At 34.3% G+C, this 271,882-nt stretch overlaps 7 protein-coding genes and 1 long non-coding RNA gene across 15 annotated transcripts; 4 read left to right on the forward strand and 4 right to left on the reverse strand.

The window, feature by feature from the left end:
- The first annotated feature begins 423 nt into the window (after positions 1–423).
- Positions 424–45,489, forward strand: LOC138336690 (leucine-rich repeats and immunoglobulin-like domains protein 2). Its single transcript, XM_069286234.1, has 19 exons — positions 424–861; positions 2,637–2,708; positions 13,152–13,223; positions 14,038–14,109; positions 14,578–14,715; positions 18,132–18,275; positions 20,774–20,917; positions 21,351–21,422; positions 24,728–24,799; positions 34,131–34,274; positions 34,680–34,904; positions 36,095–36,258; positions 36,850–36,989; positions 37,332–37,506; positions 38,218–38,496; positions 38,817–39,548; positions 39,819–40,151; positions 40,546–40,653; positions 41,130–45,489. Exons 1-19 carry the CDS (start codon positions 662–664, stop codon positions 41,498–41,500), a joined length of 3,657 nt encoding a protein of 1,218 aa, XP_069142335.1. The 5' UTR covers positions 424–661; the 3' UTR covers positions 41,501–45,489.
- Positions 45,490–61,943: 16,454 nt separating this feature from the next.
- LOC138304592 (uncharacterized) lies at positions 61,944–64,704 on the reverse strand. The gene is made up of 2 exons (XM_069244756.1): positions 62,851–64,704; positions 61,944–62,055 (listed from the first exon to the last, which is right to left on the reverse strand). Exons 1-2 carry the CDS (start codon positions 64,702–64,704, stop codon positions 62,047–62,049), a joined length of 1,863 nt encoding a protein of 620 aa, XP_069100857.1. The 3' UTR covers positions 61,944–62,046.
- A 4,314-nt stretch (positions 64,705–69,018) lies between these two features.
- LOC138304620 (uncharacterized) lies at positions 69,019–73,873 on the reverse strand. Its single transcript, XM_069244790.1, has 2 exons — positions 73,483–73,873; positions 69,019–71,145 (listed from the first exon to the last, which is right to left on the reverse strand). The coding sequence occupies exon 2, from the start codon at positions 71,116–71,118 to the stop codon at positions 69,928–69,930; it is 1,191 nt and encodes a 396-aa protein (XP_069100891.1). The 5' UTR covers positions 71,119–71,145; positions 73,483–73,873; the 3' UTR covers positions 69,019–69,927.
- A 4,777-nt stretch (positions 73,874–78,650) lies between these two features.
- LOC138336972 (heat shock 70 kDa protein 14-like) lies at positions 78,651–92,223 on the reverse strand. Its single transcript, XM_069286621.1, has 14 exons — positions 92,111–92,223; positions 90,667–90,747; positions 89,656–89,787; positions 89,144–89,249; positions 88,499–88,589; positions 87,411–87,515; positions 86,730–86,891; positions 85,803–85,958; positions 83,265–83,367; positions 82,748–82,876; positions 82,022–82,114; positions 80,850–81,020; positions 80,475–80,533; positions 78,651–79,869 (listed from the first exon to the last, which is right to left on the reverse strand). Exons 1-14 carry the CDS (start codon positions 92,165–92,167, stop codon positions 79,791–79,793), a joined length of 1,524 nt encoding a protein of 507 aa, XP_069142722.1. The 5' UTR covers positions 92,168–92,223; the 3' UTR covers positions 78,651–79,790.
- Positions 92,224–92,260: 37 nt separating this feature from the next.
- LOC138336973 (mesencephalic astrocyte-derived neurotrophic factor homolog) lies at positions 92,261–96,575 on the forward strand. The gene is made up of 4 exons (XM_069286622.1): positions 92,261–92,559; positions 92,985–93,112; positions 93,411–93,552; positions 94,276–96,575. The coding sequence occupies exons 1-4, from the start codon at positions 92,469–92,471 to the stop codon at positions 94,473–94,475; spliced, it is 561 nt and encodes a 186-aa protein (XP_069142723.1). The 5' UTR covers positions 92,261–92,468; the 3' UTR covers positions 94,476–96,575.
- A 3,150-nt stretch (positions 96,576–99,725) lies between these two features.
- LOC138336989 (N-fatty-acyl-amino acid synthase/hydrolase PM20D1.2-like) lies at positions 99,726–201,135 on the forward strand. Of its 8 annotated transcripts, XM_069286644.1 has the most exons (12): positions 99,727–100,161; positions 106,599–106,831; positions 107,501–107,587; positions 109,593–109,729; positions 110,102–110,221; positions 110,543–110,618; positions 110,938–110,999; positions 111,688–111,766; positions 112,143–112,214; positions 114,726–114,891; positions 116,831–117,061; positions 118,008–118,144. In XM_069286644.1, the coding sequence occupies exons 1-11, from the start codon at positions 99,897–99,899 to the stop codon at positions 117,058–117,060; spliced, it is 1,527 nt and encodes a 508-aa protein (XP_069142745.1). In that variant the 5' UTR covers positions 99,727–99,896; the 3' UTR covers position 117,061; positions 118,008–118,144. The 8 variants fall into 8 exon arrangements, with proteins under 8 accessions (XP_069142747.1, XP_069142745.1, XP_069142746.1 ...); XM_069286646.1 differs by lacking the exons at positions 116,831–117,061; positions 118,008–118,144 and adding an exon at positions 198,064–198,203 and having other exon boundaries at positions 99,726–100,161; XM_069286645.1 differs by lacking the exon at positions 116,831–117,061 and having other exon boundaries at positions 118,008–118,807.
- A 33,817-nt stretch (positions 201,136–234,952) lies between these two features.
- LOC138336803 (uncharacterized) lies at positions 234,953–238,041 on the reverse strand. Its single transcript, XR_011210472.1, has 2 exons — positions 237,822–238,041; positions 234,953–235,844 (listed from the first exon to the last, which is right to left on the reverse strand). It is a non-coding gene; the product is annotated as an uncharacterized lncRNA (long non-coding RNA).
- Positions 238,042–257,360: 19,319 nt separating this feature from the next.
- Positions 257,361–262,531, forward strand: LOC138304812 (putative ankyrin repeat protein RBE_0220). The gene is made up of 3 exons (XM_069245113.1): positions 257,361–257,683; positions 260,143–260,366; positions 260,670–262,531. The coding sequence occupies exons 1-3, from the start codon at positions 257,361–257,363 to the stop codon at positions 260,975–260,977; spliced, it is 855 nt and encodes a 284-aa protein (XP_069101214.1). The 3' UTR covers positions 260,978–262,531.
- Positions 262,532–271,882: the final 9,351 nt, after the last annotated feature.

The following is a 271,882-nucleotide window of genomic DNA, read 5'->3' on the forward strand; positions in this document are numbered from 1 at the left end:
AAATCCTTGTAAATCCAACTGGCATTTGATTGGGTCAGAAAGTCCCAATATCCAAATTTTAAAGACAATAATGATTAGCTATGGATATTTAACCACTTTTTGTGAACCAACCAATATCACTGTACATGTATGTATCTGTTTATTTGTTCCAAAGAGTTAAAGATTTAAGTTAAACTTTTATTCGAACGAAATTCTTCAATATGAAATCGTTGATCGAATACATGTAACTGTTACATATTCATTAAAATACAAATCCAGATCAAATTAAAACACCTCTATAGTTATCGGACCCCGTTCATTCGCTAGCGTAGAGTTAAATTTTGATACATCCTAGGCCTGAATTTTATGCCTTAGCATTGGTGTCAAAATGTATTAGGCACATGACACCAATTGACCAATCAGCGGCGGGCTTTTCTTTCGGGAATGTATTAGGCCTAGCTCTCGAAACGTGGGAGGCGAACTAACGTTACCAGTGTACTAAGAAAGCGGGTGTACGGCCCGTAAGAAATGTTCGATTTTATGCGGTGAAATCACAAAATATTCAACTATGTAGCCAGGATTATATTAACGAAGATGTCGATTTTTCATCCATGTGAGCCTTTGGACCGGTGATCTCCTTAAATCGGCTGCAAAGGGCAGATTTTTTGTGTGTGTTGGGCTTATGCCCAAAACCAATATGGCGGCGGTGTTGTTGTATTTTGCCTTTACAGCGTTTGTTTTGGAAGGTCTGCTCCTTCACAATGTGTCGGGGGAAAATCACATGTGTGCTTCAGCATGTTCTTGTCTTCTTAATCTTGTTGATTGTTCTAAGTTGGGGCTAATCGAAGTTCCCAGGGATCTACCCGTCTTCGTCACTCGACTGTAAGTAGCCAGAGCAACTTCTTCAATAACTTTTCATTCACATAACTAACAACACCTATGAAAACGTCTTGTACGAATATTTCCATACATTCTAACTGCAACCATCATGTCTGGAAGTTATAGAAATGATTATTATAAAGTGTGGCATGTATGAATAAGATCTTAGTTAGCATAAAACGTCAAAAACAGGTATTTCACTTATTTAGGTTGTGTATTGGAGTTACGGGCCCTGCCGAGTTCGAAGTTTCTTCCATGACCGTATGTTATGTACACAAGCGGGCTACTGTTGTTTACATATGCCAACACAAAGTAACCGACACAGAAGAAGCCTTTTATGTATTTTAGTAGAAATTTCACCCCAAATTAATGTTTGTAAGGTATTGAATTACGGTTAACCATTTAGTTCAATGACTTGGTGGCAGTTGGACTGAAGTTTAAGCCATAATTTGGGACCCCAGCATTGCTTGTTAAAATGAGAAATTTCAATATTAAGAAATGAAAAAACATTTGTTTGACTATGATATTTTAATAATTATTTTAAGTATTTCATATGACGTGGCTATAGCACAGGCATTATAATGACCAGTAATATGGTTTGATTAGTTTGATCCAACACCGATCAATATATACTGGTTTTCAGCAGAACCGATTCTTGATTTAAAAACATGTTGTGTATCACTGTTTTGTTCTAACAACTCAACCTTATGTTTTCATCATGACATTAAAAATAATAATTTTCAGTCTAGTATCAATTGAAAGGAAGTGTCAACTATCTTCTCTGTCTGGAAATGCGTTTTCATTACATACTATAAATACAAATTTTACGGAGCATAACAGATTTGACAGCTAGCTAACCTACCAGACATTGATGTTGACAGGAAAAATCAAATTGAAGGTTTGACAACATTTTGACCAGGTTAAAATATTTTTCATCCGAGTTAAAGTCTTAAATTTTCACAAATTGAAAACAATTGTTATTGAATTTTGAAAAAAAAGAGTTCCCAATTTACTCTACTATTCTATAGTGTCAGTTTGTATCATGTGTTCTTAATCTTTAAGTAAAAAATCAAACTTAAGTTATTCATATAAGTTGTGAAACGTTATAATTAAAGTTATACAACTGTTTATACTAATCACTTTTGAATGATGGTCTCACTCTGGATGTAAGTGGGCTTGGTGTCTGAAAGTAGAAGGAAACCAGAGTTCCAGAGAAATGATCAGTCATTATCACGCAGCTGGTGACCCCTGACTTTTTCAAGTCCGTGCCAGGGATTGAACCCAGTCTGGTTAGGTGAAAGGCGTCTTGTTTAGAGGCTTAACCCCTACACCACCTGATCATGATGACCCATGCCAGTATATTGACATTTTACCTCTTCCTTTTCTTCCCAGCTCTAATGTGGATATGTGAAATACAATTCAATTTTTAGGTCGCCCGATATGAAGTTTCAAGACACCTTATTATAATATTCTAATATCAATTTCTGTCAATGTCGTTAAAATGTCTATTGACAATTTGCACCTTCAACTTCTCCAAAATTATGTAATTATACTGTAAAGCAAATTGGAGGCATTAGCAATTGCATGGACTAGGTGTCCCCCAAAAGAGGCCAAAAGGGTTTCCAAATCCTGGATCAATATGGTGGTTTCGAGATAATTATATAATGATACGGATGAACAGAGACCCATATGATCTATTAGAAATATATACATGCACCATGTATATTTATTCCTCAATCTTTGAAGTGAATGACATTTATTTTGATGTATTATTTCAGAGAACTCCAATTCAACGGAATTTCATCCATAACAGCCGATGACTTCAGAGGACTGAGCAATCTGACACAGCTGTAAGTTATAATTACTTATTTAATTTAGTTATAACATTGAAAACAATTATTTCCTTCCATGTTAACTCTTGTCGGTAAATTACATCATTCAATGTCTGTGGAACTCCCAATGTAAGATTTGTGAGTTCCATAGTAAAATATAGGAGTCTTTAAAATAACTTCATCAATGTTATTAAAGAAATACTTCTTTTCCCTCTAGAAAGTTTTTTTACAATAACATAAACACATGTATGCATATTTCCATAATAAAAACATATGCTCATTTGCAATCTGAATAGATGACAATGCATGTATTGAACTATTATTCAATATTTTGTAATTGTATTTTGAAATTATTTTGGATACAGTGTTAAGTGTATGTACCGTATTTGACCCAATTATGTGCCCTGTGGACTTTAATTAAAACATTCAAAAATAAAAAAACAGTAATATTTAAATTAATAGGACCAAATGTAAAGTAGCCATAAATCAATGTGAAAAAGAAATCAAATAGAGAAACCTTCACAGATTTCATTATTTCAATCTGCATTTAATTGGAGGTAAGTAAAATTGAGCCCTCAAAGAGGGGAAGCTTGAGGGGCACTTATTGGGTTGAACACGGTATTATGTAATACATATATGCAATGTATTATGTAAAATTAAGATCTAGACTAGATATTATACATTTGTACAAACACTTTGTGGATGGAGACTTTTGTGCATGTTCTTACCCGGACTGGTATCAATGGAGAGAAGAAAAGTTGGAATACAACGAAGAAGGGTGTTTACATGTGTCAGTTCCTGCACCCCCTGCAGGGAGTCAGAACTATTTCACATATGATTCGGATTAATGGTGCAGTAGATCAGAAATCATGATTGATTGTGGTGATAAGTTAGTGTTTTATTTAATGACAAAGGATGATAAGTGTGGTAAATGCTGTTGGAATGTAGGTATAATACATGATGCAGCTAGTCGGTTGTTAGGGAGAGATGAACCCCGTGATAAACCCAGCCATGCAAGGGGATGTTTACATGTAGTCTGGAGAGATCCTAATCAAAGTGAATCATAACAGTTATTGTGATGACACTATGATTGTGTTATTATCTTTGTAATTTACAGATGTAAATCATGTGTTGTTACAAACTACAGTGACTTTTTATTCTAACATACATTTAAGTTCCTTACCTCTGTAAAGCTCATGTATGTTGAAATGCTCTTTTTTTGTTGCCCAACTGAAACACCCATAAACATTTACAGTAATAAGGGAAAATGATAATCGCCTGGCCAATCTAATTAAAATTAGACTTGTAATTCCGCTCCACTACGATACTCTACGTTACGCTCCAATACAAGATCTAACGATGCCCCGTTCGGGGTCACCTCAGCATGACCCCTATGGTTAGCCAATCAGCGTGTCGCCTACGGAATCTTCGGTGTGGTTGATTCATTCGGAAGTGTAAACGGATAATAGTACATCCCGAGATGTTCCAATTCTAGGCCAGAGGTCATGCTGAGGTGACCTCGAACGGGGCATCGTTAGATCTTGTATTGAAGCGTAACGTAGAGTATCGTAGTGGAGCGGAATTACAAGTCTAATTTTAATTAGATTGATCGCCTGGCATAAAAGATTCGGCTATTTAAACTGTCACCCAGTGCTTTTGTAGAATGAAGCGGACTTTATGTGAATATATATGGCTGTGGAGGCAGCTATAAGGTTATGGTCGTAAATAAAACATGCATGACTTACAACTTTACCAAAACATTACTTAGTAGCCATTTACAATAATGTGTAAAACAGAACTAACTGGAGCAAGTGAACCCGATGAATCTATTAGAGGCATATGGCCACAATTTTCTTTACAACATGTAGAACTGCATGATTACTGTAAATATAAAATGTTATAAGATAGCACAGTACAAATTTGAAATGTTTAAATGATGCAAACAATGTTGGTATTCGTTCTGTATCAAAATTCTACTGACCAATACAGTGATTAATATATTTTTCTCCTTATATAACTCGGGTCGGTAAATGACCCCATTCCCAATGCCGAACCCCCCTGTATTTTCCCCAATTACAATGAAAAATTCCCAAATCGAATTGCTGAGGAAAAAGATTTCCTGATAAAAGAATGTTTGGTTGATGCAATACAGGTCCGTAGCTTGTTAAAAACTGCATGTAACATCAAATAAAACTGTTATGCAATATTAATTACCTATAACAGCCATGTTCAGTAATGGGTAACTTTTCCCTTAAACCGCTCTTTTCGCGATTAAAAATTCCCAATTCGTGTCAAAAACTTTTTTCCCAAAATACCCTGAAAAATCACTGCATTATTAGCATTAAGGTCCTATGGACCTCTTGTTTTTATCAAGTCTTGATCATAATCATGCAGACTGCCAGAATTTTAATCTGCGATGATAATGGATCATATATTATTAAGAATTGAATATATCAATATACTAGATTTTTTTTTGTTTTTTTGGAGAAGTGTTTAAGACTTTTAGGAGAGATATTTGGAAGTATAGATTTGTGTAGATAGTGTAAAGACTGGTATGTTATATAGGTCAACTCTATCACCAGGTGTGTGTTATCAGCCTCTAAACGCAAGCCACATCAGGTTTCATCTCTTTCCTTTTCCCAACAGGAAACTTGTAGAAACGGCTGTAAACTGGAATCTTGTTCAACTTTCAAATTTTGAGATACTGCTGTTCTCTATAGCCCAAACATCTGTTACAATTGGCATGAAATAATGAGGTGTTTTTACAGATCTCTATGTTAATATCTAACTATCAAATTGATATGTTGATGGAATGTTCTATGCTTAATCATATTTATTAAAAAATTTCATGGAATTATTTTGTTATTATCTAAAATGTTTAAAATGTTGTACACTACACTCTCTTTTGTGCATTGTTAATTGTTACCTGAACTATTAACATGTTATGTAAGGCTTAGTTACTAATAAATAGTGCACATGTGAGATGGAGATGTATCTTTTTGTGTAAGTTTGGGGACTATATTAACAGGCTGTTTAATATGAACTGATCTTCGAATTCCTTCCAGACACTGATTGTTACAATAATGTTCGTATGTGTATATATATACTTGGCAATAAAAAAGGAGGGAGAAAAAGTGGTAGTTCTTATTGGTGTAATTATGTGTTTAACACACATGTTGCATAACAGAAATGGCACAGCATACCAAACCTATGATGTTATAGAGTCCACATGGACTACACATGGATGTGGTATAGCTATCCCCACAATGTCCAACTATACTGATCATGTGGTAGCTATCCCCACAAAATCCTCTACCAAAGCTCTATTTGATGTGCCTATGGCTATGCTAAATACATATTAATTGTATGAAACAGAATTCTTAAAGATGCTCCACCGCTGACAAATCTTATTTTTTCACTATCAAAAAGAGGAGCAGATGATTTTGGTATTTTAACTATTTTTCTTCAGTTACAAAAGTTACTTACTTTACACCATTACTACCATTGAAATGTTTTCAAGAACATCTAATTTTATTTTAAGCTAAAAATATAAAAAATAATTAATTGCATCCCGAAAAACTATATTTTATATGGAATGAAGTACTAATTGTCCATGCAACAAAGGCAAAATAAATTATTTCATATTATTTGTTGTGTAGACATATAGATATACACATGATTAAACAACAATTATTGTTCAAATGATGAATATCATTTATGCTCGGTCGGTGGTGGAGCATCATAAACATTCTAAAATTTTAATTTACTTGGTATATCATTTAATAATAATATTTGCAAACATATATATATAATATGCATGTTATGAATTTTTGGATCAATTTGTTTACAAGAAAGATAGATACATTTAAGCATAGGAAATCTAAAGAAGCCCACTTTTTTACGGAAACTCTATTACAATTACATAATAAATTAGGGGATGGCCCGACCCCATTTTATCTGAGGAGGACCCATTTTATATATAGAACACCCAGCGCAAACCCTGCTTTAACATAGGGACACGCTCTCAGATGCTGCTCAGTAGCGCGCTGTTTATTTTGTTTTCAAGTTTTAAGAAGTTTTACCACATCCAATACTGCTACTGGTATTGAAAACCTGAGTAACTTGAAAGCCAGGGCATTTTGAATACAATGTGAAGAGAAAATCAATACCGAGATGGAGAGGTTCACTGAAATAACTATGCATGTTAAGCTATCACATGGAAAACTCTAGTGTAGGCACACACTGCCAGGCTATCCCCAAATATCTAGGCTATGAAATAAATCATCATTGGAGCTATTTACCAGCAAATGATTGTTACACAAAGTGTTGCTTAAAATTGTCTTGAGACAAACTTAAGTTTTGAATTATGCTGTAAATATATAGAGATATGTTTTAAATCTTGTGTGTTGCATATTGTCATTCCCTGCATGCATACGGTTCGAGACAGCTATAGCTATATATACTGATACCAGCTGCACATTTACATGCGTATATATATATGTTAATTTTAATATTTATGGTACAAAAAATGTCGTTTAAATTGCCTCATTTGTTTGTAAGTGAAGGTCTTTCAATTGCGATGAAGTATCATAGATACAATTTCAAACACCACCTGTGAAATTTGAATATAAAGAATTTGGTGATTGGCATTACACTTGATAGACTGCCGAGTCCCCTTTGACAGAGAGAACTATAGGTAAGAGAAACAGATCACTGTATTGGTCTCGCTGGGCCAGGTGTTCTGGACAATCCCTTAACATATCAAGATTACTATACTACTTGTTCCTCTTTCTTTCCATGATAAACCCACAGCCTTGTTTAGCCTTGGTACTGATATTTTCTTATGGTTTTAATTGTAAAAATTGTGTATTGGCCAGTTTAATCCACTTCACACCTCGGCTATTGTGATGGGATATTGGCTATATATGGTCACATAATAAACCCCACAGATCCAAACAAAAGCAGTTTTCTTTCTTCACCTTAGCTAGGTAAACACAGCTTTGTTTGCCTCTCGTTCTGTTAACTATAGCAAGAGCAAAACTCCTCTGGAAATGGAAGATTTTCACAGCTGTGTCGGTTCATGATTCTTTGGATAGAGTTTTTCTTTTTCGTTGTTATAGTAAAACTGCTTCAAGATATATATATATAATACAGAGAGTTTTCCTTGGTAGTTGCTAGATTAAAGAAAAAATACTGTTAAATACTATTCAGACTTTTTCAATCCTTTTCTTTGACAGAATGAATTCTAGAAGTGAATGGTAGTAAAATAAATACTGGGTACATGTGTGTGTTTGTAAGGGTTAACATTGGTTGGCGGGGGTTTGCTGTTCAGGAAATGTCAACTTGTGGTGTTGGCAGTTTGATTTAGTAAGGCGACTTATTTGGACACTTGAATGTCACATAGAGTACTTTAATACAAGGTCAACACCATATTTGCCCCAGAATTAAAGTGAGTTATACATAATCAATCTGGTCAGTCAAAGATACAGTATTAAGCGATATTTTTAGGGATTTACCATATATTTTACAACTAGGAGATTGTTTACTTATTTTTCTGAGATTTCAGATCCCCTCCTCAAAAAAAAAGAAGAAAAATGATAATGACTAATATTCTGTTTTACAAACAGACAAACTTTAGTGAGGTATTTGACCCTTCCTCGGGCTCATAAACCTTAAAGAACGTCCATAGTTCAGCTGAAATTTGACTTGACCAAAACTCTTTGCAAGTCGTCTTCAAATTAATCGTTAATAGGTAACAATGCGATGACACAATAGAGTGATTTAAGAAAATAATGTCAAAATTAATGATTAAAGTTATTATATATTCTGTATCCTTATCCGATTTTTAATAAAAAATCAATGGTTTGTTGCTATCCGATAACTGATTAACCTTGCTATTAACAACTTCTATCTGATCCCATCATTAAATTTTGAGTACTCTCTCACCTAAATCATTATATAGTATTATACACACATTTATAATAAATTGTTCCAGTGCAAATATCAAAAAAAGAAATACTAAGGATTATTTTGATTTGACTTTATATATGCACATCTTGTATTAAACTGAAAACCGAAATTGAATACCTTGATGTATACTGCAGTATTCAAAGGATTTTAAAATATGTTTGTTCTGTTACATACAGAAGAAATGTAAATTGGCTCAGTAATACATAAATTGGACAAAAATTATTGACACTTTGTGCCCCCCATTATATATAGGGAATTGTTGCTCTTTGATGCGTGTGTCTGTGAGGTGTTGTTGTTAAAGTATTAATAACATTGATTACAAAGCTTTGATCCCGCGACGTCCTTCGTAAACAGCCCTGACACCTGGGTCATTCAGGTAAACGTTAACATACCTAGGGATTTTCAAAAATAAATTTTGAACTTTTTAATGAAAAAAATGTTCGTGTAGCTTAGTAAAGCATGAACCGCTTGACTGGATTCGAATGTTTTATTCATATTTCATTTTTACAATTGAAGCTTTTCTCTAACTTGGCCTTTTTATACTGGTAGTAGTTGACGAGTTGTATATATAACCAGCTCTGTGTTGAACAATGGAGATGAAGTGAAGGATACCTTTTATTTGATGTACATAGTTAGATATATAAAAGGCTCAAAGGCTGCCATTGCCATGATGGAGGCACAATCCCAGTGTAATGAAAAACCAATCGACTGCATATGACTAAGGGCCTTATTGAGGCAGAGATTGAGATTTAATGAAATTCCAAAGATTCGTCGGCATGCCGTTGCTATATTGTCATGGTTACTGGAATATTTCATACAAATCGTGTTTTTAAGTCACACTGGCTATGAGCCAGTGGTGACTTTTTAATTTATTGTTTGTATAAACATTGTTTGACCCATTTCCTGTAGATGCGCACACTTACACCTGCAACTTCCGGTACTGTGGTCATCAATATTTAACACGAACAAAAAAAATGAAAAATTACTGTAACTCAAACAAAAAAAATGAAAAATTACTGTAACTCAACGACTACCAGATCTCAAGTGAACCTTGTTAATATTATTTTTATTACCCGGTAATATAAAAACATTGTCTCCTGCACAATTGCTTCAGTGGTTCAACAGTCACTCACTGAGTCTGTAATATTAATCAGCTTGATATATTGACTGGTATATATTTCGCTCGAATTCTACTTTCACGATATACCATATTAGCGATGTGTAAAACACCATTAAACTATTCAAATTTTTTGAAAAAGCTGCTTGATGTCAGAAAGAAAAAAGGACATCGTACATTAGTGTACACACTAATTGGAAAAATTATGTTTACTTAATTACAATTATAATCTATATATATAATGTTACGGAATATGGGTGTTACACATGCATTACCATCATTGAAATAGATGGTATTCCGCATGTGTTTCTCAATATTTAGCTTAAAACAATATCTTTATTATATAATGATGACATATATTTGATAAATTTCAGCAATTATAAATTTCGGTAATATAATGTTGTGAGCATCAATTAGCGGTAAACATTGTTTTGAATTGCAACATATGTTAGCTAGCTAGTTTGAGGGTCACTAAAAATGCTTGCTGAACCATTATGAGTTGTTCCTAAATTTCTAGAGTTTTTTCTGTAAAATTGTTTGACTAAAGGCTTGAGTTTTAAAAAGCTTAAATAGAAGTTCTTGTTTGCTAAATCAGTGAATAGAAACATAGCAATACATATTGAATAGCTAGCATCCAAATGATGGTGGCAGAGGAGATATAACATCTGGTTTGGTGTAAGTAGAGCAATGTAAAGAACAAAGGTACATACTGCAGACTAAATGTCAGTGATCCCTCTATTACAACAGTGACACTAGTACTCGCTTTTGTTTGTTCTTTTTGTTTTGTTGGAAGCCAAGAAAATGTTGATCTGATCCAGACACTACTATATATCTATGTGTGTTGATTATCACATACTTATTGTCATACCAGCTTAATACATAGCACCAATAACTGGTACCTATATACACATGTTATATATTATAACTTGTGTATTAATCATTATGTCTTACACTGAAATGTGTTGGTAAAATTTAAAAAAAATGTTATGAAATGGATGGATTTATATATGAGTAAAGCTATTATACATGAACATCATAATTCATTTCAAATTAAGTTTCTCAAATTGGTTTCAGCTTGAAATTTTCAAAAATTTGACATCTCGATCCGATTGCGGTCTATACATTAGATGACAAAGTACTTTAAGTTGTCTAATTAAATTAGGTGGTTTAAGCAGATTACAAATGGTCTTCCGAGCTATCCAATAGAATCATTATTATATAAACTCCTTTTTCAGTTTATAACAATGAAAAACGTAACCAGTGTTTTGGTGTAAAGTGCTTATTTTGTGTCATGTGACCAAATTTGTTTGTTTTCAGTGAGATCAGGGCAAGAAACTTATTTTGAAAACCACTAGCCCGAATTTAAGATTTCAGTCTAATTTGACCCAAAACAGGCCTAGGGTAATTAACATTCAAACTGGGCAAGTTTAAACCAATTTTCACTTGTCCAGGACCATATTTTACTGGTCTCTGCCTATCGGACCTGTGATATTTCTTGCCCTGTGAGATGCTTTGCACTGCCATGCTCACTAATTAATGCAAACAACATGGTGGCAAATCATATTTTCATGGACATTTTTCAAACCTACAAGACAAGTGACGCAATTTAAATCAGGTTCAAATTAGGTCAAATTAATTTGAAGTTCCGTATATGTTTATATGGTGATCAGTGCCTTTGTCATAAGTACTAGTATGTATAGTCAGGCCAGTGGTGGTTTAAAATCCGTCAGTTGCAAGCAAATGTTGTGTTTTTTTCTTAATTCTAGATTGATGTTGATCAAATTACAATTTCTCTGTACCCGAGTGGCTACAAAAACCTGTATTACAAGGCAGGGCTTTGTAACAGTTACCAGTAGAATAGTTCGTGGGTAACCCTACCCATGTAAAACCTAGGCAAGGCATCTGTAGTACAATCCGTCACACCTGTAAATGTCTTGTTAGCTTTAGGTCAGGGATTCACGTTTTCTGTACATGTCATTAATTACAATTAAAATTTCTTATTTCTTCCATTCTTTGTGGTTGTAATAGTTGCACATCATTTATATACATATTTTTCAAATTAAAGCGCTGTGTTATAAATTTCTAGTCTGCGTATAGTGTGTTTGTAGGTTTGGATTTGTACCTGTATAAAGCTACAAAGGCCGTACCTGGCCAGGTAACGAGGTTTTACCTGGGACACAGGTGATTGTTACCTCTTCAATTTATGGCCCTCACAGCTTAATGTTAGCTTTTATGTACTTTAATCCAACATGGCGTCAAAGCCCAATACTTACCTGATCCTCACGATTCATTTCAAATTGTAGGTTCTCCTATAGGGCAGTGTCCATGATGAAAGGGTCTGTGAATTTATTGACAAATCCGATATCTCTGGGAAAGGAAATTAATCTTTTAACATTAAAAAAGGAAGAACAAAGTAGAAATACAATGAGAGGATTTTTATTTCAATTTATTCATAAAGACATTATTATTATATAATCATAAATGAAGCATTGGATTTACAAATTAAAGGGTTAAATATGTAAAATTCTGCATAATATTTGATGATAAAAAAATATATTTATTAAATACGATGTGTGAGTTTTTTTCTAAAATTTCGTATTATTTTATCATAATAATGATGTCTTTAAAAAGTTTAACAGTTTTCATTGAATTCTCAATTATTTATATAAATGAGATTTTCATCAATATGTAATACTATACATGCTGCAAGGAGGATGTAAATTGTAAAATTTTTCGTCAATGTAACTATATATATTTTTATTGGGAGTTCAACATTTATGAATTTATGTGTTTCAGCATCCTGTATTAATTTTATATTGCAATTGCATTGGTAGTCATTTGTTCAGATTGCATATGATTATAATAAGTTTACAATTTCTATACAATCTAATTTATAATCAAATTCTTAATTAACTTGTGTCTGCATGGACATGTGATTGTTTTATAATTTTAAAGAGTTATCTCTATATAAATAACTAGGCAATAGAGTACTTTGCAATATATTATGTACTTTGTATAGTGGCTTATTTATGTTGGAAATTTTTTCCTCAATTTCAACTAATTTTTTAGTGATTTTATTAAATTTTTGTGATTTAACATTCAATATATATTTAGTTAAACTATATATCTATTTCTCAATAATTTACAGATCAAATTTTCATGATCATATGGCATATGTCCTGTAAAATTGTGAAAATATCATCCCCAAAGAAGTAACTAGCTATACAAGGATCTATAATGAACATAAATAATCTAGAAAATATGGTCTGTTAAATCATTGAAATGATAATTAATGTACAAAACCTTGTATGTATATCCACCCATGCATTTTGTTGTGAAAGTAATAATGGTTTTGTTTTAATTATTTTTTTCAGAGACCTAAGCAACAACGAAATACGCTTTTTGAATGTATCTGTTTTTCTACACCTTCCGGCTTTGAAACAACTGTAAGTTATAAAATAAATTATATAACATAAATTGCATCAATATGTTACAATATTAACTTTTACAGATCATGTCCAAATGCTGTACATAGCACACATATGCATGTATACATATACATTTATACATTTTTTGTGAAAATGTTGAAATTTTAAAGATATGATATATATCTATATGAATGTTTTATGTAATGTTAATCTTAATTATATAATTACACAACCATTAGTTTGATGAAGGTGACATGGTATACAATTATCATATTTTTATAGTCATCGAAAAAATGCACATGAAATTTTCAGGGGTTTTGAAACGGTATATCATTAAATAAACCATACTTTCCATTCTGAGGAAAATGTTTGGGGAAAAAGAAGGTTTGTATTTCTAAGATGTGAAGGAAAGTATACAACATTTACCTGCAATATTGTTCCGATAACAACTACACCTGTAATTAGTAAAAATGGTATGTACCACGTTTTCTACAGTGGTATATAGTCTCGCGAGGTGTCAGAATGGCCCACCTGGCGTGTCTGTAAACAATGCTACTTGGGACATTTTTGTCGCACTAAGATGATAAATTTTCATGCGTCTTGAAGTTAAAAATAAACTTAATTGATACATCATGCAGTAAAACTTAGCAGACCATAAATCTAAAACTTTTTCTTGTATTTTCATAAAAAAATAGATCAGATACATATCACTTTTTGTGATGGTGTCAGTCCATTGAGATTCTTGATAATTTCAAATTCATGCACCTGCAATCTCTTGTACAACTTACATATTATGACTTGTATTTTCAAACTTTTTTTTTTCACTTTGTAGAAAAATTAACCACAACAAGCTTACAGAGATCAGTATGTTAAAGGGCCTACCATTTCTAACGAGCCTGGAACTGTAAGTATCAACTTCACATTCAGATATCATACTAGTGGTAATTATTAGGACATTTCAGAAACACCATTCAAAACATAGAGTAAATCTAGATCTTATTTCAAACGTCGACTTGTAAACCTGTACATTTTGACGTTGATAATCTTACTTTAGTACCTTTTGCACCAGAAATTATGTGCTAATTTTGATTGCACCAATTCCACTTTCTATATATTGTAGGAATAGCCCTCATGTAGAATGTGCAAATTCATCATCACGCTAACCTGTTCAAGATTGTTTAATATTTGAATGTGTCAAATGAGTTCACATATATTATTTGATCATTTTCGCTCTTAAGAAAAATGTGAACAGCAGTCACTTTATTTGTAAGCATGTACCGGTATGAAAATTGGTGTTAAGAAACTAAAACCATTTTTTTGTTTTGTTTATAGAAATTCACAACAGTATCAAATTGTTTTTGTTTGTTAATAGAAACCATAACCGTATCCATACTCTGGCCATGGAGTTGACAACACACATGTCCCAGCTCAAAGTTCTGGAACTAAGTCATAACCAGATCACAGATATTGTACCTGGGGTGTTCCCTGTCAACAACACACTACAGAAACTGTAAGTATCTATTGCTGAATGTACCATACTCGACTCAATAAAGGCCCATTGCACTTAAGTATGTAAGTTAATTAACCAGGACACAATAACTAAAAGAATGAGGGGGCGCTTATTAGTACCAAATTTTAATTACCCTTTCAGAAAATTATTGCACAATGTAGCAAGTTATCCATAAATTTGCGAAAGAAATCAAATAAAGAAATATTGATTTTCATATTTTTGATCTGAATTCAATTAGAGGTTTTTGGCTTCAAAAAAGGGAGAGGGCGCTTACTGGGTCAAATACAGTAATAACAAAAAGTAAATTAACAAAATTGTTACCACCACCTATAGTGGCTAGAACTTCGATGAGATAACATGATATGTACATACTGGCCTCGTTTACTTTTTGCAATTCATGTCGTTTATATATGTACCTGATGACCAAAATCCTTTGTTTACTGTACTGTAATGATAAAAGTTGTCATCACTGTCATTTGTAACTTAATTATAGTGTAATTAGGTACGTATCAGATGTGTTGATATTACCCCAGCAAGGCGATCCATCATAGTAAGGAGAGAGTCGGATTGGAGCCAGCTCAGAAACACCTCAAATTAAGGGCTGGCCCTTACATCAACTTTTTTGTCAAGCTATGTTAGATCTGCATAATAAGTATTCATTACAATTCATTAGATTGCATATTTAAGTTCTACAGTTGCTGAGTGGTAATTAAGATGTCCCAAAATATTACCACAAACCCTCCACTTCTGGGTCAAATCCCATGTGGGGCTTGCAGTTGCCAGGTACTGACCGTTGATCAGTGATTTTCCTCCAAGTACTCCGGCTTTCCTCTTACATTTACACCCCTGGCATGTCCTCAAATGATCCCAGCTGATAATTAATAGAACATAAAACTAATTAAATCAAACGTGCATATTTAAATTATAGATATTAAAATTTTGTTTTTTTTAAATGTTATGTTTTTTAAAGGAAAATCTTGCACATTTCATGAATATACAAGTTTTCTAAGAGGATGCAATAACACATATGTACAGAACACACCTCATTAGTCTTTACTGACAAAGCCAACCATCTGCCAGGCACGGCCAAAACTGTACATTTTTGGAACAATTACAAAGACCTGAGTACCAGGTGCTTGTTTGTTTGGTTTCTCTAATGCTACACTGCCTAGCCTGCTGGGACTAACATATTGTCTTCTGGTATAGAACATGTGTACAGAAGGTGTTTAACAGACTAGTGGTAGTTTAAGTTTGAAGGAAGTTTAAAATATACAAGAACATGATTCTCCCTGATTTCAGAGGATTTTCTCTGATTGAACTATATTTATGAGAAACCAATCCCAAGTCAGAAGTGATCTGAAACATCATAAAATGACCCTTTTAAACGAGGGCAAGATATTCCTCTCATTTAAGTTCCTCTGTTTGCTGATAGGATCAATATTATTCACATGTACATTCTTGATCTCATCTTTGTAATTTTGATCTGTAGCTACTTATTTACAAATTCTCACTTGTAATTGATTTTGTGAGAAGTATTCCATTCCTTTATTCCACCGGAGTTGACATGTATTTTGTGTGTTTTTAGTGACCACAAACTTATTTTGTTCCCGGGGCTCCAACCTAACAGATGTTCATCATTAGCCTACACCCATATTTTATCAATTACCAGTACGACCCCTCCCCACCCCCTCCCTAGTACTCTTACCATATACCATATATATGGTAGTATTTAATTACCATTTCTCTCATGAAAAAAATTCTAACAGAAATGATCGTTTTCAGTTAACAATGCCATATATATTTCATTTCCTCTTTAAAATGTGTTTAACTTCTGTATAAGTTAATGTTTCCCACTTGGTACAAGGGATTTGTAGACCTTGATGTGTCAGCTCCTGAAACACATAAACACAAAAAAATACACAACAAAATGCTATCTGTCATTACGAAAGTAATATAATGTGGATATGAGCACAGATTTTAAATGCCTACAGTCATGGATGGGTGAGTTTGATATGAAAAGTTAAACGATTGTTCAAAATCTTTTTTAAAAAGAAATATGAACTTGAGATTGATCAGTAAAATTTGTGGGGTCGCAGCGTTTCTTGTGTTGTGTTCATGTCAGAACAATAATGAAGCATGTATCCAGAAAATTGTAGTTATTTGTGTATGGTAGGGTAGCTTACAGGCCAGCCTAAGGCACACACCAGGTAGACACTCCAGTGCCTGTCTTGCATAGGTAACTGGATAAGTCAGGACACAACTGTTTTGCCAGGCCACGGAGTCAAACGCTAGCTCAAATTAGGAAACCTGATATACACTATCTGCTAAAAGAAACATTTTCGTTCGCCACCGGTCCTGCCTGACTGCACACAGCCTACAGATACATAACAGTATCTTGTTCATGAGAGTCAAAAGTTGCAAACCTCGTCTGAAAACAATTATTAAATGTGTTGCCAATATGTTGTATGTGGTATATCGTATACATCGCTCGTTGCTGGATCACTTTTAGCTTGAGTGGAAAATGCAGAAATTTCCTTAGCACTTCCTGAGAAAAAATATGGCTTGGATTGCCATTAAGTCCGTTTTTATTTGGGTACATATGGGATGTCAGTTGAGAATATATATACTGCCCTTCTGTGTAGATAAATCTATATCAGAATATTTATACAGTATTTAGTTATGCGACTGAACTTTTAATGTAACTAGGTAATCATAACTACTATATTGGGGGTCACGATGGCCGAGTGGTCAAAGTCCCGACACATTACCACAAAACATCACCTGTGGGACGTACATCAAATCCTATATGCATATGCATGGTGCAGTTGCCAGGTACTGACCACTGGTCAGTAGTTTTTCGCCGGCTACTTTAGCTTTCTTCCACCATCTAAACCTGGCACATCCTTATTAAATAAATGTTTAAAATATGTTACTGGAACATTAAAGACAAGTTGCCAGGCGGCTTTAGGTTGTGAAGTTTAAACATATGATATGAAGTTGTACGAATGGTTGAGATACATGCATGTTAAAAGTTTTCCTAAAGCGTTTCTTCAGGAGGACTTAATTTATGTGGCATTGTTCTAGCACAGTAATGTTCATCTGCTTCAGAGCTGAGGATTTAAAATTAGAATTGGATGATTCGATAACAGTCATTGATTTTATCATGCAGGTCCATTGTTATATTTGAATCTAAAATTTAAGTTTGCATCTGACTATACTATGGTGAGATATATAACATTGTTTTCCTTTTCTTGCCATAAGCCATTATACTCTCTTATAAGTTTGCTGTGTCTGAGGCTGCCCCCTCCCCTCCAACTTATGCAATAAATTAGCCCGGCTCTATAGAATGATTGTGGATGATTATGTTTGTTTGATGTAGGTGTATATGTAACACGTTTCTGTTTTGTGTTCTACAGAACTCTCAATGGGAATGGTCTGGAAACATTTGAACCAGGATGTTTTGACAACTTAACAGCATTAGAAGTGTTGAAGATGAATAAAAACAGAATCCGCATCCTGCCTAAGAATTTATTCAGCAAAATGATAAAACTGAAGACATTGTAAGTATTGCCATCAGAGCAGAAGAAGGTTGTTTCCACATACACACATTTTGTTTGAATCAATAGAAAGCAGATTAGCTATACTAGTACAAATAGAAGATAAAGATTTTTTAAGGCAACATGAACTCGATATTGACCAACATTTGAAATAGTACATTTGACATATATATACTATTATAGAATGTCCTCTTAAATCAGAGCTTACATACATATATATAACAGTTACGGTTACTTTTATAACAATTGCCTTATTTTCATGAACATATTAGTTAATTATTGGTGTCAATATTTCAGAGTAAAAGAATTATATATTTTGTTAAAATGATAGAATCTACAAAAAACCTGTTCAGCTTCAAATCTTAATGTTTGTTCATACAATGAAACATGATAGGGAAAAAATCATGTCACAGGCAATTTTACAGATGGCAGTTATACATTAAAATGTTATTTATGGCTTTTATGCTCCTAACATTTACACATTATATGAGCTAGTACCAGAGATATACCAGGTGACTTGGTGTGTGAGTGGTGGGGGAAGCCATTAATTCATAGCCGTTTAAAATGAGATTTTTCATTGGCTGTTTATAATGCATAGAAAGTTCCATTATGATACTTTGCTATCTTTCTAACATTTGTTTTGTAAAACTTGTGTGAAAATTCATCATTTGTCGTGTATGTGTGTCAAATGTTTGCATAGATAATGTGTTTAAGTATCGATGAAAACTAAATGAGCTTTTGATAATAATACAAATGGCATATCATGAAAATGACATGGTTTTAACGTATGAGACTAGCAAAACTTAAGCAAATGACATGGTTTTAACGTATGAGACTAGCAAAACTTAAGCAAATGACATGGTTTTAACGTATGAGACTAGCAAAACTTAAGCAAATGACATGGTTTTAACGTATGAGTATGAGACTAGCAAAACTTAAGCAAATGACATCTCATTTAACCTATAAGAATACATTCGGTACATTGATCTTGGGAGATTAATCAAAATCATCTTTGTGACTTTAATCATAATTGAAATGATACAGATGCCTTAATAAGAAGCTGTAGCCCCTCAGACATAAAGCACATGTTGCCTAAGCGTGAAGTATAACGACTTTCCTGAGGAATATTTGTGTTAGGCCTAGCTACATGGAAGGCCTACACAATGGTACTACTACACTGATCAGTCACAAGTCTGGTAACCTTCATATCTCAGGGACATGCAAACTTTTTCTAGAAACTTAAAGCTTCAATCTTTCAATATTCTTATCTCGCCCATTTAATGTATATCCACCTTAAGCCAGTTTTGGTTGAGACTGGTCAAGATGAGAAACGGTCCATGTATGCTATGATTATGTGGTTATTTGGCTTACGATAGACAGACTAACAAGACTGTCAGTTGGTGTACGGCTGTGCTGCCGTGTACAGCAGCATTGTCATTACAGCATTGTTACAAGACTGGGGAGGCTACCAGCTTTTTCTCCGCAGCATTTTATTTAAACGTGCACCATGGAAAACACATTTAACTTAGATGACAGATAGCAATCAGTTCAGGATTTATGGCCCTGAGTTGTGTTTTTACATGCGATTAGGTTTTCAGATACACAGGATTTTCGATGATTTGAGGGAAATGACACATTTTGTTTGGATAATTATGAGCTTCGTCTATCGATTGCTTGCTCTGTGCCAACTGTAAATCGTTTTTTGAATGTGCACCAAATATCTTCATGGGAATATTATTTTCCTATAATGGAGTTAATAAAATAGAAAGATTTGTCACTATGACTTATCTCTATTTCATCTTTATTGGGAAATAACATACCAGTCTTGGTGATTAATATCATCTTATTACTCTAAAACTATTAATGCAACATTGGACTATTGACGTGGCAGTGAATAAGAATCTCATTGGGAAATAGGGACTGTTTCCATTAAATAATGGCTTGCTACTTGGTTAGAGGGCAAAATATTAATGTATTAGATTTTGTTAGAGGGCAAAACATGACTGTATTCAATTTTGTTAGAGGGCAAAACATGAATATATTAAATTTTGTTAGAGGGCAAAACATGAATATATTCAATTTTGTTAAAAGGGTTATTATTTTGAAATTAAAGGACAAATATGAAGGCTTGCTATTTTGTTAAAGGACAAATATGAAGGCTTGCTATTTTGTTAGAGGACAAATATGAAGGCTTGCTATTTTGTTAAGAGGGCAAAACAGGAGTTTTTGCTACTTTCTTAGAGGGCAAACATGAGGGCTTGCTATTTTGTTGAGAGGGCATCACAGAGGACAAACATGAGGGTTTTATTGGCACATATCAAACAGAAAAAATAATCATATGATCAAAAATGGGAATTTAACATTGTATAGATAGATAACCTTTACATTTAAAGTTTGACTTTGAAAAATTGCCTTCTATTTATATATTGCATATATATATATATAATGTAGTGAAAATATTAAATGTATGTGAATAATAAAGAATTCATTTTGTTTCACAGGGAAATTACCAAGAACCAACTGCGGCAAATTGAAGGTCTTTTATTCCGACAATTATCCAATTTACAAATCTTGAAGTTAAGGAAAAATCAAATATCTGTATTAATGGATGGAGCCTTTTATGGTCTTACGAAAATACAGACCTTGTAAGTATTTATTATATGGTCTTACAACAAAGAAAATAAAAAGGAAAAAAATAACACATTATTATCGTACTTCATTATCATTTATATGTCAGGTGACCATTAAGGCCTGTGAATCCCTAATAGTGGAAAATAATGATATTATCGTATTCGACCTAATAAGAGCCCATGTCCCAAAAAGCGCCCCTTCTCTTTTGCGGCCGCAATTTCAATTGTCCAGGCATTAATTAAGGACCAAAACTGTATATAGGTTTGGAATAACTTTGTCTTATATAAGCTTTTTAAAAGCCTGGGCACTTATAGGGTCGAAGACGGTGCGGTATTTATATGAGATAATGTTTTAACTTTGCTGAATATAAAGTATAAATGTGATAGACGATTTAAATAAGCAGTCTTTATTTGAATTGTTGTATAAAAATGTCCATGTCTTTTACAGGCAACTTGACCACAACAACATTTCCAATATTACACAAAGTTGGTTGTACAGAATGGAATCTCTCAAACAACTGTAAGTATCCTTTAGATTGTCACTTTATTATTACGTCTTTGCGTATTACGCTGTTAGCTCTTTCGCAGGTAGGAATCAGTTGTTAAGTCATTATTTTGTGAGTCATTATTCACATTGTTTTCTCCAAAGAGTATGACGTTATGCTTGCAAACACATAACGTCACAATCTATACCTAGCCGTAAGGGCAGATAACTCTGTGATATGCATATATAAAATAATGGCACACTGTTTATTTCAAACGGAAAACTAGTTCTTCTTTCGATATACAAAGATGAAAACAAAATGGAGATGTGGGTATTTTCTATAGGATATTAAACATTAGCTGGAACATCTCCTTTATCCGCAAAAATCTCATGGGTCCGCTTATTAAAGGAGCGCTCTCAATAGGGAAAATACAGTAGTATGATATAGCATACGTCTTCTCATCTTTTATTGCCTCTTGTTGTCATAGGGAAACTGTTATATATCGTCTCATGATCAGGGACACTTTCTTAAACTGCAATTTCTTCTTTTTTGCCAAACAAGTCATTTTGAATACAGAGCAGTTGTATAAATCACTTTTTAGTAGTACTACATTAAAACAGGTCTGCTTCTGTTCTATTTCTGCTGTTCTATTTCATCTGCAATTTCAAATTTTGCTTTTAATATAAAGCCGTTGAATTTCTCTCTCCATATATTGATTTGAAACAGCATTGAGATCTATGTGTACAACAGAATTGATATTCCAACTACCAACATTTATATTCCACCTCACAGCACAGACTCACTGCATTAATTGTCTCCCCTGTATTGTGGGCTCATTTGATAGACTTTATTACACTGTAGCGCTCTAGAAGGTAGGCTTACAAGGAGAGAGTTATGTACTTGTATGTTAAACATGGATCATATTCAATTTGTACTATAGGTAGTATGTGCCATTATTAGAGCTTAGCAGGCACAAGTTTTATGCCTATATACATCTATTCAGAATATCCAACAGAAAAATAAACTCTCATAAAAATAAAATGAAGGAAAAAAATTGGAACTGTTTATTGATATTTTTTTTAATTTTCCTTTTAAAACAATCTAGAATGAAAAAAATGAACCTGTCAGACTTAGAACTTTTATGTCAGATTAATTTATCAAAAATTTTCACTTTATGTTGGAGACTGGAAGTTCAAACTTGGACATCAATTCATCAGTTCAACTGATTCTTCATCCATCCACGACCTAATACTTCAATCTGTAGTGTAGTTTAATATATAACAACATTATCACATATATATATATATCTCATCTCCACTTTCCAAAACTTTTAAGAATAAAGTATGGAAATTGGAAAAAACAGTATGGGCGAGGCTGATAATCATATGTAAGATTCCTTTTCAGTGTATAAATAAATTATATATTATCCTGAATAATTCAAAAACAAAAGGCATGAAATACTTGTGTAGCTCAAAACAAGAAAAATGTGCCTATGAAATATGATCAAGCCTTTAAATAGGTACATTTAAAATGTTAAGAGAATGGAATTACATGTAAATGTTAGGATAAATAAAGTTACATGTAAATGGTAGGGACGATGATGATAAGCCGTAAAGGTCTCTAGGACAGGAATGGTAGAAAGGCCGACAAATTTACATGTCAAAGAGTCAACCCATCTCCCATGTCGGGGAACATTGTGAAATTAGAAAGAGTTATTGTAGAAAATGTGAACCCACAAACCCTATCATTTCTCCTTACCTTAAAGATGCTCCACCGCTGACAAACAGTATTTTTTCTCTATCAAATACAGGAGCGGGTGATTAAGTATTTTTCTTCGGTTACAAAAGTTACTTACTTTACATCATTACCACCATTGAAAAGTTTAAGCTTCTCATTTCACTTCAAGATAAAAATATCAAAAATAATTTTTTTGCATCCAGAAAAAATTCTGTGGCACTATATCCTATATATGGAATGAAATACTGATTGCGCATGCACCAGAAGCAAAATAAATCATTTCATATTATTTTTTGTGTTAATAAGACTACATATACACGATTAAACACCAATTATAGTTTAAATGATTAGTATCGTTTATGGTCCATCGCGGTGGAGCATCTTTAAACTTTAGATTGAAATATGTTTAATAGTAATTAAAATAAGGGATTGTTAAAATAAAGAGAAAGTTCTGTATATTGGTCCAGGTAGGCAGTTATTGCTTAATATATGTATTTTTTGAAACATTTCAATGATACAGCTTCATCATTGAAATGAAAATGTCATGGGTTGATGGAAATCAACGTTAACATTATATTGTAATCACATTGGTCAAGTTTGAAAGTTGAAAAGTTGTTGTTAGCAACAAAAGTAGTTTAATTCTTTCAAATAAATATTTTATATAAATGTTAAATATTGTTTTCTCACTTTACTCCTGGATTATCAAACCAGAAATTTGTTGTAGGTAACAGCAGTATTATTTCACTGACTACTCGTTACATCAACTAGAAAATTGTTTTTAACTTCGGTAATGGGTTTCCTCTCTACCTATTGTAATCATAAACAATGTGCGTGAATTCACTCCAGTTACTTTTGGCATTTTGCTGGTTTTCCTCTAAAATACTGGCTGTAAAACATCTGTTGATGAAAGTGAAACAAGCATCCTTAATTGTTGAACTTTCAGTGACAGCTGTATCAAACCTTTCGCACTACAAATGGCTGTAATTGGCCATAGTGTGAGTCAGAATTCTTATATAGCTACTACGTTTTGGAGTTGGAGGGGGAAGGGGCGTCTCTTAATGGTTTTGTTATTTTCGTGAGAATGATATTTTCACGATTTTGTGGGACATTGCCATGATCATGAAAATTTGATCCAGAATGTGAAATACTGAAATTGGTTTGAATATTGGATTTGTCCAGTTACCAGCAGCTCGCCAGTGAAAACGGACTGCAGCCCAACCTGTCACTCAAATCCATCGAAATATTGAAATTGGTTGAATCATACATACCCTAATGCCAGATAGCAAAAATTTTATTGTGATAAAAATTAATTTTCTTGTTTTGTTTTTACCATCGCCAAAATTTTGTCCTGCGAAAATACATGTTTTTGCATTTTATGAAATAAAAAAAAGAGGTGAAGTTAATTAGTAATTAAGGTAGGTAGGCTCCTAATTACATAGCATGGTCAATTATGTAATTTGTGTGACTGTTATTATAGCATTGTCAATTATGTAATTTGTACATCTATTATAATAATCAGCCTTACAGCTGCATCATTAAGTGTAACATTGCAATTTTCAGTAAGTTTCCTCAGTAATATAAATTGTTTATTTGTTTGTTTTAGGTCACTCACCTACAACAGAATTCACACAATAGACCCAGAAAGTTTGGAGGTCTGCAAAAGTCTACAGCTTCTGTAAGTTACCATTACATACAATTAACTTACATACAAATTTATGTACTAAGGCAGTGTACTTAAAAGTTTGTGTGCTATGATATTGACAATTATCGAGAGAGAAAACCTGTTGCAATTCATGTTATAAACTATTGAAATATATAGATCTTTTGGTATCAAGCGTAGAGCCCAGAGAAAATATAAAGGGGATTTAGTCACACCAGTAATGGTCGATCGGTGTGGCCTTGTGTTGATAAGTTGTCGTTGGGCTTAGTCAGCTGAGAAAGAAATGTCAGTAATTACATTTCAAGCCAAATTTCACAATGTCATATTTTGAAAAGAAGAGTTTCAATATTAAAAAAAGATGTGTAAGACTGTGAATGTGGGTAGGGGATGACAATAGCCTGTACTTGTCATGTTAATTTGGACACTGAATGGCTGATGTGTTGGTAAGTGTGAATGGTGAGCAATCAGACTGGCACCAGCTTGGCAAGGAGCTAGGAGGAAAGCCACTTCATACGACCTGCTGCCCTACCTCACCTCGCCATAACAAGCTCATCTTTTCACCGTGCAGAGCCCTATTCAGTGGCCCTGATATCTTCCAACCGACATAGCCTAACGCTATTCAAAGGAAAATATTGGCAAGTGATCACCCGTCTACAAAGCAGAGATTTGAATTGTAAAACATTTCACTAGTCCTCTTCACCTGTGGAATTAATCGGGTATTCATTTCGTACCTGATCTCTATGCACGCTGTACATTTCACATCTCCAACAATAACATTATTTAAGCATTTTATAATGTATGTTTCTTATCAACTCAATTCGAGGTAGAATTTTACTTTAAAGCAAAACTTTTGAATGATTCTGGATTTAAAAGTACTGATCTTTTGAAATTTGAATTTGAAAATAATTATAATGTCAAGGTTCAATTTATTTCATCTGATTAGGTTAAGAGATATACACTAAATTCATTAGTTTATAATATGAATTAAATACTGTGAAATAATCACCCTTAAAATCCGTAGGTTTATAAATATCTTGGACCAATTTGTTTGCACTAGTTTATTTCAAAGAATTTATTTCATTAAAATTGACAGAGCTACAAATTGCTTTAATGGTTTAATGCCAGTGTTTTTATCTGGTGAAGAAAAAGATAGCTTGAAGTATAGAATTTTTGTAAAATAATGTGGAGTGTGTGCAATTTGATTCTGGAGTGATTGGTACAGTATGTTCTGATGGAGGACAGGTGTAAGTGAGGGGCTCACCAAAGGGGGATTATTTAGGGAGTGATTGGTACCATGTAAGGGGTTCATGATTGGTACCATGTAAGGGGGTTCATCAAAGGGGTATTATTTAGGGAGTGATTGGTACCATGGTTCTGATAGAGGACAGGTGTAAGTGAGGGGCTCACCAAAGGGGGATTATTTAGGGAGTGATTGGTACCATGTTCTGATAGAAGACAGGTGGTGAGGGCTCATCAAAGGGGGATTATTTAGGGAGTGATTGGAACCATGTTCTGATAGAAGACAGGTGTAAGTGAGGGGCTCACCAAAGGGGGATTATTTAGGGAGTGATTGGTACTATGTTCTGATAGAGGACAGGTGTAAGTGAGGGGCTCACCAAAGGGGGATAATTTAGGGAGTGATTAGTACTATGTTCTGATGGAAGACAGGTGTAAGTGAGAGGCTCACCAAAGGGGGATTATTTAGGGAGTGATTGGTACCATGTTCTGATAGAAGACAGGTGTAAGTGAGGGGCTCACCAAAGGGGGATTATTTAGGGAGTGATTAGTACTATGTTCTGATAGAGGACAGGTGTAAGTGAGGGGCTCACCAAAGGGGGATTATTTAGGGAGTGATTGGTACCATGTTCTGATAGAGGACAGGTGTAAGTGAGGGGCTCACCAAAGGGATATTATTGAGGGAGTCATTGGTACCATGTTCTGATGGAGGACAGGTGTAAGTTAAGGGGCTCACCAAAGGGGTATTATTTAGGGAGTGGTACCATGTGATTAGGGGGATTATTTAGGGAGTCATTGGTACCATTTTCTGATAGAGGACAGGGTGTAAGTGAGGGGCTCACCAAAGGGGGATTATTGAGGGAGTCATTGGTACCATGTTCTGATGGAGGACAGGTGTAAGTAAGGGGCTCACCAAAGGGGTATTATTTAGGGAGTGATTGGTACCATGTTAAGGGTTTACCAAAGAGCTGAGGGATTATTTAGGGAGTCATTGGTACCATTTTAGGGGTTCACCAAAGGGGGATTATTTAGGGAGTGGTACCATTTTTGGGGTTCACCAAAGGGGGATTATTTAGGAAGTCATTGGTACCATGTTCTGATGTAGGACAGGTGTAAGTAAGGGGCTCACCAAAGGGGGATTATTTAGGCCCATTTCCAATTTTAGTATGGATTAATTTATTAAGTATTGACAGATGTATGTTTACAGGATGGGAAGTTGAAATGTTGTAGTACATTGTCTATTGTTGTACAAATACTGAAAGGGCAGTGGAAATGTTGCAATACATTGTCTATGCTGTACAGTTACAGAGGAAGGGCTGTAGAAATGTTGTAATATATTTTCTGTTGCTGTACAGTTACAGAATAAGGGCAGTAGAAATATTGTAATACATTGTCTATTGCTGTACAGTTTCAGAGGAAGGGCAGTAGAAATGTTGTAATATATATTGTCAATGGCTATACAGTTACAGGAAGGACAGTACTTAGAAATGTTGTAATACATTGTCTATCGCTGTACAGATACAGAGAAGGGCAGTAGAAATGTTGTATATATTGTCTTGCTGTACAGTACAGAATAAGGGCAGTAGAAATGTTGTAATACATTGTCTATCGCTCTACAGATACAGAGGAAGGGCAGTAGAAATGTTGTAATATATAGTCTGTTGCTGTACTGTTACAGAGGAAGGGCAGTACTTAGAAATGTTGTAATACATTGTCTATTGCTGTACAGATGTATACAGAGGAAGGGCAGTAGAAATATTGTTAACATTGTCTATCGCTGTACAGTTACAGGAAGGACAGTAGAAATGTTGTAATACATAGTCTATCGCTGTACAGTTACAGGAAGGACAGTAGAAATGTTGTAATACATAGTCTATCGCTGTACAGTTACAGGAAGGACAGTAGAAATGTTATAATACATTGTCTATCGCTGTACAGATACAGAGGAAGGGCAGTAGAAATGTTGTAATATATAGTCTGTTGCTGTACTGCTACAGAGGAAGGGCAGTACTTAGAAATGTTGTAATACGTTGTCTATTGCTGTACAGATACAGAGGAAGGGCAGTAGAAATGTTGTAATACATTGTCTATTGCTGTACAGTTACAGAGGAAGGGCAGTTCTTAGAAATGTTGTTAACATTGTCTATTGCTGTACAGATACAGTTAGGGTAGTAGAAATGTTGTAATACATAGTCTATCGCTGTACAGTTACAGGAAGGGCAGTAGAAATGTTATAGACATTGTCTATCCCTGTACAGATACAGGAAGGGCAGTAGAAATGTTGTAATACATTGTCTGTAACGCTGTATGTCCTGTCTGTGTTGGTAAGTCATTATAAATCACAAGCAGGTGTGGGTAACCAGGCTCATGCCATAATTAGGAGAGTTCAAGTTTTTACATCTTTTATGTGTATTTAGCAAAAAAGTCTCTTCCATCTTTCTACTTTGGTAATAAAATCCAGAAATTCTGCATGAACTTGGCAGTGAGGAAATGGTGGCTGTGTGTGCCATGCAGGTATGGTGTCAGTTTGGGGCACATGTTAACTTGGGGTGTTTTCACGGAGATGAGATTGGCATTACAGCTAGATAGAACGAGATTCGGAAGGAATGGAGGGATTTACAACTGACAAATTTGTTTTGTTATGTTTATCCCGTCTTCTCCGGCTCCCTCCGGGCTGGGGCTACTGGGTAGTGCTGCATCAACTTGGTTTGTTTAGCCAGCAGCTATCTTGCATTCAGGCCGTGTACCAAATGAATCGGGGAGTTTTTAGCTGACAAATTTGTTTTCTTACCAGAGCAGGGTTTCAGTGTAAGGTTTTATTTAGTACAAGCTTCCTATCCTTCAATATAGTCGGCAGGAACTGGCTTCTTACAGCTGTCCATACTACAGATCTTTTAGTCATTTAACTGTTGACATTATAAAAAGATAAATGTAACTTAAATCTAAATTAGTAATTTTCCTTATGGAAGAAGAATTTATTTTAAATGTAAAAGTTATGAATTATAGTTAGAATAAAAAAGAAAGGCATTTTGAAAAGTTTTCAAATGAAATTCGAAGTGAAATGGATTTCTTTAAGAAATCTTGTAACCCATGATATTATTATTGCCTCTAATAAGAGAGTGTCTGAAGTGAAGAAAAGAGGAAGGAGTCCATAGTGGGGAAGGAGGAAGGAATGGGGGGAGAGATTTGGGAATCGGGGAAATAGGCAATGCTCTGAATGATGTAAATGTTACAGAAACATATTACATCCTGTGGTGAGAATGTATAAATACAATCTTATATAGCATTTTAACATGTATGGAAGTAATCATGAACACTTTGTACTGCATCGACCACTGCTCTGGTGGTACAGATATGGGGAAGATACACTGCTAATTGGCTGGTGCTACACAACGTAAATATCTGCCTGGCTTCTCAAGTATGTGTGAATGTTATGTACATGGATGTGCTAGGTCTCACTGTCTGGAACACACAAAGGTATTCATTAATATAAAACGTATTACAGACGGCAGGCTGGTAATCACTACTTAGGCCAAGGTGTAATATTTTTGTTTGGGTTTGATTGTTGTCCTATTAACATTCAGGGTCATTTAAGGCCATGCCAGGTTTAGATCGTGGAGGAAAGTATCTGCCAACTGCCCCACATTGGATTCAAACCTGTGACCCAGAGGTGAACGGCTTGTGGTAATATGTTGGGACACCTTAACCACTCGGCCACTGTAACCTGGAAGTGGAGAACGTGTGATAATAATCAAAACATGCCATGTCGCTTTCGGATTAAGAAGATTATTATCTCAATTATGAAAAAAAAAAAAAAAAAAAAAATCTGTTAGTTTTCACTAAATAAAGAAAAATCAAACATTTTGGCAACATTAAGCTTGATAAATAAGAAAAATATTTATTTGATACTGTTGGCATAGATAGTATTCAATTTTCATTTTATAAACAATATAATTAGCTATGATGAAAGCAGTTTTGTTAGAAATGACAACTTATAATTATAATGTATTATAAATAATGAGTAAAGTTCTAATGTGTAAAAACAGAAGATGACAGATTAAATGATGATGTATAAAAACAGAAGATTGACTTGTTAAATTATAATGTATAAAAACAGAAGAATTGATAGGTTATAATGTATAAAAATATAATATTATGGGTGATAATGTAGAAAAAGCTTGTGGATGTGTTTAACAGCTGAATGGTTGTATAAGACAGCTGAGGCCTGGGATAGCGCTATGGAGCCCATCAAAACAGCTGCACAGTTACACAATTTCATCTTATCAGAACAGGATAGCGTAGCAGACTTCTGTTTTGGTGGAATTTTATTTGGCGAGAGGAATTAGATACTATTACATTTATGGAAATCTGGTAAATTTGATGGGCTTGTTGGGCAGAATAAGTGTATAATATACTTTCTTAATGAAATGATCTGTTTTTTATATCAAATAGTGTAGATTGGGTGGGAAAACAGGAGGAAACCATCTGTTGTCATTAATGAGGTGGTACATGTATGTCTAGGGGGGGGGGGGGAGGTACATGTATGTCTACGGGGGAGGGGGTACATGTTGAGGTACATGTATGTCTAGGGGGGGGAGGTACATGTATGTCTACGGGGGGGGGGGGAGAGTGAATACATGTATGTTTAGGGGGGAGGGGGGGATACATGTATGTCAAGAGGGGGGGGGTACATGTATGTGTAGGGGGGGGGGGGGAGAACATGTATGTCAAGAGGGGGAGAGGAAGGTACATGTATGTGTAGGGGGGGAGGTACATGTATGTCTAGGGGGGGGTTGTTGTACATGTGTAAGGGAGGAGGGGGAGGTACATGTATGTCTACGAGGAGGGGGTGGTACATGTATGTGTATGGGGGAGGTACATGTATGTCTACGGGGGGGGGGGGGGGGGTTGATGGTACATGTATATGTAAGGGGGGGGGTTACATGTATGTCAGAGGGGGAGGTACGTGTATGTATGTAGGGAGGGGGGAGGTACATGTATGTCAAGAGGGGGAGGGGGAGGTACATGTATGGTAGGGGGGGGGAGGTACATGTATGTCAGGGGGAGGGGGAGGTATGTGTATGTGAAGGGGGGAGGGGGAGGAAAATGTATGTCAAAAGAGGGAGGTACATTTATGTGTAGGGGGAGGAACATGTATGTAAAGAGGGGGAGGTACATGTATGTCTAGGGGGAGGGGGAGGTACATGTATGGCAAGAGGAGGAGGTACATGTATGTGTAGGGGGGGAGGGGGAGTTACATATATGTCAAGAGGGGGGGATTGGTACATGTATGTGGAGGGGGAGGTACATGTATGTCAAGAGGGGAAAGGATGTGTATCTGTAGGGGAGAGGGGGAGGAACATGTATGTCAAGAGGGGGAGGGGGAGGTACATGTATGTCTAGGGAGGAGGGGGAGGTACATGTATGTCTAGGGGGAGGGGAAAGTACATGTATGGCAAGAGGAGGAGGAACATGTATGTCTACGGGGAGGGGGAGTTACATGTATGTCTAGGGGGGAGGGGGAGGTACATGTATGTCTAGGGGGAGGGGAGTTACATGTATGTCAAGAGGGGGAAATACATGTATGTCAGAGGGGGGGGGGGTTGGTACATGTATGTTAGGGGGAGGGGAAAGTACATGTATGTCAAGGGGGAGGGAGGTACATGTATGTCTAGGGGGAGGGGGAGGTACATGTATGTCAGGGGGAGGGGAGGTACATGTATGTCTAAGGGGGGAGGGGGAGGTACATGTATGTCTAGGGGAGGGGGAGGTACATGTATGCAGAGGAGGGGGTACATGTATGTCTAGGGGGAGGGGAGTACATGTATGTCAAGAGGGGAGTACATGTATGTCTAGGGGGGGAGGGGGAGGTACATGTATGTCTAGGGGGGAGGGGGAGGTACATGTATGTCTAGGAGGAGGGGGAGGTACATGTATGGCTAAGAGGGGGAGGTACATGTATGTCTAGGGGGAGGGGGAGGTACATGTATGGCAAGAGGGGGAGGTACATGTATGTCTAGGGGGAGGGGGAGGTACATGTATTTCTAAGAGGGGGAGGTACATGTATGTCTGAGGGAGGGGGATGGTACATGTATGTCTAGGGGAGGGGGAGGTACATGTATGTCTTAGGGAGGGGGAGGTACATGTATGTCTAGGGGGAGGGGGAGGTACATGTATGTCTGGAGGGAGGGGTGATACATGTATGGCTAAAGGGAGGGAGAGGTACATGTATGTCTAGAGGGGGGGGTACATGAATGTCTAGAGGGGGAGGGGAAAGGACATGTTTGTTTAGAGGGGGAGGTATATGTATGTCTAGGGGAGATGTGGGTACATGTATGTCTAGAGGGGCAGGGGGTACATGTATGTCCGGAACGAGGGGGAGGTACATGCATAACAAAACAGAGGGGGAGGTACATGTTTAACTAAAGGGAGGGGGTACATGTATGGCTAAAGGAAGGGGGAGGGGGAGGTACATGAATGTCTGAAGGAGGGAAAGGAGAAGGTACCTGTATGATATGCTGAAGCGAGAGGGAGGTACAAGTTTTTCTTGGGGGAAGGAGAGGGAAAGAGTACTTTTAAGTCTAGAGAGTAGGGGTAGGGAAGGGTACATCTAGGTCTAGAGGGAGGGGATGGGAAGGGTACATCTAGGTCTAGAGGGAGGGTGTGGGGAAGGGTACATGTATGTCTGGATTGGTAAAGGACATTATGTACAGAAGGTCTAGAGGGAGAGAAAGCTTTGGCCTCAGTCCAGGAGAGCTACTACAGATATATCAAAAGGTGTTTTATAACTATATACAGTGTATGCACTATCAGGTGCAAGCTATCTTGTAAATAATTGAATTTGTGATCCTACACTCAATCTCCTACACCTTGACTGGTGTTATGGGGGCATAACTCCTGCTCCATTGAGTAGGGAAATTATGGGATGTATTAAACGATTTTGATAAGGGCTTGAATCTTGGAGAATGAAAGAGGTTAGGTGGCTGGTATGAGGTGGCTGTTAGATTTTAATGTAGTAAAATATAGTCGGAAAATGTGTAAAATTGGTAACAAAATGTAATGTTTCTGGTGAAAATTATACATTAACTGTAAATCAGGTAATTTTACATTTTCAATATATTCAGTATTAAATACAGAAAACAGATAATCACATTGAATCACGAAATTAATTATTAAGAAAATTGATTTCTAATGATTTCAGATAAATTGAGGGATTAATGACTTCTAATAATTTTCCATAAATCGACTCTGTCGAGAAAAGAGAAAGAGTAGAATAAAAGTATTAAATTTTGTACACAAGTATTATTAAAATCCCAGGGGTACACGAACATAGTCTAGAAGAGAATAAAAGTAACAAATTTTGTACACAAGTAATATTAAAATCCCAGTGGTACACTACCACAGAAGGTTATAAGTGAATGAGAAGAATGTACTAGTACTGGGTAATTTATATACAGGGTGTATTTAGTGGGTCTATAGAAGGCCGCACACAAACAATTGGCAGATCCTATCAGTCGCACACCTGGTCTATTGCTGGCCAGGTAGCACAGGGTGACTGTGTGTATATCGGTGGTAAACCTACCTAGCTGGCACACTAACTAAGGCTTTATCACTATAGCTTATTGAGAATAAACTGTCACCTGTGTTTGTCTGGATTTAGAACACCACACTGTTCATTGGCACTTGATGTATCTATGTATTTGTCTCCCGCTTTGGTTACCTTTCCAAGTCTTGACTAAACTACCATACCTCTTCTCTTTTCTAATTTCATTCTAAAAATTTTGGTCTAGACTTGTGAAATTCTATAATATAAGGCCTATAATGGTAGCCTGTTCAAATCTCCATTTCATCCATGGTCTGTTGTCCATCCGTTAACTATTCTTGTTCCCGCTATTTGTCAGAAAGTACTGAAGGGATCTTTATCAAATTTGCATTAGGTTCCCTAGAAATCCTAGTTGTGCATATTGTTGCATTTTGGGACTGATCTGACAACAAGGTGGTTGTGAACAAACTGTAAATCTGCAAGGAAAAGAACCATACTGAGAAATAAACAGAAAATTTTGATCAGTTAATAATGTCAATAATCATCGGAAATGTATTGTTTTTTCAGAGACTTGACCAATAACAGATTGACGTCCATCACACGAGGGTCGTTCTCGGAGCTGAACAATCTGCGCTCTCTCTACCTCAGTGACAATCACATTTCTAACATAGAGGATGGGGCATTCCGTGACCTCCACAGTCTCGAACTCCTGTAAGTAGTAGGAACAATGTGATTTAAAAAAAAATGATTCTCAATATTATGTTCAGTATAAAAGCTCATTCCGTTTTATAACAGGCATATACATTGAAACCTTGACAATCTAGACACCTTCATTCCCAGCCTAAACCATCTGGATTACAAATTTTTCAGACTGTCGAATTATGTGTTTTTGGTCAATGTGTAATGTTACAGTAATATGTTCCCTGACATTTTGATCCAAACTGCAAGTTTTCTGGACTATCGGTGTCAAGATTATCAGAGGTCCACTGTAAAAATCTCTTGGGTAGATTAACAGATATAGTATAAGGAAGTCTTCATATATAATTGGAAGATATTTGGATTAAAATGATTTTGTAAAAATGTATATTATGTAGGAATTAATCTATCATTTTACAGGGAGTTGAACAATAACGCTATCTCCTGGACGATAGAGGACATGAATGGAGCGTTCACTGGTCTTACAGCCCTTACCAAGCTGGGCTTGGAAAACAACAAGATCAAGTCCATCGCCCAGAACGCCTTTAGTGGCCTCAGCCAAGTAGTCCGGCTAAACCTGCAGAATAATCCAATCGCCTCCATCCAGCGCGACGCACTCAGGGTCATGACTCAGCTCACACAATTGTAAGGTTCTATACCAAATCTGTAGCTTTTTTATAACTATAAAACCCTATCACATTTCTTTTGTTTTTATCTCCTTGGTTAACAAATTGGAATTATCCAATGTATTTGAACCGTGTGTGTTTGGTGAAAATTACTGTATATTTCCTATGTACTCGAGCTCCCATAATATGAAAGTAATTTCTGTTTTTAATAAGAAGAGAAATTATTTTTTTTCATAATCATTTCTAAAGGGGAAAGCTTTGGAAGATTTGGCTTCCAATTAAAAATATCAAATGGGTTAAGATTTTCTTTTTCTGGAAATTTTCTTTCCTGCTCCTTGTTTTGTGAGAGGAATACAATAATGAATATAAACCCCAAGACAATGATGATAAATTGAGTGAGAAGGTGTAATTCTGCCTCTCCCCCATCAATGACTTTTAATTGCCTCTTATTGAAATGCATGGAAAACAAAACAATGAGAAGTTTATAGCACCCCAATAAATTGTTAGCAATATTCTGGAAATGTTCGAGCTATCTATCTGCCTTAAGACCCAAAAATACACTGCGCAGTGGCAAAATGATGGAGTGGGGTAGATTTTAATGTGATTAAAAACGTGTTAATGGGCTGCAGGCCTTTGAGGAGAAATCCTTAGAGTTGATTGTGTTGGTGTAGTTAATTTGTCTGGGGTGTAATACAGTGATACACAGCAACCTACGAATGTGGCGGTGATTGATACGTATTAGATAGGCAGCGTAATCACCCATTAACCTTTGACGAGACACTCACTATTTGACAATTAATACCAAGACTTTCAGAAGCTCTCCCAAATTCCTTCGTTTCACTTCTTGCTCTCATTTGTAGATCTTGTACATCGCTACGTATACAATGCCCTATGGATTCAGCGTGATACACAATTTCTCAATCTTGCGTTTTCCTCGCTCATTTTTCCATCGATTAATTTGTTTAGGTTACCGTTAAGCTGCTCCTAACTGCACCAATCTGTTGGTAGTTCTTAGTTTTTGTATCCATTTACAAATAGTAATAGCATCATTAATTTGGTCGTATAACCCCTTGTGGTTTGTAGCTAATTTCGTTGTTTGTGTTGGTTGTTATGTTCAGTGCTGGTGATCATTGCCTACTCCTCAGTTAGTAGGTATATTTCCCAGAGGTTTCTCTTTTTGTAACTTGTATATTTTGGTGTACTTTTCAGATCATTTAATTCCTCGAGTCTGCTGTGTGACTGTCAGCTGTCATGGCTGCCCCAGTGGTTGGAGGAGAAGGGATTCCAGAGTACAGTCACTGCCGTTTGTGCCCATCCAGCTAAACTACGCGGCAAAAATATCTACACCATCGACCCACAGGAGTTCAAATGTGGTAAGTATCGGGTCAAGGTCATCATAATTCTGTAGGTCAATGTCATTTAATGTCATCTAAGTAGAAAGAGCAGATGTCATAGACCTATAGACTTCCAGTGTGGTATCAGGTCAAGGGGAAAGATTATTAAAATAACTTATATGTTTTCTACTAATATTTTAGGTGCTGAGCTTTGGTTGGCCACCGTAATCAAATCTTTGAAACTCTGAACCATTAAAATCTGAATGGGAGCAAAAAAAAAAAAACCAAAAAAAAAAACCATGCAAAACATGTATATATCATTTATTATAGGGTTTCATTGTTTTGGCTTAATAGCAGACAACTGTTTAAGAAGATTAATTAAATTATACAAGAACCATTAAAATAATTGACAATGAGGTTGAGGCATTTTTTCCATAATCTGCCTGGCCGTACAAGGGGAGTTAACTCTTACATATTCATTCTAAGGAGACTGAGAATGTGTGAAAATAGTTTTAAGATCGATCAACTGATATCAAGGAGGCTAGTTGATGTATGGAACCAAAACATCGACATACATTTGTGATTTTATGTATCAAAAATGGTGTACAATGCAGTTAATGATTGTTACAGAGGGAGACTTCCTACAGCCTGTGATCACAGTGAGTCCAGTGTCGCAGATAGCACTGAAGGGCCAGAACATCACACTCAACTGTAGTGCCAACAGTACGATGCAGTCGCACACACAGTTCAGCTGGAAGAAAAACAACATGGTAAGAGTTAATGTCATGGAAACAGAACTATTACGTTTTATGCTTCTTAGATGTTAAAGGGAACAATTAAAACAAACCAGTGATGCACATTCTTGCTAATATTTGCAATAGTTTGTCTAATATTTGATTTTCGTTTATTTCAAATGTCTCCATACAAAATGAGGAAATATCTTTATATCTTTTTAACAAGTATAAGCTATATCTAGACAGTGAAATGTTAACTTGGTTGTACATTATTGAATTGTGTTCTACATGTATTGCCTTATTATTGAATAAATATTGTTTAAGCTAAACTTGATTGTCTTTATAATATTAAAAAAACATGTTTTTTTATGTAAACAGTTGTTGATGGACAAGAATATTGAGAACTTTGTCCGTGCTGATGGAGATATCTACAACTACACGTCCCGCCTCCATCTTACCCGAATACAGGACTCCGACATGGGACTTTACCAGTGTATCATATCTAACGAGTTTGGCTCCGCCTACTCCAACAAGTCCGATATCCGTGTACATGGTGAGAATAGTAAACTGTACTGAACATAAAAATGAAAGGGATTTGTTTTCTATGATGTTTCAACTGAACAGACATAGATATTGTCTCCTAGACAAATATCTCCTTATTTCCTACAGAGAGAATTAATTTAGGCTGTACACCTTGTTTAATTCTTTAGCTATAACATCTGTTTATAAAATGTTGAAATGAAAAATTTCCTTGTAACCAATTAAGTTTGCTGATTTACTTATTTTTGTCTTTGTATATCTCACAATTATCCGCCTTGTGGGTAGGTATCCACTGTGATATTTTATTATTTTGTGAGCAAAACTAAAGTCGGCTTCTCTGAAAGTATGGCGTTAGTTCACAAAAAGTGATTTCACAATCAGTATCTCCCCACATGAGCAGACAACTGTAATATGCAAATACAGAAGAATAGGTTATAGCTAAATCTGAAGTCATTTGCTATCATGCATCCATGCAAATATTATTTTTTTGAAATACTGTATTCGACCCAATAAGTGCCCAGGGCTTTTAAAAAATTAAAAAAAAAATGCAAAGGTGCTAATAAGACGAAATTATTGAAAATATATACAGTTTTGTGTAGTTTTGGTCTTTATTTATGCCTAGGCAATTGAAATTGAGGCCTCAAAAGGGGAAAGGGCGCTTATAGGGACATGGGCTCTTATTGGGTCGAATACGTTAGAAGAAATAAATCATTGTGTTTTTCAGTTTTCCCCAAGTTTGTGAAGACCCCTATTGATGTGACTGTAAAGGCTGGACACACAGCCAGGTTACAGTGTGCTGCCACGGGCCAACCAACCCCCATCATCAAGTGGAATAAGGACGGCGATGACTTCCCCGCTGCCAGGGAGAGAAGAGTGCATGTCATGACTGCTGACGATGTGTTCTTTATTGTGGAGGTTAACAAAAAGGATGAGGGTGTCTACAGTTGTACGGCCAAGAACGATGCTGGCATGATCAGTGCCAACGCTACATTGAGAGTGTTAGGTAAGTAGTTCAGGGATAATGGTAGAGGCGTGAAAAAAGTTCTGTTTGCAAACTTTGTGAATCTGCTAAATATGTTCATTTTCACAAAAGTTTACAAACACATTTTTTTTCATTACCTAATGACATTAAAATTAGTGGCATCAATGCATTAGACTATTTGATCATCAATAAATAATGTTTAAAAGGTACGATTCCATTGATTTTTTAAGGAATTATTTTTCAAAATCAATATCCACTCAATGTCTCTATTAATGGTGATAGGAATTTAATATTTATATGTCTTACTAGCAGGATAACAAAATGAATGATTTGTTCCTCAGAATCTCCAACGTTTGTGAAGCCTATGGACAGTGTGAAGGTGACCTCAGTGGGCGATACAGCGGTACTCGAGTGTATGGCTGCAGGAAGTCCGACCCCAAGTCTGTCCTGGCTTAAAAACGGACATCCTTTGAAGGAAAGTCAGCGTTATTTCTTCACGGCTGGAAACCAGTTACTAATAATAGTTCAGACTGAGAGAAGTGATCACGGACGTTATACATGTGTCATGTCCAATACGCTGGGCAAGGAAACAGGGTTTACAAATCTGCGTGTAATCCCTAAGAATCGCGGTGTGGTCACGGAAGTCAAAGGCAACCAGAACGGAAACAACGGGCCTAGTGATGAATCAACTACAACAGGTATCATCATCATTGCTGTCGTCTGCTGTGTGGTCGGAACGTCGTTAGTCTGGGTGATCATCATTTATCAGACGCGGAAGCGACATGAAATGTACAGTGCGACGCCAACTGATGAGACCACTCTGCCCGGGGAGATCCCCAGCTCAGGGTATACCTCATCTGATAAAGAGGGAAGCTTTACTCAACCGGTCCCAATGACGACGCCAAACTTTCAGTATCATGATTACCAGCTGAAAGAGTCGGGGTATGAGTCGTCGTCAGGGCGATTTCGGGCTGCACGAGCAGCCATATTTCCGAGTGATGTGGATGAGGAGGATCATCAACAGTCAGTTCCTCTCACACTCGGAGAACATCAACTGGGATCTGACTCACCAGGTACTATAGTCAACTATAATTTTAAATCAGATGGGAGGGGGATGTTGTGCTAGTAGTGATTTTGAAAGTCAATGCACAGGTCTGATTGTAATATGTAATCTTTAAGACAATTTAATATTGAAATGATTCACATTTATGTGAAATTGTGACAAAATAAGAACAGATTTTAATATAAAAAAGAAATATGAAAGAAACCTTGATTTACGAAGAGATTTTGATTTTGTTTTACCAATAGTAATCTAAAGTTTATTTTTTCCCTCTCTCCAACAGAAAACAGTGTGTCAAGTTTACATTATCCAAACAGTGATGAAACAGACTCTTTAAAAAGTTCACACAGTACAAATAGTACGCGTGCAAGTGAACAACACACCCTAAGGACATTCCACCCGCTACCTACAAACCACGATACAGTGGCGCGGGGGGTTACCGCCCCGGACGTTTGTGGTCACTGTGAAGGGTGTGAACAGTGTCAGGTGAACGGTGAAAGACCGATTTGTCCTAGTGCTAATTATAGACACTCTCTATACAATAGTCCTCAGAGTAGTATGCCGATTCACCACGGATCGCAGCCGCAACCTCCAGGTGGTCCACACGCAGCCATAGGTATGTAATTCGCCAAACACAGTAATCAGGAAATTCTACATTGATTAATGGTATTTTCCACTTTCACTTCTTGATATGAGCTGATAAAAACAATGTAGTTCTTTCAAGCATTTTATTTTTGATTAACTGATTGAAGTACTCCAAACAAATCCAAGTTATATCCATATATTCCTATGCAATTGATATATATGTAATTTGAGTTTTATTGGTAAGTTTTCGGAGGTTGTATATGTAATTTGATTTATTGCGAAGTTTTTGGAGGTTATTATTGAAATGTAAGAATGATCTGTTTTCCTTGCTATCTCAAATGTGTATGATTTTGTGTTGTATATCTGTGATGTTTGATTGGACTATTAATGATCACATTGATTTTACATTACATTTAACATTACAGATTATCAAGTTGAAGACGCTGTTTGTGATAGTCAACACAATGTTTGTAATTGTCGCTGTACGTCCCCTGTACATAATTCTCCCATCCCAGTACACAGCAATGCTACAGGTAAATATACATTAAATGTTCATTACAGTTTTAGTAAATTGATGGAGATAAAAACCACCAGAAAATCTATTTATATTCATATGAATAAATATTCAACTATTGAATTTGTGTAAAAGTGAGATGCTTATTTGTTAACTTTTCTGTCTGACCAGATTTTGGAATTTCATATTCAATATTTCTATTTTGAGATCCCAAAATAATGTGAGTAAATTACGATTTATTATAAATTAGTCCCACCTTCTAGTGATGGTGATGTCACATAACTTAATATCAAAAATAAGACTTCACAACCTGACATTGGGACTAATCAACAGTAAATCATACTTCACCCATATCATTTTGACATTTTAAAATTGACATTAAATTTTTTGCAACCGTGTCATAAAAAAATTTATTCAAAACAATGGAAAATATGAAATTTTAAAAGAATGATATTTTTTGTAAGGAATTTTAATTTTATTTTCATTCTATTTCAGTGTGTCATCATGTTATGAAATCACCCTCACCAACCCCACCACATTTGGTATCCGGAATGCCTCCGCATGTGGTGCCGAATATACCCAATCCATATAGCCAACACAACCCATCTCTACTCAATCCTCATGACTGTCAAGCTTGTGTTAACAATAAACCATCGAGAACCCTCGATTCTAATCATCATAATAACTATAAGGAAGTGTTAGTAGTCGGTGGTACCCATCGGACAAGTACTGGGGCCATCGACAAAATCCCCCCCGTCATTCCACCTAAACACAGACGTTCACATTCGTCTTCGCATTCAAAAGCAAATGGCGTCACACCAAATGGCACTTTAAAATCCTTAGATGGAAAAACGGTGGATGTGTAGTGTAGTGTACCCATCGGCATAATAGTGGTGTCTGTACGCTTGTCAGTGTGAGAATTTAGAACGCTGATGTTCAAAGGTGGGGAGGATTCGTAATACTCGCGGTCAACGGTCGGACGGATTCCAGTGATGGGAGGATTCGTAATACTCGCGGTCAACGGTCGGAAGGATTCCAGTGATGTGCACCAGTGTTAAGGATTCGGAATGCCAACGTTCAACAGTGGGAAGGATTCTAATAACTGTATTCAAGTTTCTGTGATTTGTGTAATAAGCCAAAGTTTGATACGCTGCCCAGAAAAGACTGGTACCATTGTAATATGTCAGCTATGAATCGTTATTATTTGTACATGTTCACGTGTTTTTGTTTACATTGACAACAACAAATAGTGAATGAAACTAAACGGGTAAATTGATTCTCCTTTCTGTCCCTAACACTAGCACTACTGATGGAATTTAAAAAAAAAAAAAAACTCTTATATCTGAATTATGGAAGAAATATGATTCCAAATTATAAAAGCGTTTTAGAATTCAAATTCCTGATCGACTATAGATATATTTGATGAGTTCTTAATTTGTTATCAAAATTACAAGTTTATAGGGTAAAATGTTTTTATTGCCAAATTATAATTGCAACAGACATCTTTTATATGATTCAACTAAACATATATATATAGATATATATAGTTTTATTTATTCAGTATAGATGCTCAGTATTGTATCTGAGATTGGTCAAAAAATGGCATTGATCATAGTATCATTTAATATGAAACCATATGTAGCATACGTCGCAGTTCATTGCTTTTCCTGTCTTGTGTACCATACAATGTTAGCCAATAACGTTTAAAAGAGCTTGTGTAAAAATCTCAATAATCAGACAGAACATACCTCCTGCAAATCCATGGGTTCCGTGTGTCAAGGTCTTGTCAAGGTCGTAGATTAATTATTGCCTGGCAGGGTATGATAGAGGGATAGGTGTGATGGTCACAGATCCTGGCCATGGTATATCCCTGGAGTGTGTGGTCGGTACCTAGAGATGGGTGTGATGGTCACAGATCCTGGTATATCCCTGGAATGTGTGATCGGTACCTAGAGATGGGTGTGATGGTCACAGATCCTGGTATATCCCTGGAATGTGTGATCGGTACCTAGAGATGGGTGTGATGGTCACAGATCCTGTTATATCCCTGGAATGTGTGATCGGTACCTAGAGATGGGTGTGACGGTCACAGATCCTGGTATATCCCTGGAATGTGTGATCGGTACCTAGAGATGGGTGTGATGGTCACAGATCCTGGTATATCCCTGGAATGTGTGATCGGTACCTAGAGATGGGTGTGATGGTCACAGATCCTGGTATATCCCTGGAATGTGTGATCGGTACCTAGAGATGGGTGTGATGGTCACAGATCCTGTTATATCCCTGGAATGTGTGATCGGTACCTAGAGATGGGTGTGATGGTCACAGATCCTGGTATATCCCTGGAATGTGTGATCGGTACCTAGAGATGGGTGTGATGGTCACAGATCCTGGTATATCCCTGGAGTGTGTGGTCGGTACCTAGAGATGGGTGTGATGGTCACACATCCTGGTATATCACTGGAATGTGTGATCGGTACCTAGAGATGTGTGTGATGGTCACAGATCCTGGTATATCCCTGGAGTGTGTGGTCGGTACCTAGAGATGGGTGTGATGGTCACACATCCTGGTAAATCACTGGAATGTGTGATCGGTCCCTAGAGATGGTGTGAAATTCAAATCCTTGTTTTATAGTATGTCTACTTTTCGGTAATTAGAGTAGGAAAAAAGATAAATACAGTGGAACATCAAATTCCCTAAAACTGATCTTGAATGGTAAATATATGTTTGGCCAAGAGTTGGTCGGGTTTGAGAACGATCCTTGGTTTTTGGGAGTTGCACTGTACTAGATTTTTGTTTTGGAAGTCAACATTTTGATATTCTTTAAACAAAATTTATTCTTAATCCATTTTAAACAAATATTTAAGACATTAAATTCCTTGATATGTTGAGTATGGTCAGGTGTAATTGTTTGATATATATTAACACAAAAACTGTCTGCATTTTCTAAACACTTGTTATAATACACTGTTCAATTTACAGGTAAATTTCTATCACAAAACTTGTATGTTATATATATAGGTCATGGCAACACCAGTGGAGGCAAGATTCTGATTTTCAGGTCAAAACTGTGTATGGAAAATTTCAACTGAAGTGAAATTCAGAAAGGAAATCCTTTGTGATCACTATATTAAGGGTGATTAATAAATTACACTTGGTAAATAATTAGAGACTTTTAAAACACCATGATATCTGAAACCTGTTGTGATATTTGGGTGTGAACTGACAGTATTGGTGTGTATGTGTGGTGTTGATTCAGGCCAGTCTAGGTGCTCTTGTAGACATGTACAATATATTTAAATATGTATGTATGCCTAAGAAATCCATTTTTTGTGCCACAAAGTATCACAACTTTAACTTATGGTATTAACTGTGTCACAAAGCTATTTTAATTTATATATCATTATTAGGTCAATTTAAACATATACTTGTTTTTTGTAATACATTAAATTGAAGCCGTATTAGCCATAATGTCCGTCATAGCCATAACATTTTAATATCCATGTGATTTTAAGTCAAAATGATAATTTGTTTCTTTAAAGTATCGCCAAATTTCATTATGTGTGTATGTACTGGTTCGTGAAGTTTGTGTACTTATGTTGTAAGTACCCAATCAATGATTGTTATAGGCAAAAATGGCAAGTTACATTTAAATCATTGATGAATAATACCTCAGTATATTGGCAATAATATAATGTTTTAAAAAAAAACTGCTCCTAAATGTGGTCAGTTTTTGTTTTTGTTTGAATTCTTAAGAAATTGATCATAACCCTTTCTTATTTGATCAATGAAACAATAAATAGTAAAAGATAATAGTAATATACAATAATGCTAAAAAAGTTTGATAACTGCTGAAAAATGTGTTTTATAGTACTTTAATACTAATGTATTGTCTCAGGTAACGAATATGGTTAAACAATATTCAATACTCAGTCTTAGACATCGGCACGTCACAAACAATATTTAACGCATTCATTTAAACTCTTCAGAAGGGTTGGAATATAATAGGACAAAGCTACGGTATCTTTGGTCAATATGTTAGTAGTATAAGTTTTGATATATGATTTAAATTTATTTGAACTTTTTATGCATATGGTTGTTTCTTCAATTTCTAGTATTTGTTTTATGGGATATATTAATTTTGAAGTAAGGTTTTAATCTCTTGATGATTCCGATTCCTTGTAACCGGAACATTAAAACTAGAATGATGTTGAACGATGAAAACTATTTATACACCTAGATTTTTATATTGCAAAAACAACTATTGTCTGCTGAAGTTAATTATCCCTAAAATTATTATTAAACAAATATATATATTTGGATATATTAAACATAACATGGATTATTTGAAAGCAGTTTTAAAAGTGAAATTTGATATTAGAAAATTTGATCCATGTTACAGCACTCCTTCACCAAGTTTCACTTTGATTGGAGTTCGGGATTGTAAATTAATCATTAATACACTCAACCCTGATGACACATTTGGACTCTTCTAAATATAAAACTAGATCAGTCCATTGTGAAATTTCAGGGGTCATTGAGGTAAACTATTAAAAACTGCTTAAACTTAAGTGTTAGTAATATGAATTATTTCATATTTTATAATAACTGTCCCTGATGTCCGTTGTTCCCTGTGACCCTTCTTGTGTTTTATATGTGTTAAGGTCCACTGTATGGGTTTTATCATACAGTCAGGACATTTAATGATGCATGAAAGTCGACCGTTTTAATTTATTTATGATGTACAACATGTTATTGATGTTGGTTGTGTGAAAGTCAGAATGAAGCATTATATTTGTACAGAATATTTGAGAAAATGATAAAATAAAATACCAGAATATGAAACTTAATAAATTGTTTGGTTTTCATTTACCTTCTGTAGACCCAGGTCCACATATAGAACGAATAATCATACCCTACCTGCACTCCGTTCCCGACATGGTATGAATTCCACCCCATTGCCGATAGTGTTGCAAGTCCTGGTGTGATCCACATCAGGCATTTCGAGACTGAAATAAATATATTTTTCGGATAAAATCCATATATCACTATGGTTCCGACATCTATAATCAATATTCAATTCACAAACCTTTCGATTATAATGTTTCATCAACTATTAGTAGTAAAATCCAATGAAAACACAACATACATTTATAATTCTGTTCAAATACGCCTCCATGTTTGATTTACTGGAAACCGTGATGAAATGAAACTCTCAACAGGTAAAATTTTTGAAGTTTAAAAAAGGCAACAAACTAAGAAAAAACCATTGTGAAACTGAACAAATGTAAGGATCATTTGAAATTTAGCAAAAAAAGAATTTTAAAATTCATGTTAAAGCTCTGTGACAGCATATTTCTTTCGTAGTAAGAATTTGAAGGTCATGCCTATATCATTAGGTTTTTTTTTTTTTTTTTTTAATTTTTTTTTGCCTAATATATATTAGGCAAAAAAAAAAAATAAAAATAAAAAAAAGCCTAATAATATAGGCAGGTTAAAGCTCTGTGACAGCATATTTCTTTCGTAGTAAGAATTTGAAGGTCATTCCATATGTAGCGGGATAGGACTGGGTCGATCATCGGTGACCAAGTAGCTCAGTCGGTATAGAACGAATAATCATACCCTGCCTCCACTCCGTTCCCATCTGTCAAAAATCTTCCGTCCGTCGTTCAGAGCTACGTCATCGCAGCTAAGTCGGTAGAGCACTCGGCTAGTGTTCGGAGGGTCTTGGGTTCGAATCCCGGTCTGGCCGCTACATTTTCTCCTCTCCTGTTACATATATATGGTATTAGTTGCCATATTTGGAGCGCGAGACTTTCTAAGAATTTATATGAATGTGACATTTTCACCGCTGGATGTTTTACAACACTACGGGCAATGGGACGGAATCGTAGCTTCCGTTCGTCGCCCGGTGACACCCTTATATCTCTAAGGTCTAATAGTCCGAAGGCCCGTCGTTGGTCCGACGGTCCAATAGTCCGAAGGCCCGTTAGTCCGAAAATTAGTAAATATTGCAAGTTATATAGTTGATATAAAATTAACGTACAGTTGTATTTTCAGAAAACATTTTTCTGAACTGTTGATCTGACAATATCTATGGACGACAAGTTGCCATTTCATCATGCAAGGTCAGAATTACATCAAAATAAAAAAAAAAATTAAAAAAAAAGTTTGAAATATGTTATATTTGATAAGATATCTCACAAACATAAGTTCTATGAATTATTTTGTAAAAAAAAGAAGTTTGAAATATGTTATATTTGATCAGATATCTCACAAGCATACGTTCTATGAATTATCTTAAAACATACAAGCTTTCAGATATCCCATTGTAAGCCTTATGTACACTGTAATTTGATTGCATTAGGATTAACGTTTCTCCATGAATAAATCATGTGTATTCAAATATTACCGAAAAATGACATTTGTTATACCTGTAATGTACATTTATTTAACGACTTATTTTTGCGATTCCTTCCCCTTTCTTTGACTTGTTTATTCTATCCTTAATGATCCTTAATGGTCCGCATAATGATATTTTTTTTGGGGGGGGGGGGGATTTTACACAGGATTGCATTGTACATATAGAATGCATTGATATACTCTATAATACGTTTACTTATTTCAAAACTATACTCTTTTTATAAAAAGGGCAACAGTTCCACTATACAAGAAGACACAACATGAATGTACCACAGTCTCCCAAAACACACCTCGCACAACATGCACACAACACACCGCATTACATGGGAGGCCGTCCTTACATGACCATAGCTGTTAATAGGACGTTAATTAATCAATCAAACAAACAAACAAACAAACATTTCGTCGTTTATTATCATTTTGCGTATCAAATCTACAAAGTCACATACATGTAAGTTTACCTTAGCAAATTTACAACATATCTTTTGCATCGAAAACTGTAATAAACGTTTGTTTCATTTCGAGTACAGTACTGTTCGCATATAAATTCCAGTTATATTATCTGTTTTCGGACTATCGGGCCTTCGGACTAACGGACCTTAGGACTAATGGGCCTTCGGAATAACGGGCCTTCGGACTATTGGGCCGTAGGGATATAAGGGGTTCAGAGCTACGTCATCGCAGCTAAGGTCCACACAGAGGTACAGTGTCCATTCACAGGCGTTTGGCTCTATAGACATTTTTCTCTATATATATGTGTAGTACGGTGACACAGTATCATATATAGAAAAAAATGTCTAGAGTCACACTCCTGTGGTCCATTGTCCAAAGGACCAATGTGAGCTTATGGTCATCGTCTGTCAACAATTGGCAAAATATATTTTAGTTCTCCCAATGAAATGGGGAACTTATATTGCGTTTGCTCCGTTTCTTATTATTATTTTCAATCTGATTAAAATCAGCTGTTTGATACTCCGCTAACTTCGTGCTCCGTTTGTAGCGAAGTAAGCGGAGTATCAAACAGCTGACTTCGTGCTCCGTTTGTAGCGGAGCACGAAGTTAGCGGAGTATCAAACAGCTGATTTTAATCAGATTGTATTATTAATTTCTTCTTCTTCTGATTCTTCTTTTTTTCGCCGCGACTTTGTCCTACCATTTTTTTGAAAACTTTAAGTCGGATCGCCATGAAATTTAGCGAGGTAATTTCTGGTGACCTGCAGATGTGTCGACCGGTTTCATTATTTCCGACAAGCATCTAAGAAGGCCGCCACAGCCTTTCATGTCATTTTTAAAGTGAAAAATACCACAATTATGAGTAAAAAAAATGTAACGGTTTCAAATTTTCTATAACCAGTAAGAGTTATCTCCCTTTATTCACTGTTCAGAAGGGATCCGTTTTTGGTCCTCGCTCATTTTGTTGTATTTTTAAGTTATAGATCATATTGTTACTAGTGACATAAAACTATTTTAAGGTCATTTTTGGTGACCTGTAGATGTGCAAGTTTTGCAGACCAGGAACCAAGATGGCCGCCACGGCATTGCAATTAGTCAAAATTGAACAAAAAGGAACATGGTTGAGAACACAAATCTAATACAATTAAAGACATTGTTGTGCCCAATATATTAACTTTAAATGATGTTAATTTTCAAAAACATTTTTCTTCTGCGAAATAAAATTTATTTACCGGTAAAGCAATGTTACGTCATCATTCAGGGGAAGTCACTCTTGTCAATTTAGGCTCTGTGGAGATTGGGGGAACTTTATGTGACGGCACCCGTCACAATTAGATCTTGTTCTTCTTGAGAGCCACTGGTCTGAATTTAACCAAATTTGTCTGGTAGCAACGCTAATGGTCAAGAATTTGGAATTGGCGGATCGCTAGGTGTAATATAGCCAATTCTATTCAATTTCGGGGTCTAAAGGCCATATTCTCTGAAAGTTAAGAATGGATATTTTGTATGTAGCATCCGTATGGGTTGAAGATTCCAATTGTATATATGTGAATGGTTGGGTTGATCCACCAGGGCCCGAGTGGCAGGTAAAAAGGACAATTCGGCCATAATACTATTTAAACAACTTCTGAAAATTGCAAATGGATATCACTCTTATTTCGCATATATCATTACCTTATGGGTTGAAGATTCAAAATGTACAGTTGGTTGGGGGAATATCTGAAGCTATTACATGTACCTATTTATGTTTTGGTTAGGTTATTATAATCAACAATGTACTTAGTGCTCTTGATGAAATTTGTGTGTCAACTGATTTAATTTCAACAAATTATATTGCAAATATGATGCAAATGGATTTGGCATCAGACAAAGCCTATATTAGCCATCTCCAAACAAATCCGATATGGTACAATTGTCAACAAAATATTTTAAGATTTAAATAATACATCTTGAATGAATAGTTTGGTAGTGTATAAACGTATCTCCCAACCTATCACTGTAGAAAAAATCCAAAAAAAATTAGTTTCAGGTATTTATTCTGAAATACTTTGCAATAAATATGTATTCTTTTCTTCATAACAATGGTCAAAACCATGTAATAGAATAAGTAGAGTTCTTGTGTGAAAATGCGTGTGGGGTGTGGTCAACTGATTTTGAATTTTGTGTAGTGGGCGTTAACGTTGCTGCTGTAGCAAATTGTCGACATCTAATTGTCGTGAGGGATGTAATATACGCGTAATGGTAAAAAATAATACAGGTATAAAATTAACAACTGAAGTATTCTGTATTATTGAAGAAAGACTGCTTATTGATTTCCCCCGCAAATGTGTCTGTAAGCTTATTGGTACGGAATTTTGTTCCGTTGGTAAATTTGTTCGCCTCCGCAAATGTTCTTATAATAAGAGTTACTTCCCTTTCCTCGTTGAGTTAAGCGTGAAACACCTTTTTAAAAAGTCGATTATTTATATTAATATAGCGGGTATTTCACGCAAGTGATTTTGTTTTCAAAGTTATAATGAAGACACGATCTTTAACTGTTTATTTAAAGAATGATCTTTATTTTTTGTTGTTTACTGGTGTGTAAACTGCATGTAACTGCGATATTTCCGTAAGTGACTTTGTTTTCAAAGTTACAGTGAAGACACGAGCTTTAACTGTGTATTTAAGGAATGATTTTTATTTTTTGTTGTAGACTAGTGTATTAACTGCACGTGTTGGACAGATTTTAAATAAATATAACACCAGATCGTAACTGTTACAAGCAGATAGATAATAAGGTGTAGTACCGTAACAAATATGACTTTGTAAATTTGATATACAATGTGCTCATGGATTCAGTACAGTTTATCAAAATAGACCCTTGTTTTAATCCGGACCACTGTATACCGGTGTAACTGTATGGCATATTTACTTCTCAATTCATATTGATTAAAAACCTGTATAATCCGGAAACCTGACCACTATATAGAGAACAAGCAATATGCCTCTTCACCTTTGACTTAAAATTAGAAATATGAAAACCCGTGTTGTTTTTACTATTCGTAACTTTGTGTTCATACGTCTGAAAAAAGAAAAGTTACATTATTTTCTGTGTGACAAATGTGTAATTATGTATTAATCTTACCTTGATTTTGGATATCACATGTTTTCATTGATATTGATTACATTATTATCTTCATTTTGGATAATATAATTCATCACATTAATGAATTGAGACCGTATGAGGCCGTATCTAAAATATCTTAAATGTTTTAAGTAGTGTCTAGGCCTAATAGGCCATTGCTGGCTTACCTTTCCACCTTGTTATTTGAACTCCTTCGGTGATTTTATATAAACATGTGTGTTTGTCACGGTAATAAATCAATTGAATTGAATTGTAAAATGCAGATGGTTTTCGCCAGTCTGTTATAAGCATAACGATTCAATTTAGATTAAAATTCTACAAATCTATAACATAGAAATGTCGCTTTCTAAGGCAAGCGAAAACAAGAATAGTTTTAAAACAAATTTGGATTAAAATAATTTCCACTGAATTAAAGAAATTCAAATCAAAAGAAAGACGTTTCTAGTGCTAAGACTTTTATTCACAAAGATTCATAGCAACATATATATTGTAATTTCTCTCTGGCTGTCAACTGAACAAGTTCTACGATACCTGCAAAAAAAAGGACAAACGTATTTATCAATATACAATGAAGTTAATATTTAGCATGTCTTGCTTCCACACTAGCTTTATCTTCAGGTCTTATTATTTTGGTATATCATTTAGCAATCACCAATTACCCCTAATTATTATATAAAGGGATATAAAATAAAATAAGATGCTACACTGCTCACGAATGTTTTTTCTCCTCCATCAAAAACAGGAACAGAAAAAATTTCGTCAGCTACAAAAGTTAGTTACTTTACTTCTTACCACCATTGATAAAATATTAAATATTATTAATACCGCCCGAACAAAGTCCATAATCATTTATTTTATATTTTTTTTATGAAACATACATTAAATGCGTAAACACCGATTATTCTTCAAATGATGAGTATCGTTTAGGCTCGGTTGGAGGCAGAGCATCTTTAAAAGTAAAATCTCAGGGATAGAGTGTCCCATCTATTCACACCAATTAGTAACCAACTTTCAATTAGCGATTTCTTTAACACAGATAAAACTGTGTCATGAAAGAAGTCTGGGTAGTTAGAAAATATACCAATAGTACCATACATTTATTTTATTACTGGCTTGCAAACAATGCAGTTGACATTAAGGAATTAAACCCGAAAAACAAATAGGAAAGACAGAACAATCATGCAAACAATGGAAAATATAGTATGAACTTTGTTATGTAAAGTATATGGACCAAGTTTTACGTACATTTTTTTAATCTTTAAGGAAAGTCTTAACTTAAAATTTCCCATGGGAAATCATTACAAAAGCTAAGGAAAAACATTAAGTTGAAGAACCTTCCTTTAAATCTGCATTGCTTGTCTTTAGATAATTCTAAATAAATAATTCCTAAAAGATAAGAAATATTCGTGAACCTGGGACCAGGTGCCTACTTCTCCAAAGAAAAACACCGACTTAAGCCAGTTTCATCAACATGCCCCAGCATAAAATTCCTCATAGAAAAGCATTCCGGAACAGGAAATATCTTAGTTAAGGGAGTTTTCTTAACTTCTGTAATGCTTTTCCATGGAAGATTTAGTTGACTTTCATACATACTTAAAGTTGTATTTCTTGTAATATTCACCATCACAAATTGTCATGAAACATACAATGGTTGAATATATCTAGAACACTTTAAATACTTGTTCTATGCCAAACATACTTTCTTTGTTTGATCAAATTTACGTCCAGTTAGCAGCCAGGGTCATGTCAGGACGGCCTCCCATGCATGCGGTGTTTAGCTTGTGGAAAGTGCGAGGTGCGTGTTTTGTGAGACTGCGGTATGTTTGTGTTGTGACTTCTTGTACAATGGAACTCTTGCCCTGTTTATAGTGCTATATCACTGACCCGTGTCACCAAAGACACCAAGCAACACACCCCAACATGTCACATTATACTGACAACGGGCAAACGAGTCGTTCCACTCCCGGTATGCTGAGCGCTAAGCAGGAACGGAAACTACCACTTTTATAGACTTTGGTGTGTCTCGGCCAGGGGACAGAAGCCAGAGTCAACCCAGCAGGGGCGAACGCTCAACAAAAGGCCAAAAGTGAGGTGTTGCCAAGGGATACGTAAAGAAGAATAAAGTAAGTTAGACAAAATACAAAAAAATATGAGATAATATTCGCCTTTCATGATCATGCTATAGGGACATCATGTACAATTCTAACGCTCTACTATGATATTCCTGAAAGTTATTGGATTGTCTACGAAACTGTGCCCTGATTATGTAACCTTTGTCTTCGTTTCGAAAAATGGAGATAATGTCTTACCAGATACTGTTTAGGCATGGGCATGGATCCAGCATGGTTTAATTGCGCCAACACTCCAGTATCGCTCGTCGGATTTGGGTAATAGTATGTTGGATTAGTCTTGACTAACCAAGGAGATGGTTGTGGAGGCTCCATAGGTGTTGGCTCTGTCCTTTTCCATGGTGTAGGCTCCATGGGATTGGGCACTGTCCTCTCCCATGGTGTAGGCTCTATGGGATTGGGCACTGTCCTTTTCCATGGTGTAGGCTCTATGGGATTGGGCACTGTCCTTTCCCATGGTGTAGGCTCCATGGGATTGGGCATTGTCCTTTCCCATGGTGTAGGCTCCATGGGGTTGGGCACTGTCCTTTTCCATGGTGAAGTAGGCTCCATGGGGTTGGGCACTGTCCTTTTCCATGGTGTAGGCTCCATGGGGTTGGGTACTGTCCTTTTCCATGGTGAAGTAGGCTCCATGGGGATGGGCCCTGGCCTTTTCCATGGTGAAGTAGGCTCCATGGGGGATGGCCCTAGCATTTTCCATGGTGAAGGTTGTGTAGGTTCCATTGGGGTGGGATCTGGCCAAGGTGTAGGTTGAACAGGCTGCCAGGGTGAATACGTCGGCATCGTCGGGCGTGTTGGTGGCTTCATTATCATCCACGGTTGCGCCGAAACTTGAAGTGAAACCCACGTAACCACACAACCAGTCAGGATCAGTGCTGTCGCCATGTCACTGAAAAAGTAACACGACAATAACCAGTGTCAACGGCGAAGTAAGATAACAACTTTATATATCAAACTAAACGTCTAACTACCAAGCAATACATTAAAAGTCGTAAACGGACAATGGTTTAACACAATTTCACTTACACCTGTGCGTTTTCAGAAGTCGATATTGTTTGTATGTTTCTGTATTGGGTAAGAATTCAGTGAACGCATATTCAAAAAGCGATTATATTTTCATCTAAAATCCGAAATTTGCAAGCAGGTAGACAATTAATGGAATTGGAATTTTTGTTAACTGTTTAACAAGAAATCATTTAATCTTGATTAAACTCTGGACTTAAACGGTAAGTTCTGTAAGTTCCATTTGACAGTTTGATTGTTTACCGGCGAGATAAGGCTAGGTAATGAACAACTTAAGCCGTAAAAAAATTTAACAAAAAGGAGGGCCTAAATTGACACTCCTCCTTTTCAACTGATTTGGATTCAATTAGGGCATACTAACCCCATAAAAGAAATACACTTGAGGTGTCAATTCTAACTAATTCGAGGATAATCAATCGTTTGGCAACAAAAGTAAATCCATTTAATGCCATATTTAAGTTACTTGACCATAGGTAAAAAAAAAAAGCGGAGAAAAACAATCAGCCTTTCCTGTACATACACTATAATGTCAACATGAATAGAAGAAAATTAATATCAATAATCAAAAAAGAATTTCAGTGACAATTCAATGCTTCAAATGGTTACAGTTATCCATGACATAACAAACAAAAAATCCAAAGGATACGATCCAAGTCCCACACTAACCCACGATTCGTAACTATATTCAAAATGAAATTAAAAGTGACGAAAATTAAGAAAATCTACAAGATGTTTCTTATACGATTTCCATTGAATAAAATTTCGTTAAGCATCTACCAACAACCAACCTGCCTCACAACGTAAGGTCAGTCCAATATCATTGTTACATCTTTTTAATTTTAATGTCTTCAATGGATAAATGTGGGATTGTTTTCTCCATCTATGGATCCGAAAATACTTCCCTCATCAGGTAGATCTTTCATGTTTTATAATTTAAGTTATGGGGACATGTTGAACAAATATTGAAGATACTTCATTTACTGGCTTGTGTAGCCTTTTATGTCCACTCAATGACATTATTTGCACGGGATGTGGTACATCTTTTATCAGGAATAGATAAAACAATGACACAAATATCACCATAACAAGTTTCTTATTTATATAAGTACAGTATTAACTTTAAATGGATAACTTTTGTGACTCTACAAAATTATCGGTCTCGTCTTACATTCCCATTTTCAAAAAGCCGTTTCGAAATGGCAGTGGGCCTTTAAGAAATGGTTCAATCCTAGATACCCTTAAAGTCATATTGCAAAAAAATGAACGGCTAAAATTTAATTATCTCGTTTTTAAATAAAATCGCAAAAAATTTTGGGCCGAGTAAATAACCGGCTACACTGTAAATATGTGTCTTACCTTAATGTTCCCGGTTAGCGATGATGAGGACTAGGTACAGCTAGAATGGTTCAAGGGCATGGTGACACCATGGTCCTTATAAAGGTTTGCAATGATCAATTTCACTGCAAACCTATCATCAATCAACGATATTGTCTACGTAGTAATTTGGTATTCATCATATTGTTACCAAATAAATAAACATAGAAACATCAACATTTAATTGCACATCACCAAAACATCATAGATCAGAATCCATTACCAAATAATGCTATGGAATAAGGACTGTTTATGTGTTTTAAATCGCCGTAATAAAAATCCGATACATTTCCAAAAGACGGCATACATAATTCATGATGTGTGGCGCCAGCAATTTTCAAGGTTAAGTAGTACGATATCTAAAAGAGGAGTGCGATACATATTAATAAAAATGTTGTAATGCATTGGCTATGGAGCGACAGATACGCATAATCAAATTGCCTGATAAGTAGCATTATCAATTTAACGCAAAAATAACCAATGCGTCTCCGTTTCTATATTTTTCGCTTAAAAAATGCGATTAATACCAATATTTTTGTGGTAAGGCAGCTACCTACAACGGCGAACACTTAAAAGATACGTGACTAGCCGCCTATAAGGAAACCTTGATCCATAGGTCCATTCGTCTTCGATACTCCAGGGGTTAGCACCACTGTCGCCATAACCACCCCTGTACTACGGTAAACCGATTTTATTTCGCGTCTATTAAATGTCGCGATTCTTTTGCAAAACAGGAGCACAAAGATGCTATCCGCGGATTCACAACAAGAGGCCCAGTAATGTTCTGAATACAGGTTCATTGTTCTTTCCTGAAGGAAATTGAATATTTACCTCTACATCCCCTATTGGGCACCACCCCTCCTGCCCCCGGGGCGTCAGAGCCAAAATGTATACAAGCTCTGTTCCTCTTCCCCCAATGATGTTTCTGGCCAAATTTGGTTTCAATCCAAGCAGAATATCTAGGACTCGTAGCGATTTATAGGATGTACCTCTATTTCCCCTATTGCGCCCCTCCCATCCTGCCCCCGGGGGGTCAGAGCCAAAATGTACACAAACTCTGTTCCTCTTCCCCTAAGGATGTTTCTGGCCTAATCTGGTTTCAATCCATGCATAATTCTAGGACTAGTAGCGATTAATAGGATTCACCTCTATTTGCCCTATTGGGCACCGCCCCCCTGCCCTTGGGGTGTTAGAGCCAAAATTTATACAAACTCTGTTCCCCTTCCCCCAAGGATGTTTCTGGCCAAATTTGGTTTCAATCCATGCAGAACACTAGGACTAGAAGCGAATGATAGGATTTACCTATATTTCCCCTATTGGGTATCGCCCTCCTGCCCCGGGGGCTCAGAGCCAAACTTTATACAAACTCTGTTCTCCTTCCCCACAGGATGTTTCTGGCCAAATTTGGTTTCAATCCATGCATAACATTAGGACTAGTAGCGATTGATAGGATTTACCTATATTTCCCCTATTGGGCCACGCCCCTCCTGCCCCCAGGGAGTCAGAGCTAAAGGATGTTTCTGGCCAAATTTGGTTAGAATCCATGCAGAACTCTATGACTAGTAGCGATTTAAAGGAAATGTTGACGGACGGACGACGGTTGCCGCGCGATGCCATAAGCTCGGGTCAGGTGAGCTTAAAATGAATAGAAGTTTTATCAATATCAATATTGTAGATGTTAATTTTCGGCGATTAACTTTCGCGAATTTACTTGGATCGCGAAATTCGTGAAAATAAATCGCACCCGAATGACTATCATTGCATTTCAGGAGGAAACACATACCGACCACAGACTAACATAGATTTCTTTTACAGATTACCAAGGACGATCCCCAACTTCTAAGCCAATACGGTGTCCTGACTGTTATCAGATCAGCTTATGTCATAATCTTTTGATGTATAATTAAGGATCAAACTACCCCTCTCATCTTTTGTCGCGCACAGAACCTTCATATTTGATACGACATGAAACAGAGAGTTGCCGCAAGATTTATCGAATCGGTATCAATATAAACATCTTAGAAGTTCCTTAAATGGAATGATATCGTGGATAGTTGTTATGTATACGACGAAAAACGTTCCAGTAATAGATTTTAGAAACGGGGATGACGATAAGTATTAACGGTTTGGACGATAGACACATAGGTCCTGGCCCATTGATGTACCCATATTCTTTAGTAAACTTTCCCTACGTTCCATAAATTTTGTTCCTACTTCCTTCGTCGTGTTCAGTTTTGTTATCTATAATCTACATTTAAGGCTGATTCTTATTATTGAAATGCAGTTCAGTTTTTTATATTTCATTTTCGTTTTATATAGATTTTCAAGTGAGGATAAAATATGTCAGTTCCAGCACATTATCACTCTGGTTTTCTCTCAGCGTATACCCTGCTGATCTGTAAAATTTTACAAGTACCAACACCGATGTTTTACGCAGAAAACGTTTTCATGAAATTTTATTGAAATGAAAGTGAAATACATTTATCGTCAAGATAAATCTTAACTCAACCAGCTGCTTTTATTCTTAATTCTGAGTTATGCTTTCAAATTCGCCAATACATTGTTATGATCCTGCAGATAGAAGATTAGAATGGTACCTTCTATTGCATGATCTTAAAGAGATCTTTTTCCTTACTGACTTTCTTCTTCTTAACATCTCCCCTGACATCGCCTCACATTTGGCCTTTAGTTGGTTTAACGCTCGCCCATGTGAGGAAGGCTCTGGGTTCTATACCTTGACCGGGACACACTTTAGTACACAAAAGTGGTAGTTTCTGCTCCTGCTTAGCATTCAGCATAAACGAAGTGGGACGTCTTGTGTGCCCATTGTCAGTATAACGAGACATGGTGGCGGCATGCTTCAGTGATATAGCACTATAAAAGTGTACGAGTTCCAAAGGGTCCAAATTCAACATTTCTTTTTGCACTCAGAATAGAGAATTAGATCCGTTCAATTAGCCAATATCAAATATTAAACTTTGTGCATACAGACATATGATTGAAACAATACATACATACATAAATACAAAGCTAATTATAAATCTGTCTCTTAATAAAGTTTTTTGTAGGTTTTACATTTATTTGTTGTTGTAATTTACATGATTTCTGTTCTTGGATATTATCCATTTCATAACACAAATACCTTAGCCGAGCATTTCAACCTTGATAGCCGAGAGTTACATTTTCTTCAATGTGTACTATTTCGGTAGTGTACTGAGGTACAATATCTTTCATTAAGGTTTATATTTGTTTGAAATACGTTTTGTATATTCACACTTTAAAAAATAAATGAGAGATTTTCTCTTTCACAAAACAACAACAACAACATTTCCCTTGAGAATTTTCGAATTTACGTATTTTCATTTCTGTATAAAGACTTTGATGTACACACTTTCATTAAAATTATTTTATTTTTAGACTTGACAATATATTAAAACAATTCTGCCACACATTAATCCATGGAAACTGCTTATGGTATAAATTTTCCCACTTTGTGTGTATTTTGAGTTCTTGATCTCTCAACTTTTATATTGTAGTGTTCAGTTTTAGTTTTTAATATTCGACAACAGTGTTATTCCTATCTACTATTCTCAATGCAGTGTCAATAAAAGGATACACTATGTTGTCACTAAAAATAATTCCCCTTTAAGTAATATTTTATATTTTTCTGGTAAGGCTGATCGTCAATTTTATGATGTGTATCCCATATGTTGTTCTATTAAAATGAATCGTGTGGTTGCCAAATAGCTCAAGAATTTAAGATCGTTACTGTTCCTTGGCTTATTGGCTTTTAAGAATTTTTACCAAGGTGCTAAACAATTCCTGTAAAAAATAAATATACAAGAGAGATTTAAATAAAGAGTTGGTACCCCAACTGCCCAAAACATTTGCAAATAAATGTATCTTTGCCATCTAGTAATTTCAGCCAGTGTTTACCTTCATTCTTGCATTCCAACTGGTTGTTTCGTCGTGTAAAATTTTATCAATCAATTTTATTTGTTTTGCTAGGGTAAACTATGTGATATCTGTAATACCGAATCCCCCTTTAGATTGGTTTGAGCAGATTACTTATCGTTTTATCATTTCTGGTTTTCCATCCCATATAAATTTCCTGATAACTGTGTTCAAGTTCTTCAAATATTTATCAGGAATACTCCGTGCTTCTATTCAATACCTTACCGAAGATATAATCAATGATCGAATAATAATGTGTTTTTTTTCGAAAACGTAAAGAGAATGCTAGAGGTTCTGCTTGAATAATTTATGTAAAATTTGCGCGATAGGACAGCCTTACCTCGCTAATCTCGATATCCGGAGATAATCTGATAAGAAATCATTAGATTTGATACATGTTTTCGAGTCCATCAATTACATTAGAATCCAACCACTGACTTTCTCCCCAAAATTAAACCTTTCCAAACGTGCATCGACCAATCCCCATTCAACTCTATCGAATGCTTTCTGCTGACCTAAAAATGTAACAGCTCCCTCCTCATTTTCTAAATTACTGTATTCAATTATGTCTTAGGTGAGTCTATTTGCATTTGCTTCCGCTATGTTATTGCCTGAAACAAATCCTTTTGGTCAGGATGAATGATACTTGGGAGTTATAATTTAATTTTATTTGCCAATGTTTTTGCAATGATTCAACATCGTAAGAGGTCTCCAATTTCTGATATCCTTTCATTCCCCCATTTTGTACAGCAAATTCATAATTCCTTTTGTTTGAAATTTTGATAAACTATTATTCGTGTAAATTTCCTGTATTTTAATTCCAGAAAATCATTCCTAATGATATACCAGTATGTTTTGTAAAATTCAACCATAATACCATCCTCCCCAGGAGATTTATTATTTTTCATAGAAGAGATACTTCTCAGAACTTCCGCATCACTAAAATTTATTCTCTGTTCGTTTGTATTTTGCAATTCGACATTTTCAAGAAGTGAATTTGCGGCTTCTATATCCCACCTCTCAGAGCTAAACAATTTTTTGTAGAATTTGACTTGTTCTCTTTGTATAGATCGTATATCATCTTTACATGTATATCCACCTTCAAAAGTCTTTATCCCATGCCATGTTTTCCCAGCAAAAAATATTTATTCGAGGGTTCATTTTCTTCGAAATCATGTATTCTTGCTCTAACTCTTATCCCAGTAGCTTGGTTGATATAATGTGTCCTCAATATGTTTGTAATGCGTTCAATTCTAACACTATCTACATTTTCTTTAGACAGTTCTTCTAGTTCTCTTTGTAATTGGATAAATTCTTTATCTTTTTTTTCTTTAAGTGTTTAGAAATAGTTACTGTTGATTCTCTTATTTCAACTTTATCTATGTCCCACCATTATTGAAATCATCTTTTTTTTTGAGGTCCAGTACTTCCAAAAGGCTTCAAACGATTTTCTTAAACTCGTCACTCATAATTGTGTTAGAATTTATCTTGCATGTTCCTGGTCCCTTTCGTTTCGTTTTAGTATTTATTTTATTGGAAATCATATTGTGATCATTAAAATTACACGAAGAAATTTTAGTGTTAATGATATCACTTTCAATACTAGACGTGTTTCGTATTCCCACGTTTAAAGGTGAATTCGCATTTATTTGGGTTGCGTAATCTTCAGATATCAACCAATTGGAAGGAATCTATAAAAAATTCAAAGTTGTAATTGTGTGATCGTGATTATTTTCGTGGATATCTGTCGAAGTTATTGTGTGTACAGTAAGGTACAGTTGAAATCACCAGAATATATATAACCACCAGAACAAGAGAGATAATCTATTTGTTTTTACATAAACGGATTTCGCTGTGTCGCATTATTAGGAGCGTATTTGTTAACGAGGTTCCATGTATTGTATCATCATTATTTATCTTACACTGTAGGAATCGCCCATCGTTATCTGTTTTTTTTTTCTGAAATTTTTAATTTAGTGTTTTTATTAGATAGAATATAGCAACCCCGTTGCAAGCTGAAGTGGCAGAAACTACCACTTTTATACACTAAAGTTTGTCTTAGTTTCCGCATAGTAGCGGCAAAACAGGGAAATGAATCTTCATTTTTAACATTGATTTACATGTTCAAAAACATTACCATTTGTTTGGTGCTGAAACTTAATCATATGTTATTGATAGAGATGTTTTGGCGATATAATTGCTATTAATAAACTTTTTAATTTTTGTCTCCAGAATGTAGTGTGAAACCAAAAATGAAAAGCGCATAAGTAATAAATAATTATTTTTATGTCAAAGTTTACACTGTACTTTTAAATCGTATTAGAATTTCAAATTATCAAAATTACGTTTCTTAGCCTAAACGGTTGGGATAAAATAGATGGAATGCTGGCCTGCAAGTTGGTTTCTTGAATGAATCTTCCATTGCATATTGTACACCGGATATGCAACTTCGCACTGTACACCGGGAAATGAAATTCTCACTGTACACCGGATGTGCAAATTCTCACTGTACACCAGAAATGAAATTCTCACTGTACACCGGATGTGCAAATTCTCACTATACATCGGATATGCAAATTTTCGCTATACACCGGGAAATGAAATTTTCACTGTACAACTGATATGCAAGTCTTCAATTTGTTTTTCAGATGAACAGACCACGAATTCAACCTTCGCATTGATGCTGTTGCTTTTAAATATAGTCACTTGCATACGATAAAATTTCTTTGTTTATTTTCGACAAACATTTGTCACTACACAGTTATATGGACTTGGATTCAGGTCATATTTCATAAGATTTTATGGTAATACAGAAAATAAGAAAAAACGTGTATACATCATTGTATTATCGAAGGAAAAATACATCAAATAACAAACAAAAGTAACAATGGATAAAAATACTTTGTCTTCTTGTTCTGCTGGGTGGCATCTTCACATCGACTGAAAAAGAATAGAATTGCATTAATACTAATTTTCTAATTTCCTCACAAATCTTTTTAGTAAGTCTAATTTAAAGCGTTTTAATATTCAATCGTATGCTTGTACTATACATTGGCGCTATGACTTCTTTTCAACATATCATATCAACATTAACAGTGGTTAAGGACTTTTGATGTGTTGCATTGACCTGAGAAAATTTGAAATACTAATCAAGACTTTTATACAGTGTGTCTTGTTTTCCAATTGAAAATTACAGAATGTCCATACGGACATCATGGTGTAGTATTAACCAAGTATTAAATACTGGTATATGTATAACATAAAAAGGCCATTTCCAAAAGACTAAGGAGTACCAGTGTTTGTCAATTTTTAAAGCAATTTACATTCGGATACAGGGACTTATCAAACGCAATTACAATGCATGTATATGAAGGTAGATGAATTAACCCCATTAACATAGTTTAATTATATGTGTATGAAGTATAGAACGAGATCTGATATTTATGTGTCAATTAACGAGAAAACTAATATAGTTAGTTGTCAGTAGAAGTCCAGCTTCAATATCCCTTTGAATCAACATTTCATGGCGACTTAATAATGCGTTTTATACCAAACGAGACGGGCTTCATTACATGCGAATGGTTCGCAACGATACAAATTTTGCGATATTGTATTGCTATCAATACCCGAACATCAATAACACAAATAAGTATAGTACATGTGTAACGCCTAAATCATATTGTACACTAAATGTCTATGTTATGTTATAAGACGAACATGACATATGATACTTACCCTAAAAGCATTCATTATTGGTCTGAAGAAGTCATTTAATGACGAATTTAATGACGACATCAGGGAAGGTTGTCCAGCGGGAGGCATACCGTCTTGGAACATATCTCCTCCCAGTGCCCCTCCGAAGGATTGCCCACTTTGAAATCCTCCAAATCCATCACCCAACCCACCCGCTTGCTGCATGAAAGATTGCGGCATACCACCTCCAATCATGTTTGTTCCAGTTTGAAACGGCACGGGACCACCTGCTGGAAGCATGTTTGGACTAGTTTGAAACGGCACGGGACCACCTGCTTGAAGCATGTTTGTTCCAGTTTGAAACGGCAAGGGACCACCTGCTGGAAGCATGTTTAGACTAGTTTGAAGAGGCATGGGACCACCTGCAATCATATTTGGAAGTGGTCGAATAGCGCCTGACATTGTGTTCGGTCCTGTTTGAAATGTTGGCAATCCGCCTGCAATCATGTTTGTCCCCGCTTGAGGAATAGGTGAAGAAAAGGTTGTGAGTCTAGGGCCTGGTAACAACGGCATCGTTGGCATCATGGTTAAAGTTGTTACGAATGGGACCGGAATCGAAGAAGGGGCGGACCTTAAAGGGGGACCAGTGCTAATTGTGGAAATTGGTGTTATGGATGGAGACATCATTGGCGGAGGTAGTGACTGGAATGACGTCACTTGTGTATTAGGTGGTGCCTGGAATGACGTCACTTGTGTAGTAGGTGGTGCCTGGAATGACGTCACTTGTGTAGTAGGTGGTGGCATTTGGATATTTAATGGTGGACTGGCTGGAGCTGATTGCAATTGAATAGTCGGTGGTGGGAGAGGACGGCGGCTCATTTGAGCATTATCAAAAACAACTGTCTGAGGGGCAGAAATAGGACGCACAGAAGTTAGCTGCATTTCTAAGGTAGGGGGGAAGGGATCAATACTCGAAAGAGGCATAGAAGAAAACGAGGATGAAGGAAACGAAAATGAAGAAAAGTCAGGCCCTACAAACGGAACCATAGAGAATGTCGGTTCATTTGGAGAAATAGAGGATGACGGAAAATTAGCAGGAGGCATTGGTGGATTCATTGTCTGAGAGAAAAAGGAAGGAGATGAACCGGAAATAGGTATCACAGACGGTAACGCCATTCTTTGTGAACCTTGAATTGGTCTGATGGTAGAAGAAGAGCGTATAGGTAGTCGACGCACTGTGGCCAGAGGTGTTGGTCCCGAAATCATATTCACATTTCGCTGCATGGTGTTTCTTACTGAAGGAGCCGAAAACATTAGTCTCCTTGACATTTGTGTTGGGATCGACCTTTGTCCCGCTACAGTTGCTAGGAATCCATTTTTACCTAATTGTCCAACAGGCGATTGTTGGTTGAAAGTTAACGCTTGTTGGTTGAGATTTGACGCTTGTTGGTTGAGATTTGACGCTTGTTGGTTGAAATTTAACGCTTGTTGGTTGAGATTTGCGTTAAGTATAGCATTGTTTAACATTTCACTACCGACGTTACTTTGTGATAAAGCTGTAGGTACAAGAGGAACAGGAGGTACAGGCGAGTTAAATGCCTCTGGCAAAGGAGCAGGTGATTCGTCCGTGTCAGATTTAACTGTTTCGCCAAGCGGTGGGAAATCTATATTACTGTCAGAGATTGCACTAATAGTTTCTCCAGCTGATACTGAACCTTCCCCATTCACAGGAGTGATAGTCTCCTCGACAGTCGCAGGGGCAGCAACTGGTAGCTCCGAGTTAAACACTGTGCTAGGTAAAGCATCTGGGGTCTTTGGCGTTTCCTCTGGAGTTGGTAGAGCACCCACCAACGAAATAACATAGCAGACACATCCTATTACCCATAGGACTTTCATGTTCTAAAACAAAACGAGGTAAAACTGAGTAAATATGACATTGATAGCAATTGACAATAGGGAAAGGAAACATGTGAGATTATTTGAAAGACTAATTGAATAATATTATATACGTTCATGTATTTGTATACTCAAGAGTGACTTAGCGTGCGCACGCTACCATAAAATCCTAACATGAAAAGTGAAATGAAACATTAAAGCGTAACAAACCTTCTCTAAAATGCTCAAAACAAGGATATCACTAAAATTATGTTCACAATATTTACTAGAACAGTACTTATAAATCATATGACAAAATTGTCATCGAAATTTCAAATGGGATGAATTTAAGACAATGTTAACAAAAGGTCGTTTCAATTTTTCTGCTGGGAGAATATAATGACCTCAAAGTTTGGAAACAAGTAAAGTTGATAGCCAATTTAAAATCTTCTCCTCACTTTTGAGGTTGACAAAGTCTACCATGTTTGATGTTATTTGGTATGAAAATTGATAAAAATAAACGATTTTAACCAGATTTTCTGAAATATAGATATAGATGGTATAAATAAGGACATGTTTTGTTCTTGACAGAAAGAAAAAATTTAATAAAAATATGATAGCTACCTTACCTCAAAAATTACAAATCAGGGGACCAAAATCTTATACATTACCTTGGTTCTGTATAGGGCGACGGCCGATGTAAAGTGTCAGTGACCAGATCGGTAGACTTATATATCCCCAAATATAGACACAACCACCTCCCTAATCCGATTATCACAATTTGTCTGTTTGATCAAACGACAAATTGTTATTGAAGAATCTGACCTTTGCCAGGGAAGGATGCGATGCCTCACTAGCCATAGATACATACTTCATCAACCTTGCGTGTTTTATTTTTTAAATTGTAATTGTAAACAACTTACTTTTTTCGCTTTCATATGATGTATACCTCCGGTAGCGGGCGATTGACCTTTCATGACGCCTTCACACTTTTTACAACGTTACACGAACATGATCTGTAGGTTCCAAATGATTAAACATTCGCAATCCTCTAGTCTGGACCTAATCATCTGAATTAATGAATACAGCACGCCTCCCAATCTTTCAAATTGAAGTTCACAGTGTGTTAAGTTTGAAAAAAATGCAATCACAATAAAGCTGAAAAGTTCAGACTGGACAAATTACCTTGAGATAAAAATCTGTTCCAAAATTTGAAAACTTTTCACAGTGAAATTCAAATACCTAAAAAATTTTCTTGTTGACTCTTTTTTGCCAGACTTGAAATTAAGAGTTCAAAATTGAATTCCACGGGAGCCTTAAAAATTCAAACCTAAATCAATGATGTGCACATGTGACATGCTGATAGTGGTTATACTACAATCCCATCTTTCTATGGAAGCAAATATCACAACATAGACGCACCAAGGCTCAGTTTCAAGAACAATCATTTTAAACAATTCCTTATAATTTCCCAGAGGACATTCCTTAGTCTTCATTAAAATTTGTAATGCTTTCCGATGGAGAATGCGGATTTGATAAAATTAAGTATTGTTCATGAAACTGGGTCCTGATACTGACAAAACGAAATTATCATTGATGTATAATTGTACAATATAGCCACAAATAATCACAAGAACCAAACTTGGTTTCATTTCAAGCTCAGGCCAGAACCGATGTGCCGGTACGTTTAAAGTTGTATGACTTGGCACAGAAGATAACAAATTCCTTCATATAGTGTCAGTAAAAATAAATTCAACATAGGTCGATGTATTTGTAGAGTTCCTTGACCGTATGTCCAGCAGACTGTTTACAGTGATCGAGGATGAAAAATTGACGTGGCCCAAACAACGACCGAGAACGGGACTGTAAATATTCATCAGAAATAAGATAATGATCTAAGTTGTTATACATTTGAAGGTCTGAATGATATCTGTGTAAAATAATAAAAGTCGACAGTATATGTACCTTTTTTTAATTAATTTTAATTGATATTCAATTAATGGTATCTTAACAATATTTTTTCTTTCGGTTAGTGTAATGAAAAACCCCATTTGAAATAAAATGATAAAGCAACGGAGTGCATTAATATTTTTCCATTGGCTCATATTCATCTACATGTATAGAGAAAAGAAATAGTCAAACTTGAGTCATTGCCCTTCGACAATGTAAAAAAACTGTTAATGTAGTGCATTAAACAAGTCAGATAGTCATGGACTAACTACGTACTTGGTGTAAATATAACATTTATTGAATAAATCATAATATATCCATGCCTCCTTATCGCGCATTATAAGATAAAAAAAATCATTGCATTGATTTGATGTACTTTATTTGTCTATGGAACAATGTATATTTTCTGCTGATTCAAACATAATCAGTGTTAATCAAACTTAACTGTCGCTTCCTAAATTTTTTGTATGGTTACATTAATGCTTTACAAACACTTTTTTTCTTTTAAGTGTCAGATCGTAACGTGTGTTTACTCTCAGTAAGTATCAATGCATCAACTTCTATTCTTGAAATAGACATTCACCAACTTCTTCATATAAAAATGGACGACATTTCAAGTTCACTATCGCATAAAACTTGCAGTCATGGATTAACGGTCTTGCTTTATTAGATTGTTTTCTTAGACAGAGGGGAGAGTAAAGCAATATTTGCTTTTAAATCCTTTACTTCATCAAGGACATATAGTCTTAGTTTTTTTTATGAATGATTTATCTTCAATATCACATGGTTTCGTAATGGCAGCGTCCAGAGTTGCCGAGACGTACAAGATCCTCTTAAAGATGCTCCACCGCCGACAGAGCATAAACGATACTCATCCTTTGAAGATTATTTTGTGTTTAAACGTTCATGTATATATGATATAAATGTCAAATGAACACAAAAAAAAATAATATAAAATATTTTTTCTTTGCTTTTGGCGCATACGCAATCAGAACTTCATTCCATATAGGGACGCAAATAATTGTTTCAAATATTCTTATCCTGAAGTAAAATTAGAAGCTCAGACTTTTCGATGGTGTAAAGTAAGTAACTTTTGTAACTGAAGACAAACACAAATTCGTCTGAAACCGTTTTTGATAGAGAAAAATCTTTAAGCTAGCATTTGTCTGTACGGAGTATCTTTCCGTTTATGATAAGCACCGATATTATATAGGAGACTTTAGGTTAGAGTTATATATGAGTGAGCTGGAGAAAATTCTTGATAATTATATAGCTGCACATATCAATATTAAGACATTATGCGTGTTCTATCATTCTTCTGTCTTTTTGTGTACATTTATAGACCTATATAAAGAGACGATAGACAGCCAGAATATTTATGACTAGACAAAATTCAACACAAGCTGACTCGACTCTTCTCATAACTAATGAATCGTGTCCGTATTTTACTCATGGTGTAAAGCTTTAGTCTTTTGTTTTGAAAAGCCGACGCGTATTCTATGGTGACAAGATTACCCTTACTATTACCGTAACCGGCCAAAATGGCTACTTCTTTACAGATTTTATAACACACTTTATTTAAAACATCTATAAATATTATTGTTAAAAGTATTAAACTGTATATATAAATTATGTTGAGTAAGTCTCGATAAAAAATAAAGCTGACGTTTAAGCACTCAAGCAAGATTTTATGTTTAGTTTACATGATACTGACGAAGATACTTAAATGAAATTGCCACACACACTGTAATGACGGAGTATCATGTTATCAAATTTACAAAGGCTACTTTATATACACGTGTATTTAGACCTTAAAACTAATAGCACCGGAGTAGATTGATGGGTGTCGTCTTTACCTGTTGCGTAAATAAAAAAAAAATAGAGTAAAAAGACAAATAGTCACAACCTCCAAAATCTAATGATGCATTGTGATCACTTTAAACTCGAATTGTGAGTTTCAGTTTTATACAAATAGCAGAAAACCATCAAAAGCGAATCAACAGCTTAAACGACCGAGAGGAGATGATAGTCATTAAAACTAACAATTAAAGCATTATATACTATAGAAACCTCTCCAGTACAAGTTGTAAGTTTCTGCTACATTTCACAGCTGTGTTTAAGGCCACCTAGTTTTTGACAAGAAGTCGTTTAAAGGTAGCCATTTAGACTCATGTGACCTTGAATGAAGGTAAAAACCATTCAAATGAACACACTTATCAGCCCTTTCACCATTCATGTCAGCATGCCACAAGCCCAATATCAGTTCTCTATCCAAAATGCAATATATCTACCTGGGAAGTTTAAACGTGATCACGTAATGTCAAAGACAACACTGCAACTAGATAGGGTTTCAAATCATGTTGGATGAAAAACTTAAAACACATCTCATTCCTAATGAGTTTATTGATATACCCTAATCGTTTACAATACATAATAGTACATGTACATGGTACAGCACAAGCATAAAACATGATATAGATTAAAAACATTTAATGTATGTATCTACACGCTATAAGCCATGGCCACAATCCGCCGTGCGTGTTATGCGGTCCTACGGGTTTTTTTTCTGACAAAGCTGTGCGTGTTTTTGTTTTATTTTGATTTTTTAAACGTGTTGGGAAGACGTGGTGTGATTAGGGAGGGAGTAAGTCGCGTGCAGGTGCACGTACGTATGAACGTGGCGTACGTGGGTTACGCAAGTTGGGCATAATTAAAAACATACGATCTCCGTACAACATCATCAGAGGAAGACTGACGCTTACGTCCGTTGTCCTTACCTGCAAGCATGGCAATTCGTGCAAGTACTCGCGAATTTTGCAAGGTACAGTTTTTGTCTCGCAGCACCACCTATTTCACTACAATCAATGTTAATTCCTATGCTGGAAGATCCACGTGCATTGTATGTGCAGATCACGTACTTCATCATCACGCCCAACGTTAATATGGTACACGCACCTAATACGTACACGTCACACACATTCTCAGTGCGTCGTTCGTAGAACAAAAGGCTACGTCACAAAAAAACTTAAAAGACTTACAAAGGCAGAATGGTGCACGCGTGTCTTCCGCACGTGGCTAATCCGTGGTTTGCCCAAACCCAACGCAGAGTTTTGCAAGCACTAAAACTGTTACATGCTCCCAAATATATATATACGGAACCGGGTTGTGACCATGGCTATACGAATGGGTAAGCAAATCGTTAAACGTTGAGCATGTACGATAGCCGGAAGGAATTGGGAAATAATTACTTGCTAATAATATATATTTAGAATAGTAAAATTTTAGCGCGATGCCCTATTGGGGAACTCCGAAAAGCTTGGCTAGATCTTTATTCTGGTTAAGATCAAAAGTGGTAGCTTTTTGATTTTCATCAAACATTACACCTCGGGTACTGATGGAAGTACCCCCGTCAATGACAATAGGAGGCAATCTCGAGAAACCTCCATCAATTACTATTGGATCATTGCTATTTGGATCGCGATTTTTCAAAGCTTCTTCGATTCTCTTATTCACAGTGGCTTCATCTACATGATTTGTATTAATCATATTATTTAGCCGATTTCTCACGTTAGGAGACAAATTAGCAAAGGCCCTAGTATTGGAGAAACGAGCATCTAAGGACGTTGGATTCCTCGCAAGAAACGCACTCAGTTGTCTCATTTTCAGCTGTACTTCCTGTTGAATCTGTTCATCCGTTTTCGTGCGTAATGGGATACTGGTTGCTGCTTGATTACCGATATTACTAGCAGTATTTCCGGTTAAACCAATCTGTGATGGAACGTTCGGTTGCGACGCTGGAGTTCCTGGTACAATATCATTGGTTGTGGGATCTACTTGGGCAGTGGGCTGGTCGTTACTTTGGCCTCTTGTTCCTAATATAAAGTCAACGATTCTTTGTGTTCTTGGGTCTGATGATGAAGGATTGCTGGATTTTGATGTTGATGTTCCGGCCTGAGATTCAACATTTCCAGAGTTTGGCGTTATACGATTGGTGCGATGTCTTCCCAACATAAACGGGTGGTTTGGGTTCATCGACGTTAGGCGCTGTCCCAAATTCATGCCCATATTATTACTACGCCCCCTGATGAACGGAAGTTGATTAGTGGGCATGAACGGAAGAGTCACCCTTCGTAGTACCGACGCCAGAGGAGCTGGACGATTTAGCGCTAGTCCTGGGATAAAACGTCCTGCTCTTGACGGAAACATCATCAACAGACCATTCGAGTTCTGCAGATTATTCCCGCCTCCACTAAAGGAATTGAATCCCAAACGTGAAAAATGATTATTTTGAATTAAAGGCATGCCAGGAGAGCGGAAGTTATTCGGAAGTGATGTGGGAATTCGAAATTGTTGCACAGATCTTTGCAGTTGGGCTGGAGGCCGCGCAGGGGCATCAGGCCTATTGCTGAAGAACTGAAGATTGTTTATTCCACGCTGCGCAAAGGTCGAGCCGACAACACACAATAGCCATGCAATCACGTACATCTCAGCTGTTTGTATGGTACCACGGGTCTGAGGAAAAGAAAAAGAGAAATGCCGTATGTTATAAAACTCTTTTTATTAACTGATATTCAAATTCAATGTTCCAGTCTGTCAACAATATGTGTCTCTAAGTTAATCATTGTTAATTATTTAATATATTGTGAATCCATATTGATGTAAATTACACTTTGCCTTATCCTCGTGCTTATACTTTCTACAATAAAATATGTGGACGGAGTGAGAATGAGAATCTGCATTTTAGTCAGTTTGATGTTTTTATGAACAATTGCTTACAGTTACACTTATATATATATAACAATGGTGTGTACCAATAACTTACATAACATTTCAGAATTATTTTACCTTTACATCTTTGTAATACTACCCCGTAAATCATTATTTAAGGATTAACTTGAATAGATTTTTTTTTTATAGAGATATAACACAAAAATCTGAGTGTACTCTAAATAAACCGCGAAGCGGTTTATGATGAGAGTACATTCAGATTTTTATGTTATATCTTCATAACATAAAAAATGTATTTGAATTAATCCTTATAATTCAATTTACTAAAGATTATCTCTTCAATACTCAAAATTCATTTTTGGTCTCTTTTGTTTATGAAATCATTACGCCGTCATCTCAGCCAATCAGAAGCTACGTTACGTTTTTCCTTTATGGGCTGATAAAGTAAATTTTAAGCCAATGAAAATGCTCGTAACAAGCAAAATTGAATTATAAATGATTATTACTAAATGGTAAGAAGATAATGTATTATTATGTCGGAATATTGGTACGTAATAACTTCTTGGATGGAAACAGAATAACAATGTTAGAACTATGATAGGCGACTCTGCCTTGGCGAGATGAGAACTACACGTATGTTAAATTAATTTAAAATGTTACTCTTGGGCGTATATGATAATTTTGATTGCGCATTCATGACATATTTTTCAGTACCGGAGGTAAAACCCTCATAAAAATAAGACAATTTCTTCTCACGGGAACTGATGGATAGGTTAAGTCTAACTGACCAATCGCCAGCCAGTATATAACCACGCCTCGTGCTCGCACGAGTACCTATTCAATGTCGGAGCAAATGCCGTAGCATATAATGGAAAATACAAAGTCACTTGTGGAACCCGCACTGTTTTATTGACAGTTGGAAACAACATAAACTAAGTTATTGTTTTATTTATTTGCCATTATAAAGTATAATTACAGCTCATGACGTCATTATCATTGACGCGAGAAACAGAAGGGACATTTGTAGGGTATCGTGACGAAGTTTTTAACTGGATAATTTGATACTTTTTAAATATATATATATATATATTCTTTTAAGTGTCTCGTAAGTCAGATCTGGCTGGGCATTTTTATTCTAATTGGTAAATTATTTATCATGGCTGTTTTTTACCCTGTTGTAAAAATGTGTGACACTCAAATAAATAAAATATTGTATTGTATTGTATTGTATTGTATTGTATTGTATTGGTATAAAACAATTGATTTTCGCGTGCGATGAAATTAAGCGTGTTTCGCAATAGAAGAAACAATTAAGAACATCATTCGAAAAGTTGTCAAACATAGGTACGATAGAACAATGCGACACTTAATTGTAAAATGAAATCGCCACAAACAAGTAATAAGGCATGGAAACACCGCAGAAATATATGGGTTTACAGCTTACTTTGATTTTAATAAATGTGTCAATTTGTACAAGCTCGCGCTAACTAGACACATTTAGCCAAAAAATACTGATATTTAGTTTCTACGAAAGGACATGTATTGTGTAATTGAACTTGTGTTCAATAGCCTCACTTTGACATAGCCTCACTTACTTTGACATAGCCTCACTTTGACATAAAGATAACAACATAAAATAACGACAATATTGTAAATATTGTTATACTCTAAATATAGAATGCAAGTAATAAGGACACAAATAGCATTTGTTATAATTAAATATTTGTTACATTAAATATTTTTTATATATGATAATTTAACAGGTTTGTATCATTCCTGTTTTTGTAATAAGTTTTGACAGAATGTATCAATTGTACAAGTATATCTTAGAAATAATAGATAATAACACCATTATATGATACAGATTGTATCGCTATGTAAAATCTATAAAACCATAAGTAGGAAACAGGTATATGATGGCTTGGTCTGTAAAATAGCCATAACATTGTTCACGCGGTAGTTAGTCTAGTCGATATAACATATGGATCTAAAAAAAGTACAGAAGATAGACAACGTTCCAGATTATCGCCAAAGGAAATTCCAGGTTGATGTGTAAGAGGTCATTTTCGTTTCGCCATAGATGTTAGGCCAAAAAAATATTATCAATGAAAATAAACTTACATGCTGCTTAGTGTCCGCACAATGGGCAGGAGGCAAGGTGACTAGAGACCATCACACATATATAAGACGCATATCGCTTTGTTGATTTTTGTATCATTTCTTCATTTCAAAACAACCTTTGATGAAGTACAAGAGGCGGTAATAGGGGAACGGGGAGATAATAAGTAGAAAAAATAACAATCTAACTTTCCTATAATTTTCAATTTTCAGAAAAGAAAAAAAATGAAATATTGTTCGTTTTTTGTTTTAGTGACGCGCAGTTGTCCAGCGTTTTAAGGAAAATATACCCTCAATAGGGACCCATTATCTGCAGGCGGAGATTAATCTAACGTAACGAACTACACGTTTTCTGATCGATGGGACGGACGTCCACAGCCCACGCCATGCTTCGCTTCTCACCTGTCACTCAGAAAGTACAAAGAAGCTATATTTATTATAACGTTTATTAATTGAGCTATTACTACAACATACCAATATTATAAAGTAGATTTTTTTTCTTGTTATTGATGATAATCATGCAATGTAATATTCCCCTGTTGTTTTATATACATTTTGTTTACATTAATTTTACATGTGTTCGTTGCATGACACGACAGATATTGTTCTTATAACTTTCATCTAATGCGTTATAACCACAGATAGTGTACATCAACTTGACAGGTAAGTGTTTTATTGTTATTTCCTGATTAGATAATATACGATTGTAAAAACACACACATATATATAATATGTATTTAGCATTTACTTTGACATCAATTTGGTATAGGTTATTGTAGACATAAAATATCGCTAAATGCAATGGTGCTACATGTATTTAGTTAGCACAAAAGGCTATATTTGATAAATTTTAATTCCTTATCGTTTGGAACTTATTATGTTGTTGATTATCATTTTTTTTAATCTTCGCGTGTTTAGCATGCGATATGTTTTTTTTTTTTTTTTTTTTTTTTTTTTTTTATAAAAACCCAAGTTTCGATAAATAGGTTAAATAATCGGTTCAACTGGAAAATGTCTCTCTTGCTACCCGACCAAACTCAATGTCGGTAAAAAACCATTCAAGGTGACACATGTTTCATTCAATATTCCATCTTCAAAGGAAAATAAGCGGATCCAGACTGAATTCTGCAAAAAACGGAAATATTGAAACATGAAAACGATAAAATTAAGGTCGACGATGACAAACAAAATAGGAATTTGCGCTACGAGAAATGATGATAATCTATCCCAAGGTGCATGCAAATGTGACATGACACATGACTAGTATTGTGTTGCAATGATTGATCGCTTAAAACGGTTTTTATTTTCAACGACATAAACAACATGTTTACAAAAATGATGACAAGACAATATAGACTCGACAACAACCACATGCATTAAGTATATATTATGAACAGTTGAGTAAATTTTCCTTCGCTTTGATATTTTCGCGATTTCGCGGGACACTGGTATAGTCGCAAAAATGTGTGATCGAGAAATTAAATATCTTTTATACCTTTAAAGCCAGTTTCGCGAAAATCTAAACGCGTTAAAATTGAATTTCCTCATTTTTAGTTCAAATCAAGAAAATAACCATCTACACAGTTACACAATTTAACAGTTTTATTTTTTTTAGTTTGACACTGAATATGAAAACACAATAATGAGCCCATGAACATTTACTTTTATCAGAATATGTGATTAGCGTAGGTAATTATAGGGCGTATAATTTCTGAAAGTGGGACGACTGGTTTCTTAATATAATGTAACAGGATTCTGTGTCCTGAATAATTCAGGGGCGTAGCTCTGAAAAGTAGACAGTAAATAGTACGGACACGAATCTACACAGGATATGCCTCCCAGGGACGTGTGCATCGAGGCCTTATAACACGCATTATGTACTGAATCCTTTAAAGATACCCCTTCGGCGGAGAATCTATCAAAGTTCGCATTGAAATCGTTTTGGTGAAAACCTTTTGATGCAAAGTCTACGAAATTAGTTCAAAACTACATCAGAATGTGATAATAATCTATTTTCCTATCAAAACGATTAATACAAGCGAAGGCGAAAACCTTTTGATGCAAAGTCTACGAAAGTAGTTCAAAACATTAAAATGTGTTAATGATCTATTTTCTATAATTTTCTTATCAAAGTGATAAACACAAGCGAAGGCGCAACATAAACAAATACCACCAAAATAGAGCAGTTTATGTAACATATATTTATAGGATCAATTAACACTCGATCAAACTGTTTCGAATTATCTCTATTTCATTTCCAGTGATCACTCAAATGTAATCGCTAAACCATCAACGTTTTCTACATTATGTATACTTCATATTTAAAAGTATTCATCTTGGTAGGACCCAAAATAAAATGCAAATTGTCTAGACAATAATGAGATAATCACCGACTTTTCTGTCCTGGGTTGTCTTATTTCTTTGACCTATGAAACACTGACAAGTGAAATTCTTACAAAAAGCATTTGCCGTCTTAATAAAAAAAATCTTTAATATATGTAAGTTTTTTACTTGCATAATATCTAATGTCTTACTGCATGTTTGCTTACTGATTTGTATTATGCGTCTTTGCATTATAATTATTCATTAATTTGTAACTTCAGTTATGCTATTTTCCTTGAATATTCATTAATATGTATAATATTTGTTTTATAAAATCACAACAACACGCTTGAATCGAATACATCATGTAACATGCATATGGATGTGTGTATCCTTTTACAAAATCATTTACAACACAGTGCTACGTACGTGCTTTTGAAAATTCCGCTAAGGAAGATAGAAGAGAAAGACGCACAAGAGCAGATAAAAAATAACAATGTGGTTTGGAGAAGGAAAACGTGGTCAAGAGTGGACAATTTAATCGGAACCATCGACTGAATTATGTGAGACAGCGTTTTCTCTCATATCTGGGTGTACTAGTACATGTAATACTAGTTCATCTCATGCAATACACTCAAGTCATTGATGACTCCCCGCGAGCAATACCCTCGTGATGTCACCGAGTCAACAAAATAAGATGTTTACTCGCGATGGGAATGGAAGCCAAGCTGGTAATATTGTAAAGGGCAAAAACAATGGGTTTTGTGATACAAAATTTGCCGCGATTTTCAGGTTTTGACAATCGATTTGCAGTTGCAGTTTTCATATTTTCTGAATGTACCAGTAGCATTATGATGTTGCATGCTGAAATGCGTTGTAACGTGTATCAAATATATACTAATAATTATAGAAGTCTAGTTGCACGAGATGTTCTTTTGAAGGATTAACTGTCCTACATATACCTTGTACATGTCCTGGTTATCAGATTACATTGCCTCTAAATCAGCGTTAATTAACGTCTGTCCGTCTGCCTGTGACCGGCAATTTTATAGTAGGGCAGACAATATTGCCATGTAGCTGGTCCATTGACTGGCAACTTTTTGGTCCAGATAGAGTACTAAAGATATATACTAAACCAAAATAGCAATAGCATTGTAGAAAATTTGAAAATCAAATTGTACAAAACAAAATTATGTAATTTGATACTCTGGTTTTCAGTCAACTTTGTTGAGAGCGCACCATACTAAAGCAGACAAGAGCTGTTGGAGAACAGCAAAGCTCGCCTATTCAGAAAAAGTTGATGTTCAAGTATTTACTATTTAAACATGGAAATATGACAAATTAACAGACTCAAAAACCCCCTAAAGGGCCCCAAATTGGTTGTATTATCAAATTCAGCATCCATACACATTAGGAAAATAAAATCATAAACATTTATGATGACTTATGCTTAAACAATTGACAAAATAGAAACTTGCTCAAAAACTTTAACATGGAAATATGACAAATTAACGACTCAAAAAAACCCTAAAGGGCCCCAAATTGGTTGTACTTAGTATTATCACGTTCAGCATCCATACACATTAGGAAAATAAAATCAGTCCCTGGGACCAGCTGTAAAAAAACACTATGATGAACACTATCGGCCTTATTTTGCTTTTAGGAATAGACATGTATACACAAAATTAGTATAGCATATCCCGTGGAAATCCATAAAAATCAAAAGAAGCACCGCAATCTTAAGTTGTAAGCAAACTCTTCTAAATAGTAATTCCCTCTTGGTATCAATGTTTTATCCATAATGCCATTCACACTTCTGTTCCTGCCCAATCTAAATCGATCCTCAAAGTTACATGTACACACTAAGCTGTCTCTTCATGTTTGAACTTCTCAGACAAATACCATGTTGCTTAGACGTCTGTGACACGTTAAACTTATTTCTAATGATTATCATCATTTACCGTCATTAAAGGGGAGGGTAAAGGGAGTATTTAACTATTTTACTACTTGTTCCAATACCAAAGGTTTCCTCAATTCCCCCTTCACTGGCCCCAACTCTACTTGGACCACACATGCTATTTATACTTAAAGATGCTCCATGCCGACAGTGCATAAATGACATTCATCATTTGAACAATAATTGGTGTTTAATCGCTTATATATATGTCTAATTAACACAGAAAATAATATAAAATAATTTGTCTTGCCTTTGGCGCATGCGCAATAAGTACTTCATTCTATATAGGATATAGTGCCACGGAATTTTTTCGGGATGCAATTAATTATTTTTCATATTTTTAACTTGTCTGTAAAATTAGAAGCTCAAACTTTTCAATGGTACTAATGATGTAAAGCATGTATCTTTTGTAACTGAAGAAAAATACTAAATCGTCTGCTCCTGTTTTGATAGTGAAAAAAAACAAACATTTGTCAGCGGTGGAGCATCTTTAACATGTCTTGAGATCAATGATGCTTCAACACATGGCAATTTGTCAAAGTCATACAACTTGAATCAAAATTTCAAACAATTTGCTTTGATTGCCCTATCTGTATACCACCACTTGTGAAAAATTTGTTCAAAGAATGTTTCTGACCAAATTTGGTTAAAATCTGTTTAGTTCTCTTTGGCAAGTAGCAATTTATTAATTAGAAAATGTTGACAAAAGACTGGCACACAAAAGATGTCACATAATGGCATATTTACACTGACCTTCAAGGTGAGGCGAGTTAAATCCTTGCTCTTAATAAAGTTTATATCTATATACAGAGCATGAAAATAAAACAGAAAATCGCGATATGAGACATATATACATGTACAGAGCATGAAAATAAAACAGAAACTATTGAAATGAGATATTAACATTTTATTTGCGTGTTATTTTCACTGCATATTGCATAATACTGGAAGTATTAAACAAATTCTTTAAAATCTTCCTGTTTCTCCTGCATGACACCCCCTACATTTAACTAACAAGGACCATGTATGGACTGGTAAACGTTGAGAAATTGAAATTAAAGGCAATTTTGTGTTTATAACAACACAACAGCAACGCACTTCAAATACTTGTCCATCTTTAGACTGAAAAATAGTCATTCCTGGAATTAATTTCATCAAAAGCTACAAAACAAAATTCATTGGTATCAACAGTTTTCAATACTTCTGCAAATATACATTCATTTCCAGGCATCCCATCTCAGAAGAAATAAAACACCAAGAGACACAGTAGTTAGATACTGATAACACTGCCCATTGATGATTATATATTGATTCCTAAACAGAATAAACCTTTAAAGAAATGGAGAAAAAGTTTAAAATCTAGTGAATACTTTCTCCTACCTTACACTATTATATATCCAGGTCTTTTCGAGACACAACCCATGTGACCAAGCCAGCACAGTTCATAAATGACAATGGGTAAAGTTCAATATCTGAAACAGTTCAGGATTCCTTCCAGATTTATAAGGGACAATGCAGTTGTCGTGGCAATTAGCCATGTATAAGACTACTCCATCCACTTCATCTCATCTCAAACATTTTGGTATATATTGTCATATTTGTATTGATTACATAAAGCCAATTTGTGGGGATCACAACCACATGTTCACACCGTCAGAACACTATACTTCACTCAGTTTAGTAAAGAGCACATTGGTGTACCGGGAAAAATTCGCCAGTTTCTACAGCAAATCACTCGATCAGACTGCTATAGTAAGGTTCCATTAGAACAGTATTGTATTCCAATTACACAAGTCATGAGGATGATCTGCAGACCCATCTCCAAGTACCAAATCTGATAGTTATGTGTAATGATGATATGCCTGTTCAGAACACAAAAGTCGTGATTTGCTGCATACCAAACATTTCCAGTCAAGTACCGATTGTTGTGTGTTATGATAATATGTCTATGGCCTGTTCGGAACTCACAAGTCACGATCTGCAGCAGACAAGGCTTGTCAGTTATGTATTGAAGTCCTATAGCCACTTGTCATCAGCTGCAGACCTCTACCACAACAGATTCAGTTTTGTTCGACGTCTCCTCCCGACATGTCACATGGAGGGAGCCCTCTCTGTAACATACAAACAATTATAATTCATTAACCAAAAAAGATAGGAGTTAACTGTTTCAGTATCTTTATCATTCAAATTGTACATTAAATTTCAAAAGATTATCAATTTGGGAAAATGTTTTTTACAAATATCAAGATATTCTCTTTCTCTTACCCAGAACAGGGATATCCACAATTTTATAGGTGTGAGTTTTTATATGTATCTCACTCTAGGGTAAAGACAAGCTACACAAGATCTTTGCATACTCTCAACAAATGTTTGATGTCACAGTAACAATATCAAGACATCCCGGTAACAGATGCAGGATGTCAAGACAACTATGCAATGATGTCACAAAAAACGATGATGACAATTTATTTATATCACGTCATCCTTGCTTGCATTACTGACACATCAATATTAAAGTACAATGTGATCAAAGGGTAAGAGAAATAGAATCATTCACCCTCTTTGGGGCGAGACAGGAGACAACCCTCAGAATAAGATTATCAAGCTGTCCAACACTCGACAAAGCCTCATGTTTGACAACTTTAGAATATTACCCTTCCAGTCTCACCTCAAATATGGTAAAAGATTCTATTAGATAGCTTAAAATGTTACAAACCTTCTTAAATGGAAAGTCACTAAAACTTTAGCTGCCTCTGGTAAGTCTCTCATCACAAGCTGGAAAGAAAGGCAAATCATTAGCCATCTTTAGTAAATAATTAAGTTAAAAAAAATCAATTCAATATATTTGATATCTCTATACATGTAAATCACTTGTGAATACCCTTTCCAAGTTTACAAGCACTAAAACATGATTTTCAACACATTTCCGTTGTTTTCTCTTTTTATGATTATTTGGGAGTGAAACTGTTCCTGTCAAATTTTCATGTTGATATTTCCAATGTATTTGATTGTTTTTAATTTGGTGAATAATTGCAACAGTACAATATTGTGAAACTTTGCCCATAAACTTGATGAATATCTGAAAACTAACCTTGGCTAAATCCACTGCTGTATCAGGCTGCTGTAGGTCATCACATTCACACAGATCCATCTGTAGCGAGGTCTGATGTTCTCCTAACATCACTGTCTCGTGTTTACGCGACGGGAGAGGGGTCAGGGTTGGGAATACAGACACTAGAGTCGTCTCCCCATTACTGCTAGACTGAAACAGGTAAATACACATTAAAGTTGTCTCCCCATTACTGATTGACTGAAATAGGTAAATACATACTAAAGTTGTCTCCCCATTACTGATAGACTGAAATAGGTAAATACATGTTAAAGTTATATGTGCTATAACTTAGCAGAAGATTTTGACATGGTGTTCATTCTTCATTAATCTTTTGAAATCTTCTTGATTTGTCAGCATGAAATATCATGGTACATATAAATTTGTATACCTATATCTGATGGCAACATTACAAAAACGTAAAAATGTGAGAAAGTTTTTCTGAACACAGATCACTTCTCATGGCCCGGATGAAAGTGTGTGAGGGGTTTTTGAGTGCCCTGAAAAACTACACATGATTGGGTTGAAGACATCTGACCTTTTCATGTTCATGACAGGGATCAAATCAAGGCCCGGTTGGTTAAAGGCAAGTGGCTTAACCACAACACCATGCATTTACCTGAACACAGCTGATGGAAATCATCCTCAGTCCCAGGTGTAAATCACACCAATGTTTATCTACCCCTGATACATAGACCACATTTGCTACTGTTCTAAGCATTCATAAATGTTCGTATCAAGGTATAAATTTGAACTCTTGATAAGAGAAACCAAATATGGTATAGGACATCAACAGAAAAGATGGCTGCTCTCATAAAACCATGTGATGACTGTTCCAACAGTCTTGTTTTGATTGTACGAGATTTTTGCCTCAACGCCTGGGTGAATCAATCAAATTAGGAAAATTTGAGTGATGAATTATTCATGATACCGCATCAAAATACGGCTAGGGGGAAGTCACATCTGCAATTTTCATATGTGACCGAGAAGGTGCGATAAGAAATATTTGGTACTTAATCTTTCATACAAATACACCAGCTGATTATTGAGTGGAAGACTTATTAAATTCAGCTTTTTTGTTGGTGTAGCCCTAAATAACCATTCAAAGTCATAATATTGATTTAATGGATTATCAGTGATTTTTGAAAACTTACCCGTAAACACACTGCTTTAGATAAGCATTCAATTTCAGTGTCTTCTGCGTTCTCCTTAATCTCTGAATTATCACAGCCAGTAAGGATACCAGCCTGTAAATCAGATAAAACTATTACTGTAGAACAAAATCTGAACTCATTCACCCTGAAGACGCAATTAGATTCTTCTAAATCAAAGCCTGGACCATAATTTTGAAATTTCAGGGGTAAATGAGTTTTTACAGAGGCATTTTATCCAATAAGGATACCGCCCTATAAGGCTATAAATTAGATACATTGCAAACTCTTTTTACTATAGAAAAACAATTTAATTATATACAGTTGAACCTTGCTAACTCATTTAACCTCAATATCTTGTTTAATGTGAAATCATTTTGTAGTCCTGGCAAAATCTTGCACTTTATAATCATGTACTCTTAGCACAAATACTCCAGATGATTTGGAGTTTTACTATGATCCAGCAAACTTAGAACTAACATAGCTGATCATGACAGACAAACAGATTTGAGGAAGAAAGAACTACAGATTAGAACTACAAATGCTTTACTTGTAAAAATTTGTAGAAATATTGACTAGACAATATGAAGCATGATTACAGGACTTCATAGATATACATTGTACTAAAGTCCAGCTCTAGTATTTATCCAACAACTATATATCATGTGTAAAGTGACTCAACATGCTCTAAATTATAGTTTCATCACTGAATGTTCTGGACTGTGTTACCTGTTTTGCAGAGCCAATCGCTATAACTTCATCTGGGGGAATTGAGCTAAGAACTTCAGCACCTTTTATATAATCTTGAATGGTTTTCTGGACCAGAGGCATCTTAGCCCCTCCTCCACAAACAATCACCTGTAAAAGAAATCTTCAGTTGAAAGGGAGAAAACTCTTGACAAAATAATTATTTTCTAGACATGTCATTTAATTATAGCAGTTATGTTCCTTGACAGTGACCTAAAAAAACATAGTGTTCGAGGAGAAATGCTCCATACATTTCATGACTTACATTGTTAAAGTCAATTGTCAAAGTCTATGTGTTCATATCCAAATAGTAAAGCTAAATATGATATATTAAAGGCAGCACTGTCAATTTCAATTCAATTTGTATATTATCATAAAACCACAATAAAGCAAGATGTCCCCTTCTCCTTTGCCTTATTTATTCTCATTTTCTTTCATTTTTAGGTATAAATGTAAATATTCATAGCTGCCCGTTAGTTAGTCATGATAATTAACTCACTTTGTTGATTTTGTCTGTGGTAATTTCAGCATCACTACATGCTGCGTCTATAAGACTTGTGCACTGCTGCATGAGGAACCCCACCTGATTTTCTAGCCTCGCCCTAAACAGACAGACAAATGTATGTAATGACATCTCAATCATTAAAACAAGATGGCTGATAGCTTCGCTGTCAAGAAAATAACTATTTTCAGGGAGACAATTCTAGATGTTTCCCGACACGTAGGGACATACTTAGTTTATTATTAAAAGAAATCCAAAAATGTTTTACATCAACAAACTATTTAAATCTCTGGTAAAAGAACTCATTAAGATATTTCCCAACGATATGCTAAATATGTCAGGCTGCAAAAAAATACGTAACAGCATTCCTATAGTTGGTTGACGTTGCAAATGATGTCAATTTCCCGTCTGTTGCGGAGCTTCCAATGTATTTCCCTGGGTTTATTTCTCTCGCTTTCCAATCCCGATGGAATATCAAACTTATTCAATGTCATGTGATCAAGTTTAATCCAATCAGAACATTCTTAATGAAAGTGAGGTATACTAATAATGTTTAAATGTTTGACCTCCTGTATCTAATTGCAAATTTTATAACATGTACTCCTGAAACAATGGATCATATTGGTAAGGTTATGTGTCCCAAAAGAACATGCATTATTTGTTAGAAAAATGTCTAAAAAAGTCAGCGTGTCTACATATGATAAACAGACTGACAGAAAATGACATCCAAGTTCCTGATCCAACACCTGTGAATGGAATATAGAGCAGTAATACTTTACTTTACACATCAAGGAAACCCAACTCTTTGCAGTTTTGTAGATTAAAACATTGTTAGGCGTAATTACCACTCCTTGGTCAAATTTGTCCAAAGTATCCTATGACCGCCTGAAATTCTATATAGCATGTATATCTACAACAGCTGACCACATTAAAGGTCACTGGTCACTCCTTAAGTACATGCATCTCCAAAAAGTTCATTTATGTTCATTTACTAAAATGAATTATGTCTATGGCAACTAAAATTTCAGCAAAAGAAAACCTGCATGCATATCTAAACATAGTCTCTTACATTGCTGTGAAATTTCATTAGAAATACCCCAGGACTTTTGGAGGAGTTGTACGGACATTTTTTTCACAAGAAATCCCAGAGAATGACTTATGTCTGACAAAAAATTTCAAACTTTAACTACAAACTACATATGAATTCTCATAAATAGCGGTAACAAACTTCAATTATCAAAATCCAAGATGGTGCCATGGCCTGCCTCCAAATCAGTCCCAAAATGCAAAATGCACAACTACGGCTTAAGGGGAACCGACATATGAAATTGGCAAAAAATCCCTTCATTACTTTCTGAGAAATAGTCATAACAAGAATTGTTATCAGACGGATGGACGGACACAGACAAAAAGTGATTTGAATAGCCCACCATCTGACAAAGGGGACGCTTATTAGAGAATCAAAATGTAAATTATGAACAAATTTTTTTCTCTCAATCTCCTCTTTGATACTAATTTGAGAAATGTTCGTACATTTGTCAAATTCTTACATTAAAAAGCTATACAGGTTTTCTTACTTTTCATAGTTCATTCTCTATTTTTTGCGTAGATTTGTAATTTCTGGTGAAATTTAATACCCCACTAATAAAAGCAACTGTACAGTATTACAGAACAAAGAACATAAAAAGCCTTGAATAAAATTGAAATTAATATCAACAATGGATAAAACAATACAACTGTACTAGGCCTGTATGGTGGGCATACTTCCCATCTGGCAAAGCTTGGCCAAAGGGACCTTAAACCACCAATATTTGATGTAGCATGGTTGTTTCTAGGTCAGCTGACTACAAATGGACAGTCAGTGACCGCTCCTTGGTCTGGTCATCTGGGTGTTGTGTTTCACAAACATGCATTATACGCATTTCAATTTTTCAAAATCTTCCTAAGTACAAATGAAATTTTATTGATGGAGTGAAATAGCTATATATATAGGAAGCCATCTTAATTCAACTCAACTATGTCAGAATCTAAGATATTGGCTACAACATTACTGGTTCTGATAAAAGAAAGGATCTCGATTTTAACTCTGTTTCATTTAGGATCTAACAACATCATGTTTTGTTGACTTTTAAACACCATGTACTTCACTTCCAACATATATTACATGGGCATTTTGGCACTGCATTGACATATAGCTATATTTGTTTGCAACTGGAAACAAAACAACTGTAGACATGAAAAGGATTATGCATACTCTGCAAAAAAATTTCATAACATATTCAATATTATGATAAGTATGCAATAATTTGAACTTTCCAAAAGGTCATATGATCAACATGTGACTCCAAACGCGATATTTTGAGATCCCCTTCGAAAAAGAGTGAGGATAAGAATCTGTAATCAGTTTGTTTATAAATTGACTTTTAACTCATTCACCCCTTGAAGACACACTTGTACTCTTCAAATTCAAAGACTTGGAAGAGTTCATTATGAAGTTTGAGGGGTGAATGAGTAAAATGTCATAAGAACACTTACCTGGATACACTGTTGTGGAAGTCCACGCCCTCGAACAGAGAGTCGACAGCACAGGAAGCGTTACCCAGGGTGGACAGTGTGTGTTTACACCGCTCAGCAGCCACGCCCAGCTTACTGACAGACCGTCGACTCTCCTTTACATCAAGTTTATATTGTCTGAAACAGATGTGTTCATTATCTAAATCATAATTCAGTATAATTTATTCAATTTTGATTCCCAAATATTTCATAGGCAAAAAGATGTTAAATATCAATGGTTTGGACATCAGGGCTATCTTAGTCCTCTCCTGATACAGGTGATACACAAATTAAACATGAAATGTTTACCGGTATACATGGTTTACAGGTTCTGAAGGTGAGGGGAGGAAACTCCCTAATGCTAAGATATGCCACTAATCATTTTTTTTAATGTAACTCTTTCATATCAACTTTTTTTGATAGAATGTGTTTCCCAAAACAATTCTGATATGATTTGAAACATACATTTTCTGTAAACATAGAATTCATTACTTTCACACTTTTAGCGACTTTACATAAAGATTGAATATCAATGCAGCTTTCAACAATGTTAAAATAATAATTTGGTAAAATGATTTTCTTGTTTAATACATAACCTTTAGTGAAAACTTTCTCCAATAAGTTATACATACTTGGATATCAATTTAACATCATTTGTCATCAAGTCAATCGTTTTAGACATGTTTAAATAATCAACACTTGTTCATTTCTTTTCCACACTAATTAAATATTGAGTAGAGTCAAATATAACACCATCCCATTTAAAATAAGTTTTCATACAGTTTACTCCCACTTTCCCAGAAAATACTTGATGCTGATTCTTTTAAGGAAACCTGGAGGATTAAATCTATCAATTTGTTTTTTTTAACAAATTGTATTTCTTTTCAATGCTAAAATTAAATGGTATACCTGTAGAACTCTGCTGCTAAATGGTCAGCCAGGGCCTTGGTGAATTTTGACCCAGAGAGCTGTGTACTGTTGACTGAGCCCAGAATTCTGTACAGACCATTGTATACCTTTACTATAGACACGCTGCTCGACTCTCCACCCAGGCGGAACACCAGCGTACAGCTAAAACAGAAGCATATTCATCATTATATGCATGAAAAGCAATACTCATAGTCTAATGTATCAACAAAGTCCCAGTTAAATTTATTTTTTCATTCTATCATCTTCTTATATTAAATAGGCCTTGAGCCAATTAACCTCAGAAATAAACAATCGGTGATTGGCATTACAACTATGATCATAGAAACAAGGCTTTAATGTTATAAACATAACCCGACAAAATTTTAAGATGCGACTAATTTGAAAGGTGAAGATCAACTTTCAGTCTCAACTTAGATCTCTTCTAAATATTCACAATTTACATTTTTCAACCAGGCACTGTGTAAGGTCCACTTTGTCCATCTGTCTTAATGACTGATTTTATTACATAATTGTTTCTCTTTATCCATCTTTATATGGTGAGAAAATGAAAGAAATTGTGGAGGCCAGTCCAGCGCTAATGTTAAATATCCATATATTTTTGACCCCCCCCCCCACCTTCCACCTTTGACCTGTTCAAGGTAAGTTAGATAATCCATTTACCTGTCTGTTTTGTTGTCTACCTGTCCAATGTCGTAGGCCATGAGGGCAGCCAGAGGTTCCTTGATCACTCGTAGAATGTTAAACCCACCTGATGCTGCAGCATCACTACAATATATAACATCATCTATCAGCACTGTTTATGCAGTTCTTTAATTTTGCAGAGAGAACAATTGCAATCTACTTTTTGACCCTAATTTGTGGGGTTAAATACATTGCCTTTGTCAATTGTTAACATTAATAGGCTATAAAAGTTATCTAACTTGTTATTTCTATTGTTTTTAGGGGTATCAAATTTCGCTGAAATATCTTTAGTTTGCGAATGTATATACAAGTGTAGTGAAATTAATTCCCTATGAATAAAAGCCATTACATGTTATATACAGTAAATAAGAGTAAAAATAAATGAATCAAAATTCTAAACATTAATTACCCTAACAGAAGCAAGATTGATTTAATTTCCACCAAGGATGGAATATACTAGAAGCATTGTTATAAACATAACCTCACAAAATTTTAAGAATGTGACTGATTTGAAAAGGTGAAGATCAACATTCAGGTTTACATTTTTCAACCAGGCACTATGTAAGTTCCACTTAGTCCATCTGTCTTAATGACTGATTTTATTACACAATTGTTTCTCTTTATCCATCTTTATATGCTGAGAAAATGAAAGAAATTGTGGAGGCCAGCCGAGCGCTAATGTTAAATATCCATATATTTTGACCTCCTACCTCAATCTGTATTAATTCATGAACATTTGTTTTTATTAGTTGTAGCGCCCAGTTTTCAATATGTTTACACAATTTTAACAGATTAATAAATTTAGCACAATATTGTGAAAGTAATGAATAAACAATTGGTACACAACTTGATTTCCTGTATTTGAAAATTTATGAAGAGAAACCGTAATCTAAGAAATGGATAGCTCAAAACTTTCAGTTTCAAACAGAAATAAAAACACTGTTAAGATTCCAAATCACATCTGTAGAAAGTACATACATGTACAAGGTTGAATACAAATGCCAATAAGTTGGGTATTATTTTTTATAGCCATCATTCTAACTTACAATTTTAGCTAATTTTATTACCTGATGGCTGAAATTTGTTCCTCGGTAAAGTTTGTAGGCACTGTTAACACAGAGTCATGTATGTCTCCATCTCCATGGCTTTTAGCAATACCTGGTGGAAAATTCAATACAATATTATTATATAAATAATAACATGGAAAGTTTTAAGATGCATAATTATTTTTCGGCCAATGATAATCACAATATAAACAGTTACATTGGATAATTTAATGTTACTTTAAAAAAGTGTTGGGCTTTAGATTATCTGGACATTTCTTACCTCTAGTAAAAACTTCTATTAAAGCTAACACAGTGGCACGGAAATGGCATCATTATAGTTTAACACTGGTTACATATTTACTGCCTTCATGCGTCTGCCTATCATGTAGGTTACTGTTCACTGATCAAATGGGTGTATATCCATATTTTGAATTTGTATTGAAGTCACAGACACTCTAAACTTTGAAATATTTTGGTTGTTTGGTCATTAAATTTCACCCTCAACATTCAAATCTATTAATTCAGAAACATATGTTAAATACATAAGCCACAGCTGACTATGAAATAATAGGATTCTAATGCATTCAATGGTTAGGTGGTGTGAGGAAGTATCCTTCAAGTTAAAGCTGTCTCCTGAGACACAAACATTTACGCAGCACTTCTTACCCATCATGGTTTTAAACACTGCCTCCGCTATTGTCCCTGGACTAATCAGAACTGTCTTTTCCTTGAATTCAACTTGGAAATGAGGTTCTCCTTTATGTGGCACTACCTACAATATTATTTGAAAAGCGAATAAAAAACATAATTTTTGTGAACAATGAATTCAGCAATGTCAATTTTAACTATGAATATCATGATGTAGCTGAATTATTGAACAATGAATATCGTAGATTGTAATACTTGGTATATAGCTTGGGCTTTTGTGAAAAAATCCTTGAGAACTATTCCCCTCCTGCCATCAGAACATACATTGTATGAAAGGAGCTTAATGTAACCATAAATTAATCTCTTGTGCACTTCATGTTCTTTTTGTAATTGATACAATTGTTTTTATTCTTTGTAATTGATACAATTGTTTTTATTCTTTGTCATACAAGCTTATCTTTTGTGTTGTTTAAAAAGATATGTGCTGTTTTCCATCATTTTATGTCATATTAGATACTATTAAAGCTTACCTTGACTGCATAGGCATCTTTGTAAGACTGTACTTCTGGGTCATCCATGGAACGGCCGAGGATTTTTTTTACACATGGGACTGTGTTCTGGGCATTCCTGATATAGGCTTGTTTGGCAGCCATGCCTACTGCCTATATAACAACAGCATTACAGGTTAAAGGGTGTATATTCTATTGATTAAACTTTATCAAATCAAAGTTTTGTTCCATGCATCAAAATCAATATTAGCATTATATCAAGGCCAAAAATAAAATATAGTTTGTTTGCCTAAACCCAACTGACCCACTTGAAAACCCAACCTACTCAATTCATTTTATTGAAGTTACAAATTTTCAATTTTATTTTATTGGCATTTTTTAAACTTGTTTCATTGAAGACAGAGACGGAACTTAATTCATTTTCATTTCCTAAGTATGCTTGTCTTGTTATATTACATGTTTTTATCCTTGACACTCACAGGGAATATAATGCATTAAAAGTTATGAATATAAATAAACGAACTAAAGAAAGCAATCCGAGCAAACTTTGTAAATGAAATAAAATATCTACCTATCTACCCACCAACCCTCTCAGTCATAAAATCTTGGGTAGGGTTTAGGCAAACATATAATTAATCAATTCTTTCCCAATAAATTGGACGTACATGCATTTTAAAAAGTATTTCACAGTATCACTGCTAGTTACTGACAAGCAAAGCCAGCATGTCTAAAAATTACTTTTCCAGAATCCGAAACATAGAAGTAATGAAACTCTCTCAATATTTAATTGTTTAAACGATATTTAATTATTTAAAAAATGAAAACTTGTGTATATACATCTTTGTCATGCAGACTCTGACTAAGACTGAATATAAATTTTGTAAAAGTTCAAACAGATATATCAAAAGAAAATATATTTTCAATTGATAGATTTATACAATCTCTTTAATCTTGGAATATTGCATGATCATGATTATTAAACTTCTCAACAACGCTGATAAACTTTAGTATTTATTTGTTAACAATACTGACCTGTTCTAATTCTGTGTAAGCAACCATAGCAGGTGTCGTTCTGTCCCCCAAATCATTAGCCACAACATCTGTCTTCCCATCCTGGAAAATTATTTAATATAACATTTTTAAATTTCTAAATAATTACTAAATACATTGTTAAGTCGTTTATAGTCAAAAAGTGAATTTTTTTTTTACTGTTTCACTGTCAATTTTTCCCCTTCTTTTTCAATATTATGGAATCCAAATTTTAAAATGCTTCCATATATGTAATCTTAAAGTTGCAAGAGGTTCTTTTGATTCTATAGTGTCTCCGGGAATAGCATTGCCATGTCTAATTTGTAGGAAGATACTCATAATCACTCAAAAATTCCAGATTCGCCTGATCCAAAAATTGGGGGGGGGATATTGTGAACAAAAAAGATTGATGAATGCATTGGCAAGAACAGAACATTACTTTTTTTTTTAATTTTCAACAGCTAAGGCTTCAACATGTACACTAGTACTAGCTGGGCTAGATTTACATGTATATATATAATTGATTAAATCAAAATAATGTACTGAGCAAGCTCAATACACTAATGCACTATATTCAGTGAAGCAAGTACATTAAAAAAACCCAGATATGTCTTGGCCTATCTTTCAGTGAGAGAAAAGAAATCTCCACCACTCCTTGAAGTCGTCATGATCAATCAGTCTTGCTTCACCCTATATTACTAATAATTTATTAGGGAAGAAATAACTACCAAAGCATCCAGTGGTTTTAAAATTGATATTTACCCATAAAGTAAAGACACGCAAAAGATTGGCATAGAATAGTAATTTAACTCATGATTCAATGTAAACATAAAATAATTTCAGTCTAACAAACTACCCTTCCCTATACTTGTATCCATTCGAATGCACCCAAAATACCAAGGAGTGCAAACACGTGTTATCACAGTGTAAGTTATTTCACCAAACTCTGAAAGCAAATCATTCGTGAAAATGTTGAGTTGCCTGATTTGTTGCAGATGCACTGCAGGCTGTGACGAAAAGTGACAACTATTTGTAATCAAAAATCTAGCAATGTCACTATTTCTCCGTTGTTTTCTTAGTTTTCGCGAAAACTATTTTTAGTGTCCGAATTGGGACAATATGGCCCGATGTACTAGCACAATTGTATACAACTATCGTATCATCTAATCAATATTCATCATCTTAAACAAATTTCAGTCTGCCTGGTTGAAATCTCCCCCCACCTGTGCCGTTGGTATGACTTTGACCGGAGGATGGCCTTCCAAACACATCCTCTCAGATACTAGGACCCTGATATATCTATAGTTTTATAATCAATCTAATGAAAAAGTGACATTACATAGACTTTTTCTTTTCCTGATATCTGAAGACATAAGAATCATAACCCGGAAGATTTTTTTTTATGTTTTTTTTTTATGTCAATAAGACAACTGTAACAATAAATAACCTTAAAAACAGCTAAACATGCTGATGAATTCCCAAAGTGTACACCGAAGGCTGCCATGTTTTAAATCTCGTGTCCCCCGAGATCGTTTCATTGACCGGAGGAATGACCTATCATAACCCGGAAGTATTTTTTCGACCAATCACAGAGCGCCAGATGTACATGTGCTTCCTGTAAGACACGTACCGGCATCACTGACACTCGTTTTCGTACACGTTTCATTCGTAGAGATATTTTGTATGAAAAAAGAACGAACACAAGAATTAAGAATTAATTAGCGGGGCCCACAGTAGCGTCATTTGGAACACTCGAATATTCAAACGATTTTCAACAACGAAAAGATTCGGTTATCGAAGGGACAATGAAGATTGTGAAAGAGTTGCTGTGTTTGACAGTTGTCGCATTGTGCGTTGTCAATGTCAGTGGAAAATACAGACCAGAAGATTGTGAAGGTAACTCAAACATATCTTATTGAAAAATATTAAATAGTTGAAACTGGAAGAGTTTGAGTATTTATCAAATCTCAAGTAAACCTGGAAAACCAATGACCATAATTGGTACACAGACCACACGGGCATTTGGGAGATTTTATTATTATTATTTTTTTTTTAAATTTTTTGAAGATACTTAGATTTTATAAAGTTGATATTTACACCAAGGGTTCATCCCTCATATCAATACTAACCATTGGGTTTATGTATTTGGATCTCTTGACTAGGTAAATGACTAAATTTACAGTGTAGGAATACATGTATATGTCAAATTTGTCAAGCCCCTGTGCATCTGGCATTTTAACTTAAGTAAGTGTTACATAACTTAAACTACTCTTCATAAATTGTGTAAATTTGAAATTGATATATATTTTCTATCTTTACAGCATGTGTAAACTTTATAAAGGCGTTTGATGAAACCGTATCAGAAACTACTCGCAAAAGTATGGATTCCATCAAAGAGAAATTAATAGATTTTTGTGAAGGCACAAAAGTAAAAGAGTATGAAAGAATTGTAAGTATACAAGAATAGCCATTTTTAAAATAACATTTTGTCAAATATATGTAACCAATGTTTTTAAATGTTTTGAAATGTATTGAACTGTCTTGAAGATGTTTATGCTTGAGACTTTCATATACATGTATATATTTTAAGAACTACAATAATGTACATAGAAAAAAAATTCATTGATCTACAAAGTTGTATAAAACTGCTGTGATTTCAAACAAGACAAAGATTAAGAGAAAAATCAATTATAAATGTAATTGTAAATTTAGATATATTTTTAATACAAAGTGTTTTTATTTTGTAGTGTTATTACATTGGAGGACTACAGACATCAGCAACTGGTATGCTCAATGAAATCACAAGACCTTTGACCTTTAACAAGCCAGCTGAGAAGATTTGTGAAACACTTCATAAGAAAGATTCCCAGATCTGTGAAGTGAAAATAAGTATGTTTTCATATCAAGATGTTTAACTTTGTCTATTTCATTTTCAAACTTACAAATCTGCAATTCATAAAATACAATTCTGTAGAGAGTTGATGATATATATAAGTACATGTAGTATACAAAACATTGACTTATATATTTTTTTCAATTAAGGGGGGATAATCTTCTATTGATGTATTAGAATTAAACAGAGTGTCTAGTGTCAGTTCATAGCCTTTTCTAATCATGTCTCCTCACCGCTGATATAAGCGCCATAGGCTTAATTCTTCACTTCATTATGGAATCATAAAAAACTGTTGTTCAAAACTCCAGTGTTATTTAATTGAATGACATAAGGTAAGAAAGTCTCAGGGCTTTTTCTCTCTACTTTGGGAATGGGGCCTGTGGCTTTGAATTTGGGAGAATGTGCGACAAAACCAAGATCTCTAAAAAGTTATTAATATGAAATCAAGCATAACAGATTAGCTTTTTTATTTCCAGTGTAGTTTATGTACTTTTCTGAAGCCAATTCACAAATATTTAAAGCCTTAACCAACTAAGCTAATGCAATATTTTTGAATAGTTTTCAAGAAACTTTGATATGGGGAATTTAAGATTTATATTGGAAAAATTTGGAGGTTTTGCTATGGGGAATGGGGTCAAAAATCGGCCCCAAATCATGCTGGAAAAAAGCCCCGAGTCTAGTTATCCATGTTAACACAAACCCATTGAATTCTTTTACAGAGAAGAAGATGAACCTTGCGGAGATTGATTTGAAGAAACTTCGTGTTAAACAACTGAAAGAGATTCTTAGTGACTGGGATCGCAGTGATGCTTGCAAAGGTTGTGCAGAGAAATCAGACTTTATACGTACAGTAGAGGAACTCATGCCCAAATACGACCCAGAGGCATACAAACTACGACAACAGAAACAAGAATTATAGTTAGATTTAGGGTTATTTGTTCAAATTTTATTTATAATGTAGTTCTTTGAAAGATGGAGAGTGTGAGATAAATAGATTGAAAGAAAGGGAGACAAATAGAGAGCATGTGTATATATATGATAATAATATGCAGTGGAATATGTGTGATGTACTTTCTAATTTAGAAGAGTTGGTTAGAACAAAATTAATTTTGATATTGTTTGCTACCCATAAGGATACCAGTTTCTGAAATTAACAATCAACTTACAGGTATTGATTTAATTTTTGTCTGTTAAACCATTTTGGATGAACACATTTATTAGCATCTTGTAAAATTGTTCAAATGAAAGAATGTCCAGTATGCCATCAAGAGTTGAAATTTATAATAAAAACTCGGAGGTAATGCATTCGTATGTTATTACAAAAGTTTTGAAACAATAATGAAAAACTGTAACTGGATGGATACTATTCAGAAAATGGTTTGAATTTAATATGGTAGAAGTTTTTCTATGCAGTACAAAACATGACTCAATGTATTAACTTTTAAGTTACCTTCTGAGCATGTGGGTAATGTAACATTTATGAATGGATGTTTCCTAGATTGAGTAACTTTTGAAAGTGAAGAAATGTTGTTGCAGGAAGAATGTGTTTAGTTTGATAGAGAGTATGATTGTTATGAGAAAAAATATATTTGTTGTATCGTGACACTAATGGTGCAGTTTACACATAATAAGAAGTGTGATTGTGTTGTATGAATGATTTCTGTGTTGATGTATGCCTGTTCATGGTTAAATGTTTGAAGCAAATCCTTTGTTGTTGATACATATGTGGTATTGTCCAATCTGATTAAAGTACAGATCCTTATTATCACTACATTGGATAAGAGGATCTGAGAACATCCCATTAGGGGTCACGTCAAGATGACCTTTTGAAATGGCCAATCAAATTGGCACTGCCAGAATCTTGACTAGGGACGAAAAAGTTTGAAAAAGCTGTCCAAATTATTTTCGTGTATGTAGTCATCTCACCCGAAGTGCACAACAAAGCTAATTGTATATGTATACTGGGGCGAAAAGACGTTTTCAATTGACGTTTTAAGGTGTAGAAATTGCATTTGCTCTGAAGTACACGTGGTATAAAGGTCATCTGGACGTGACCCCTTATGGGATATTGTCAGATCCTCTATTGAACGGAGTGGTTATAAGGATCTGTGTTTTAATCAGATTGGGTATTGTCATGATTTGTATAATGTCCTCATGACGTTACATTACTGAAAGTCTTTCACTTTCTAGGCATTTTGAGATTGGAGTTGAAAATCACACAAATCAAACTTAAACGAGAGCTCAAAGAGGCTAAACAAAATTTTAAAGAAAAAAAAGTTTAACAAAAGATCATATCATTGATTTCTTATTTGTCTTAAGTTTATTTCCCCATTATTAATCAACAAAAATGTTTTTGTTGGAAATGGCAAACATTTGAAGAGCAAAAATGTGGACTTTCAGGAAATCTTGTTTTACAGTATACTGTAAGTTCATTCCGACAATCTATGTTATCCTAACTGTCTGCAAAGAACATTGCTTACCCATGCAGTTTGTGCACTCCAGGGATATGCTTTAGCTAGTATAATTCCCATACATTACGGATGAAATGCTGTAAGTAAATATTAATGTAAAATATAAGCTGCTATAACATGAAATTTGAAATTAAAAAAAATATCTATATACCTTGAATTGAGTTGTACAGCAAGGTAGAAGATTTGAAGCATTTATTAAAATAGACTTATGGTATAAAAAATTCAAGATATAATCAGACACTGGACTTTAAAAATCGTATTGTCCGTGACATTCTTCTACTATAAATGAGGGTATGTTTAAAATACAATAGCCCATTATATTTGTAATTTTGTGATATATGATATAGGGGCGATTGTAGCATTCATTTCTTGAATAATCAACCAGTCTGTTTGAAACAACACATTGAATATTGATGAGCATTCTGATACATAGCCAAGTAGGAATAAGAAATCTGTCCATAACATGAATATCATTCATCGAAAATTGTAAGGTTGTCAACTTGTCATATTGAATCTACAGAGTTTAAATAAAATTTTGTTTAATATTACATCCTTTTTGCTGTTTTGTTGTCAATCTGATTAAAATACAGATCCTTATTACCACTACGTTTGATATGAGGATCTGACAACATCCCATTAGGGGTCACGTCAGGATGACCTTTGGAAATGGCCACTGCCAGAATTGAAATGGCCAATCAAATTGCACTGCCAGAATTTTCTTGAACGTAGTCATCTCGCCCAAAGTGCACAACAATGCTAAATGTATATGCTAACTGGGACGAAATGGTGTGAACAATTGACGTAGCAATGTGTAGAAAATGTATTTGATCTGGATTACACGTGGTAAAAGGTCATCCGAACGTGACCCCATATGGCATATTGTCAGATCCTCTATTGAACGAAGTGGTTATAAGGATCTATATTTCAATCATTTTTTGTTTAGTTTTCCACATCATATATTACATCTGAACAAAGATAAGGTTTCTTTAATGTTTATGAAGATTATCCAAATCATTACTATGTAGATTGAATTTCTGGTATAAATCTTGATGGATGTGACAATATTAGTAATGGTGTTTTTAAAGAATTCTTCATAATTTGTCATGATTTATTGCACTCGTATCTAGGTATTTTAGACATATAAAATGTACGTTTGTATTATATTTCCAAGTACAATATGAACAACTCGTATTAGACGGATTTTTCAAAAGAAACATTATCTGCTGGTATTATTATTTTTTTTACTATTAATCGTTGGGTTTGACCTGAATTCGAACAATCAGGATTTGCTGTTATTGATTTCATTTATCTATTTGAGAGGCCCAGATTTCTCATATATGAACTATGGCATACTGGGATGAACAGCTACAAAGCTTGTTCAAATGAATGACACCGGGGTGAAAAAGGCTTAAAACAACGTCTTAACGGCCATAGTTTGTTCAAATGAATGACCTTGACCGTCTTTCAAGGTAACATGGATGATATACAATTGCAGGCTAAGGTATTCCAAAGACTTCTTGTCATTAACTGAGAGGTATACCTGTAGTAGTATGCTGGATTGAAGGACTTCCCTATTTTCAAGTTCACACATGTACAGAGGTCAAATATGTGAAAATCTCCAAATGACTTTTAAAATATTGGGTCTTTCGTATCATGAATACTTGTACTTGATTATACTTATTTTCAAGTTTCTTTACTTGAATGGCATTCATTTACGTTTATTTGAAGTTCACACTAGTTAAATACATCAAAAATTCACAACTTCTCCTGAAGATTTCATAGTGCTCAATTGGTAGCCGATGATAATATTTATTTCCAGCACATTTGGGTTTTCTTGTATTGTAAAAAATAGCTAGATGACCGTCAAAGTCCCGTGGGCCTCAGTGGTGTAGTCAGGGTTGAAACAATGTCTAGGCAACGAATCCCCTACAAAGCTTTTACAATGAGGCAGTTTAAAATCCAAATAAATATTGGAAATCAGGATTCCTGACCCTGCATTTCTGGACACTTTTAGTATTGTAGGTGTATTCAGAATACAATTTGTTCCATGATCCCGAAGCCTGCATTGGTAAGGTCTAGCATGTGATTATCTTATGGTTTGTACGTACATGTACGTGTAAATGAATCCACGAACAATGCCACCGTTTTTTTTTTTTTTTTTTTTTTTTTTAAATTTTGGAATGAAGGGTTAAATTGTTCTTCTAAATACAATACTTTTTAAATAGCTCCCAGCAGGCACACAGACGTCATGCAGACGTCAGAATCCAACGTCGGATTTTGGTCAGATACAAGTTGGATGTGAAAGTTTTTTAGACGTCAGAATCTGACCTAGCATAGACGTTCTAATCTGACGTCATTATAAAGTCAGGTTTTGACGTGATATGGACGTTAGATATTGACCTATTCAATGATCCATAGCTAGATCGAGTAACGAGCCATAACATTTGTAACTTATTTTTCCTATTTATACATTCTATCTATTTTTACTTGAGAATTTTCCTTATCTCATCTTTTTATAGATTAAAACCAAATTTTGTTTCAGCTCATAATATTAACATATAAAAAAAACAATGTTCTCAAAAAGTACATAAAAGAAAATTGGGTTAATATCATGAGCTAAAGTTTGGTTGAAATTCGTAAAAAGATGAGATAAGGAAAATTCAAAGAAAAAAAAGTAAAAATACATGGAAAACTGTATATTGGGAAATAATAAGTTACAAATACTTATGTCCCTTTCTTAGCTGAAATTAATGGGAAATTACATCTAATTAAAGATACATATAGGAATATCAAGAAATTCACAAATTACAAGTTTACTACTTCAATTTTTTTTATTTTCTTAATCAAGGATATAAAACTGATATTTACTTTAAAGAATGAATTAATCCAGAATTGACTTAAATTTGTATTAATTTAACATTGCAAACATGCAACAACGTTTATGCCAAAATAAAACATCATCTACGTTAAGGCCTGTATATACTTGTATAAGGGCCAAGTATACAAAATCCAACAAGAGGTATATAACATTATATATTAGCAAATTGAGGTGACACTAATTAAGTCCATGAAATGTCTATCACTTTTTGTCTCCATGATCTTGTCTATCTGGTAATAAAACATCATCCATGTTAGGGCCTGTGTACACTTGTATAAGAACCAAGTATACAAAATCCAACAAGAGGTATATAGAACAGCGACATCACGTCCATGACATATCTATCACTTTCTTCCTAGAATCCAGTAGGCCTAAACATTTTAGATGTTTCCGATACTCCTATAAACCACAGGGACCTGGCACGAACATTTTAAACTAACAATATACACATATATATTATAGATACTAATATATATATATATATGTATGTATACTGTTAAAATTTTCATGCCATGTCCCTGTGCGAAAAAAAGTATTGCGTGGTATATTCTAATGAAATACGGTTTTCTCAAAAAGTGCATTTATATAAAGGAAAATTATGTTATTATTATTGCCTGAAAGTGTAGATAATTTTCTAGAAGTATGCCAAATTTGATTAAAATCCGCGACTAGACGAGATCAGGAAAAATCTAAGAAAAATGTAAAAAATACATAGAATTTATAGGAAAAAAATAAAAATCTCGAAGACTTTTTGCACACGACTGTATTTCAAAATCACGCTTCTGTACATTGTCTGGTACGAAACGATCGACTCGCGCATACGGATAGCCATTTTCCCGGATCCGTTATTCGACTCCAATTTAGAAAAGTTTAGAAATACCTTTTGCCCTTTGAACCTTTTAGGCGAAATCGAAAGTAGGCACATGGACTGAAGGCGTTTACTGCACAATATACATGTAGTACACGGTTACGCGCGCAGCGTATTTTCACAATGCAAACTATGCTGAAAAGCGTTTTATCTGTATCATCTTGTATACTTGGCTTAATTGTAACAGTGGTTGTGATCAGAACGTTGACGTTTTCTGTGCGAACAGACGACGTAACTCCGTGTGCTGAAAGTGATGAAGACTTCGTGCAGGCGACGGATACTGTTATCGAGAGATTTCGCCAGGCGCTAAGAATGCGAACAATTGCCACTTCAGCTCACGTTTATGACACAGAAGAACTTCATAAACTCCAATTATTCATTAAGTCTGGTATATAAAATTCATTATATACGTTATATATGCACAAAGAAATACCCCTTTAATTTGATGTAGAAACTAATTGTAAGTAAGAGAGGGGTTGGTAGGGAAGTGAGAACTTAAAGGGGTACTAGAGCAAGTACAGTTGGTAGTAGACTAAAGGTTACACATTGTGCACACGGTGTGAACTACGAGTGGACACGTAGTGCACGAGGTTTAGACTACAGGTAGACACGGAGTGCACGAGGTTTAGACTACAGGTAGACACGGAGTGCACGAGGTTTAGACTACAGGTAGACACGGAGTGCACAAGATTTAGACTACAGGTAGACACGGAGTGCACTACGTGTGAACACGGTGTCCACTTCAGGTGGACATCGTGTCCAGGTAAAATGTCCACTACATCCAGACCACAGACAGACTAGATGATGTGCCACAGAAATATGAGAAAATGTGTATTGATTCTGCAGTCTATATGGACTTTGACAGATAGAAATAGTTATTGCGATCAGAAACATAATATTTATTGCAACATAAAAATTGCCGTTAATTACTGGAAATCATTCGTACTGTAATGTTTATTTGAATAGATACATATAAAGTAAAATGTATCAATATATATTATCGTACAATTTAATTTATAAATAAGGACGTTAATTATAGAATTTATGAAAGCAAATTAACTGCGTTGCAAATTATCTGCGTACGGTAAACCACATACTGGTTATGTCTCATCAATGGATAGTTCCCAGTAAAAACTATTTTTCCTAGCTAGTGATAAGTAATTTAAAGATGAAATTCTTTTTCAGACGCATAAAGTGATGAACCTTGCGTGGAGTAAGATTTTTTGTATAAGCAAATCGTCGCCAAAGAGATATTTTGATCGGCAAATTATTTTGATTAAAAAGAATATATTGATGGGCATAATAAAAGCAAGGACATATAAACATAAACAAATTAAATTCTTCATAAAATGTTTAACTATGTATGTATGGAATATAGCTTTCTAAACGGCAAGGTGCGCGAAATAGTTTGTATAATACGTATACATTTGCTACATGGAACCTGGCGCGTTGCAAAGCATTGGATAAATGAGAAATCGTTCATAGACGTTAAAACTCGGCATTAGAAATTACACTTTATTACACTCAACCGATTGAGGAACCAGTAAGCACTGGCTTAAGAAAGCAAAAATTTATTATCGGGCATTGTAGACCCCTAGGCTAGGACTGCAGTTGCTATGGTCACTTGGACTTCATACTGTTCCATCAATCACACGGGTATGATAATCTAAATTACCTAACATTGGTCAGAGTGGGGCCAGGGGCCTGGGGCCTTCTTTGGGCACCCTTCAATATGTTCAGTCAAGTGTATCACAGACTAACAACACCTGTATACGTGTACCGGTAGTACCTTATCCCAACCCCAGGAGGTCCATTTATAGCATGCTGTACTTGGGTGGCAGCCTCTCTACATACATACATTGTACTCATCACATAAATACGTACAGTTATACAACAATGCTAGTCAATAGGGATATGTGTTTTAACTGGTAGTGCATTTTAATTTATTTGTTAATGAAGCTTTATATATTAAAATTAAAAATAATCTAAATACCAAGTGTATATATATAGTTTACTAAAACATTTATTTCAAGATTATTGGAATATCATATTTCATCCAATATCTTTTCATTAATTTATTTTTTTACACTGGCTTTTTACATATATCAGAAACCTGATTATCATGACAATGTATATAAAATACCATATTACAATGTTGAATAAGTACCTAATCTACATTAATTTTGATTATAATATATACATGTATTATTGGTAAATTCAAGGTTGTGACAGACATGCATGATTTACGCATTGTACAGCTACCGTCAGCTCCACTTCACGACTGCCTGTCATGACAATAATTGAGGTGTATTCAGCGTCACTTTCTATATGTTTTGCCAGCTAGTTTTTACCTCATACCTCGATCATCCCAATCTACCCCCCCCCCCCCCCCCCCCCCCGGGAACCGGTGTACATGTTTACCCAGGCTCTACAACAAGCATGTACATGTATCTAATAAGAATGGTACTTATGTGTTTCAAACTCATGAACCTGTATGATTTTTAAACGGTAAAGTATATTTGTTTGTCTTAACAAACTTCCATAGAAACAATTCTAAAATCCATTATTATATAAAGATACTGCCCCCATTCTCATAAAGCCGTGCAAACACAGAAGGTAACGATTCTGCCCTCTGGCCATCTATCGATGGTCACCTTGAGGCACCTGTATAGCTGGATACTGTGGCTTACCTGTATGTTTGACAAGTTATAATTATTGAACCATGACGCAATATACGATCAAGATAACTTGCGGGGTTGGGATCATAAACTTATTGTGTGTACCGGTAATTAAGAATCAAAACAAGCTGAATTGGGTACTTGTAGGTAGACTAGCCACCAATTAGTGGAGGACGTCATATAGTTTGAAGTGGATTTAATTCTGCATGATCTTTTAAAGACGTTCAGATTTTAATAAAGAATATGTAATTAAGCTATTTTTACGTACAATACTTTTATAACTTAAAATAGCAAGAAAAATATTATAAAAGTGTATATATCTTAATGAAAGACGATCTACAAGGGTATCGCTAGACAACTGATTGATAGGCACCAAATCTTTCTGTTTAAGCTATGTATTACCCGGTATATGATTGTATTACTGCATATAGCTGATAGCTTATTATAAAAGAAAAAGTGTCTCAAAAGCACATTAGGACTGGTTTTTGCTGTAATTCAAAGTTGTTTTTGACTTGTGAAAATGCTTGATGTATGATATATATATATATATATATATATTTAATGCAATTTACCCGTAAAACATTTACTTTTGAAAACGTAATATAGACAATTTAAGATAAGAAATGGAAACTACTGATATAAAATTAAATAGACATATACTTAATGAATATAAATCAATCTTTATTACTTTTGCAGTGAAAAGGTTTTATTCATGTATACCAAAAAAAATATTGTATTATATAGTTATATATACTGTACATTAAATTGTAGATGTTGTAATTAAAAAAAATAAACACTTAAAAATTATAATTATGTATTGAACTTTTTCTTCCCCGATCCATAACTGTAACACATCACCTTGTCTGTCTAGGTCTCAATGTACCTGGACACGATGTCCACCTGTAGTGGACACCGTGTTCACACGTAGTGCACTCCGTGTCTACCTGTAGTCTAAATCTTGTGCACTCCGTGTCTACCTGTAGTGTAAACCTCGTGCACTCCGTGTCTATCTGTAGTCTAAACCTCGTGCACTCCGTGTCTACCTGTAGTCTAAACCTCGTGCACTCCGTGTGCACAAGGGTGTAACCTTTAGTCTACTACCAACTGTAGTCACTAGACCCACGAGTCCCCGATGACCAAATCAAGCCATGTAACGTGTTTCAATTTAACAAATTGGCGATAATGTAAAAATAATATTCAATCCTCATAAAAATGCATCAGATATACATGTAAAATTAAGAGATCGGCAAGATTTACAGTTCATATTCATATGAATGTAATTGCGAAATAAATTGTGATATGACACATGTTATTACATCCTGTAAATACTTATTACGTCCTGTAAACACTTATTCACAATTAAGAGGAGGTTAATATAAAATATGATTCGGGGGAATTAATTGCTTGTTTTGTCAAGTTTTAGACCTCAACTTAAAATTTCTGATATATCCTCCCCCTGTCAATTGGTGACCATGGTTAACCATGGTCAGTAAGGTTAACCATATTTAACCATGGTTTTACCATGGTTAGACATGGTTTCGGCATATTTTAACCATGGTAGTAACCATGGTTAACCATGGTTAAATTTATGACCATGGTCAACCATGGTTGAGCTAATGTTGATATCCTTCAACCATGTTTGACCATGGTTAACCATGGTTGACCATGGTTTCACTTCATATTTTAACCATGGTTAAATTATGACCATGGTCATCCGTGGTTGAGATGATGTTGATATTCTTCAACCATGTTTGACCATGGTTAACCATGGTTGACCATGGTTTCACTTCCCGACAACATGAGTCACATGACTTCTATATGTTTCCCGCCAAAACAGTCACCATCCAAAATGGCTGCTGTGTCTGTTGGAGTGTGGAAGGGGAAACATCTCTCTTCTTAAAATGGAAGTTTTGGCCAATTAGTGAATGGATTATCTTATTCCTGAATGTCTGTAAGTACAGATGAACACTTTTAGTAAGTTTTGATTTGTCTGCAATTCTTTATCAACATGAAATCGTTGCACACTGATATTGTGTTCCTATGCATATAGAATTTTTTATAGGTTTGTGTATTTGTCAATTGTTATTGTGTTATATTTTCCATATAAACTATCATCTTTTGTAACTATAGGTTTATTTCAGACAAATACTAATTTACTTGGAATGTATAATGAAATCAATTGCTGCATATCCCTGATAACAGATTTTCTTAGCACTTATCTGTGGTAGTATAAAAATATAATGAACACAGTAAACTGGTGGTGATTCCAAGTTAAACTCTTCTGTTGTTATACATGAATACATGGATTATACCTATTGCCATCACAATTTGTTTCAGCAAATATTGAATTGAGTAATAATATCAAGATTCCAATGGAATTTCCATTGGATTGATACAAAATTCGATAGATATTTACCACTTGAATTCTATTGGAAATATCACTTAACCAGTGAAAATTCTGGCAAATTTTACCTCTGTTCCACTGGATATACCACTGAAATTCCAAGGAAATTCCACGTAAATCCAATGAAGTTTTCTGTAGGGTAACCATGGCCTGAACATGTTTTGACAACAATGAGACCCTGTTTTGACAATGACTTGACCATGGTTTGACCAATGAATTGACCATGGTTAACCATGGTTTAACCATGGTCAACCATGGTTCAACCATGGTCAACCATGGTAAACCATGTGTTTTGACCATAGTCAATTACCATGACCATGGTTGAACATGACCAACCATGGTGTATGGGCCATGGTTGGCCATGGTTTTACTAGGTTTAACCATGGTATTTGGGAAGATATTCCGCCTGGGCCTTCAACCATGGTTCCTTACCATGCTTAACCATGGTTTGACCATGGTTTATAAACCATGGTTTAACCATGGTTTGACCATGGTTTACATATAACCATGGTTCCAACATCAACCATGCTTAACCATGCTTGACCATGGTTGGCCATTTAACGTAGAAGTCAAAACCATGGTTAACCATGGATAACCATGGTTCCTGGGCAATGGTTAACCATGGTTTAACCATGGTCAACCATGGTTTACATAGCTTCAATTGACAGGGGTTATTAAAAAAATGCCGGTAACTGCCCAAAAATCCTCTTCATGTCCCCTTTAAATACTAAACTGCAGTTGTATATTACACATGCCAATTATCGTTTTGGTTTATTTGTCATTCCATGAATACAAGCCTCAAAGTAAAAGTAAAAAGTCTATCAGTACAAGAGGACCCTATGGTTTAAATGAAAGACATCAAAATATAAGAGCAATACATTTTTGTCTGAAACACCATCATCTAATATTAGTTTATCTGTATGGCATCGCCATGTTCATGTATTTATGCCTTGCCATAAATATAGGTTGTTCACACATTTCAAAATTTCTGATATCTGTCTCTACCAAAAGAACTCTTACAATATATGAAAAGCTGAAAAGTAGTCATGGTACCCTATTGATAAATAATTTTTAGAGTTGTTTTCATACCAAATCTGGCTTTCTGAATTGGCCAATATTTTTTTTGCATACCACTATGAAAAAAAAAATTCCGAGAATGGCGCGAAACTCCGACGTTAACGTGATGTCACAATAGAGACATTGACTTTGCGTATTGATTCGGAAAAAAGAATCCCTTGAAAAAACACTATAATGTTACATTTAAACATACTTCATTTTATCAAATAGAGTATAAAATTAATTATAAGTATTGATGTCACTATTTTTTAATTTTATCGGGTTATGAAAAAAAAATTGTTTGCAAACTTTTGTGAGAATCCGCTACGCGGATTCACACAGTTTGCAAACAAATTTTTTTTTCATACCCTGATAAAAGTAGTCATAGTACCCTATTGATAAATAATTTTTAGAGTACAATATTGCATACCTGGGTCCATATGTCATTTTATTTTGTAGTGATCATGAGTTGACCAATGACTAAAATGGTACCCAAAAATATTTAAGGAGGCCTAAATTTATGAAAATTTTATAAACAATGTACCAGGGAGACAGTATAGCTCATGATCAATAAACAAAGAATGCATATAATTTATGTAGATATTTACTTTAAGATTCATTATTTTGTACACATATTGAGTATTCATATTAAAATATTCTTTAAATTCTCAAATGTTATCTTTGTAGCCTATCCTAAAATTCATTCATCCCCGTTTGTCTCCTACGAAGATGTGGCAAATTATAGTATGCTGTATACAGTCAGGGGAGAGAACTCCAGTCTCACTCCATACATGATAACAGGCCACCTTGATGTTGTCCCTGCCGATGCAAGTTTGTGGGACCATCCTCCATTTGGTGCTGAGATCCATGATGGTTTTATCTATGCAAGGGGAACAATTGATGACAAACACATTGTCATGGTAAGGAAATATATTCACTTGTATATTTTGGTCTGTTTTAAGTGTTATATAAGCATTGAAAATTTCACAAATGTTGTGTATCATATTATTTTGAGATTGATCTTCCCAACTCAAATTGCCATATTTAATGAGTGATTTGATATTTTCTCAATATGAATGAGAAAAATTAAATGTCTATTGTTATAATGTGAGCTTATTATATGGCATTTTGACTTCAAAGTATATATTTTTAAAACTGAAAAATTATAGCCATTTAATGAGAGTTACCATATTTGACCCAATGAACGCCTAGGGCGTTTAGAAAATCGAAAAATATGAAAAGGTGCTTAATGAGACGAAATTATTGCAAACCTATTTATTTTTGGTCTTTATTTAAGCACATGCAGTTGAAATTGAGGCCTCAAAAGTGCGAGGGCCGCTTATAGGCACATGGACGTTTATTGGGTCAAATACATTATTTATAATAAAAACGAGTGTCATGTACTGGTATAATGTTAATTTAAGCTTCTAATTTCTCAATCAATTACTTTATTATATTTACTTTGGTGGTTCACACTAGGCATACAGACGATTTTCATCATGTTTTGATTTTAGATGTACCATTCAATTTTTAATCCAAAGTTAATGTTATCATTGTGATGTTAAATCAGCCGTTTTTAATTATGACAGGGAGTTTTGGAGGCATTGGAACACCTACTGGCTAAAGGCTTCAGACCACAGCGGTCATTCTACCTTGGCTTTGGGCATGATGAGGAGGTAGGTCTGTCTCACATATTGACAGAGACTAATCCTTGATACATTATATAAATAATCTAATATCATATGTTAACATCATTGTACCCAAATTGATACCAATACATGCAGATTTCTCTTATATGGCATTTGTTGCTCGGTGTGTTTCACTTTTTTCTTTTTTGTTTAGAAGAAATGTATACAAACTTTATTTTGGTGCTTTGTTTTTGTTATTACAGTGCTTATTTTTACTGATAGAACGATTGAAAGCATGTGTCGAAACTTCTAGTTTTGTCACATGATGTTTACCCAAAAATCAATATGTGTGGATTTTTGTGATTTTACTATATTCTTGTAAAGGGGATGTAGTTGCGGTTATTATACTGAGTTATTCTGAATATGATAACATTTTGCTGTAAAATTTGTACAAGTGCACAACAGAACCTGCGCTAATTCAGTACTCCCGTAACACCACATAATGACTTACGTCATATTTCAATGATTGAAATTAAGTTTTCTATGGCATTCACCTAAGCCTAATATGTTATATATATCATAGAACACTATCAATTATTTCTAATAATTGTTAAAAAGTTGCAAGATACTAGAAACAGTTTTAGTAAAAATCAAGATGAAGAAATAACGCTATACAAAGAGCAATTTGTATTTGATTAGATAAAAAAATAATGTGTAGCAACTACATTTTTTTCTATTTCTGTTGAGTGTTTATTCTTAAGTTTCATTATTTAATGAATAGTCGGGCAAAGAAAACCAGTCTAAATGCGTTCATTGGCCTTCCAAAAGTTCTCACATATTAATACGACGGTCAAGTTCTGCTTAGTTTCCCAGTTCTGACCATTAAAGTAAAGAAAAGTTGAAAGCATTGAAAGCGAGGCTGCGTGGAAATGTAACCACGGACATAGTGAGCCGGGAGGACGTTTTAGAATTTCCATACTTTAAATTAATTTCTTCATACGCAGACAGATTTTGACGAGAGATTTTATTTTTCCATTTCATAAGAAATTATACTGGATACATTCACACCATTTTTACCGACTTTAGCCATCCTTGCCCGACTGTTCATTTTTAAGTTTCATTATTTAATTAAAATTTCCTCGGAGGAGGCCATACGCTTTGAAAAAAACATAATTATAGTACAAATGGTATTTGTCGCACGGGATTCACAAGTTTCAGACCAAATTATCAATTTTAAAGTTATGTTTCAGAGAAAATAACAGAAATAGTTGCATAAAACAAAGCATAATTGTCAATAAATGATGCATCTTTGGTGTCATCACTGAGAAATGAGGTAAACTTTATCAAAACAAATGTTTCAGCTATTTTCTCAATTAGGGTATCAATTAGGGTACAGTATCAATTTGGGAACAATGACGTACGTTAGACTCATTTCTATTTGTTAGAAGTTTGAAGTAAGTTTTGCATTGAGACTGAAATATTTGTTTGAAGAGTATTATAATGTATGAAATCTGAATCTGAATCCACATCTGAATTTATTTTTATTTTAAAAATAAGTAAAAGCCCGAAAATTAATGCCTTTAATTGATCATATGAATTATTCAAAATTAGATTATAAACAGTATTTTCAATATCTTCGGGTTTATGAAGTCATAGACAAAAAAGGACAGACATTCTTTTTCATTTAAGACTCTTCATTTAACGTATTCAACGCAATAAGCACACAGGGCTTTTAAAAAATTGAAAAGAATGGAAAGTGCTTAATGAGACAAAATTATTGCAAACCTATACAATTTTGGTCTTTATTTATGTCAATGTAATTGAAATTGAGGCCTCAAAAGAGGAAGGTGCTCTTATAGGGACATGGGCGCTTATTTAGTCCAATACGGTAAAGCGAAACCAAACTGAGCTTATTCCATGTGACAGGTACAAAATATAGAGCAAAGGATCTGTGGATCTGCAGTTTGAAGCTAGCAATTTTCCAAATTCCAAGTGTGATTTTCATCTAAGATCAATGTTTAATGCTTGTATATAAAATTGTTTCTCTAAATAGGTGACAGGTCTAGATGGGGCCAAGTCTATCAGTAACCTGCTGTGGTCTCGAGGGATCCGCAAGTTGGAGTTCTTAGTAGATGAAGGATTGACAATTGTAAATAATGTAATACCAGGAATAGAGAAACCTGTGGCACTGTAAGTCTGCCAGTAAATTAAATTGCATCTACCAACAGTAAATTTTGATTTTGATTCAGTATTCTTTAAATATGTATAAAGATTACTGAATCAAAATAAAAATTAATTCTTTATATAAAGAACTGTATATTTGAGATATGAGTCAAAGAAATCATATGGATTTCTAATCTTTTCCAATCTGGAGTTAATATACTCTGTCACACGTGTTCTTAGATCTATCTTTAAATAGAAGTCAATATTTTACCATGTGACGAACTAACATTCTACATTTACTTTACCTTGGATAATATATTTATATATATATATTTAAACTGAAGTTAAAATCCAAATGGCTTATGAAATATCTACTTCATTGACCATTTTCTACTTAAGGATAGGCACAGCTGAGAAGGGATATCTAACGTTGAAACTCAATGTCAAATGGGACACCGGCCATTCCTCTATGCCTACGAAAGAGACCAGTATTGGAATCATGGCTAATGCAGTTTCAAAGTAAGACATGTAATATGCAAAGACGGAATATTTTGAGTGGGTTAACTTTGAGGAATTTTGAAAAATTTGCGTTATTTGGGAATGTCCATAAATCATGTTCCATGCCAACCAGGGGAGCTCACTCTGGTATTGTGGATTGTAATGATTGAAAGTGACCCAGGTATTAGTTATTATTTTTCGAATGACTCAAAATTATTTTCTTGTCTTGATATTGACATTTTCAAGGTTATGCTCTTGTTACATTTGAGGATGCTAACTTATTTGGAAACCTTTGTGAAAAACAGAGACCATGCATGCACAAAGTTTGTGATATATTTGCAGGCTAACAACTGATTGTCATCCAAGTATGTTTGGACAAGGACCTGAACTGGATACCTTCCAACACCTTGCTTCACATGTAAGTGCTTCTAATATATGGTTTTTGCATCTATATACACGGTATATAATAAAACTTAAAGATAATAAAGACTTTTTTTCTAGTACTACTGAATTGAAATTCAAGATTTATTCTTTTTATTCACTGTGTTTATGTGTGATTTATTGATGTTTGTATAAAGGAGAAGCAATATACATATTGAAGTTGATGAATGAGTGGAAGTTTGATGGAAGTTTATATTTTCTATACTGTTCATGTTTTTTTTTTACATCACAATAACATGTTAAATACCATTTTGATGCAGTAGGTATAGTGATCTGCTGCTTTGTATCTTCTATAGATGAAGTGGCCCTACAGAGTGGTGATGTCCAATTTATGGCTGTTTAGACCTATTGTTTCTTGGTAAGTTATATTGGAACAGGACAATAATAATCAGGTTTGATAAATCAACAGTCTGTGACGTTGATTTTTTACGCTGCTAGTCATTTGGACTAGTAAACCCCAAGAGTTTACTAGTCCGACTATTTATTCACTAGTTCAAATGAAATATACAGTCGTTTTGCTTCGACAGCACTTCAAATGCAGTCATGATCAGTTTACAATTTTTTACTCAAATTACAGTATGGATGCTTTCGTGAACACCAAATCTCACAAAATATTGCATCAGGACTGAAATAATTGCATGAAGAATGCACTCAAAATGTGTTGCAAAATGCAATTGACCATCGCTCTTGTAAATGTAGTATTTAACAATTTAATCGAATGGGGAGCCACTAGACCAATCGGACTAGTTCATTGCAATTTACACTAGTACGGCTGTAAAATTACTAGTCATGGGCATCGGACTAGTGCTTAAAGTCGCAGACTGAATCAACAGTTACATGTAGTATATACATACACGATTTAGCATCATATATTTCCTATGTGTGCAATTGTCACACTGTAAGCCAGATTTTAAAATTCTAAACAGACACTGTATAGAGGAAATAGTAGCATATATACTGTACTTCATTTTATGAGTTAAATTTATTGAAATGATTTTTCGGCCTTTAAAGACCTCCGAAGTATAAAAATAAATGTCTTCTTTCAGGGTGTTATCACGGAAACCATCCACCAATGCTATTGCTCGCACTGTAACATCCGTCACTATGATAAACGGTGGTGTGAAGGTACAAAAATATAATCTGTATTATCTCCCCTTGAGGTATTGGTGATGGTAAAATTTGCTTCTTCTCTTGCATAGCTTAATCATTCTTAATTATAATAATGATTAAATTTTATTGCAAAGATTTGTAATTGTCAAAGTTGATATTTAGGGATACATTTAATTATTTTGACTTTTAATTATTATGTGTAGTAATGAAGAAGGTAATATTTGAGACATTATTATAAGGAAAAGAGAAAATGCATAGTAACCAGACTGATCAAGGTTCAAACCTGTAACTTCTTAACACAAGCCAAAGGTGAATAATTGATGACCAACAGTTGTTAAGTTCCACTGCATTATTTTGGGGACATTCAACATTTTTGATATATTATTTCCAGGTGAATGTGTTGCCCCCTGAGGTGACAGCTTATGTCAATCATCGACTCCATCCCGCCCAGTCAATACAGGAGGTGAGGTTTACTAGGACTTGGACTCTCTTCCATTATAGTGTGTGTTTAATTATTTATCAGAGTATGGAACATGTCTCTTTCATGAGCTGATATCTTAAAAGTTCATCTTGATTGCTTCAGGAAATAGACAGGTCTTGGAAAACCACAAACTTGCTCAACCTCATACTTTGACTGTATATTAAGACATATACTTTATATTATTTTCCGTAGACATCATTGATTTCACAAACTTTGAGTTCATGTGGCTTGATTGCATCTACAGTATAACCCCTCTAACTTGAACCCGGATTCCAAGAATACCCCTTATTCCTCGAACTGGTCGAACGGTCCTGACCGTGTCCTTATATAATCTATGCAACAAAACCCCAGCTCGAACAACTTTTGTCGAATACCCTCATTCCTTGAACAGAAATATGTCACTGTTTCATCAAATACATGGAATTTATCCATGTATTCGTCGAACAGGTGTTCAGCCCCTGAGATTTTTTACCTGTGTCACACCTGACTGCACCAACCGACATGGTTAATTGCTCACAATCTTGTATTTACACAGGTGGCATATCAAGCCTTTAGATAATTAAGGGATTAATTACCTACACGATCGCAAGTCATTGTTTGATGCTAATTTTCTTTGAACATTTCAGAAAAGGCATTAAATTATTGATGTTTCTCTTGTAATAATCTTCACTCTAAATACGATAATACGGAAGTTGTTGATCCGTAATAGAAAGTACGCATTGTGAAATGACAAAAGAGGCAGAAGATATTGCTGACATCCGCCGAATGATATAAGTTCATTTTTTTTTTAAATTTCTTTGTTGTTTTCATTCTATAGGCTAACACAATATCGTTTATCAAAAGATGTAAACAATATCAAAAGATATGCGAAGTAAATTTTATCAGTGCGTTCTGTATCTGTAGATATCGTTTCTTATGTCCGTAATTATACTGTTTATTAACTTTATTGTGAGTATGTATTTTGTAAATGTTTTAAATGATTTGTGATAATGAATAAAAGAAAATGTACTCCTTGTTGACCAATTGGGATTGTACATTAACCTAGATGACGATCGCTTACTCTGCTGTGAATGACGTTTGATTTAGGGCTTTCTCGTAAAAGCATTTTCAAATGCTCAATTTACTTTATACATATTTTTATCAACTTGATATTGCTATCAATAAAAATTTGAATAAAAAAAGTAAAAATGTTAAAAGATAGGGTAATTAAAATGTCATTGCCATGCATTGTTTGTCATAGTTTGAGACTGGACATTTTGACTGTCAATCCTGACCAACCTCGGATCAGTCAAATTCCCCATATTCCTCGAATTATTGACCTGGTTCCCTGCTGTTTGAGTTATAGAGGTTTTACTGTATATGATACACAGGGACCTGGCACAAAATTTTTAACCAACAGTATATATATTATAGTATCAAGGGTATGAACTCGATGGTAGAGACAGCATGGTGCTCACTTACTTTAACCACCACCATCATGTTTATTTGTTCTTCGGAACGCTTCTTGATTTTACCCACCAGCGAAACACTACATAATTTGCATAATGCATTCTTAATATGTAAAATCGCAAAGCATTCTAAGAAAAAATGAATATGGCGGTGGTGTTTAAAGTAAGTGAGCTATACAATGTTTAAATGGTGTTTCTACAAAGTACGGGACATAACACCTCCAAAGGAGATTGTGGATTAACACATTTATCGGTACTGTTTACCACCACAAGCGTAAAGTTTGTGATTACAGCTTGGTTATTGAGGTATCCATTAGAGGTGAGACGACATTTAGAACAGACAGAAAAATGTCTACCGAGACTATTTTTCGTAAATTTCCTAATTCGGTAGGCCATAACTTGGTCAATGCATTGCCAATTTTGTTCATCAGGCACTTCTTGGAAAGTTTAATAGAATCTTAGATGGGTCTGAAAGTGGACTCGGATATCTCAACCTGGATGAAAGATTTTGGCATGCTTGCCGAGGGTTGACGGTCAAAATATTTCATGAGGGTTGAGATATCCTTGTCCACTTGACAGACCCATATTTGATTCTGTTGTCTCCCATACCTATTTAAAAAATAATTAAGTTCCTGTTGCTTTCCAGTATTTTCATCACGTCATGATCACAGGAATGTTGTAATGCTTCAAAATTGATGTCGTCATCGACAATGCATGCCGCGGCTACGCCGCATGTATTGATGACGTCACATTATTGTCTAGCACGAGTGAGCTGTCTTAACCTCAACCTCCCCCCCCCCTCTGTGTAAGGTAGAGTTTTCCCTAGCAACCATGGGATATCTGTGTGAAGTATGGGAGAAAAAAGATTTCTTTCTAAGGTGGTTAAAATTTCAAAGGTTCCTTTGATATGATATATGTGTCAATACCAAGCAATAAAGTTAGTAAGGATGCCAAACTCCTTGAATTATGAAGTGAACCTTCAAGTTTACAAATTTTCAATACTATAGGTGAATTACTAGATTAAATGTTAATACTCTTGTATTAGGTGATAGAGTTTGACCGACAGCTGATTGGAGATGACCGTGTCAAGATAAGTGTAGAGTCGTCTATGGAGCCCCTACCAATGTCCCCGTACGGAGATTTCGACTTTGGTTATCAGACTGTGAAATCCAGCATTCGTCAAGTGTGGACAGAAGCGGCTGTAGCACCAGGTCAGTCAGAGTTAAAGACAGTTACCTTAATGTTACACAATGGAATGGTAAACTCTGTATTCACATATTACAGAGTTATCTGCCCATGTGGGTTGGTATTAATTGTTACATCATTAGTTTGTGAGTAAAAAAACATAATGTTACACTTACAAACATATGGTGTAAGAAACAATAAATATATCGGCAGATAAGTCTTAACATGCAAATACAGAATATTAATAACTAAAAAAATGAATATATATATATTTTTGCTTTATAAGTTGATATATTTAAAAGCTATCCTGTGGAGAAAAACAAATTGGAAGTCATCAGCCGAAAGATATTTCAAATTTAAGTTTAATTAATGGGGTATAATGTAAGCATTAAGGTAAATACCAAGGTTTGTTCTGGTTTTAATTAACTACATATAATCAACTAAAGTGGCATGTGCATGCATGTTGTCTGTTTGCAATTTGTTTTTTCTACTTATGCTACTCTAACTTTTACTGCTTATACAGGTAAATATGGAAACAATGGTTGTGATGTATGGTGAAACATAGGTTAATGGTTTGCTTTTAAACTTGGTTTATTTTGTAATGTCCCCAGCTTTCAGAAAATGGGTGATTTGCATGTTTATATGTCTGTTCATCTACCAGTGTCCGTCTTTCTGTCTGTCATTCTTTATTTCCATGCAAAATATGCAACAAATACGAGCTAATTCTTCTTCAAACTTAGTAACAAAATGAGAGGTCTGAATTTTGATAAATTTTTGAATGAAACTTGATCACCTCTTAACAGAGACATTATTTAGTAGTACATGTATATAGATTGTCCTAGTGGCTTGTTAGAAAATGTAGTATATTCTGCCATTCCAGTGCAATAACTGCAGTCAAACATGCACTAATGACCGCCTGTATAAAAAGGCTGTCAGTCTATAATGACTGTCTGTCTATAACGACCGGTTTTTAGACTCTCGGTGCAATTTTTCTATATAATGACATTTATATGCATAACAACCACCTGTACAATATGGCTAATGACCAGTCATTTTAGCTCTGTTTAAGTTGTCTAACAACCAGTCGTGGGGATCGACTTTTCGAGTTAGCATCTCTTTGACCATTGTTCAACTGGACAACTTTTGAGAAATGATTTTCCTCCAACTTGAAGGTTGAGTGTCTTGAGGACTCTGCAAAGTTTGACTATCGTTACCAGTTGTTTGCTATTTCATATACTTTTGAGTTGATTCCTGAAAATTACTGAAAGTTTGGTATTTGATTTCCGTGCAATAACTGTGTAACAATGATCTGTAAACATGCTTTCTTTAAACTTCATAATATGATAAAATGCCTCCGTGTGAACTTTTTGTGAACAGTATTCAGCAGAATTATGGCCCATTGCATTTTATTTGTGTAATGCAGAATGTGGATGCCGAGTTGATGATTTTGTCTTCAATTAACACACTTCCTCTAAACCTTTCACCGCAGGGCAGTAATATACGGAACTCCAAGTGGGACAGTTGTTAGGTACCGACCATAGATCAGTGGTTATTTTCAGAATACCCTGGCATTAAATACCTTTATCTACTAAACTTGGTTCATCCTTAAATTACCCTGCTTAAACAAAAAAGCCCTTTCAGGATAATCCCTATTCCGTCTTTGCATATTACTATTACAGAGTTTACTAAGCTCCCTTGCAGGTACATGTATGTATTGATTGTGACGTCATTTTTTTGTGAGTGCAATTCACGTCGTTTTCTGCGTAAATTATGATGTTACCCTTGCAAAAACACATCACAATCAATACCTACCTGCAAGTGCAGATAACTCTGTAATACGCAAATACAGAATAGTATTTTAGGGACATGTAGGCACATGGAGCACTTATGGTACAGACAGTTGGTTGATAATTTTCTCCGAGTACTCTGGCTTTCTGTCACCTGTTGTATGTTGATGTTTTACAGGAGTTATGATTGGTAACACAGACACCAAACACTACACTCGACTCACACGTAACATCTACCGCTTCAGTCCAACTATCATGTATCCAGATGACCTGAAACGTTTCCATGGCAACAATGAACGTATCTCCACCAAAAATTATGAACAAGCCATCAATTTTTATGTTCACTTGATAACAAACAGTGAGAGGAGTGACGTTCCTGCCGCCCACACACATTCTCTGGAATTGTGAAGTAGGTTTGGCGATAAAAATTGGTTTTTTTTTATTGAATAGATATATAAACATAGGCTATTTTTTCTGGCTTTAGCATTAATCCACTTATTTACGTAACATTAAAAATACTCTACTTATTTTCCTGACTTAGAAAGTAATCTACTCATTTCGGGATCACTAATTTTCCTTGTATAGATAATAATCCATCCATTTAGCTGATTTGGAAAATAATTTCTTTATTTCTCTGGCTTAAAAAAACACCAGAGTATATGCATTGTTTTATTGGTACTTAGCAATGTCTTTGTGTTAGTTTGTCCACTGTGTGCATGGAACATCTACCTGCTTATAATAACTACAAAAAAATATAATTGTACCACCTTTAAACTGAATATTGCCATACTACAAGGTCATCAAATTTTGACCTTTTCATTAACAATTAAAAACTAATGATTAGCATGATAGTTTGAACTGTTAGAGTATCGATGCATATTTAAAGGTGTTCTCTAAGGTAATGTCATGGGTTCATTACTTTTGAAGCAAACAAAGAAGAAATAAGCATGTTTCTCTACTTCTTAAAATATCCTTGAATACATTTTATTTGTATACACATATTTTCCTACTCATTCAAAGTCTTTTTTACGGATACAATTGTAAATAAACTCTATGTGTGAATCTGCATGGCTTGTATGCACTGACAATTTCTTTATACACAATTCATACAACTGTAAGCAGCATACTACTTTTGCACTAATTATGTTCATCAAACTAATATGACATGTGCAATTTAAAGTAATGCTATTACTTATATAAGGATATTGTGTGTTTCATAGATGAGGTATGTTGTGAAATACTATGAGAGTATTGGTGTTGAATTTGCCTTGAATTATTGTTGTTATGTAAAGCCGCTAAATTTACTACTAAATGTGCTTTGTACTTTTTAAGTAATAACTTTATTTTTAAAACAGGAGTATTGATTGGCAACACCGATACGATTCACTACACTCCACTTACACACAACATCTACAGGTTCAGTCCAACGTTCATGTTCCCCGACGATATCCCACGTTTCCATGGAAACAACGAACGTCTCTCCATCCGTAACTACGAACAAGCTATCAACTTCTATAAACACTTGATACAGAATGCTGATGCTGTATCGTTGCCATCCTACCACAAGCATGCAGATGAGCTTTAAAACCAAGATTTTATTGTGATAATTATTGTCATACTCTCTTTAAAAATGGGAGTGGCGGAGTGGAAAGGTGGTCATACAAACTGATTAAAATAATCTTTCTTTGTCCATTACCTTAACATAAGGCCATGATCTCTGAAAAAACCCACTTGCGTAAGTCAGAACTTAACTTACTATGAAATTCAATTAATTGAAAATATTTTTATAAAAGAAAGTTTGTTTGTAAAATCAGGACCTGAAGGTATCATATATCAATTCATATTTAGATGATTTGCAAACATCAGGAGCAATGATTTAGTTTGACAAATGAGAGGAGGCCTTTGAAACAAAAAATATGGTAGGTTTTTAAAAGAAAGTGGTGGTAAGTTCCTGTTATCTCAGTTTCATTATCAATACATTAAAATCTGCCAAAACGGTTATGTTTGGATATAATCAGTAAACCTGTTGAGGCATTCTTCAATTGGAAAACAAATGGTAAAATGATTTTTTTTCATTTTTGCTATTTGGTCGGGTCTTGGAATATTTTGACAATGACATTTCATCTAAGATTTCAAAGACGAGGAATTCCAATGAAAATTTCAGTGGAATTCCAATGAAAATTCTGGCAAATTTTACCACTGTTCTACTGGAAATACCACTGGAATTCCAGTGGAATTCCAATGAAATTTTCTTTGGGGAATTGTGCTTATAATTATTGCATTCTAATGCATCAGAGTAACTAATGCTTCCTTTTGTTTCTGTTCATCCACAGGTGGACAGTAAAATCCTGTGACACATCAATAAAGAATTAACTAAAAAATTAAAGATTTGACAGTACAACAAAGACACATATGTCCTAATCATTAACATTACGTATTGTCAAATCTTTATTTTTCGTAAAACGTATAATTTTCTATGCTGTGAAACAGCAATCGTACATTTCACGTATCCTCGGCAAGCCTGGGCACATCAGTAAAAACAAACCGGATGAAAATTAACGTTGTTTTGTTACTTTTACACCCAAATTGAAGGTATGAAATAGTAAAAAACTCATGTACAATAATTTTCACAATGATAATCAATGTTTACAATTTAATACGCAATCAGAGATGTTTTCCGATGTTAACTTTGAATTATATTCATGAGCAGCGTGTGTATTCCCAAAAATTACACACAACGCCTTCTTAATTTATATTTCCGCAGTAGATTTTTGGAGTGTATCTATCTATCTGAAAGTTACAAAGTTGATGTTAAAAATGATTAGTAATATTATTTGTTAGTATGATTTAGAAAAAAAAAAAATACCTACTGGATTTATTGGTGTTATATCATTATTTCAGAAATAAGAAATTTAAAGATGGAATTTATTTCAGGAAAATGAGTTAATCAACTTATTGTTCTTGAATCAACTTTAAATATTATAAAATAAATAAATATCTTTTGTTAACTCCAAAATCCAACATTGCACAGTATATATACTACAACATGTATTGTACTAAATTCAATATAAATGTTTGAGTCCTTCATTCACAGCATCTATGAATGGCCTTGGCACTTTGATTTTATTTCTGGATCACATGAAGTCACCTACCACATGTGTGTTCATCAGTACTGGTTTTGTGAAACAAGGGGAAGTAACTCTGATAGATCAGAGTGTAGTTACCAGGCTACATTGTATGTTATATTTCGCAAGGTATCATTTGTAACAAAAAGCTGATGTGATCACAGAATGAACTATATTTATTAAATATATATTATTTTATTATACTTTTTTTTACAGATTATTAAACATTAATTGAGTGATAGGTTATTATGAAAGATGTACATGTAGACTTGCTATTAGTCTAGATCTATTACATTTTGTATATTTTGCAATTTTGCAATAGATTTAATTTTACAAAAAAATTAATTCTTGCAAGACCATACTGAGTGAAATAAGAAATAAGGCTTTCTCCTAGATAACTGTTCAGAAATAAGAAATAAGCCTTTCTCCTAGATAACTGTTCAGAAATAAGAAATAAGCCTTTCTCCTAGATAACTGTTCAGAAATAAGTCATTATATTGTATAGTAGTAAAACATTTATAATGTAATTTATTAATGAAAGAAAACTAAAGGCTAGGGAACACATTTACATTAAGCTAAAGCAAGTAAAGTAAGATTAAAAATGTCATATTTTAAATGATTTTCTTTATTTTATGCATTTAGATGGTTTTTACATGTGAATGTAGGTTTAAATACTTGTCTCATCAGTAGGCTTGAAATTGTGATATGTTATTGATTTAATGTTTTGAAATTGGGATTATTTTTTCTTTCTGATCAGTAATTGCTCAAAAAATTGCAAGTCCAAAGTTTATTTACAAAAATACAATCCTTTAGGAACTCGCAGCCTGTTCTTGAGAGACTTAAGTGTGACTCAGTGAAATAAACAGTATTCTTATACTTACTGGTTATTATACAAATTAATGTTTTACTCAATACTAACAGGTTTACTGTTTACTTGTTGATCCTATGCATTTTTGTGGTTCTCAATAATTTGATGCAGATTTGTATGTATCACTTGTATTTGAATTGTGATTTTTAAATTCTAATCATTGAACCAGATTTATTTATGTATGTAACATTTTTGATAAATATATGATGTCAAATGCTATTTTTATTAGTCCACCATCATCAGATGGTGGGCTTTTCAAATCGCTTTTCTTCCATGGTCCTTCGTCCTTCCGTCTGTCCGTCCCTTCTCTCCACCCATCCGTCTGTCCGTTAACAATCCTTGTTACCGCTATTTTTCCTCAGAAAGTACTGAAGGGATCTGTCTCAAATTTCATGTGTAGGTTTCCTTAGTTGTGCATATATTATTTTGGGACCGATCAGTCAACAAGATGGCTGCTAGGCAGCCATCTTGTATTTTGACATTTAAAGTTTGTTACCACTATTTCTCAGAAAGTACTGAAGGGATCTGTCTCAAATTTCATGTGCAGGATCACCTAGGTCTTTAGTTGTGCATATTGCATTTTGGGACCGATCATTGAACAAGATGGCCGACAGGACACCATCTTGGATTTTGACAATTGAAGCTTGTTACCGCCTTTTCTCATAAAGAAGCGAAGGGATATGTCACAAATTTCATGTGCAGGTCCCCCTAGGGGGCCTTGTTGTGCATATTGCATTTTCAGAGTGATCAGTGAACAAGATGGTCGACAGGCCGCCATTTTTTATTTTGATAGTTGAAATTTGTTACTGCTATTTATCAAAATGTATTGAAGCAATCTGTCTCAAATTGTATATGTAGATTTCCCTAGTTCCCTAGTTGTGCAAATTGCATATTTGGACCAATCGGTGAACAAGATGGCCGACATGCCGCCATCTTGGATTTTGACAATTGAAGTTTGTTACCACTATTTCTCAGAAAGTACTGAAGGGATTTGTCTCAAATTTCATGTGCATGTTCCACTAGAGGCCCAGATGTGCATATTGCATTTTGGGACCGAACGGTCAACAAGATGGCCGACAACAGGCTACCATCTTTGATTTTGATAAATGAAGTTTGTTACCGCATATATATTTCAGAAAGTACTTAAAGGATCTTTCTCAAATTTCATATGTAGTATGTATTAAAAATTTGAAAAGCAGAGAATAGATCCCTCTTTCTCAGTCAGATGTAGATCATTTTTTGGTGGGTGCCAAGATCTCCCTGGGATCTCTTGTTCCTAGATGATATTCCTCAAAATAAAATGCTTATAATTATTCTGTAGGTTTAGTATTAAATTTCTTTATGTTGACTTTGTATTACCATTTATTGGCCATCTATTCCGTCTTTGCATATTCCAGAGTTATTTCCCTTGCATGTAGTTAGCCATTCTGACGTCATTATTTTGTGAGAGAAATTCACATTGTTTTCTCTGAAAAGTATGAAATGCTCACTACCTGTAAGGGCAGATAACTTAGGAAAGTACTGAATTGTCATTAAGTTACTGATAATGTAATAGATCCTTGTTCAATGATTGCTTATCAATCCGAAAAAAAAAATAATAATAAAAATGGTATAATATTAAGTAAAGAGTTTTGAAATGATAGAATTTTTTACTTTCTAAATTTTACTAAAGCACTTACCGTATTGGACTTGATAAGCATCATTAGGGCGCTTAACGTATTTGAAAAATAAGTTTGTGCAAAATAGAACCAAATATGGATTATAGCCTTTTATAAAACCATTATTTTATAGTCAGTCATAAATTAATTTGCAAAAGAAATCTGATGAAGAAATTTATATTTCATATTTTCCATCTGCTTTTGTAATTGTAATTCATAAGAAATCTTTGTTTCAGACATCCCTGTAATTTACTTTAGCTTTGAGTATAGACTGTTTCGCTATTGTAATATTATCATTTTGCAGTATCCATTCCAAAGATATAATATATCATTTATTTAATTGTGATTACAACTTCTAACCTCTGTAGTCCTCAATAATGTTAGAAAAGTAACTTATATAGATTAAACATTGGTGCATCTTTGTAATTCCTATGTTTCATTGAACATTATACACTGTAGCCTCATTATAGTATTATGTTTTATGATATAGGGCAGCAAAAAAAAATTTGATCACCAATGGTTTTAAATCTGAATTTAAAATTTAAGTCTGAAAACTGTTCAACACAAGGTTGCAAACCAGAAATATATGGGTATATATACATAGTATACAATTGTATATATGATTCTGTTGCAAACTTAAAAACAAAAATACAGGTTGTATCTGACAGGATATTGATAAAATCAAAGTTCTATTGTTTTTATAAGTTTGAGAACTCAAATTAGAATATTTAAGTCTTGTTTCTCTCAGGGATATTTGCATATTACAGAGTTACCTGCCTAGGGCAGGTATTGATTGTTAGTCATGTTAACTTTTCACATTTTAAACTTTAACTGACTTTAACTTTAACTCTAACCTGATTGATCCTGACATGGTCATGACCAAGTGACCATGTGTTATTAGTTTTTGGGTCAATCAAATATCCAAAGATGGCCACCACAACCACCATTTTGAAAACAATCAAGTTCTATTGGTGCGATTGAGCTGAAACTTGCCTCAAATAATCCCGACATAGTCCCGACTATATGTTGTTTTCTTTTGTGTCGATCCAAAATCCAAGATGGCCGCCCCCATCTTGAGAATAAATTTTGAACTTCTTTTCAAGTTCTATCAGTGCTATTTAGCTGAAACTTGCATGAAATGATCCTGACATGGTCCCGAACAAGTGACCAAGTGTTGTTATTCAAATTTTGGTTTGATCTGAAATCCAAAATGGCCCTGAAAACCTCGTTCCATCTTTAAAACACATTTTAAACTACTAGTAAATTTGCGTGAAATGATCCTGACATAGTTCTGACAATATGTTGTTATTTTTTTGGGTTAAAAGATTAAAATATGTTCAAATTACGGTAGAACATATTTCCTGTGTTTTTCTATTCAAATATATATATATATATAGTGCCAAGGTTGTCAGATTACTATTAAGGCTATTGGGCCTCATGTAATAATACATCATATTTTTCAGATTTTTTGCTCACAAAGTAATAATTTCAGAATCAATATTTTCTAAAGGGAGATAACTCTGTAATGTGCTAAGACAAATGTTTTTGGTGCTCACTGGTGATCTTTTATTTTTTTATTGAACAAAAAATGTAATGAACTGATTTATAGTTAAAGATGCTCGACCACTGAAAAATGGTATTTTTTCACAATCAAAAACCGGAGCAGACGATTTTGTATTTTTCTTCACTTACAAAAGTTACCTACTCTACACTATTACCACCATTGATAAGTTTTGAGCTTCTAATTTTACTTCAAGTTAAAAATATGAAAAATGATTAATTGCATCAGGAAAAAAAATTCCGTGGCACTATATTCTATATGGAATGAAGTACTGATTGCACATGCACCACAGGTAAAAGAAATTATTTTATATTATTTTTTGTGTTCATTAGGCATATTTATACACAATTAACACCAATTATTGTTCAAATGATGAATATCATTTATACTCTGTCGGTGGTGGAGCATCTTTAATCACTACCAATAGTTTTTATATCAACAACAGTAATATATCAATAAAACCAGAGATAAACAGGTTTATTGCAACAATGTATCCAAGAAAACAAAATCAGTTTTGTTGGAAGTAACGTACAGCTTATTCTGTTTAATGCCTCCAAGTAAACAGAATAAGTGTTTACTGTCAACAAAGCTGATTTTGCTAACATAAGATTATCTATGTGAAACCATTGTTTACAATGTATAATATTACTGGTAGAATGATTCTTTGATGTTATGTTATTTATTGTTAAAGAAGTTATATGTTTAATAGTTTTTATTATAAATTTAATGAATACACATTATTTTCTCTTTTTTTGAGTTACCTCCCTTAGTCCAATCTTGTATACAGTACATGAAATACATATTGATAATAAACATTGATTTTAATCACACAGAAACTATTGTATGATATTGTCTTTTTTATGAAAAAATTTTGTTTTACTACTTGTTTGAAAGATATATGAAAATATGGAAGTTGGGGAAATATTTTTTTCTTTTGTTTTGTGAAAGTTTGGGTTTTATTAGAGAGAATGGAGAAAAACCACTGACCAGAGATCAGAACCTGGCATTGCCCTACATGGGATTCCAACTCATGACCCAGAGGTGGAGGGCTTTTGGCAATGTTGAGACATCTTAACCACTTGGCCACCTTGGCACCATTTTCATTTCTGAAAGTACAAATGAATATATATACAACTGTAGATTTAAGCTCTCTGGAGATTTTAACTGGTTACTGCATGTTTGATATCTCTTTGACAGCTGTTCATGTTAATGAATTTGTGAAAGTTAAAAATGTCATTCATTAAATGTGTCTGTTTTCAATAAACTTTTTTCATGTCACAGCTTTACAAAAATAATCTACTTACAGTACTGAAATTTCTTCTTCTCATATTAAATATGTGTTGTAATGACAATAATAATACAGTAAAACAAGTTCATAATGAAAAAACTTCCAGCAAATTCATGATTATAATATATCTATTTTCATTCCTGTCAAGAGTCCTATATAGAAGATATACAATGTATGTCTGTAATATATGTGTATAATGAACTTTTTGCTTATAACACAATGATTTTGTTGGTCCCCAGAGTTTCGTAATAACTGTTTTTTTCTGTATTGATTTAAGACAAAAATGCTTTATCTCAATCCTGACAATGAAGTTGAACTTTTATAATGATTCATGCACCAGTACATAGGTTGAACTGACCCAATACTGACGAGATTTCTTTTGAAGATAGATGTAAAAACCTTGGAAAGTAATCAGAGGCAGGATAAGAGATTACGCATGAAAACTTGATGGGGTTTTCATGAAAATATTCTGGATCTGTGTATAATGTGTAGTATACATTATCTAAGAGATAAACCGTCCTTCACCTGGCCTGCTATAGTTCTGCTGGGTTGTGTAACCGTGCCATGAACCAGAACGGGACGAGCGGTTGTCGGGTGGACTGTAACTGCAAGGGGATGGCTATAGATTGATGGAGGAGGGTTGCTCTGGGTTGGTGGGAGAAGCTGCGGGGGGGGTGCCTGCTTGGATGCACCTGCTTTGGCGTGAGTTTGACTGACGTTACATTGACATGACGGGCGTGTAGGGTTGAATTTAGACTGTATGAGGGGGGTGTGCAACCTTCCTGTTAAGCCACTTTTTGATTGTGGGATTATCCTGTTGTGAATCGCTTGTGTGGTCGTGCGTTGCGATATGATATTATATTAAAATGATTGATAATATATATCTAAATTATAAAAAGGTTATTGCAACTAATGTATCCAAGTAGGGAAGGGTATTTATTTGGACGTGGGGGGTTTTTGAGGAGGGGATATACTATAATCAGTTGGGGGGGGTAGGATGTATAGGGGGGGGGGGGGGCGTTGCTATTTAATATAAGAGACACCTCAATAGCACAATAACACTTACACCAACTCCTACAAAGAATGATTTAAACAAAAATGGATTAAGTGTAAATAAACAACTGTTATTTAATAGGTATATGTCATCTTCACAATGAGAAAAATATAAATTTCCAAAATCATTATCAAGGCAATATGCCACAGATTGATAGATCACGATATCTGTGTAATCTGTTTTCTATGTGGTGAAGACACTGGTTAGAGATGTAATTGATCTGATGGCTAGACTGTAGCCATTTCTATTAGCGGGCAGAGACAATGGCTGACAAAGCACCAATGATATTAATCAGAAATACTTCCACTGATAGAGCCGTGCTACAAGTTCCAACCTATGGGTCAGATTTGATCTGGACAGAATGGTAGAGAGTGTATGTTTATAAGCAATACGGATCTTTAATAACAAGACCATCAGAATCCTAATAGTCTAATTATGGGTGACATGAGAAGGAAGAACCTTCGATAATCTAGAAGGAAAGTCACTCAATAAAACACTGTAATCAGGTATATCTGTTATGGAAATGAGCTGAAAACAGTACAAAATACATGTATATGCCATATATTTTGTGCTCAATACTACTCATATTATGAGTATTAGTGAGCACAGCCATTTATGCACAGACAAAAAACCCTCCTAATATTGTCTTTTTAGGTCTTCTGACCGAAGATCAGGATGACCTATTGTCATCGCGTTTCATCTATCCTCGTGCACCATTTGCCATGGGCCTTGCACCCAGCTTAAGACTTAATTTCATGCAAAAGCCTACTTCTCCTTAACCTTTAAGTTGATGACAACCAGATTTGATGTGAAACATCATTGGGGAAGGACAATCTTATATAAATGGGTTAGGTCTGGCCCCTGGGGACAGAGGAGCAGGGCTCAAAAGGGGGGACTCTGATGAAATTTGGCTTTAAAATCCTACTTCTCCTTAATCCTTAAGTGGATAACAATCATAATTGGTGTGAAACATCATTGGGGGGAGACAAAAATATTTTATATAAATGAGCCAGGTTTGACCTCTAGGGACAAACGGATGGGACTCCAAAAGGGGAAAATTGCTGAAATTTTGCTTCAAAATCCTACTCCTCCTTAACTCTTGAGTGGATTGCAACTATATTTGGTGTGAAACATCATTGCAGAAGGAAAATCATATTTAATATAAATGAGTTAGGTCTGACTTCTGGGGACAGAGGTGCAGGGCTCAGAATGTTGAACCTTGATAAAATATGGCTTTTAAAATCCTACTCCTCCTTTACCCTTGAGTGGATTACAACCATATTTGGTGTGGAACATCATTGGGGAAAGACAGTCATATTTTATGTAAATGAGTTTGATCCCACCCCTAGAGACAGAAGAGCGGGGCTCAGAAGGTATAATTTTACTGAAATTTGTCTTTTAATTCCTACTGCTCCTTAACCCTTAATTGGATTACAACCATATTTGATTTGAAACATCAGTAGGGGAAGGACATTCATATTTGATATAAACAAGCCAGGTTCAATACCTAGGGACTGAAGGATGGAGCTCCAAAAGGGGAACTTTCAGCTGAAATTGTTATTTAAAAGTCTACTCCTCCTTAACACTTGAGTGAATAACAACTACACTTGTCATGAAACATAAGGAGATGACAATCTTATTTGATATAAAGGACCCAGGTACGACCCATTGGGACACTGAGCAGCAGAGCTCCAAAACGGGAACTCTGCTGAAATTTGGCTTTAAAATCTGATTCCTCCTAAATCCTTGAATTGGTTACAACCATATTTATCATGGAACATCTATGATAAACAAGTTATGTAAATGAATGATCTGGATGACCATTCAAGGTCACATGGGTCAAATAGGCTGAAATCATGTTTAGTGAATAACTAAGAGGACTTAAAAAGACATGATATTGGGCCTGCAGCATACTGGGATGAAGGGCTACAAAGTTTGTTCTAGTGAATGAACTTTACCTAATTTTAAGTCAAAGTCATCAAATAATTCAGAAACTTTCAACTCCAGCAAAGGAGTACCTTGTATCGCCATAATTGTTAGCCACTGCTGTATACTGTGACTAGTTGTTTTTTGCCAATAGTCAGATGACCATTAAGGTCCTTGGACCTCGATCTTGTTGGATTTTCAAACTTATTGATAGTATTGCATGACCATGTTATATGTATAAAAACATACAACATTACAGAGAGAAAATCACTGCAGCTATCCTTATAAGGCATAAACACAAAAATAGCATTATTGTTTTGTATTTCAGTGATTTGGCATACCATGTATCTTGCATGATTTTCAGTCTTTGAAAAGAATTAGAAGAATTTCTTTACAATTTTTCTTGGCCACTGCATAGATGCTTATATTTCCTGTGGATTAATTTTACTATATCTGTGGTCATGCAAGTTAACTTCCATAAACATAACTCATTCGCCGCCTGAAATTTCATAATAGGCTTTTTAGTCTTTGATTTAGAATAGTGTAAATGTTTCTTTGATTTAGAATAGTGTAAATGTTTCTTCAGGGTTGAATGAGTTATCAAGTACCCATATATGAAATAGAAAGAATATGACATTTAAGACACTGTTATATGTAATTTCTATTGTTAAAAGTTGACAAATGCACAAACATTTCTCCCTGTGAATTTAGAATAATTAGAGTGATACTGATTACAAGATTTTCCCCACATGAATTTAAACAATTATACAGAATTTCAACAAATACATTAATACATTAAGTCCTATTAAGATTGTTGTTTCATCAAATTTCCAATCTTTGGCATTATATTTTTCTTGAAATTGATTCCTGAACAGAAACAATAAACTTGATTGGGAGTTGAATTATGTTGTATCAATTTCTGTTGAGTTTTGCCAGTGAATTCAGTGAGGCAGAATGTTGGTGTTCATCCACGTGAGGGTCATACTGCATCCCATAAATTCTTGCAATATTCATAAAGATGTCACGACAGGAGCATGACTGAAAGGGATTAAAGAGGAGAAATGATGTTGTCAGATATTGCTTGTAGTATTGTAAATTATTATCAAGTAATTCTTTGAACATCCTATAGGTATTCATACCTGCTCTTTGATCTTGGTTTAACATAAATCTTTTACATGACTGGGAAATAATGCACTGATAGGTGTCCTCATTTGATATATATGTCAATTTCATTTCTATGTCAACTATTTAGCAGCATGATCTACTGTATTTATTACGATTTAGCCTTGAGACAAGCAACACCGCTTGAAAGCAGGTCTAACATTGAAAATGAATTGTTGTAAGTCTTTATAATGTAATAATCTAGTGTCTATCACATTTGAAATTATCTTGAAAGTAAAAAACAAAAAACAGAAAGAAAAAAAAAATGAAAAAAAAAAATAATAAACATGAAAATAATTATAACACTTAAATTCTCTGGGTGTTCCAGCTTTACTGCCTGTTAACTTTGATGACCTTAAACCTGTGACCTTTCATGCCTTTAACCTTTGACATTTGATGACCTTAACCTGTGACCTTAAGCTTTGATGACCTGAACCTATGACCACTGACATAATTGGCCTTTTTATCTCATATATTTTGACATCACCTTTCTCTTAGTACATCATATAAATGAACAGGCTTTGGAAATCCAAAGTTCTTGTGAGAAGCCACCAAATACGACCAATTTTAATCAAATGTATTTAATGGACTTTGTGAATTGTGATCGGATTCAAAACCTTATAATGCTGATTATAAAATGTCAGATGTCTGTGATACCTCCTAGTCACAACTGTAGTAGAACAGGGTTTTATTATACAATATGGGGGATGTATGTTTACTTGTTTGTTTACTTGTTTATTTATGTCATCATTCTTCTTGATTGTTACACATGTAATATTGCTCTGATGCTTATTTATGTAAATTGTCCCAAACCAAACACGGAGCTCTTGCTTCAGGGATGAGTTTGTTTGTCTTCACTACATCTGACACAGTCATAACAACAATATAACTCACCCACTGAAACTAATCTGCGGCCAATTAATTGCCATCATGGTCTACCGATGTCCCCAATACATCACTGCGTGTAGACCTGCATGAGCGATCACACAGATCTCGCTGCAAAGTGATCGCCCAGCGGCATATTCCAATTTTCTGAAGAGGACAACACACAAATAGCTAATACTAATATACCACCCCTCAATTCATCTTCTAGTCATTATAAACAATTAAGTAATGGGTGGTTTTTGATAATCTGGATTAGTGTGAATTAGAGCACTATACAGTATGCATACATCTCGTGTGGCAGAAATGATGTGTTGTAATGAATGTCATACAGATGTCTGCAGCAGTCATTAATTCCAGCTCTCAGCTATAAATCATTCTTCAATACTGATGATCAGTATTAAATTAGAATCATACTTACAGGCCATTGGCATCAGATAATGGTCAATGGGACTCTCTGGTCAGTCACATGGTCATTTACAGGTCAGTGTAGCTCGATCATCCTGGAAATATCAGCTTAATTTGTAACTTTGACACCAATGAAAATGTTTTTAAAAAACTTCATCATATTAGAATAAATAAGTCCAATTTTAATGTAACATTCTCATATACTGGTAGGCCAACATCTTGACTGCGGCATCTGTGGCTATTATGACATGGCTTGCAAAATTTTGTACTTCGATCAAACCAAATTATGGGATTATTATCCAAAATTGACCAGACAGAGTTAACATTTTGACATGAGACCATTTGGCCCATCAACTCCATTCTAGGAAACTGAGACAAATTTTACATTGGAGACAAAATCAACATTAAGATCTAGACCTGCACATTAAAGTTTGGAACCACACCAATGAGGTCAGTATTCAAAGGTTTAACCAGGCTATGTGTTATAGTATGCCAGTGGTGAAGATATCTTCAGGTTTGTTTTTTTACGCAGGATTCCATTACAGAGGTGTCGCAAACCTTCTCACTTCCCCATTCACTTCAGACTAGACAAGAAATTTATGACTGAACAAAATGTCACTTCCTAAACAATTTATTTTGACATATTCACTTTAAGCCCTAACTTTTTCCTATGCATTCCAAGCATGAGATAAGGAAATCTTCAGTTGCTCAATAAATCTTTCATCTGCCTGTTTGAGGAAATGTTTATATCTTTCGCCCATATAAATGTCTCGTTGTGATGATCTTATTCTAAAGTTCCCCAACGTATAATGACGCCAGTGTTTGTTTAGGAACATGTATACCTATCACCAAAGATTGAATGGATATTACGATTTCCAATTTAAATTACCCTTATCTGTCCTTGGCCGTACAAGTAAACTATTTTTCCATAGGTATCTTATCGGAATACTTCCTGCACTACAAAGAAGTCTTGTTTGGTGAGTGAGACCAACTGTACATTTATCACAGAGTGCTGTAAAGATCTGCCACATGTCTTCTATCAGGTCCGTGTTCCAGCCCTCGTACCTCGAACTGTGTAACCAAAGTCACCAAAGAAGATACTCGTCCGCCCATTTCTATGTACGGCTGTCGGCATCTCAACAAGTTTCCACTTTTACTCCAAACCAAAAGAAAGAGATGCCACATTGTTTAATATTGATATAACCTTCGACCTTCTGATGTAGCCTTGACCTTTTGTGTAAACATAGCACTGTTCTTGTTTCCTTCGATTGAAGAGATGTGATCCAGTTTTAAATATTGATGTAACATTTGAACTCTTTGTGTGACCTTGACTTACATGTTACAGATATTACACTATAAGTAACCTACAAGCACAAGACTGGGAAAGGTCATTCAGTACAAATACAGAATGTATCACTATTACACTGTCTATCCCCGATATTGATCTGACATGTTTAGGCTGGGCATGTGCAAAGAAGTCACAACATATGGAAGTATTTCAAAAATAAACTTTTGACTCTGAATTTAAATAAGGATAAGACATACATTATTTAAAAAATAAGTTGCATTTACGTAATATTTGCAATATTTCAAAATGTCTTATAAAATATATATCTTAATCGAGCTGCCTCGATCATCTTCTTTTGTCCATGAACTGATGTACATGTATGAAACAAAGGGGCATTGCCATTAAAACAGTCTCACTAAAGCTACCAATATGGGTTTTAATTTCCAAATCTTAGGTGCTAAATGTGAATAATTTTGGTGAGTGGCAGATAAACTCCATTTATAATGGAAGTATGGCTATGTGGTAATATGGTAAATTGGGGTGTATTTTTTGGGGTCTCAGTGGTACACACAAGATACATTTCAGTTTTGTCCTCTTTCAATGTCTTAATGGTATCTTAGTTGAAATATAACTGGCAAAGAAACTGCATGAGCAGCAAAGCTTTTGACAAACTCCAATTGATCAATAAATGAACAATCTGATAGTAGCCAAGGGACAGCACTCAGAACCTTCCTAGGGCAGAAGTTTAACTGAAAATGAAAAATGAAATTGCAATGGGGAAATGAGTTGCTTAGGAGAAAAGAAATATTTAGTGACAAAATAGCCACCTTTTACAGTCACTCAATGAGAAGAGTTAGAGTTAGAATGTTCTTATACCCTGCCAGTATGCTTTGATATAAACTCTTTTTTTATTTGTATCCATTCAGATTGCTAATGAAACATAAATTGCTAAATGTAAATGAATAGGTGAGTAAAATATTAAATGATATATTTAAAGAAGAACAAGGTAAAAGGTAAAATTATTGCTATAGTTATACCTAGATATAATTATAAAAATATAGCTTTATGGCACAGTTCACAATCTGAAACTAGAACATGCTAATAATTGTGTCTTAATTTTGAACAGATTTGAATCATGTACATCATATTAATGTACTTGACATTATTAGCATATGGACAGAACCATTATAGATAAGAGGAGTGAATACCTTATTGTTTCCTCCTATCAATGGTGACCATTATAACAATGCTGAATGCCTTATTGTTTCCTTCTATCAATGGTGACCATGTCCAATTTCCTCCTCTAACTGGTGTCCATTAGTATTTAATGCCTTGTGATGAGCTGTTAAAAGTCTTGAAGTATTAAAGTCTTTGTATGCTATGTACTTCAATATGAGTTATCTGCCCTTTGTGAAGCCCTGTCTACCTGCATTAAGTAGTTATATTTGGTTACAAGTGGCAGATAGCCATTTTTGTGTATTTGATGTATACCTATTAGCTGTCTGTCTTGGTCTTTGTTATCTGTACCTATATTCCAGTTAGAGGTGCCGATGTCTTGCTGTCGGTAATCGCTCTGATCTCATAGATATCATATGTGCTGTCGTCATCAAATCAGAAACTCAAGCCTAATACTCTGCCAAAATTTTGATGGAACAGAAAGATTTTATAAATTTAAAACTTGAATTTATCTAAATTTTATCATTAAGAGGGGTGTAGTTGCCTACAGCTCTTCATCAAATTGTGCTATCTTGAAATATTTTGTATGCCTTTAATCATTTTTCAAAATATATTATAGGAAGTGTGGTAATGGTTCGGACCACCTGGGGGGAAGTTGGTGGTAGGTACGGACAGTTTGTCGTTGTATTAGCGGTTAATTAACATTGAAATGTACATATATTCCATGTCTATGTGTAGGGTGATTAGCCCCTCACTGGGAGAATGATAACAACATTAAAGGATCATTCATAATATTTTCTCTTTAATTTCATTTAATGCACATTAATTCTCATGTATAAGAAGAGGTATTATAAGATTTCTTAAAGTGCTCATTTTATAGATCATGTGCACTTCAGTCAAAACCGATTTTTTGTTAGTTTGTGATTTTGTTCTTTAATAAAAGGTTTGAATTTAATGTCCGCTATCTTTTGGTTCATCTTTTCAATTTAACACAGAAACACAAGAAGAACTTGACTGGTATTCAATTTTGAAGCCATTAATATTTTTCATATGCTCATATCTATACCATTGCATGATTATAAAGGGCGACTTAAATCATATTTTTTCTGTAAATTTTTTTTATTTTCTTAATGTTTCCTTGACATGAATAGCTTTATTTTAAGCCTTTGTTGGTGTTTTGTTACCGCCATTTAATTACACATGTGTAACATGTTGCTATATAGTTTTGTACTGTAGAATGACACATTATTTTTTTTTGGTCAAACTAAAATCCAAGATGGCCACCACAACTCACTCGCAGCCAAAAAAAGTTTTGAACTTCCTTTCAAGCTTGATCTTCTACCAGTGCTATTAAGCTGAAATAATCCTGATACTGTACTGACTAAATGTTGTTATTTTTCTTGTCTATCCAAAATCCAAATTGGCCTCCATTTTAAAAACACATTAAAAATTTCTTCTACACTTACTGGTACTGAAAATTTGTATAGATTTAAAAGATGGGCCCTGTTTGTCCAAAAGCCAAGATGGACGCCAAATTTTGACATTGATGAGCATGATTCTTCAATAAACTTTACACTGCAGAAAGGATTTTAGCTGTTTTTCTGCATTGTTATTATTTATTTCACTACAGAGAATATTAGCTTATAAGTAATTTGTATGAAAATAATCATTATCAAGTAATTGATCAAACAAGCTATTTTGTTTTTTGAAAAAAACACCACTTACCTTATCTCTCATCTTAACATACTTTTAATGAGCATAGTGTAAACCTACAATTTTAATACACGTATCCTAAAATCTAAATAGCTGGCTTTGCAAAGTTAAAAGAGGATGGAAACAGATTGAAGTTTTCTTTTCCAAAATGGTTTTCTGATTTCAAACCTTCAATATTCATGAAATTATAAAGACACAACGTGTTAATCATCATGTATTAGGTGACTTAGAATTGTCATTACTTCACACCCCAGCCAATAATGAACAAATTATTGCCTTTCAAATGTGTTCTCTTCAAAACATTTTCTCCACAACTACATTGTATAGATATATATAACTGTGTTTTAGAACATGATTGGAAACCATGAGCAGTGTAATTTTCTATGCATATCTTTATGGCATTAGCGCCAGCAGATGTGCTCCGTAGATAATAATGGAATTTGATGTCAACCACAGCCCTGGTATCCTAATCCAAACCTCTACAGACACAAATTCCACTTTAAGGCATTAAGGAACTGGAAAGCTAATTTCCTTTTTTCAAAATTTTGCACGCTTACAGAAAATAAGTCATTTTCTTGGTGACAAATTTCTGATCTATGTAGATTGTAATGGCCGAGGTGTTTTAGATTTGGCCGGAGACATGCAGGGAAGTACATGGGAAATCTGAAAATCAAAACAGCATTTATCTATATAGTGGTGCTGGAGGGCAATACTTAGAATGATCAAACTCAAAAAGGATTCAATTTGGCATTTAAGTGATACATTATAGATAACGGAAGGCCTTATGACTGTTAATCAGAAGGCTTAATAATGACGAGTGTTATTGTATAGTTATAGTGGTTTTGATTATGACTTGAGATGGGGAGTCACACACACAACTAATCTATGCCTTCCATGTAGCAGGGTCAGACTGACCAGCATCACACCCTTTATGTTCTCAAAGAATAATATGTCACCTATGATGGGGTCAGAGAGATGGGACCAAAAGAGGATATTTTAATTGACCATATTGCTATTCCCTCTTTGCATATTACAGAGTTAGCTCCCTTGCGAGTAGGTATCGATTGTTACGTCATTATATTGTGAGCGCAATTCACATCGTTTTCTCCGAAATGTATGACGATACGCTCGCAAATATATGACGTCACAATCAATACCTACCCGCAAGTGCAGATAACTCTGTAATATGCAAATTCGGAATACAAATCATCAATTGCTATATTATGTATATCAACTTTCTATAAATTTTGCTTTGAATAAGTCAATGATCAAGTTTCATGTTTTAAATTGAATCCATAATTTCAATACCTGATACTGTTATATCTTAAATAATTGGGAAGGGGCAGTCCATGATCACACAGGACATATAGTATCGTTTTTTTGTTTCCTAAGTCGGTCCTCTGTCCTTCCCTGTTTTGTCCTGGTTATTCCAATCTTTTATATCAAGCTCACAGTTGTCAAGGTTCAAGAAAAATTATTGTCATTATCATATGTCAAAAATGATCTTTGTTCCAACTTACAGAGCATAATTGATTCATATTTCTCAAGCCGAGTGAAAACACTGTTGCTGTTGTTGTGTTTTTCCCTTTGATCAAACATTTCATTTGGAAATTGAGGTTCTGACCATTAATTTTTTTCCAGGGGTAAAATTGTAATACACCAAAACAATTTTCAAATTAAAAAAAATTTTTTTTTTGAAAATATTCTTCTTTTGAAGTGTCAGAACTCTAAGGATTGAGTGCAATTGACACTGTGGCCATATTTCTATATATATATACAGTCAAATCTGCCTCTGTGACCACCTGTGTATAAATACTGTTTGTGTATAAAAAAACCAACCTGTGTATAAAGACCACCTCCTTAATCAGACCACTTTCTCGGGGTTAGGAATGGTTAATTTCAACCCAATAGGTATGCCCTGTGTATAAATACCTTTTGGCTATACTCCTGGCATCAGCTGGTCACTGTTTGAGATTTTCCATACATCTCACATGGATAAATGTATCACCCCCAAGGAGGATTTTAAACCTGTTTCTTTGATATCTGAACAAGACATGCTAATGTGAAAACACTTACTTTTTCTAATACTTTCAAAAAATTCCTGTTCTTGATATATATCCAAAACCAAAATATACTAACACCTGTTGTGGAATTTAAGATCAATATTTCTTTCAAGATTTATTGCTATAGGCATGTATATAAGCTTGTAGTGGCAATGTTTCTAACAGCTAAAAATATCTCAGTCCATCAAGTATTTGTGATTGACAAAGTTGCCAAAACTAAATCTTACTGAAGTTTGTGATTAAGAGCAGAAGGGGCACAACCATCAATAACATTTCCAATTGTGAGCAGGGACCACTGAGTACTAGCAGGGTGCTCTAATGATTGAGCTACTTGATCCATATAGATTAAGCTAATCCAGTCCCACTACATGTTTAACCATTTAGGAAATTAACTTGTTGTTTGGTATTTGAGTAAAGACAGAGAAAACCGATTTTTACAACCTCATTAACCTGTAGTCAAAAATTGGTATTTGTCTCAAGTTTCAAACTCAGGAACCGGCGATAAAGGTCAAGTGGTAGACTGACCAGCAGTCTTAAGAATATTGAAATTATCACTAAAATTTGGCTTCATTATTTTTGTCTGATTCTAGAGTTCAAACTAGGGGGAGATAATCTAGTATTAGAATTCTGATAAGAAAGTCTTATCAACATGTAAGTTTAAAAGGGTCTGGTGGCCTGTCTAGGCTAGTGGTGCACCATCAGAAATTTTAGATATGGTACCACTACAGCCCCTGACACATAAGCATTCCAAACCACTTTGTTACAGGGACATAAAAATGTATTTTTTGCTACAATCCCATCCCCCAGGATGGTAGCTATTATATTTGGTCGCTTTGCCTGCCATATTGTCGGGATTTCACATAGTTATAGATAATCATGTTCACTTTGATTGGCTGGCCAAAACGATTTACGTGTATTGATTGGTTACTTGTTGTTGAAGATTTCATGTGTGTAAGGGGTACCAGTGGGGAAATCATTTCAAGCAAAATTCTGGCTGTCGGACATTATTCTTAGAAATCACACAAGGCAGCGCTACATGTACTGGACAAAATATAAGTTCGCAATCGTACCCCCACGGAGAAATTGACAGAATTTACTCCATATGTCGCAATTGTATTAGTTCGGTGATTTGCCGAGTTTTGTTTACATTGTCGGGAGCGTATGGAGCATCTATATACTAGCCTAACTAGTACTGTTAACTAGATGATCATGACAAAAACTGTCCGTATATGAGAGATGCTGAAACAAAGTAAGGCTTTACTTTGGGGATGTTTGTGGAACTGTATGCACTAAAGTATTAAAGTACAGTTTTAACCGAAATGTTATGCTTGTTTCTATGAGTATATTATGTATTACTTGTCCAAGTACATGTACATGTATATCAGTACAGTGTATATTGTGGAAAACTTTTTAGCATGTTGCTTCTTTTGAAGGATTGAGTGCAATATGTATACAGTCAAATCTGCCTCTGTGACCACCTGTGTGTAAACACTGTTTGTGCATAAAACAACCTGTGTATAAAGACCACCTCCTTAATCAGACCACTTTCTCAGGGTTAGGAATGGTTAATTTCAACCCAATAGGTATGCCCTGTGTATAAATAACATTTGGCTATACTGGCATCAGCTGGTCACTGTTTGAGATTTCCATACGTACATGTCACATGGATAAATGTATCTCCCCCAAGAAGGATTTTAAACCTGTTTCTTTGATATCTGAACAAGACATGCTAATGTGAAAACACTTACTTTTTCTAATACTTTCAAAAAATTCCTGTTCTTGATATATATCCAAAACCAAAATATACTAACACCTGTTGTGGAATTTAAGATCAATATTTCTTTCAAGATTTATTGCTATAGGCATGTATATAAGCTTGTAGTGGCAAGGTTTCTAACAGCTAAAAATATCTCAGTCCATCAAGTATTTGTGATTGACAAAGTTGCCAAAACTAAATCTTACTGAAGTTTGTGATTAAGAGCAGAAGGGGCACAACCATCAATAACATTTCCAATTGTGAGCAGGGACCACTGAGTACTAGCAGGGTGCTCTAATGATTGAGCTACTTGATCCATATAGATTAAGCTAATCCAGTCCCACTACATGTTTAACCATTTAGGAAATTAACTTGTTGTTTGGTATTTGAGTAAAGACAGAGAAAACCAATTTTTACAACCTCATTAACCTGTAGTCAAAAATTGGTATTTGTCTCAAGTTTCAAACTCAGGAACCGGCGATAAAGGTCAAGTGGTAGACTGACCAGCAGTCTTAAGAATATTGAAATTATCACTAAAATTTGGCTTCATTATTTTTGTCTGATTCTAGAGTTCAAACTAGGGGGAGATAATCTAGTATTAGAATTCTGATAAGAAAGTCTTATCAACATGCAAGTTTAAAAGGGTCTGGTGGCCTGTCTAGGCTAGTGGTGCACCATCAGAAATTTTAGATATGGTACCACTACAGCCCCTGACACATAAGCATTCCAAACCACTTTGTTACAGGGACATAAAAATGTATTTTTTGCTACCATCCCATCCCCCAGGATGGTAGCTATTATATTTGGTTGCTTTGCCTGCCATATTGTCGGGATTTCACATAGTTATAGATAATCATGTTCACTTTGATTGGCTGGCCAAAACGATTTACGTGTATTGATTGGTTACTTGTTGTTGAAGATTTCATGTGTGTAAGGGGTACCAGTGGGGAAATCATTTCAAGCAAAATTCTGGCTGTCGGACATTATTCTTAGAAATCACACAAGGCAGCGCTACATGTACTGGACAAAATATAAGTTCGCAATCGTACCCCCACGGAGAAATTGACAGAATTTACTCCATATATGTCGCAATTGTATTAGTTCGGTGATTTGCAGAGTTTTGTTTACATTGTCGGGAGCGTATGGAGCATCTATATATAGCCTAACTAGTACTGTTAACTAGATGATCATGACAAAAACTGTCCGTACATGAGAGATGCTGAAACAAAGTAAGGCTTTACTTTGGGGATGTTTGTGGAACTGTATGCGCTAAAGTATTAAAGTACAGTTTTAACCGAAATGTTATGCTTGTTTCTATGAGTATATTATGTATTACACCAACTTGTCCAAGTGCATGTACATGTATATCAGTACAGTGTATATTAAATGGAAAACTTTTTAGCATTAGGTAAAGGCCCCTGCACCTTCTGAACAACTTTATTCACAGGTTGTATTATGTTTCCTGACGTCTTCATAATTACGACGTGTTAGTTGACCATTTCTGCGCCAGACGGCAAAACTTCTATTTGTTTGGTGTTGTAACCTTATCTTTGGCCATATTGTGTTATAATTGTTTTAAAGAAACTTTTTTTTTTTCCGGAAATGTAGCCTAATGGCCCTTTCATTAAGTTGATTATCTTTTGTATTAAATGCGAAAGCATTTAAATTATCATTCTTTTAAAATGAATTGTCATAAGAACTATGGCAGCTAACTGTGAACAGAACAATGTGTCAAGCTTTCCTATCATTGCTTCCTAATAAATAATGCTGTATGGTAGCCTTCTTAGCTTTTTGGGAAGCTAATACTTGTGTTTCTTGTAATGGGTAGGGAGAGAACTATATGACAATGCACTAGTCAGCACCATCTACTTACTGTGAATAAAAACTTATATATTTGACGTCTTCTTTGAATCACCAGGACTGAATTTGTCTGTTAGAACACAGATAATTGGTTCTAGTCTGAAGCTCCATTGATTTATAGTAACAGCTAATATAATGATGATCTAGACGTGTTAAAGGGAAGACATTGATCAGAAATCTGAATATCATAAATATAATTTCAAAATGGCAATGCAGACCATTTAGGATTTCAGATATCCCAATAATTTCATTGAGTTTTATGAATATGTCCTCATGTCAGGATATAACGCATTGGGGAATTTTTTACGTTTTAATTGTGATTTAGAATCTTTATTTCAGTGACCCTAGAGAGAGAGCTATTTGTGAAAAATGTTGATACCCAAGTGATTATTTTGGCTACGACTCAAAGATCACTAGTAAGAAATGTATTTTTGATATATCAATATTCTGTTCTTGGTCCAATTCTTTGACATTGTTAAAGTGGATACATGTAGTTACACCATTGTTATGTTTTACCATTCTCTTCTGACATCTCTGACTTGTAGCTGTCTTTCCTATAAGCCATATTGCTGGTGAGAGATAATCAAGTTATACTCAGAAAAGATGAAGAATCTACCTAATTCTGTCCCCCAGTGTAAGTAGTGATTCGATACTAATTTCATTCACGATGCTTTAACAATATGGTTAATTCCATCGGCCAACACCGGTCACTCGCCTCATTGTTTGCTCTCTAGGATGACCATCAGCTTTAAACACTACATGGTCATTCCCTAGTAGCGCCTTTTGGATGCCAATTGTTTGTGTTTGCCTTCAAGCGCTTTTCAGGAGTGCGTCCTTGTGCAGATATTAAATTATGACAACATGAAATAAAGAAAAAGAAAAATTGTTAGTGACTTTTGTTTATAATATTGTAATAGGGGATGCAGTTCCTTTTCTAAATACTTCAACATCTTGGTAAGAACATATAAAACAGAATACATTCATGTACATGTATTTCTAAATCAACATTTGTTAGGTGGGATAATAGGACAGGGCCCACTGGATCAGAGTTCCTTTGGATCACTACTTCACATTAAGTATAGAATTTATTGAAACCAAATTAATTATTTGATATGACTATTTGAATGGTGCATCCATATAGCAATTAAGACCTAATAAAGAAATAGAATGAGTTGTTCCTCAAATTACTATTAATTTTACTAATATTATCAGGTAAAATTAATACTTTTTGGGCCTTGTGTTTTGAGCATTTCTATTTACAGGGTTTAGTATGAAATTAATCAATAATTAGGGGACTCAATATCTCCCCTCTGAGACCCCATTACTACATTGATGCAAAACTTTCCGTATGTCCATTCCAACTCCTGCTCAGGATTTCGGGTATGATAATGGAATGCATGAACTTTGAAGATTACATAAGACATGTGGCATTATAAAGTTCATATGACTATAAATCCGCAGAAATATACATGAAACATGGAGACTGGATTCTTGGTGATGTCAGTTCTGACCTTAATGCAATGTACTGCATACTATACACACAATTATAAACTTAATTTGCTTTACTGCAATTGTAAAACTAGTAATGTCATCATATATTAATCACATTTATATTCCTGAGAGGTTTACTGAGCTTTGTAATTCTAAATTTATGTGTTCTAGTCTTATTATAGTTATATAATGTATGGGATGGGCTCACTGGGTAGATCATCGGTGACCAGGTACATTTTTAAAGGTTCATGGTTCAAATCTCAGCCTACTTTTCTCCTCACTTGTACAAGGAGAATTAAAACATGTTTAAGGATGAGCTTAGAGAGTTTGAAATATACAATATTGTGAAAATATACCTTAAACATACTCCACCGCTGACGAATGGTACTTTTTCTCTATCAAAAACAGGAGCAGACGAATTGGTATTTTTTCAGTTACTAAAGTTACTTACTTTACACCAATACCACCATTAGAAAGTTTTAGCTTCCCATTTTACATCAAAAAATAAAAATAATTAATTGCATCCCGAAAAAATTCTGTGGCACTATTTCCTATATGAAATGAAGTGGCTTACTGATTGCACATGCACCAAAATCAAATTAAATGATCTCATATTATTTTTTGTGTTCATTAGACATGTATATGCATGATAAAATCCCAATTATTGTTCAAATGATGAATATTGTTTATGCTATCTCGGTGGTGAAGCTGATCTTTAACTAAACTCTGAAAGAGATCCAAGAGTAATGTGATGGCCAAGCTAGCATATAAAAACTAAAAGTGATAATATCATCAATTATGGCTTGTAGGTTTGATTCAGTATTATTAATGTCTAGAACTAACATTTTACAATTTTATTATAGATTCATACTTGTTTTTAGATACAAAAGTACATGTACACAGGTGTTTCAAAATTGTAAGAAAAAACAAAATGTAGAATTTAATGAATTTAAGTTGACAACCAAAGTCTTGACCCTATAAACCCTGTGAATTCTAGATTAATGCATGGCCTACCAATTGAGCTTCTTGATTGCAAATGATGTACAAACATGAAGTAGTATCATAAAAGCTCTTAAAAAAACATTTTCCCATTACTATCAGTTAAATATCTGTTTTGTAAGTTCACATGAACCTTTATGATAATTACAACAATATTTGTATTTGAATTACCTTGACCTACAAGAGTGCATAAAGGTCAGAAACTTCATCAAAAACATGGTCTGAGAAGCCGTCAAAAGTTAAAGACCACAAATTGTCTTTAGATTATACTTTTGACTTTGGAAATTGGTTTTAAAATTTAACCTGACATTTAAAAGATACAGATACCACAATGAGAATGGTAAGTGATGACCATGTCCAAATTGAGCTAGTTGTGGCGCAGTACGTCATGTAGATTCTGACATCAAATCAATACAGTTATAAGTGGAACCCTAACCGAATTAAAATTGACAATGACCACCAGGGGGCCTCGCTTGTCCTCTTGGTTTTAGGACTAAATATAAAGCTATGGCTGCTCATAAACTGATAATAATCGTGGACCTACTACACACAAGCTAAACCATCTGCTGTTTGTCATGGCAATATGATTTTTTTTATGAATGTGGGATCACTTGTGACTGACACAAACTTACCCAGCCCACGGCCTTCCCTATTGGCTACATAGAGAGATGCTGTAGCCCTCTGAGAAAAACAGCTGCACCGTCTCTACATAAAATCAACTGTGAAATAGTTAAGAATTTAAGTCTTTTATTGAATTCTTACTTGAGAATTGGCTCAGATCTTTGAAATTCACAGCAGTGAGCAGTTTCCTTTTTCATCAAAGGTAAGTGATGTTTCTTTCTCAGACTTTCTAAAGACAGTTTTGGACTGACATTCTTTTAAAGGCTAACAAATCCTAGATTGTAAATCATAGATATATATATGTCAAGGGGAAACATGAATTATTGTTTCATAAACGGTGGAAATAGTGGCTTGCGTTTGTACCTCTCTATGGGAAACTTGTCAATCTTCATCTGGTAAGATAGCACATAGTGATTGATTATGGTGTTATTTATGTAGATTTAAACTGACTGTGCTTAATTGGAAGAAAAATGGTTTCATAAAATCAATAGTAACGGATAATTTTATTTCCTCTATAGCTTTCAACCAACTACGATATCTGTATGAATTCATGTGTAAATCTTAAAATTTCAACTGCTGAATTATGTACTGATGCTATATATCTGCCTGCACAATCTCTAGTCAGACGAGGGGCTTTAATATAGGGTTGATACACTGCTACATGGGGTATGGCTTAATGCTTGTATTACATAACTCAGTTTTACAGAGCATCAAAGCTAATGCATTAGCACCTGTGCAAACTGGTACCTGAAAGTTTATTTTGGGCATCAGCTGTGTCTTTTTTTTCTTCTGATAAATCAAATTATTATTTTTCTGGAAGCTAAAGATGAGTTTCAAAGAGGACAGCTTATTTAGAGACAGGTTAACCTGCCTTAGTGTCCACCTCTGTATAAAGACCACCTGCTTAATAAGACCATTTTCTTTGAGTCTTCAACAGAATTTGACCTTTGTATAATTAATTAACTATAAGGATTATCTTCTTTGTCCAACGGATGGTCTTTATAAGCAGGTTTGACTGAGAAACAAAATGCAAGATTTGAGAGAAGAATATAATTTTCATTTGGGTAATTCTTATAATATAAATATTAGCGCCAGCAACACCTATAACTGCTTTCAACCAATGACAGAAAAAGATATCAAGGTTTCACTTTCATCATTATCACAAATACAATAAAACCTATATATAAAGGACACCAGGTGTGTCGCAAAGAGGCAGGTGTGACTGTTTCAAAGATAGACTGTTATCAGCTGTGACTGTGTCACATAGAGACTGTTATCAGGTGTGACTGTGTCACAGAGAGACTGTTATCAGGTGTGACTGTGCCACAGAGAGACTGTTATCAGGTGTGACTGTGTCACAGAGAGACTGTTATCAGGTGTGACTGTGTCACAGAGAGACTGTTATCAGGTGTGACTGTGTCACAGAGAGACTGTTATCAGGTGTGACTGTGCCACAGAGAGACTGTTATCAGTGTGACTGTGTCACAGAGAGACTGTTATCAGGTGTGACTGTGTCACAGAGAGACTGTTATCAGGTGTGACTGTGTCACAGAGAGAGACTGTTATCAGGTGTGACAGTGTCACAGAGAGACTGTTATCAGGTGTGACTGTGCCACAGAGAGACTGTTATCAGTGTGACTGTGCACAGAGAGACTGTTATCAGGTGTGACTGTGCCACAGAGAGACTGTTATCAGGTGTGACTGTGTCACAGAGAGACTGTTATCAGGTGTGACTGTGTCACAGAGAGACTGTTATCAGGTGTGACTGTGCCACAGAGAGACTGTTATCAGGTGTGACTGTGTCACAGAGAGACTGTTATCAGGTGTGACTGTGTCACATAGAGACTGTTATCAGGTGTGGCTGTTTCACAAAGAAACTGTTATCAGGTGTGACTGTGCCACAGAGAGACTGTTATCAGGTGTGACTGTGTCACAGAGAGACTGTTATCAGGTGTGACTCAGTGCCACAGAGAGACTGTTATCAGGTGTGACTGTGTCACAGAGAGACTGTTATCAGGTGTGACTGTGTCACAGAGCGACTGTTATCAGGTGTGACTGTGTCACAGAGAGACTGTTATCAGGTGTGACTCAGTGCCACAGAGAGACTGTTATCAGGTGTGTGTCACAGAGAGACTGTTATCAGGTGTGACTGTGTCACAGAGAGACTGTTATCAGGTGTGACTGTGCCACAGAGAGACTGTTATCAGGTGTGACTGTGTCACAGAGAGACTGTTATCAGTGTGACTGTGCACAGAGAGACTGTTATCAGGTGTGACTGTGCCACAGAGAGACTGTTATCAGGTGTGACTGTGTCACAGAGAGACTGTTATCAGGTGTGACTGTGTCACAGAGAGACTGTTTATCAGGTGTGACTGTGTCACAGAGAGACTGTTATCAGGTGTGACTGTGTCACAGAGAGACTGTTATCAGGTGTGACTGTGTCACAGAGAGACTGTTATCAGGTGTGACTGTGTCCACAGAGAGACTGTTATCAGGTGTGACTGTGTCACAGAGAGACTGTTATCAGGTGTGACTGTGTCACAGAGAGACTGTTATCAGGTGTGACTGTGTCACAGAGAGACTGTTATCAGGTGTGACTGTGTCACAGAGAGACTGTTATCAGGTGTGACTGTGTCACAGAGAGACTGTTATCAGGTGTGACTGTGTCACAGAGAGACTGTTATCAGGTGTGACTGTGTCACAGAGAGACTGTTATCAGGTGTGACTGTGTCACAGAGAGACTGTTATCAGGTGTGACTGTTTCACAGAGAGACTGTTATCAGGTGTGACTGTGTCACAGAGAGACTGTTATCAGGTGTGACTGTGTCACAGAGAGACTGTTATCAGGTGTGACTGTGTCACAGAGAGACTGTTATCAGGTGTGACTGTGCCACAGAGAGACTGTTATCAGGTGTGACTGTGTCACAGAGAGACTGTTATCAGGTGTGACTGTGTCACAGAGAGACTGTTATCAGGTGTGACTGTGTCAAGAGAGACTGTTATCAGGTGTGACTGTGTCCACAGAGAGACTGTTATCAGGTGTGACTGTGTCACAGAGAGACTGTTATCAGGTGTGACTGTGCCACAGAGATGACTGTTATCAGTGTGTGACTGTGTCACAGAGAGACTGTTATCAGGTGTGACTGTGCCACAGAGAGACTGTTATCAGGTGTGACTGTGTCACAGAGAGACTGTTATCAGGTGTGACTGTGTCACAGAGAGACTGTTATCAGGTGTGACTGTGTCACAGAGAGACTGTTATCAGGTGTGACTGTGCCACAGAGAGACTGTTATCAGGTGTGACTGTGCCACAGAGATGCTGTTTTCACAGAGTCAGTGTGACTGTGTCACAGAGAGACTGTTATCAGGTGTGACTGTGCCACAGAGAGACTGTTATCAGGTGTGATTGGACCACAGAGAGACTGTTATCTGGTGTGACTCAGTGCCACAGAGAGGCTGTTATCAAGTGTGACTGTCACAGAGAGACTGTTATCAGGTGTGACTGTGTCACAGAGAGACTGTTATCAGGTGTGACTGTGTCACAGAGAGACTGTTATCAGGTGTGACTGTGTCACAGAGAGACTGTTATCAGGTGTGACTGTGTCACAGAGAGACTGTTATCAGGTGTGTGTGACAGAGAGGACTGACTGTGTCAAGAGAGACTGTTATCAGGTGTGACTGTGTCACAGAGAGACTGTTATCAGTGTGTGACTGATCACAGAGGACTGTTATCAGGTGTGAAGATGTTCACTTCCAGAGAGACTGTTATCAGGTGTCCAGAGAGACTGTGTCACAGAGAGACTGTTATCAGGTGTGACTGTGTCACAGAGAGACTGTTATCAGGTGTGACTGTTTCACAGAGAGACTGTTATCAGGTGTGACTGTGTCACAGAGAGACTGTTATCAGGTGTGACTGTGTCCCAGACAGACTGTTATCAGGTGTTATCAGGCCTTCGGCCTCAGGCAACAGTTTGTCTTCGGGTCCAACAAATCATCTGTTGCCCTCAATGCCAGTCAACAACTGTATACTGTCACAGAGGTGGTCTTATCCCAGTGTGTGACAGTGTAATAGAGGTGCTTTTATGTGGTTTTCAGTGTGGTAGATGGTACCTTAAATATCAATTAAACAGGTTTGTGCATCCAACATGATCATGCATGTTTTCCATAAAATTTTCTATATTGCATGGTGCCCATGCTACTAGGGAAGGTGATATGAAAGTCATAGGTAAAGATATATATCAAGAACTATTGAGAGGGAATAGGAGGTTAGTGTAGAAGGAGTGGGGAGTGGGTTGGTGTGTCTTCTTAGGTTTGACTGTTTGTAAACCCTTTGGTTATCATTGAATGAAGGAGACTGGGGCAACCTGAGTAAGCAGGAATGTGCTTTTTACCTATTCCTCTTTCAGCCTATAGATCACTGGTTCATATTGACATTAAAAGAAAATGTCACAGAATGTACTGATTACAACCAACAATCTGTTATCCCTGCTCCATATATATATATAGCTACAGATCTGACAAGTGAACACGCCAGCCAAACACTGTAACAAGCTCCCTATAGGAACATCAACCTAGGTTTATTTATGTAGAGTCAGCATGGTCTATCTCTGTCCTGTACCAAACTTCTGTTGTTTACCAGTCAGCAATGATTTCTGATCACAAGCTCATCACTTGGTCAGAGAATCAAGTGCTGATCTGAGATACAGCATCAGAGCTGAGTCTTCTTTTAACTTTTGATTGATCATGATCCCCCACCCACCCACCTTCCCTACAGTCGGGTTAAGATTAGATTGACTAATTACTGTTGTATAGTGATGACAGATCGTTAATGAAGCGATTAATTACTCTACAAGTGTATAGAAGTGACAACCTTCAGGTTTATCACTTCATTCAGCTGCCCATCTTTTTAACAGTTTTAAAGGATTTCAAGTGGTTGCTCAACTGAAGGTGTTTTAATCAATTATATTAGTGAAATAAACAAATTATTTTCTGATGTGGAGACAAATTTATAACTATGGCAGCTTGAGAAATTTTAGTTATCACCTTTAGTAGAGTTGATCATGATTGATAATTTGAAAATTACAAATTAACTAATGATGCTTCACATTTGACAGAAGACATCTTGAGACAATGATGCAATTTTGCTGGTTATTTTTCTGGTAGTGGTTCTGGGTTTTTTTGTGATCTTGATTTTCAAACTGTTGAAAACAATCTTTACAAATCCTGCACTATATCTGAGCTACCCAAAAAGAATTGCATTTAATTAACTCACAGTCATAGTAAGAGGGTCAATCTGTGGCTGTGATTTATTTGAGCCATAACTTTCGAAGCACCTCAATTTAAGTATTCTAGTGATCAAATCTCGAATTCAGTGATCAATTGTTCTAATTTTCATCTTTCTCCTTTCTATCATTCAACATTGCTTCAAATTTCCATGGGTCATAACTTTAGTTAGTACAAATAATGTCAGATTGGCTTAGACACATATTCAAGGCAGGATCGAGGGGTTAGATTCAGAAGGGTTCATAGAGGTTATCTGAATAACTCATTTACCCCCAGAAAACACATTTTGACTCTTTTAAACCAAGGACTTAAGTATGAATTTGACAATTTATTGCTTTATACTGAAACATTCAGGTGTGCAATGCAAGTCTTGTGAATCTTATGTTTTTTTTTGAAAATTTGAAAACTTTTTTTTTGAAAACTAGAAAAAAGTATGCTGATATTAATTAGATTGTGGTTCTAAATCAGTTCATGTTACCTGCATGCACTATCCTTGATTTGTGGTGTAACCTGTACCTGAAGCTCTTAATTAATGGTAAATCTTTGAAGTTTTTAATTACATGCACACCATGCTGTAGGTAAATGTTTTAGCAATATTAGTTGGTTTGACCCAGCTGAGTAATATAAAAGTACAAGTCTTTATTAAATATCTCTACATGATCACATTCCTTTATTAATTATTTGAAAATGACTAGTTTTAACTTTTAAATAAGACAATCATGATATTCTTTATTCAAAAAGCAAATAAAATTACATTTACCAGGTTTCAAGCTGGCGATAATTGAAATTTTCTTCATTATATTTGGTTAATCCCCTGTAACTCTGCAACAAAATTAGGAGACTGGAGTATACTTGAATCTGAATGTTAGGAGGCTGGGGCATACTGGAATCTGAAGGTTAGTAGGCTGGGGTATACTTGAATCTGAAAGTTAGGAGGCTGTGGTATACTGGAATCTGAAATTGTCTGTCTCTCAGTCTGTTTAAATTTCCATAGGCAATCTTGTTCAGGATGACTTCTCCTTGGTCAATTTTCATGAAACTTGGTCAGCAATGTAAGGAACCATGTGAAGATATGAATGCATATTTTCTTTTGCCAATATTTTGGTTGCCATGGTAATCATGTCACTATAGACAGGTTTTGTAAAAATTAGCCATTATAACCCATTAGTGTTTTTTGTCAGTTTTGATCAAACTTGGTCCATTGTTGTAACAAATGGATATTTTGACTCACCACATGCTAATATTCCAATAGCTGTTACCATGGAAATGTATTGGAGAAATCTTTTGTAACCATGTTCTCATAACATCATATACATGGAAAGTGATATTAGTTAGCCATTGGCTTATGATTCGTGTACAATTCTAGTTAAATTTAGTAGATCCAAAACTGATATACCGAACCTCAAGGAAATAAAAGAATTTAATCGAACAAATTGGTAGTGTATTTAAAGTATCATGTTGATTGTTATACATCTATGTTATACATCAGGCATTTCTTGTTATGAAATGGGAAACAACATTTGACAAATAAAAACATAAACATTTTAACAAATGTTATATATAAAATGAAAGAAGGGTTGGTGGGATATCAAGTGTCTGGAATAAGAGAAATCGACAGCAGTTTCGAAGTGAGTTTCTCTTCTTTTCTGATTTCAGTTGTTCTGTCACTGTATTGATTTGGTCCAGCTTTTACAAATATTTGATGCGACCATTAATAATTAAATTGACGCTGTGTCTGTGTACTGGGGTGTATGGATGCTGAACCTGATGCAAATTTTGTTAGAATTATGAATTATAAGTGCAGTGTACGGGATCCAGCCGTTAATATATTTTTGTTATGTAACCGATAATGCTACTGCATGGTTTATGTATGGAAAAAAATTATGTTGAAATATTTCTAAATGTTTGAAGTTCATCATATTTAAACATTAAATTAAATTTAATCTTGAACTATCATGAATTTTTATGGTTTCAGGAAGATATAGCCAAACATCCTTATAATTTACATATATAATCTGTGAACTGTCAGTTGAATGAAACTATGCAGTATATATATAATTATTTTTAAAAGAGGCAACACATCATCTGTGAGATATAACAGTAAAATACTAAATATTATTTATCATTGTGACACAGTTTAATTGATTGATTATTCTTGTCCAAAAATCAGGTAGTATAGAATAAATAAATTATTCCAATTAAAACCCAGTTTAAATAAATTACACTTTCATCAAAATATATAAGTTTTTAGTTTTCCCCAATGAGGTTTATGCAGAGATAATGTAGAAATAGTATTTCTGACCGAAGGTCAAAATGACCTGTTGTCATCATGTTTTGTTCATGGTGGTGCCCTGTTCACTGTGCGTAAGACTCTTTATACAAAAGTCTAAAAACATCATTGGGAGAAGACAATCATATTTTATATATATTTAATGAGCAAGGTTTGACCCCTATGAAAAAAAGAGACGGGACTCCAAAATGGGAACTTTGCTGAAATTGTGCTTTAAATCCTACTCCTCCTTAACTCTTGAGTGAATTACATCCATTTTTGGTGTGAAACTTCATTGAAGAAGGACAATCATATTTTATATAAAGAAGATAGGTCCGACCCCTGGGGATAGAGGGATGGGGACCAGTAGGGGGAACTTTAATGAAATTTGGCCTTAAAATCTTACTCCTCCTTAACCCTTGAGAGGATTACATCCATATTTGGTGAGAAGCATCATTGGAGACGGACATGGTGGGAAGCATCATTGAGGACGGATAATCATATTTTATATAAATAAATTAGGTCTGACCCCTAGAGACAAAGGGGCAGGGCTCAGAATGGGGAACTTTGATAAAATTTTGCTTTAAAATCCTACTCCTCCTTAACCAACGAGTAGATTACAACTATATTTGATTCAAAACAACATTAGGGAAAGGCAATTATTATTTTTTGGGTCAATCCAAAATCCAAAATGGCCGCCACAGGTGCCATCATAAAGACATGTTTCTTAATGATATATTGAAATTTAGCGATGAAGATTTCAATGTAATCTATCTTCATTATATTCATCTATCAGAGTTCCAAGATTTTCTTAAAAATCTGAGTCGGTAAAAATATGATATATGCTGAACATGTGGTGTATATCTCGAAATTACTGATATTACCATATTTATTCATAAAAAACTTTCATTTAGATTTAAAGTTTAAATTTAAATCTTTATAAAAACCTATATAATGAGTATGAGCATATATAAACCAACGGACAAAATCCCAAGAACATGCAGACAAATTTAAAAGATTTACTAAACATTAGCTAAACATCATTAGCATGATTGGATTCATTCTTACATGTCGTCACAATTAATGTGTGGATTTTTAAATTGAAAGCTGTATACATTAAGTTAATTGGTAATTCCAGTAATTTCCCTGAAACTAATACCTGGTGAAATAAAAACCAATTTACTCAAATCTATTAGATATATCTGATTGTCAATATTGAGCTTACATGTAGCTAAAGCTGTACCATATATAACCTGGAAAAAGGAATTAATGACTTACCGTGTCAATTTAAATTAATCATAGTGGATTTGAATACACAGTTTTGAATTAATTAGAATATGCATTAAGTGGATGTCAGAATTTATGCAAAAATCAATTTCGGACTGAGATTTACATGAAATTTCAATCCACAAGATTTCAAGGATTATCAAAATCATCATACGTAGCTTATAAGTGAGTCAGTCAGCTAAACATCAACATTACATACTGGTAATTAAGGATTAATAGAAAAAACTAAAAGTTTTTGTATGATGCATTTAGGGTATCTAAAAATATATTTGTAGGTTTTGATAATTACAAGCAATTTTCAATTAGTTTCATAAGGAACTGAAATTATTCAATTTGCTTTATGAAATTCCTTAATTATAAGTTGAAAATTAGATTCTATAGTGTTAGAGAAGTGTATACAGTATATTGTTATATGTGTTCCATTCTTCATTATACATAGACACCCATATGATACAATTCTGAGGTCAAATCAGAGATGAGAAGTATGTGAGAATGAGAAAAGAGGTAGATACTGATTATTAAAATAAGGAGTGAGAATTAGAAAAGATAATCAGATAAAAGAAGCTGGCAATATCAGTAATGGGGAATGATAATCGCAAAATAAATTAAAAATTATAAAAATGACAAGTGCACAGATCACCATGATATGAATGAATTTTATCTAGTTTTCAGATGATTGTATTTATTGTATTATAATATTGTTTATTGACCATCACCTTTGAGGAATTCCCATAGAATGTCAGTGCTTTGGATCTTTGTTTATTGCCCCCCCCCCCATCCCCCATGTGTTTGCAGGGGATATTAAATTGGGCTTGATCCTTCGGTCTGTCCGAGATCCTTTTCTGGGCTATAACTTTCTGTATATATCAGACAAGTGCCAGTTGTGCCTTTTGCTATTGTGGACCTTCCAATTTTGGAATATTTTCGGTTACCATGGAAACTTAGTCAAAAATACCAAATTACTGTTTCCTTTTGTTTTCGGACTATAACTCCAAAACCGTTAAACACAGCTCCATGAAACATTCTGTATTTATCAGACAAGTGCCTTAGTTGAGATTTTTGCTATTGCGGACCTTCCATTTTTGGATTTTTTTTTGTTACCATGGAAGCTCAGTTAAAAAATACTATACTGTTTCTTTTTGTTAACTGCTGTTATTTTTTTTCATTTTTACAATACTCACATACATTTAAAGTTATACTTGAATAATTGTTATTTGACCTTGATGTATTTGGGTTTTTATACCAACAGCGGGGCGTGGGGGATCATGCCACACTTTGCGGCTCCTTGTTGTTAACTAAATTACAAAAAGGAACAAGAAATATGTTTGTAATTCCCACTGGGGTTTGGATTTCAAATCAGACATACACAACAGAACAGAATGGAGTTATAACAATTCTGAAGTCCATTGCGCCTGCCACACCTTATTAAATAATCATTTTCTTATCCAAATATAGAAGGGCAGTCAGGAACCCCATGAGGACAGATAGCGTGATGTCTAATTCACTTTTCCAACAACATTTCATGTTGACTTCCTGTTCTGATGAAGAATCTATCATCAGGCCAACTATATCCAATCTTTGGATATTAAAGAGTTATCTCCCTTCTTATTTTGTAAGTGAAATTCACGTTGTTTTCTCTAAATCATATGACATTATGCTCGCAAACACTTGATGTCACAATTGATATTTATATAATTGAGTTAATTTTTACATTGTAACTTCATTAATCAAGGTCAAAGGTCAATTATTGATTGCAAAAGTAAAAGATCGGAAGTGTTGATGAGATTGCTTTTGTAGCAGGATTGGTCCATCATCGATGACCAGTTAGCTCAGTGGTAGAGCATTCAGCTAGTGTTTGGAGGTCCTGGGTTCGAATCCCAGTCTGGCTGCTACATTTTCTCCTCTCCTGCTAAATTTCTATTATAGACCAATTCAACAGCCCTAATTCCTTCTTGTACATATGTACTATTGCAGTTTTACTATATTAGGTCATATCAATTTTTCCATTTAATTTTTAAGAAGATTTCATTTGTGTATATTCATTGAAACTTGAACATGATTGCCTCATACCTCCTAAAAATGGAAGAAGAGGAGAATTTTAATAGCACAACTTGACTTGTACAGTATTTCTAACTAAATATTGTTCCTTTGATTGTACATACCAGTTTGTGATTCCATCTTTTAAGACTTAAAGATCATGTTAAATATCTTCATAGGAACATTCGATTATTTTGCCGGTTTTCTTAACACTTTTTAAAAATGAGTTTGAGATATACACTAACAATAAATGTCATTCCATCCCTTTGAAACGTTGGTCTACTCGTGTTTTATTGGGGCTTTATACCAATGTTGGATTTTGAAACAAAACTGAGATGACATCACGAATACTCAGGTGGTTCCCAGAAGAACTGATGCAACCCTTAGTGAATCTAAAAAAAGGAAAGGTATTAGAAAAATTTTTGGAGAATTTTGCAAAGCACAGAGTTGAATTCTTCCAATACTGTCATCAACAATGAAAGTGTACCGAGGTTGTGCTGAAGCTAAGCAGCTTTTCTGAGTGTGTGCGGCAGTCTGATGAATAGAGCCTATGGGAGCAAGGTTGAGGAAAAATCTCCGTCATTCTCATGCAAGACAAAAAAAATGTTCAGTAACGTTAAATCTTAAATGCACTTTTCAGTTTTTATTGGTTTACTGCCCCATTGGTGTGGTACAGAGTGCTTCTGGATTTCTATGTGTCAGGCACTTTTCTCCAAATTTCTTTTATGCAACTTTGTCTCTTTGAGTAATGGTTATGGATGTATGTTGAAGAATAGAGCCACGGGTCAATAAATGGGCATTGCTTCAATTTTGTCTCGCCATAAATCATGCAAATAACAGTGTCGATAGGTTTTATTCACTAAACTATTATGTCCTATTTTACATATCTTTACACAGAAATAAAATAGATTCTTTTCTGACGTCTACTGTGTGATTGTAAAGGGACAAAAATTATTCTATCACAGTTCTGGTTCTTCTGCTTATTCTAATAATATGTAGCCTAATTATACTTCAGAACCATTCAAGATATGGCCTAAAGCAAATGTTAGGTGCATCACTAATGTTATGTTAAATAACCTTGTCCTAAAGTTTGAAGGTCAAATAATTGCATTTTATAGGTTATAATACCCCCTCCCTCGGCAACGCTGTTAGAGGGGTATATTGATAATGGAATCAGCTTGTCTATTACGGTCTGGACAACTCCTCCTGAACTACTGGGCCAATTTTAATAAAACTTGGCTTGTGTATATGTTTATACAGGTTTGTCAAAATGTGCTTGTCATGGTAACCATGGTCAATATACACAGGTTTTTTGTGGAAAGAAAATGTTAAGATAATTAACACTATACATTGATTCTTGTTAAAAACAAATTGTCTGGACAACTCTTCTTGAAGGTCAAAGGTGAATTTCTTGGAGCTATTAGTTTTGATCACCAATAGCTATAGAATATTGGGGAGGTATACATTTAGAGAAATCAAGGAGTTCCAATGGTTCCAAATACAAAGAATGCTTTAAAACAAATAGTTTGCAAAGCTTTGTATATGATAATGACCATGAGCTGGCTAATGACCATGTCAGACCTTATGTTTTATTTTATTGTTTTTATGTAAGTTTCATTAAATAAAAGTACATGAACAAACAAAAGACAATTTCCTTCTTTGCAAATAAAGAACAGTACATTCATCAAACTAAACACACTAATGTAATAATGACAGCTCAATTTTAAGAATTGGGAAATCAAAGCAGAGATGAATTGCATCATATGTGAGTTATATAAGTTACAGTAACATGGTACATATGTGAATAATGAGGTACATTATTCAATCTTCATAACTATGGATACCAGAATGTATCAATATTAATAATAAAAATTACGGTGGGTATACTCCTGGACTGCATTCATGGACACTCTCATTAAAACATGATGTGCAGACCAGATCCATATTCTGTATTTACATATTACAGAGTTGTCTGCTCTTGTAGATGTTGATTGTGACATCATGTGTTTGCGAACATTACGTCATATTTATAAGAGAAAACGACCTTAGTTTAACTCACCAAATGACAACATCACAATGAGTACCTACCGACAAGGGAAATAACTCTGTAACATGCATTACAATACAATACAATAAATTTTATTTAAAGTCTCATATTTCTTACAAATAACATTAGCTCTTGTGAGCTATTATCGCGACAAACAAAAGTATATATGTATTGTTAACAACACAAAGATTATATTAAAATGTGGAAAATCAAAAGATATAGGTTTGTATATATATCACAGAAATTAAAGGGTTAAAAACAACGACGTTAGTTAAACATGAACACTCGAATTTGTACAAACACTGTGTTACTAAAGGTAGGGATTAAAACACTATCGGATAAATGTAATGTACATATATGCTAACATAGCAAAAAGTAAAAATTGACAGATTAACACTAATATAGTGCAAGTTAAAAAGAAGCATTTTAATTTGAGATCGTAAAAAGCAATATTAAGACCATATGGTATAAAGACAAAGTGTTATAAAGATAGACTAATAATAAATACCATATTTTCCGGACAATAAGCTGCACCTTTGTATAAGCCGCAGAGGCCATTTTTAAGATGTTTTCAGGTTTTGTACCCATATAGGACGCACCATTATATAGGCCGCACCCAAAAGTTAGGCCCATGCGTGCACCCATGCAACCATCTGTGTATACGATCGATCTCTATTGAAGTACGGTAATGCTTATCGATCGATTAGAATCATGAAAACTGTCTGTAAACTTGTACTGTAAATTCATAACAAATAAAACTCACCATGATGTAAATATCTATAGCAAAATTGATTTGGTCATGTTTCTGTTCGTTGTTTACTCTGCCATTACTTAAGCATATACAGTGTAAACAAACATGGCAGCTGTATGTATTCATGCTTACTCTCTCTCATATTTCAGCATGTTGGTTAAAATACTTTCTTCAGTATGCATATGAGTTTCTTCGATCTCTATTTTGATATATTTCGCATATTATTTATATTGATGTGTAAATGAAAGAGCGTAAACACGACAAAGCTTCTGCATATACATATATGTGTATACACAAGCTGCATAATACAGAATAATACAGAACACAGGATAAAAGTAAGTATACACAGGAGAATGACAAGACAGCAAAGCATGACACGAGCGGTTATTCTGCAAAAGACAGACAAATGGCACACTGACAAATTTGGCTGTCCCAGGTGTGGATCAGTCTTTTAAACTTTGAAAAGTTTTCAACTCTTCGGAATTCATTTGGAAGACTATTGCTATCAAGACCTGGACATATTCAGGAGAGATCTTGTTAACTATTTTAAAAATCTCGCAGGCCATGTCAAGAAGTCTCTTAACATGTAAAAAATCATTTCCTGGTATTTTAAAAATATGTTTAAATGTTGAGGTGTAGTCCTGGTATATAAATCTCAAGGCATGTTCCTGATTCTTTTCCATTTTCCTTATACTTTTCATGCTGCTGAAGTGCCATCAGGACAGTAATTAAAATTTGAGATAGTAAAAGAGTGGTAAATAACACTTCTACCTTTCATAGTCAGATAAGAGCCAATGCGTTTTAGTACAGAAAGTTGTTGTGATGCCTTTCTACAAATTTCAGAAATATGAGTGCCAAAATTTAGCATAGAATCAAAATGAACTCCCAAAAGTTTAAAAATATTATCAGGTTTTACACAGGAATCATCTATATCAAAAGAATAAATGTTTTCAATAGATTTTTTTTTTATCAGTTTTTATATTAGTCATTTTTTTTTTATCAGTTTTTATATTAGTACATTTAAATCTCTATTTGAGCCACTTATAGTATTGTCATCAGCATAGTTGTAAAGCTTTGATGACTTAATATATAAAAACATGTCATTTACAAATATATTAAACAGGAATGGTCCAAAAATAGAGCCTTGTGGTGATTTAAAGCTGTCAATTACATACAGACAATAATGAGTCCAAAAATTACTAATGGTAATGTAGAGACCGAAAACTAAAAGCGTTCGGTGGGTATACTGTTCTGTTTTCGCCAAATAATCCCAGAGAGATGCCAATTGTCTCCCTTGTCATTTTAATTGTGCTACAATGTAATTAAGATGTATACCATCTCAGACAGACGTATAGATAAGGTGTTAGCTTTGTTTACACATGAAGAGTTTATGATGAGAGAAGTAATAACACAGAATTACTGATAGGCTGTTGTTCATTGTTCCTAATAGCTTGGTGGTAATTTAATATGTCAGAAAGGCCATCACAAACAAGCACATAAATACAGGGTACTATGGCTCCCACTCACAATTTCTTTCCCAAACTAAAATATTATGATCATCTGTGTCACTCTGTAAATAGATTCTGCCGTTAGGGTCAAGACCTTCCCTAACAAGCCCTGAAGATCCCCTCACACCTCACAGCTGGCAACTTGTATGTCTACCCAGCCTGTTTGATGTTTTTGGTTGTTAAAAACTCCAAGATGCTGCAAACTTTTTTGAGGTCAAAGTTCAACTTCAACACAACAATTGATCTGAGACTTTGAACCAGCAGGGCACACACAGCTGGAGGGGCGGGCTATCAGTTTCAGGTTCTTTTAGTAATAGGACCTCACATACTGACAAAGAGGCGATCAGGACTATAACTAGAGAGAAGGAACATGACAGGAAGCTGATAAATAAAACCAAAGCTGAATTTTTCTTATTTTAATGATTCACAAAATATAATGAGGGATCAACTTGCACTGACAGAATTTGAAAAAGAAAAAAATGGTTAAGACTAAAAAATCATTGTCACTTAATTACCTTTAAGACGCTGCATTAATAACTATTTCTAACATTTTCTCTATCTTATAAGAAGGGCTACATTTATTGGCCCACCATATTATATTAAAAAGTCAGTCATGAGGCACCAACCCCTAGTTCAAATTTTACAGCCACCACCAAATCTTGGCACAATGTAATCCTTATTTTTTAAAAACAAAAAACTGTTCAAAAGATATCCTGCCAAAAACTTCAGTTAAGCAATACTATTTGATGTTGACAATATATTTTTAGCCTATATATTCTGCCTATATATTCTATGATTTGCAAAAACAAAAAACCTTTTAATAGCTAAAGAATTTTGAACTTTTAAAATCACATTTCACCATTCTAAAGGGAATTTCTTTTCTAAAAAAATCATCTCTCTCAACTTCTCTCCCTCTTATTTGAAATATTTCAGGATTTATTTTAAAACAGGTCAAACAGCAAGATATTTGGAAAATGGATCATTTTATCTAATAAAGATCATGCATACATGTACACTATTGCATTGCTGACATCTTTGAGGATTAAGATAGCTTAGGTTGTAGATAACATGTACCTGTCATGAGGGGGCATCAGATTCCAAAATTTCCAATAATGCTAAGTATTACCATCTAACATCGCTAGTTTTTCATAATACTTTTTTTCCGACTTCTCCGATTCTATTTGACATTGCAGCACGATTCCGAGTCTACACTGGCTATAGCTGTTAATGATAATAGAGGAAGAGAATGTGTTTCCTGTGTAGAATTTAAACCCAACACTTTCCTGGTATGTGAAATGGATATGTTGGCATGGAATATTAGCATGTAGAGATTTAGTGAAGTCAGATGCATTGGACATAGTTTTGGTATTATAATTACATTAAGTTAATATAGCATAAAATGTTGTAATTCCTTGTAACACTCCACCCCATAGTCAAAGAGATAACAGAGTTTCAGTATATCATTGGCAGTGTTAAAGATACTATATGCATGAGTTGAGGAAATCAATCTGAAAAGTAACAACTTTTATAGATAGTGTATGGTTAAATTGGTAAGATAGGCTTTGTAACATGTGTAATGGTCAGCTATAAAATGGATGGGAGGGGATATAGTGTGAGGGCATTGTGTCCTGCCCCACCCTCTGGCTAGGATTATATGATAGAACCTTTTACTCCTTTTGGGTGAGACAGGAGGGTTAACTTGTAAGATCTCCAATCCTACCCGAAAGAGGATAAATTATTCTTTTTTTCTTACCGAGAGCACCATATATTTTGTCTATGATATTGACGTGTCAGCAATGCGATCAAGGATGATGTGACTTGATTGAATCGTTGCCATCTAGATCATGTGTGGCTTGTTCTTACCTATAGTGAGATAGAAACACATCTTTTTACATTTACTCAATAACTGATCACAATATTACTAAAAATGCTCCACCGCCGACAGACCATAAATGATACTCATCATTTGAACAACAATTGGTGTTTAATCGTGTATATATATGTCTAATTAACACAAACAATCATATAAAATAATTTATTTTGTTTTTGGTGCATGTGCAGTCAGAACTTCATTCTATATAGAACATAGTGGCACGGAATTTTTTCGGGATGCAATAAATTATTTCTAACATTTTTATTTTGAAGTAAAATTAAAAGCTCAAACTTTCCAATGGTGGTAATGGTGTAAAGTAAGTAACTTTTGTAACTGAAAAAAATACAAAATCGTCTGATCCTGTTTTTGATAGTGAAAAAATACCATTTGTCAGCGGTGGAGCATCTTTAATAAAAGTTGGCATATCAAATCTTCCAAAATTTAAATCATACTCAATAACTGATCAACATATTACTTTGTATCTTATGATATTAAAATCACGATTCAAGCTCCTGTGATTATAATGAATCAATATCATTAATCTATTTACACTGCATGTTCACTTACAGGGCTTTTATCATGAGTTTGCTGGCTGAATTTTGTTTATGACACAATTAATCTATCTTAGACTTAAAAATTTCAATCGGGATTTGCATATTGCATACATATCTAGTAATATTTTAAATGTAATCTCCATTCCAAAAATTAAAACATAATACATGTATAACAATGTGAAGAGAATCTGCAATGTAAATTTTATTAATCATAAAAAGCTGAATTTGGATAGATAATTGTGTAATCCATCAGTTAAAGTAGCGTAAATGGCTGTAATGTCACAGCACCTACAATACATCTACCGAGGGCATCTGTCAAAATGATTAAACATTAAAAAATTATGGCCTTTATTTCAGATATTGCTGAAATCAAAAGTAAAAAAAGAAGAAAGTAGTTTCTGCAAAAACCAACATGAAAATTGATGAGAGAAAAACTAGGACAGGTTTTTCATATCAATTACGATGAAGTGCAAGCATAAGAAATTCTAGACAGATAAAAATTACTGTTTTGTTTAGAAATATATAGTTGGTTTTAATGCATCAATCTGTAGTGTTGTCTTTATCCTAATTAACTGTCTGTCATTTAGATCCAGATTATGGTCTCTGAACCCATAGATCCAGAAACAAAAAAAGAATCAAAATGTTATGTTTTCTAACTTTTGTTTAAATCAATTTTTTTTAAATGTATGGGTTTGTGTGTATTTTGTTTTTAAGATCTAATATCAACCAGTGTCATGAAACGATGTGCCTGGTTAAGGTTCAGGTAGAACAAAAGATAGGAGTTCCCAAGAAAAAACCACCAATCCACCAATTATTAACTGGCATATATCCCATGTGGGTTTTAAACTCACAACTGAAAGGTGGAGGGCTAGTACTCGTTGCTCACAACAATATTTAGTATCAAAGTTATATGTTTAAGAGAAACACTAGAGAAAACTTAAGATTTATTTGTTTGTGCTGAAGAAATAAGCTGAAGCAGGAGATAATCACTCACAAATCTAAATGTATGGCTTCTATTCTTTAGAATGACTTATAGTTGTATTTGTTGTAATTTTCACCATCACGAACTGTCATAAAACATACAATGTGTGAATAGGGATGCTTATATAGGATGGTTCAGATCCATAAAAGCATCAATATAATATCACACGTTTTGAAAGAACCACCAGTCAACGCCATGTTTCAAACTTTCGGGTTATATCGGAAAACCAAGTTGCATCACATGACCAACATCAACAATACTTGTATAGATCGGGATAGATTATAACAATTTGGAGATTTCCGATCTATTTTAAAAGTGGAATGTAGTACTGATTGGTCATGTACCAAAAGCAAACTGAATTATTTTACAATGTTTTTTGTGTTAATTAGACATATATATACACAATTAATCACCAATTGTAGTTGAAATAATGAGTATTGTTTATGCTTTATCAGCAGTGGAGCATCTTTAAAAAAAACTACAAATATCATTATTAAGGATGTAGGAAGTTCATCTTCATTAATGATAATAAGTAATAATGATTCAACTTTTTGAGTTTATTATGATTGCACCTCAGTTTCATTTACCTATAATGTATCGTTATTCCTGCTGGTATAATTTCATTACTAGAGTTATGCCCCTTTATGATGCACTTTATATTGATGGTGTCTGTACCAGTGCAGCAAATGCTGTATATATTCTTTGTTATCAGGTGCATTCAGATAAGATTCTAATTTAATCAGCATTATATCATAGGTGCAGCTTTACACCATAGCAGCCAAAACAAGGCGGCCATTTGATTCCATAGCAACAGTGGTTATCGGGGATGCCATATAATGGGGAGCCACATCTGACAGGGCCTCACCCACATCTGATGTACAACAAATGTGCCTACCACCCTTCCTGTCAGCTAGTCACCTTCCTTTCCCTCCTCCTCCTCCTCCTCTGACAATGTCTGTGTCTGCCTCATCTCATCTCTGTTTTCTCAATCAATCTCAGAATGTTTAAGTGCTTTTTGAAATGAAATATTGATAAGAAATTTTCGAAGCCTCTAAAATTTCACAGATTTTGAAATAACTGAAGCAATGACTGTTTGTCATGTTACAATAATCAGCTTATACTATTGCAGTGTTTGTCATATTTGGTTTGGGTTTAATGTAGCAGTTGGTGGCTATCATCTATAGCCATATATAGAAATCATTTTTTAGTATGTTAGTTGAAGTACAGACCATAGTGGGTTAAATATGCAAAGAAAATGCAAGGATAAAATCATGTCAGCTCAGACTGGTCCATTTCTCAATTTACTGTACAACACAATTAAGTTGATAAGCATTTGTTGGTTAGCAGTTTTCCATCACTTGTTTTATAAAGATGATACAAGGATGTTGTCACAGTGTTAAAATAATGCTTCAAGACCTGTATAAATGTAATGATTCAGATGTTTACAACATTGATTAATATGTTTTTGTTTATTTGGAACTATAATGACTGATTTTTGGATGTGTAAATATTACATTTGTGTGTAAACGCAATCCAACTGAAACAAATTGAATTTTAACACATTTCTTGTTTCTGAAAATAATGATGTCTTCAAGTCATATAATAGCAAAGGTGTTGAAAGGCAAAGTAAGAAAACATCCGACGTGAGATTGTCGTTCGCATATTGAATCCTTAATGCCCCATTAATAACTTCAATATAAATCATAATTTCTCTAACTCCTACGTCCTCATGTGTTTTTTTGCCTCGACAGCGAAAATATTTATTGAGACAACAGATGATCATGTGACAATATTCACTGGTCATTAATTTGAAATACTCCACTCCTTTATTTCATAACTCGTGCTCTTCATGTAAAATTTCAAGGTAAAAAATCCATAACAGCTGAAAATGAATCATTAAATTTGCACAGAATTCAAAGCGTTTCAGGAAAATTTTGAATTGCAATTATCTGTGGATATGAAACATTTTTGGTGATCTGATTTGAAGCTCAACCTGAAAATTTCACTTTTCATTGTTTTGCATTTTAAAATATTTTTCTTTTCATATATCATTTGACATTTGATACTTTACAACTTGTATGTGATATATACAAACTGAAATTCCAATACCTACAAATATATCACATACTGACTTTATAAATAATTAATAAGTCCTGGGAGTTATTGTAACGGTTTGTAGTTTTCATAATTTTTATTAATACTGAATAAATCTCTAAATACCTTAACGACATGTTAATTAATCATGAAGATTGTTTCTAAACTTGATGATGATTCTCCCAAAAAATGTTAACACAGAATTTGCATAGAACAAGAAAACAAATTTAGTGATGATTTAGTCATATGATTTTTTTTTTCTAGAACTGCATGTGATATCATTATTCAATCATAATTTAGTAATAAAGTCATGTACATGTGGTATTTGATAACGTATGGAAATCTGCTTTATGGTATTTGCAATTAACAATTTCATTTATATGAAACTTAAGAGTATATTGATTTATGAGCAGTCATGAATTGATTGCCAAGAAATAAATTGTGCTGTATCAAGTTTAATTTTAATTTGTAAGAGTAAACGTTATCTTACAATATCTGAAGAATTGATCTTGATTTTACACATTAAAGTGATGTCAATTTAATGTGAACCTTTGATGTGAATTAAATATGTGTGTCATGTAACAAGGACACATTCTAAAGGGAGGAACAAAGAGGTATTGTTTCAGACATGCATTAAAAAAATGCTTTTACAACATTTAATCACAGAAAAATAGTTTTAGTCATCAATTGTTAAAGTAAAAGTGCACATCATGGATAAAATGATGTTTCAGTCTTGACTTCAAAGACGTTGTTTTGGACTAAAATTCCTTCAGGCTTGATTCCTAAGACATCTTTGTAAAAAAACCTGAAAGAACATCTCGACAGCATTGAAGAATTTTTGAGATTTTCTTGAAGATATTGCTTCAGAATGTCAGCTCCCATATGGACATTGCATTCCAAAGACTTTGTTTTAGATTTGATACCAAGGACATTGTTTCAGAATTGTCTTCAAAGACACATTGTCAGACTTGACTTCTCAAGAAAGACTTCTTAAGAAAGACATTGTTTCAGTTCCAAGAAATTTCCAAAAGACATGCATTATTTCAGACTTGACTCCAAAGAATTAATTAGGATTTAGGGTTGAGACCTTGACTCAAAGACATATTCTTTCTGATCCAAAAACTTGGTCCAATGCAATCATTTCAGACTTGAGTCTAAAGACTCGCAAGCAAAAATGACGCCTGAAAGACGTTGTTTCAGAGTTGTCTCTGAAGAAAACATTTTCAGACTCTACTCCAAAGGCTTTGTGTCAGATTTAATTGACTCCGAATTAAGACATATGTTTCAGACTTTACTTCAGAGAGGTTTTTCATACCGGCCACCATTTTTCCAATATTTGTATATATACATAACCAAATTGTTAAATTGCAATAAGGTTTAACTAGGACAAGAACATCATTGATGAAAGAATAATAATAAGCTTGCCAATTCTGGCAAAAAGTAACTGTGGCAACATACTTTCTGACGGTTTTAGAATTTAGAGGAATCAAAGATTAGTTAGTATTTTGCTATTACCTGATCTATGATATCCGCCACATGATATAATTGCTCTCTTATGTCTCTGAAGGATATGATATGGTTCTACTGGGATAAGGTAGATATAGGTAATTGGTAAATTTCATTTATTATACACCACTACGAAGGATACAGACATGCTATTGTAGATATATCCTGTATAATATCGCTATGATCCTGACATACACATTATATCCAGTATTTATGTGTAGATATCTGTATTTGAAACCGATAACACGGCAATGTGCTAGACAACATTATCTACTGGGAACTGGCCCCACCCTGGAGTGCAATCAGCCATGACTAGAACAGGCTAAAAACGTAACCAAACATTTTGGTGCCACAGAGTAGATCATTCAGCTCCCACCGGTAGGCCTGGGCTGGTCTGACCTGTCTATCACCCATCATCACACCTGCTGAATCACTTATCCATCAGGGCTATAGTATATTCCTACCAAGGTCAAACATTCCGCCAGATCAAATTATACCTAATATTAATCTGTATTGTTTGTTTGTTTATGTTTTATGTCCTATTAACGGGTAGTTTATAGACGTGCCAGGTTTAGGGGTGGAAGAAACCTGTAGTATCCAAAGAGAAACCCCCCATTTATGGTCAGTACCTGGCAAATTAAATGTCTGATGTGGGATTTGAACTTAAAACCCAGATGTGGAGGGCAATCGGCAATTTAACACTGGTACTACACTTGGCTACTGTAAACAAAGCAACCAGATCATTCATGATTACCATAGCTTTAAAGTCAAGGGTTGAATAAGAATACACAATTGTGATGTTACAAACCTGGAAGCTTCACTCATTCTTTAATAAAGAATGAACTCGGCAGTTCAGTCATGAAATTCATAATGTTAGTCAGCTGGCTCTTAAAAATAAAAAACTTTGCAAGTGTTGGACTCTTTCTGGTTGATGTCAGTTTTCTAGTTCTGCTTTAATCTTGTTTTCATCCAGTTATTTAGTCAGCAAAGGACCATGCTTTGATTCTATGTTAGAGCTAGGTTCCAATAGATAGAGAAAATGCTACCTGCCATCGTAACCCAAAGCAACCTTTTCTCCCCAAAGGGGTAGAGTTTTTAATTTACAGAATGCGAGGCACCTTAACCATTGAGCCGCAGTGTACAGGCCAAGGCTAGTTCACACTGCCATTGTCAAGATGTCTGATCTCATGGAGTCCATAAGCTTTGATTGTGTAAAGAAATCTTCCGAACACGCAATGATTCTAACTGTGTTACTAGCTAATTCTTCTATCAAGTCATGGTGTTTTCAGTTTAAAAATGTTGTTATTATCTCGTAATAGCTTAAGCAGCCTTTTCATCTCAGTCTACTCCACATTACATACCCTGAGAGTGCCCAGCACTACCCTACCGACAGTCATACAAGGAATTTCTGTGAGTTACATTATCAATTTGACTTAGTTTTTTAAGGTGTAAATTGATTTATCAGAACTAATTTATCTAATTTTAACTGGAGATGAATCGAAAGATCCCAAAATAGCTATCAGAAGCTAATTCTGATGATACAGAGGGCTTTTTATCATAAAAAATAAGTCAATGCCAGCAGAAAAAATAAGAATCGGTAGTAATGTTATCAGTTGCTTCATAATTTAAATAGAAATGTTGGAAAATTTTATCAAACTGATATTCATTTTAGATTATCTTCGTAATGCTTGCCCAAATGTTGTTTCACAGTCCAACGCCCTGCAATCAAGCTTGGACTACTGAAATCAAATAACTGGAAGAATCTCATTTGCTTTCAACTTTCAATACGTTCTATAATTTTTATTTAATTTAATGACATTTAACGATGTCATTAAATTAAATATTATGCATTCAATTTCACGTGAAAGTTGATTTACACCTTGTTATGAAACAAATTGATGAAATAGGGTATTGTGTGACTATAATGATGTACAAAAAAGTTATATTGTAGCTGTAGCTGTACTACACAGCTAGATGCTACATCCAACATGCTACCTCCTAGACTGGCCACCAGTCTCTAGAATATTAAATAAATCACTAAAATTTGGCTTGATTATTTTTGTCTCTACTACATGCCTGATTCTAAGTTTTAAACTAGGGGGAGATAATTTAGTAAAGAACTCTGCTGAGAAAGTCTTATCAGCAACTTAGGGTCTGGTGGCCAGTCTAGGTACCTCCATCAGCAGGTTCAGTCACATTGAAAACTTAAGGAGGGGTGAGAGGGTACAGCTGTCATCAGACAAGTTTAAAAGTGGTCATTTTTCTCTTTATATAAATATTCTATCACAAAATCCTGACCACATTCTTTGATGACCATGGGTATTTGGATAAAATAACAAACCAAATCAAATCTTAGAAAGTTGAGATATAGAATATCATTGATGTTGGTGTGACATGGGAGACTTCAGGGGTCAGAGGTCATGAAGTCAGAGGTCATTCATAATTACTTAGATGTATATCACAAGACAAAACAAGAGTAGGTGTATAAATAGATCTCTTTGTTAAGGAGTTATCTATCATATTATCTGTACTAGGAAGTGTAGACGCTAATCTGGATCAGTACTTCTTCTAGTCAAAATTGATGATGGATGTCAGTGCATGGAATTTCTGCACATGAAATCTCTCTCTTTACATGCAGTCAGTAACTATGCTTAGTAAAGATGCAAAGGATTAAGGGGTACAAAAGGAACATGTATCAATATATTTATATGTAGCTATATTTAATTTGACCTTGGTAGTGTAAGATGACCTTGACCCTAGTTTCTGTACCTACAGTCAAATCAATATCAAGGTCATACAAGAAACTTATCAGTTATGGTTCATATTTATAAATTTAAGTATAATTGTGTATAAACCTCTATAAATAAGTTATATTATTGGTCTATTAATATGAAGAAGTTTGGTTGATGCATCACATAGTAATGGCCAGACAGATCACCAGATACTAAGTCGTTGATAAGATTTTCAATGCTGAATTATATTATTAGATTATCTCCCCCTAGTTTGGACCTTAGGTTCTGATCAAATCTGGAAATCACTCTCAACCACAGAATTAGACATGTCTTAGAAGGAAATTATCAAGGCAAATTTCAGTGATAATTTTAACATTCTAGAGACTCAAGTACCAAGCTAATATATGAGATGCAGAGATTTTACTCATTCACCCTTAAAAACATACTTGAGCTCTTCTAGAACAAACACTGGAACAGTCCATCATAAATTCCCTGGGATGAAGGGATTATGCAGGCTCTGCTGATACTTTCATGACAGACAAAATATGGTGGTGATGAATGAAGGAAACAATGGGTGCTCTTTACATAATTAAGAGTTTATAATCTGATCATACATGTAGCAAGCAGTGAGAAGTTAAAGAATAGCCTTAAAATTAATCAAAATATGATATTTCAAAATTAGATTAGCCCTTTGTCATGACAAATTGAAATCAATGAAATAAGAATCTCTTTCATTGTAATGAGTATGACATTAGCGTGTTATAGCAGGAGAGTTATTAAAACTGCAGAGAGCATCTATCTTATCTGTGAAGGATAGGTCCAAATCTACTACACCACCAGATAAAAAGTTATCATCCAAAAACACATAAATTCCCACACAAATAAAACTGGCCATTTTTATTGGGTAATGGTGTAACTAAGCATCTTCCACACCCACCTCGGTGATAACGTAATTAGACGCGGAAACATCACCTAACAAACAGACAGCACCTATTTTTAAACTTCACCAAAAAAAATCCTGACTTGAACGTTAAACCAGAGAGTGATGTGTGTAGTGTACATTGTATCATCATCTGAAAAAGTCCTGAAATTCGACACATCTCACTCGATAAAATTTCTGTGTTAATCCCTCTCTTCTGCAACGTTTTCCATTGAAATCTTGCCAACTGTTATTTCTCCCTTGATCTGCATGAAAACTAAAATGTTTACAACTGGCTGGTGTAGATAACAGTGATCCTTCTGGCGGACAAATAAAGTTATACCAAGTATTGTACACAAACAAGCACACTTCTGTTCCTTGTCCTGATATGGCAAGCCTCTTTTCTCCTCAGATTTATTTTCCTCTTTGATTTCTCTATAATCTGAATTTCTATTAGAGTTGCCTTTCCAACGTTTCTTTTCCATTGTTTTCATTTGAAATATATTGTATTCTCAGATTTAGTGTTAATGGTACTGTTTTTCTACCCTTGTACAGGTGCCCCTCTGAAGTTTGTTATTCCATTGTTTTTATACCTACCCTATAGTTTTCTTATAAGGTAATTAAATTTTCCAAATCTTTTAATTTTCCTTATTTTCACGATGACTTTTTCTGGTTCCACCACCCATCAAAGGTTATTTTTTCACTTTTTTCATTATCACTGTACTTGTCCTGAAATAAATTCCCTTTCTTTTCTGATAGCTCTTTCGTGAAAATGTTCCTGAAAATCCTTCCATTTTCAGTTGTGTCCCTCTCCAACAACTATAAACATAATATAGATATCCAGAAAACTTGATTTAAATGAAAATTATTGTGACTGAGGACCTACATGTATGTAGTTGAGTCTAATTATAAACGCTTTAATAAGTCAAAGTTTTTATAAACAATATAGACGTTAAATTACATACTGAAGAATGTGTTTATGAAAATATTTGCTTTGCGATTATATTGTTTAACATGTACAGATAGTCTAATTTAAAGACATTTAAGGTTAAAGAGATTGAGGAAAGCTGGAGTACCTGGAGGAAAATCACCAACTTACTTGTATGATACTTTATATCTTAACGAGGGACTCTGTCCAATTGGGCTTTGATCTCACACTGCAATTTGTGCTTGTAGTATTGATTTATGTTGAAACTCCTTATCTATCCAGCTACCACTGAAAAATTAAAAGTGAAAATTGAAAATAGTTTATTGGCTATAAATACTTGTAAACCTGACTATTAGTAAGATATATTGTTGGCCTAACCTTCTCCCTCCCAGATAACCATCATCTACATTGTAACCTGGGGCGATAGGGCCCAGTCTATACTGTAAAACACTATCAGACTCTTTATCAGGTACAGAGACTTTGTGAAGGAAGTGGGCTATAGAAACTTATCCTCAGTCTGAAAGTTTTATATACAGTAGATGCATGAGCCTCTTGGATTTATAACATCAGCAACAGAGGGCAATGTATTCTGGGGAAGAAAACTCATCTATAACACCAGATCCTTCAACCTAGAAGGATCCTCGGTTTTGGTTTCTTACAAGGATCAGGTTGTTTTCTGAACAGTTCAGTACATCAGAGACTACGATAGTGGATGGATGTAGTTACATTCATGTCTAAACATTATACTTGGTAATCGCCTGTTGTCTCCATCAAATGCCAGATCCTGGTGTTGAATTTTACAGAAGTGATTTTTTGTTCAACTTAAAGCACCGATCTGGGAGAGATTCCTTGGTATCGTGTGGTCATACTCTGGGCAGGTTTACAGCACAGTGACGTCTTAGAAAACAGTCAATCATGGTAAATTTTGTGAAAAGTTGATGATTTAAAGAGCAGTTTAGCTCTGTGATACAGGCATGTGTATGCAGCCTCTATCACATTGAAAATCATTGAGAAATATAGATAGTGGGCAAAGTTGCTGGTACTGGGATGTAGAACAGTGGCACTCTGCAGAACTCCTTTAAATTGATCTATATCTCCATTTGGAAGAAATTTGTATCATTGAGATTTAAAAACTGAAGATATAAGGTGTGATTGTGAGATATAGACATTTTGAGTGTGTATACATAGACACCTGGGGAGTAGTAAGTTGTCAGATATATAAGCTCTGGTGAGGAGAACTCTTCCATTCATACACTACAGCTGTGTGTGTAACAGGTCCCTCATGGGGATATATACTTACTGATGTATATATATACAGGTGACAGAAGCTGAGGGCTACCAGTGTTTACACTCAGATCAGTAGTTAATTGGAGGGATCAAGTCTCATCTCTATCACACAAGTATTACTACCTAATAGTTGGTACAATCATGTGAATCTCTACTGCTCCCACCAGGATTAACTAATACACAAAATGGGATATTTATCACACTGGTTATCTGTGAGTCCAGTTGACTGACCATCAACACTTTGGATAAAGTATCAATGTTATCTGTATACAGGTAAGTTTTTTTCTTTAAGTTTTTCTTGGTTTTCTTATTTTGTTTCAGAAAACTCTTGGTGTATAACAATGCTAATACGATTCCATTTTACTTGGACTATAGGGACAAAGAAACTAAATTAATTCATCATATGTAATTGTAAATGTTGAGTGATAATGCAGCTGTGTTAAAAAAATTATATCAGATGTTTTATTCATAGTGTTCAGCAATGATTTGTTGTGCAGCTTAAATACCTTGTTAGATATAGTCAAATGGAGTGGTATATCATTTGTTTTGTAGTTGAATGGAGAAGTACAAAATTTGTTTTGTAGTTGAATGGAGAAGTACATAATTTGTTTTGTAGTTGAGTGGAGAAGTACAATCACATGTCTTGTTGTTGAATAGAGAAGTACATTGTTTGTTTTGTTGTTGAATGGAGAAGTACATCATTTGTTTTGTAGTTGAGTGGAGAAGTACAATCACATGTCTTGTTGTTGAATAGAGAAGTACATTGTTTGTTTTGTTGTTGAATGGAGAAGTACATCACTTGTTTTGTAGTTGAGTGGAGAAGTACAATCACATGTCTTGTTGTTGAATAGAGAAGTACATCATTTGTTTTGTTGTTGAATGAGAAATACATCATTTGTTTTGTAGTTGAGTGGAGAAGTACATCATTTGTTTTGTTGTTGAATGGAGAAGTACATTGTTTGTTTTGTTGTTGAATGGAGAAGTACATCATTTGGTTTTGTTGTTGAATGGAGAAGTACATCACTTGTTTTGTAGTTGAGTGGAGAAGTACAATCACATGTCTTGTTGTTGAATAGAGAAGTACATCATTTGGTTTTGTTGTTGAATGGAGAAGTACATCACTTGTTTTGTAATTGAGTGGAGAAGTACATTGTTTGTTTTGTTGTTGAATGGAGAAGTACATCATTTGGTTTTGTTGTTGAATGGAGAAGTACTCACTTGTTTTGTATTGAGTGGAGAAGTACATTGTTTGTTTTGTTGTTGAATGGAGAAGTACATCATTTGGTTTTGTTGTTGAATGGAGAAGTACAATTATTTGTTTTATTTTTATGTTTGGCTGTATTTTGTTATGCAGATGGATAGCTACATCACTTGTATCATTAATGAGTGTAGAAGCAAATCACTTTTAAATAGTTGAATGGAATTTGACATCAGATGTTTTGTAGTTGAATGGAATTTGACATCAGATGTTTTGTAGTTGAATGGAATTTGGCATCAGATGTTTTGTAGTTGAATGGAATTTGACATCAGATGTTTTGTAGTTGAGAAATGGAATTTGACATCAGATGTTTTGTAGTTGAATGGAATTTGACATCAGATGTTTTGTAGTTGAATGGAATTTGACATCAGATGTTTTGTAGTTGAATGGAATTTGACATCAGATGTTTTGTAGTTGAATGGAATTTGACATCAGATGTTTTGTAGTTGAATGGAATTTGGCATCAGATGTTTTGTAGTTGAATGGAATTTGACATCAGATGTTTTGTAGTTGAATGGAATTTGGCATCAGATGTTTTGTAGTTGAATGGAATTTGACATCAGATGTTTTGTAGTTGAATGGAATTTGACATCAGATGTTTTGTAGTTGAATGGAATTTTACATAAGATGATTTGATGTTGAAGTACATTAGATGCTTGTTGCTGAATGGAGTGATTTGTTGTTGAGTAGGGCAGTACATAGATGATTTGTTGTTGAATCGAGACTTTTTTTATGTAGATATTTTGTTTTGTACAAAGTAGGTAAGATCAAGGTTTTGAAGTACATCAGATATTATATACCTGATACAGATAGTACACAAATCTGGTATTTTGTTCTGGAACATGATACGTCGTTTTGATATGATAGGCCCTGATTTCTGGAAACAAACTATAAGTCAAACACTGACTTAAGTCAAAATATTTTACATATGGAAACAAACTTGAGTTTTTAATGAAGACTACACTTGCTGAGTTCACAATTTCATTGAACTGAAACACAATTAAAGACGTTCATTCATGAAATTAAGAAACTGTTGAATAATGAAGCAGTTGTGTACATGTTAATAGATTTTAAAGTTATGGATTACTTATTTATATGAATGATAATTATTTATTGTTGAACACATATGATGAAAATAATTTTCAACCCTCAGTAGCTCTCAACTGAAATCTCTCTAATGTTGTAGTTTTGATTATCAGACATAAATGCATTATTCTAAACCTAAATATTTCATTTTAACAACTGTATGTGATTTAAATATATATTAAGATGATTCAGAGCTTAATTAAATATTTCAGAAAATTAGATCAAGGATTTGTTGTAATGTTTCGGATCTTCCATTAGCATTCTGAATCTGTAGTGGCCGGGCTGTAACGTAGAATGTGTGTTACTTTCAACAGTGATAAATATAGAGAGCAAGTGATTGAAATAGCAAATCATTATTAATCAGTTTGTGCTGTGGGTTATTGCGCTTTTATTCCATTTGGTGGTTTAGATAGCTTTGTGTGCCTGTACATCACTGACACACACTGTCATTCAGTGACATATCTCAGGAGAATTTGTATCAATCATTTTTAAGGTCTTTGTAAAGTTTCGCTTTAAACCTCACACTATTCATACGAATTTCAGTTGTAACGGTATAAAGTGTAATGTGTAGGATTCTGTCAGCTTTTAAAATTTATGTGAAACGACATGATTTATTTGAAATTTTCAAAATATGTAAAAAAGAAAGTGACAACTAGGGTAATGAAATCAAGGCATGAATTAGCATTATTTCTGATACGGTGTGTACACGTGATGATAATTTACAACACTTGTTACGACAATGAGATGTTAAGGGGATGTGAAGAGTGGTGGGATTTATAAGCTAAATTTAAGTAGCCCAACCTGAGTGCCAGTAGCACCTCATCCGTCTGTCTATTATCAAAGTGTAAACAGAAAGTAGCTTTGTATACAGCATCAAAATTATTATTCAACCACTTTGTTTGCTGTCAGCAAATTATTGCAGATAGTTTCTACATCTCTGTCATTATGTACTCACATCACAATGTCACATTTTTTAGTTTCAACTGATATTCAAGGACAACCATGCAAGATATGATTTTCAACAAAACAGTATACTCTAAGGTCCACATCTTACAAATATGATAAAAAAAATCAGGTTTGTAAGATTTAGACTTCAAAATCCTGTAACTGTTATAAATTATATGAGGTAGCAGTCTCTAGAATATTTTAATTGTCACAAAAATTGCTGGATTATTTTTGTTTTCAGACACGGCCCTAAGTGTCAAACTAAGGGGATATCATTTAGTAGTAAAAGGGGAAAACCAAGTAGTAAAGGGGAGATAATCTAAAAGTAAAAGGGAGATAATCAAGTAGTAAAAGGGAGACAATCTAATAGTAGAGGGGTCCGAGATTAATTAGAAGCAAAGGGGAGATAATCTAGACTTAAAGGGGAGATAATAAAGTAGTAAAAGGGAGATGATCTAATAGTAGAGGGGAGATTAATTAGAAGTAAAGGGGAGATAATCTAGACTTAAGGGGGAGATAATAAAGTAGTAAAAGGGTGATGGTCTAATAGTAGAGGGGAGATTATCTAGAAGTAAAAGGGAGATAATCAAATAGTAAAAGGAATACAATCTAGAAGTAAAGATGAAATAATCTAGTAGTAAAATTCAGTTGAGAACATTCCTGTCTACATCTTAGGGTGTGGTGGCTACATGCATATTTTAAACTCAATTGCTCCTTGTCAATTTAATTACCATGATGTAGGATTTTAGTTTATAATTTGATAATTTTATCTTAAGTGGTCACATGTACAGTAGACAGTATTTTCTTTGGTCATAACGGAGCCTTTCACAGTGTTGCTTATTGGTAAAATGCAGTATTTCTTACAGACTATATACTAAGAGCGCTCTTCAAAACTATTTGAATGGAGTTTAATCACTGGAGATGAATCTTAATTGGCAATAAAAATTGACGCTTATATTTAATAAAATTATAGAAAACTAAATAATTAATACAAAAGCAAACAACGTCTCATATATTTGAAGCCATTCTTTCAAATAAATAGTTCTTTCAAATATTGAAGTCAAGTCAACTTGCTTATATCGGACATAGTGAATTAAGATAAATATGGCTTATATTTCTAATATCAGTTGGATCCAATGCAGATACAGGCAATTTGTTTTAACATACAGACGTCGCGAAAGTTGAAAAGAATGGCCAGACATAGCGTACAGACATTGCAAAAGTTGAAAAAATCAAGTTGTTAAATCAAATGAGCAGGCTTTCCATCTCTATTACGTCCATTACTCAATAATTGCTGGACAGTCGGTCCGGACCAGATTTCAAAATAGTCTGTCCACATCAAATTTTCCCGGAGATGTATGTCGATCTGACCAATTTCGCGATGTCTGTACATATTCTCCATCGATTGATCATAACTAATTGTTATGATTCATAACTTTATATCTTATGCAAATAATTTCCATGTCTATAACTGTCAGAGTGTTAAAGAAAGAATTGATATTTATTCTGTATTACTTACAAGGTAATTCATTTCAGTCAATTTAGATATTTCTTGCTATAAGATTTTACTAAACTATAAGTGTAATTAATGGTTACATTAGTTGAATGGTATGTAATATGATTTAAAAAAAGAAATGTCTGTCTGATTAATCATTTTTGTCATATCGGTGTGTCATATACTGAAGTTATACATAATTACCGTGTTTATCCTAATTGATTATCACCAAAGTGCCATAAGTTTGGTTACATCATGCTTATAAGAATCAGAAAAACATAGTTTTTAATTGGCAAAGTCTTTTAAAACAAATTGATGTCACAAGATAATACCTTTAATCCCTCAAACTTGCCAGTTGTCCATGTGAGGTGTGTTTTTACTGTGTCAATGGTAGTATGCTTCAATGAAATAGCACTATAAAAAGGGAAGTCAACACAGTTCCACTATTACAAAGAGTCAACACGAACATACTGCAATCTCACAAAACACGCACTCACTTCACACATACAACATACTGCAGTCTCACAAAACATGCACTCACTTCACACATACAACATACTGCAGTCTCACAAAACACGCACTCACTTCACACATACAACATACTGCAGTCTCACAAAACATGCACTCACTTCACACATACAACATACTGCAGTCTCACAAAACATGCACTCACTTCACACATACAACATACTGCAGTCTCACAAAACATGCACTCACTTCACACAAACAACATACTGCAGTCTCACAAAACATGCACTCACTTCACACATACAACATACTGCAGTCTCACTAAACATGCACTCACTTCACACATACAACATACTGCAGTCTCACAAAACATGCGCTCACATCACACATACAACATACTGCAGTCTCACTAAACATGCACTCACTTCACACATACAACATACTGCAGTCTCACAAAACACACACTCACTTCACGTACACCTGCAACATACTGCAGTCTCACAAAACACACACTCACTTCACTCACCTGCAACATACTGCAGTCTCACAAAACACACACTCACTTCACGTACACCTGCAACATACTGCAATCTCACAAAACACACACTCACTTCACGTACACCTGCAACATACTGCAGTCTCACAAAACATGCGCTCACTTCACACAAACAACATACTGCAGTCTCACAAACACATGCACTCACTTCACACATACAACTTACTGCAGTCTCACAAAACATGCACTCACTTCACACACACGTACTGCAGTCTCATATAGGACAATGCACTCACTTCACACATACAATATACTGCAGTTTCACAAAACATGCACTCACTTCACACATACAACATACTGCAGTCTCACAAAACATACACTCACTTCACACATACAACATACTGCAGTCTCACAAAACACACATTCACTTCACACAAACAAAATACTGCAGTTTCACAAAACACGCACTCACTTCACACAAACAACATACTGCAGTCTCACAAAACATGCACTCACTTCACACACACAACATACTGCAGTTTCACAAAACATGCACTCACTTCACACATACAACATACTGCAGTCTCACAAAACATACACTCACTTCACACACACAACATACTGCAGTTTCACAAAACACGCACTCACTTCACACAAACAACATACTGCAGTTTCACAAAACATGCACTCACTTCACACATACAACATACTGCAGTTTCACAAAACATGCACTCACTTCACACACACAACATACTGCAGTTTCACAAAACATGCACTCACTTCACACACACAACATACTGCAGTTTCACAAAACATGCACTCACTTCACACATACAACATACTGCAGTTTCACAAAACATGCACTCACTTCACACAACATGCACTCACTTCACACAAACAACATACTGCAGTTTCACAAAACACACACTCACTTCACACATACAACATACTGCAGTCTCACAAAACATACACTCACTTCACACATACAACATACTGCAGTTTCACAAAACATGCACTCACTTCACACAAACAACATACTGCAGTTTCACAAAACACACACTCACTTCACACAAACAACATACTGCAGTTTCACAAAACATGCACTCACTTACACACACATGTACTGCAGTCTCACAGAAAACATGCACTCACTTCACACACACAACATACTGCAGTTTCACAAAACATGCACTCACTTCACACAAACAACATACTGCAGTCTCAAAAACATGCACTCACTTCACACACACTACTGCAGTTTCACAAAACATGCACTCACTTCACACACACAACATACTGCAGTTTCACAAAACATGCACTCACTTCACACATACAACATACTGCAGTTCACAAAACATGCACTCACTTCACACATACAACATACTGCAGTTTCACAAAACACACATCACTTCACACATACAACATACTGCAGTTTCACAAACACACACTCACTTCACACAAACAAAATACTGCAGTCTCACAAACACACACTCACTTCACACACACACTCTGCAGTTCACAACACACATCACTCACACATACAACATACTGCTCTCACAAAACACGCACTCACTTCACACATACAACATACTGCAATCTCACAAAACACGCACTCACTTCACACATACAACATACTGAAGTCTCACAAAACACACACTCACTTCACACATACAACATACTGAAGTCTCACAAAACACGCACTCACTTCACACAAACAACATACTGCAGTCTCACAAAACATGCACTCACTTCAGACATACAACATACTGCAGTCTTACAAAACATGCACTCACTTCACACATGCAACACACCACATATACAGGAGGCTGTCCTTAAATGACCCTAGCTGTTAATATATCATAAGACAATTACTCTAATCTACCAATTAATCTGGACATAACCCAAAAGATTCAATGGTTTCACTAGGAACTTCAGGAATTTGAAAGTCTTTTTTTATATCTTTTCCCATTGATAAACTTAAAACCTCACAATGATTGTTCATTGGTTTGAAATGCCTGAAAGTCTAATCTTCATATTGAAATTGTATATCATGTATTGCAAGAAATTTTAACTACATTTTTCCTTTTTGAACCTGTCTCTTAATAGGGTGTAAATCAACTAATCAAACCAATCCAATATCAAGGTGAAAACGTTGTTCATGATACTATAATTGTGACAAGTTTAAATCATTTGAGGTTTACTGACGCATGAACGTTAATTGTCATCCCAGAGCATCATGTGCCAATGAAAACTTTTATAAATGCCATGTAATGTTGTTGACACTATACTGCCGCAAATGATTACCCTTAACCTTCATCAAAATTGGGATTAGAATGAGACATGCAGATTTTTGTTTTGTCCTTGAACCTTTACATTAAATCATAGTTTTTTGATTTATATGCAGTGGAGTCCTCTTTATATATACTTATGTCAATTTATAGAGAGTATAAAGTATCTTGAGCCGTGTGGCAGAGTGTATAATGCTGACTGAACATGCATGCAGTGACATTAGCCAAGTTATTCCATATTTGTATATTACAGAGTTATCTACCCTTGAGGGTACGTACTGATTGTGACGTCATATGTATACATTGCAGCTCATATCTATCATGGTACGCTAACATGCACCATTGGCTATGCTAGAACACCCAATGTATGTTACACACCAATGCATGTCAAAAATATGACAACCATTGCTTCAATGTTTCCAAAGATAACATCATACTTTTCAGCGAAAAAAACCTGAGTTGTGCTTTTAAAATAATAATGACGTCACAATGGATACCTACCTAAAAGGGAAGTAACTCTGTAATATGCAAAGACGGAATAGGCAGAGTCTTGTGGGTGACAAACCTGAAGTAATTACTTGTTTGTTTGTTTTATTATATTAATGTCCTATTAACAGCCAGGGTCATATGTTAGGATGGCCTCCCATGTATGTGGTGCGTAATGTATATGAAGTGTGTGGTGCGTGTCCTGGAGTCTGCGGTATGTTCGTTCGTGTGTGTCCTCTTATATAGTGGAACTCATTTCCTACATTTCCTACACCAAATATCTCCTTAAATGACCACAGCTGTTAATGTAGGATCTAATGCATAATAAAACCTAATGTAGAAAATTTCTCATGACAATTGATGTACCCTTAAGTAGTGACACTGTCATGTTAACCAGAATTAGAGATACAACCCTGTAAGTAGTTAAGTAGATATGTAGTATGTAGGTCAATCACATTGATTTCTTTGTAATAGATGTTCAATAATTACATTAATCCTAAAAGTCTAATTTCCTACTGTAATAGCCTACAAACTGCCTGCTAATTCTCTTCCTCAATACAATTTCTAACATTCTATTGAAATTCTGACTCATCTCTGTATTAATTGGTCTTCCCAGCATTAAGTGCTTTTAAAATAATCTAAATTAAGCCCTTACAAGTTCCTAGTAATCAGTACTTGTTTCTCTTAATGTAACTCTTGAACCTATTTGCCTGTGACCTAAAGAGAACACATAATTTGATAAAAGTGACCTATATATTACATTGACAAGATTGACCTAATGAACTTTGTAAATCAGCCAATTATAATAGCCATTTTTATTCCTGGATATACAGGTGTGTTAAAAGGCTTTCCTTAACGTTCAGTGCAATACAGTAACCTAATATGAATTATGATGTAATTATATGGCCATAATGTCACTTCAATGACTTGTTTTACATAATTGTAACATGTATGTCATTAATCTGCATGTTTTTCATACATGGCTTTTGACTTGATGTCCTTCGTCATCAAAATGATGAAAAGGTATATGCATGGAACAAAGATGTCTCAATTACATATTACTGTACCACAAGTCGATCTACTTCTGAACCTTGAGTTAGAATCCCGTGTGGGACACTTAGTACTAACCATGCACTGGTCTGTGTTTTTTCTCAGGGTACTGCAGCTTTTCTTAACCAATAAATCTGTCACATCCTTACATGACTCTGGCCATTCGTTACTAGGATGATAAACCAAATCAAATCAAGAAAAAAAGTAAGGGCTACAGTGATAAATTGGTTAAGGTGTTAAATCCAACACTAAACCGAAAAATACACCACTCGGATTCGAGTTTGAAAGTGGTTAAGCTTTTCTGCTTCTTGAAAATCTTCCATCATACACATGAAGATCTTTTATACAGACTTATAAAATTAGAAGAATACAAACTGAGTTGGCCTCAGGTGTTAATTCATATGTTGTTGATTTCAATAAGGGATTGTATCAACTATCTATTTTAGCAAATATATTGTAGGTGTTTTAGGATATGCTTGTTTTTATTTACAGCGAATAGGTTATGTTGGATCTAGGTTTAAGTAAAAAGTGTGGTTATTATAGAGAATATGTTGTGTTATCAGTGATAGAGCAAAATAAGTTTTGAGTATGGTGCATATAGTCATGATTGCTACTTATAACATTACAAATTCTGATGTGATGATCCTCGACTTTCCCACCAAGAGACAATCCAGACCATGTTTTGTTAAAGCTTCACTGATTTTGCTCTCTCATCATTACATGCAAGTAGGCGGTACACACAAGTCGTACACACAGTGGTCATTGGTTTGGCTGACCCTTCAACATATAACAAAACAAATAATGACTGACCACGATGGCCAGTGTCCTGGATTACCCAGCCCTCTGGAGTGGACGGAACAATATGATTAGGGCTATCAAATACCCGAAGATCACTGATGAGAAAGAGTATAAATAGAGAACCTAATAGAAGACACCCTGCGGACAGGTATATTTGATGATTAAACTTAAGCTTGCTGATCATCACATAGAATGATTTTCAAATTATGAATGGGGGGTGAACAGGACACTAATGGGACTGTGTTTTCCCACAAATATGTTTACTGGGTTAGGAATGTACTACATTTCCTGTGAAATATTTCACTCTAATTTCAATTCAAGCCAAATTTCCCCATCTGGTGTTTGCCAGATTTCAAGGCATGCAAGACCACGTAGTGTTAATGTGAAGCATGGATTTTTATCCTCATTAAAATGAATTTTATGTGGAAATTCTAGTTGGGATGTAAACATTCTGCAAATAAAATATCAAAGTTGTCAACTTTTTGACCTACATATATTACAAAATAATCTGGCCTGTAGGTTATATATCAAATTGTGAGGTCATCAGTGAGTAAGTGTAAATTTTGTCATTTTAACTGAAAAATATGATGTTACACTTATAAGATTAATAACAGCAAATACCTACCCTCATGGTAAGATATTATGCTGTAATATGCAATAATTATAGATAGTAAGTATTAAAGAATAGCTTCCATCAGATTGACCATTAGTCACTACAGGTCCGGTAAATATCAGATTCATCATAAAAATCAAGCAGTATAATTTTGATTTCTTAATTTTACGTAATCTGTCCATGCAACCCAATTAGTAACCAGGTGCTGACTTACTGATTGGGAATTCATAGACCAGCTATGCCTTGATTATAAAAACAAGCACCTGTCTATTAACTCTGCAATGATAATGCACACTATCAAAATGTGCACATGATGTGATAGTACTGTGCAGCAATTAAGATGAAGCTGGAATATCTTTTCAAATTGTTCAGTAGTTAAACTACTATAACTTACAGAACTTAAATCAAAATCATCAAACTTGCATTGTAAAAATCAAAAGTAATTTCTTTTAAAGTATGTACCATTAATATAATTTGCACTAGCTGTTCTTTTATAAAGTTGCCCAATTTATTGTACTTTCATTGTTATCACTTGCTTTTTATAACAATTAATAGTTTCGGGAAAAAATGAGAAGAATATGATTAACTTTATTTTCGTTTTAAAGTCTAGCAAGTCCAATCATTCATGCTAGAGTGTAAGTGAGAATCCATATGCCTAACTTTATCCTGAGGCCTTTGTATGGATGACACTCATCATTGTGGTACTTGGTTTGTGTGCAGGAGATTAGAGATAAAAACGTTAATCCTGGTGCTGTATTCAGAGATTAGCGAGCCCCAAACAAGGGAGGTCACTCCAGCCTTATCAGTTAGTTGGATATAAATAACGCAGTCTGCATGTGTTTGATGATCCCATTGGGTTTCTTTTGAAAAATTATCAGTTCAAAATTAATGCAAGAAAGCATTTTGTTGTGATGGCTGATGAAAAAGTTGGCAGGTCACATCTTTTTATTTTATTTTGCTTCGTTACGTGTGAATAAAAACCACACTCCTAATAAACATCAGATGAATCTGGAGAATTAATGAAAATTTTCAATTAAACTTTGTGGTTTGGGTTTGGGTAATGAATTGTGGGTCAACAAGTACTTTTAGAGTATAAAAACATTTATTTTTCTCTAACCAAAAGTTCAATTCTCTCATAAAATCAATGACACATTTAGAAAAAAAAATGTATTAAGCTACAGAACCTAAATTACAAAAAAAAAAAAAAAGAAGAAAATACAAAAACATTCAGTTAACTACTCAAGTAAGTATGCTATTTAGCATTTGTACCTTTATGTTAATTACAGGTGTTTCTAATTAACAAAGAGGAAGAGCATGTTTGACAAACGATGATTGACAAATAACACTTCTTATTTAGGATAACCACACTTTTTAATATAACGAATATATATAGCCCCCAAAATACCACAAAATATTCTATTACTGGTTTAATATTTTTATTTGAGGTAAAGTTAATGAGGGTTGTATGTAATTTAGTACATCCGGAGCGTTGACACCTAGTCACAGGTAAAAATTGCTGACCATCAAGGGTCAAACTCTTGTGTCCTTCGTGCTGTCATAACAGCTGATAAATTAAAACTCATATATCATTTGCAAATTATTAATGGTAATAAATTACAATTTGTTATGTACTATACTTAGAGATATTGTGTATGAATATTTGAGGAAGTGTTCCTTTCCTGGAAGGATGATGAAGTAAGTCAATGGTTATATTATCTGGTGTAAAGATCTTCTAAATTTCTTTGTGACAACATTAGCTCTAATTTTGACAGTATTTCCTGGATTAGCTAACTTCTATAAATGGTACAGTATACTTAACTATGACCAGCTTGTATATATGACCTGGATCTTTTATTAATATACTCGGTTATCACTTGTAATTTTTGTCTCCTTTGTTTGCTAAGAAACTTAAGTTACATAATCAACTTTAACTTTTTCGTTTCTTTATTAGCTGCATTGATCAATTGTCATTCTTAACCTATTAAATGTATTCTGTTTAGTTAACTCCCCCAATCTGTATTATGATACAAAATTTTCTGCGATACCAGAATGTTATGTGTTCTTTCTATAGGTTTTCCTGAATTAAAGATTATCTCCCCTTGTTTGTGGTTTTCTCGTCTGCAATATGTTTTCTTTCTTTTGCTTTTCATGAATTAAAGATTATCTCCCCTTGTTTGTGGTTGTCTCGTCTGCGATATGTTTTCTTTCTATTGCTATTCCTGAATTAAAGATTATCTCTCCTTGTTTGGGGTTGTTTCGTCTGCGATATGTTTTCTTTCTTTTGCTTTTCTTGAATCAAAAATTATCTCTCCTTGTTTGTGGTTGTCTCATCTTTGCAGATTGACTAAAATCTGTATATAACATAATAGATGGTGATTCCTGATGATGTCTTAATTCACTGGTATGATTTAAACTAATTCACACCCTAAAAATTAGAAAAGGACTGTTCCAGCCTTTGATATAGAATGGTCCAAATGCATTCAAAGGGTGCAGGTGCCATACTAAAAGTGCTTGTAAATCACAAGGATTACCTCCCCTTAATACAGAGAACACCTGAATGTAGCTCTGATGGTTGGTTTTAAGCTCTGATGGTTGGTTATGTTTGCCTTTTGTAATAACTTTTTTTTTTTTGCAAAAAAAGAAAGAAGATATTTCACTATGAAATCTACATAAAGTAGCTAGCTGTTCAGGTGAATTTTTAAGTTATTTTTTCATAATTGATGATACTAGAATGTCCTTTTACAGATGTAATTTTTATAATAAATAATGATTAATGATCAATGTACTTTGAAAAATCGAGTGCTGTGTCAAAATTTCTATCTGCGTGTAAGTCAAACAAACATGTTTTTTCCTCCCTCTGTAACACCCCGCCTGTGTTGTGTTGACTGACGGGGCTATTATAAGAACAGTCCCATAAATTAATAGCTACTACAACCATTTGTTATAAGCTATTTATATATAATTAGAACCCAGTAGATGTGAAATCACTTTTTAACGATATGGACTCCGACATCTATTAGACTTAGAGGGCACCTGTTAAAGGGATGGTTTGTTGATCAGACAGTTTCTCTGAAGGAAAAACCCTGTGTGCTACTAGAGCATCTGGTCCGTGTAACATGTTTTACTGTCGAAAACATTCCCATTGTGTACCATGTTAGTATACTATAGTAGATAATTAGATAAATACTTCTACTAAATGTGGCTCTATGATATCACAACATTTCTATTTTCAGATAACTATAATGAATGCCGCTATTTTTAACTTGGGGTTACTAGTGTACTGTAGTAATTATTTTAAATGAAGAATTATTGCTATGATAAGTGTTCATAATGCAATGAATAAATTCATTTCATCTAACAAAATATTTCTTCCAGTTCCAGATTTTATAATGGAACATCATTTTTAGATATAATATATATATATATATATATATATATATAAGAAATAAAAACAATAACGATTCAGTCGTTATTGTTTTATTTCTTATAGATTTCGTCCGTAAGATTTTGCTTCAAATTTTTATATACCCGTATCGGTATATATATAGTGATTATAAAGTTGTAGTAAATCGGATTCACCTAGAGATGATGTGCACACAGTGTAATATCAATTTGGCCTTAACTGAAAGGTTAGACAAAATTGAGTTTTCCAAGATTCAAACAAAAATTATGATAATTTTCACTCTCTCTCCATCTGGACTTGTATCTGGATTGATATTTTGAAAAGCCTTTTAGCATAAACTCATTGAGATAGTCACAAAACAAGCAAAAACATTAATGTAAAATAAATATATACAATTGTATTAGAATATCTGATTTTTGATTTTTTACTATTGAAATGCGTTAATTAAAAATAAATAGACGGAGTCTTTCGGTAACAAAGCCATTTCTAAGCAATATTCTAAGATTTTCTGTGAGATGATGGTTATATATCCATGGAGTATAATTTATGAAGTCCTTTGACAGCTACATGTATTTAGAAAATTAGTATACTTAACTATGACCAGCTTGTATATATGACCTGGATCTTTTATTAAAGTAGCTGTCCAGGTGATTTTTTAAGTTATTTTTTCATAATTGATGATACTAGATGTCCTTTTGCAGATGTAATTTTTATAATAAATAATGATTAATGATCAATGTACTTTGAAAAATCGAGTGCTGTGTCAAAATTTCTATCTGCGTGTAAGTCAAACAAACATGTTTTTTCCTCCCTCTGTAACACCCCGCCTGTGTTGTGTTGACTGACGGGGCTATTATAAGAACAGTCCCATAAATTAATAGCTACTACAACCATTTGTTATAAGCTATTTATATATAATTAGAACCCAGTAGATGTGAAATCACTTTTTAACGATATGGACTCCGACATCTATTAGACTTAGAGGGCACCTGTTAAAGGGATGGTTTGTTGATCAGACAGTTTCTCTGAAGGAAAAACCTGGAAAAACCCTGTGTGCTACTAGAGCATCTGGTCCGTGTAACATGTTTTACTGTCGAAAACATTCCCATTGTGTACCATGTTAGTATACTATAGTAGATAATTAGATAAATACTTCTACTAAATGTGGCTCTATGATATCACAACATTTCTATTTTCAGATAACTATAATGAATGCCGCTATTTTTAACTTGGGGTTACTAGTGTTCTGTAGTAATTATTTTAAATGAAGAATTATTGCTATGATAAGTGTTCATAATGCACTGAATAAACTCATTTCATCTAACAAAATATTTCTTCCAGTTCCAGCTTTTATAATGGAACATCATTTTTAATATAATATATCTATATATATATATATATATATATAAGAAATAAAAACAATAACGATTCAGTCGTTATTGTTTTATTTCTTATAGATTTAGTCCGTAAGGATTTTGCTTCAAATTTTTATATACCCGTATCGGTATATATATAGTGATTATAAAGTTGTAGTAAATCGGATTCACCTAGAGATGATGTGCACACAGTGTAATATCAATTTGGCCTTAACTGAAAGGTTAGACAAAATTGAGTTTTCCAAGATTCAAACAAAAATTATGATAATTTTCACTCTCTCTCCATCTGGACTTGTATCTGGATTGATATGTTGAAAAGCCTTTTAGCATAAACTCATTGAGATAGTCACAAAACAAGCAAAAACATTAATGTAAAATAAATATATACAATTGTATTAGAATATCTGATTTTTGATTTTTACTATTGAAATGCGTTAATTACAAATAAATAGACGGAGTCTTTCGGTAACAAAGCCATTTCTTTGCAATATTCTAAGATTTTCTGTGAGATGATGGTTATATATCCATGGAGTATAATTTATGAAGTCCTTTGACAGCTACACGTATTTAGAAAAATTATGTAATCTTTCTAAAATATTATTTTCAATGATAGGATGAGTGTTATTCAAGAGGTCCTAGATTGATTTCATGCAGAAACAGTCAATTAAAATAAATGTTGACATTTTCATTAGTTTTTGCCCCACTTTCATAAGCATTCCTTTTCTTAAGGAAACTCTTTAAAATTCTCAATAGGGAAACAAGGAACTTTTATAATGTATTGCTGTGGAGATTTTAAGTTGAGAAATACGTGAAATTGGATTTTGCCGAAGTAATACACCCTTAATCATTGAAATTAAAGTCATGATTCTGTATGCTGTTTTTTTGGCAGAGACACAATGTATGGTAGACATTATTAGCTCACCTGGTCTGAAGGACCGAGGTGAGCTTATGGGATACCACAGCGTCCGTCATCCGTCAACAATCGACTTCTTCTCCATAACCGCTGGTCGGATTTCAACAAAATTTGACTGGTAGCATCCTTATGGGCTACTTACTGAAAATTGTACAAATGATGGGGCTGATACCCCGGGGGCCTGAGGGGCGGGGCCAAAAGGGGTCAATTTGGCTATTTCCATATAAACGACTTCTTCTCTGAAACCAAGTATGGGATAGCACCCATAATGCAATGGTAGCATCCTTATAGGGTGGGGATTCAAAATTGTGCAAAATTGTACAAATGATGGGGCTGATCCCTGGGGGGCCTGAGGGGCGGGGTCAAAAGGGGTCAATTTGGCTATTTCCATATAAACGACTTCTTCTCTGAAACCAAGCATGGGATAGCACCCATAATGCAATGGTAGCATCCTTATAGGGTGGGGATTCAAAATTGTGCAAATGATAGGGCTGACCCCCTGGGGGCTTGAGGGGCGGGGTCAAAAGGGGTCAATTTGGCTTTTTCCATATAAATGACTTCTTCTCTGCAACTAAGCATGGTATAGCACCCATAATGCAATGGTAGCATCCTTATAGGGTGGGGATTCCAAATTGTGCAAATGATGGGGCTGCATGACCCTAGCACCCATAATACAGTGGTAGCATCCTTATAGTGTGGGGATTCAAAATTGTGCAAATGATAGGGGTGACCAAAAGGGGTCAATTTGGCTTTTTCCATATAAATGACTTCTTCTCTGCAACTAAGCATGGTATAGCACCCATAATGCAATGGTAGCATCCTTATAGGGTGGGGATTCCAAATTATGCAAATGATAGGGCTGACCCCCGGGGGCCTGAGGGGCGGGGTCAAAAGTGGTCAATTTCCATATAAATGACTTTTTCTCTGCAACTTAAAATGGGATTACGCTCATAATGCAATGGTTACATCCTTATAGGGTTTGGATTCAAAATTTTGCAAATGATGGGGCTGACCCCCCGGGGGCCTGAAGGGTGGGGTCAAAAGGGGTTAATTTAGCTATTTCCATATAAACGACTTCTTCTCTGCAACTAAGAATGGAAGAGCACTTATAATGCAATGGTAGCATCCTTATAGGATTGGGATTTGAAATTGTACAAATGATAGGGCTGACCCCCTGGGCCTTAGACGGCAATAGATGCGAGGTCAAAAAGGTCAATTAGGCTACTACTTTCATATAAATTACTTTGTCTCTGAACCTATGTATTGGATAGCATATTTGTATGGTATCAATAGCATCATTGTATGGTTGTGATTCAAAATTAAACTTTGGGTGTCAATTTTGCTTATTTTTCTAATTGTCAGAGTCTTGTGATAATTACTAACAAAAAACCAGGTGAGCGATACAGGCCCTCTGGGCCTCTTGTTGATATCACCTAATCTCACACCTACCTGATTCTAGCTCTCACACACAGAAACAAACCTGGTTATTTATATAATCAAAGGATATGTAAACCAAACCTATCACCTAGGGAAATATTCTATATCAACCTAGTAATTAAAGTGACAATTCAGTCTAAGAGTACAATAAAACTCGCACATATTTCGGTAACAAACCAGTTCTAATGGGAATTAGATTAGTTGTTTTACTGTGATATGTCAGAAAAGCCCACTATAGTCAAATGTATGTGAAATGTTCAATCACCATTACACATAGTCTTGTATGCCGAACCCTGACCCTTGCCAGTATAGTAAAGAAATGTTTGTCTAGAACTGCTCAAATCGGTCTTACAGTAGTGTGTTAACATTATTAGATGCATGTCCTTGTCTAAAAATAATTTCATCAACTCCTCAGTGGTTATGTATTGCATTTGTTTAACGTGCGTGACTTTTACTCGGGTATGGGTACAGCCTACATGTTGTACCTGCTTAATCGCATTAATCATTGATTTTGAATTCCAATGGTATTTATCAAACTACTTTACAATGTTGTGAAATTTGTCACTATTTCTTGTCATATGTTTCATAAGGAATGTAGAGCAATACATTTATGTCATATTTTACTTCGTGGTTATGTAACAGACTTAGCCTCACTGAATTGTCTCTTTAAGGTGTGTTAGCTGATATGTTTAAAGCATCCTTCCTGTTTATATTACCAGATTTATCATAATGCGTACCCCTTCCCCTATAAATATACCCATCTTAGCTATTCTGTCGAGGCTACAGACCATGAGGAAAACAAATATATTCCAAATGTATACATTTTTTTGCTTACTTTAATGTTTGAAATTAAATTCTATATGTTGAATAAAGTTGGTTAAAACATTTCTAGGAATACATTAATTCTTAATTATGGATGTCAATATTTGAAGAAAACATTGTTAAAGTTTTAAGACTCAAAAATATGGATGTTGTCTCGATCGTATCACACTTAGGTCTATAGTATTGACTTTTTTTAAAATGAACAATTCTATCTTTCCAAAATTCAAGTTCTTTTATTGAAATAAGCAACTTCTTTGAGATTGATGATAAAATGGGTATGTGCTAATTACAGTAAATACGGTACTACCTGGTCTCTCCTACCTATCAGCCTACCAAATCTGTTACTATATATTCCGTACTTTACCCAAAACCTTCTCTATGTTTCAATTTATTGTACTTTAATGCCCAACCTTTACCACAATCTTGATTAGCTAAGATATTACTGCACCTAAAAATAAGTTTTTTGATATTTTTTCTACTAAGTTCATTTTTGTAGTAAACATCAAACCTTTGTAATGGCCAGGCATTATCTTTTATCAAAATGCACGTGGCTTCAACAGGCCTGCAATTATAGTACAAACCACAAACTGAGAGGATCTAGGAAGGAACAGTTTACTGTTTATCACAGAGGCGGGGGTAAATGATCAAGCAAGTGGTGACTCAGGATTGGCCGAAGGGAAAAAACACTTGAAAAGGGGGTAACCGTAGTGTTAATTCAATAAACCCATCCACCCCTATAAGCTACCCTCCATTCCACAGTTCTTTATGACTCCCCCAACCTTCCCATTTTTGAGGCTTCAACTTAACTTACCTTCAATTCAAATTTTGATCCCATTTAGCAGTCTATTGTTATCAATTTTTAAAGGCCTGGGTGCTCACTATGTTAAATACAGTACCTGGGAGTCATTCAGTGGGTATAGGCTGAAGTTTTCTGCTTATTATGTCAAATAAGGTATAGCTGGAAGTCACTGGATGTGAGATGAAAGCTTTAGGAAGACCGGAAAATACTCATTCATGGTTTTGTTCAGGAAAGAGCTACATGAAGCATCGATGAGAGGGTTACAATTGATGGGAGTTTAGGGAGTTAAGATTGGACCTAAGGAGCTAGGGGATGGTTGTGACATAGTCACTGGATGTGAGATGGAATCTTTAGGAAGAAGGGGGAATACTGATTCGTGGTTTTGGTCAGGAAAGAGCTACATGAAGTATAGATGAGAGCATCAAGAAAGGGCCAAAGTGTCACTGAATGTAGATAGATAAGCTTATAGCTGGGATTTACAGAGCCAAGTTCTGACATAAGATGTGGGAACAAGTGATGATATAATGTTGGCCCAGGAATAAGGAACATACGTAGCTGCAAGAAGAGGGGGTAAAGTGTTGCCTTAAGGAAGAGTATGCACAGTCTAATAATTCTGGATTATTGAAGGAAAGGATTAAATTATCTCTCCTAGTTTGCAGTGACAGAAATCATCAAGCCAAATTTCAAAATGGCCCATGAAATGGTTTGAAATGGTCACAAAATAAATGTCACATTAAATGTTAAGTGCTTAATTTGTGGAAAATGAGAGGCTATATTTATCTAAAAGTGCAAGTACTTAATGTACGTATTACCCAACATCATGTTTATAATGCTCTAATTAGGTCAACAAAATTGAAGTGTTTCTGTGCAGGTCAGGGTGCGATAAGGCAGAACACACATCTGGACGGAAAGCCGATAACGTTTTTTAATTCGAAGGTTATAATTTAACATATTACCTATTTGTCTATTAATACCAGTTAATGTCATGTTGATGTTAAGTCAATCGGGCCCAAGTTGTTGTAAAAAGCACTGCATTACCGTGTGTAAAAATTAATTTGTCACCTCATTTACTGTATAACGAGAATGCAAATTTTAATTGACTATTTCCTTAGTGTACTGCTATAAGTATGTTTTACTAATTATCTGCATTCTTTTATGTGGTGTGCATAAATCAATTTCTATTAGTTTGAAGTATTAGACATATTCATTCTTGGAAATTCATGTCGGGATTCCGATATCCTCATATACATTGCACATACAGAACGTTTATCTCACAAAGTATACATTACATTAAGATGTTTTAATACAGTATTCACTGCTCATCAAGGTATAGAACGAATTTGTAATCAATGCACTTTAGAGAAAGAATTCGCTAAACTTATAACCCCAATTATTTGGAAATATTTATGCAAGCTATGCTCTAGCAGTAAATTCAGGTTTTCTTACCTGAATCACCCCTGAAGACACATCTGAGCTCTTCTGAATCAAAGACTAGACCAGTCCATTGAGAAATTGCATGGGTGAATGAGTTGACCGATAAAATACTTCATATAAAACTGAAGATTTACCTCATTATCAGAAAACCATCTGATTAAAATACATACCCTTATTTTCACTCGTATCATCAAGGACAGAAATCATTCATTATTAGGAGTTATGGGGGCCTTTTTCATTGTGTGACGCAGGCACATGTGGAGTACAGAAAATATTTTGCAAAACATACATATTTGAAGAATCATTTTTATGTATGAAGGAGTCAATGTGTCCCTTGAAATTTCAAAATGTTGTCTGTAGGTGATGTGGCCAGATAGGAAATTGTAAATGTCACAGTCAATTCCTGTTTGAAATGTATATGTAAATAGTTTTCAATAAGGTTGTCACAAGTTAAGAGATTTAATGAGATTCCTTCATATTATCATTAGGAAGGAACGTATTACACAAATTAAGGAGATTAAGATGTTATTTTTACCTCTATATTCTTTTTACAAAAAAATTGAAGTTTCCTTTAAGTTAAGTATTAAATGTTGATGAGATTGGCTTTATGGGAAAATGTTCTATTGTTTAAAAATCAGAATTGGAGGATTTTCTTTACTTATCTGATTCACTACCCCTGAAGACGCATTTAGACTCTTCTAAATCAAGGACTGAGAACAGTTCATTATGACATTTCAGGGTTGAATGAATTAACGTTTTGTTCCTTAGTTTGGTAGCTATCCATCTCACTAATTAATAAGAGTGCAAGTAACAGCAATTTATTTACCACAAACGATGATACAATACAGTACTAGAAAAGCTATGAATTATTATGTTATGGAAATTAAATTAAAACCTTTTGTAAAACCTTTGCTGCATACTATGTAAAGATAGAATGTGTCATATAGACAATAGCTTATTTACTGATTTTATTCAGAGATATAATTGCTTTCACCATACAGCCTTGTTTTATTGAAATATCAATATAGTTTCTACCCTATATTTAGACAATTCTAAGCTGGTTTTGTGTTTCAAATTTGGAATGAAGAATTTAGGGAATTTTATTTCTGAGAACTTTTGTGTAGTAAATTAAAAGATAGCCAAAATATGCATTCTTAGATTATAGTACTGTATAGTTGTTTAAATTCTGTGGGTGTTGTTTTGGACTTATTTGTGGGGATTTATTTTCGCAAATTATTTGATATCCTGTTAAAGCGTCGATCTTACAACCATCTCTAATACTGGAAATCACGATTTTAATAAATTTCGCGAGGTATTAAATTTCACGATATAGCAAAATTGAAACCCTGCAAATATTAGGAAGTACCAGGGTATACAGTATGCCATGAATAGAGAGTTTGAAGTTTTTATTATTATGCTTCAAAGGTTAAGTGGTACATGTAGAAAACGTTCATATTCTATCGATTAAATTTGGAGTATGGAAAACGAGAGTGAGCAATTTATTAAGAAAACTTGGAGGCCTTAAAGAGGTAGCAAACGGTATTAATCGGAAGTCAAACGAAAATTCAGAATACATTTTGGCGGTAAATATTATTATATAAATGCCGATTGACACTGTTGAACAGGCAAATAATGAATGGAAATAAAATTGTACCAATTGTCATAGGTATAAGTTTAAAAATTTTCCGGAATGGAATTTGAAATTGAAGTCTTTTGAATGAAAAAAATAAAAAAAATTGTCACGCTTTTTCAAAGCTTTCCAATGGTGTTGAAAGGCTGCCTTTTTGTAACCACTAAATACTATATTTATGATATTTCAACAAGATAAATAGTTCTGTTTAAAAAAAATGTGATAAAAACTGTGATTAAAGACAAATCGATCACAAGCTTAATGGCGTCTCTTGTTTATTTTACATACTCCATCAATAATGTTCTACCAGGAAGTCTTATGCTACTGAAGATGTTGCTATAAAAACTTTTACATTGGTGATTCTTACTGCTTTACCAGAAACTAATTATATGGTCAAAAGTTGATTTATACATGCTGGCTGTGACAAACATTGATTGATGTTATTGGGGATGGGTGAAATGTTTCTCTCAGAGATCATAAAGTCTTCTCGATAATGGCGTCTCCATTGTGTCCTGTCGATGAAGGTATCACCACGAGGTGTTAGTAAACAGACTTATTGTGTGGAAGACATCCGGGATGGCCCCAGACATTCAAGGGGTTAGGTGGGCTGTGAACCTCTACCATCAATATTTGTGTAAGGTGTCAAATTCATATTCACGAATTTGTCTCGTTGTTGAAACCTTCGAATTGACAGAGGTAATATCAACTTTCATTTTCATAAGATGTAGCTTTGATATTGTTATATCAGTTTTTGTCTCGTTGTTCAAGGCTAGAGAATGGACGGTTGTTTGTCTCATTTTGATAGATGAGACAATCAACCGGAGGTAGAGGTTCATATATCATGTAACGGAGTAAAACCAATTTTCATCTTTGGAAATGTTTTACGCATCTCTTTGGAAGGAAAGTTCTTGTGAAAGGTGTCGATTTGGTAATGCTATGTCTTTAGATTTGTTGGCTATATCAATTTTATGGAGAAACATTTCTTTGAGATATTGAGTAATATCAATTTTCATTCTCAGAAATGTTAACAGTTTTTCTTGTCTGGAGAGTAATGTATCACATTGGTATTGTTATATATCTATTATTTTGTCACGATTTCAAGGCTAGATAATGAACTATTGTCTGTCCCACTGCGAAGGCGATATGTTTTTTGAATTTTATGAACGAGAAATAACAACTTTCACTTGTTTTTGAAAATTGGACACATTTCCTTGTCTTGACAGACATAATATTAGAAAATAAATAGGATACGATATAGTTTTACATACTTCTATTTTGTTTGCTTCATAGAATTCATTTGTCATATACCTGGTTATTTAGTGATATTATGGATCTTGTATATATGACTTAATATGTATCGCTGTCAGAGTCAAATTTCCGTTATTGCTAATAAATAAACCTACAACATGCAAGGAACGAAATAGTGATTTTTACATTTAAAAATAGTTAAGAAAAAATCTGGAGACAAATAATGCATGTTCTAGAATTTAAATGGAAAACTACAAATCTTTAAAATGATGTGGAAATGAAAAAAAAAGATTGTCGCTATTCACCAGTGAAAGGATGCACGATTATTAATTATCAGGCTTGATATAGCCGGCATTGTGTAAATCTTGCTATGTATTTAGTGTGCGAGTGATTTTGGAAAGTGCCATCAAGAAAGAGTGGATGATTACGATAATGGTCAGACAATTGTTAAATGATGATAAAGAGGTAAGGTGCTCTTGCAGACAGCAGTGGCGATGTTAGACAGAATAGAAGAAAGACACGGCATGACGGAAGTTTTGCTGGGTTGTGAGAGTGAATATGGAGTGTATCACAGTTGATAAGGGCACTATGATTGCCTTTTGTTCCAATGAGACATCAGAATTTTCAAGGATATTGTTAGAAAGATATCAAAATCCTTAGTGTTCATTACAATATCTCCCTCCGAGTCAAAATTGTCATACTGAGATCGGTTATTGGTGTGGGATGGGACTAGTATATAGACATTACAGTACGGAAATAATATGAAAGCGATTCTTAGAATGAATGTGAATGGTCTAGACTCTGGAGATTATCGGCAGTATTTTTGATAGATAAAGAAACATTGGAAGAGACGTTGAAGGTTAAAAATTGTCATGTCCTTCGGCATTTGATTATGAATTGTAGTTATCGATGGTACGAGAACAGAGGGTCTTATTTAACCCCATGTATTGTTATATCGGTTGATAATCAACAGTTCGTTGTTCTTAAGATACTAGAAACGGATTAAGCATTATTATTGCTGATGGTGGCTGAGGAATGCAGGCGGCAATTGCAAGTACAGTTCTGTACATACATAATGTAATGATAAAACAATAGAATTGAGATACAGGCCTGGCATGTTCGCCTAATGTACTCCATGCATACTAGGGATGAGATAGAGTATAATGTTTATGATAAATGTTTCCGAGAAATATGTTGTATCATCACTTTCAATCTTATAGCATACTGCCTGTGGAATAAGGGAGGTAACACTATCTATATTAATGGCAATTTGAAACCAATGCCCATCATGTTTTCATTTCTATTGCTATTAATGTAATGTATAGTGATGCCACTTTTTCTTTTAGGACATTCCAAATTTGGCACGAACTAGTTTATTTTAAGTTTCGCTGAAATTGCTCATTTAGTAGTCTGCAGATAAAGTGAGAGCTGATGTAGTAATTTAAAGCGGATTGATTTCGGATGAAGAGGTACTTTATTTGCATAACCACCAACACTACATGATTTTGTTCCTACAACCACACCCTCACGAACCAAACCATTCTTTATAGTATATAATCTATTTCCATACATATGGATAAGCCCCCTCCAGTGCTGTGCTATCTTAACATCCTTTTGGTATCTGACTTTAGGACAGGCTTTTCACTGATAAATACGTGCATTAAAGTGTAAAATGCCTGCATATTACAAAGCTGGAACACATCAGTCTTAGAATCTATTCATTTACTTCAGCACGCGGTAGATGATGGGTTTATCTGTCACAGCTGAAATCATAATTTCGTTTTGATTACATATCAATGGCGGCATGTGCTAGCTGTTAGCCCCATACATGCAATTGCATGTGGGATCACTTATCCTTGATAGTCCGTGGCAGACTCGGGCTCCTCCCATTACTTATCACAGTCCCGGTAATAGCTGGTCATAAAATATCATTTCGTTAATTTGTGAAAAAAATTAAGATATAGCTACAATATCCCTGCTGTGTTTTATCCGTGCTGTGGTATGCATTCGTTTTTTGGCGTTGATACCAGGACAAAGATGTTTCTTCCCAGAACATTGAGATGTGTTTGTTAAACCACCAGTTTCACTACAATACTCAATTTAATTTGATTAATTAATGTAGTTAATTCGTTTTTTCTTTATTATACTGCTCTTAGACGCGAATCACACATCAATGTGTCGTGAGTCTCTACGTACACTTGTATTTATCCTATCTATTTAATCGCGTCTTTGTTACACTAAGCCTAACTCCATCCCGTTCTCCTTCGTAAAATACATTTACCTTTCTCTCAGATATGCACGAGTTTCAAAATGTTTCGTAAAATGTGATAATTCGGCCTTGTTCCTGATTTGTCAAAGATTTAATGTATCCATTTATCCACTAAACTAATTTTAGTCATCTGTAATTGCAGGTTTCACCTGAAGATGTTGGCGTGGCAAGGTACTCCTCTTTAGAGTGGGGAAACTTAATAATCTGCAGCAAATAACACCACGGTCCAGCCATGGAGATCGATCGTTTGAGTTTAGACGCCCTGTTCAACAGCACTTTGAACCTGACGATGAACAACTCCTTCTACTACGATGAATATTGGCAGTACGATTATGACGAGCTACCGTGCATGTATGCACCTGATCCTAAAAATGAATCATCGGCGTCCATGCTTGAGAACCGACCAAGCTACAACCTTCTCTTTAAGATTCTGTTACCGATTATCTGCATCAGCGGCATCGTCGGTATCATCCTCACCGTTCTGGTTCTGAGTCGGAAGAACATGTGCACGTCCACAAACTGTTATCTAATCTCACTGTCTATCGCAGACCTGGGATTTCTTGTCATACTATCGACAAAGTTCCTGGAGTATCGTATCGAAGGTTATTACCAGTTTCATGTGTTTGATATATACTTCACTTACGCTCAAATATTTCTGCACACATTCCTACTGGCTTCGGTTTGGTTGACAGTTATGCTTGCCATTGAACGTTACATAGCTATATGCCATCCCCTGAGAGCCATTTCAATATGTACAGTGCGTAGGGCTCGTATCATCATCGTTGTCATATTTGTCTTCTCTTTTTACTGCCGTGTTCCAAATTTCTTCGAGCAGGAAATAAAAACTGTGACCCCATGCCCTGGCGCTCCGGAATTTCGGCACATGGTTCTTACACAACTTGGACAGAATTTAACTTACAAGATATCCTATGCATGGGTTGTTGATTGTATTATTTGTGCTATACTCCCCTTTATAGCTTTACTTTTCCTCAATATCAGACTAATTATAGAAATCCGTAAGTCCACGAAATATCTACGATATCATCTAGGAACAGACAGTAACATGCAGAATGCGGTGAGTAGTGAACAGCTCAAGATCACGATGATGTTGATCAGCATTATCTTTGTGTTTTTCGTCTGTCAGTCCCCTTATGTGATTACGATGGCGTACAGGAACATTCACAAATATACCTCTCCGACCATTCTTGGCTCACTCACCATGAAAATCGTGGCGGATGCCACTATACTTATGTTGGCGCTTAAATCTGCAATCAACTTCATCCTATACTGTTGGTTCAGCGAAAAATTCTGGAATACGTTCAAACGTACATTCTGTATTCGGTACTGTCTGAAACGCTATAATACCAGGCGGCAAAATGGGCATACAGTACACTCAGCAGATCAGGTGGGCAGCAATAGCGCACGCAAGACGTCGTGCATGACCAAAGACACCATCTGCTGAACAAGTCCATTGTCAGCGGAACCAAATTCACTAGTCTTAAAACATAATCTGTTTCAGGTTTGAAGAAAAACCCTGAAAAAAACAACAATCAAATTTTGTTTCAACATACAAATGTATTACAAAGCCAAATCGTTTAATCAAATTCGAACGCTTAGAGAAAAACGATGGTGCTCTGAAGTTAACAAGTTCTTGCATGTGCATCTGAAGATACAACGTTTTTAAGCACAATACTGATGACGCATGAAAGCAAAGAATGTTTCGATGGAAAGTGAAATCCGACGATAGCCGATCATATTGTATTGGCTAAACTGATATAAAAGAAAATAGATCTTTTGGACAAAGTGTCATATATCATCACCCTTTCAAATTAGTTGTTGTCATATATGTTAATGCATGTACAAAAACTGTATGGATGACAGTATAATGTAGTGCCTAATGAATTTGTTGGACCGATGATCGTTAGAAAATGTGTATGGATGAGCGAGTTTGTTTGCAATTCACAATGAACGTATTCAAAATACATATTTATCGTACAAAGTTATATCTTCTCTATTTCCTCTTGTCCAGTGGTATTTTGAAATAATTATTTTGTAAGTTCAATAACAGGTAATGTGTGACGTTTTCCCCTTTTGGACTCGGGATTCAAACCTAGCAGACAGGTTCTTAAATTATCTTAGTTGTAATCTGAATGACGTTACTGTAGAAACATGCAAATAACAAACATTGTTTCAAGATTGGCAATAATTAACTCTAATATTGTTTTATGGTTCCCGATGGAAGTGAATAAGCATCGCATTTAAATCAATTTAAATTCGATTACATATACTGTAATATGACACGTTCATATCAGACTTGCCAGTGATGCCAAACTTTGACCCATATATGTTTGCATTCAACAGTGAGGAAGATGTGAGGCTGTGAGAATATACTCTATGCTAACACTTTCTCGTTGACGTATTTCGCGGGCAATCGCAGTACGGGGTTTTTGAGATCCCCAAACGATGTGGTTAAAGTACAATTTACGGTCGATTAGACCCACCTTCACGAAACTCACGTCAAATGATCAAGTCATAATCACTGGATGGTGGGACTAATCGTCGGTAAATTGTACTTCACCCACGTCGTTTCGGGATCTTAAAACTCCGCATTGCGAAAATAAGTCACCGCGATCATATTTCAAGCATACGATTTGGAGTCCCATATCATTCGAAATCGCGCAATTATTTAAATGAAAATTAAATTAAGCATGAAAAGTGAGATTAAGTCGCCGTGAAAATAAGTTAGTTTACAGTATTCCGTCTTCGTATATTACAGAGTTAGTTCCCTTGCGGGTAGGTATTGATTGTGACGTCAATAACTATGACGTTACGCTCGCAAATACATGACGTCACAATTAATACCTATCCGCAATTGCAGATAACTCTGTAACATTAAAACACAAAATTCCAAGATAATCGTCTCTGTTTAGAAATGTTCGTGTTCTTTGAGTAAGAGGAGAGGTGGATTGGGTTGTATGTCTGCACATCTAGATATTGAAAGTTGTTGAATTTAATTGTGTGTCGATGTTTATGAATCCTATATATAATCCAAATGGTTTATTTAAGTAGAAGTTATTGTGATTATTTGTTGTAATGATATTATGCCATATTAAATTTATCGCATGTGTTTATTGCTTGATTATATATTAAATATCATATTGATAATGGCAAAAAATCATTTAAAATGAAAAATAAAGAGTAAATATATATATCATATACTTGTTTGTGTTAATTAATTAGCGGGTGTAGTAAAATGTTTTCATCCGCTGACTACCATCAAATCAATAACGTTAAGGTAGTATCCATATTTCTATCACTTCTTGGTGTACTGGAACATAATTACATTGATACAAACAAACGCTCCTTGTAGATGCTATAGGCACTATTAGATTTAATGTCATGGCTATTTTGTGACAGAAATATATACCGAACTCTTAACATGCAGCACAACAATCTACGACTTAACAGTAGTACCTAAGGTTAGGCCTGATCCATACACGCTTTCTATCATCTTAGTTATGTTCAAATACACCAAAGAATTGATGTTTTAGCTTATAAAATATCAATAGTTTAAACATTTTATAAGACCTTAAATATAGAAAATGAATAGATTCACGAAGTCGATGGAGAAATGAATGTAAATATTTTCTCGTTTTTTACGGTTTACACATTAAACCTACCTGTTTTGACGCTCGAAGTTTTCAGTCGATTTCACTCCGGATTACTACAACGACATCATGCATTAGAAGTTCGGTTTTACATGGTCTATATTTGGTTATTTTGACAGTCTTGTGTCATATTCTACCACGTTTCATAAACATTCGTAAGCTTTTCAAAACATATACTTTCTATTTCACGAAGTACTTTAACTTTGAGGAAAACCTCAAATAGAAAAGAAAGAGATTTGATGTCAGTTGTTCGATTCACAAGCTTCTTTACACAGTTAGATAGAAGACATGTACTGTGGTAGTAGTGAAAGTAGAAAGTTATATGTTACAAACTCTTCTTCTTAAATATCCTCGTCATCCTACCGCCTTACGTTTGGCATTTAATTTAATGTTCGAATCTGTGAAGAAGACCCTGTCCCCTGATTGAAGCGATGGTTCCTTTTCCTGCTTTGCCCTCAGCATTGAGAGTGGGACGACTGCTTTGCCCGTTATCAGTGTATTGTGATCAGGTTTGATGTATTATTGAGTTTCTTTGGCATTTTATTTCAATGACAAGGGCAAGAGTCTAACTACATAACACTGAGTTGAACCTAACAATTCAGCATTTAGCACTTCCATAACATGTTTTCGATTATGAAATTTCAGCACTGTCATTTATCGCCGAGGGCAAATTATAAATCATCAGCTAAGTCTCATATAATAAATATCGGATGTTTTATAGGAGAAGTAATGGAATAATATGGATATCAAATATATAACCAGTATTTCAAAGGTTGTGATGCGCCAATCTTGATACTAGGGCGTTCAATAAATTAAATAGGAATAATGGCAATTCCTTTTTAATAGTTTTTAACTATTTGATGTTAATACTACTAAATCAGATATTAACTAATTATAACAAGTTTGTATAATAATTTTGATGATGTAAAAAGTAGATTTATGGACTTCAATGCTGATAAAATTGACACTGAAGATGTTGTGAAAACGGCATTACAGACAATACGTGAACATCCACGTAACGATGACACGAAGAAAAAGATTGAATGAATAATTAACAGCAACAATAAACGTAAATAGGCTGTGATCAAGTATCGAAAATAATACAGCATTGCATTAATTTAAATCATTGATCATTGTCAAGAGATTTCAAGAGAGACGAAAGTTATCCCGAATTAGACACGAGCAGACAGGTGATTTGCCTGGTGGTGATCACATGAATGCACTTCTGCAAAACACTTGATTATCGCGTATAATTAATTTCACGACTTTATTGTTTTTAATAATATCCACACAAAAAAAAAATTCCGATCAAGGGACCTTAATGTCAATCGTTAAATGATCTTTTATCAATCGTTATATATTTCGCGTTCGGGCTCTCGCGACATTACTCGATAATGTTATCTCGCGAAAATTAAGTGGTTGACAATTTCAAAAAGTGACACACGATCCTTGCACATGCATGTCGCATTCGTGGGAGGCCGTAAGTTTTTGAACGTGAAACAGGCCTTTAATAGGACATAAAAAAACCAAATAATCCAATGAGATATCGTTCATTTTAATACGTAGTATCTGTCTGCATACTGTCGGCTACGCTGTTGCGAAAAAGCAGTTCAGTTATAGTGCACGTACAAATGTGTGAAGGCAAAATGCTTATGCGGGTGAGTAACCTTAGGAAATACACTGCATCTTATAACAGGTCGTGTATGAATGAGTCTGTATATCCCTGCATAGCTTAAAATTCAGATAACAGCGATGATTTTAGTGAGAAGATATGTTTTCGCATAAACATTGGTTGTAAATATCGTGTTATGCAACACTTTGGAAAACTGCCAATTAATACCAAAACAGATAAGAGTATACGTGCTGTGAAGCAGAAATCTGTCATTGGCGAAACTATTGCTTTTAGTGGATTTGAATAATTAATTGAGGTAATTAACAGTGATGTGTTTGCATCGTCATATGTATCCTCTTTTGATTATTAGCTGGTAAGACCCGTTAGACGCAAACGTAATACGCAAGATGCAAACTCAATCATTTAAAATGTAGGCTTCGCAATCTGTTAATATCATGATATGAACAAAACAATTAAAAAAAAGAATGCAGATAATGTGATCCAAAAAAAGCGCTGTTTATAAATTTATTGAAAAGGGTAGAAAACCGAGATTTAGTTATTAGAAATAAAAAAAAACATCAAACATCCGGCTATCAGTTGTACACGATACAAGCTTTAAAATTAATTGACTAAGACTTCTTCCATAAGGAAGGGTTTTGTATTTGTACTACCTAACATCCGGCTATCGAAATAATGTCCCTGGTTTATGTAAAAAAAGTCCCAGAAACAACTACGTAAAGCTGCGAAATCATCGCCGTTTAATTTGAATTGTGACGCTTGAAACAGAATTACCTCCCAAAAGGTAGTGAATATTTTAATTACTGAGCGATAGCATAGTTCTCAGCTGAATGTAGCTCCAGGTAAAATGCAATCCTTTGAAATTTCATTTTTTAGAAATAATAGAGCGATTATATCATCCCTGGCACAATGAACCTTTTATTGTTAAGATTAACCACATTCTATATACTTTTTATCCATATTTTAGCTATGGAATGTTTTGAACTCGTGATATTAATAAGGAATGTAACAAAAACATGTCAGTTATGATGTAATCCTCCAAAAATAACAAGATAGGATTAAATTGATAATTTTTCGTTTGTGTCTTTAACTATTTTAGACTCGAGCCAGACCATTACTTGTTTGGTGAACTTACCCAATTTCTTGTTGATCTGGTTATTTACACCTGAATATTTTGATTAACTATCTTTTTGAGACATTATCTTTATTTCCTCAGAAACAGTTGCTAGGGTATAGTAACGATATGCCGAACCTGTATGAGCTGACACCCAGTATGGACCTCCAAATGTTGATAGGGTACCGTGTACATGTAGATACAATTCTGCCGTCCATTCCTCATTTGAGATCGGGAAACATATCTATAAGATCCACAAGATTCAATGTATTCAATCCGCAGTCGATGCTATGTCAATTCATATTTGTAGTGTTAATGTAATATTTAAAAGAATTGTTTAGAAATTAAATTGTAATACTATCTATTACACCTGAAACGAAGACATCTAACATCTGTTTTGTATTTTTATCTCGTTAGTCAATACTTCAATAAATCAGTTCAATGATAGTGTACGTAGTGTACTAGGAAAAACCTAACATCTGTTTCCATAGCAGCCCTGGATAAGCAAATTTGAAGGTAGTTTAAAACGTAATCAACAAATACACCTCTGGCACAGTAGGTAGACTACATACCAGAAGATAAAATCAAATACTTAGCATGAAATACTATCATTGCGTGTTTACATTCCTGTATAACTTCCGGTTTAATTACCCCGTGATTTACGATTTTGTTTACATCCTTATCGAAAGGTAAGGACGTCAGATGATGTTACAGAGATGACCCTCTTAATGTAATCTGCGCTTAATTATACTCTTAAGACCCAATGCTACAACTGTTAGGAAGGTAAGGATGTACATAGTTATGGTTACGTTGATACGGACATACTAATGCTGGCACTTCAATTAGGACACATGCAGTCTACATAATATAGTACAGATATAGATGGATGTCAAATGAAAATGAAAGTAGGACTACAGTCTACAAATATAGATGACTAGCGAAACTACAAATATAGATGACTAACGAAACTAGGACTACAATCCATAAATATGTATGGTTAACAAACTAGGACTACAATCCACAAATATGATGGTTAACGAAAATAGGACTACACATCCACAAATATGGATGGTACGAAACTAGGACTACATCCACAATAGTAGGTCAACGAAATAGGACTACAATCACAAATATGGATGGCTAGCGAAACTAGGACTACAATCCACAATATAGATGGTTAACGAAACTAGGACTACATTCACAAATATGGATGGTAACGAAAAAGGACTACAACCACAAATTGGATGGCTACGAAACTAGGACTACAGTCCACAAAATATGTATGGTTAACGAAACTGGACTACAATCCACAAATATATGGATGGACTACGAATAGGACTACAATCCACAAATATGGATGGCTAACGAACTGCTAACCAAAATCTAATATGGGAGCTAACGAAGCTAGGATACAATCCACAAATATGATGGTTAACGAAATAGGACTACAATCCACAATGTATAATCATGATAACGAAAATAGGACTACATCACAAATATGGATGGTAACGAAGACTAACGAAGCTAGGATACAATCCACAAATATGGATGGCTAATAAAATAGGATACAATCCACAAATATGTATGGTTAACGAAAATAGGACTACAATCACAATATGTAGGTAACGAAACTAGGATACAATCCACAAATATGGATGTAACGAACTAGGACTACATCCTAATGAAAGTAGGACTAAAATCCACAAATATGTATGGTTAACGAAAATATGACTACAGCCTACAAATGGATGAAATTAATGGTAGTGAATTGCTTCATTTCCAATTATCAATCCACATGAATACGTGTCGATATCAAAAGCAAGTTCAAGTTACGCACGAATTAACTATTACATTATACATATTTTATTTTAGTAATTGAATACGATGGGCCAAGGAGTGATGGTAGTTAACTACTTTTCGTGGTTAAAGATCAACGGTTGATCGATTTGTTAGGAACAACGTATACGTCGATAACATCATAGTGATCTTTCGTGCAAATAACAGATTCAATTTTGAAATCAGTTATATAATAACAAAATAAAATGTAGTATGGAAGCTACTTCAGGAGAATATACATAGAAAAAAGAGTGATCAGAAAAAGCACTCCATTGACATTAATTGCCATGCCTATTCCTCTCAAACCAAGGCACAGTCTCCAACAACAATAGGATAACAGCAATGGAACTACACGACAAATTAAGAAGCAACGAACGAACAAGTATGACCTCGTATCACAATGAGAAACATAGTGTTTCTTGTTATGGTCAATATCTGGACCGTAAAATTACCCCAGTCCTGGTCAGCTTAGAGTTCGATATTATACCCATATCATATTCCGAATTTGCATATTGCAGAGTTATTTATACTTGCGGGTAGGTATTGATTTTGACGTCATATGTTTGCGAGCGTAACGTCATACGTTTCGGAGAAAACGACGTGAATTGCGCTCACAAAATAATGACGTAACAATCGATACCTACCCGCAAGGGAGCTAACTCTGTAATATGCAAAGACGGAATATGTCATATTATGTCATGTTTAATTTAATGTGACGATGATGCATTTATTCTTAACCATATTTCTATTCGAATTAAACCTCGATAGCCATGTTAACTTTTCAGGTTGATCCCTGGTAATACTTCATTTATATAGACTCGGAAAGGAATGTTCTTGTTATTATTGTAATATATGATATATATATGTATATTATATTTATATAAAATGTTAAAGGGCGCAGTGACTGAGTAGTTAAAATGTGCCGACATATTACAACAAATGCTTCAGGTCTTGAAATCGCATGTTCGAATCCTATGCAAGGCATTTGACAGTTATGGACCGTTAGCCAATAGCTTTTCTCCGAGTACTTCAGCTTTCCTCTACCATCTTAACCTTACACGTCTAACTATAAATGATATGCTATACCAATCAGTATACCTGTATGTTGTACATAATAAAGTAAACTAGGTCTAACAAAACAACTTGAGCTTGCATGTTATATGTGATAGATGAAAATAATCACCTAAACAACACCGTTTATACTTGAATCAATTGTAAAGGACTGCTACAATCAACTTAACTAATTGTGACAGAATAATTCGTTATATGACACGCTGGAAGGAAGCGAGGGTCTATTGTTGACATATCGAGAGGAAAACAAGTAGCAAATTGAGATGGATGACTGCCTGCCATTAGCAGGGATACCAAGTGGTCCATGTAGAGTACTCCATCTTAATTCTGGTTCCTGGCAACTCCCTTTGGTGCCATCAACATTTGTGCACGCTAAGTGTTAGCACCCAACATCAGCACGCTATCGAACTCTGATGCCAGTCTCCCGGGGAGTTTTTTTCCAATTCGGTGTCATAAAATGGTGTATGACCGAAATTCTACTGTCGTTAATTGAGGTTTGACTGAAATGTTTGCGCAAAATAAAGGCGGCAATCATTACTCGTTCAAAGATCTTTGCTGTATGAACAAATTTGTTCAGGCAAGAACAAAAAGACTTGCTGTATTTACAAGCATTCTTCTTTCTTTTTAGGGAATTTAGAGTATGTAAGTATATAAACATATTTTGGAACAAAAAAGGGAAAAAAACACTTGTTTTTAGGACAAGAATAAATAATGCAATCAATTCAACTTGAAGTTATGTAATAGCTGGAAGATAGTAAATGAATTAAGTATAAACATGTGTATTGGTTGATGAAGATAACTAAAATTGCTAAGATGAATATTTCTTTTTACGTTGTAGTAAATTGTATCCCATAGCCAACACCCAAATTGTTATAAATTACCTAACGCCCAGATTGCTGCAGTGTCCACACCTGGACTCCGGTATACGAAGGAGATCATATGTATCATAATTATCATCATAAAATTAGTATTTTTATCATTAACTTCATCAAGACATATACTTAGAATAAATTAGCAAGGCAGGCCTGTTTTTAGGTCTATTTGCGTACATTGGATTTAGCTCTGACGTAAGTCAAAGGATGTATCGGAATTATATTCTATTCGTTTTATAAGTCGTGTTATTATAACGATCAATTTTAAACAGGCTTTTAGATTTTAACTCTTAATTGTATACGTCATATATGATCTTCCTTCCTCTTCTTTAATTACACATCAAACATAAGACCGCTTGCTATTTAGCTAGCGTTTGGTTTTAATAAAGCGTCTTTGGGATTTAGTAAGTGTAGGGCTATATAATATACACGGAAAGCTGACTGCTGATAAATCACTCTTTACAACCATGTGCAAATGATTCCATATAAATATACTATGTTTTGTACCAAGTGACACATTTCCTTTAAAAATGCTCCACCGCCGACAGAGCATAAATGATATTAATCATTTGAACAATAATTGGTGTTTAATCGTGTATATATATGACTAATTAACACGGAAACTAACATAAAATAATTTATTTCGCCTTTGGTGCATGCGCAATCATTACTTCATTCTATATAAGATATAGTGCCACGGAATTTTTTCGGAACGCAATTAATTATTTTTCATATTTTTAACTTGAAGTAAAATTAGACGCTCAAACTTTTCAATGGTGGTAATGGTGTAAAATAAGAAACTTTTGTAACTGAAGAAAAATACAAAATCATCTGCTCCTGTTTTTGATAGTGAAAAAATACCATTTGTCAACGTTGGAGCATGTTTAAAGAAAGTTATACAGCCATAGATTGGAAACGATATATTGTTTACTATCTAAACACAACCTAATAACGATATTACTCTCTAGTGAAACAGTCAATAACATCAATAAAACCTTTAGAATGATAGAACCCAAAAGTAAAATCGTTGTCTTTAAGAGAGCGTGCATAGAGCTTTGCTCTAATATATATGGCTTTTGCATAACAATCGTTTTAAATCGAAAAACATATTGCAATCACCAAGGTCAGTGCCTTTATATAGGATTTTTAACTCTCTTGTTATTTTTACTTACATTTTTGCGATTTCATATGTTGTATTTACCAGTCAGGGTTTGGTATCTGTCTGGAAATAAACAATACGGGAGTTCAAAACGACGTGGGAAAAGTACAATTCAACGTCGATTAGTTCCAACTTCATGTGATTATGACAAGACTTTACGTGACGTCATAATCACTGGAAGCTGGGACCAATCGATGGTAAATTAAACTTTACCCACGTAGTTTTGGGATCTCGAAACCCCTGTATTGAAAGTCTTTAATAAATAAGACTCCTTTGTAAGATGTATCTGTTGGTTTTGGATGATAATATACCATGGACTAGTTTCATACTTGAGAACTTTATCAATTTCTTTCAGAAATCTCAAAACATTTCTACATTTATTCAACTAATCAGCGAACGAAACTAAAAAGGATGCGAACATGCATTTTGAACATAATTTGTTACAAACCGTTAACAATGGTAGAGATTATTTCCGATGGTAGATAATTAGAATGACACATTACATCGTAAAACGGTAACATTTTATATTTTGTTTGGAATACATATGCCATAAGTTTCCGTTATAGAAGCTAGTGATTAGCCATAGAGTTCAAAAATAAATGATAACATCTCCAGTTTTCCCGTCGTCGTCGTTACGTACATGTATGCATCTTTATCCCGCCTCAGACAAGAATTTTGTATTCTTATTGGTTAAAATGACGTCACGTGATATCCAAAATATAATCGTATCAGGTTAGTAGAAATCGTACCAGGTTTGGACGATAGAGTTATCGTCCTTTGCCCTAACGTCATTAGCAACAAAATGGCGGTCAAATAACGCTTCGCGGCGACGGCACTCAAAGAGATGGAAACAAAATGTTTGAATGATAGCGCTGATGACCGCTTACAATTTATGATTATTTAACAGAAATGGAACGTGACAACGCATTCGAGTCTTCAATGAAAATTGTTATTTAGTCGTTTTTGTTTCAATACTCAGTACATATTAATGCATTTTGCAGTTACTTCATTGAAAGGGTCTTCGACGGGATAAATTCGTTACACAGTTTGTTAGTGACCTAATACGGAAAAATATTGGGTCTAAAATAAACATTATCAGGCTCGGCTTCGCCCAGCCCGATACAAGTTTATTTTGGACCCAATATTTTTTTCCGTTTAACAAACTGTGTAACTAATAATATTGGTAAACGGTGAATACGATATTAACAAAGGAATTAGTCGTCTTTCGATTCGTTATCAATATGAACATCACAGACGAGTCCTTTAAACAACAAAAAAAGAATGGTTAGTATCTAAACGTACTTTTGTATCTTTTCAATTACAGTCAACCCTCGATGTATCGAAGTTCAAGGGACTGTCAGAAAAACTTCGAAACATCGAGACTTCGAATAATTAGACCGATGTTTTTTTACCATGACCAACTGTGGTAGTTGTGTACATGACGTCTCCGTTCCGTAAACTTTATCACCAATGTATTAACCACAAACAAAACAAAATAAAAACGAAGTATGCAATTAATCACATGTATTGCTATCGTTAGCAATACATGCATATTACAAACAAGACTTACGTGTACTAGGCCTAACCCATTTAAGCGATCGTTAATATAACGGAATGAATATAAAAACGAAAACATATTGTAAAAACGAAACTAAAAAGGAGGAACCGAAAGCGCTGCAACACCTACAAAATACTTCGACTTAGAATGATCGATTTGCTCCAGTATTTATGCCAAAGTTTTGCATTGTTTTTGTATTTATATTTTCGATAAATTTTCGTTATATTAAAATACATGCAAAATAAAGAAAAAATGTCATTTTTCTCCATAATTGTGATTTCCTGTAATATGTTAAATGATTCTTAATTTCCTAATTCAATTTACATTTGAAATGAAAGTTGACGAGGTATAGATCAAGTTGATTTGTATACCTCATCGTTTGCTACAACTACGAGGTACTGACCGTTCCTTCTCTTTCCTACGCACTCTCATCATGCCTAAAGTGGTAGCTTACAACCTTCATTGTTGGTCTATATCGGAGTCTGTTCCTGTTGTTTATAAAGATAGTATAGGGGACATAATGCTGTTCGTTCCGACTAGGATTTAATATACACTTTTCCTTAGAGACACAGGGCACACCAGCGTCGTCCACTATCTGCCACTTGACCGACAGGAAAATTTGCATTATATAAATAACATTACAAGGTTTTATTTAGAAAGTTCCGTCAATGACTGATAAGGCTTATTGAAACTAAATGAAAAGACTGCATTTGTTCCGTCTGTGCTCAACCAACGCAAATTAGTGTTTTTGATTCAAATCAGTTTTGATTAACGGTGAATTGACTCTAAGGAATAGCTCGGCAGTCGGTTATCTGCTTAAATCAGCAAAATATGTTTTCAAACCACAATTTGTTTCAGTATCATGATGAATGCATAATTTAAGTTAATGCTTTAGCTGCTCCTTTTTCATATTTTCTTCGATTGAGAAATTGATATAGCAATCACCAAGGTTATTTACTTGCTTTTGGTTTTTCTGCTACAGCGTATTTTGGCCAATTTTCATCTGCGGATGGGAAAGCGATAATCATTTTTCAGCATTTCATATTTGTTTTTATATACACAACTAATATGAATACTAAAAAAGCATTATATCATATCCAGCAGTATAATTTGGTCCTTGCAGATGACGAAAGCATATAGTTATAACAGAGAAATATATGAAACTAACGCATTAGTAAACACATTATGTACAATACAGCTGTCTACATAAGTACTATAGATTATCATACACTGATTTAGAGAAGACGTCAATGGTTTCATGACTGAGGATAATGTTTGAACGTCACAGAACTTAAACACTGATTTCCTAGACGATAATAAGTCTGTCACATACATCATTCAGTGTTTTCACCTCCTCAAATCAAAATGACCGCAGTCAGGAACGCTGGGAGATACTCCGACACGAAGAGCGTAACAATTGTCTTACAAATGCGAGCCCTGCACGCAGCCATGGACAAACAATGTTTTATATAAAAACTACCGACATTTGTTTTAGTTATACTTCGTGGGAAAAAAAACATTTTATTCGAATCATTCACGTTTTAAACAGCGGATTCTCTCATTATTATGATTTGTTTACACATTCTATGATAATGGTGACTGATTACTAAACCGCCACACGAAGCCGCTCCAAACGTAAGGCGATATAGTTAATAGATTGATCTTTCAGTGTAAGCATTGTATTTCAATAAAACTGAAAACAACGAATTACGCCTATTTAAGTTCTTTCCCCGTAAAGATAGATATGGTATATATGTATATATATATATATATATGCAACATAACCATCTGGGCCGAGTTGTTGATAGGTTAATTAGCCTAATCACATGATAAATGAAATTTTCATATCGCATTTGCTACAAAAGTTGTGATATATCTTCATTTGAATTAACAAGTAAGTGAAGAATGGCATGATGTATAATTCTATAACCAGCAATTAGTTTGTCTCGATTTGAAAATTGTCCTTAAACTGTGATAAGCCTAATCACATTATGAACAACTGGACCCTGATGATAATTAATAATATTTTATGGGGAATAATTGCAACATTTCTATACGTAAATGGGGTTACTTTGGAACTTCATAATCGCAATCAACTTCCCGTACAATAGTAATCATATGGATGCACTTAACACCGTGTACTAAAAAGATAATGTGTTGCATGCCGTAGACTCATGTTGCGTGTTCTTTAGAGGATCACATGCCTTCAAAGCAAACCAAATTAAAATAGGCTTTACTAAAATGATAGCAAAGTATAGATCGATTAGATTTATATCGGTATATAATTAATATTACATAATGTTGTATGTAAATTCAATTTCCTCTCAAATTGAAATGTAAGTTGTCTCGGAAAATAGGATTTGGGATGTAGAACTGAATTACGTTAATGCAGATTTTGTGTGTAGTAAAACCATGATATTGCTTAGTGTTAGATCTTAGGTCCAACTCGTGTTGATATCAATCAAGTGGTCTGAAGATTTATGTACTGTCTAGGGGTATAAGAAATAATCTTGTTTCAAGTGCGAATAAAATCAGTTTTAGAAAAGGGATGGGTTACTCATATTAAATAAAAGTTGCACTTTTCGTCAAAATTAAACAGTTGATGGCTCGGCTTTTGTTATCGCGTTGCATTAGTGATATAATATAGATGCGTTAACAGAATAATGCCAGAATGCGACATTTGACAAAAAGCTTTATTGTCATCAAGTCGGTATTTCAGACTAAAAGTATCCCTCTAGACTACATATAATTCGTGAAATCCCCTTGGAGATCTTGCACACGTCATTAGGACACGTGACCTATTTCGTTTTATCGGGTATGTACGCCATTAACCAACTTATTTTGAAAGCTATCACCATATTCAGGACAAAGGCATTAACGTTAATATGTCGTATGGCGAATTTCAAGTGTTTGACACTCCAACAATTGTCGCTTCTCATTGGTTAATACAGGATTTTTGCAAAAAATAATTGTTGATTCAAATGGTATTTTGATGGTGTGAGTTGATCACTAAGCCTACTTCAGAAAATCTCCAGGAAATGGGCCGTGATAAGATACCATCATTTCCGTCCTATAGCCAATGCATTGCTGGCTCTGATAGCACCAACGAGTGTCCGGCAGTATGACACAATGAACAAATGGGACCAATACTATATTATTGACATGTACTTAATACTTAACCGACAATATATTTCTTGACAGCGGTAAATGTTTATATTTAATCTACAAATTACTTATTAGGCTTCAATCTAATTTAGTAAATTTGTAGTTTTAGATAAGATTGACAATCATCGTAGGCGCATTAAATTCGCCTGTATATTGTTATGTGAATAGTTGATGCTTTCAAAAAAAGTTACATTTTGCTATCATCATTGTATAAATATACGTTGGGATATCACATTATATTTGGACTAGCCACAATTGTATATGTACAATATCGAAAAACGACCAAAGTCATTAAATGATATTATTTAGCCACAGAATATTTCAGAATTCGAATATGAGAAATAAAAGGAAACGAAAGCAAATTGATACCAGTTTCATACGAGGGCAATTACGAGCACCATTTCAGTTATCACCAGTCGCTACCGATTAAACCCGTCGATAACACAGAAAGTAGTTATTGTTTTAGTCGGATAACTGTAAACATATTTACTTTAAATCAATCAAATTTCAGCGCAAACAAAATCTTTGAACAGGTATTGACAGTTATGAAGTCCGTCGTTCATTATAATTGGTTTTATCAACGATGCATAAAAACGTAATCATAATTTGTCGCAGCATTTCTTCCGCGAAAAAAAAATATTTGAAATAGTTATTTGCCGAGGTCAACCAATAAATCACATGTGCAAATTAAAACTAAATGTTATTCAATGCGTGTAATATATATTGGGAACCTTTTTGTATAAAACATGAGTTGATGTATCTGGCTCTATCATTAAACTAAGTATAGTCTAGTTTTGGAATCAAGTTTAACACATATTTACAGCAAAGAGTGTTATGTAATATATGGTTCACATCAGGACTCCCCTTTCAGTCGTGTTTTTTATAACTTCATATTCCTTGCAAATCCGTGATCATCATTCATGGTTTTTTTCCTAATCTTGACTTTGTAAGGTATCATTACAAAGGATCTTATTACAGGTGTCGTCGATGATGAGAAAGATTGCTTTTATGGGACACCCGGTTCTCTCCCTTTAAAGCCTAATTTTTTTTTTTCTTAAATATTACAATAATCTTGTATTATCTTTCTGCGTTTTGATATTGATTTTCTCGGTATTCGTTTTCTATGTTTTCGAAAACTACGATGAGTTCAGCAATTATAAAGAAAGCAGTAAACTCACTCAGCAAAATTATTCCAGTTATATTTTAAAAAAAAATACTATTTAATTCTTATAGCCTGTTTATATAGTCTGCCGGTGGCTGTTGACGATATTGTTTATATTCTTAACTAATATTGATATACCAAAGATGTGTATCATACACACAAATCCCCATCTGTTGCTTTCGGGCATATTCCCTTTTAGTGCTATGAGATAAAATGTAACAGATATTTATATATACAGTCTTGTATATATCAACACATAAGATCAGTGATAAGAATAATATTTTTATAAAAACACATGAAACTCAGTTGCAAAAAACATGCGATTGGAAAAAGTTTTTTGGAGCGTTTAGTTCTTGAGTCAAATGTATAAGGATGACATATGAAATTTTCATTACTTAGATATACTCAAATTACTTATCAGAGTATGATGTAGTTTGTATACTTTCTTTCTCAGAAGCGCATGTTTTTGAATGGATGTTTACCCAAAAGCAGCAGGTGTTATTTATTCAGGTTATCTCGAAGTGGTTACAATTTAAAATAAACAAGTTAAAAACATACAAAGGAAGAAAATCAGATATTCATTATTTTGAAGAGACGGATGTAGCACCTAACACTTAAGATACTCTACGTTTACACGAAAAATGAAACCAATCCTAGCAGTAGTCATTCTGACGGCATTGACAAAAATAAACCAAATGTTAGATATACCCAGTCTGACAATGGTGAGGGAGGACAAACAGAATCACACACTTATGTCGGTGTATATTTGATGTCTTATTATGATGGAGTGACATTAACACGTGTGGTGCATGCTGGCCATTGTTTATAGATGTGGTCAAATGTTACTTATCTTATTTACTGTACACGCCCTTCTGAGGAACAGTTCTGTTGACCCAAACTGCTTTGTGGTCGTGAAGATAGTGTGAATCAGTTTATATTATGGTATGTATAATTATATATAAAGTGTCATTCGTTCGTGGATTATGAACCATACCGACACTTAACTATTTTATCGCGAACAAGCAATGCGGTGTAACGAAAGATATCTGGCAGACCTTTGCTATGTTGCACTCTGACATTTTTTCTGAGTGAAAACATAAGAAAAGACGAATGGAAACAGCTGGGAAAACAAGACCACTTTACTCTTCACACAGAAAAACAAATCTGCTATCTATAAAACTGAGGGCTGATCCGATCGACATTCCGGTGCCAATGCCAACCCCACAGTGTCTGTCACTGCGGGTCTGCTCGCAAATCTGGACTGTACCTACAGAGGGTCGTCTGCTGGTGAGGACGCTGAATGGTCCAGTCCAGACTCGCTAGATCTCTGAAGTCTGGGGTCCCACCTCCTCGTATAACCTGTGCTGATTTATAGCCCGTCAGCCACCCATTACTAGGTGTAAACATAGATAATGTGTTACAGACGGGGCCATCAGGAGGCGTGAGATGTCAGCTATTAGAACGTGTACAATGATATACTTAAACTGATACAAATTAACTTGCTTTTGACTACTGTCCGAGTATTTATTTGATCTAGAGGGTCTAAGTCCATAGCTCTTTACAAAACTTTCCTAATTATATTATATCCTAAGGATAAAATTCTTAATACGTCACATTGTTGAACCAGACATATTCATAATGCTTCATATTCATGTTTTGAAAACATGTGAGTAAATGCAGAATTCAGAAACCTCCTTTGAAGTTGTTTTGGCTCCCTTTTTCAGATGAGGTCAAACGATAATCATACGTATTTATCATTACCATAAACTGATAAGGTTGAACCGTGGTGAACTAGACATAGCATTTAGATCGAAATTATAAAGCTCTGTATTATTGAGAAATTTTAATATTCTTCGAGATGGCGTTGCAGTTATCTTAATATAGTTTAAATGCAGAAATATTCAATTGTGTTTTTTTTATGATTTTCTGTTTTGGTGAGTAGTGTACTGCGTGTGTCAATGTCCATGTTTTAATTGAGAGGTTACGGTAAATGCCTATCATGTCCCTTTGTAAAAGAGGAATTCTTGACCTGCTCACGGAAGCATATCGCCAGAGTATCGACATTATATCCTTTCTATTGTAACTTGTACAAACATACATCGGTCTCACAAAGCACCATCTCTAATTGAAACTTCAGCTTCACCAATGTCACCATTACATTAACGTTTCCACATTTTAACTCACATGAAATTCATACCTGATATTCAGGGTTATGGCGCACTACTGGAATCATATTGCTTGATTCTGTGAATGATAGTATATTGTCTAATGAAGTGGATAACTGTATCAATATATCATCAATGAGTTATTTATGTAGCTCAATGAGACAAAAAATCTGAAACAGAGAATCTTCTCCTATCCACTCAACATTGTTATAAGTACATATCTTGCTTGAAGGGTTTTCTTACATTTGCGCCAGTGAATATTGAAATAAACAGCAACATGTTGATATGTTATACCGATTTGAATGTGACATTTTTAGTAAAAATTTAAAGGAAACCACTTAACAATAAAAACAGATGTAATGGTTCGAATGAATACCCGGTCTCTATATCCAAGACATTAGCTGTTCGTATTTAGATCATATTCAACCCAATCAGGTATTAACCATTCATCGTGAGGATTATACATGGTTTGTAACTTTGTAGTGAATGTCACAATGGCGATAAACTGTCCAGGGGCATTAGTGGTAGAAGTTGTTTTTTATTCTACTAACATCAGTTGGTGGGCTATTCAAATCGCTTTTCGTCCGTAGTCCATAGTCCGTCCGGACGTCGTCCTTCCGTCCGTTAACAATTCTTTATACCGCTATTTTTCAGAAAGCACAGAAGGGATCGTTCTCAAATTTCATATGTAGGTCCTCCTTGGGCCCTGGTTGTGCATATTGCATTTTGGGACCATTTTGGGTGAACAAGATTGCCGACAGGCTGTTATCTTGAATTTTGATCAATGAAGTTTGTTACCGCTATATCCAAAAAGTACTTAGCAATCTGTCTCAAATTTCATAACCAGTTTCCACTAGGGCCTTATTTTTGCATATATCGTTTTGGGACCGATCGGTGAACAAATTGGCCGACAGAATGCCATCTTGGATCATTCTTTGTTGGGATCCAAGATTCCACTGGGATCTCTTGTTTTCGTTGTATAGAAAGCACATTGGTAAAGAATTTACTTTCAATCAAATTCTGTTAAAGATGCTCCACAGCCGACAGAGCATAAATGATATTCATCATTTGAACAATAATTGGTGTTTAATCGTGTGTATATATGCCTAATTAACACAAAAAGTAATATAAAATAATTTATTTCGCCTTTGGTGCATGCGCAATCAGTATTTCATTCCATATAGGATATAGTGTCACGGATTTTTTTCGGGATGCAATTAATTATTTTTCATATTTTTAACTTGAAGTAAAAGTAGAAGCTCAAACTATTCAATGGTGGTAATGGTGTAAAGTAAGAAACTTTTGTAACTGAAAAAATACCCAATCGTCTGCTCCTGTTTTTGATAGTGAAAAAATCCCATTTGTCAGCGGTGGAGCATCTTTAAGCAAACTCACTTATACTTTCTTATATAAAGTTTGTCGTTAATGATCGTCTCAATGTTCCAGGCGTATAATTGTTGACGTGTCCATTGGAACATCACGTTTTTAATTGTCGTACAACATACTGCTATACATGTCTTGTCTACGAGTAAGTAGTTCTTTGTTTAGCCTGTTGGGAGTCAAAGTAGACATTTCATAGAAAAAAGATTGTTTATGACCAAGGGCAACTTTGTCATAGCTGTCTTTGAGTCTATTTTGTTTGGTGTCATCCTATTAGAATGATTTATCCTAACGAAGCTATGTTATATTCTAAAAGGACATTTAGAAAATATACATGTAACTAAAATGGCGGTCTTCCTATTAAATGACGTGAACGCAGAAATGTGTTTTACTGATTTCCGCTGTTCTACTACTTTGTCGTTTTATGTTTGAAAAAAAATATTGCAATAAATACTATGGAATCATTAAACACAATCATAAGATTTCAGAAATATCTGTTCATGTGCATTCTGTCAAAACATCCGTGTCGACGTACATGTATATTTCCTTTAATACTTTGCGTCATGTTTACCGTTAAGTAGTTGTTATTCGTGTAGAATCCTCAGCTATCTGGTCAGGAATCTTCCATATGCTTTGTGAGATAATACATAAAAATATTTTCATCAGAAAAAAGGTAATGTTAATCTGTGTGAAACAAGAGATTGCACTTTAACGGGATTGCGATTTATTGTAGAAGAACAAGGAAATACCAGAACATTCCATCAGGTAACTGTCTGGTTAGACAGTGATGGTCTGGCCGACGGGCTGTCGCAGGTGGCCGGGTACTTTGTTACGTATATATACTAACTATTGTAAACAAATCCTTCTCGTTACAACATAGCACATACGGTGTCTTCCCATACGTCCAAATGAAGGGTCAGAACCGAAGATGGGCTGGCTTATCAGCTTCCTGGTCTATTCTCGCTACATTTGGTGCGGTGTGGAGATAGCGAGACGTGACTCCTCCATTCTTCTGACAAATATCCAACCTCTGGTGAACAAAAGTGGGAAATGCTTATCAAAAGGTTATGGGAAATTGCAAGTGACAACTTTTACATTTTATTTAATTTTATGTAAGATAGATAAAGTTTTAAAAATTTGCATTAGACATGTATACACATGCAACAGGTGTGAACCCAAGGATTTTATTTCTGTGTAAATGATGTGTAAACATCTCGAACATATGTTTATGCGTTATCAGTTTCAGGTGTTGTTTTCAGTTGTGCCTTTCATTTTTAGCAATATGAATTAGGATTTATCGCATTAGCTCGTGTAAATAAATCCCGCGACCACCCAACATAATTCAGGTTATATAGATATCTGTGTCAGGAACATGTGAACTTTCTCCTAGGTAACCACCTGTAAATATAGGATCTTAAACGAGTGTTTTTTCCCATATGAGATTTTATGAAACGGGGTCTTATTTTCTTTAATTATTTTTGTATAAGCCTTGGAAGATCGTCTGATGTTTCCCGTGAAAGTTGTCCATCACTGTGCCAGACCGCAAAAAAGCGACACCACGCAATTAATACCGAAACTCGTATTTGTTAGGTATTTTCACTTCAGCGAATACCGTCAATATCAATTTTATTGTGTTATTATTGTTTTATAAATCTTTCAATGTTAGTTTCAGAAAGGTAGTTAGTCTTTAACTTACGGGAATTCCGTTTTGCGTTATCAATGGTATACATCACGTCTGTGGGCAAAATGGCATAAGACGAAGAATAACTCTTCCTTACATATGAGCTATGATCTAGAATTTAGTTCAGTTCGTAAAAATTAAAACTTTAGGATTTTTAAAATTTTACAAAATATGAAATGAACACACATTTCTATCATTTAACTAGCTGCAACAACCAACATTTCAACTTTAAATGATATATGTTTGCAAAAATCCAGCGAAGCAGTCATTTTTCCCGCAGTCCTTGGAATTCCACGACGTTACACCAGCCAAAGGAAATCGTTCTATTTTATATAACACTAGTACAACAATATAACACGGGCAAAACCACTGGATAACAGGCGGGTTATGTGATAAATGATAACAATAGACCATGCGAGTACAGTTGCTCTAACAATTATGAGGTAAATCCGGTATTGTTATAACTTGTGCTAGAGGGTCTCAAAATGTGCGTTTCTGAATAGGAATGAATGTAATTTCTTGTCATTTGTCTACATAATATTTTATAACCTTTAAAAGTTGAATGTCTTTCGTCAGACGAAGGATTACAGTATAGGGAAGTGCTGTTTAGTTTAAAGATGCTCCACCGCTGACAAAAAGTATTTTTTCACTATCAAAAACAGGTATTAGTAAAAAATATAAGTACTTTTTTCAGTTACAAAAGTTACTTACTTTACATCATTACCACCATTGAAAAGTTTGAGCTTCTTATTTTACTTCAAGTTAAAAATATGAAAAATAATTAATTGCATCCTGAAAAAAATCCGCGGCACTATATGCTATTTGAAATGAAGTACTGATTGCGCATGCACCAAAGGCAAAATAAATTATTTTATATTTTTCGTGTGTGAATTAGACATACATTTACACGATTAAACACCAATTATTGTTCAAATGATCAATATTATTTATGCTCTGTCGGCGATGGAGCATCTTTAAACATATTTTATTGTCAATACAAAAGACAAATGAAAGGATTTTGCAATAGTTATTACCAAGTATAAAAGCCTTCTACTAACATACAACGTTGAAACAAGAGACAATAGACTTAGACAATATTAATAACATTAAATACAAAATTTACATTTTTATAAAATCAAAATATTTTCTGGCAGCGCTGACTACTCACAATCTACTTGGTATTTGTTATATATACTGCGCTGACTATTCCGCGGCATACAAATGTCAAAAAAATTGTTTAGGCATGCAGCGTACATCTCTCGCGTTTTTAGTTTACATTTCTTCAGAAATATGTGTTGTTCATTTTGTTGAAGAGATAAGATAACAGTTAGAAAACATTTTTTTTCTATCAGAAAAACAACTATTTGTCCATGATTTGGTAGTCAGTTCAATGGGGAACAACTCTAATACAATATTGTAGGAAAAGAAAAAATAGTTTATGGTAGAAAATATTATTTTATGATTCATAATTATTTTTGTCAGAAAAATAATGTATGTATTCGATATATCTTAGCCATCACCCACTTTATGGAAATTCTTGGTACTGCAGAATAAGTACTAATGCTCATTGGACAAAATCAATATTAATTATCCTCTAAAAAGCTTCAAAAGCATGCATTTGATATTTACAGTACACAAAAGGTTCCATACGCTTACATGCTTATTGTCTTAAAAAATATTGCACTAAGGCATCCATGGGGTCACTATGAACAATTGGATTTTTAACCACTTATTTGCAAGAAATGATCCAAAAATACCGTCAGAGAAAACTTTTTATATCTCCAAAATATACATATTCAGCTGATTAGTTTCACTAATTTTTACCTGTTATTTTACCAAACCCTTGGACCGATTACTGTAAACCAACGTTTTTCCGCGGTAACGTCGAGTTTCCATGCCCTACGATTTTTTACGACGATATATTTTCGCCATTTTCCGTTTAACTGCTCATTTATACCCATAGTTAGAACGTTTTTGTGGCAATTTATTTTCGCGATTAAAGATCGTGCGCGAAAAACGCGAAATGAATTAGTTTACAGTATGGCACACAGTATGTCCCTTATCAGGCCCACTCCTTTTGTATAAACAGTAAGGTTATTGACTGCGGTATAAAGTTTTCAAGTTTAAAGTTGCTTCTTTACCTTATGCCATACAGCATAATTACATAATACAATGATCATTGCTATGTTTCAAGATGGCGGAGGATAATTCCGATATACTTCAAAACAAATTGAATAATATATGAGTATGTTATACTACTGCAGATAAATTAGAATTATCTTTTTTTTGTTGCCTGTATCAAATATTTCCCCTGCAAATTTAGTTCCTAACATTTTTAGATGAGAATACCATAATTAATTTATATAAACTTTTGTGGTAATGTGTTTTTATAAACGTTTTACGTATTTCAGAATAAGCAGGACACCGTAATACAAAATGCATTTCATCTTCTACATCATTTTTGTCACCAACAGTACAAGGTCTATCGCCTCTGGGAACGGCATTATAACGGTATTGTCTTTCGTCTATTGTAAGTGTGGGATCACTTATAATGTAACATGGAAGGTAGCTCACTCGATCACCATAAACCATCAGTAGTCTTCATAATAATCCGGTAAGTCGCTTTGCTTTCCAGTCCTACATGAAGATTATTTTTACATGATCTTAAGCAGTTTCTTTACAGATGTATATGATGTAGGAAGGGGAATGTTTTGGTGAAACCTTTCCTTCACTTTTTGTACTTTCATAGCTTTTAAGGTTTCAAACTCAAGATGAATAAGTTAAAATGAAAAAAAAAAAAATAATAATACAATGTTGGTCTATGCGATGATGAGCGTTCGCTCCTTTGAAGAAGACAGCTGGTTTTTTTTTACTGAGCGACTGGATCGTCATAATCGATACAATATCCGACCAGGTAGGGTACGTTGTGCTTCTGTGTTTTTGTTGTATGCTTCATTGAGACAACTCTGTCATACAGGCAGTAAATGCAAATGCTTTAATCATACGCACAACGGAAGAGACTATCCTTTTCTTTTGTCATTGAATGAAAAACGTGTAGAATATGTTTAGTTTAAAAAAGTGTTTATTCATTTATGGATATATATTATCTTACAAAACATAATATATTTGGGAATTGGAAAAAAAATATGTGTAAATGCATTCAAACGTCTAGTACATCCTTACTTTTATCAGATCGTCGGCTTTAATTTCTCTGCAAGCAACAAGAGAGATAAACAATTAAAATAAAAAAGGTTACGATCTGAGTGTTGTTAGCTCAGGACGCAACACATAAAGAAACTAAACAGATATCAACAAAACTCAAACTAGTTGTGCGTATAAGAAACATGAATGTTTTGTCCTCAAATCTAAAATGGATGACTGAGATTTTACTATTATTATTTTATATTCTGATAAATGCCTTCATTTTATTGTTATTATTTTTTAAAATCTGATAATTCGAGGTATCCATGGCAATGGTATACCAACAGTCCATAGGCGAAATAACATATGACGAGCGATAACTCTTCCTTACATATGAGTTATCATCTAGAATTGTCTCCCGTTTTGTATCTATCTCCCTGTTAAAAACTAAATCACATAATATGGTATTTATACTGTTCTTTCTTTATGTAGAAGAAAACCGTAAAATGTTGAGTGAAGATCCGACACATTATTTCATACGGACTTTCTCTTTCTGCATGCATGCAATGATACTGTATATTGTAGCGCTTTTTGTGCTCTCTATTTGGATCTAAATATCATTGTGCTAATTGTATTTTTGTATGGTGTAAGTATAGAATTATTAAAAAAGTATAGAATTATTAAGAAAGTATTCCGTCTTTGCATATCACATCTCCGAAATTAATGACGTTACGCTCGCAAACACATGACGTCACAATCAATACCTACCCGCAAGTGCAGATAACTCTGTAATATGCAAATTCGGAATAGAATTATTAATAAAGTTTAGAATTATTAAGCAAGTATAGAACTATTCAGAAATTATAGAATTATTAAGAAAGCATAGAATTATAAGGAAAGTACATAATTATTAAGAAGACTTATTACGAAAGTATGGAATTATTAAAAAAAATGTTTAGAATTATGAAGAATCCGTGAATTCATCACTGCACTGACCTGTTCAAAATCCATTTTACGATAGAATTTGATAATCCTTATTTGGTAGTTACCTGTCACCTGTTACCTCCTCTTAGACACCATTAGTTAGCTGATTATCGCTAATTGAGGTCATCTTGTTCTTGTAACTGGTTGTTGTCCGTTTGTGCCATATTAAAACAAGTCATCTACTAAGTAATAGGAAACACTAAAGTATACAGATGCCACCAGCGGGATCATTCTCCTTATCACATTGAACAGAAAACATGTAAACATGGACTCTATTCACAGAATGTAATTTGACCAACAATAAAAATTGAGAAAAGGTAGGACCAACTATTCAAAACAAACATTATGTACGGTGCGATGCTGGATAGACTGGAATTGGTTGACGTTCTGATTAAAGATATATTAAAGTCAGGGGATACGTCTATTTGTTTGTTCCATTTACCTCAGTTGTGACAATAGCAAAGAGCAATTTGTCTTTCGGGTTTAGAAGCTGTACATGTGTTGTGTTTACCTGTGTAACTCTTTTGATTTCATTTCTAGCATAAAAACCGGAAGAGTCCAAGCATGTTTTCAGGGGTGACTTGGTTAAATTACCTTTTATCTCATAAATGTCGACCATTACATATCATCATAATTACAAATGTTTATTCTAACGTACGCTCTAAAACTTGTCAATGGCAAAAGTGCATTAAATGCCTTTAGCTTGGAATGACGTCAAAGAAAATTTACGAGCAAGATAAGATTTAAAGTTCTCTTAAAAACAGTTATGATGTTATTGCGTTATAACTGAATTCATAAAGCATTTTCTTTTCCATTTTAAGATCAATAGGATCATGTGTATTTTTGAAATAGTTTTCCTTTTTATGACAAAATAATAAGATGCTGTTTATTAAAATTTTGATATACGTACCACTTTCATTTTGCTTTATGTAAATGTAAGTTGATTAATAGCGCAATGAACAGTGACATGCCATTATCACTTCTTTTGAAACCAATCAAATGACAAGGTTCATTCTATTATGAATTTACCGGAATAGCCGTATTTTTGTTTTTAATAAAAATAACTTTGTTGTGAAATAAATGACCTGTTGCAATATTTACGTTTTTGATGGGTTTTACTTTTATAGCCGGATACCAACCTTTCCGTTGTTGTTTTATACTTACTTTAAGAGTTTATTATATTGACTCAGACGTGTTTTAATGTTGGGGGCGAGCCTTGCGTTACAGTTTGCACGTACGTATATATATTTGTGGTAGACTACTTATAATTAGCGTACCATGCACAAACTGTCACCGACTAACAGGGTGTTTTGCAGATCATCCCGGAAGAGGTTTGAAAGAAAAAAAAATGATGAAAGATATTCTATTGTTGTCAATATTTACCTTACAAACGGCGCAGTTTGCAGTTTATTACTACAGGTACCAGGATACTTCCGTAATTAAAATGCTACCTGATACAGGCGATGCTTTGGGCGTGTAATATTCTTCAAATAAATATGCTGATGGTGTTTAAGTGCTCTTTCCTTACACTTCTACGCAGTACTATACAATTTAATTGATTTTCTCCTCATTTTCTTTAATATTTTCATCTGTTTCCTTTTCATCTAAAATAATGGTTCGAAAATAGAAAGCATGCTTCGAATTATTTTCTATGAATTTGAAAATAATATTCAAAATCTACAACGAGGAAAGTAATATAAGCAATTTAAAAGACAGAATAGTCATATGTATTTACTTTGGACAAAAATAGTCATAAGAATTTTCATTGAACAAAATAGTGATTAGATTTTTCTTTAACAGAACTATTATAACACTCCATGTTGTACACGATAGTATATCAATAAATTACAGTTACAATCAGCTAGGGATTTATAGTACTTCAAATTTCATAGGATGTGATACATGATATTATTTATCAATTATGGACCTTTATTAAGGTTAATGTGTTTTTTAACATATATTTAAAAAGGTCAATATCATTATTTGATATGCATGATAATTACAAGAACAACTATGACCTTATCAACAATCCTGATAAGATAAACATTTTACTTTATTTGAGTTATAAAGGTCTCAGAAGCGTGTTTCTAAAGATGGTAGCATCGGATTGATATAATTGACCTGCATGTGGATATGTATTACCCAATGAGAGTAATGAGAAGATACATTTTGTATCTACAGTACTTTATAATTATCAGCATAATTAAAGCAATTCACAATAGGTAGGCAGGCACAAGAGCAAGATGATTTAAGATATTGGAAGGCGATACAAATTTACTTCAGATGAAATGACTGATAACTCTTTTTATTTTCATGTACAGAAGATGCGTTTAATACTACATTTACAACTGAAACAGGATATGAGGGTCGGGTTGGGATTTAGATTTAGATAAATTCCCACGATGATCCTTTTCATCAAGTCAGGTTTTCATTGAGCGCGCATAAAACTGAACATCCAAATAAACTAACGGGCTTCCTGAAAATGATCTTTATGTATACCGAGTAAAATTTCCCGGTATCGTCCAACAAAGGTTGACACATTAACCCCAAACAATGACAATGTTTACGTACAGATAAAGGGTTGTGACGTCATTACTGGTCCACCATCCTCGGTCCCAGGTGTACGTTATACCATTGCTTACTAACACCTGGGATCAAAGGCCGCACTATCATTATAATTCATTACTCAAATCCTCTTGATTCGATTGAATCCGCCACAATATTAGGTGGAATCAATCACATTTTGCATCTCGAAACACACTTCTGGTACAATTTGGTACACTTTGTTTATATATTGCAAGGACGTAAATGATATATACAAAATATATTCGTTCTTGATATTTTTTAATAAATTTAATTCTAGTCGTTACTTTTACAGAACTTATTTTCAATTTAGTAATGTGCATTGTTTTATAAAGTTCATTCTATTATGAATTTACCGGAATAGCCGTATTTTTGTTTTTAATAAAAATAACTTTGTTGTGAAATAAATGACCTGTTGCAATATTTACGTTTTTGATGGGTTTTACTTTTATAGCCGGATACCAACCTTTCCGTTGTTGTTTTATACTTACTTTAAGAGTTTATTATATTGACTCAGACGTGTTTTAATGTTGGGGGCGAGCCTTGCGTTACAGTTTGCACGTACGTATATATATTTGTGGTAGACTACTTATAATTAGCGTACCATGCACAAACTGTCACCGACTAACAGGGTGTTTTGCAGATCATCCCGGAAGAGGTTTGAAAGAAAAAAAAATGATGAAAGATATTCTATTGTTGTCAATATTTACCTTACAAACGGCGCAGTTTGCAGTTTATTACTACAGGTACCAGGATACTTCCGTAATTAAAATGCTACCTGATACAGGCGATGCTTTGGGCGTGTAATATTCTTCAAATAAATATGCTGATGGTGTTTAAGTGCTCTTTCCTTACACTTCTACGCAGTACTATACAATTTAATTGATTTTCTCCTCATTTTCTTTAATATTTTCATCTGTTTCCTTTTCATCTAAAATAATGGTTCGAAAATAGAAAGCATGCTTCGAATTATTTTCTATGAATTTGAAAATAATATTCAAAATCTACAACGAGGAAAGTAATATAAGCAATTTAAAAGACAGAATAGTCATATGTATTTACTTTGGACAAAAATAGTCATAAGAATTTTCATTGAACAAAATAGTGATTAGATTTTTCTTTAACAGAACTATTATAACACTCCATGTTGTACACGATAGTATATCAATAAATTACAGTTACAATCAGCTAGGGATTTATAGTACTTCAAATTTCAATAGGATGTGATACATGAGTATTATTTATCAATTATGGACCTTTATTAAGGTTAATGTGTTTTTTAACATATATTTAAAAAGGTCAATATCATTATTTGATATGCATGATAATTACAAGAACAACTATGACCTTATCAACAATCCTGATAAGATAAACATTTTACTTTATTTGAGTTATAAAGGTCTCAGAAGCGTGTTTCTAAAGATGGTAGCATCGGATTGATATAATTGACCTGCATGTGGATATGTATTACCCAATGAGAGTAATGAGAAGATACATTTTGTATCTACAGTACTTTATAATTATCAGCATAATTAAAGCAATTCACAATAGGTAGGCAGGCACAAGAGCAAGATGATTTAAGATATTGGAAGGCGATACAAATTTACTTCAGATGAAATGACTGATAACTCTTTTTATTTTCATGTACAGAAGATGCGTTTAATACTACATTTACAACTGAAACAGGATATGAGGGTCGGGTTGGGATTTAGATTTAGATAAATTCCCACGATGATCCTTTTCATCAAGTCAGGTTTTCATTGAGCGCGCATAAAACTGAACATCCAAATAAACTAACGGGCTTCCTGAAAATGATCTTTATGTATACCGAGTAAAATTTCCCGGTATCGTCCAACAAAGGTTGACACATTAACCCCAAACAATGACAATGTTTACGTACAGATAAAGGGTTGTGACGTCATTACTGGTCCACCATCCTCGGTCCCAGGTGTACGTTATACCATTGCTTACTAACACCTGGGATCAAAGGCCGCACTATCATTATAATTCATTACTCAAATCCTCTTGATTCGATTGAATCCGCCACAATATTAGGTGGAATCAATCACATTTTGCATCTCGAAACACACTTCTGGTACAATTTGGTACACTTTGTTTATATATTGCAAGGACGTAAATGATATATACAAAATATATTCGTTCTTGATATTTTTTAATAAATTTAATTCTAGTCGTTACTTTTACAGAACTTATTTTCAATTTAGTAATGTGCATTGTTTTATAAAGTTCATTCTATTATGAATTTACCGGAATAGCCGTATTTTTGTTTTTAATAAAAATAACTTTGTTGTGAAATAAATGACCTGTTGCAATATTTACGTTTTTGATGGGTTTTACTTTTATAGCCGGATACCAACCTTTCCGTTGTTGTTTTATACTTACTTTAAGAGTTTATTATATTGACTCAGACGTGTTTTAATGTTGGGGGCGAGCCTTGCGTTACAGTTTGCACGTACGTATATATATTTGTGGTAGACTACTTATAATTAGCGTACCATGCACAAACTGTCACCGACTAACAGGGTGTTTTGCAGATCATCCCGGAAGAGGTTTGAAAGAAAAAAAAATGATGAAAGATATTCTATTGTTGTCAATATTTACCTTACAAACGGCGCAGTTTGCAGTTTATTACTACAGGTACCAGGATACTTCCGTAATTAAAATGCTACCTGATACAGGCGATGCTTTGGGCGTGTAATATTCTTCAAATAAATATGCTGATGGTGTTTAAGTGCTCTTTCCTTACACTTCTACGCAGTACTATACAATTTAATTGATTTTCTCCTCATTTTCTTTAATATTTTCATCTGTTTCCTTTTCATCTAAAATAATGGTTCGAAAATAGAAAGCATGCTTCGAATTATTTTCTATGAATTTGAAAATAATATTCAAAATCTACAACGAGGAAAGTAATATAAGCAATTTAAAAGACAGAATAGTCATATGTATTTACTTTGGACAAAAATAGTCATAAGAATTTTCATTGAACAAAATAGTGATTAGATTTTTCTTTAACAGAACTATTATAACACTCCATGTTGTACACGATAGTATATCAATAAATTACAGTTACAATCAGCTAGGGATTTATAGTACTTCAAATTTCATAGGATGTGATACATGAGTATTATTTATCAATTATGGACCTTTATTAAGGTTAATGTGTTTTTTAACATATATTTAAAAAGGTCAATATCATTATTTGATATGCATGATAATTACAAGAACAACTATGACCTTATCAACAATCCTGATAAGATAAACATTTTACTTTATTTGAGTTATAAAGGTCTCAGAAGCGTGTTTCTAAAGATGGTAGCATCGGATTGATATAATTGACCTGCATGTGGATATGTATTACCCAATGAGAGTAATGAGAAGATACATTTTGTATCTACAGTACTTTATAATTATCAGCATAATTAAAGCAATTCACAATAGGTAGGCAGGCACAAGAGCAAGATGATTTAAGATATTGGAAGGCGATACAAATTTACTTCAGATGAAATGACTGATAACTCTTTTTATTTTCATGTACAGAAGATGCGTTTAATACTACATTTACAACTGAAACAGGATATGAGGGTCGGGTTGGGATTTAGATTTAGATAAATTCCCACGATGATCCTTTTCATCAAGTCAGGTTTTCATTGAGCGCGCATAAAACTGAACATCCAAATAAACTAACGGGCTTCCTGAAAATGATCTTTATGTATACCGAGTAAAATTTCCCGGTATCGTCCAACAAAGGTTGACACATTAACCCCAAACAATGACAATGTTTACGTACAGATAAAGGGTTGTGACGTCATTACTGGTCCACCATCCTCGGTCCCAGGTGTACGTTATACCATTGCTTACTAACACCTGGGATCAAAGGCCGCACTATCATTATAATTCATTACTCAAATCCTCTTGATTCGATTGAATCCGCCACAATATTAGGTGGAATCAATCACATTTTGCATCTCGAAACACACTTCTGGTACAATTTGGTACACTTTGTTTATATATTGCAAGGACGTAAATGATATATACAAAATATATTCGTTCTTGATATTTTTTAATAAATTTAATTCTAGTCGTTACTTTTACAGAACTTATTTTCAATTTAGTAATGTGCATTGTTTTATAAAGTTTATAAACTTTGTGCATATCCAAACCAATATCGTATAGTTTTTAATTTTTTGTTTCTCTTACATTATAGTACCGATAAATTGGACACGCTTGTCCATTGATGGGAAATTTTATATTCATTAGAACCGTAGCAAATCTGGCCTATGGTCCTGGAGGTTAGTAGGCGACTTAATGCGATGTACTCCTGGGACCGAGGACGGTGGCCCACGTCATAGTAAACAATATTAGGGTTTTGTATATTTGAGGTAATTTCCTGTAAAGCCCCCGAGAGTCAATCCAGATACCTTCACAGTGACAATAAATACATATGCGTAACCTGATAACATCTTATCAGGCCGGATATGAATATCTGCTGTTCACAATGTATAAAGCAATTTAAAACGGCTTGATATAGTTGATGTTTTATGCTTATTCCTTTATATATCATTATACAATGTATATTCTATTATCTTGATAGTGTGTTTCCGCCAATTGTGTTCGCTTTTGAATATACGTCATTGTCGCTGGTTTTCAAAAAATCAATAGGATTGAATGTCCAGATATTGTGCTTATCCCATGTTATACCATTGTATACTTTCATTACTTGAATTTTGTGTTTCCGCTGATTGTGTTTGCTTTTTTAATATACGTCATCGTCGTTGTTTTTTTCTTCAAAAAATCATAGGGATTGAATGTCCAGAGATGCGCAATGTAGAGCTATTGACATTTTTCGTGCGATGTCTGATTTCTCTATTGATCATGCAAACCATTGTATTATACTGCTTACATTGGTTGGCTATACTGGAAGTAAAAACATAGAATTTCATAAAAGATGGTGTTTCTTCAGTTGGCATTTTAACATACATTTTACATGACAAAAATACATACAACAGTACGCTATTACCTCACTCACACGAAAACGTTGTGATATGAGCTTGTCATGCCAAGTAACGAAACAAAAAAAGGGTTTGTCATCCCCCATTCGATTGCTGATGGATGTAGAATTCCTAAACAATATTAAATCAATCAAGCTTTGTAATGAAAACGATTTTTTTCCGAAGCAGCATTACTTGACCAAGTGTGTATATATTTATGTCTTCGTCAGTCGTTACATGTACTTAACTCGAAACTCATTACAAATGCAATAATTCATCGAATACCAGGGTACCGAACCAGTATTAAAACGCTATGAACGTTTTTCGACAAATCGCAAAAAATAATTTTTGAAAATAATTTTAGTAACCGATAAGTTGGCCAATGATATTAAACGCGGATAAAAATCAAAAGATATCAAGGAGAGGCATTCCCATAAGTCATCTCTTTCGAAGAAAGTACAATCGAATGTACCAAAATACTACCTGTGTTATGTTTACCTAAAGGGTAATTTATCCAGGGCCCAGTTTCATGAACATGCCTTAACATTAAGGAATTCCTTAACTTTAATTTCTCCATAGGAAAGCATTATGTTGAGGATCGTCTTAAAATCCGTAATGCATTTGTATGGAAAATTTTAAGTTAAGGGATTCCTCATTTAAGGATTGTTTATAAAACTGGGCGCAGAGCCATCAATATGAGTGGCGGCTGTACTCTAGAAATGCATCCGAATACTACAAGACAATTTGCCACAACGCGGTAACGTCACTACGTTGAACTATAATGTTTCCAGGAAACGTACCAAAATTTAAAGCTTTTGAATCGATAAATGACAATTACAGTGACAACCCATTCACACAATCCGGTGATATTTTATCCAATAGGAGAATTGTGTACGTTGATAACAATGGATACCAATTATTATTTCAAATCACAGTTTCCTTGTCCGGGTATAGCGTGTGTCTGTCCGTAGTGTCTACGTGAAATAAAACACGTTACATAATTATATTATAATAATAACGCACACTGCTTCAATAGTTACTGTAAAAAGAGTGAACTGTTAATTTAGTATCTCTTGAAATGTGAATTTATACCAATTTGGAGCGTGCGTAAACACTCTTTTGTCTATGCGGCAGCAATATAATGTATATAATGAATGCAGTAAAAAGGACAGGAAAATAAGTCAGAATGGGAAGAATAGGTGCGGAAATTAAAAAACACAAAGAATATTTTATAGACGTTTGTCATCATGCTTTTACAGAACGATACATACAATGTAGTAATAATGGCAATATAGGTATGTAAAGTATAGTGATGATTTCGGAAGTATTTTAATAGAATAATACTGTTCATTGTTGTTACACTGAAACATATAGTTGCCATGCATATTATTTTAATCAAGAAAAAAAACCCACATTAACGTATTACGTATTGTAAACCATATAATCAATTGCTGGGTTCATCCAAAAGGAATAATAATAACAACATAAATAAACAGTTTTAAATAGGACACTTACAGTGGTTTATATTAGGTTTGCGGATAATTAACTGGGATATTTATAAAATTGTACATCTTTATGTCAGCTCACTATAGCAATGGAAACGAAAAAGTTATTTTAATTCAAAATAACATAGTCACGATGACATTGAATGTGGATATATAGAACTGAACCCTCATGTAAACAAAGTGACTTCCAGAAAATGACCTCTCACCGTATAAAACCAAGTGACGTTCCCGGAATCATCAGCATGTGTGGCCATACTCCAGAAACTAACCTCAACAAAAACAGGATAAGACGTCTTATTAGCTATGTTTGTTTGTGTTAACCCTACTTATGAAGATAAGCGCTGTGACGACACATGCGACCTGACAAATGTTTTCTCGCGTTCCGGACTTGCAGTGAAAGCCGACAATTAAAATGACAATGCAAGTTAAAAAATACACATTTGAATCGACATTTTGTTTCAACTCTGCTTGGATACAATACGTCTACCGACCCCTATATAAAGCGCATGAATCGACGCACGTGCGCTCAGTCATGTACATATACAATGTACACCTATACAGGAGCCGGTACCCGGTGTTGTATCCAAGCTGTGTTAAAACAAACGATGTCCGTCCTTAGCAACGCAAGGAATGCCTCAGAAACGAATTTTGAAAAAAAAAATATATATATAAAAAAATCATTATTTTTTTAATCTCAAATGTATACTTTTTAACTTGCATTGTCAGCTTTAAGTATATCAAAATGTGAAAAACGTAGATATCATGCATGTGCGAAAGTCACTCCAAATTATGTACATACATATGTATCGCAGAAACAATGCGCACTTTCTGATGGTATTTGTAGGCACTTTATAAACCTTCATTGCAGTTGTATCAAAATGTGTTTGGTATAATCACCTCTGGTACATGTTCCTATAATAACTATTACATGACGATGCGATTGGAATTTCTGATGGTATTTTATCCGGTTGGATATAAGTACGATTTGTTTACCTTCCATGTTATAATATTCAAATATTTCTTTGAATCAGGTAATATATTGTACCATCCCTCATACAACAATGACTATTTTATTATATGATTCCCTTGTCAGGATATCATGTAATTCTGCAAATCATATTCTTCGTCATATTTCAGATAAAAAAACCTTTTATCATCATTATCACATATAGATATTTTCAAATATCATTATAAAATGTGAGAGTCGAATCAAACAACTTCAATTCCAGAATAATAGTTCGGAGATGTTCGTTCATGTTGTTATCGAAAGTTGTACAAACTATTAGACTAAAAAACAAAAGAAACAAAATATAAGAAATTAAATGATTGACAACAATTGTCCTGAAAGCGAGAGTAAACTTTACTTAAAGATATTTCTCATAACCATAACCATGATGGATCAGAATCCAGATATCAACAACGTTACACGAATCACCTGCAAACCCCATTTTCAAAGAAAAATTATATAACCGTCATATAAGTCGAACTAAGCGGTGAATTTATGACGTCACTGCCAGTGCACTCACTTCCAAACTTAAGTAATAATTATCAAAATAGTTCACTTCAGAGGTAGCTCTAAAAACGATATACTTAACCGACTAAAATGTTACTAATATAGCTACAATGTATTGAAGCATTTCATGGATATATTCAAAGAATGTTGTTTGATTACCTTTCAAGATTCTCATGTTTTTGTATAGTGTTACTTTGTCACGACATTTCCATAAAAGGACACAAAAAGAATATCTTTGTTTGTATAACAATGGTTTAGTGATTTTTTTTTTCAGAAATAATGTTTTGGATATGCATTTATGCATATAACGCTAATTCTTTAAAAATTAAAAAAAAAAAAAAAAAAAAACCCATTAAAAATAATAACGTCACGTTGTAATACGGACATAGCGTGCGAAACCTTGGTAGATTTATATTCAAGCTCGTGCAGATCATAGATTACTTCCGGGAAACGCACCAAAAGTCACTACAGATAAATTGATCGTTGACCAGAACACTAAGCGTTTCTGCGATAATTTATCCCATCGGAGATGTGCCTAGTTTGTTAACAATGGAAAACTATGAATACTTTATTCGTTTCCTGGTCCGGGTATTACATAGTTCTGCCCGCGAAGTCGTGATATGTAACATTGTTACTAATGACTTAATGTAGAGTATTTACATTGCTACTGCATAATGTCTCGTTGAATCCACTGCATTCAATGTATGCTAGCAACATCGGTTCCCTGTGACAACAAATACATACAGTGTACATTGTATAACATCATATAATTGAAACTTTCAATATTACAATTTTCGATTTTCAACTGATGGCTTTTCTCTGTCAGGACTTAATAAACTTATTTATATTTATATGTAAATCAAGTTCAATTATCATTCGCTTAAATGTTAGCATGCGTATTAGTTATCATAATATGGATAGATATTAGAGTGTTTAACATATATTGGGCTACCGAAATATTTGACACGGTGTTCTAGCGTGCACTATTAAATACGTAGGAAGCTCGGTGTATTTTGCATATAAATGCATGTCAAAAATGTGACAATCAATCATTTATGGAAGGAAATATCATTGATCATTATTGAATATCACTCAAGTCAAACTTCACATGTACATTATTTAGTCATAAGTATGTCAATGCAAAGAAATAATATTTTGGCAAATTATGCACTCCATTGCATTCTTCTAGTGTCCTACACGGCAGCAATTTTAAGCTAAAATCTTACTACTTTCATTAAATAAATGACTCTGCTATCACGTAATACAAAATACATTGAGTTGGTTCTCGTGCAAACAACTCAATCGTCAAAACCATGGCAAGGTGGGATTATGAACAACAGAGGAAGAGGTAAGACCTAGCTCAGCACTCAATGGTTGTTAAGTCTGTACAAGGTTATTTATTGATATCTCAGTAAGTTAAGCATTTATAACTCTTTTAGGTTTTGGCTGACAAAAAATGTTTTTTTTTAATCTTCAGACTGTCGATAAGGTATGTGCTATTTAAGCTGACAATTCTAGTGTTACTTACATAGTTATATAACAGTGTTTGTTGTCATATTTTTACTTGTTGCTTTAAAGATTTTAGGTGATTTGACCATATTTTCATGACAAAGCGTTTACATTAAATATTTTTGTTCTAATTAAAAAAAAATATGCAATTTTGAATGTCAATCAGCGCAAATCTATATTACTTCGAAATGCATCAATACATATCGATGATACTTTATTTCCAAACTATCATTTAAAGGATAAAAACGAAATGTTTGCTTTCGCTTGTATCTTTTTTTTTTTTTTTTTTTTTTTGACTAAAAATCGAAAAAAATTATCAGATTGCATACGGTTAATTGTGCGTTTCTCGTTAAATTATAAATTTGACATTGATGATAATTAGAGTCATGCAATGCGAATGTCCTACATAATTCCATGAAATGTACCCCTAGTCATTTCCAGATCATCTGTCGGTGTCCATCACAATGACAAAGCGATCGAACCATCTGCTGATATTTCATCCGTTTGAATATGCGTGTATAATTGTACACAGCGGACACAAGTGAATATTTTATTTCTACATTTCCTTGTCCGGGTATACAATATTTATGTTTAACTAAACACAGTTGTGGTGTATGTGTGAAATGCAACGTCAGGGTAATCTGTGTTTTAGCTTGTTGTCCTATAACGTATATGATACAGTAAACGGTTTATTTTGGCGCGATGAAATTTCAGCGCAAAATTGACAAAATTATAGTAACAAATTTACGCATTTCTAGTAAATACAATCAGCGCAATCAGGTAGCGCATAATTCCGTCTATGCATATTACAGAGTTAGCTCCCTTGCGGGTAGGTATCCATTGTGACGTCAGTAGTTTGCGCGCGCAATTTACGTCGTTTTCTCCAAAACGTATGGCGTAACGCTTGCATACACATGACGTCACAATCAGTACATATCCGCAAGTGCAGATAACTCTGTAATATGCAAATTCGGAATAGGACCTTATTTGGCAAACTCCGCAGATAATACCATATATACACTTAAAATACAATTTAGAATTTTGAGAGATGTTTTGCTGAACCACTACCATACGATTTTTATAAATAAGGGGCGAATTTAGTAGCATGTAAAACACACATTATCAGCAGGAGTTAGGATTGGTAAACGCCTACTGTGACGTAATGTATTTCTCATTTTATGTATTAACTTACCGTTAACTCACCATTGTTGACGTCACACCATTAATCTGAGACAAGTATTGTCGTCTCATCTTCTAACCGGTTGTACCGGTATGACTACTCTTTATTGGTTCCTGTTTTGTAGCACGTATTATAAATTGCTGAAAAATTGAAATCGTATAATCTTGTAAAGACTAGAAAGGATATACAGAAAGACAAATGGACAAGAGACAAAAGGACGGAAATCGTGCATTAGATGTGATCATAATAATTGACTGCATGCACATAAATTTTTAACTTAATTTCATATGTACCAGAAATTCAAATAAATATTTTCTCTTGTAAAAATGCAATAAACATAATTAACAGTCATTTGATATGATATTTCATTACATGTGTTTAATATATAAATTACATGTGTACCAGGATGCATATGTACATTTATCACAGTATAAACCTCCCGTTGGTACGGTCTGCATTATCAACTTGGGCTGAAAATTCAGTCGTAATGTTCAGATCCTAACGTTCATTAGGTGATTTTCCGTACCATGACGTCACGATGGACTTATTAAGGAAGTGATATATGCAAAACGTGTCACGTGCCAAATGCACCGGATAAGTGGGGGATTACGTATAGAATATCTACATGCATTATTCAGGCACAGTAATCTTCGAATATATATGACCTGTAGAAGATTTGAATTCGTTAATGCTGCCATGATCTCACCTATTCGCATGAGTACAAATGTCTAGATTATATTTATTAATTTTCGGCCTTTGTTTCGGTCCATATGGTGTTATACTGTCTTGATATAATAAAATAATGACCGAGGGCTTAACCTCGGGCTACGCCTTCGGTCATTATTTAATTCTACCATCACACCATGGACCGAAACCAAAGTCCATAATTTTTTATTTGATATGCAGTTCATTTAATAAATGTCAAAATTATCATCTCATGTATATGTTAATTAAAAATGGAAAGACCGAGTCGATATGCTAAATATCGAACAACACATGGTCTTGTATTAGCCAGTGTAACTAGAGAAAAATCATAGCATATCTCGCGTAAAATAATTAATGACCGAAGACTACCCTCGGTCTTGATTTTAAATTCTACAAGTGCGATATATAGTAAAGAATGAAGCTCGCCTCTGGAAGAAGTAGAGTTACTATTCACCCGACGGAATCCACCTTGCTACTATGTCAAATCAGGATCGAGTAATAACTTTCAAATGAGAAGCGACTGGCAGCTATATATAAAGAAGCGCAATGTATTGGGTATTTTTATATTACAGAATTATATGATGTCGAGAGTAGATTTGATTGTTACGTCACGTTTTTGTGAGCATAACGTCGTTTTCCTGAAGAGATAACGACATAGCTTTCGTACACACAATATAATGATGTCACGACCAATACCTTTGCGTATTTGAAGATAATTATGTAATATGCAATGACGGAATACGTAAAGTCAGGTTAAGCATATGGTTGATAGTACCGCACAAACACACAATTATCTTTTTAAATGATATGAAAATATTACTGTAATTAAAAAACATCAAATGCATTAAACGATAAGGAATTATTCCCAGCTTTTAGTGAGACAGAATTGAGAGTTTTACTGATATCGTCGACTCCAGTGCATTCATTGTTTATGATATTACTGATGAACTTAAGAGTGGTGGAATGTGGAAAAGAAACCGTTATGATGAAGTGTATTAACTTTCACGTTGCCGATGACTTGATGTTCTAATAAATGCATTGAATCTTGTTATATGTATGTCTATGCGCTGTCAGTGACTTCCTGTATCCGTTTCCTATGGAGAAGAGTTCAATTTAATTACACATTTCCGCATCCTTGTGTATTTTAGGAATGAATACATTGATTACACTTTGCATAAAGTGTCAACGCGGTTAGACAAACGCAACAAAATACACAAGATATTATCTATTTAGTTCACTTCAATGCATTTTTTCTGGAATGTGTAAAATTGATCATTAAAGGTATTTATTTATTATATATTTCTGAGTGAAATATAAAAATTATTTGTTGAAAGTAGTATTAATCTTTAATCACTTAATATTTTCGTTCAATACTGACCAATCAGAACATAGCATTTATAGTAAAAAATATCGTTTTGGCGGGAATACCTTTTTTGAAATATCAAATCAAAATATAGTACTACATTTTGTATTATGTGCATCATTCTTCTTGATTTTTTTATTCTTAATTGTTGGATCATCACTAAGTTGCATTAGATTATCTTGTTATATGTGGAACTAAATTAGTAAGCAGTGGAATGGCGACTGATTGATATATGTACTGATATCAGTTGGTCTAGTCTTCATAAAGTGAGATGGTAACTTTATACTGGTGAAAAATATCAGTTTCCATCCAATCGATGAAATTAAACTGTGATTCACCAAGAAACGAAGAACATCCTCTATTTTGTCATTCTAATTTATCAGAGTTATTTCCGTTTGTTGTCTTCCGTCAGAACTGTCGGAGCAAATCTAAGAAAAGTAACTCTGATAGATCAGAAGGCAGAAAATGGACATGATTTCGCTCAAATCTCCCATCATCTGTAACAGGTAAATATTGTACCGAACCTTAGTTTGCTGCATCTGCAGCCACGAACATGAGTGTAAACAGTTAACAATTGTTTTAAGTTTTGTGTTTCAGAAATATAAGATGACCAGATATTACACGTATGTCACTTGGAAAGATGTTGGTCGGCGATTTCCCATGTTTGATGGATGAAAAATAGAAATGGTGCACTTGAATGTGTAAGAGAGCTGTGATTGTCAACATAGTTAAACAAGTTTCTACTAGGTTCCATTAAGAAACATAAAGAATATGTAACTTTGATAAATTTAAGTATTAAATGCGGTCAAGCAAACGTTCGTGGTATCTGCCTATGGCTATGTATACCAATAACACCACGACAAGTTTATTTTGTGCCAGATATATGTTCCGGATTTTATTTACCTGAATTATACATTTCCCAATGTTTTGTCAAATTTCACAGACTAAACAGCAATTTACAACTCACCAGTGATATCTTATGTTCGTAGTATCTGCTATAAATACTAGTAAACAAAATACCATGGTTATTTGGTAAAGAAATATGCTCCGAACCCTGTGATTTTTTTATTCCTAAAATACACGTTTTTTTCGCACATTTGTCAACTTTTACGGATTACACAACAATTTACGAGTCAAAGTAATACCTAAGGTAGCTCGATGATGCATTCTGTGCTGTACCATAAAAGTAATTTACAGGTTTATATAACATCACCAGTTTACAAACAGGGGATAATAACATTAACATTTGGAAAGCAGAGATGATATTAACTTATCAATTTTTTATCATCTCTGTGGTTAAAGTTCTCGGATGTATATGTGACCTTTGATCTGTACTTCACACATTAGAACTATAGACAACAAGTGTTTTAAGTCCTCCGTTATGGACTCCCCTCGGAGTACGGCTATCGATACACCAATCATAATTGACACAGGCAGATAGGGGATAAAATAGGACAGCAGTGTCTCGTGGTTTGTTGTTCATGTATAACCAATTATATTACTAATTATTACTATTATATTTTCTGATCACTTCCTTTGATAAACTAATCATATATATATGACAATTTTGACTCTTTAAAAACCAGACATCACGTATTATCAGCAATGATTTGAAGTACCAGACTAAGGGTCGTTTTAGCCAATAAATAATCTCTGCATCGTTTTTGTGGTTAATATACTCGGATGTAAACTTAACCTTAATACAAGTGTATCTATTAAGTTCCCCTTAGAGGATTCCCCGGGATACGGCTATCGATAAACCAATCACACACGACATAATAGGCGGCACAATATAGGACATCGGTGTCTTTGATGTGTCCATACAGAACAGAACACTCTGTCATAGATGCACAAACGGATCACTATGTCTTCATCTGTTATGAAATATTATCCTAAAGATGACATGCTCCAGGAGAACAGCTGCATGCATTTATTAATCAATTAATCAAAACGGAGTGATATAAATTATTGTTACTGATATATATTTTACAATTATTGTCTTTTAATGAGGTTAACGGCAGGTTTGATAAACCCTAGACGTCATCTTTGAAGATTTTTAAGATTAATATTTTTTAAGTATAAAATGTAGATTATCCATATAACCATGCGATTACTATCACAGCTTACTAATATTTGTCATTATTCTTTTAAACTATTCGTTTACTTATCTTGTACATTTTCATGATTCATTGTATAAATGATTATTTTGTTTAAATAAAAAAAAATGTTTGTGACGTTGGTACTTATGATATGTGAAATAAAACTATTTGTACTCCATGCTACAGCAGGAATATTAATTTTTGAACAGCAGATTATGATACTAAATAATAAAATGTTTTACTATAGATAAAAATTGGTATATACCAGACGCTGTTTCTTCCTTCTGAAACTACAAAAACAATGATAATATAAGCGCTTTATTCAAATGGTGGAATATCATGCCAAAATGTCAAAATATTAAAATAAGAAAATGGAAAAGACCCAATGCTCCAGGATTTGGAAATTATTCATGATTATCAAATCATGACAACGTCACATCCATTGTGATGGTATCGTTAAACGTTGATATATCAGGAACTAAAACCAATTTACAAAAGGAAAACCAGTATCCTAGAGTGATCGTGATGGATCATTTACAAACCATTATAGCAAGAAGTTCTCATGAAGCTTAAATATGTCTACATCCCAATTAATCAAATAAAGAGTTCTAATAAAGGATGATTTTGCAAATGTTGAATTTATCTGCATATGTTCAAGAACGATCTTACCTCAAAGGCTGAGTAATGTCAATGGCCTAACTTCGCTTGATAGATGTGTCCTTTAACTATACTGAATATTTAATATGATCCTGTGGTTGGTTGGTCTTTAAGGACGTATAATTAGATATTTCCGTATCTTATTTTGATGCATGGAATTCAATATTATGGTAGGTTTTTTAAGTATATGTAATAAGATATGCCATATTATCTCTAAACATTATCTTCGGGTTGAAGAAAACTATGCTTTATATAATTAAATTGTTACTCAACAATTATATACAATTTATACTGTTTGTGTATCAATATCATTACATAAAATTACAAACTGTCCTCAAAGTATATACATTCGATCTTGTTATTAATAATTCAATATTTCCATTTCGGGACTGACACTACATAACATTACCAACAAAAAATGGAATTTATGAGGTCATAATTCTCCTATAACTCCCGTTAGTGTAGTGATATGTTTAACATGTATGGTGCATCGCTCTGACCGACGTCGTGACGTAATGATGCAATGCGCATTTTTTGTGCGAACTTGCGTGCTACCGGAATGGAAAAAAAACCCTATTGCACTTTATTATTCATTAAGTAAATTTTAGTAGATGTTGAGTATAAGTTCTCTTCGCAGCATGTAGTTTTGTTTAAGTTAATTATAATTAGCCCGTGTGTTAGGTCCTGTTAACCTTTGTCATTTGATATTGGCGTTTCCTTAAATACCAATCAGTTGCTAACCAATGACATTTCTATTTCTTATCAGTATCATAATAATAAATTAGAATTAATGCTTTCTCCTATGTTGAAAATTAGTATACATACAAAATTACTTAAGCCAATCTCCTTGCAAGCCGCTGGATTGCCGAGTGGTTAAGATATCCCGACATATTACCACAAGCCCTCCACCTCGGGATGCGGGTTCGAATCCCATGTGGGGCAGTTGCCAGGTACTGACCGCTGACCGGTGGTTTTTCTCCGGGTACTCCGGCTTTCCTCCACCAACAAACCTGGCACGTCCTTACATGACCCTGGCTGTTAATAGGACGTAAAACTAAACAAACAAACAAACTTGCAAGCCGCTGGATTGCATTCTATATGGGTATAACTTTATTAAAAAATTATATGATTTGGCGTTCTGAAATACATCTACATTGGGATATTGAAGAATACTTTAGATTTTCAATATTGGAATATAACCATTGGATAAGGACAATGAAAACATTTGACCATGGCTCTGTTGTTTATATATAGACTTTATTTATTTTACATCGATTACGAAACAAGTTATACAACCCGTACAAATTACTTTCGATGGCCCGGATGAAAGCGCGCGAGGGATTTTCGAGTGGGAGGAAACCGGACCGAAGAAAACTCGCGATATTGGGTAGGTGACCCCTAACTCGGGTTTTATTTCTAGTTAGCTAGTATTTTGCTATATCCTCTTTGCCATTTAATGGGTTCTACTGGATATGGAGTTGTTCTCTACGTGCTGCAAAACGACCCGTCCGATAAAACTGGTAAAATAGCAATGTGCGCATCAAACCTAACACACCTCACTTCCTTATCCGACACGGATCTCGACATTTTCATTCCTTGGAATTCACGGAAAAATGGCATTGTATGAAACGAGATATAGTATGTGTGGACATCCTGTGGGTTCGTGTATATGTAACCAAACACATGAACATCCGTTCTGAAGCCGCCATCACAAGGAAGTGTTATACATAACTCTCTCATCAGGTGACTCCGAATCATCTGAAGTTTGAGTACACGCGAATTACGTCTATTCAGATGCTCCAACTGCTGTATACAGTGATGAATAAAATAGTTTGTCATGCACAACAATTATAATACATTATTATTCTTTATAAGTTTATATAATATGATGCACGGAATGTACAAAAAAACATATTATTTTTAAATTGTCTACAGTGATGATGCAATCGTTTGTCGTTTTGTGTACGTCCATTGAGCGTAGCGTTCGCCCCTGTGAGGAAGGCTCTGGGTTCTGTCCAAAACATGAATATACAACAGTCTCCCAAAACACGCACCTCGCACAACATACACGCAACACACCGCATACATGGGAGGCCGTCCTTGCATGACCAATGAATTACCGCAAATACGTTTGAAGTAGAGTAAATGTAACCTTACGGGGTCTCGATCGAGAAACTCAATCGTCGTAGAGAATTCATTGTGTTTGTGTGAAAAATCGAAATGACGTCGCCGTGAAAATAAGTTGTTTTATGGGTACTTTACAGTAACGTATTACTCATACAAATATGTTATATAACATATCTAAATGTAATCTAGAAATACATCTGTTGCTAACTCTTATACATGCATTATATAAAGTATTAAAGTTATATGTGCCGTACCTGGGTGAAAATTTTAGGTTGTTTTTTTCATTAATCTATTGAAAACCACAAGGTTTGATGAATTAAGCCGTGAAAATCATTCAAATGGCTTCAGATGCCTTATAAACGTTAGTTACAACACAGAAATTATATTCTGTTTTTTATGCCTTATATGTATGTTTATATTATATAGATGTAAACTTTCCTGTATAAATCACTTACCAATTACAAATAACACTGTAAAAATTTGAAATGAAAGTGTATACCACAATTTGGCTTCATGGTACTCATTTCGCTTCACTAAGATGTACGTATAATGATTTTTGGCAGTACTGCTAAAAGTAATGTTTTGTCAATATTCTTAAAGCTGCTCTTGTATGTTTATTTATATATTTTCGCTTCTCAGTCCTACAAGGCTGTACTGACACGTAAGAATTACATGTTCTTCCAGTACATTGCTATTTTAGCCTCATCAATTTCAATGTTGACAACACGGGATTGGCGGCACATATATTTAATATTGCCGTTTTAATATGATAAATATTTTAGCAAACATTTGATGCATTCTGTCATCAGAAATAATATTTATCTTATGGCAATACGATAATTAAACATCCCTCCTTGGTATGCTATTATCAACTGCATCGCGTTTTGTTTTGTTCAAGATAAAAACTTATTACATAATCGATCATACCACGTATGTGCCTCGGGGCAAGGAAGTTGGAACTTAATTCTTCGCGAGCTTTAAATCATATTAGCTGTTAATTATGATAATGAATGATGTTAATTTGTCATAAAGTGGAAGTCAGCATTTGATGATGTGCGCAGGTAGCTTTAAAGTCATGCATCATATTGAAAGACCTGACACCAATGGATGGGCTGACGAGGTCCGTATATAACCTTCACATTGCGACTTTCTGCTGTATTGGCAGATAAAAATACAAAAGACAATAACTTTGAACAATAAAAAAAACACACGCTAGGTAAAAAAAACAACAGCCTGTTGAACTCTACATTTGTTTCAAGAGATACAGATTTTAAAATTAATTTTCCCCCAAATAGAATGGACTGAATTAGTTTAGTGGTTTATAGTCTAATATTTTACATTAAGTGCTCCACCTTTGAGTAGCGACGGCTGATTGGATTAGGTGTCTAAAATTTTACCACTGCCCATAAAACTTTTTGTCGAGTGATTAGAGTGTATTCAATTCTACCACTACTTCTCCGAATCTGGACTGGTCAAATTACATATTTTCTAACTTCAAAATCCGTAATGGCCGAATGGTGAAGATGTTTTATCACTATCTTTCTAAAAGATGCTCCATCAATTATGGTATATATATATATATATAAAGTGAAACTATTATCAATATACATCATATACGTGTTTTAGTGCAACAATATATACCAGGAAAACTATGACAAAATTATATATAACGTAACAGAGCATCCATCATTACATTTTGTATAAAGCTGCTCAAACGAAAAACTTCATATTATTCAGTATGACGTAGACTTTAAAATGAACGTATTCATTAGCTTCTCATTGACGCAATGAATCAGTCTATATTGCCATATTCTGTTTTAATGACTAATCTAATGATAAAGCTTAACAGGTTATCATAACAAATATTTTCCTCTAATTTAGATTAAAATTTTGATGTATGGGCCAATTAGGTTATGGAAAATTTGATGCATCATTCGTTCCTTAAAATATTTCAAATAATATTTTACTTGATCCTACAACAACATCCCGATACAGTAAATAGAACAGCCTAATTAGCATATTATCTACAACTGCTCGTGTTGGTACATTCCAGACCAGAATTAAGTGGGTCGTGTTCGGTGATTAGTATCAGCGTATTCCCCTTACTTTGTTGTAAATTGAGGAAGTTTATAAGACAGTACACATGTACGCATATTAATACAGATTTGTGCAGCAGTTTAGGTGCTTGACAATCGCCATGTTATTATAACAATGATATTTGAACTTCAGCATTAGAATAATGTCATTTGCTGTTATTTGAATTAAATATGTTAATTATTATTGCTGAATTAGAAATGAAATCGAGAGACTTGTATAATAAGATAGACAATAGGTAGGACCGAGATGATAACAATCATCAACATAAATCAAACAATGGCAAATACACAAAAATAGAAACCTGCTGAGATTTTTCATTGTGTTTAAAATTTAGAACCAGATGTTCCGGAAGGGTATGCGGCATCCAATTCATTATGGACCTCCGCCATACACAATTAAAAATGCAGAAAAAAATCATTTTGATATAACGATGCCAACTGTTTTAGCTGTCGTTTGAATAAATGAGATGAAATTATATATATTGTGTGAAAAATTATCTGAATTAAAACCTACACTAGCTCTTTTATACTCGTATAAGAAAGTGTGAACAAATTAGCTTAACACTGTTTTTTAATACTTTTAGTGTTTTCTGTTCAAATTGAAAACCTAAAAAGAAACATCTGTACTTAATTGTTTTAGGGTATAGAGTAAAGAATTGATTGATTTTTTTTTAAATTTTCTTTTCCTGCTAATATCCCAGAAGCTTGCATTATATTTAAATGGACCATTTGTTCCACTAAAGAAAGTGTTTCCTTATACTTATCTACGAGGAAACAACTACTGTAAATTAAGTAATGGCTTGATATTAGTCTATCAATTATAAATACTATCACTTTCCTTTTTAACTTTTTGTGCAAGAAAAAAAAGTACTGTATACATTGACAGAAAACTATATCCCCCTATCTAATAGAACATAACACCTCGTGTGGTCAGGTTGATTACACTTAAAGGGACAATCCAGTCTAAGAGAACATTAAATTTTATACATATATCGGAAAAACTAGCTCTTATGGAAATTAGATCAGTCGGTTTTACTGTGATATGCTAGAAAAGCCTATGGTGGTGAAATACGTTTGAAATGTTCAAACTCACTCGCTGTCCGCCATTACATATTGTGGTCGAACATCTTATATGCCGAACCCTGTCCCTAGCTCGTAGAGTAATGCATCTTTTGTCTAGAACTGCTCAAATCGTTCTGACAGTAGTGTGTTTACCCTTTTAGGTGAACTGTCTTCCCAAAAAAACATTCTATCACCTCCTCAGTGGTTATGTAGTTCATTTGTTTAACGTGCGTGACTTTGGCTAGGGTATGGGTACATGGTACATATTGTATCTAATTAGTCGTATTGATCAACGATTTGTAATTACAAAGGTATCAATTAAAATACTAAACAATGACGTAGAATTTTTCAATATTTTGTGTTTTATGTTTCATAAGAAATGAAGAACAATACATTTATGCCATATTTTGCTTCTTGGTTATATAAAAGAATTAGCCTGAGTGAATTGTCCCATTAACATATGTGTACATATTTCATTGTTCAATAGATTTTCACCCATGTGATATATAACGCCCACATTAAAGTAAGATATATCTTATTCATTATTTTACTATAATTTGTTCTATTCAATTAAATGTTTCATATAAAAGGGGCCGCGTTCGCCGAGTGGTTATGATGTCTCGACATATCACCGCAAGCTCTGCACCTCTAGGTCGCGAGTTCGAATCGCATATGAGGCAGTTGCCAGGTGCTGACCGCTGGTCGGTGGTTTTTCTACGGGTACTCCGGCTTTCCTCAATCAACAAACCTGGCACGTCCTTACATGACCCTTGCTGTTAATAGGACGTTAAACTAATAAACCTTTTCATATAAACTGGTAGAGGAAAACTAAGTATTCTTTGAAAAACCTACCAACCTATTGACAAGACATGTACTCGGTTTCACTTAACATACTTAAAGGGACAATTCAATGAGGCTAATTCTGTTACATAACCACGAAGCAAAATATGACATACATGTATTGTTTTATATACCTTATGAAACATATAACAAGAAACATTGACAAATTCCACGACATTATTAAGTATTTTGATTGATACCGTTGACATTCCAAATCGTTGATCAATACGATTAAGCAGGTACAACAGGTACGCTGTAGCCATACCCGAGCCAAAGTCACGCACGTTAAACTAATGCAATACATAACCACTGCGGAGTTGATGAATTATTTTTAGACAAAAACATGCATCTAATAAGGCAAACACACTACTATAAGAGCGGTTTAAGTAGTAATAGACAAAAAATTCTTTACTATACTGGCAAGGGCCAGGGTTCGGCATACAGGACTTCCGACCACTACATGTATGTGTAATGGCGGACAGTAAGTGAGTTTGAAAATTTCACATATATTTCACTATAGTGGCCTTATCTGGCATATCACAGTAAAACCAATTAATCTAATTTCTATTAAAACTAGTTTGTTTCCGATATATGTGCAAATTTTAATGTACTCTTAGATTGAATTGTCCCTTTAATTTAAAACAATGTTTTAACTTATTATATAATATTGGAATTTATGAACGTAAATACTTTAGTATTTCATAACAAAGAACTACATCAGTAAAAGGGACAATTTAGTCAGGGGTGCATTGAAATTTCGATTTCCCTAGAAAATAAACATGTTCCACTATTATTAAGTGTCCTCTACCGCCATTACACACCGGTGGACCACATTGTAGACCGGACAGTGGAATAAAGTATTTTTGTCCTAAAGTCCTCCAGTCACTCTTACAGTAGAATATTTTACCTTTTTAGATGTATGATAATGCGCGGAAAGTAATTTGCTTTTACAAGAAAGGCATTTAGCAACTCACAGGTTGTTATTTGTTGCATTTGGGAACCTTAGGGAGTCCGGCTCGGTTATCGGTATAGCGTTGTATCCGACCTTCTCAATTACATATATCTATTCGATCAGGAATTTAGGATTCTAAACAATTACGTGGAATTTGTCGTCTATATTTTGTTTCATTTTGCATAATGAAGATCAAACAATAGTTTGCTGTAAAAATTTGCTTCTTGGTTTCCTTCAGCGAATTGTCCCTTTAAAGAAGGTTCCTGAACTTCAGAAATGTTCGTTATTATAACACCTGTAATGCTTTTTTTATGAGGAATCTTAAGTTGAAAAAGTTCGTGGAACTCGGGCCTAGATTAAGCCTCGATAACGTTGTCGGTATGCGGCTTCCTGGTAGATAATAATTAATCCTGTAGGGCATGACTGATTATATTATCAAACTGCAATTAAAGTTTATTTTCGACACTTTTCAAGGCTTAGATACATACATGTATATGTATTTAATACTCAGGCCGATAAAGTTCGTGTTTAACTGAAAATGCATAAAAACTACTGTTTGTATATAATTTTGTATATAATTTTGGTTTTGTTGACAACTATATGAATATATGAATAAATCATTAGGATAATTCATCAACATTTTTGTTACAATGTATTGATAAAGGATTTTCAACGCATTATCTACGGTCAGAAATAAATAAATATATATATATATATCGTCAGCCGTTTGGCAAAATATCAAGCGAGCCAAACATTTTTATTTCCCCTGTATCCATGATTAGGATAATCACTTCACTTTGCATACATGGTTTCCTGGATATATGTAATTGACATATTACATTTATGCTATTTTTTTTATGTTTTTATATTAAACTTCTATGTGTAATGTATAGTTATAAAAGTATAACAAATATACGAACGGTCTAAGTTTGAGAATGTTAAGTGTCTAGATATGTGGACCTTAGAAACTAACCAATAGTCTATTGGTATATTATCACCTACGGATATGAGCTAGCATATCTTACCGTCGAAACAGAAACAGCCAATAGTTAACACTGTAACAATGTAACATCGCAGTTCGATGACTTTTCGAAAGTCACTAGGAGGGCTGCCAAGTGTTTACAAAACCACAGAGATCTTGATGATAAAGACTAAATAAGCGATTATCGGTCAGAAACATCCTGATCGAGTTAAGATCCCGAGGCCAATTAGGATTTGGTTTATTAACTATTAAATTTATTTAAATTTCAAAATTAGTGTTTTATTTGGTTTTTGGAACATTTATCTTTTTTTTATTTAATGGTATATATCAGTGACTTTTGTTACCTGGTACCTACATGTATGAGAATACCTGGACCAACTGCCTTAACATCTTTGTTAACATTCACTATGAATAGTTTATAGGCAGAAATCCAATATGTGGTTTAGCTTCTAGTGGTAGAAATAATGTCCAATGGGGTAGATATACACCAAGGTCTTTTAGATCCTGGTCCTTTTCTTAAACATTCATATTATAAACATTCATATTATTATTAAATATATTTAATGATGATATTATGCAGATAAAGAAAAATATTTTTTCAAATAATTACGGGCCTCTTGTAAGAGCAGGGAAAGTGAGCTCAAGTACGTGCTGTCTTTTCCTGCTACCAGGAATGAAGGACTTGATTCCATATTTTATCCTCGGTATCTAATAGTGAATGGAAACAATTATTGTACAACTTTCAGCCTTAATTGCATCTGTGCATTGTTATATGTCTTTGATCTTGTTTCTAAATCCTGCATACCAGAATTATGCAATCTATACAATGAAGATCCCAAACCAAGAATTGTGAAGAGGAATATTGCTTTAAAAGAAATAAACACAATTATGATTGGCTTTGGTCCATATTGTTTTAATCCTTTTTCTAGAAAAGGTTTGATTTATAATACTGCTTTGGTTGTTATATATGTCACGTGCATTCTTGTGTTACATATATGGGGTGATGGTAGCATATCAAATGGTGCGCTTTAGTGCACCATAATAGCGCACCAATGGATAAGCTAGAACACCGAAAATTTGTTACACACCAGTGCATTTCAAAATGTGACAATCGAGGATTATATTTACATTGAACGTATTCTCGTTATATGAAAGATATGAAATTAAATATGAAAATGAAATATATATTTCTCATGTACGTCCCTATACAGAAAAATATCATTTGATTGAACAGTCGATAGTATGGTTGAAAATTCTGATGGGTTGCGGCTGTTGCCATGGCAATTGCCATGACTAAACATTTACAGTTAATCAAACGATTCTATCGATAACACGGATATACAAAAAATAAATACAACACTTCAATTCATTTCACATATTTTAATTACAACGATCTTTTTTCTTATTTTCTGTTATTTCTCACAGTGGCGTGAAACCAGTCCTTTCGTGATATGTTGACAATAAGGATTGATTTATAATGACACTTTGCATGGAAAACAATGCCCGTAAGTAAATATAACCCTATTTTTGTGAACCACCAGCAGAGTTTCATTTCTGGGTATAGAATTTATGTCAGAAACACCAGAAACTTACACCCCATGAACAGTTATTGCATTATCGACTACCTAAAGATAAACCCCTATCAGTGATGTGTAAATAGTGTTAGAGTCAGCCTTTACACTTCGATGTTATAGTGTATGTGTTGTGTCTTTAATCTAGTTGATATGAAAACCATTGTTTATCACAATGGTGTAGGATGAAGACCTTTCGTCGGGTCGCTCATTTCATGATTCAGAATCATGTTTCATTGCTAGAAACATATTTCTGTGTTTACTTAATGATGTGAGATCCGAGATCTAGATCATATTCATACATACAGTAGTACAGACCAAAACAATAGACAAATTTCATGTTGACTCACACTCAGTCGTGACAAAATCCTAATTATACATTATATTATTTGGAATTAATGATTTAGGTGAATGGTATGGGGAATTTAGACGTTTTGTTAATATTGCCTTTCCTTCCTTGTCGATTTCTTTCTCACTTTTATATCAAGACGTTTTAAGTACATTAAGTTCGCAGATAAATTTTGCATTAGCCTTCCTTAGTGCTAAAAGGTTATCATTCTAGTGTTGTTCACCAACATACCTTGCCAGTATGATATGTAGCTGTCAGTGCATGTGTTCTTATGCTGTCAGTCACAACTGTTGATTCCATTTCACTAAACAGTTCTATGACTTGGTTTTGACGGATTAGGTATTTCAATATTTGTGGCTTACCGACACTCGTTCTGAATTAATGATAAGTTGGTGGAGATATCTAGTCTAGACCTTGATTACAATTACTGCATAAGCATTAAAAAAATTAAAAAAAAAACATTTTCGTCCGTTCTAATCAAAACTGATATTGTACGAGATTAGAAGGAAATTTTCTAAAAAGAATCCCTCTTGAAATATCTCATTATCTTAACTACGAATTACACTGTCTAATGATATAATTGAAACAACGTTTCGATATATACGGAGTGATGAATGCTGTGAGAAAGTTTCGAGGTCGATAAAATAATTTCATTGGGAATTCCTTTAATTCACCTAGCGATATAAGTTCAAACTTGATTAATGTTCTGTACACGCATTATGACTACGAAATCTATCGCGCTTTCGCATAAGAAGCGCTGATGATGAATTGTTGTATACCAAGTACATGTGTCCACTGTGTAGACACGCAAATATCTAAGATATTATGAAACTATTAACGGACGACATGAGATGAAGCCAACGTCTTTGAAATAATTACTATATAACTTACAACAGTGGTCTAGTATTTAGATCGCCTTTCGTCCGTACGTTCTTCCGTCCATTACCTTATAATTAGGAGCCGTGTTGTTCATATTCAATTTTCCCTAAGCCTATTGAATATTTCAAAAGAAAAAGTTAATGATGACAAAAACATGGAAATGTCCATCTTTCCATGAACTGAAATTTTATGACGGGCACCAATACCAACTGGGATCTCTCGATCATTTTATTATATTTCATATGTCGGTCGATATCAATATTCTTCTGTCCTTTCTATGAAGGCTAAGATAACAAAAACTACCACTATCAGACTGTAACCACACCATAATGGTTTTATGGACCATAGATCTGTCCTAACACCTGTAAAACCACTGACCGCCATCAAAAAGCCGCATATCATCACATCAGCTATTACCGCAGATAGTAAAACAGTAATATCCAGCAGATCATAAACACTTGTCTCCCAAGCACACACAAGTCGCTACATACACTGTGGTTGGCACATGTTATATTAGATATGGTCGTTGAAGCAAAGAAAGAGAGGTTGCTGTCTATAAAACTCTGAATATTATCTCATACCTCTCACAAATCATTGATAGACTCATTTGAAATAATTGCATCCTAAGATCAAGCCTTTCTAGCAAAAAAAAAACGCTAAAACATATCTATATCTGTGATTTAACAAAACGTCTGCCATTGATTTTTTAGAGAACGTATTGCCGAAGAAGTTCTAAAATAGTGTGTTTTAAACGCAAAAAGAGACAGTCATTTATGTAATGCTGGACATACAGGTAGCCTCGTCATTTGAAACACCAAATTGAAATACTACTTGAAGAGAAATAGAATAGGATCCAACATCCGGGGTTTCGGAAGTGCTAACAGCTAGAAGCCGACACCATCATACTACCATGCGGATCTAGATGTTACCGGAAAACAATTCACTTTACCATGAATTAATAAACATGATCTAAAATTTAATATATCCTGAATGGAATGACCCAATTTACACACTAGTATAAAGGATATACACTTATGAGTTTTCAGTCTCATTTTGACATAGATCAAATAGCTAATAGGATGTTTAGATGAGAATCGCCAAATTTGAAGCAAGTTGCAATATAAAATTTGTGTCAAAATTGATTTGATATGCCGCATCTAATATTCCGTCTTTGCATCATACAGAGATGCATCCCTTTCGTACAAGTATACATTGTGCTTTCATTATTTTGAAAGCGAAACTCATGTCGTTTTCTCTTAAACGTATAACGTTACTCTCACAAAAATATGACGTCACAATCAGTACCTCTCCACAAAGCAGATAACTCTTCGAAGCACTTCTAAGGTAATACATACATGAAAATATAAGGGAAAAACAATCTTCACAATTCAATCATACATACAGACAGCTTCAGTTTGCGGCCGCCATTTTTTACCCTATGTAAATGAATGCTTTGAAGTAACTCATTATATAATCGAGCGGTTCAAACGCTCTTATGATCTGACGAACATAATCTTCATCGGGCAGAAGCTCATGTTCAGTGCTACATCTCTTTATTTGCAAGCGTTCAATTGATTTGGACAACCTTCCAATACTATCAGTTGACCAAAATAAAACTTCTTTCTTCTCCAATTGGGATTTGGAACAGGGAGAGAGTGTGAATATATGAATAAGAAACACATGAAAACAAAAAAAATCGGCTACGTTATTTCCATAAATTGCACTTTTTAACATTGCATAACTAATAGTTACCGAAACATCTGGCAACTGAAACAATTGATTGCGCCCTTTCAGGTCTTGCCTTCAGTCGTATTATGCAAATGCAGAATAGTTGCACAGGAAGTTTTTTTTTAAATGTTTTAGGTAGAGTCGAAAATTGAACTTTTCACTCATTAACCAGCTGTAGTAACTAAGTGCTTTCAAAGTAATTATCAAATGTTATGATGTCCGAATTAACATATGTTTAATTTAATTCTATAAATAAATTACTGCATTTAATCAGAATTACAAGAACACAGCCATTATTGTCGTGTTAGATTATGTTATAAACTGGATTTGTCTTGATGATGTATTACGGGTAATGTTAATGGAACAGATAAAGCACTTTTTCCGGATTTTTTTCCCCATCCGTCTCTGTACAACATTTTATTTAGGTTTTCCTCCAATAATCTCATAGTAGGGTTATGTTAACTCTTGAAGCAGAATTGGTAATAAAATCTTCATACAGTTATTATATTAACACTCTCTTAGCCACTATAAATTGAAAAAGGTAGTGACCTAAATATAAAAGTTGAAATTTTCATATTAATGACTATGTAGTTGCTAGAATATTAACTGTTATTAAATTTGGACACAAAGTGAGCATTATCTCACTGGTGGTTGACAAGACATAAAAGTAATTTACAACAAATATTTACATTTTGTAGATGTTATTCAATGAATCAGCGTAGGGAATCCTTTTTGGTTTGGTATATGAATTATTAACATATGCATTGATTATGCACATTTATTACGTATTCATTTAGATATTGATACCATTTCAAACATTTTGCTCATTATTAAATTATAAAGATTTCAGACTTTGATAATAATTGCAATTACAATTGAATAAGTTCTGAACAAAATCCGACAAGATTATCTTGTACTGCTTTGTAAATTATCTCATTATCCTGTTCAAAACAATTCAAACAATATCAGCTGGGATTTTTATGTTCCGTGATGTGTATACCTATAAGGATTTAATACTTTAAAATGATTATGAAACTCAAAATATTTTTTATCTTATCTTAGATTTTTTTCTTAAATTACGAATCCCATGAAATGTCCACCGCCGAATAAAACCCCTCTTTGCCTACACCACCGATAGCAAATTAAACATCCTTGATAAAATTCCCAATAAACACCATTGTTGTTAGGTACATTAATTTACACTACCCACTATGTGCACACAGACATTAACATATAAACCTCATTCATCTTATTCATACACATTTTACATTCATATTCTAGAAAAAAAAAATGGGCGTGAATTCTTTAAACCTTCGTACAAAATAACATTGTTTACCCTCCAGTGGGCTCGTTTCAATGAATTAGCTCTTGCATATTAACTAATTTTGAGAGGAAGTCGACCTGGCCAATGAAAGATCGATGGTTTCTATGACGCAGTTGGCTGAACAAGAGTGTAAATAGTTGTGTGTATGTGTGTACCTACAGAAAGCATGGTTAGCTTAAACTCCAACATTTTCTTTACAAATATGTCTTTGTTAGTATTAAATTTTGGTTTTAAAGATATGATGTTTGCAGTACGGTATATTTAAATGTTTATCTTATTCACTTGTTTTGTTTTAGCTACGTATGTGTTATATAGATAGAGCAGGTGTCAATGTTAAACACATTGTATGTACAGCATATTGGTGTATGTGTAATACATAGGTATGACCAGGGCTATCATATACTGTTATTACTATACGTTAGAGCATAAATCCTTATCGTTTTGTATTACATTATCAAATTTTATTTTTAAACAATACATAAACGACAAAGTCCCATCGAAACAATGACACAATATCACGAGAACAAAAACAACGTGTGCTGTTTCGACCTACTTTTAAATTGAAATGACGCCATCAGTGGGAAACCATCCAAATAGCTGGTGTACATCGCCAGAATAAATAAACTGGACAACATATGGCTAACATTCAACATCTGGATAAATCCACTAAAACCCAACAGTCCTGAATGTACTACATCCGGAAGACTATACATAATTATAATGCTACTCCGTCCGCAATGATGAATCGCGATATGGTTGGCTTTTCTCTTCGACCAATCAGATTCGAGCACTATATATATATTATTGAAAACAGCACATGTGCGATACTTATAAACCGTATGATATCTTGAATGGCCGTCATTTTAACACATTCAGCGATATGGCGATCAGTCTCATAGATGCCATCAGAAATGGTGATGTAAAAACAGCAAAGAAGATGTTGCAGCATAACACTTACCCTAATATTGACGCTCAAACATGTCGTCGGGATGGAACTGCCCTCTACTGGGCATGCAGTCTTGGATTCTTGGATATACTTCAGTTGCTGCTTCTTCAGGGAGCCAACACCAGTACCAGGACTGAATGGGGGGCAACCCCTCTTTCAGCAGCCTCAGATAATAACCATATCCAAATTGTAAGGTGAGATTAATTTCCTTTTATAATTTTGATTATGTCATTATTTATTCTTTAATAGTACTTATATTCATTGTTTATCTAAATTTAATTATTTTTTGTTTGATTATCAGATTCAATAAAGTTTGAGTTAACAATTTCAGCTCAATTGAACTGAAAATAGTTCATCTCCGTCTCTTAAAATATTGAATATAAATAATGAGGTTATTCTAAAGCTAAAATAGAAAACAGACGTAACTTAATTTTCTTTTTACTGATACAAACCGTTAAAATGTAAGTTTAACTCGTATTAAATTTATATATTAAATCAACAATAGATTGTCTGTTTCACATAACGCTTTCTGATCTATAAGTTTATTTTATGAAAATATCTATTAAAACCTAAACGATGTCCAACTATATAGGCATTGGCATTACTCGATGCATGAAAAATAATATGTCAATGCCTGTTATGTTTCGATACAACACATTGTAGTTCAAAATAAATGTAAATTGCAAAGTAACCTCACAGCTATGTATTATCATCAGCTATACATTTTATTGTTTTTCGTTGAAAGGTCTTTGAAATAAAATTCAAATTGATAAGATCATAGCAAATATTTTTTCACCCAAAAGGCGTTCATTTAAACATCCTTTAGTATGTTTAAGCGTGACATCGGATGGTCATCTGATCATGATAAATAAAAACGGGGTCAGTGTGATATCATGAACGTGCTAGAGGGTAGATAGCGATAGGAAGTCAACTAATGTTAGGTATTGACATAGGGGATAAAGGGGATTCATTCTTATCTAAGTCCAATAGAAATAAATGTACATCCTGAACTGTCCGATATCGGAGGTTTGCTTGTGATCAAGAAAAGTTACAATGAATATAAGTGAGATTTATTTGTAATGTCTGTGAATGCTTTTACTAGACATTCAAAAATGAGAAAAAAATGTCTAAGTATGAAATGATGCTCATCAATACCATATATGGGAAAGATACTAATCCTTTATATTTAATCCTTTATCTATGACAAAAAATACGCCTAAATCAACTTAAGTCAGTGTTTTCTAATAACATGTAAATTTGATATTTTAATTATGTTACCAGTGATAAACTAATAAATAGAACATAAAATAAATGTTCTAAAAAGAACTTCTTAAGACAATGCATGTATTATATCAAATTGAAGCATACATTGATTTAAATGATGTTGAAATTGAAATATTTGGGCTTTTGTTATGGTTTACCATAAAACCACAAGTATGGTTAATGATATGGCATAATTAATTAGACTCATTAGCTTCAAACACTAATAAACTCACACGCGACAAATAAGAATGAAAGCGCGTGCCTACTAGCAATACCAGTGGCTATCATACAGTATATAGCATTAGCATAAGGACAGGCAGTTATGTAGGTATTTATGACATATAGATGTCACCTAGTGAGGTTATTAACGATCATCCTTCCGTGTAAATGGCCATTCGTCTGGAAATTTGCTGGATATTGTAAGCGGAAGTCCTGTGACATACATTTCATGTTCTATATAACTTACAGTATAAAAGGTCACCATCGGTCATAAATCCAGGAAAGCTGATGCAAAAATTAATCAAAGTTATTTTTTCTATTCAATTACCTGTCTCTGTTTATATTGTATATGAATAATTTAAGTCGATAATATTTGATTTCTTGCACGTAACCATTCATCGTTTTGGAATGTCAATATCTATCCATCTGTGCATGACGGCATAAACAATAAGTATTCGTTAAAACAATAATATGAATAACAAAGACAAAAACTGATGCATTGTGCAGCTGAATGTTTTGGTGCATTTCATTTTGATGTCGTCATATAAGCTGCTAGGGAATTCTGGCGGTCGGCGAGTGCAGAGTTCTGACGTCAATAGCGTGATGGATCGTACATAAAACTAGACATACATTCTAAAGCGTTCTGTAACAATATCTTACATTTACGTATCGACAGTGAATAAATTGCAAACATGAATTTAATTTATCTATAATTTATAATAGAGCTAATGGTATGTTAATAACATTTGATACTTTGAACAATTGTGCAACAGATGAGAGTTAACATCAAGAGTGATGATATACCACCAGGCGTGGGTGTCGGTGTACCCTCTCATATAAACAATTCATCCGTTACAACATTTTCAAGAGTAAATACATCCTTACCACTTAAAACAGGGGCGTGCGTGTTTATCGACATAATGTTTTGAAGCTTAGGTAACACCCTTCAGCAAACAAACAAAACAGAAAAAAATAGAGAAAAGAAAATTAAATAAAAAAAATAAAGAATACATTCAGAGATAATTATGTAATAACGTTAGCTCAAATTTGCACAGCGTCCGTTTACATGAAAGTAGAAGATAATTTTCAACCAAAAAGTAACGAAATAAGGCAAACTCACAGAATACTGAATACAGAGATATTGACGTATTTTTTTTCAATTTTATTACAGACTTCTGCTGAAGTTGAATGCTGATGTGAATTGCAAGACAAGCTCTGGGAATACCGCATGCCATCTAGCAGCCTATCGGGGTTTCTCTACAGTTGTACAACTTCTTGTTGAGGGAGGGGCCGACATTCACTTACGTAACAATAAAGGGCAGACAGCTATGGATTTAGCGAATAATTCAGGGCACAATAAGATTGCAACCTATCTACACGCAGTCTCTGAAATAGGTAAGTGTAAAATCCACATTTAATTAACATACGTATTCGATATTAAAACGAATTTGCGTTCATTCATTTAACTTTAAATATATTTATTCTTAATTTTTTCATTTTTTTTTTTGTGTTTCATGTTTTTTTTTTTTTCTTTTTCTGGGTTCTTCAAATAAATATTCATTTCAAACCAAATGCTAATAAAGAGACGGGCTTATTAGGTCATGCCTGCTTCTCTCAAATTTGTTTTTGAATGTACCAAAAAAGTGTACATTTTGTGGATTTAGGCATGTCATTTACAATTGTGTTTGTTTATTTCAGTTCACAAAAAAGACCTTGCTACAAGACAGAGTGTTCCCGCTAGTAATACGACAGTATGCCAACGTTCAATTCCAAAACCAGAAAAGCAAAACCCAAATTCTCGCGTTCATGAAGATAGTAGATTGGACAATTATACGCCAAGAGCAAATGTGTCCTACAAGCCCTCTAACCGGACTATGACATGTGCCAATGAAGGGTATTCTAATTCTGTATGTCAGTTTCTCAGGAACGATTTAAACGATTTATCTACGTCCTGCTCAGAAAAATGTCAATTGTCATACAACAATATTGTTACGTTAGAACAATGACGTAGGTGTGTGGTTCGTATCCACAGTGATCAGAAATCCGAACAAATATGACTATGGGCATTGTGTTATACACCCAACAACTCCGCTTTGTTCTTATAGGATACTTCATCGTGTTGAGGAAGAACATTTTTGTGTCTTTTACTTATGTTACGTGATTATGTTTGAATCTCCATTGGACAGTTGATATCTGTATATATGAAACATAGTTTTACGATGTTAATACATTGTTAAGATACTTGTCTTGAGAGAAATAGTAACTATAATTCCAGAGTACTGAAATGAAAACATGACTTTAAATGTTGTTCATCTATCAATAACAACATATGTTCTATTTCTTGAAATCTAGATCACAAAAGATATCTAAAAAATATTTTACGCTGAATTTCTATTTAGCAGTGTAAGTTTTGAGTTTTATTGTTGTTGATACTGTAATCTATATAGTGATATATATTGATATTTTATTGTAAAAGACATATATGACTCTTATAGAATAACTATATAGGTAGCATATTCTCTTAATCAAATAGGACATAAAATAGACTGAAAAACACTTCCCAGTGTATACTTGAAAATTGGTCATATAATAGATTCTCGTTATCGCGTGGAAATTACTAAAATACTTCCTATAGACTTTTTGGAAAGTTTTATTTGATTGACATGGGTTTCAAACCCACATTAATCACGAAGGTCAGATTGACACGGATATTTAACTTAATCATGTATACATTGAACGTACCTGAGAGAAAGCGAATGACGTCAAGGCCGGTGTATGATGTTGTTTACTCTGCTGTTACCGACACGGTTGAATGGAGATGGTATGAGTCGGTACGTTATATATATATATATATGATGTTGTGGATCTAGTCTCGCCTATGTCTCCTATACACAGACGTCGGGCTAATTGAGATAGATGACTATCTTATTTATATCTAGCATTTATCTGTGATAACTTCTAAGAAACAAGTATAGACTATCTGTAAGTGCCTTATCCTGCCCAAGTATGTTTTATCTTAATTTACAATTGACGTTTGTTTACACGTGATGCTTACAAATAAATCTAAGTTAAAAGCTTCGTGATATTTTACCAACATTTTTTGAAAAAAAGTTATTTCTTGTTTTTTTTTGTTTTCTTTTGGATAATTATTATACGTCTGGGAAAACATTCCTTGCATTATTTAATTTTTCATATAGAAAAAAAAACATAAAAAGAAGAATCTTTTCAGAAACACTTACGAAGCATTAGTTTCTGATCTTTCGAGACATGAATCAGCTAAGGCACTAATGAAGTCTCTGTATCCGTTCGTAATTTTTACATGATATTGACCGATGTGCTTTCAGTGCTATTTCACACCTCCAAAAAGAGTGGTGATTTGTTAGAAGTTGTTAAGTTTATCAATGTTGTATGTAATACTATTGTTTCATTATTGAATCCTTTGTTAAAGGATACATGTCTTAGTTATTGATCAGTGTAGATGTGAAACAGTGTATATGCTTTTGAATGATTCATCATGATTTGTTTGAAATGACATAAACCTTTCTTATGGTTAAAACTGATTTTTGTGTTTTGTTATTTTTTACCATAGTGGTTTTATGAATTTGATGAATACACGGCGAACGTTAGTTGCCCTTCCTAAATTGGGTTAGTTTTCTAGACAAACGATCAAACAGGATTACAGTACAGTCGAACCTCATCAAGTCAACTTCATGCACCTCGAACACACTAAGTGCTTATTATTGGTCCTCAACAAACTTACCACTCGTAATCGAATACTCGGATAACTCAATATATTTCAGTGGCTTAGTCGACATTGAATTAACGAGGTTTACTGTATTTAAAAATATATACATAAACAAAATCAGATAACTGCTATAATTAGGCTGCATCACACAAATGTTGCCTCATGTTTTAACACGTTTACAAATAGTAAGAGTATCACGATGCATCTGTTTCGTTCTTCAATGTCTTAAGGGTGGTGCTTCACCAAAAATAATAATGACTGGATTAACGTCCTATTAACAACCAGGGTCACTTCAGATTACTTGGTAACTGCCCAGCATGGTATTCAAACTTGTGATCCAGAGGAGGAGAACTAGTGGTAATATGGCGGGACATCTTAACCACTCAGCCACTGTGATCCAGAGATGGAGACCTAGTGGTAATAATGTCTGGACATCTTAACCACACAGCCACTGTGATTCAGAGGTGGAGAGCTAGTGCTAATATGTCGGGGCATCTTAACCACCCAACCACTGTGATCTAGAGGTGGAGAGCTAGTGGTAATAATGTCTGGACATCTTAACCACTCAGCTACTGTGATCCAGAGGTGGGGAGCTAGTGGTAATATGTCTGGACATGTTAACCACTCGGCCATTGTGACTGTATAAGTAAAATAATGATTAAGATATGGATGTGAAAAGAGAATAGACACGTATTTCAATATCGGGGAAACATTTATTAGCAATATTGAAAAATTTACTTATTTTGATTTCAAACTAAGATTAAGTAATATCACACGAAGCATAACACCACTTTAAATCAGAGAATACTCCTCATTAATTTCGTATAATAATAATCTCTACAATATATATAAATACAGGGTTTCAACAGATACATTTTTACTGTTCTTGAATTGAATCAAAAGTTCAAAATATTCACACAAAACAATTGCATCGCCACAATGCATACAGTTTATACATGTGTAACAGGGCGAGAGTAGTGTGTCGCTAGCCGGGCTCGAACCCGCGACACCGGACTAGTCCGTCACTCTACCGACTGGGCTATAGAAAAATCCCCCCTGTTGCGAAGCTAGAAGGCGACCCTATCACTATTTACAATTAAAACCTGCTACACAAGATATTATACAAGGTTATCATCACCATTTATAAGCGTTGTATTATTTACAATGAGTATATCATCTTTACATGGTTAGTATTAATATACATACATATGTTTCAAAATGATTTTTAAAATATGGGTATGCCCTTATTTGGTAAACTGCGCTAAAGACGTAGAATCATTGACGGAGTATTATGGCCTTCAATTAATGCAATTCGGTCAAAAAATAGAGTTACGTAAAACGCACATGACTAAATAGGTATTTACCCTGTGTATAGTATATACTATTTTTGGATCATATCAATAATTTTGTCAAAAGGATATGTAAACGGAGTCAAAGACGCAGAATGTTTGATGGAGTATTAGGGTCTTCAAATCGGTCAAAGACGAGAGTTACGTGAAACCCACATGACTTAAAAAGGTATTTACCCTGTGTATAGTATATGCTATTTTTGGATCATATCAATAGTTTTGTCAAAAGGGTATGCCCTAGTATAAGTAAACCGAGCTCGAATTCGTGAGTAGTGTACATGTTATAAAGATATGTGTCAGAAAGCACACGGTTATGACTGTAAGGGTACACCCACCGTTCTTTATTAGTAGGCGTTCTATATACACAATAGCGTTTATTGAGTCACGACAACTACATCATAACAGCGATATATGCAGAGCAAGTACGATCAATGGGTGTGAGTAGATAACATCGAATGACTCGTCATATACAAAAAACAACGGGTGGTTTCCGCGTGGTGACATCTGTCTGAAGGTCAATACTGATGGCTGATAATGATATTGGTAGAATATTAAGAAATGTGTTACAGAAGAAAATAATAGGTGGGTGGAGTTTTTGTAGAATATAAAAGTAAATAATTGCGTGGTCTTATCGAAGATTTATAAGTAGTATTGATGTAACAGTTTTATGTCCTTGAGTAATCTTGTGATTTTGTGGGATGATAGAACTATACACTGCACCCCGTGTAATTCCCTGGTCTTTGAAAGGAAGAAAATACCCACTCAGTCCGAAATCTCATGACACACTTGCTACTTGAATTCTTGAGATTACATACATGTTATACAATTATATCAATAATTATGGGTACAACGAAACCTTTTATTTAGAATTCCCTGCCCACAGTGTTAATTACTGTAGACCGAATTTGAAAAACCCAAAATACGTTGACAAAACTCTCTAAGTCTTAAATTAAATGTTACTTGAATAAGTGAGATAACAAAAATGTTATATACAAACGCATATACAGTTACTTTAAAATTCTTTATTACGAATCTCATATCGATAACTCAGTGCAAAATATTGTTCAACAACAAAACCATTATCAGTTAAAAATAAATGTCATTAAGTTTAACAGAATTCTCATTACAATACAAATATGTAAATACGAAATTAGAACAGTGACAAAATATAAACATTGGCTGGCAGGACAAAAACAGCAGGAAAAGCGACAACAGCCGACGCTTGTCTGTGATAAAACATACAAATGTTTGGCACAAAAAGTCAACAATTCGAACAAAGGAACAAGAAAACATCATTACTTGTTATATAATGAGGTTAAGGTGATCTCCAGGAGACACAGTGAGATGCTTACTTCCTGTGGAATACATGTTCACAATGTCAGCATAATGTCACTGGGGCGATATGACTAATAATATATAACTGAAAGGAAACATGATAAAAATGTGAAAGACCCCGCCCCACGCTGAGAGAAAAAATATACACTAAGTCAACTAAATATGATATAGTGATAGCATTACTATGGTCGCTGTAAACTATGGAATTCTGCAATTGAAACATTGCCATTATACCTGAATAAAAAAGAAATAAAACAGTAAAACCATGATTGTTTATAGCACAGTACATATGTTAAAAAAGTTTGCAATTAAGTCGGCATAAGAATGAATCATTGAAAAATATCTCATTGTAAATTTTAAAAAAATGCATAGAAAAATTGTGAAATGAAACAAACAATTTTGACAATAACATATGAGTTGCATTGTTATGTTTAATAGATTTTCTTTTACTGATCAATCTTTTCAGTGTTCTTACCACCTATTATGAAACAAATATTCATTTTTCTTATTCAAAGGATTCGTAAACACATTAGTGAAAACTTGTATTAAAGATGCTCCAACACTGATAAATTGAAAAGTTTGAGCTTCTAATTTCACTTCAAAATATTAAAATTAATTAATTGCATCCCAGAAATTCCTGGCACTATGTCCTATATGGAATGAAATACTGATTTGCTTGCACCCAAAGCAAAATAAATCACAAAATTATCGTTTATGCTCTGTCGTTGGTACCGTTTAGTCATTCAGGACCGAACGAAGGGCCTAATCGTCAATGTAAAAAAATAATAAAAAATGCATGCGATATTTAATGACGGTCAATAGTGAAATTAGGATTCCACTATTGTTATACGCATTGTGAATTTCTGACAAAAAAATCAGTCATGAAAGTTGACGCTCTTCTTAAATCGATTCATGATTTTTCCTGGCAATTAATTTTCAGAAGTCAAAATCGCTCGCGAAATTTTATCATGCAGAAACAATTTGTTTATAGTACTACTAGTAATAGTATCGGATTTAATGTTAGATTATCAGTGTTATTATTATTACTACTAGAAATAGTATAGGATCTTAGTGTACGATTATCAGTGTTATTATTATTACTAGTAATGGTATCGGATTATATCAGTGTTATCATTACTACTAGTAATAGTATCGGATTTTAGTGTTAGATTATCAGTGTTATCATTATTACTAGTGATGGTATCGGATTATATCAGTGTTATCATTACTACTAGTAATAGTATCGGATCTTAGTGTTAGATTATCATTTTTTATCATAACTACTAGTAATAGTATCGAATTTTAGTGTTAGATTATCATTTTTTATCATAACTACTAGTAATAGTATCGAATTTTAGTGTAAGATTATCAGTGTTACCATTACTACTAGTAATAGTATCGGATTTTAGTTTTAAATTATCAGTGTTACCATTACTACTAGTAATAGTATCGGATTTTAGTTATAGATTATCAGTGTTATCATTATTACTAATAATAGTATCAGATTTTAGTGTTAGATCATCAGTTAAATCATTACTACTAGTAATAGGATCGGATTTTAGTGTTAAATTATCAGTGTTATTATCACTACTAGTTATAATATCGGATTTTAGTGTTAAATTATCAGTGTTATTATCACTACTAGTTATAATATCGGATTTTAGTGTTAAATTATCAGTGTTATTATCACTACTAGTTATAATATCGGATTTTAGTGTTAAATTATCAGTGTTATTATTACTACTAGTAATAGTATCGGATTTTAGTGTTAAATTATCAGTGTTATTATTACTACTAGTAATAGTATCGGATTTTAGTGTCAGATTATCAGTGTTATCTTTACTGCTAGTAACAGTATCGGAATTTAGTTTTAAATTATCAGTGTTATTATTACTACTAGTTATAGTATCAAATTTTAGTGTTAGATTATTAGTGTTATCATTACTACTTAGATACTTTTTATCATATAACTACAAATACCTACATTACATAGAATTTCATCTCAAAATGTATTCCGAAAATCCAGCCGCCATCAAAAGTTACTAACATCTTGAAAATTACAGTACCCAAGTACTTTCAATGCATTGATTTGAATTATACAAATACCAAAAAGAACAGAAATAATTTTTAGCAGTACTGCCAAAAATCATTATACAAAATGTAAGAACATCCATAAGTGAAGCGAAATGAGTATCTATAGTCCAATAATGAAGCCAAGTTGTGGTCTACAATTTCATTTCACATTTTTATAGCGTTATTAGTAATTGTAAAGGGATTTCTTCAAGAAAGTTTCCATCAAAACATCTAAACATACTTAAGGCATAACATTTTACAATACATAATTTCTGTGTTGTAACTAAGGCATCTTAAGCCATTTCAATAATTTTCACTGCTTAATTCATCAAACCTTATCGCTTTCAAATAGATTAATGAAGAAAAATTAACATGGAAAAATTTTCACCCGGTTACGGCACGTATTACTTTAAAATTAATAGTTCTTAATTGCATTTGTACAATTTAATATCCCTAAGAAATAAGGTATGTACTTATAAGTACTTGATCAAGAATGTATGTATTCTCGAATATGTTGGAATTAACAAAGACATTAAATGACATATATGCGACAATTAAGTGGTTTTCGGTTCAAATAAAATTGTTTTCTATTTAAAACAGATCTCTTTTCGGTTCAAATAAAATTGTTTTCTATTTAAAACAGATCTCTAGTTTAGTTGTATGATACAGATGTAATTTACACTATAAATACATTTCTGATGATAGTTTGTATATAACTTAGAAAATGTGCCAAATTGAATGGATACTGCATTCAATATTTATTGTTTTCTATTTAATAAATAATAATTATGTTTAGAAGAAAGGTGTGTGTATACAAAAACTGATTAGTGAAAAATGCAAGTACATTTGAAGATAGCACTGAACAAATAGTGGAATTTTCTGTTAATATATGGGTTACATATTAAAAATATTCCAAATTATAAATGATGAAATGGAATTTGAGAAAACAGGTTGTGTATGAGGAAGTAAAATAAGGCTGTATGTAAAATATTTTGTTCACGCAGTTTTCAGCGGGCTGTTCTGTAAACATAAAATCAATAACAGTCAACTAGCGGTAAACACTACTGTTTGTATACAATCGCAAAAGAACATCCTGGTCCGACCAGGTGCACATGCCCCAAATCTAGTCTTAAATCTCCTTACAATAATCCCTCTCGTTTTCCTGGCTTCCTGGATTGTTGTGTTTTATTGTGAGAACGTCGGGTTGTAAGGATAGGTTTATTGTTACTGTATATGTTAACTGTGTTCCTGGTTTATTTACAAGACGTATGTTAGATCTGCTAAATACGCACTACAAGTATGTCTTACATGTACAACTTATCGTTTACGTACTACCTTGTATTGTATACGTACAACTTTATATCGTAAATGTACGACTTATATAAAAAACGTACAATTTGTACCAAAAACGCACCACTTTATATCGTAAATGTACAACTATGTATCAAAAACGTACAATTTGTATCAAAAACGTACCATTTTGTATCGTAATTGTACAACTATGTATCAAAAACGTACAATTTGTATCAAAAACGTACCAGTTTGTATCGTAATTGTACAACTATGTATCAAAAACGTACAATTTGTATCAAAAACGTACAACATTGTATCGTCAATGTACAACTATGTATCAAAAAAGTACAATTTGTATCAAAAACGTGCAACTTTGTATCGTAAATGTACAACTTTGTATCGTAAATGTTCAACTTTGTATCAAAAACGTACAACTTTGTATCAAAAACGCACAATTTTGTATCAAAAACGTACAACTTTGTATCAAAAACGTACAACTTTGTATCAGAAACGTTCAACTTTGTATAAAAAACATACAACTTTTTAACAAAAATGTACAACTTTGTATCAAACATGTTCAACTTTGTATTATCTTGACCGTACAAATTAGGTATGTCATACGTAAAACTTAATATATTATACGCACAACCCAGTATCCCATTGGTATACATTTGCATTTTAAGCTCAAATTATTATCTACATTTATTTTATAAAATTTCTCTTTAATATTAAATTTAGATAAAAAGAATGATTTACTGAATGTGTATTAGTATGATTTGAATATAGATGGTTAGCTTTGTTCTTTGGCTAAACTTTGACTGAACTTCGCATCAAAGGAAACTCGTTGTAGCTTGTGGTGATGCCTCTTGATTATCTTGACTGGTTATAGCTGCAGTTGTCTCTTAGTGGATAATTTATGTACAATTGATAATCTGACATTTTGTTTTGTCGGACCACAACACTAAAATGACTATCTGCAGTGTTTTGTGGTACAATTTTGCTTAATCACAATAGAGGGGGAATACCCAATTGCTAATCAATTCAAAATAACAAAACAAAAATACTTGATAAGAAATATTTATTTTGCAAAAATTAATTACCATCTTCTTTATCGTATGGTAATAATTACCATTTTGCATACGTCGTGCTATTGTATTCAAAACGTTTCCGTTGTCATTTCATACTATAGCTTTGGATTGTAAAAACAGATGTAAATACGTGAAAACCATGTAAAACTTATTTCTACTGAATAATCAAAAACGTTTCCACAGTGTAGCGTTTTGGCAATAGGAGTTCATATCACAAAATCATACTTGAAAATGGAAGAAAACTATATATTTATGTTTAAAATAGATATTAAACTAAATCAAAGTCATCCTACATAATTGGTTCGTTCTGATAAATAATTTATGCATTCTCCACAAAAAAATATCCAACTCAAAATTGTGCATTAGAAATGTCCATATCATAAAGTGGATAACATCGTATATGAGATAACAGTTTACACAATGTAATATATAAAAATAACATGAAAAGCCATCCATTAATGATGTACAAAATAATGAAATTGTCACATAACAATACAGCTGTGATTAGGACCCCATGCTTATCAAACACAATAATGAGACCGTAATAGATAATTCCAATAAACATTGATCACAAAAACTTTTCTCTTTTCAAAAAGAAAAAAAAAAGTAAAGAAAAACTAAATTAACAAAAAATGTTTTCCCTTTGATGGGGATTCGTCTGAATTAAGTCATACAGTGAAAACTGCTGATATTATTGCAGTATAAGTCAGCAATATTAATGTCACTATTCCACCAGTTGACCGTCGTGATGATCAATCATATTCATATAAAACTTGGAATTCAACTATCATTTGACATTCCTTACAAACATACAAGATACCCAGAAACCAATTAATATAAGCCTTATAAGGTAACAGAAACACAGCAAAATTTTAGAATTTATTTATATAAATGATGGGCGTATTTCACGTTTCCTATTGTGCTTTCTGGCATGAAAATTCCACGCCCTATATAAAAGACACACAATATTACATGTGATTAAGATTCTAAATTCTGTACCCTTAATACCCTCGATTAGCGTGTGCGTTGGCGAATAAACATATAATAATCACACGAACTCTCTGACAACCCCAGCAAACACATTGACAATATGCACTGGTACTCAAACAGCTTCTTGATCGAATTTCATTATCGGATGTACCTCATATGGGCGTGTATGGGATCTCATGTCTGATATCGTGACTGACGCAAACAAATTCTCACTCAAGCAAAAGCCACCCCGTGTACTTTCCCGGGTACAGCTGACCGAATTCGAAATAAACATGAACGATATCGTTCAATATATACGTAACAGCGTGTCAAAAACACGTGGGCTGAAAATGTCGGTTGCAGTACTAGTGACGCATATACTATATGATCACTTATCGGTTTGTATATATGACACATGTAATTATGACAGCATATGGTATTTTAATTATGCCGTCAAATGGGTATCGATTACATACCGATAGACACAAACAAGTTGAATAGTTCTTATTATATCCATAATGCGTGTCCCTTATTAAGATTACACAGATACAAGAAATTGACATTAACACCACAAAGCAATTAGATTAGTGAAAAAGAGGAATATGCTGAATTATATATGAATACATCTTTCTAACAATGCACTTTATTGATTAATTGGATAACGTCGACATTATTACAAATAAAATTGAAGCATTACAAGCGCCAGAATTTTAATCAAATAACTAAGATTTTAGTCTAATCCTTTGTCAATTGTTCCTTCAATCCTGCAACGTAAAGAATTCAGATTAGCGAAAGATAATGATATTAGTCTACTTCTTAGCTTGCATAAAATTACCATACATATTTAAATCAGTTAATAATTTCATTGCTGATGATCTATTACGATATACGATTACGTATTGTTTTCAGTGTAATATTTAGATTAGTGAAATAGAGAGACATTTAATATCTTATACATGCACCTTTCGTGTTTTATTGCTTGCATAACTTTGCAATTATTATACGGGAGAATAACAAGACTTATCATTTAAATCTGTCAACAATGTCATTGCTGACGAA

Source organism: Argopecten irradians, chromosome 12 (genome assembly GCF_041381155.1).
Source record: "Argopecten irradians isolate NY chromosome 12, Ai_NY, whole genome shotgun sequence".
NCBI lineage: Eukaryota > Metazoa > Mollusca > Bivalvia > Pectinida > Pectinidae > Argopecten > Argopecten irradians.

Coding starts and splice junctions, on each gene's coding strand:
- LOC138336690 (XM_069286234.1), top strand. CDS start 662: ATGCCCAAAACCAATATGGCGGCGGTGTTGTTGTATTTTGCCTTTACA. Junction 34,275..34,679: donor CTCCACAGTCTCGAACTCCT/GTAAGTAGTAGG, acceptor ATCATTTTACAG/GGAGTTGAACAATAACGCTA. Junction 36,259..36,849: donor CCCACAGGAGTTCAAATGTG/GTAAGTATCGGG, acceptor TGATTGTTACAG/AGGGAGACTTCCTACAGCCT.
- LOC138304592 (XM_069244756.1), bottom strand. CDS start 64,704: ATGAAAGTCCTATGGGTAATAGGATGTGTCTGCTATGTTATTTCGTTG.
- LOC138304620 (XM_069244790.1), bottom strand. CDS start 71,118: ATGTACGTGATTGCATGGCTATTGTGTGTTGTCGGCTCGACCTTTGCG.
- LOC138336972 (XM_069286621.1), bottom strand. CDS start 92,167: ATGGCAGCCTTCGGTGTACACTTTGGGAATTCATCAGCATGTTTAGCT. Junction 82,115..82,747: donor CGATTGGCTCTGCAAAACAG/GTAACACAGTCC, acceptor TCTGATTTACAG/GCTGGTATCCTTACTGGCTG. Junction 80,534..80,849: donor CAGCAGTGGATTTAGCCAAG/GTTAGTTTTCAG, acceptor CTTTCTTTCCAG/CTTGTGATGAGAGACTTACC.
- LOC138336973 (XM_069286622.1), top strand. CDS start 92,469: ATGAAGATTGTGAAAGAGTTGCTGTGTTTGACAGTTGTCGCATTGTGC. Junction 92,560..92,984: donor CAGACCAGAAGATTGTGAAG/GTAACTCAAACA, acceptor CTATCTTTACAG/CATGTGTAAACTTTATAAAG. Junction 93,553..94,275: donor GATCTGTGAAGTGAAAATAA/GTATGTTTTCAT, acceptor ATTCTTTTACAG/AGAAGAAGATGAACCTTGCG.
- LOC138336989 (XM_069286645.1), top strand. CDS start 99,897: ATGCAAACTATGCTGAAAAGCGTTTTATCTGTATCATCTTGTATACTT. Junction 112,215..114,725: donor CCGCCCAGTCAATACAGGAG/GTGAGGTTTACT, acceptor CTCTTGTATTAG/GTGATAGAGTTTGACCGACA. Junction 114,892..118,007: donor AGAAGCGGCTGTAGCACCAG/GTCAGTCAGAGT, acceptor TTTTTAAAACAG/GAGTATTGATTGGCAACACC.
- LOC138304812 (XM_069245113.1), top strand. CDS start 257,361: ATGTGCGATACTTATAAACCGTATGATATCTTGAATGGCCGTCATTTT. Junction 257,684..260,142: donor AACCATATCCAAATTGTAAG/GTGAGATTAATT, acceptor ATTTTATTACAG/ACTTCTGCTGAAGTTGAATG. Junction 260,367..260,669: donor ACACGCAGTCTCTGAAATAG/GTAAGTGTAAAA, acceptor TGTTTATTTCAG/TTCACAAAAAAGACCTTGCT.